General features: G+C 42.0%; 28 protein-coding genes and 3 long non-coding RNA genes across 76 annotated transcripts; 15 read left to right on the plus strand and 16 right to left on the minus strand.

Annotated features, from left to right (window-relative positions):
- Positions 1 to 9,130: 9,130 nt before the first annotated feature.
- LOC120444047 lies at positions 9,131 to 10,169 on the plus strand. The gene is made up of 3 exons (XR_005615613.1): positions 9,131 to 9,434; positions 9,488 to 9,557; positions 9,621 to 10,169. It is a non-coding gene; the product is annotated as an uncharacterized LOC120444047 (long non-coding RNA).
- A 5,705-nt stretch (positions 10,170 to 15,874) lies between these two features.
- LOC120444048 lies at positions 15,875 to 19,019 on the plus strand. The gene is made up of 3 exons (XR_005615614.1): positions 15,875 to 17,446; positions 17,500 to 17,569; positions 17,633 to 19,019. It is a non-coding gene; the product is annotated as an uncharacterized LOC120444048 (long non-coding RNA).
- Positions 19,020 to 20,380: 1,361 nt separating this feature from the next.
- On the minus strand, positions 20,381 to 32,419 carry LOC120444045 (lethal(2) giant larvae protein). Of its 3 annotated transcripts, none has more exons than XM_039623552.2 (9): positions 32,120 to 32,419; positions 30,867 to 31,027; positions 28,382 to 29,160; positions 27,132 to 28,323; positions 26,969 to 27,074; positions 26,059 to 26,701; positions 25,554 to 25,996; positions 22,136 to 22,206; positions 20,381 to 20,451 (listed from the first exon to the last, which is right to left on the minus strand). In XM_039623552.2, exons 2-8 carry the CDS (start codon positions 30,948 to 30,950, stop codon positions 22,166 to 22,168), a joined length of 3,288 nt encoding a protein of 1,095 aa, XP_039479486.1. In that variant the 5' UTR covers positions 30,951 to 31,027; positions 32,120 to 32,419; the 3' UTR covers positions 20,381 to 20,451; positions 22,136 to 22,165. The 3 variants fall into 3 exon arrangements, with proteins under 3 accessions (XP_039479486.1, XP_039479485.1, XP_039479487.1); XM_039623551.1 differs by lacking the exons at positions 20,381 to 20,451; positions 22,136 to 22,206 and adding exons at positions 24,630 to 25,050; positions 25,114 to 25,222 and having other exon boundaries at positions 32,120 to 32,418; XM_039623553.2 differs by lacking the exons at positions 20,381 to 20,451; positions 22,136 to 22,206 and adding exons at positions 25,035 to 25,050; positions 25,114 to 25,344 and having other exon boundaries at positions 32,120 to 32,418.
- A 434-nt stretch (positions 32,420 to 32,853) lies between these two features.
- LOC120458761 (ionotropic receptor 21a) lies at positions 32,854 to 35,984 on the minus strand. The gene is made up of 5 exons (XM_039646535.1): positions 35,559 to 35,984; positions 34,991 to 35,272; positions 34,045 to 34,924; positions 33,794 to 33,986; positions 32,854 to 33,730 (listed from the first exon to the last, which is right to left on the minus strand). Exons 1-5 carry the CDS (start codon positions 35,961 to 35,963, stop codon positions 32,965 to 32,967), a joined length of 2,526 nt encoding a protein of 841 aa, XP_039502469.1. The 5' UTR covers positions 35,964 to 35,984; the 3' UTR covers positions 32,854 to 32,964.
- A 278-nt stretch (positions 35,985 to 36,262) lies between these two features.
- Positions 36,263 to 67,161, minus strand: LOC120445319 (mucin-5AC). Of its 15 annotated transcripts, XM_039625644.1 has the most exons (16): positions 67,029 to 67,161; positions 65,906 to 66,007; positions 49,926 to 50,482; positions 49,462 to 49,658; positions 46,643 to 49,216; positions 45,615 to 45,807; positions 45,501 to 45,547; positions 44,775 to 45,218; positions 41,223 to 44,147; positions 39,762 to 39,848; positions 39,513 to 39,706; positions 39,180 to 39,408; positions 38,780 to 39,127; positions 37,767 to 38,204; positions 37,471 to 37,669; positions 36,263 to 37,406 (listed from the first exon to the last, which is right to left on the minus strand). In XM_039625644.1, exons 2-16 carry the CDS (start codon positions 65,973 to 65,975, stop codon positions 37,239 to 37,241), a joined length of 8,670 nt encoding a protein of 2,889 aa, XP_039481578.1. In that variant the 5' UTR covers positions 65,976 to 66,007; positions 67,029 to 67,161; the 3' UTR covers positions 36,263 to 37,238. The 15 variants fall into 15 exon arrangements, with proteins under 15 accessions (XP_039481578.1, XP_039481587.1, XP_039481605.1 ...); XM_039625653.2 differs by lacking the exon at positions 38,780 to 39,127 and having other exon boundaries at positions 67,029 to 67,072; XM_039625671.2 differs by lacking the exon at positions 44,775 to 45,218 and having other exon boundaries at positions 67,029 to 67,071.
- Positions 67,162 to 73,740: 6,579 nt separating this feature from the next.
- LOC120454547 lies at positions 73,741 to 77,669 on the plus strand. 2 transcript variants are annotated; one of them, XM_039639939.1, is made up of 5 exons: positions 73,741 to 74,203; positions 74,267 to 74,460; positions 74,597 to 74,728; positions 74,786 to 77,229; positions 77,287 to 77,669. In XM_039639939.1, the coding sequence occupies exons 2-5, from the start codon at positions 74,323 to 74,325 to the stop codon at positions 77,570 to 77,572; spliced, it is 3,000 nt and encodes a 999-aa protein (XP_039495873.1). In that variant the 5' UTR covers positions 73,741 to 74,203; positions 74,267 to 74,322; the 3' UTR covers positions 77,573 to 77,669. The 2 variants fall into 2 exon arrangements, with proteins under 2 accessions (XP_039495873.1, XP_039495864.1); XM_039639930.1 differs by having other exon boundaries at positions 73,741 to 74,460.
- Positions 77,670 to 79,128: 1,459 nt separating this feature from the next.
- Positions 79,129 to 83,636, plus strand: LOC120454459 (galectin-4). Of its 5 annotated transcripts, none has more exons than XM_039639795.2 (3): positions 79,129 to 79,452; positions 82,285 to 82,400; positions 82,473 to 83,636. In XM_039639795.2, exons 1-3 carry the CDS (start codon positions 79,375 to 79,377, stop codon positions 83,494 to 83,496), a joined length of 1,218 nt encoding a protein of 405 aa, XP_039495729.1. In that variant the 5' UTR covers positions 79,129 to 79,374; the 3' UTR covers positions 83,497 to 83,636. The 5 variants fall into 5 exon arrangements, with proteins under 5 accessions (XP_039495729.1, XP_039495711.1, XP_039495720.1 ...); XM_039639777.2 differs by lacking the exon at positions 79,129 to 79,452 and adding an exon at positions 79,812 to 80,352; XM_039639786.2 differs by lacking the exon at positions 79,129 to 79,452 and adding an exon at positions 80,989 to 81,384.
- A 73-nt stretch (positions 83,637 to 83,709) lies between these two features.
- Positions 83,710 to 85,173, plus strand: LOC120454483 (galectin-9). Its single transcript, XM_039639826.2, has 2 exons — positions 83,710 to 84,976; positions 85,035 to 85,173. Exons 1-2 carry the CDS (start codon positions 83,824 to 83,826, stop codon positions 85,100 to 85,102), a joined length of 1,221 nt encoding a protein of 406 aa, XP_039495760.1. The 5' UTR covers positions 83,710 to 83,823; the 3' UTR covers positions 85,103 to 85,173.
- A 4,926-nt stretch (positions 85,174 to 90,099) lies between these two features.
- Positions 90,100 to 95,560, minus strand: LOC120458112 (protein atonal homolog 8). The gene is made up of 2 exons (XM_039645643.2): positions 95,188 to 95,560; positions 90,100 to 92,377 (listed from the first exon to the last, which is right to left on the minus strand). Exons 1-2 carry the CDS (start codon positions 95,273 to 95,275, stop codon positions 91,356 to 91,358), a joined length of 1,110 nt encoding a protein of 369 aa, XP_039501577.1. The 5' UTR covers positions 95,276 to 95,560; the 3' UTR covers positions 90,100 to 91,355.
- A 7,458-nt stretch (positions 95,561 to 103,018) lies between these two features.
- On the plus strand, positions 103,019 to 110,482 carry LOC120448136 (dedicator of cytokinesis protein 7). Of its 2 annotated transcripts, XM_039629958.1 has the most exons (13): positions 103,019 to 103,159; positions 103,248 to 103,329; positions 103,391 to 103,560; positions 103,609 to 106,088; positions 106,138 to 106,724; positions 106,784 to 107,980; positions 108,042 to 108,773; positions 108,829 to 108,960; positions 109,019 to 109,199; positions 109,274 to 109,452; positions 109,507 to 109,877; positions 110,234 to 110,272; positions 110,337 to 110,482. In XM_039629958.1, the coding sequence occupies exons 1-13, from the start codon at positions 103,119 to 103,121 to the stop codon at positions 110,356 to 110,358; spliced, it is 6,213 nt and encodes a 2,070-aa protein (XP_039485892.1). In that variant the 5' UTR covers positions 103,019 to 103,118; the 3' UTR covers positions 110,359 to 110,482. The 2 variants fall into 2 exon arrangements, with proteins under 2 accessions (XP_039485892.1, XP_039485901.1); XM_039629967.2 differs by having other exon boundaries at positions 110,234 to 110,482.
- A 169-nt stretch (positions 110,483 to 110,651) lies between these two features.
- Positions 110,652 to 112,451, plus strand: LOC120451642 (cysteine-rich with EGF-like domain protein 2). 2 transcript variants are annotated; one of them, XM_039635507.2, is made up of 3 exons: positions 110,652 to 111,182; positions 111,307 to 111,735; positions 111,817 to 112,451. In XM_039635507.2, the coding sequence occupies exons 1-3, from the start codon at positions 110,729 to 110,731 to the stop codon at positions 112,062 to 112,064; spliced, it is 1,131 nt and encodes a 376-aa protein (XP_039491441.1). In that variant the 5' UTR covers positions 110,652 to 110,728; the 3' UTR covers positions 112,065 to 112,451. The 2 variants fall into 2 exon arrangements, with proteins under 2 accessions (XP_039491441.1, XP_039491450.1); XM_039635516.2 differs by having other exon boundaries at positions 112,184 to 112,451.
- LOC120451633 (sodium/hydrogen exchanger 8) lies at positions 112,350 to 115,060 on the minus strand. Its single transcript, XM_039635495.2, has 5 exons — positions 114,278 to 115,060; positions 113,817 to 114,220; positions 113,697 to 113,761; positions 113,307 to 113,638; positions 112,350 to 113,250 (listed from the first exon to the last, which is right to left on the minus strand). Exons 1-5 carry the CDS (start codon positions 114,949 to 114,951, stop codon positions 112,776 to 112,778), a joined length of 1,950 nt encoding a protein of 649 aa, XP_039491429.1. The 5' UTR covers positions 114,952 to 115,060; the 3' UTR covers positions 112,350 to 112,775.
- A 949-nt stretch (positions 115,061 to 116,009) lies between these two features.
- LOC120449522 (S-adenosylmethionine synthase) lies at positions 116,010 to 122,593 on the plus strand. Of its 6 annotated transcripts, none has more exons than XM_039632054.2 (7): positions 116,010 to 116,140; positions 116,906 to 117,127; positions 118,718 to 118,795; positions 118,863 to 118,985; positions 120,048 to 120,160; positions 120,812 to 121,491; positions 121,556 to 122,593. In XM_039632054.2, exons 2-7 carry the CDS (start codon positions 117,004 to 117,006, stop codon positions 121,662 to 121,664), a joined length of 1,227 nt encoding a protein of 408 aa, XP_039487988.1. In that variant the 5' UTR covers positions 116,010 to 116,140; positions 116,906 to 117,003; the 3' UTR covers positions 121,665 to 122,593. The 6 variants fall into 6 exon arrangements, with proteins under 6 accessions (XP_039487988.1, XP_039488005.1, XP_039488013.1 ...); XM_039632071.2 differs by lacking the exon at positions 116,010 to 116,140 and adding an exon at positions 116,246 to 116,402; XM_039632079.1 differs by lacking the exons at positions 116,010 to 116,140; positions 121,556 to 122,593 and adding exons at positions 116,413 to 116,527; positions 119,113 to 119,225 and having other exon boundaries at positions 120,812 to 120,879.
- Positions 122,594 to 124,087: 1,494 nt separating this feature from the next.
- Positions 124,088 to 125,050, minus strand: LOC120458407. Its single transcript, XM_039646041.1, has one exon. The coding sequence runs from the start codon at positions 124,644 to 124,646 to the stop codon at positions 124,167 to 124,169; it is 480 nt and encodes a 159-aa protein (XP_039501975.1). The 5' UTR covers positions 124,647 to 125,050; the 3' UTR covers positions 124,088 to 124,166.
- Positions 125,051 to 125,190: 140 nt separating this feature from the next.
- Positions 125,191 to 129,861, minus strand: LOC120458406 (ATP-binding cassette sub-family G member 4). 4 transcript variants are annotated; one of them, XM_039646036.2, is made up of 10 exons: positions 129,763 to 129,861; positions 127,866 to 128,118; positions 127,514 to 127,637; positions 127,361 to 127,448; positions 127,207 to 127,308; positions 127,004 to 127,149; positions 126,434 to 126,947; positions 126,201 to 126,369; positions 125,882 to 126,138; positions 125,191 to 125,821 (listed from the first exon to the last, which is right to left on the minus strand). In XM_039646036.2, exons 2-10 carry the CDS (start codon positions 128,068 to 128,070, stop codon positions 125,393 to 125,395), a joined length of 2,034 nt encoding a protein of 677 aa, XP_039501970.1. In that variant the 5' UTR covers positions 128,071 to 128,118; positions 129,763 to 129,861; the 3' UTR covers positions 125,191 to 125,392. The 4 variants fall into 4 exon arrangements, with proteins under 4 accessions (XP_039501970.1, XP_039501969.1, XP_039501972.1 ...); XM_039646035.2 differs by lacking the exon at positions 129,763 to 129,861 and adding an exon at positions 128,480 to 129,395; XM_039646038.2 differs by lacking the exons at positions 127,514 to 127,637; positions 127,866 to 128,118; positions 129,763 to 129,861 and having other exon boundaries at positions 125,195 to 125,821; positions 127,365 to 127,443.
- A 1,324-nt stretch (positions 129,862 to 131,185) lies between these two features.
- Positions 131,186 to 137,734, minus strand: LOC120451238 (ATP-binding cassette sub-family G member 1). The gene is made up of 7 exons (XM_039634785.2): positions 137,277 to 137,734; positions 134,565 to 134,682; positions 133,487 to 133,676; positions 132,475 to 133,308; positions 132,237 to 132,405; positions 132,075 to 132,175; positions 131,186 to 132,011 (listed from the first exon to the last, which is right to left on the minus strand). Exons 1-7 carry the CDS (start codon positions 137,458 to 137,460, stop codon positions 131,511 to 131,513), a joined length of 2,097 nt encoding a protein of 698 aa, XP_039490719.1. The 5' UTR covers positions 137,461 to 137,734; the 3' UTR covers positions 131,186 to 131,510.
- Positions 137,735 to 138,938: 1,204 nt separating this feature from the next.
- On the minus strand, positions 138,939 to 140,492 carry LOC120451364. Of its 2 annotated transcripts, XR_005616384.1 has the most exons (4): positions 140,369 to 140,492; positions 139,714 to 140,170; positions 139,428 to 139,597; positions 138,939 to 139,366 (listed from the first exon to the last, which is right to left on the minus strand). It is a non-coding gene; the product is annotated as an uncharacterized LOC120451364 (long non-coding RNA). The 2 variants fall into 2 exon arrangements; XR_005616381.1 differs by having other exon boundaries at positions 139,714 to 140,481.
- Positions 140,493 to 140,681: 189 nt separating this feature from the next.
- On the plus strand, positions 140,682 to 142,640 carry LOC120451303 (glutamine synthetase 1, mitochondrial). Its single transcript, XM_039634908.2, has 2 exons — positions 140,682 to 140,900; positions 141,114 to 142,640. Exon 2 carries the CDS (start codon positions 141,127 to 141,129, stop codon positions 142,324 to 142,326), a length of 1,200 nt encoding a protein of 399 aa, XP_039490842.1. The 5' UTR covers positions 140,682 to 140,900; positions 141,114 to 141,126; the 3' UTR covers positions 142,327 to 142,640.
- A 3,985-nt stretch (positions 142,641 to 146,625) lies between these two features.
- Positions 146,626 to 147,897, minus strand: LOC120443932. Its single transcript, XM_039623374.1, has 2 exons — positions 147,675 to 147,897; positions 146,626 to 147,618 (listed from the first exon to the last, which is right to left on the minus strand). Exons 1-2 carry the CDS (start codon positions 147,753 to 147,755, stop codon positions 147,115 to 147,117), a joined length of 585 nt encoding a protein of 194 aa, XP_039479308.1. The 5' UTR covers positions 147,756 to 147,897; the 3' UTR covers positions 146,626 to 147,114.
- LOC120443927 lies at positions 147,871 to 149,423 on the minus strand. The gene is made up of 3 exons (XM_039623370.2): positions 148,556 to 149,423; positions 148,178 to 148,391; positions 147,871 to 148,120 (listed from the first exon to the last, which is right to left on the minus strand). Exons 1-3 carry the CDS (start codon positions 149,385 to 149,387, stop codon positions 147,904 to 147,906), a joined length of 1,263 nt encoding a protein of 420 aa, XP_039479304.1. The 5' UTR covers positions 149,388 to 149,423; the 3' UTR covers positions 147,871 to 147,903.
- Positions 149,424 to 149,517: 94 nt separating this feature from the next.
- Positions 149,518 to 150,990, minus strand: LOC120443926. The gene is made up of 3 exons (XM_039623369.2): positions 150,116 to 150,990; positions 149,841 to 150,054; positions 149,518 to 149,784 (listed from the first exon to the last, which is right to left on the minus strand). The coding sequence occupies exons 1-3, from the start codon at positions 150,930 to 150,932 to the stop codon at positions 149,574 to 149,576; spliced, it is 1,242 nt and encodes a 413-aa protein (XP_039479303.1). The 5' UTR covers positions 150,933 to 150,990; the 3' UTR covers positions 149,518 to 149,573.
- Positions 150,991 to 151,868: 878 nt separating this feature from the next.
- On the plus strand, positions 151,869 to 152,764 carry LOC120443929 (RNA-binding protein 7). The gene has a single exon (XM_039623372.2). It carries the CDS (start codon positions 151,942 to 151,944, stop codon positions 152,662 to 152,664), a length of 723 nt encoding a protein of 240 aa, XP_039479306.1. The 5' UTR covers positions 151,869 to 151,941; the 3' UTR covers positions 152,665 to 152,764.
- A 247-nt stretch (positions 152,765 to 153,011) lies between these two features.
- Positions 153,012 to 162,173, minus strand: LOC120443924. Of its 3 annotated transcripts, none has more exons than XM_039623365.2 (9): positions 159,670 to 162,161; positions 157,557 to 157,904; positions 157,016 to 157,503; positions 156,741 to 156,822; positions 156,644 to 156,686; positions 156,410 to 156,581; positions 156,152 to 156,351; positions 155,991 to 156,093; positions 153,012 to 154,574 (listed from the first exon to the last, which is right to left on the minus strand). In XM_039623365.2, the coding sequence occupies exons 1-9, from the start codon at positions 161,695 to 161,697 to the stop codon at positions 153,038 to 153,040; spliced, it is 5,001 nt and encodes a 1,666-aa protein (XP_039479299.1). In that variant the 5' UTR covers positions 161,698 to 162,161; the 3' UTR covers positions 153,012 to 153,037. The 3 variants fall into 3 exon arrangements, with proteins under 3 accessions (XP_039479299.1, XP_039479298.1, XP_039479301.1); XM_039623364.2 differs by having other exon boundaries at positions 155,985 to 156,093; positions 159,670 to 162,160; XM_039623367.2 differs by lacking the exons at positions 153,012 to 154,574; positions 155,991 to 156,093; positions 156,152 to 156,351; positions 156,741 to 156,822 and having other exon boundaries at positions 156,454 to 156,581; positions 159,670 to 162,173.
- On the minus strand, positions 162,164 to 163,863 carry LOC120443925 (putative tRNA pseudouridine synthase Pus10). Its single transcript, XM_039623368.1, has 2 exons — positions 163,730 to 163,863; positions 162,164 to 163,659 (listed from the first exon to the last, which is right to left on the minus strand). Exons 1-2 carry the CDS (start codon positions 163,847 to 163,849, stop codon positions 162,277 to 162,279), a joined length of 1,503 nt encoding a protein of 500 aa, XP_039479302.1. The 5' UTR covers positions 163,850 to 163,863; the 3' UTR covers positions 162,164 to 162,276.
- On the plus strand, positions 163,675 to 164,666 carry LOC120443933 (NADH dehydrogenase [ubiquinone] iron-sulfur protein 5). Of its 2 annotated transcripts, none has more exons than XM_039623376.2 (3): positions 163,675 to 163,780; positions 164,208 to 164,425; positions 164,499 to 164,666. In XM_039623376.2, the coding sequence occupies exons 2-3, from the start codon at positions 164,213 to 164,215 to the stop codon at positions 164,589 to 164,591; spliced, it is 306 nt and encodes a 101-aa protein (XP_039479310.1). In that variant the 5' UTR covers positions 163,675 to 163,780; positions 164,208 to 164,212; the 3' UTR covers positions 164,592 to 164,666. The 2 variants fall into 2 exon arrangements, with proteins under 2 accessions (XP_039479310.1, XP_039479309.1); XM_039623375.2 differs by lacking the exon at positions 163,675 to 163,780 and adding an exon at positions 163,878 to 164,029.
- A 124-nt stretch (positions 164,667 to 164,790) lies between these two features.
- LOC120443928 (U5 small nuclear ribonucleoprotein 40 kDa protein) lies at positions 164,791 to 166,351 on the plus strand. The gene is made up of 3 exons (XM_039623371.2): positions 164,791 to 164,992; positions 165,078 to 165,207; positions 165,390 to 166,351. The coding sequence occupies exons 1-3, from the start codon at positions 164,885 to 164,887 to the stop codon at positions 166,193 to 166,195; spliced, it is 1,044 nt and encodes a 347-aa protein (XP_039479305.1). The 5' UTR covers positions 164,791 to 164,884; the 3' UTR covers positions 166,196 to 166,351.
- A 134-nt stretch (positions 166,352 to 166,485) lies between these two features.
- LOC120443930 (vesicle transport protein SFT2C) lies at positions 166,486 to 167,390 on the minus strand. The gene is made up of 2 exons (XM_039623373.2): positions 167,123 to 167,390; positions 166,486 to 167,046 (listed from the first exon to the last, which is right to left on the minus strand). Exons 1-2 carry the CDS (start codon positions 167,288 to 167,290, stop codon positions 166,615 to 166,617), a joined length of 600 nt encoding a protein of 199 aa, XP_039479307.1. The 5' UTR covers positions 167,291 to 167,390; the 3' UTR covers positions 166,486 to 166,614.
- A 348-nt stretch (positions 167,391 to 167,738) lies between these two features.
- On the plus strand, positions 167,739 to 213,854 carry LOC120444616 (protein split ends). Of its 9 annotated transcripts, XM_039624533.1 has the most exons (14): positions 167,739 to 168,497; positions 168,713 to 168,727; positions 171,306 to 171,727; positions 194,512 to 195,851; positions 195,928 to 196,899; positions 196,965 to 197,630; positions 197,685 to 197,791; positions 197,970 to 210,150; positions 210,212 to 210,318; positions 210,480 to 210,560; positions 210,696 to 210,891; positions 210,953 to 211,252; positions 211,324 to 211,643; positions 211,735 to 213,854. In XM_039624533.1, exons 3-14 carry the CDS (start codon positions 171,537 to 171,539, stop codon positions 212,020 to 212,022), a joined length of 16,749 nt encoding a protein of 5,582 aa, XP_039480467.1. In that variant the 5' UTR covers positions 167,739 to 168,497; positions 168,713 to 168,727; positions 171,306 to 171,536; the 3' UTR covers positions 212,023 to 213,854. The 9 variants fall into 9 exon arrangements, with proteins under 9 accessions (XP_039480467.1, XP_039480385.1, XP_039480637.1 ...); XM_039624451.1 differs by having other exon boundaries at positions 196,965 to 197,791; XM_039624703.1 differs by lacking the exon at positions 210,480 to 210,560.
- Positions 213,855 to 214,230: 376 nt separating this feature from the next.
- On the plus strand, positions 214,231 to 215,290 carry LOC120458303 (39S ribosomal protein L10, mitochondrial). The gene is made up of 2 exons (XM_039645903.1): positions 214,231 to 214,383; positions 214,498 to 215,290. Exons 1-2 carry the CDS (start codon positions 214,362 to 214,364, stop codon positions 215,220 to 215,222), a joined length of 747 nt encoding a protein of 248 aa, XP_039501837.1. The 5' UTR covers positions 214,231 to 214,361; the 3' UTR covers positions 215,223 to 215,290.
- Positions 215,286 to 217,346, minus strand: LOC120458301 (homeobox protein Mohawk). Of its 3 annotated transcripts, XM_039645902.2 has the most exons (5): positions 217,216 to 217,346; positions 216,508 to 216,557; positions 216,042 to 216,448; positions 215,765 to 215,981; positions 215,286 to 215,708 (listed from the first exon to the last, which is right to left on the minus strand). In XM_039645902.2, exons 2-5 carry the CDS (start codon positions 216,549 to 216,551, stop codon positions 215,540 to 215,542), a joined length of 837 nt encoding a protein of 278 aa, XP_039501836.1. In that variant the 5' UTR covers positions 216,552 to 216,557; positions 217,216 to 217,346; the 3' UTR covers positions 215,286 to 215,539. The 3 variants fall into 3 exon arrangements, with proteins under 3 accessions (XP_039501836.1, XP_039501835.1, XP_039501834.1); XM_039645901.2 differs by lacking the exon at positions 217,216 to 217,346 and adding an exon at positions 216,626 to 216,644 and having other exon boundaries at positions 215,287 to 215,708; positions 215,765 to 216,448; XM_039645900.1 differs by having other exon boundaries at positions 215,288 to 215,708; positions 215,765 to 216,448.
- Positions 217,347 to 217,924: 578 nt separating this feature from the next.
- LOC120457061 lies at positions 217,925 to 221,051 on the plus strand. Its single transcript, XM_039644241.2, has 3 exons — positions 217,925 to 218,190; positions 218,270 to 219,167; positions 219,272 to 221,051. The coding sequence occupies exons 1-3, from the start codon at positions 218,071 to 218,073 to the stop codon at positions 220,399 to 220,401; spliced, it is 2,148 nt and encodes a 715-aa protein (XP_039500175.1). The 5' UTR covers positions 217,925 to 218,070; the 3' UTR covers positions 220,402 to 221,051.
- The last annotated feature ends 2,977 nt before the right edge of the window (positions 221,052 to 224,028 follow it).

Consider the following 224,028-nt stretch of genomic DNA (forward strand, 5'->3'; position numbering starts at 1 on the left):
ATGGGAAGCTCACATCATGGCATATATGCGGCATCGTGCTAATCAGCTCCCCCATGCTGAGCGAGATCTTGATGCGGCGATGCACTCACTAGCGAGCAGCGGGAACAGCATACAGCGTCAGCAACAGCAGGAAGAGACTTTGTAGCAGAAGCCTTTCGGCATTCTCCGACGACCCGACTCCTCGTTCGGGGTCAGGCAAATTGTACTGGACCGACAAATTTTCCCGGCGTTTCGTCCTGGAATAAGGAAGGAAGCACGGATTAATTTCTCCCTTCAGCTTACGACCCTTCTCACCAACAGCAGCAACTACAACAACATCGGCAGCAGACGACTTGCAGCTGCTTGGCTCACCTAATGCGACAGCAATAATCCCGGCAAGGCCAGAAACGGCACCGAGCAGAAGCACGACAGGGTGAAGAACAACATGCCGCCCACGTCCACCAATCCGGAAGCCCTGCATTAGGGGTCTGAAGCGCCATTAACTGGAGGATCCGGCAGCGTATGCCTACGCAGAAGCGGGGCGTCGTAAATCCGGTGGCCGGAATAGCGCCTTGAACAGCATGCTGTGTATGTTTGCCCCAAAAGCAGAAACTGCCGCAGCAAAGGAACCGCAAGCAGGATCATCACTCGTGGCAAACTGGCGTATTCCTGTTGAAGACGCGGGACTGCGGCGCATTCTTCCTTTCCAACCGGGGGCTTTAGCGCCTGCGGTATTTCTGCTTTCACGGCTCCATTTGCTGCTGCATCTGACGCCTCATCAGCGCTCCTCCCTGAAAGAAAGAGAATATGTATTAGTTTTCTTTCCATTCCTTACAATCTCTCTCACCAAACCTCCACGACACAACAACAGCAGCAGAAACAGGTCTAGCCCACAATGGCAGCAGCTACAGCAATCAGCAGAAGCAAGGCCGGCAAAAGCAACAACAAAAGCCCTCTCTGAAAGCCCGGATGTGGAGACTGAAGCGCCGGAAACTTGAGGATCCGCCCCCGATGCACGCCCACCAACAATAAGCTGGAGGAGAAGTTACTGAAGCATGGGAAGCAGCACCAGGGGTCGCATACGCAGCGTCAGGGCTTTGCGAACCAGATGAATGAGGAGAGACTGGAACATCAGCGGCAGCAACAACAGCGCCAGCAGGGTCAGCGGCGTCTGCATGGCTGTGTCCAAAACAACTCCAATTCAACTGCTGTATGATGCAGCGCACCAGCGGCTTTCACAGGGACCGTCTGAAACGCTTGGCAGGAGCCGGCTGAAGGCCTGGGCGAAGACACTGGAGACACCAATGCGCGTCCTTTCGGCCGGCGGCAACAGGCTTGCCATGCAATAAGAACAGTAAATCCTGAAATAACAGCAGAAGATACAGACGTCCAAATTGCGAACACTGACGCCAGCCCTCACCTGAACGACTCACTGTGCAGCAGCAGCAACATCAGCACCGATGCCCTCAGCATCGGCAGCAGAGGGTGTTTTTGGCCTTTGACAATTCCCTGCGACTTGACTTCTTCTTGGCACCTGGTCAATCATCACGTGCCAGCAAACAGTGGCTTGTCACCCTGGAAGAAAGAAGACTGGATTAGTTTCTCCCCTTCTAATACATTTTGTGTGTTGAAATGCATCAGGCGGCGACACACTCACCAGCAACAGCAGCAACAACACCAGCGGCACCGGTAGCAGGAAATGGATCCTCAGCAAAAACCATCGGCACTTTCAGACGTCCCGTACTCCTCGCCTGGCCCTGGCCGGTAACAGGGGCTTGTTAGATGGAGAAGACGACGGTCATCCGACGGACAGCAGCCTGAAGATGGAAGCAGGCCTACGCTGCCCACCTCTCCGATGCCTGCAGCAGCAACGGCAGCGGCTCATAAATGCAAACTGGCGCCAGCCCTCGGCTCTTCGGGCTCATGTAGGCGGTGACACACTCACTAGCAGCTAAAACAGCAACGGCGGAATTAGCAGAAGGCAATGTTTTGCCGCAGCTGCCAGATGGCATACTCCTAGCTTGGCCCCTGCCCAAACCGTATTGGACCGGCAAATGATTCGACAATCCGATCTGGAAAAAATAAGTATTGATTAATTTTTCCCCCACAGATTGGTATAAAATTGCATTTACGGCCAACCGGCTTCTTCCTGTTGATGACGTCACACTGCGCCGCATGCTTTTCGCCAGCCACAGTTGGAATGCATGCATTGGGGTTGACGGTCCGGATGGGCCGTTGCCTGTTATATGCTGGCATCTCCACAGCGGCGTTGTGAGCAACGACACTGAAAGCAACAATAATATTGTTAATTACTGCTCAAAACTATAACACATTTAATCACTTACACAATTTACACACGCTTCTTGCCTAGGAGTTGTGGGACCAGCTACCGATAATGCCAACAATACCGGGAAACGCGTCGCGGGACATCGATAACAATTTGGCGGTTAAAATGCTAGAACATCGAGTACCAGACATGTTTTTCCTGCCGATATATCGAAGCCCAATAGCCCGCCAACGCTCAAAACATAAATCGGAGTGTGAGACCAGATACCGAAGCCGTTAAAAGCTTCGCGGTATATCGATAACAATTTGGCGGTAAAAATATTAGAACATCGAGTACCAACCATGTTTTTTTTTTTTTTTTTTTTCCTTCCGATTAATCGAAGTCAAACAGCCCGCCAACGCTCCAAATTTAAATCGGAGTGTGAGACCAGCTACCGATGCCGGTAAAAGCTTCGCGGGATATCGATAACAATCAGGTGGTTAAAAATACTATAACATCGAGTACCAGCCGTGTTTTTTTCCTGTCGATTTATCGAAGTCCAACAGCCCGCCTTCGCTCCGAACACAAATCGGCAAGTCAGTAGCTTTTTTAACCCGGCAGTGGCGCCTGTGCAGCAGCTATTTAAAGTGAAAAACACGAAACGCAACAACAAAATGGACGGCCATAATGGAGACATAAATGAAGGATGGGCAACAGTACTATCTATCTCGTCGGATGATAGTAACCAACTTTCGTCGCCGCCGTCAATTATAGTCTCATCGCTGGACACCACGCCAACGCCTGTCTAATGCAAATCAACTTACATATTATTCTAAAATCTACTTATAACTGTCCCCTCTAATGATAAGCAATTTTTATGTTTACTTTAAACTTAAACCGATACCTTAAACTATGGCGCGCAAAATGACTACCAAGAAATCTAAAACTGTAAATTGTTGCAAACTATTTCTCCTAGTAATGTTAAATTTAAATGCGCGCATAACCGCAGCCAAGTTAACCAAAAATGTCACTCGTAAATGTAATTCCTAAATTAACACTTGTAACTAAGCGCGTATAAATACCGCAAATCCAAAAATGTAAATATGCCATAAATTGTTACTATATATTTTTAAAAAAGAAAAATCAGAGTACAATAAAAATGCCAGCGTCTATTAGGCGTTGAAAATTTAAAAAAAAAAAAAAAAAAAAAAAACCATATGTTAATGTTACCATCCACGCAATGTTTATAAGTAAGAAAATACCAAACCATGTATACTTACCACACCTGTCCAACCCTCACACTCATCCCCACAAATGTACAAATTCAAAAACGAAAATAATTGTACCTAGATATTGCACTCTGTGTAATCACAGGCAAATAAATGCGTGGATGCGGGGCAGAAATAAATCATTCTGTCTCCGTACTTTCACCAGAAACGTCAAAAAAAAACGGCGGCGCGGGAATCCACTGCGCTTTGGACCTTTTGACGGCTGGCGATGAGACCCATGGGCGGGTTGGCGGCCTCCTGCAATTTATCTGGCAGACGCGGTGCTGCTGGCAACAACAAACTCCACGAAAGCGATGTTTTCTCTGCCCAAAAAAAGCAGACTCCATCGCCAAATGTTGCCAGCGGACCCAAAGAAATCTAAATTGACGGCGGCGCGGGATTTTCACACGAAAATAAAATCTGACGACTGGTGAAACTGCTGTAACTAAAATGAAAACTCAAACGCAAAATAACGGCCGCTGTAGTGGTAAAAAGTACCACATTTGACAGCCGGCAAAAATTCCACCATGAATACTACTTACCAGAAATGCTGGCCCAACTCGAAATTTCGAATTTCGCGCGCAGCCTGCGGCTGCAAAAAACTGGGACAAAGAAACTCCCATTCCCCACCGGCAATGACTCCCGAGGTTCGATGCTTCCGTCCCTCTGGCGGGGGCATCTGAAAAAAGAAATAAAACTAATATTATACTTAATTAAATTGAATAATGTAAATCGGAACTTCAAAATGTAAACAAACCAAAATGTAAACAAACTAAAAACCATATGTTAATGTTACCATCCACGCAATGTTTATAAGTAAGAAAATACCAACACATGTATACTTACCACACCTGTCCAACCCTCACACTCATCCCCACAAATGTACAAACTCAAAAACGAAAATAATTGTACCTAGATATTGCACTCTGTGTAATCACAGGCAAATAAATGCGTGGATGCGGGGCAGAAATAAATCATTCTGTCTCCGTACTTTCACCAGAAACGTCAAAAATAAAGCAGTTGTGTGTTGTTTAATACCGCTATCCGCACTGGCGCTACTATACAGAACAGCTTATACAAGTGGTGCCAATAGAAACATCTCAAAAAGTCGCTCAATCTGCGCTTCTTGTGTAGCAATTCGGTTTCCCGATATGTCGTCTCCTTTCCTTTTCTTTCTTTCCTACGCAGTAGAGTGTAGTGGCGCCAGTGTTGTTAAAGCTGTTGAGTATAGTGGCGGCAGTGTGGTGTGTTGGTAAAGCAGTTGTGTGTTGTTTAATACCGCTATCCGCACTGGCGCTACTATACAGAACAGCTTATACAAGTGGTGCCAATAGAAACATCTCAAAAAGTCGCTCAATCTGCGCTTCTTGTGTAGCAATTCGGTTTCCCGATATGTCGTCTCCTTTCCTTTTCTTTCTTTCCTACGCAGTAGAGTGTAGTGGCGCCAGTGTTGTTAAAGCTGTTGAGTATAGTGGCGGCAGTGTGGTGTGTTGGTAAAGCAGTTGTGTGTTGTTTAATACCGCTATCCGCACTGGCGCTACTATACAGAACAGCTTATACAAGTGGTGCCAATAGAAACATCTCAAAAAGTCGCTCAATCTGCGCTTCTTGTGTAGCAATTCGGTTTCCCGATATGTCGTCTCCTTTCCTTTTCTTTCTTTCCTACGCAGTAGAGTGTAGTGGCGCCAGTGTTGTTAAAGCTGTTGAGTATAGTGGCGGCAGTGTGGTGTGTTGGTAAAGCAGTTGTGTGTTGTTTAATACCGCTATCCGCACTGGCGCTACTATACAGAACAGCTTATACAAGTGGTGCCAATAGAAACATCTCAAAAAGTCGCTCAATCTGCGCTTCTTGTGTAGCAATTCGGTTTCCCGATATGTCGTCTCCTTTCCTTTTCTTTCTTTCCTACGCAGTAGAGTGTAGTGGCGCCAGTGTTGTTAAAGCTGTTGAGTATAGTGGCGGCAGTGTGGTGTGTTGGTAAAGCAGTTGTGTGTTGTTTAATACCGCTATCCGCACTGGCGCTACTATACAGAACAGCTTATACAAGTGGTGCCAATAGAAACATCTCAAAAAGTCGCTCAATCTGCGCTTCTTGTGTAGCAATTCGGTTTCCCGATATGTCGTCTCCTTTCCTTTTCTTTCTTTCCTACGCAGTAGAGTGTAGTGGCGCCAGTGTTGTTAAAGCTGTTGAGTATAGTGGCGGCAGTGTGGTGTGTTGGTAAAGCAGTTGTGTGTTGTTTAATACCGCTATCCGCACTGGCGCTACTATACAGAACAGCTTATACAAGTGGTGCCAATAGAAACATCTCAAAAAGTCGCTCAATCTGCGCTTCTTGTGTAGCAATTCGGTTTCCCGATATGTCGTCTCCTTTCCTTTTCTTTCTTTCCTACGCAGTAGAGTGTAGTGGCGCCAGTGTTGTTAAAGCTGTTGAGTATAGTGGCGGCAGTGTGGTGTGTTGGTAAAGCAGTTGTGTGTTGTTTAATACCGCTATCCGCACTGGCGCTACTATACAGAACAGCTTATACAAGTGGTGCCAATAGAAACATCTCAAAAAGTCGCTCAATCTGCGCTTCTTGTGTAGCAATTCGGTTTCCCGATATGTCGTCTCCTTTCCTTTTCTTTCTTTCCTACGCAGTAGAGTGTAGTGGCGCCAGTGTTGTTAAAGCTGTTGAGTATAGTGGCGGCAGTGTGGTGTGTTGGTAAAGCAGTTGTGTGTTGTTTAATACCGCTATCCGCACTGGCGCTACTATACAGAACAGCTTATACAAGTGGTGCCAATAGAAACATCTCAAAAAGTCGCTCAATCTGCGCTTCTTGTGTAGCAATTCGGTTTCCCGATATGTCGTCTCCTTTCCTTTTCTTTCTTTCCTACGCAGTAGAGTGTAGTGGCGCCAGTGTTGTTAAAGCTGTTGAGTATAGTGGCGGCAGTGTGGTGTGTTGGTAAAGCAGTTGTGTGTTGTTTAATACCGCTATCCGCACTGGCGCTACTATACAGAACAGCTTATACAAGTGGTGCCAATAGAAACATCTCAAAAAGTCGCTCAATCTGCGCTTCTTGTGTAGCAATTCGGTTTCCCGATATGTCGTCTCCTTTCCTTTTCTTTCTTTCCTACGCAGTAGAGTGTAGTGGCGCCAGTGTTGTTAAAGCTGTTGAGTATAGTGGCGGCAGTGTGGTGTGTTGGTAAAGCAGTTGTGTGTTGTTTAATACCGCTATCCGCACTGGCGCTACTATACAGAACAGCTTATACAAGTGGTGCCAATAGAAACATCTCAAAAAGTCGCTCAATCTGCGCTTCTTGTGTAGCAATTCGGTTTCCCGATATGTCGTCTCCTTTCCTTTTCTTTCTTTCCTACGCAGTAGAGTGTAGTGGCGCCAGTGTTGTTAAAGCTGTTGAGTATAGTGGCGGCAGTGTGGTGTGTTGGTAAAGCAGTTGTGTGTTGTTTAATACCGCTATCCGCACTGGCGCTACTATACAGAACAGCTTATACAAGTGGTGCCAATAGAAACATCTCAAAAAGTCGCTCAATCTGCGCTTCTTGTGTAGCAATTCGGTTTCCCGATATGTCGTCTCCTTTCCTTTTCTTTCTTTCCTACGCAGTAGAGTGTAGTGGCGCCAGTGTTGTTAAAGCTGTTGAGTATAGTGGCGGCAGTGTGGTGTGTTGGTAAAGCAGTTGTGTGTTGTTTAATACCGCTATCCGCACTGGCGCTACTATACAGAACAGCTTATACAAGTGGTGCCAATAGAAACATCTCAAAAAGTCGCTCAATCTGCGCTTCTTGTGTAGCAATTCGGTTTCCCGATATGTCGTCTCCTTTCCTTTTCTTTCTTTCCTACGCAGTAGAGTGTAGTGGCGCCAGTGTTGTTAAAGCTGTTGAGTATAGTGGCGGCAGTGTGGTGTGTTGGTAAAGCAGTTGTGTGTTGTTTAATACCGCTATCCGCACTGGCGCTACTATACAGAACAGCTTATACAAGTGGTGCCAATAGAAGCATATTTTTTAGAAGTGCAGAGTTGCCAGTGTACACAATTCATTAAAACCGCAGTGTTGCCACCTTGCACAGTATTTAAAAGTTAAATGGCGCTAACACGCACAATTGGTATAAAAAGTACAGTGGCGCACCGTACACAACGGCTTATACAAGTATAAGTTTACACAAACGTCAAATACAAAGGCACAGTGGCGCTAGTATATACATTTTACTTTTAAATTTAAGCCGTTAAAATATGTCAAGTATATGTATTCTATGGCGCAACTATGTATATTATACACGTAAAGTAAACCATTCTACACAATACATGTCAGATGGATATAATTCGTAGCACCAAGGTATACATTTTACATTAAACATGTAGATATAAAGCAGGCCAAGTTTACGTACACAGTGGCGCCAGTTTGTGTATTTTACATGTATAAATTAAACAATTCTACACCAGACATGTCAAATATACATGAGCTGTGTCGACGCTTTATACATATTACATTAAAAATGTTGCTAGAAAACAGGCAAAGTATACATACACAGTGGTGCTACTGTACACAACTCCATAAAAAATATATTAAAAAAAGCTAGCAGTGGCGTCCCTATAAACATATTATACAGAGGCACGCAAATGCTCCTCTAAGTAAATCTTAATTTAAATAAGTTTGTTTAATGGCAATTTAAATCATTTCGTTTTAAGATATTAAGCAATAAAATAAATAATTCCCGTTTAACTTTGCAATGTAGGCATATTTAAAAATTATCGCATTAATAATAAAATGAATGCGTGCAATTTGGCAGCACGTTAGAAAAGCCTCATTTAAATAATTATAAAACTTCAATTGTGTCAATAAAAAAATATAGGAGTACATTATACAAGCAGCTGCTACACTCTCTTTCGGAATTATATTCTGTCGCAATAATAAAAGATGTCATTTAAATATATATTCAAGTCCCAATCCGCAGCCATTTTGCTTTGCGGTAATATGAACAAAACTTTTGGCCACTCCTACTCATATAAATAATTATAAAGCTTCAATTGTGTCAATAAAAAAATATAGGAGTACATTATACAAGCAACTGCTACACTCTCTTTCGGGATTATATTCGGTCGCAATAATAAAAGATGCCATCTAAATATATATTCAAGTCCCTCTTCCGCAGCCATTTTGGTTGGCGGTAAAATGAACAAAAATTTTTGGGCACTCCTACTCCTTCTGTCGCTGTCATTTTCGGGCGCAATAAAGAAGGCATTTTAAAAAGTATATGCATCTCATTTGGCCGTCTCCATTTTTGAACTGTGTGAGAGCTATAGCTAGACCACTCCTACTCACTGTTAGGCAGCAGCCATTTCGGTCACACAATTAGGAGGCAGCTTATTAGCATATGCACTCTTTTCTTCCGGTACCGTTTGGCATTGACAGACTGAGAGTGTGAGCAATAGCTGTACCACTCGTACTCGCTGTTAGGCAGCAGTCATTTCAGTCACACAATTATAAGGCAGCTTATAAAAACTGCGTCCTATTTTTCGGGTACCGGTTTGCGTTAGGGAACTGTGATGAGGCAATAGCTATCCCACTCCTACTCCTTCTTAGCCGGCCATTTTCGGTCGCAATAGAGAAGACAATGAAGTGTCGCTTGTCACAGTTTTGGGTTAGTCCGAAAGTAGCATTATCGGGGTTAGGAACTTGCTTTAAGTAGGGCCACCTACCCATTAACCTATCAATGCAGTTTGGGTTCTATCGAAATTGCAAGCTTACACTGTAATAGATAAGAAAACGCAACCTGGGCATACTAGTGAACGCCATGCCGGTCGTTCTCTTTCCGTTTTAACCTTGGAGGTGATCAGACGTACAGGTGCGACCAACCAAAAAAAAAAAAAAAAAAAAAAAACACACCCACGTTTTCTTTATAATTTTTTTTTGTATTTCGATATTCTTCGGTGAGTTAGTTTCTAAAGTGAAATTCGCTTTTGCTAATTATTTTCGTCTTTAGTACCCAAGCCCAGATTAGAAATCCCACCAACTGTATTTAAATTTGGGGTTATTTCGGTGCCAGATCAAAGGTAACTATTTATTCGAGTTTTTTTTACTTCAGAATCTAACTGAAAATTTAATAATTTCACAAGGTTCTGGCACCTTGTGCTACCCACAAGCAACCGCCGGCTCCAAGCCGTACCACCAGAGCAGCACGTCCAGCAGAGTAGCCGATGCACATCGATCATCAGAACATCTCTTTTGGCCGAAGCCATCGGTGTTCAAGTGTTATTAGTGTGAATTAATCTACCCCCCGCAAAAGTTCAGTGAAAAACAAAACCTGTAGCGAAAAACGAAAAAAAAAGGGAAAACAAAAGCCCTCACATTAAGCGGTTCAATTTTTTTTTGGTTATAACACGAGGTGGCTACACGGTGACAAACTAATGGTTTTACCGCACGCATTACCAAACATGTGCTAATACACTAATAAAATAATTGGACACCAACGATCGCCAAAACAAAAAAAATGAATTCAATTTAAAACGTTACGAAAACTACGAGTTTACTATACCCGAGAAAGAAAAAAAAAGGAAATTATATATATTTTAAATATAGAATAAATTAAATTATAGATAGATTAAATTAAATTAAATAAATAAAAAAGAGGTAAAAAGTGAAAGTCAGTGGTGGAAAGATTTGGCCATGCCAGCTAGAAAAAAAATAAAATAAAAAAAAACTTTTTAAATAAATAGTAATATAGAAAAATAATTAAAATTAAAAACATAATGGGTTAATCATACTCCAGCCATTCATCCAACGCAATACCTCAATAATATATATATATCCATACACAACTTTTTCCGCAAACATTTATCAAGACCAAAACATGAAACAATAAGAAGAAATTCGCCGGAGAAAGTACTTTCGCCGTGGGAGAAAATAACATGTAAGTTATATCTCAAAATTTGTCTCTATTAATTGCAACGATATATTATTTAAAAAAAGGCATTGCATTTTTGGGGGATGGCTCTTTCAGTCTTTAAATTTTACAGTTTTATATATTAAATCTATTCTTTCTTTTGATCGCCTAATTCGTCGCGAAACCCAAAACCCAGGCTTGACCTACGACAACATGTTATTGCATGGTACAGTCGAGGATCGAAATATTGTGTACACCGAGCCTCTCTCGTGTATAGGTACAGTCGAGGACCGAAATATTGGGTACGCCGGTAGTAAATTGAAAATATTTTAATTTTTTTTCTTCTTATCGAATTATATTACATTTATATTATATTAATACCTATGCGAATGGTATAGGTGGTTTTGAAACATATTTTCTTTTCAGCCACTGTATTTTCACTCATACTTACATATGTATATACAACGACTATTACAATGAATAAATAATTTAGGAATAATTTCTTTTGCATTAATAATTAAAATAGGATAAAACTATATATATATAATATAATAATGATAAAATAATAATCGCCCATGATAACAAGTAAAAGAACCAAAATAAGGTTAGGTAATTTCTTGGGGTTTTAAAATTTTTGTTTACTTTTTCTTTCTATTAATATATAAATCTATTTTACATGTTATCTAATTAGGATTTTAGGTTAAAAATTAAGTTAAGCAGGAACAACAAATGAAAGATTTTGGTTTAATTAATTTTAATGAATAAATTTATAATGAAGTCCGAATAGAAGTTATTTATCTGGGATTATGAACAGCGGATTTGATGCAGTGACCTGAATTCTTAGTGGACCAATGGGATCGCCAATAAACATGGTTTTGCTCGTGGCGATCATGGAAGGGTGGGGCAGCGGCCACTCCAGATTCCGGGGGTGCGCCTAAAAGATCCACTAGAATATTTTGTTTGAGATTTCCTTTCTTTTTAACTATATTTTTTTTTCCTTCCGATCTAGCTTTCTCTTTTCCCTCAAGATTATTTGTTGGCTATTCGCACGCGATTTTAGTTTATTTGTTTTAACTTTCAAGAGCACGTAGTATTACAGTATTTAAATTCTAACCCAGCCCATTGCCGACAACATAGAGCCGGAACCAGCGCGTGCCACTGTTAGCACTACGACAATTACATCTGCTCGCAATATAACTAATCTTCGTTATATGCTACAAATAAATAATGGCGCCCAACGTGGGGCCCGATCCGGCAGGCCCCAAATGAATAATAAAATTTTAATCGGTCACTTACATCTTTCGACCGCGTCCAAATAATCTTGATGTTCTTATTTCTTTTGGTGACTCAGTTACAATGGATTTTCTAGTACCTTGTATGACGGTGCTATTACCAAGTAACACTCGCATGTAATTATGAGCTAGACGCTGGATTAGGTAATAAACTTTACTCACCGCGCTTGCCATAGTTCACATGATGGCTTTTGCATTTTAGCTGGATTTTGATATTGTGGAAAGAATCTACAATCTACCGCTAAAGTGTATCGATGTCTTAGTTTATTTGACTTGGATCGTGAGTGGCAGGAAGTGAATTTGATGCCGTTTGCCTTTTCATCTTCGGCTGTGCTTCGTGTCCAGTAAAGTAAACTTAGCTTCGTTCCTGTTTAGTATGGATTTAGGGATATGGGTGAATAAACCATACCCTACCGATTAAACAGGTTAACATTTTTGTATTTCCTGTTTCCTTTTCAGTTTAGACCTAGAGTTGTGGGTGAATAAACTACACTCTACCCCTGATAAAACTCATTCTTATCTATTTTCATACTATTTTCTTCCCTTTTATTTTCTATTTAATCCTAAGGGCAATCCAAACAAAGTTAATAGTCGAAACTGCTCATTGAAGTGATTCATAATCCCTAGATATTTTTATGCATTTATATTGAAAAATAAAATTATAAACACCTAAAATAATTATATCATAACTATCGAAAAAAAAAAAAAAAAAAAAAAAAAAAAAAAAATTAACTTTTCTTTAAAGAAAACAAAATGCCGTTGTCTCGTAGTTATGAACACCTTCAACAAGAAACTCATTGCTATATTTGTTTGAAACCTATCGAATACACTGCCCAGTTGTTGTCTACAAGCTGCAATCATACCTTCCATTGGGTTTGCTTCAATACAAAAGTTACCAATCGCGACCGTTGTCCAGTTTGTAAAGCGTCCTTACAAGCTTCTTTACTTAATTTAACTGTAAACACCGAATTAAGTCAGTCCACACAAAGTCTTCCAGGGACCTCGCGCATAAATACTCGTGTTGAAGAACAAGTACGGATAGACTCTAGTCCAGGAACGTTAAATATGGACCAATCTAACGAAATACCGACCTCAGAGGATGCAAACAATAGGAATATGTCTCCAGGTCTAAATGATATGCAGCAGATAACCGAGGCGATGGCCGTAGCAACGGCAAAACAGACCGAACGTTTAGCGCAGGTTTTACACACCGGGCTGCAGAACATTTTATCGACACTTTCTACTGGACCCGAACAGCCAAGACCTCCAGTAGCCGAGTTAATAGATCGACAACAGCAAGTGCAGAGTAATGTCCCAAATCAATCTAGTTTCTCAACTATAGGGTCAGGGTTGCGATTTGATCGCGTAAGCCAAATAATTGCAAACTGGAAAATTAGATTCGCTGGACGAACAGGCATGAGCATTGATATGTTTATCTATAGGGTCGAAGCTCTTACCAAACAGACACTAGAAGGTAATTTTATGCTTCTAACTAGCCATGTCAACATTTTATTTGAAGGGGTTGCTAGTGATTGGTATTGGCGTTACCACCAAAGTGTACCCCAAGTTGAATGGAAGGCCTTATGCAAAGCCTTACGGCATCAATTTAAGGAAGAACGTCCAGATGTTAGCATTAAAGCAGAAATTTATCGTCGTAAACAAAAGGAAGGGGAGTCCTTTGATGACTTTTACGAAAGTATCATCCTATTAACTGATAAGTTATCTGAACCATTGTCAGAATTATCAGTGTTAGAATCCATTAGATCAAACTTATTGCCAGAAATTCAACATGAGCTTTTATATAAGGAGATCAGTAGCATTTCTCAGCTAAGGAGTATTATTCGCAAAAGGGAAACGTTCATGCTGACTGTCAAGCCAGGATTCCGAAAACCTCTTCCTGCTCCTCGTAGGTTTGTGCAGGAGGTAAGTCTTGAGTCCGAAGTGGAGTCGGATTCAGAGACAGCTGAAATTTCCGCAATTAATTTATCCTGTTGGAATTGTAGCAAAATCGGACACAGATATCAGGAGTGCTTAGCCGAACGTCGTGTGTTCTGCTATGGGTGTGGCAAACCAGACACCTACCTTCCTTCATGTCCTCATTGTCGCTCAAAAAACTACCGAGGCCGTGCACCTTTGAAAGGGGCACACAAACAAGTGGTGACGAAAGCCACCAATACGGAGTAACCAATAGCTGCTCTGTACCCTCTCTCCCTGATTTGTCTCAACAACCAGACTATCCTTTTACCGAATTATGTCCACCCGGCGAATCTTTCAATAAACACCAGAGACAGCCTTCGCGATCTGCACAGCGTATTAGAGATTTTTATGACCAGATAAAAATCGAAAAACGGTTTTTATTATCAGCAATTATTGCCTCTGATGTACGACCATACGCAGACGTAAAACTTCTTGGCCGATCAGTATCTGGATTAATGGATACTGGTGCCTCTATTAGTTGTATAGGTGGAAAACTAGCCGAAGAAATACTGATAGAAAAGTGTCCTCATAAGCCTGTTCAAAGTATTGTTCATACTGCCGATGGAAAATCCCAAAACATCGTGGGCAAGATTCGCACAGAAGTTCAGTATAACAATATGACCAAAGATATTACTTTGTACATCGTACCTTCGTTAAAACAATCACTGTATTTAGGGATCGACTTTTGGATAAAATATCAGCTATTGCCATATACTATCATGAAACCTAGTCCAGAAAGTAATCTCTCAGCAGTAGACCTAGACGATGTTCGTTCTCTGACGGAAGAACAAAAACAGCAATTGAACGCCGTAGTCACATGCTTTCCTTCTTTTGCCGAAATGGGTCTAGGGAAAACGACCATGCTTTCCCACTCCATTGACGTTGGCGATTCCGTACCTATCAAGCAGCGACATTATCCTGTGTCCCCAGCTATCGAAAAACTTATGTATGATGAACTGGATCGCATGCTTGCGTTAGGGGTTATTGAAGAATCGACCAGTGCGTGGTCTTCCCCTGTTGTATTGGTCCGCAAACCCGGAAAAGTGCGATTATGCATAGATAGCCGAAAGGTGAACCAAGCGACACGTAAGGATGCTTATCCAATGCCCATCATTGATGGCATCCTAAGCCGGTTGCCTAAAGCGGAATATCTAACGAGCCTGGATCTTAAAGATGCCTATTGGCAAATCCCACTAGAGCCAAGTTCGCGTGATAAAACAGCATTTACGGTACCAGGTAGACCTCTCTACCAATTCACTGTAATGCCATTTGGTCTTACCAACGCGCCTGCAACCATGTCCAAATTAATGGATCGAATAATTCCATGCACTTTAAAAAACGAAGTATTTATATATCTAGATGACCTTTTGATTGTATCCGATACTTTTGAACGACATGTCTTAGTTCTGAAAGAATTAGCATCTTGTTTAAGAAAAGCGGGATTAACCATCAATGTTCAGAAAAGCAAATTTTGTAGAAAGGAGGTCAGCTACTTAGGCCATATTGTAGGCAATGGCGCAATCGCAATGGATATGGATAAAATTAGTGCTATCGTAGATTATCCTGTTCCTAAGTCTATTAAGCAATTGCGACGATTCCTGGGTATGACTGGGTGGTACCAGAAATTTATTCGAAATTATGCTTCTGTCTCAGCACCTTTAACGGATGCGTTGAAAGGAAAACTACGTTTTAATTGGTCCGAGGCAGCTAATGAAGCTTTTGAGAATTTAAAAAAGCAGCTTTGTAATGCCCCAGTGTTACATACCCCAGATTTTCAACGGCCGTTTTATATCCACTGTGACGCCAGCCACACCGGCGTTGGTGGCGTGCTTATGCAGATAAATGACGAAGGTGACGAAGTTCCTATCTCTTACATGTCCAAGAAACTTAATCAATGTCAGAGAAATTACTCGGTCACCGAAAAAGAATGTTTAGCGGCTATATTAAGCATAAAAAAATTTCGTGCGTATGTTGAAGGACATGCGTTCACCGTCATTACCGACCATGCGTCGTTGAAATGGTTGATGAATCAATCTGACCTAAGCAGTAGACTAGCCCGTTGGGCTTTAAAGCTCCAGGGTTATGACTTCACGATACAGCATCGCAAGGGTAGTCGAAACATCGTTCCTGATGCGCTGTCACGGACGCACGCTAACGATCTCTCGGCGATTGAGGTTGATTTAAAATCAGCAGCTTTTGAAGTACCGAGCTATCAGGAGTTGAAGAAAAAAATTGAGCAAGGAAGTCTTCTAAGTCCCGACGTAAAAGTTGTAAACGGTTATGTTTATCGTCGTACCGAGCATGCTTCGGCTGAGCAAGTTGCTGATGAATCAGTTTGGAAACTTTGGCTACCTTCGGAATTAGTGTCAGTGGCTATTAAGGCTGCCCATGACGATCCTTTAGCTTCTCATGGCGGAATAAATAAAACCTTAGAGCGAATTCGTCGATATTATTTTTGGCCTAATCTGGTAACCGATGTTCGCAATTATATTAACCAATGCGAGGTCTGCAAAAGCACTAAGCACCCTAACCAAGTGCTTAGACCACCGTTAGCCAAAGTAACGACCAGTATGCGACTATTTCAAAGGCTATACGTGGATTATTTGGGTCCTTACCCTCGGACGAAGTCTGGCCACATTGGCATATTCATAGTCCTTGATCATTTTAGCAAATTTCCTTTTCTAAAAGCAGTAAAAAAATTTACTGTGGATGCAATCGTGCCGTATATGGAAGAGTTATTCCATTGCTTTGGCGTACCTGAAACTATCGTATCCGATAACGGTGTGCAATTTAAGTCGCACGCTTTTAACAATCTGTTAAATAGCTATGGAATTAACCACGCCTACACTGCTTCATATGCACCACAAGGAAACGCATCTGAGCGAGTAAATCGATCCGTTCTGGCTGCCATTAAAGCCTATGTCCATCCAAATCAGACCAACTGGGACGAGAACCTCAGTAAGATTAGCTGTGCACTTCGCTCAAGTCTTCACACTGCCGTACAGCAAACGCCGTATCGCCTTGTTTTCGGACAACACATGATAACTAATGGTTCTACATACGAATTGTTACGACGATTGAATCTGTTAGAAGATAGATCCATTGTATTTAATAGGGACGATTCGTTCGATATCATGAGAGAGCAAGCTAAAGAAAAGGTGGTAAAGCAACATGCGCGCAACGAAAAGACGTACAACATGCGTAGTCGAGAAGTATCGTATGCGGTAGGTCAAGAAATTTACCGTAGAAACTTCCAACAGAGCAATTTTGCAAAAGGTTTCAATGCCAAGTTAGCTCCAGCCTTCTTAAAAGCTCGAGTGAGAAGAAAACTAGGCTCGGCATATTATGAGCTTGAGGATTTACAAGGACGAATTGTTGGAAAATTTCATGCGAAGGATCTTAAACAATAGTTTCCGCTCCAAGCGTGGATCACCCTTGATTGTCTAATCAAGCGTGATTTTAGTGGGGGGGATTTGAAGTGTCGCTTGTCACAGTTTTGGGTTAGTCCGAAAGTAGCATTATCGGGGTTAGGAACTTGCTTTAAGTAGGGCCACCTACCCATTAACCTATCAATGCAGTTTGGGTTCTATCGAAATTGCAAGCTTACACTGTAATAGATAAGAAAACGCAACCTGGGCATACTAGTGAACGCCATGCCGGTCGTTCTCTTTCCGTTTTAACCTTGGAGGTGATCAGACGTACAGGTGCGACCAACCAAAAAAAAAAAAAAAAAAAAAAAAACACACCCACGTTTTCTTTATAATTTTTTTTTGTATTTCGATATTCTTCGGTGAGTTAGTTTCTAAAGTGAAATTCGCTTTTGCTAATTATTTTCGTCTTTAGTACCCAAGCCCAGATTAGAAATCCCACCAACTGTATTTAAATTTGGGGTTATTTCGGTGCCAGATCAAAGGTAACTATTTATTCGAGTTTTTTTTACTTCAGAATCTAACTGAAAATTTAATAATTTCACAAGGTTCTGGCACCTTGTGCTACCCACAAGCAACCGCCGGCTCCAAGCCGTACCACCAGAGCAGCACGTCCAGCAGAGTAGCCGATGCACATCGATCATCAGAACATCTCTTTTGGCCGAAGCCATCGGTGTTCAAGTGTTATTAGTGTGAATTAATCTACCCCCCGCAAAAGTTCAGTGAAAAACAAAACCTGTAGCGAAAAACGAAAAAAAAAGGGAAAACAAAAGCCCTCACATTAAGCGGTTCAATTTTTTTTTGGTTATAACACGAGGTGGCTACACGGTGACAAACTAATGGTTTTACCGCACGCATTACCAAACATGTGCTAATACACTAATAAAATAATTGGACACCAACGATCGCCAAAACAAAAAAAATGAATTCAATTTAAAACGTTACGAAAACTACGAGTTTACTATACCCGAGAAAGAAAAAAAAAGGAAATTATATATATTTTAAATATAGAATAAATTAAATTATAGATAGATTAAATTAAATTAAATAAATAAAAAAGAGGTAAAAAGTGAAAGTCAGTGGTGGAAAGATTTGGCCATGCCAGCTAGAAAAAAAAATAAAATAAAAAAAAACTTTTTAAATAAATAGTAATATAGAAAAATAATTAAAATTAAAAACATAATGGGTTAATCATACTCCAGCCATTCATCCAACGCAATACCTCAATAATATATATATATCCATACACAACTTTTTCCGCAAACATTTATCAAGACCAAAACATGAAACAATAAGAAGAAATTCGCCGGAGAAAGTACTTTCGCCGTGGGAGAAAATAACATGTAAGTTATATCTCAAAATTTGTCTCTATTAATTGCAACGATATATTATTTAAAAAAAGGCATTGCATTTTTGGGGGATGGCTCTTTCAGTCTTTAAATTTTACAGTTTTATATATTAAATCTATTCTTTCTTTTGATCGCCTAATTCGTCGCGAAACCCAAAACCCAGGCTTGACCTACGACAACATGTTATTGCATGGTACAGTCGAGGATCGAAATATTGTGTACACCGAGCCTCTCTCGTGTATAGGTACAGTCGAGGACCGAAATATTGGGTACGCCGGTAGTAAATTGAAAATATTTTAATTTTTTTTCTTCTTATCGAATTATATTACATTTATATTATATTAATACCTATGCGAATGGTATAGGTGGTTTTGAAACATATTTTCTTTTCAGCCACTGTATTTTCACTCATACTTACATATGTATATACAACGACTATTACAATGAATAAATAATTTAGGAATAATTTCTTTTGCATTAATAATTAAAATAGGATAAAACTATATATATATAATATAATAATGATAAAATAATAATCGCCCATGATAACAAGTAAAAGAACCAAAATAAGGTTAGGTAATTTCTTGGGGTTTTAAAATTTTTGTTTACTTTTTCTTTCTATTAATATATACATCTATTTTACATGTTATCTAATTAGGATTTTAGGTTAAAAATTAAGTTAAGCAGGAACAACAAATGAAAGATTTTGGTTTAATTAATTTTAATGAATAAATTTATAATGAAGTCCGAATAGAAGTTATTTATCTGGGATTATGAACAGCGGATTTGATGCAGTGACCTGAATTCTTAGTGGACCAATGGGATCGCCAATAAACATGGTTTTGCTCGTGGCGATCATGGAAGGGTGGGGCAGCGGCCACTCCAGATTCCGGGGGTGCGCCTAAAAGATCCACTAGAATATTTTGTTTGAGATTTCCTTTCTTTTTAACTATATTTTTTTTTCCTTCCGATCTAGCTTTCTCTTTTCCCTCAAGATTATTTGTTGGCTATTCGCACGCGATTTTAGTTTATTTGTTTTAACTTTCAAGAGCACGTAGTATTACAGTATTTAAATTCTAACCCAGCCCATTGCCGACAACATAGAGCCGGAACCAGCGCGTGCCACTGTTAGCACTACGACAATTACATCTGCTCGCAATATAACTAATCTTCGTTATATGCTACAACAATTTATTGGTCTCTGCATTTCATTTGGCGATTGCCATTTTTGCTTGCGGCACTGAGGGTAAGAGCAATATCTAAGCCACTCCTACTATCTCGTAAGCGGTTATATTTTAATGCTATATGGCAGAGTAAATCTTAATTATGGATTGCAAAAAAAAGGTACAGGTTAAAAATGTAATTTCTTTAAATGGCAATCGGTAAGTTTTCTCATGTTATTAATTTTGATGCCTGATAAAGGAAGTTTTTTTGAGTAAAAACAAAAAGAAGAGAAAAAATAAAAGGGCATAGAGGATATTTAAATGCCCTCTCATTGTTTCTTCCATATTATTGGGAACAAAAATATTAGCGTATGCGAGAGGAGTGGGCTAAATATTGCTCTCTCTAAAATTTTAGCAATCTCGAATGAATTGTTTTTTATGTAAAAAATCAGAAAAGGCAAAATAAAAAGGGAGAGAGGATAGTTAAATTGCCTCTCATTTTCTCTTCCATGTTATTGGGAACAAAAATATTGGCGTATGCGAGAGGAGTGGGCTAAATATTGCTCTCTCTAAAATTTTAGCAATCCCAAATGGTAGAGAACAAAAGAGATGAAAATATATTCAAACTGATGGTCATTTTCTGTCCTAATTTTTCCTAATTTTTTTCGCATTTTTAATGTCAATCAATTGGAAAATTAGTCCAGCTAGGTATGATCATTTGCTTTTGTATCATTTTATTTTATTGTTTTGCAACCTAGTTATGGGTATGTATGAATGTACTCACCTATGATAAATCCGTTTTTAGAGTAGTTGGTTATGTTTTATAGTTGGTTTTTGAATGCCGACAGAATTCCCCTGCAAAGTAGGTAAAATGCTCTAATTAAATAGCTTTCTTTACTGAACGATAAGGAACAAATATTTATAGCTCACAATCCTAAACACATTGAAACAAACATTATATTGTGCAGTAAAGGCGGCATAAATATTTACACCGGCGTATAAATCTATAATAAAAACATAGTACATTATACAAGCAGCCTGCTAAACTCTCTTTCGGAATTATATTCGGTCGCAATAATAAAAGATGCCATTTAAATATATATTCAAGTCCCTAATCCGCAGCCATTTTGCTTTGCGGTAATATGAACAAAACTTTTGGCCACTCCTACTCATTTAAATAATTATAAAGCTTCAATTGTGTCAATAAAAAAATGTAGGAGTACATTATACAAGCAACTGCTACACTCTCTTTCGGGATTATATTCGGTCGCAATAATAAAAGATGCCATCTAAATATATATTCAAGTCCCTCTTCCGCAGCCATTTTGGTTGGCGGTAAAATGAACAAAAATTTTTGGGCACTCCTACTCCTTCTGTCGCTGTCATTTTCGGGCGCAATAAAGAAGGCATTTTAAAAAGTATATGCATCTCATTTGGCCGTCTCCATTTTTGAACTGTGTGAGAGCAATAGCTAGACCACTCCTACTCACTGTTAGGCAGCAGCCATTTCGGTCACACAATTAGGAGGCAGCTTATTAGCATATGCACTCTTTTCTTCCGGTACCGTTTGGCATTGACAGACTGAGAGTGTGAGCAATAGCTGTACCACTCGTACTCGCTGTTAGGCAGCAGTCATTTCAGTCACACAATTATAAGGCAGCTTATAAAAACTGCGTCCTATTTTTCGGGTACCGGTTTCCGTTAGGGAACTGTGATGAGGCAATAGCTATCCCACTCCTACTCCTTCTTAGCCGGCCATTTTCGGTCGCAATAGAGAAGACAATTTATTGGTCTCTGCATTTCATTTGGCGATTGCCATTTTTGCTTGCGGCACTGAGGGTAAGAGCAATATCTAAGCCACTCCTACTATCTCGTAAGCGGTTATATTTTAATGCTATATGGCAGAGTAAATCTTAATTATGGATTGCAAAAAAAAGGTACAGGTTAAAAATGTAATTTCTTTAAATGGCAATCGGTAAGTTTTTTCATGTTATTAATTTTGATGCCTGATAAAAGAAGTTTTTTAAGTAAAAACAAAAAGAAGAGAAAAAATAAAAGGGCATAGAGGATATTTAAATGCCCTCTCATTTTTTCTTCCATATTATTGGGAACAAAAATATTAGCGTATGCGAGAGGAGTGGGCTAAATATTGCTCTCTCTAAAATTTTAGCAATCTCGAATGAATTGTTTTTTATGTAAAAAATCAGAAAAGGCAAAATAAAAAGGGAGAGAGGATAGTTAAATTGCCTCTCATTTTCTCTTCCATATTATTGGGAACAAAAATATTGGCGTATGCGAGAGGAGTGGGCCAAATATTGCTCTCTCTAAAATTTTAGCAATCCCAAATGGTAGAGAACAAAAGAGATGAAAATATATTCAAACTGATGGTCATTTTCTGTCCTAATTTTTCCTAATTTTTTTCGCATTTTTAATGTCAATCAATTGGAAAATTAGTCCAGCTAGGTATGATCATTTGCTTTTGTATCATTTTATTTTATTGTTTTGCAACCTAGTTATGGGTATGTATGAATGTACTCACCTATGATAAATCCGTTTTTAGAGTAGTTGGTTATGTTTTATAGTTGGTTTTTGAATGCCGACAGAATTCCCCTGCAAAGTAGGTAAAATGCTCTAATTAAATAGCTTCCTTTACTGAACGATAAGGAACAAATATTTATAGCTCACAATCCTAAACACATTGAAACAAACATTAAAAAACAAAAAATTCAAAATTGTCCGTCTGACAAAAGACATAATTTATATTATATTGTGCAGTGAAGGCGGCATAAATATTTACACCGGCGTATAAATCTATATTAAAAACATAGATTTAACACAAAATTCCTCCACCTCACACAAAAGCCATAATTTATAGGATAACGTACAATTCACAAATTTATTGCAGAGAAACTTAAAAAGAAAACTTTAAAAAGTGTGGCGCAACCCTTTTTGGCGGTTTGTGGGCGTTGGAAGGGCCGTGACAACTTTTGGAAAAAAACTATGTTTATGCGCTCTACCTATGTATCTGGAATCTGCATGCTTACTCTCAAGGCGTTCGTATGGACAGACGGACAGACATCAATAATGTGACAGCAACGGGAAAAAACACAGTTATGCTCTTTTCTTTCATTCACTTTCTTCGCCTTAGCTGGCTCTCCCCAAAATACTTTAGAACCAATTATAAAATCAAGAAATATCGGTAAGTTTTTTAAACGTAGTATTAAAAGATTTTTGTACGATATTTCCAGTAATAGCATTCATAATGTTTTATTAAATTTGTTAAGAGTCCTTAACAAGTGTATAGTTATATTATACAAATTTCGTAATAAAAAATGTGTATATTAATTATATAAAAATAATATGGTTTAAATGCCCATGTTATCAATAATACTTTATAAAATCCAAAAACGTATTATAATTTTAGATTGTTATAATGTACTGATGCTCATAATATAATACTTTATAGAAGTTTAAAATGTAGTCAAAGTAAATAAAGCATACTTGGTGGTTACTTGTAATTTTTCTATCGACGATTTAATTCGACCAGTTTGGTTAAATTCATTAGAATATGTAATTTAAGAACAACAAATTACTACAAATCTTCAAGAATTGCAAAATCATAAGCCTTACGGTTGAATACTTTATACACAGAAAAAAGTATTGCCCACATATAAATGGAATCAAATTTGTGTTATGGTAATGCAGTTGCTTTTGCAAATTTGAGTCGGTTGCCCGCCCAGACAATTGGAATAAAGTGTATAATATTTTAGGTAATTTAGTCGTTGATCCAGGTTGAGGACAATAATTCTAGTATTGTATGCCATTTTTTTCCAAGTTAAATAATTTGTATCTGGGGTTAAAATATTCAAACATATACATACATAATAAAAATTAACAAAACGGAAAAAGATACGTTTTGGAAATTTTACATGGTACATTTTGTAATGTAAATAAATATGTTAAAAACTTACTAAGTATTCGTAAATTTAGTTATAGGTAATGCAAACTTAAATTATTTAATTAAGAAACACCATACAATTAAATTGGTTTAAAAAAAAAGTAAACATTGGTATGTAGACCAATTGGTCTCACAATATACAAGACGGAACGGTATAGTCGAGTCGCTCGACTAAGAAATACCCGCTAATCCGCAACCAACTTTCCATGTTGATGTGAGATAGATTAAAATTACATTACCTAAGTACGTGAAGGCACATTAACGTACTTCACAGTGACACATTTTCTATTTTCTAAAACTCCAAAAAATCATCATTCTTTTTTAAATTGCACTGTATAGCCTGAAAAAAATTACATTGATGAGACCAACAAAATGTAGTATTTTACGATGGAAAGTTACTAGATCTGAACACGAATAAATCCATCGTTTTCCATTGCGCATTTCTAATTGTCGGTCTTTTTACGGAGATATTATCCAAAAAATGTATTCGTATCTCACGTGTACATACATACTTAAAAGTGCGTACATGCACATATAATTTCGTGTTCAAAAGTTTGTATTTTCATCTTTTTTATATATATTTGTTACAAAATATCATTATATTAATTAGAAACACGCGTTTGAAAGCTTAAGTGTAGCGGAATGCAAGTTTCCAGTCTTATGTAGTTTTCTTACTAAGAATTCAAAGAAGAAATTAAATTTGAACTTTAGGGTCTTTCTTCTCTGCATCCTTGCTTCAGGTCATTTTTTGTACTCTTCATTTGCGCATCGTAATCAGGTAAATTGTTTGGGTCTAATCAATGTAAGTTTAAAAAGGCATTATTCAAGGAAATTTAAATATTAAGTTAAAAAAATGTGGGTATGATCATTTTTGATGGTATCTGAACGTTCATACGGACCAACGGAACTGGAAGGCACACTAGGCCATTGCTATCCCTTTACCACCAAATTTGTCGCATATAATTTGACTTTTTAATCCACAATAATGGAAATTTAAATATAAAATTTACAAAATGCCTACGCGACCATTTTATGTTATTTGAGTGTTTATACGAACAAAAAGAACCAGGCTGCGTTTTAATATTTCACAAATGGCCGTAAATGCTCATTTTTATCTCTTGTACCTCTCAAAAAATATATAATATTTCGTTTTACTCTACGGGTAACGGGTATAGGCTCACTGCGTGAAAATACATGAAACATTACTATAACATAACAGTCGCGGTCAACGTAAAATTATAAATAAAGTATATGGATTTGGAACAGTATTCTCAAACATTATCGCTTAAGCATAACTACAAATAAATTTCTTATATTATCATTGTCATTTCTATTGGTATCTAAAAATCGCATTTAATTTTATTTATTAAAATTGGCTTTCTTCAGGCGCTGTTTTTGGCGTTCCTATTTTGCTGTCTCCGTTCGTTTTTTCGTGAGATATGTTTGTAATTATAGACTTAATTACTACAGAACTAGTACTCGTCTCCGTCGTGTTTCTGTTAAGTAATTCAATAATTAGTAGGATACAGCTTATGTAAATGTTTCTTGTAGTACCGCACCTCTTCGATTCCAAATCCTCTAAATTAGAAATATTTATATTTGGAATATCGCTCATATTCACGGTCGTAGTTGCTTTGTTGGTTTGCGTGCTAAGCACAGATAGGCGACCTACATTTTTATAGGGATGACAAAAAAAAAGTTAAGTACTGTCATAAAAAACGTAAGGTACGGTACGGTCTTTTAAAGAAAAGAAAAATTTATCTGCATTTAGAGTTGTTTGGTGGGCATACCTAAAATCAAAAGTTTGCAAAAATTAAGTTTTTATAAGTACTAAATGAACTTAAAAAAAGGCAACGAAAACATAAAATTTTTAAATGAAGATAAGCATACATAACTAAACAAAACAAAGAATCGAAAACATATAATTCTTAAATGAAGATACGTATACATAACAAAACAAAATAAGTGGGATGACGTTAGTGAACAGTTGATTACTCACCAATTGTTTCCTCTGTATTAATAGAACACAACGTGGTTGTCGTCAGATTTAAATGGTCGCGCACCGAGTCAACGGTAATATCGCCAATAGAGCTGGTGATAGTTTCGTTTGCTTGATTAGGTGAATTTGAAATGTAGACTCCATTAATTTGCTGAAGACTATTTCTATCAACATTTTCCTCTGCAGGCCTCGTGGATGGTGAAATGACTGGTGGATCTTTAAGTTCAGGTGCATTCACCACTTCATCACTTGCAAATGTTTCCTTAACATTATCTACATCATTTTCTTCTAGCACTGACTCATCATTCTCTAATGGTTCTACTTGAACAATTCCAGTGGGTTGCACGACTGTGGACGTGGCTAAAGCAATACGCTGCAGTTCGGAAGAAGACATCATATACAGTGCTTCCCCTGAGTTCGTAAAGCAAAGCGACGAAATTCCACTGCAAAATAAAAATAAGTATAATAAAGTAACCCAACAATATTAGGAGTATGTGGGACTTACTTAATGTCTTCCCGTCGCACTGCTGCCGCATTCAGCTGCCTTTTTAATTCAGGTACTGATAAAACCATGATATCGCCCATATTCGTTAAACATATTAATGCAGTTTCGTTATACACATCTCCACGACCAGCAGCCAAGCTTCCACTGATATTAGCAGCCGCCTCTCCATCGCCGTTTGAGCGCGTAGACTTAGTTGGGCTACCGCCGTGCATACTCTGCAGTATTTCCGGCGATATGCGACAACTAAACGAACCGAAATGGATGCGTCGAATTCGAGCACCCTCGTTAGCGGTTAGCTTATATTTGTTTATCGGCTTTAGTTGCGGAAGTGAAAACACTTTGAACTGTTCCTCGGAAGCAATAAGCACACGATGCGGTGGACTTCCGTTTTCACCGGTGTTCAACTGATCGACAGGGCTACCCGTCTGATCAAAAATAGAAATACCCACCACAGGAGCACGATGTTTTAATTGAATTTCTTTAGCAAGCTGCGCGGAAACGCGGCGCGGCATCTGTGGTGGAGCATTGCCACTTGCCGACGGGACGGCAGTTGCAGCGGTCTGCGCTGGTGGCAAATGCAAAAGAAAAACCGAAACGGTACTGGCATTTGTTGCAGACCACAAAGTTGGCGACGTTATGTTCACTGAAAATTTACAAGATATACAACAAATAAGTTTTAAATGCTGTAATAAACTGTAAGTATACAAAGATTATAAATTAAACAAAAGAGAACGCTATAGGCGAGGTTACCCATTACTCATTTGTGGGGGGCAAACGAAAAATTATAAAAACAAAATTTGACAAAATTAAAAACACTGTGTTCTTTAGCTATTGGGTCCTACTGAATCCTTGGTTCGGTAACTTTTTTCTACTTACACCAAAACAAATCACAGTGCAAAATTTGTCTTACCGTTAGTAACATAAGTCTTGGCAAATAGTAAACACCGCACCATGGATCCCAGCCCGTCATCTGCACAACGTGCCTCTATTTGTCTCTCGACGGGTCGAGCTTCCAGCTGTAGAGATGTAAATTTATTATAAACAACTAGTTGATGGTATAGAATGTTACTCACCGTTGTTGGTACCTGATTGCTCTGGTTGGTCCTAGTCGATCGACCCTTGCGAAGCTTTCTAAATGATTCCCTCAATGATTTCTTAAAAGACTTTCGACGGGACAGCTGCTCTCCTGCTCCAGTAAGATCATTCGGGTTTAATGTGCAACGATGAAATACTGGAACAAAGTTTTTGAAGTCAAAGAGTACTAAACCGTGCGCAGTGCCACCAGATACAAGGCCCCAACTTGCTTCAAGTGCCATGCATGTAATGCTTGCTGGCGGCAAAACTTGCAAAACTCCTGATATATTTACACCACGTTCCGTTGTAGGAATCGCGTCTCCGTCTAATAAGTTAGATCGCACGTTTAACTGATCGTGACCCTTCCACACAAATCCATCACGGTCGCTGACCAAATTCATTGAGCTGTATTTCAAAGATACTTTTTCAGCTACGTCAATAAAGTCGGCTATAACAATTTGACCCGCTGTGCCACCAACAATAAGTTGTCCGGTTTTTGGGCAGAATGCTATTTTCTTCACTGCTAAACGAGGATCATCCGAATAAGGATCAAAAAGACCTGATTTTCGAAAAGGCGGTTCTCCTTCGTCGACTTGTTCAGCACTCATATCTGCTGCTGCGTCATCTCGGAAGTCCGACTCACTTCCAAAGATGCTGCTAGTTTTAAAATTATAAATTGGTTTAAGCAAAACTCCAGTACAGTCCCAAAATTTAACAGAACCATCTTCGTGACCAGTTAACAGAATCTCGTAAAGCTTAGTCGCGTCCTCTTCTACAGATTCTTCTAAGTCATCCGGGAGTGTACCGCCAGTGATGGGCCAGCTTATATTGCTATAATCAATGTCTTGTTCGTCGCCAGCTCGTAAAATGCTTTCATATACCGGCTGTATGACTTGAGAAGCAAGGTAATTGCAGGTAACAGCTGATGCATGTACAGAGTGAAGATAAGGCGCTTTGATAGCAGAAATATTAGAGTCAGTAAGATCGTAGGCGCAGAGTTCCTCTTCAAGAAGTACAACAAGAACTTCAGCGACGTCACTATTGTCTTTAAAGGTTACAAAAAAGTCAATCACTTTAGACGTAAAGTCAAGACACACTTTTTGTCCATCGCTGACGTGAACTGACACACAATTGTGATCACCATATGCTGAACGGGGCATGCCGCCGGAAAAAACAATTACATCGTTGGATCTAGAATAATGCGAAATTAGTACACATCGAAAAAGCTAACTTCTTAATTTATATTAACCTTCGCTTGCCTTTGTACAGTCGGTTTATGCTCTTGCATGGATCAGGTCCATAAGGCACGTAATTAACATTCGATGGTGGTTCTGGGTTATCGATGCTCCAAGTGGCGTACGAACCATCAGCATGATACCAGCTAAATTCAGTTCCTCCGAAATTCACTGAAAGACCAACACTCTGCCCATGTCCGGGAGCTATGTATGCTCGCTCGACAGAGGCGGTTTCAAAGTCCCATAAAACACACAGGCCGCGATTGTATGCAACAAGCAGTTTGCTAGGGGAGTTTGGAAGCTGGCGGATTGACTCAATTGCACCAGGGTTTAGCTTGTAGGCTGGTGGCACCTGCTCTAACACGACATCGTGGTAAATTACAGGCTCCTTAATGGTAAATGTGTGTAAATCAAGTTGATAGATGTTGCCACCTTCAGTTCCAATCCATAGCAGATCCTTACTGAAAGAACAGCACAGCGATGAAACTTTTTTAAGTTTTCCGTCAAATGGTAGTGTTTTGATTGGCAGCAACGTGGTTCCAACGGGCTCCCATAGAATTAATTGATTCGCCGCCGTCAAGGAAAGTATGCGACCAGTTCCATAAACCCATTCAAGTAACTGTACATTAAGCTCCGATGCAGAATTGTTCACCAAGGTATGCTGTCCGTACAACTCAACTCCGGGTTGACCGAAAACCTTTAAAGCCCCTGATTGCGTTCCTATTGCCATTAATTTTAAAACTGGATCATACGCAAGAGCCGAAGGCTTATGAGGAAAGCCATGCTGTGCCGTCTAAAAGAAAAATATATTAAAAAGTTTTAAAAAGGAATGATAGATTCTTATCAATTAATAATTGTTTCGGTCTATTTTATAATTTTTAAAGGGAGAACGGTATGTTCGAGTGATTAGCTAAAAACCACACTACCACTGGAGCTATTGAAAATTTATAATACATACTTTCAAATGAATTCCTACTTTATAAAGTCTGAAACGCTTCCCTTTACCTTTTAATTACTTTTTTCCGAATCCAATAACGTTTTTTAATTTACCATTAATGGAAATAAAAACGTAAACCAATAAAACAAACTGCCTATTGTGGGCGTGGGGGTTATGAGGGCTTGTTTGCGTTAAAATAGGCGTTGCCAACATTTTTTGATAATATTGATAAAAAATTAAAAAGACAAATAATAAAATTACAAATTTTAAAATATTTTTCATAACTTTGGGCGGCTTGTGGGCGTGACAACTCCTCAACTTTCTAGTTTTAATAGATCCTGAGATCTCGATGAACATGGCCAGATCAACTCCGCTTTGATCCTGATCAAGAATATATATACTTTATATGGTCGAAAACACTTCTTTCTACCTGTTACATACTTTTCAACGAGTCTAGTACGGGTATAAAAATTCATATTGCAAGTTTCTTTGCATTTCTAACACAGTAACAAGCGAATAAATTCTCTTTCGCTTTACTTCGAAATCTTATCATTTTTATGACGTCTATCTATGTATGTACTTAGGCAATGGCATACTTCATTTGTGGCTGAAAAAAAAGGTGTCTGTGAAACCAAACCATTTACCCAACCCACTAAACACACAAAGGCAATCTTATCAGCTACACCCTCTTGGTGGAACTGGATGGCGATTACCTTTGGCCTGGTTTCATTTTTGTTAAATGACACATTTATATTAACAGAGGTTATAAGAAATGCATTTTAAAATACCATATAGTCTATATATACATATTTCATATATATAATAATATTTTGGTAATAGAGAAGGTCTCATGGTGTATTTGATTCAAAAATATGCAAAAGGAATGGACACTACAAAATACAAATATATAATTTTTAACATTTCGGAATTATAATTTTTTTTTATTTTGATTTAATAAATTTTTATAATTATCTTGAAAGTTTGACCTTTTTCTACCATGGTATTTCATAATTCTTACAACTTAATATAGGTATCCATTCCTAGATAAGAGACAGTCTAAACCAATGAGTCAGGGTCTAAATTCATTGAGCTGATAAATGCAAACTGTTACAGGTTTCAATAAATATATTTGTAGTACACCACCAAGAAGATAAAAAAAAATATATTGGACAGCATGATTCTAAAATTATGAAGCTCTGAAGGGTAAAATTTATAAGTCGACTCCCCACTTACTTCATACGTAGTTTTTAATGAAGTAAAGCGGAACCAAATCGGTCATTTATAATAGGAAATATGTAAATTATTTCGTAATACATTTCAGGTCGTAATTTACGGGCACAATAGCATTAGGCTCCTAAACACCTACATGTTCATGCCCAAAAGTATGCAGATAGGAGACGACAAAACAAAAGATTGTAAAGTATGTAGGTGATTTTTATAAAATCAATCCTTCTCATAAATGCCTTTAACAAAATGTATTTGTCCTCCAGGCTCCAGCTTGATGACACAACTTCAACGATTCTTCAAACTAGAAAATAGAATGGAACTTTTTTTGGTAATACCTTACGATAAGCAAATAGGTCCTTCTGTAGGCGTTGTCTCTCGGCACTGGGCTGCTGGCCTTTTCCTCGGATAAACTTTAACATGATTGATTACAATTTTATGGTGGGTTGGTATTGCTGAATAGATATTTATGTTTTATTGCGGCCGTATTTAATCAAAACTGAAAATAATAGATAAACATTATTTAAATTTTCTTAATTATACATGTACGAAATGAATGTACTTGTCTACTTTTTCATACTTCAAATATTACCCGGTATATGGTATTTTGGTTATATTATTTATATATTTTATAGGATATTATAAATATTTTATAAGTGATACATCTAATTTTTTTCTGGTATACGATAATCGAAAATTTAAAAAAAAAACTGTTTTACATTCTTAAAGCCATAGAAAAGTAAGGGGAAAAATATTGGCTTGTAAGACTTGCCAAACTAGTTGTGCTTATTTTCATTTTCATAGCATTTCAAAGAGTCGCAAGGTGGTTTAATGAACATGTAGATACATATGCATGTATGTATGTATATGTATATTTGGAAAAATGAGATGCAAGCTAACCGATCCGTACTCTCTGCAATGTGTATGTATGTATGTACTTCTTTTTAATGAACTTACAATTCTGCGTCACACACGAAATATTAGTATTTGTAAATAGAGCATTGGAAAAATATACAGAAAAGTGTTAAACACCTCTCAATTTTTTTTTTGTTTGGTAACCATTTTAATTACAAATTTAACATTTATTTAGATTTAGTTATATCCTTTCAAAATATACGTTTACTTTTGTAAAATCTAACGGTAGCTGATCAGTTCTACTATTTTTTCTATACTGGAGAACGTATACATATAAGTAAGTATGTATCCGTGAGTAAGCAGAGGCACAATACCGTATCACCGCCAGCTTTTTGACTGATAACCAATACTAAGTAAGTAAGTAAGTAAACTGGTTCCAACATATATCAGCATAAAGGGGTGATGACCTAATTTTGAGTAAATTCCGATCTTTATAGTTGACCAGCTTTGCAATTGCATACCGGTACTGTTTGTTCACGCACATACACACACACAGGCATACACATACAAATTTGCGTGTTTAGGCAGCCAGCAAAATGACGACTGCTGACTGTTGGCGTGGCTGACTCACCGACTACGCCTTTATGCAAAGAACATGCTTCTGTACACTTTATTAAAGTAGTTTGATATATGTATACATATATTTCTTAATCAGTAATACCGTTAAGCCATTTACCTTTATTTATTTCCGTTTGTACAGTTAAGGCGGTGCCCGAGTAAATGCTTGAGGTTTTTTTTGTACACACCTACACTCACAAGTTTGTTTGTATTTGTATGTGGAGGAACGACCGCACTGTTCTTTCAAAAATTAAACAAATGTGCTAGCCAAGAACACGCGTATAATAATTTGACCGGGTAGAGTTTTTTCGTGTGACTATTTTATAAACCGTGAGCAATATTACAAGAACAAAACGAGATGCGCGTCATTTTTAACACAAACAAAGTCGCGATCGGTGGGCAAGTGTGGCCGTGTCCCACGGGCAAAAAAATCATATTTTTTAGATCGGACATTTTCCATCACTGACCGGAATGGGTGGAAAACTTCGGTTGGGAGTGAAACTTTGCTATAGTTTATATCTTGTTTTAGACCAAAATTTTTTGTTATGAGATCAAACTTTTAGATAAATTTAATAATTATATTCCAGGTACACCAGAATCAAAATTTTGTTAGTATGTATATTTAAAAAAATTTTGTAATTAATCACCGCACTTTGCAGTTGTTATAAAATTTTCCGAAAAGTGACAACCGACAAAAAGCGGATAATTTTTCTACCGAGCGGTTATAAATCGTGAACCATTTATTCAGCACAAATCCAGATGCGCTTCATTTATAGCGCAATGTCGTTTGTTATGGGCAGGTGTGACCGTGGCCCGCCCGCGAGAAAATAAAACCATTTTTAGTGCCGCGCATTTTCCATCACTGACCAGCTTGGTGATTTTCAATTGCTTTTATGTTATTATTTTGAAAAATGTATTTTCAGGTGCACCAAAAAAATTAATTAATTTTAAAAACTTGTGTGATTAATTGTCAATACTGAATGTCTGGGAGGGAGGATCGCTATCGTTATCCATCTGGTCCATAAAATCGTCTAAACGCTGTAGAGATTCCATAGCTTCCTGAGATTCCACTTCTTCAATGTTATTCAATTTTTCGGAACTGTTTGGAAACTCTGCGTGGACGATGGCCTGCTGACCATGATCTTTTTCAGAAATCCCGTAGCTTCCGTATATTTCACGAAGCGTTGTGCGGGTAAGATTTAACTCGCGCATTCCAAAACTCATCTTTTGAGCAACCTCAGCGGCCTCGCGTCTGGTGGCCTTTCGCTTATCATGGGATAGTTGCTCGGCTTTCGTGCGATGCATTGACCCACTTGACGCCGACGACCAAGAGGAGGCCGACTTGCGGGAGCGCTTGATTATTTGACGGCACTTGTTGGTAATGCCACCCACGATCTCGGACACCAGGGCTGTGGCCCCTAGAAAGTAGCCTAGTGCCATGAGCAGGAACATGCCTTCTGTGTCCGCCGTAGTCAATTGGCGCTCTTCCTGAATAATTTCACGTAAGGAATTCGAAGAACTGGCCTGGAGCAGGCGACCTGAAGACGATCGCTGCATAACCCAGCTTACTTCGTTATTGATTTTTGCAATAAGACCGCTTTGCTGGGCGAGTAAAATCATCGAGTCTATTTTCATTTTATACACGGACTCTCGGGGAAACAGAAAGCCTATTTGGAAAAGGGCAAAACACTCTTCACTTAAATGAAGTGCCGATCGGCGAGATATATTTCTGGAATTGAAAATCGTTTATGTTAGCGAGTAGGTAAGATTATTAATAAAAGATCAATCTTACTCATCTGAAAAATTTGACTGTACCAGATATTCAAGCTGGGCCTTTGAGCCAAGAAAGGCATAGTTCCAAAAAAAGCTCTGGGTAACGTTGCCAATCCCCTCATCTAGGGATCCGACAAACTCCATCTTCTTGTACAATCTAGACGTCGGTATGTGGGTGGAGTTCTGGAACCAGGTCTCCCATCCACCATTGTCTTTAAGTGGGAAGCCCGAATATTATTTAAAAATCTAGCGAGCCTTACATTTTCTTACTTAGGGTTCCAACGCGAAAGAACAAGCCCAGCAGATCCAGCACAGAGTCAACGGTGTCGGGAAACGCTGGTAACGTTACGAATGCAATGATGGAGCCTGTGTAGCAAGATGTAATGATAATTGTAAAGAGCCAATATGCTCCAATTAGAAGGCGTGTGGAAATTTTCCGCGTGTTGCTCCACGAGTATTTTCCGGTGAAGGAGAAAGCGTTTGTGAACATGCCAAACACATACCAGAACATGTTCTCTACCTCACCCCAATTACCCATTAAATGGCTAAGTGTCAAACGGTCGGTAAAAACAATCGGAAATATCCCTCCGAGGTAAACGCAAATCAGAGCTACCCAGACTGGCCATTGGAACGGTCCCATGATAGCTCTGTATTTCGGCAGCGCCTTCGAGGCAAGTGTTATAAAAGCTGCACAATCGCGTGAGTGTCCCACCGACATGGCTGAATCCATCAGACGTTCCTGAGTTATGTATATACCGGACATACCAATGTCTACTGTCCTCTCTATAATCTGTTCCTGGATGGTGTCCACTATTCCGCGAGAATGCGACCGTGTTGGAGCCTCAGTAATATCTATCGAGAAGTTTAACCGCTTAGATATCATTGTCAGCAGACGAAATTCTACTCCGTCCCATCGCAACTGGCCCATTCCTGAGGAATCTAAAGTGCGAATGCGAAAAATAAACGGTGGCTGATTTGCAGCCGAAATTTGAAATCTGTGTCCCGCAAAACCATATTGAAACTTCGATGGAAACAGATTGATATGTGGACGTGACAAAGCTCCCTTTATCCAGCTGGTTAGCACTACCGGAGTATTTGAGCCAAGTCCATCTGCATAGAGCTTGTGGGTGTAGAGCACGTATGGGCGCTCCTGTGCGGAGAGTGTTAATTAATAGAAATAGGTAAATGAAATCGATGTTACATAATTTATACTCACGCGCATCGGATCAGCCATTAGTGACTCTCCAATAACTAGCAAATTTACTATGTTTGAGGATAGCTCCGAGGACAAGAAATCCCGGAGTTTCCATTGTGTGGACCTTGAGACAAGAACTACACGACTTTCAGTTTGCGGACCTAAAATCTTTCGCGTCATTAATGGGTCCGAAAGAAAAAGAATGTAGCTCTTGCAATTGCTATCTATATGGCTCGTGAAACGTCTATTTTTTGCTTCATAGCCTGAATTGATTTCCCCGTGGTAGAAAGTAATGGGAATAGTCTGAAAAGCAAATAATATTGTAATTTTATTTATAGCTTATACCTGAAAATTTTGTTTAAGTTTAAAATGTTTATTAAAGGGCATTGTAATTTAAATATAACTCGATTAAATACTATCGAAGTCACAATCAATTTCTTTACAACGAACAAACCTAAATTCGATTAGTACTGAAAATAAATTTGGTTTACCTTTAATACTTATGTAGACCATCAATTTCGACAACTCGTTTTATTACCTTAATTTAACATTCTTAAATTAGTGTACTACAGTGGTGTTTTAAACTTACCTTAAACAAATTCTCTAAAATCAATCCGTCAGACTTTTCCACAAAGCTATCATAGTATATGACCGGTGGACATTTATTAAGGTACTCTTGGGCAATTTTGTTAACCAGCCCAACCAATGAGTTTGTCTGATCGAAGTTATAGGAATTTACGTGAAACTTACTGGCCAAAAGTTCGCCTCGTGGCTTCGGATTACCATGAAATGTGGGGTCAATACGACGTTTTTGACGTAATTTATTTTCATTTTTACCGTCGCACTTTCCCACACCAAAGATTTCTTTGTTTAACTGATAGTGATTGATAAGCCGCTGGCTTATACACTTCTCTTGATAATAGGCAGATTTATCGTCTTCAATTGAAAGGGCTTGCGTCGTAAATAAGACAAGAACTACCCAATAATATGACATGTCGAGCACAAGTTTTGAGTTCGATGTGTTTACAGCTGTGAGCCTATTCGTCTTTTTATACCCTTATATAGTTTGAAAGCTTGCACGCTAGGGTTCATCACCTCTCCAATTATATAGGGTTCAATATCGTTGTTAATGCAAGGCTAGTAATTGTAACACCTGCAGCAAATATTTCATGTTGCTGCTATCAGAAAATTAGTTGCTGTGTCTAGAATTAGTCCAATGTATGGAAAAATAATTATAATTGTAATATTACATTTTATTGCAAGTATACATACATTTATATATAGGTATATTGTTCTATTTTTACAAAATCTAGCACAAAATATTTAATTCACTCTCATTTCTAAATTTTTTGTATATTTTGCGTCTGCCCATTATAATTAAGCTTTCTATATTTTGTGTGCCCTTACAATATATTAAGCTTGCATTATTTAATTGTCATTTTTGATTATTGGATGTGTGATCCTCGTAATACTTTCGCATATACATTAATATTAAATCGTTAACGACAAGCGTGCATGTCGCTTCTATCATTGAACTAAATTAAATCATTGAATGTTGAAAGACTGTATCAATTCAGGGGAATTTAGCTCTTGTTATTTTCAGACAAATAAAATAACTTAAACTTGTATCCGAACGTTAATCCTAATGCACCCAAACCCAATACCAATTTGGCTTTGACAATATTGTAATTAAAACTACGCAGTTTAAATGGAAAAAAGGAAGGCTCGTGCCAATCTAATAATACATAAATTCAGCTGTATCTCTTTATCACATGTAAACGAAACGTTATATTAGCCTAACATCTAAATGCGCTCTTGGTGTGTGGACTTAATGCATCCAAATCATACTGAGAATTTTATTATGTTCAAGGACTCGATGCACCAATTACGCCTTTTTTTAGTACTTATTTGATTACTGTTCTATGCCTAATTGATTTACGTTTACAAGGGTCGTTTTAAGATTGCGTGTGCAACTTGGAGAATAATCAATGTATCGTAAATATCTATAGGAATATACAGACAGGTATGGAGTATGTAAAAGGGAATAAATAATTTGTATTGACATGCTGCAAAAATATAACTAGGGTCCTTTAAAAGAATTAGCTAAAAGTATGGAATTGTTAGAAATCATTTTAACGAGTGAACTCCGTATTTTGAGCTTAAATGTTTACGCCTTTTATATTTCAGTATCTTGGATTGTCAAGTGTTCCTTCTTGGCTACTGATGGTCCATCCGAAAATGGTCAACGAGAGACCTTCGATTTGAAGTCTTACGCCGTCGGCTCCTCAACTTCATTATCGATTCGGGAAGATCGGATTCCAGATTTTCCAGTCCAGGGGTAGATGTCGGGGCAGGGCTGACACGTTTTCATGTATCGGACGCCGGACTTGTGCCACAAATTACACACTTTCGGGTTGTTGCAGCGTTTTGGTCGATCCTAGTTTGTAGTCAACTTTAATTGTTTCCCTGAACTAGATTGTTTTTTAACTGTGTATACTTACCGAATAATCGCACTGAAATGGTTGGAATGAGTTAATGCGCGATATCGGTGTAGGGTCTCGCACCCATTGTAGCGCTTGCCAGTTGGTTATGATCCACACATCTTGCATCGCATTGATGGCATCGAGGAATTTTATAAAGCCCTCCTTGTGATGGGGCTGGGTAAACCATGCTGCGTGGTAGAACAACCCAAACGGTGCTCTAAAATATATAGATGAACAAAGTTATTAGCCATTGAGACAAAATTCAATCGATTCAAATCTAAACCTAAATTAGGTCTTTAGTAGAGGTAGTTTACCTGTTTGTGGTGTAATGGCGCTCAAAATTCTTCATAATCATCTTTGTCACTCCATCTGCATCACTGGGGTTGGAGCAAGCGTCGCCCATAGAACAGCGGCCTCCGTTTAGGTCCTGCCACATAACCATGGGTACTTGCCAAACACCAGGATAAGAACGGGTAGGGCAAGGTGGAATCATGCAGTCGTGGAATATCTTGTAGTCGAGCGTGTAGGGCCAGGAGGGTGGTCGGTTCTCGTAGACAGGCATGGAAGAGTCGTAGGTGAAGTTTGAGTCGTACAGCATTTTGTACATTTTGTTTCCGCCCACCGACAGGAAAGGAGCACGCATGCCTCGAACATCCGACATCTTGACACCGCCGTACGCAGCAAGGATCTCTCGCTGTCCGGCAATTTCACGGGTCCACTTCTTCTGCGAGAACTGCTCGCCAAAGCTGTGGCTGTAGATCAATAATGCACTTGTGGTTATTTCTATTGCTAGCAAGCGAGAACGCTATAGTCGACTTTCCCGACCATCAGACCCGGTACTCAGATTGTGGAAGTGCGAATGAACAATTTCAACATCGACAGACAAGAAAAGAGGTAAAGTCAAATATAAAAGCAAGACTTTTTTCAAAACGGTGGGCGGGACAGTTTTGTCCGTTTTTAGGGCGTGTTCAAATTCTGAAACAAACTGATGCTGCATTTTACTCTCTAGAATAGTAATAGTGTTAGAGCTTTTTTATTGACCGATATTCTGCGATCGCACGGACTGACAGAGGGACACACGGAAAGATGGTTAATGAACCTAATTAAAAATGTATAAACGCTTTCTTCCACATATTACACACCTTCCAAGTGACGGGCTTATAAGTGTGATTAATATTTTGTAAACTAAGCGGTTTTGGGTTATTCTTTGTGAGATTTGAAATGAAACGTGATTAACTACATAAGTACCGTGATTCGGCGATACCTCTACTCTTGACTTTGTTGTGTATTTCATTGTCGGGGTCAAAAACAAGTTCCATTTACTTACGAAACTGTATGCGAGGCCATTTCATGTCCATCGGCGTAAAGATTCTGTACTTGACTGTAGTCAGTCCACTCGTGGGAAACGTAAAAAGTGGCTGTGATGGGACAGCCGTTTGGATTGACGCGACCTTTCTCAAACAGATCCGTGTATAACTGCTTGTTTAGGTCATTAACGGAATCGTCAAAGGTCAAGAGAACGATCTGAGGGATGCTTTCAACAGGTAGTTCGCCTAACAATGCAGATGAAATGTGGGTGAAAAAAGTACGAACATCATAGCAGGGGATATATGTAGAGAGCAACCCTTTTAGCAAAGCGCGAACAAGATACCGATGTAGACTGTGATCAGAGGCGCTTTAGGAGAATGAGACCTTCGAAAGTGGAAACACTTCTTAACGCAACTTACGAAACGCTGTGGGAAGCCATTTCATGCCCTTGTGAGTACAAATCCTGTACCATGCCGTAGTCCGTCCACTCGTGAGATAGGTAAAAAGTTCCGCGCCACGAACAGCCGTTCGGATTTTTCCGCGACTTATTATTAAAGAGTTCCTCGTACAAGTCAATATTAATGGTGTTGACAGCATCATCAAACGTCATAAGTACAAATTGCGGAGTATCTGAGGCGTTCAATCCGCCTACGCATTGGTTTGCATTATTGTTATTATTAAACTTAGGGGCCATTGGAACATTTAACATTTGTGCACTAAAATCGTGATCTGCTTAACCGGCATGTACTTACCAGGAATATCCCTTCCTCCGCAATAACAGTCTGGCAAAAGGCATACGTCCTTTCGGCACTTGGCGGCCGTTTTATCGGGTGTAGGCTGTGGGTAAATGGGGTCGGGGCGGGTCGGTGGGTACCGGTATATATCCACAAACTCTTGAGCCTTTGATACAATTGTGCCCGATGGCTTAAGCGTGGGGCGTGTTCGTCTTAAAAAGTTTTAAGATATCTTACTGAGGAAAATAATATTAAATGATTGCTTACGGTGGGTGAGTTCCGCGGTTGGGCGTGGATTGCAAGTCTCTATCCTGATTGCTGTACATGGCACTGCCCCGGTTTCTATTGCTGTTTCTAGATTAAGTTTTATTCGATATAGTTGTTTAGGAAATTGTTTGTCAAGATCAAGTAGGGTCAAAGCTTCTCTACTCAAATATAATTTCAATTTAAATGGCATTTACTAATTTGTGCTGCACAAATACACAAGAGATACTGATGAATGCAAGATTAACTGTTTGAATGGTATATGTTGGTTAGTAATCATTACGAACTAGTAATTTTAACTTTTTACCCCCTTCACCGCCAGCACCAACATAATTTAATTGCCCAATTCATTTAACTTTTATGTTTAGTGAGAACCAAAAAGTTTTATAGCATACTTATGTGTTTCGTTTTGAACGAATATAAAGACTGAGAAAATACAACTATGTAATTGTATTAATTATGCGTAAGGACCGAAGAATTATGCTAATGATTCACAATATGTAGCACAAGCTGTCAGATTTATTTATTGTGAATAAGAGAAGTTTTTATCCAAGCAGTAGGGATTTAAACTGGAAGACAATTGCGCGGACTAAAGGGTTTATTATGGGGTCTTAATATTTTTTCCCCTTGGCAACACTCAAGCGGTTACTAAATTTATGCTCGGTAAAATGTGCAAAAAGTTTGTTTACGTTTTGTTTGGCTTTATTATCAGTGGCGTATCTGAAAATGATTTAAATAATTTGGATTATCAGTCTCTGGTTTAAAATAAATGTATCCTTTCTGAATACAAATTGTAAATTTAAGCAAAGTAATATGCATATCTTTATTGTTTAACTTATTAGTTCTCATGTGATTGCTATTCGACAATTAAAAAAGCCAATTGATGCAAATATAAAATAAATAAAAAAAATAACATTTTTAGGGAAATGCTAAACAGTCCATCACCGGTACGAATATAAGAATAGCAAGTTATCGGTTGACGGAATTTAATAATGACAAATTTCTACAATTTATTTACTAAAGTACGAGTATTTGCAACATTTTACCCAGCAGCTTAAATGTAGTAAGAACTTATGTGTCTTTGTATTATGTCACCGGGGGATTTTCTGTGTAATTGAACACCACTGTGACTATATACATATAAGTACATAAATCGAACACTGTTTAATAGGTGTTGGGTGTTTAGCAAAGAATACTGTTGACACGAGGGAGTCAACAATCAACACCAACCAAATGGAAGAGTTACTATAAGTACGTAAATTAGAGGTGGGTGGATGGGGGTGGTATGAGAGACTAGAGAAAGCTTGAAAACAGTACAATAATAACAGTACAGTGTTGAGTGGGGGCTTGGTTTGTTGTGTTCAAAACGAAATTACGGTGATTCTAATAAAGGAATAAAGAGAGCAAAGAGATAGTAGATCGACTGAGCTTAAAAGCAAGATTGCTTGATACGGGTATCTATACCTTGAAGAGATCTCGTTGCATTTGGCGTTTAGTGTGCTATCGGAGCACTTCACCGAGGCTGAGGCTGCGGGGCCATTTTGGTTGACGCTGCTTGTTTGGAGTTGGTGGTTTTTATTGTTGGTAGCGAAGCCGATTTTGAACTTTTGGGTTTTACCCGCTGACACTGGTGGCTGATAGGTTGAGGTGCTAGGGCCTAGGGCAGCGGCAGCAATCGACGACTTAATGACATTATTCACCCTCGAAGCGCGCGCAGTGTGCGGTGCAAATGGGGAGGGTGTAGCTGTAGCGGTGGGAATAGTGGGGGCGGTTGTCAAAGAAACTGGTGGGGCTTTTAGGGTTATAGGGGTACTAAAATCGGGAGTGCTTGGTGTTGTTCTTTCTGTTGAAATCGAATTAGCGGTCAAGATGTTAAGAGAGGGCAAAACGGATTCTGCCTTGGATCGGATTGGAGATAGTGTCGCAAAAGGCGTGGTATTAGGATGCAGCGTAGACGTGCTTGATTTTAAAGTGGTCGTTACTGGTCGGTCGGTGGGAAAGTAAAGCTGCTTGATCTCACCGATGGCGGACCTTAATTCGGGCAGTGAGTACTCATCAACGAATTGGGAATTCCCGCTCTCATCGCTATTGCTGTTGCTGTCACTGCCGGAAAGAAACTGCCTCAGTTGGTCAAGGACGTTGGCGGATCGGAACTTCTGTAACGACCCGTTTGGCGATGTTAAATACCCTGAGTTCTGAAGACTGTCTGCTAGAGTGTGCTCCGCAGTTTGCTGTCGGTATTTGTTTGAGTAAAGGAACTTGACAGTTGGACGTTCTGTTATCGATACCACGTGTTCAGTGGAGCTGTAGTCCATCGCAGTTTCTTTTTCGTTTATGCCATTCTGATGCCTGGCCTCCAAAGGCTTGCTAATTAAAGCCTCAGCTCTTGGCTCATCCGAAGCGCTAGCTTCATTTTCGATTGGTTTATGTTTCAGCGAGTTGCTAAGAACATTTGGTGCGCTAAGGGCGGAATCTTTGGCTTGCAGTGCGTCCTTAAATACCGTATACTTTTCATGTTGCTTTGCTGTTGGTCCACTCAATAAAGACCTTTGATTGCCGATCACTTGCACTCGTTGCGGCTTTCGTTTAGGAAACGGAATGGGATCATATCCGCCGGGCAATCTAAGCTTGGGTGCATAAGTCGTGGGCTCGTCCACGCTGTCCCCGAGACTGTTTGAAGTGGCCGCCGTGTATCGAGAGCGCCCACGGGCACGCTTTGGGGCCTGTGAAATGTGGATGGCTGAGGAAGCGACCACGGCGGAAACCGTTGTTGGAACCTCAGTCGAAGTTCTTTCAAGGGGATGTGGTTTCATCGTAGTAGTTGTTGTTGTTGTCGTCGTGGTACTGGTAGTGCTAGTGGTTCGCAGCATACTTGGAGCAGGACGCTGAGGACTGAATGTGCTGAGTATAGCGTCGCTGACACTGAAGTTACGTGCGTTTCCGGTCTCCATCGTGGCCAAAACATCTTGACTAGAGTTCCTAATAGACGCCGTCATAAAGAGATTCTTTGGTGACTTCGCCGTAGTCTGGAGGAACTCCGGAAAGGCAGGTGCATTTGTGTAGCGGGGTCTAGTGGTTGTCCGCAGATGGTGATGCTGGTGCTGGCGTTCTTCATGAAGCAAGTTCTCTAGGCTTTTGTACGGTGATACAAAATTCATCGCAGGGTTGGCTGTTACTCGATTTGGGCTGTTTTTTAAATAACCGGAACGTGCCATATAATTCGGTCTTGGTAGAAAATCTAGTTCTCGGCTAGGCTGAGCCACCGATTTTGATGCGGTAATGGCCCTGCTAGTGCTGCTGGATTCGACTTCATCTTTAGAAGTTGTAGGAGCAGATGTAGTTGTAGTGACACTAGTAGATGTGCTGGAACTTGCGACTGTAGGTCTATGATGGGCCTGTTGAATGACTGGTCTTCCACTACGCCAAATGAGAAGAGGTGGAGCGTATGTTGTAGGTTTGATGTCCACGTACTGCTGAAATAAGTCAGCCAGTGTTTTTGGGCTAGTTGTGGTTGTGGTGGAGGAAAAACTATTCGTCCTTGCAATTATTGGATCCGACACATTACGTTCTCTTAGCTCGGCACGCAAACTAAAACCTTGCGATCCACTTTGAAGACTATATTGTATGGGCTTACTTGGTCGCGTTGTGCTTGCGCTTTCCATTTCTTCCGTCGGCAATCGCACTCCAATGTTTGTGGGAACTTTAAAACTTTGTGGAGGCACATCAGAATCGACGTATTTCTGAAAATATTTGGACAGGGGCTCCGGTTTCCGTGAGCTCGACTCGTACGAGATGTCCTTGTCTCGAAAAGAAATATCCCTGTTAACAAGTTTATCTGGCACTTCATTCAGACGATTGCCACTCGGGCTTGTACCATACGCGGCGGCATTAATAAAATCTAGGAACTTTGCCGATGTGCTGGTTTCAAAGGAGCGACTCTTGGGCAGTTTAACCGTCTGATTAATTGTGTGACTCTCGTCAAAGACAGCCTCAACGTTCTCCAGGTTGTTATTACCGGAGCTGTCCTTTACCAGGGGCCTTTGCGTGGTGGTGGGTGGGGGAATTAGGGCAATAATTTGAGCGGGAACGGTAACTTTATCAGGGATTGATTCCGAACTTGTGGACTGGCGAGGAGAGTTTGTAAGGTTCTGAGCTTGAGGGTAACTGGTGAAATTTGTCCTAGGTTGACTGCTTGAGACTAGCCTTGCCAATGATTTAGCAACGTGTTGTAGTTTCGATTTGAGAAAAGGATTTGAACTATAAGTAAGGTAATTTGGGAAAGGTGTGGAGCTGGTCGTGGTCGTATGAGAGGTACTGGAAGCTTTTGTAGTTGTTTTTGACTTGTCAGGAATATGTTGTTTATATGACTTATTTGCATGCGCTTTCGAGCTGTTGAAGAGACGTGTATTGGAATAAGTAATCACATAAGTGTTAGTAACGTTTTTATACGTATACGTATAGAGTGACCTATTTGCCTAGCCTTTTGGTTCTCAGATTTTTTAATTCTTTTCGGTTTTTGGTTATCATTTTGGTTTTCACTTGGGCTGCAATCTGAGACGCCTGCCTTTTACGAATAGAAGCATGCTCATGCGTACCTATATTTCGCATCACCTAACCATTATATTATGAATAGTCATGCAATGTATGTGAGTACTTAATCATATTAAAAGGAGAATCAAAAAAGAAATAACGTAACATATGTGTCTAAACAGTCAGCATAGCTTTAGAACCTTGTCACGACGCAACGAATAGGTATATCAAAATGTTTTAAATTCCGATGCAACTTCGCTGATGCTGTAGATATCAATTTGAATGTAAAACTTGTAAAAAAATGCATAACTTTGCTATAAGAGTGTAACTGTGTGATAGCCAAAATTTTAAGCTGCACGTGGTATGTAAGTATGATATATTACAAGCTATACGAAAATCGGCTTATGACTGAGCCGCGATTACGTAAAAAGATACTTTTGTTCAGATGTTGTTTCAGAGCGCGATTGCAATGAATAGGTAAAATACCTTGCAAGTTTTGATGTTGTCGTTGGAGAATATGTTGATGTGCTTGTTATTGTTGAGGACTGTGTAAACGTAACAGCTTGTGTGGTCGTATTGGAAATCCTTGCATGGCTTCTGGTATTTGGCGGAGTCGTCTTCGTGTTCTGCGATCGTGTTGGTGGCGTCGCGGTGGTCTTTTCGGTATGTCCCACAACATTGGCAATCAGGTCAGAGCCATCCGTACCGGTATGGGGCCTTGCCTTGACTCCAGTGAGTGTACGCTCGCTCTGGTCGTAGTCTTCTGCCGACCCATAGGCGTAGTCGACAGGCCCGCGCTTCGGAGCATAGGGCGTAGTTATCCTTTCGTAGTATGTGGGATCTTCCGGTGGGGATGCGGGCGTCGTTAGAGTGAGTGTGCTCGAGTGCCTGGCCGGGGTATCCAGTTTTTGTATGACCACATGTTCTGCCCTGATAGATAAATGTATTGTGGTTGGGTGGATACGTATTGTCTTGGAGGTTGTGTAAAAATTTTGATGCATGTGTAGTGGGAAGGTGTAGTTTTACACTTGCTGGGGCTCTAACTACATTGCGGGACGAGGTCTAAGGGACACTTCTCATTGCAGGACCTTCTTATGCTCTGCAAGGCTGACTGTTTTTGTGTGATTGAGTTTTTTCGTGGATGATCTCTTTTATAATGACTTTAACTTAAAGAATGCCGCGGTTTCAAAGCATTCTATTGAAATGTCTTACCTTTGAGGAGCACGTGTGGGCTGATCGTACGCATTATCCTGCTCAATCTAAAAAGACATGAAACCGTAATTTAAAGTGGCAGTATAAAAGATACTTATATAGGTTATTTTTTACCTGACCATTAATATCCTCGTCATAGTCCGAGACGTATGCTGGCTGGTTGGCGTAAGAGGGGGGCTTCGGAGTGGCCGAGAGCTCTAAGGGGCGGTATGTTGCGTGGGGCTGCTGCTGGCGCACTGTTGACTGATACTGGGGGGTAGGTGCTTGCTGCTGCTCCTGTGGCTGCTGCTGTTGGTACTCTATATCCCTATATAAATCGATATCGTCGTCATAAACCGAATAATAGGATGAGTCATAGGGATGTGTTGGGGCTTGTGCCTGCTGCTGATGTTGTTCTTGTGGTGGCGCTTGTTGGAATGGTGTTGGCTGTAGCTGTTGTTGCTGGTGTTGCTGGTGTTGCTGCTGTGGTTGGTAGCTGCCCCCATGATTGAATGTGGATGCATTATAGTAGTTACGATTGGGCTCTAACTGTTGCGGTGGAGCTGCTGGCGTGGGCTGTACAAATATATTAGCGGGTTGCGGAGCCCCTAGCGATGACGGTGAAGACGACTCAACTCTGTTCAAGTGGTTGTATTGGTTGTTGATGATTTGTGAGAGTAGAGTTATCGAATAAATAGCTAATATTATATACATTGGCAAAAATTCACAATATGTAATTGGGTACATTAATGAGAAACTAATGTTGTGTGTGTAAACAAGAAAGATAAATGTAAAATGAGAACAAAAAGTTCTACAAATAATGAGTACCAAAGATGGAAGATGGAAAAAATAACTGAAAGTGATTAGCACAAGAAATTAGCTGGGATTAGTTTTAGAGTTATGGTTAGAGTTAAAGGAGCCCAGTCCACAACATTTGTTTAGTCAACTGTACAGCTTGATAATTTCGTTACGTGGAATTGCTTAGTAGTGGGTCTTATCGTATACGTATAAACGGTGTTGCCGCCGAGTGGGTGGACCGATGTAGAATATATGGTATATGTACATAGAACACTTGTTTTCCGTATTCATTAAATTCTTGTGTATCTGTGTAGCGGCACTCTGTAATTCAACTATCAGGGATTTGTGTCGGCTCGTATAGCTACCTGTGTCTTTCTGGGCTTGAGCCGGCATGTATTGAGTTCAGTGGGAGGCCGCCCGGATTGCTTTGCTTGCTTGAGCTTAAGACAACGGGACTGTTTTCAGTATGGTTATTTATTTCCTTTTGTTCATGGACTGGAGAAGCCGTCATCCATTTTTGTTGTCCTCGTATGCGTGGTCGGATTGTTGTAAAACGCACTCGAGTTGACTGCTGCTCTGTGGTGGAGGAGATAGGCCTTGGATGGGCTGTTGGGCGCACACTGCGTGGAGTTGTAAGTAGTTTGGAACTGGATTGTGGGGTGTTGGATTCTGGGAGCTTGGGCAGCCGCTGCTTTAGCTCTTGGAAGATGTCACTGGGAAAGCTGATAAATGAAGGCACGTCGGCTTCAGCACTTGCTTGGTTCAGCTTGGTGAAGCTGGGGAACGGACGTCGAGTTGTCGTTGCCTCTAGGAAGCCCGTCTGGAAGTTGATTCGCCCCTTTCCTGGCGACTCAGTATTGGGCTTTGCCGTAGCCAAATTTCGGCGGGGAGGGGCCATGGTCTCGGACACTGGCATATAAGGGGGCATTTGAGACGGAGGCAATATGTCTTCATCCTCTTCGTAATCCTCGTCATAATAGTCGACGCTCTTGATGGTCGTGGTGGTTGGCATTCGCATAGAAGTGGTTGATGTGCTGTAGGCGGGACTTTGGCTAGAGTTTCGCGCGTTGAGTTGGTTCTGTATGCCCTTTATGAAGTTTTCGTAGCCTTTCAGAGTCCTAATTGTAGTGGGAGTGCTTCGTGTCGGTGGTGTCGGCTCGGGTCTTATCCGATTTTTGGACGCTGGTGGGTTCGGCGTGATGGCTTCCTGGGTGGTCGTAGCTGTGTTGTTCAAGGTGCTGGTACTGCCAGTTACGGGGCGTCGACCAACTATCGGATTGGGCACATTTGTATTTCCGTTGTCGTCGGTACTTAACTCTTTAAAATACTTGATCAACGGATTTACGGCCGGGTTGACACTGGCCAAATCGCTGTCCTTAAGATTAGCCATGAACTCGTTGATGTCAAACTGAAAGTTTGTGAGCTTTGACTTAGGCGTTGTAGTGGGCACATCTGGCAGCAGCGTTTCTGATGTGCTGACAGACTTTGTGAAAGTTTGGTAGGATTCTGGAATAGTGCTGTTGTTGGCGTAGCTAATACCTACGGGAAGGTGTGAGAAGTCATAAAGTGGGGCTTGCTGCAGACGATTAGGTATTTTGTAGGCCAAATTTGGGGCAGACACCACGTTAATACTCTGAGTCACCTGCAGCGGCGTGACTGGTGGCGTAACTTTAACTGCAGAATGGCCGATCTGGTTTGGCGGAGCGGTGCTAAAGACACCTTTCATCTTTTGGTTAGCAACAATATTGTATTGAAAGTAGTTGCTCTCCGTCGTGCTGCCATGTCCGTTAGAGGCAATACTATACTGGGATACCAACTTTCCGGGATAGTTGGGATTTAAGGGGGTTTGACCAGGTTTTTGGTTGTTGTAGAATCCGCCCATTGTGCTGTACTGACCGCTTGGTGTAACCTGTTGTGACATCTTTGACGGGTCTACTGGGGAGTAGTAAGTGGTGCTAATTGTGGGTACGGGTGTGACTCCATGAGTGGGAACCGGGCTCACTGGCTGATTTTCCAATCGGAAGTACGCAAAGTTATCACTCTGAAGGTGCTTGCGCTGTTCTTTTAGCTCCTTCAACTGTTGTATCAGATAAGGAAGTAGGTCGCCAGCGTTAGAATGGTGCTGTAGGTTGTTAGGCGAACGCGGACTAGCTTGAGCTGCACCGGCAGCTTCGTAGTAGTTGCCCGCAATGGGACGAAAGTCATCCTCCAGCGATGGTGGAGGCAAAGACAGATTGTAGCCGGTGTAGGCCACTTTCTGCTTTTTCTGAGTGAGTGGACCAGCGGAAGCCAATTGTTGCTGCTGATGCACGTATGAGTGGTAGCCGGGTAGGTGATTATAGTTGGGGTTGCCGTAAGGCGGTTGGTTATGGACAGGATTGGGTGGCGTGAGGTATGGATTATAGCTTCCAAAGCTGTATCCCGTTTGCTGAGAAATCGGTGGGGAAGGGGGTGCGTCAATGGCGCGGTAGTTTTGGCCCGGCCACTTCAATGATGTATGAGAAATGGGTCGCAACTGGCGCGGTCGTCTCTTCGACTCACCCGTGGCCACATCATCCTCGTCTCCATGTCCTTCCATCAACTGGCTGTCTTCGCCAGGAATTTGTTCGTAGTCGAATTCCATTGCGGTTTCGCTCTTTAGCTGAGGGATTTTTGAAGAGTATTTACGCAGCCCACTAGCTGCCGGCGCATTATCTTCTAAGCGTTCTTGTGAACTGTTTGAGTTATTTGAAGTCTCAGTACAAACAGAGAGCCCGATTAGACTGTCATGCTCCAATACATCGCTTGAACAATTTGAGTTCTTGTGATTTTTTTCTGCTGTAGGTTCCTTACCGGAAATTTTCGTCGGCTGGGCACTAAGGTCGCGGCGATTGCGCTGCCTATTTTCATCAAGTCGGTTGTGGGACAGTTCGATCGTCTGGTCGTCCTGCAGGTTTTCGCTGTTCGTGTACAGTGTTTTTTCCAAAAGCGTTATGGTTGTCCGGAGTTTAAGTCGGAATGTAGATGTGTCGGTGTCGGTTGGTGCAAAAAGATAGCGCAGTATGCGTTGTATGAGAGAAAAGAGCATGTAACATAATGAGTTGCATAGAATTTTGAGTTGACTAGCATCAATATAGTAGTGTCATCGATTAGAAAGCAACGATAGTGAGATCTAGTGAGACTTGCGGCAGGAATGACAGCTTACCTATAGGCGGTCCCAAAAGCGTAAGATCCGATTTTTCCACTTTGAGGAATAGAATTTATACTAGCTTGGTGAATAATACCATCGCGATCGCGTTGAACTTGACTAACAGTACTTGGTTGGCCTCGATACACTCTCTGCTGACGGTCGGACTCCTCTTCTTCCACAGGCGGCAACGATTCCTGCGCATCGGCATACAGCTAGATTACATAAAATATTTATGATTTGTTTCAGTTTTTAAAGCATATTTAGTTTGAAAAAAATCAAATAGAAAATGAAAAATTAAAGACAGTCCACGTATTGACGAATACACGAAGAAATAAAAATCTGCTAGTGATTTGATCTTAAGTAGCCATACAACAATCAAATGGTAGCGTATAATCGAACTAGCAAAAGCGGTGAAAGTTAAAATTGCGATTTGAAAAAAGGATCCCCCAAATGTAAGGTGGTATCTATCCTTGACTTACCTTTGCAATGTCCTCCTGGGAGTCGATCAGAGGTTTTGGTTGGCCACGCGACGTGATGACCGGGTTTGGTGACACTCGCAGCTCCGGTGGAGGAGGCGGTATGTTCTGGACCTGCGCCTGGATTACCTGTGGTGGAGAACGATGGTACTGTGGCGGCACGGTGGCCGCCTTCTGCGTGCCACCCTGACTGCCGAAAGCGGATCCAAAGCGTATTCGGCTCGGCACGTGCTGCGCATGGGGTTCCCTTTGGCTCTGGGCTTGGCTTTGTGCAGGGCTGCGCTCGGAGGATGTGTCCACCAACTCACAGCCGACGTTTCGCGGCCAGTCGCAGGTCTGCAGGTCGTGCGAGTACATCAGGCCACCAGTGCAACTCTCAAGAAGCGCTCCTCCAAAGACGCACACGTAGTACTGGGTGCAGTCCGATGGGTGCGGATAGTATCCGAACTCCTCGGGGCAGTCGAAACTAGGGCCATTGGAGGTGTTGGGCTTGACGTTGGTGCCGAAGCTGCGGGAGCTGGTTACGCGTGAGGGTCGTTTACTCTGTGCCTCTGTGGGTCCTAGAAAAAAAAACTACATTGAACCATGTTCTTTTTTTTTGGGTACACATTTTGCATTCACGAGCCAGTTCAGTGCTTATAAAAGATGTGAAGATGCGGGAAAATGTATGTTTGTTAGTGGAAGTGTCCATGTTTACTATTTCTTTTTATACCCGTTACTCGTAGAGTAAATGGGTATCCTAGATTCGATGAAAAGTTTGTAACAGGTAAACGGAAGCGTTTCCGACCATATAAAGTATATATTCTTGATCAGGATCAATAGCCGAGTCGATCTGGCCATGTCCGCCCGTCCGTCTAACCGTCTATCCGTGCATATGAACGTCGAGATCTCAGGAACTACAAAAGCTAGAAAGTTCAGATTAAGCATACAGACCCCAGAGACATAGACGCAGCGCAAGTCGATTCGTGTTGCCACGCACACTCTAACGCCCATAAACCGCCCAAAACTGCCACGCCCTCACTTTTGAAAAATGTTTTCATATTTGTTCATTTTTGTATTGGACTTGTAAATTTGTATCGTTTTGCCAAAAAACATGCATTTAATCATATGTACCCCGCTCCCCACACCACGCACCACGCACCCCACACCCCGCACCCCGCACCAGCACCACGCACCAGCACCACGCACCCCACACCCTGCATAAAAATTGATAAAAAATTTCATATTTGTTCATTTTTGTATTGGACTTGTAAATTTTTATCGTTTTGCCAAAAAACATGCATTTAATCATATGTACCCCGCTCCCCGCTCCCCACACCACGCACCCCGCACCCCACACCCCGCACACCGCACCAGCACCACGCACCAGCATAAAAATTGATAAAAAAATTTCATATTTTTTCATTTTTGTATTGGTCTTGTAAATTTTTATCTTTTTGCCAAAAAACGTGTATTTAATCATATGCACCCGGCACTCCACACCCCGCTTCCCGCACTCCACACCCCGCACCCAGCACCCCGTATACCACCAACCCCGTATACCCCTTATTTTAATATTATTTTTCATATTATTTAATTATAAAATATAATTATAAAAATTATTTTAGAATAATATTTTTAGCATTTAGCACCCCGCACCAAAAACTGTCAGTGTGGAAATTTCTCCTTTGCACTTCCACCAGCTAAGTAACGGGTATCAGATAGTCGAGAAACTCGACTACAGCGTTCTCTTTTGTTTTACATAATAATGTTTAAAGTATGAGTACCAAAACAATTTAAATTATTGAAGTTATACGAAATAAATGGTCATTGAGGGACAGAATACATCCCTTTGCGCGAAAATGTGTCACGGCTCCAGACAGGCATTTAGTTGACTCTATAACTGGGATACCATGCTCCGAAAATTGATCAAGCATGCATCTGCCTATGGCCCTTTGCTCTGATGTGAATATTTACTAAAGTCTGCTACATTGACCGAGTCTAACGATATATTCACTAAAATACATTTGTACGTCGGAGTTAGACAATGAAATCCAATCACGTGCCAATGGTAACTGACCATGCAAGAGCGTTAGAGCTGCCAACAGCATGGATGACATTTGTATTAGGTAGCCCCACTTGGCAGGACGGTCGCTGATTGTTTGCTGTTGGCTGTTATGGGTTTGTGGCGCTGTCGCTACGAATGCTATGGAATCCGACTTTCTGCTCCACTACACAATATTACTGTGTACGCTTCGTATTGTATTTTGAAGCCAGATCAAAAGCTAAAGCTTGAGTCAAAGCGAGGCCTGACAGCTCTGTTGTGACGCAACGCGCAGTAATTCGACCACAATCTTGACTGGTTTTGTTTGGCATTTGTCGCTTGTGTTCGCTTAATTTTCACTACATTATTTGTGTATCTAGAGCAAATAACTACTTTAATTTATTGCAAGGAATACGCTGTTGTCTGAATTTTCGCGCCATCACCTGATGGAGAATCATAGCTCGAGATTTTTCTCCTAACGGTGTCGCAAACCGAGCAATAAACACAGAATCCAGAGCCTGACAATTCCGACCATGGTTCAGCTTCAGCTTGGCCTTTTCGTATGCTATGCAAGCCATAAAACGTAGTTTGATGATGAACTTGACTTTCATGTCAGTCGGAAGCATCAATAAAACTTGGTACTTACGGCATTTTTAGATCATCATTATGCAAACTGTTTTGTATTAGAGATGCTGAGATGTATACCCCAATGAAACTGTGCGATATTTGTCCCCGTTCGTTAAATAAATAAAACGAAGCCGTGAATGGAAAGTGATGACTCTAAGGTTTAGGTTAAGAGATCAAGTTTAGTTAAATACACCGTTTTCGTGCGCAAGGCGATAGTCTATGCGCCATTTCTTCAATGTATTATTGAGCGCTTGTCACCACATTAAACGATGAGTGATGATACCCAGGGTGGGTATCAGATGTGTCACTGCTGCTTAGCCCCATAATAGTAGGCAATAAGATGGCTGGAAAAGGAGGCATTTCAACATCGCCCCTGAAGCTATAAAATTGGTAACCGCCAATAGCATGGCCAAATTTAGACAAATGGCGCGAACCATTGCACTAATTGCCACCTCGTTCGGCAGCGTCAAACGCTGCCTCGAGATCTTATTTATGTCATCTGTAATGAGCTATTGGACAATACTGCAGTTGGTAAAAGAGGCAGTTAGGTTAAATAACATAAAGCATTTAAATACATCTGTTTAGTTACGTTTCGTAGATTTATTTTTTTTTGACATTTATTATATATATTTCACTTCTAAGTACTTATTAATTGGAAGCGTTTTAAAATTTATTTGATTTACTTAATTTCTTATTACCTATAAAATGGGTAATGAAAAAAGTTTAGAAAGTATGAATGTGGCAATTTTAATAATAATAATAATAATAAGAGTGGCTCCATAAATAACTCAATTTCATTTTTTCGTGTTACGCGTTTGAAATTTTAATTAAACGTAGTTCGTTGCCGAAGTCTTTCGATTCACTGGGTGCGGTTCGAAATTAAACGCACACCCGCCAGATGGAAATATAAATCACTTGATGCCAGAGTGATATACATGTGACCAGTATAGAGTATTTGATAGTCGGAGCTATCGACTATTGCGTTTCTCTTGTTTTTATTTTCCATCGACTGGCCAAATCTCTAAAATTTTAGTCCGTACAAACGAGCATTTTATTAGAGTTTTTCCGGTCTATAAATGTCATTCATGCCATATTCTGCTCGGGTCATGCCACAAACCATCACAAAAAGTAAAGGATTCTCAAATGAAAATGGTTTAAAGTCTTAATTTAAGATAAATCATTTCGTGCCACCAAAGTAAACCAAGTTTGCAGTAAAATTGCTGATATAGGAGATAGGAGTCTTAGATTGTAACAAATAAAAGTGAATAGCAGCAGTGTGCCTAAAGAGAAACAAAACAGGAAATATCCACCTCTTACTCTTGCCCCACGCCCCTCGCCCGGGTACTTTTCTTTTCGTAGCTGTGGGCAACATTCAAATACTAAGCGAAGCTCCGGCATGAAGCGCTTTTTGACTGTTATGCAACTAGCCAATCGACTGGCTTTATGTGGCCACTCATACTCGAACAATCGAAAATATACTTTCTACTGTAACGCAGCAGTGGCTTGGTTTTCCTCCTAACAATTTTTGGGAGAGAATGCTCCAGTTTACAGGCCAACTAAAAAGCTGTGTCGGCGGATAAACATAAGTACTTTGTGCACAGCAAAGTTTTCTTGGTGCAAAGAAAACAGAGAGCGGTTGGGTAGTAGGAAATTTCTAGCGTTAATATGAACTAATGTCTACGTGTTAGAAGATGACATTGTGGGCCTAGTTTCCACGCCTGATTCTGCCTATACTCAGTTAATGGCTGACTTAGATAAGGGTACTTTTATCTTTATTTATACCTGCAAGCCTGTGCCCTTACAGCTACTATAAGGATTTAGCTAAAACGGGGTGAATTAATAACATAGTGTTTGGGCCGATTTTTAATAGACTTAGTCATATGCAACGGCCACCTGTACCATGTCAGCAAGCAGACATGTTAAAAAACTAGACTTTGCTGGCACGCAGCACGGCTTTAAGTTGAGTGCGACAAGCCGGCCAGTATGTGCACTCGTTATGACTGGCAATATGACTCTTGTGGCACACGTTATTATCAACTGGGCAACTTTTCAAAATGGTAATTGGCAGCTAACTTTCAAATTTTTTCGATATATGTATAGCATTCGTAAGAGCTTTCCGTTTTCCCTTGGACTGCTCTAAACTTTAAATGCGCCAGGTTCCTAATTGAGTCAATGGGTTGTTCTAGGGATTCCAAAATTATTTCTGGCCATAGTTTGCATTTGAGCTGCCTAAAAGTGAATGCTGGCCAGCATTGGCGACAAAGACCTAAAGTAAACGGACCGAAAGTGGGTCAAACCGAGAATGTTGCATAACCGTCAGATACACAACACGCTGGTGAACGAGACATTCGTGCTGCTCCACTGTGTGTGTAAGTATCTGAGATCTTTTTGCTACAGGCTGTAGTTAGACCATGCGACTGCAACGACAGCGACAACGCTACATAGAGGTACTAGGTTTACCACGCCCTCTTTAAATTTGATCACTTTCGCTTTGTGTAACTGCAACTGCGATTTATGTGCTGTGCAATGTCCGCGGTTCGTGTGTCGCATTGGCAATAAGGCAGTCATACCTAGTATGCTCTATACTAGCTAACCAACCACAATCCATACTGGAGACGGAACGGATACTTTACAAAATAAGTGGCCGGGCAGTGACTATATCAATCTATGTAGAGCACGGACTGAGTGCTACCTCGGACTGGGAATAGAAACTCGGATAACTAGACCAACGGCAAAGCTGGACTTGCTTCATAAATTGGAAAGTAATTTTGATGTTGTAAAACGCTTCGAGGGCGATATACTGCTATTGCACGGTCGTCGCATTAGGTGGCAGTTTGTGTTTGTCATAGGCACGGGTAATGCTCCTATTTACATCGTACTTACATCGCAATTGTTTTTTCTGCTTTCCAGCATCGCTCATATTAGGAAATTTGATTTGTATAACCAGTATAACCAAATTAGCGAGCGTCAGTAGCTAACAAGAGTAAGAACACCGGCAATTTATATATTTTTTATATTCTTGGCAACGCATATGAAACGGTCAAAATATAAGCAAGGAAAAAACCACAGATCCATTCTTCGACAATCTCTTGCTACTTATGTTTGGAAAATTCAAATTATGTATGTATGTATGAAATGTATGCATGTATGTTGATGTACGTATGAATGCATGCGGTGTACTGGCATTTGCGGTGCACCGCTGCCGGTCGCTGGTATATATGCGCTGGTATGCTGGTATAATGCATGCTCCAGCGGATAACGGTTCGTTTAACTTCTTCGCAGGTCAAGGTACCAGACAGACATAGGTATGTATGTATGGACGTATGTATATCAGATGGGCTGCAGTATTTACTGAGCAGCAACCAATTTTCGACGGACGCAGAGTCATACAGTCATAAGACCGTTGTGGCAATAGCCATTTTCCTTTCTCTTTTAATTTAAATGAATTTGATAAACTCCAGGGCAACAGTAGACTGCAACAATGACCAGGCCAGCCTAGACCGCTAATCCAAGCCAAAGACAGGTCGTTTACAGCGAAACTACTTCATGGTGCCGGAAATATGTAGTTGTTGCCTGGCAGTCGTACACTTTTTACGTGCCTATTGCCTTAGATTGTCTTACTTGTTTAGACAAAATCTTAGTATTTTGAAAAGTACCAACAGAAAATATTTTAACTAATATAGAAAATAAAATTAAAAATTGTGTTAGTCTCTGCCCAAAAACAACATCTCAAAGCTGCTCAAATCTCTTGCAATCAGATTTAAATTTGTAAATTTTGTAGGGAATTACAACTTACGCTTGCCATGTCAAGTTTCCGTTCCTGTTAAATTCTGAATTAGTTAGACCCTTGGTAATGTCTGATAGTCAGTACATTGCCGAGCTTCTTGAAACCAAGGCGAACAGCTCAGTTTCAACTTTTCAGCTGGGCGTAGAGTTCCGCTTATTGTTCGACGCTTCCGCTTTTCACAAGCAATTTAAAAATAACTGTATAGCTAATATGCATTTTTAGCTTTCAAACAATTGAACCGAGAGGACGATGCCAAATTTTACATTGCTACACGCTGCCTTTGTGGGCTGCAGTTTTTTTGTCATGCCGGCATTGGCGTGATGCACTGAAAGTGAATAATGCCTCCTAATAACGATTTGATAGGACGGGTTGTGTTGAGTTTTAGGCTTCTTTATTTATTTGTAATTCAGTTCACCCGGAAAACACCCGCTGCAGACACAGTTTTCCTCTGCACTGGAAGAATTGAGGTGAAGACCCAAGACAATTAAATCCCGAGCGAATCGGCTAGGAGAGCACGCAGCTAAAGATTGGCCAGTTCGTGCTCACCCAAAAATAGGTAGTGCATATTCGGCTATCGAAAAGCACATGTGTCTGCGACCCACTGCGAGATTTTTTCCTGAATGCTGCTACACTTAACTGACTGCTCAAAGAGTGCGTGGGCATTGTCGTTCGCTATGCCGGTGCATTCAGTCTTAAAACCTGGACCTCCAGGCAAAGCTGAAGCAGCTTAGGGCTTTTTGGTATTAAAATAAATACAGTCGAACACCAGGCATTAATCGATGTCTGCTGTGCGATTTGGTGCAAACTGATGTAAGCACATGGCCAGGCAGTTGGTGGGGCTCTTGTTGCAACCGTGAGCAGTACACTCACTGCACGATATTACAGTTTTTATTAACATTCCCGAACCTCAGTTCCAGGGTATAAGTAACTTCAAATTCGCACGGTCGCAAACTCGGTCCGCATCCGACAGCTTAAAGCTGGGAACTCTTGCCTCTGGTCTCTGATATAGCAAGCACAATGTTTGCATCGGCATTTCTCATGGAAACCTCCATGTGCTCTTTTAAGAAATAAAAACAGTTTTTCATGCATTCAAAATTGAAACAAGAAAGAACGCTATAGTCTATTTCCTCGACTATAAGATACCGGTCAGCTTTTGAATTTTCCTAGCCCCTCAGTTAATATATAGCAAAGAAAAGGCCACCACTCGAAGGCCTCCGGTGTGGAAAACAAATGAGTTTGCCACACCCAGCCTTGTCCAGCCCATCCCATGCTGGAACATTGGGGCCAAGACGTTTTGCTAACGAGAAGTAGTTGCTATATACGATCAGTTTTTAAAGCCCCGACAAACATCTATTCACCGATTTAAGTTTAGATCAAAGGTGTTTTTTTATTTTGAATATGCTCTATATTCTATATACAATGTCCTATATTTTCACATAAATTAGACACAGCAATTGCTTGTGCCAAATACAAATGCAATGACAGTATTCCTAAGCTGGTGACTTGGGATTACAATCTAAAAGTGAGCGTTTTGTCGGCCTTTGTGGTGGTCTGGTCTAGGCATATTTTGGGTGTGCCCCAAAAGCTAAAGACTTTTCAGGCTCAGTACGAAAAAATATACAATACCTTCAGCAGCTTAACTTCGACAACCTATCGGAATTTGCCTTACTCCCATGATTTGTAGCATAGCATTTAAATAGTTTTGCAGCAATTTACGTTCTGTAGTACGATGCATTTAAGACTATTTGGCTATAAAACGAAAAGTAAAAGCCACATTTACAATACTACATCAGTGCTTAAAACTCAAGCTAGAAACTAATTCAGGGTCACTTAACGCCCTGGCGTGTCTGCCAGCTGCTGCGGTCTATAAATGGCAGCTTCGCGACTGCTTGTTGCGCAAGAGAAACGAACAACCGCCTATGTGCAGCTTATGAATAAAAAGCTATAGCCATTATGGTTTCTATGCAGACCTGCGTCGGCGTCTGATCTGGTCTGGGCTTAGCCAAACAATACAATGAAATACGCTTTTTTAGACAACGCAAACAATTATAGCAGCAAAAAAGAACAATGTCGAGTCGAGTAGAATTACATCTGGCTAATAAAATCAAATGGAGCTGGAAATAATTAAGTTCATCAGATTGGATTTTCCAGTTTTTTATTCGTATTTTACTTACAAATCTGCCTTCGACTATTGTGATTTCAATGAATACAGTGGGTAAATAGATTTCAGTCCGTCAATCCGTTTCTACTAAAACTAATATCTTAATCTTAAACTTTTTTAAACTTAGAAAAAAATCCATATTGTACATAATCTTCCTTTTATCGCAAACCGCTTTTATTCGATAAGCAGCAGTTTTGTACATAAATAATTACTGCAAGGGTATATAAATCAAGATGTTCGAGTCGACTTGACATTTTTCCTAGCAGCAACACTAAAACATGCAGCTTCAATTGGAATTCTATTTGATTATGGCAAATTTTCTGAATTGAGACATACCTATAATCAATTGCTTGCAAGGCGGTGCAGTGAGTTAAAGCTTAACGTGTATGCTCCGAAGCATAGCTAAGTAAGAAGCTTGAGGGAGTGCCCGCTCTATCTAACTTATTATAACTGGCTGGTGGTTTACAAATAATGCGAACCAATTAAAACCAGGTCTCCACAATGTCGTTAAAACAGTTCACAGCCAGCTGCAGCTGCATTGCTCTTTTCCACCGAGTACTTGCCAGCAAGACTAAGCTGTCTGTCTAAATGCCATTATTTTTGCTCACCTTCGTTGCACCAACTTTACCAACTATATGCTGCAGGCTTATATAGATATAGTTGGTAAAAGAAAACATATCCCTCAGTCAGATCGTGGCTTAAAAGTTCTCGTTTCATGTATTCTTTGGTGATTGTTCTCGATTCTATCTGTGTTTTGGTAGCTGGGAGCCAGACTAGGTTCTCTTTTTCTGACGAAACGATGCCAAGGCTAGGTCTTCATTCAACGGCTAAATATGGTAATGAGCAGAGCACTTGTCTCGGCTTGTGCAGGGCTTGTTCAGCTGCTTATGCTACTGAGGGTGAACTGCCACTATGTACTATAATTAAAAATATTAATCCGACCAACAGTTAAGAGAAACAAAAAGCGAATCAATCTGACGAACAGCCGATCCACGATGATTTACATTAGTGCTGTGTCAGCACAAAAAATCTTCGCTAACAGCTTCAGGTGACCTTCACCTTTTGCAGCCAAAGGGTAAATATAAATCTAAAAAACGATTGCATTCCTAAATTTATTATTTACATTCATTTAACTATTAAAATGATGATCAATCATACCATCTTTGTTTTTTTGGACGGAGTTAATAAGAGTCCTAGTATTTAAATGCTGCAATTTCTAAGATATTCCCTTCTGGAAAACAGCTGGTTAAATGTTTCCGCTCTGGAAGATGTCAACTTGCCGACAGAATCGCCACCTTGTACTCCATGTCGTTGAACTTGAACCATTGGGAAGGAAAAAGTAGTCAGTAAAAGCTGCATCACTAGTACATATACTAGCAACAAACATGCACAGAAAACGAACAAATATTGAAAAGCGAAAACAGGCAAAGCGATAAAGTGGCATTTTAACAGCACCTGGTGACTGGGTGCAATGGTGATGTTACGAGATGGTAAATGCTGGTGGCCATGACACTGAGGAGGAAAGTATCATTTGCTTAACTGCTAGGGCCTTAAAAATCCGAAAACGCTTTTAGTAGTTGCAATTAAACAATAAATATTATTTCTATTTTTTTTTAAGAAGAGTTCTCGGAGGAACATACACGACAAGGAAACCTTAAAAGCCTAAGAATTCAAGATAAGTGCTCCGATATGTTTAGATTTAAACAGCATTGGAACCGGGGGAGCTCCTACAAAAGACATTAACCTAATAAATTGTGGTGTCTGCGTGTTGTGAGGCAGTTCAGTCTGCGTGCGTTCGCGTTCGGTACGACAAAGCTTAATTAACTGCTTTTAATCAAGATGTCTAATTGGCAATACAAACACTGTGAAGGCAATGATTATATAGCCATGAGTCAAAGTCAAGCCACAAATAATCAAAACGAAAGAAAAAATAAACACGAAAATCTTGAAGAAATTTAAAAAGGAATTTTAAGAGCCACATATATAAAATATATCAACAAATATTTAAGCCTACCAAACTTATGTCTGCTAAAGGACGTGATATGTTAGTGTTGCTCTTCTCCTGATCGTCAAGACAAATGTTGATTAGATGACGCATATTAATCTATCGTCTTTGGGGAACCGCTTACTTTGTTTCATTTGTACACATCACCTGCTGCCTTTATTGGGAATTTTCGATGATCCGACGTAAGTTCTTTTTTAGCATATACTTAAATTATGGGATATTTCTATCCGGTTTTCTCGATTGATTCTATCCACCAGCTTTAAAGTTAACCTCCGATAAATTATGCGAATTTAATATTCGGTACCTGGCTATACCGCTTTGTAAAAGATTTAATCGTTCGTGTGTTTTTCAATGCTTATTCGCTTTCATTAGTCACTAAAAAGCTATCAGGCAAAACCTAACTAAGTAAATAATAAACCATTGAATAAAATTATAGTTTTCTTAAATGCAGGTTGAAGTATAGCCCACATCAGCCCAAACATGTCATTGTTAGTTCTTAGGTGTAGACAAAGCGTATACATAGGTTATCGGTGTCACATAAATAAATTATGCGCCTCGTGCTTGCTGTGGAGTACCAGGACATAACGCTGTCACTTCGGAGACCAAAGAAATATTGCTCGCACGCAATCAGACCAAAAACATCTCATAAAATACAAGGCAGGGCAGTACACAGCACACAGTTTCCAATCCGCATCGCCTGTCGGGCGTGGAAAAAAATAGCTGGGAATGAAGTACATTGTTATCAAGTCCTACGCGATGTCGTCTTGCTATTTATGCAACGCCTTTGGACAGGGTCATAATAAATTTATGGCATTTTCGTGTAAGTTACGATTGAAGCCTTCTTATGCCCTAGCCGGATGATCGCCTAATATTTTTAATATACATTCAAAAAACAAACTGCAGTTCATATTGAAACACTTAAAATTTAATAATTTGTTACATATTTATTATTTTTATAGCCGTTACTCGTAGAGAAACGTTTTCCCACGCTAAATGGGGCTTACTGGACCACACCCTGCGCAATTGCGAGTGCAGCAGCTCATGGGTGACGGCAGCGTGACCATGCAAATTAGCCGATTGCGGCTTAAATGTCAACTTTTTGTAAAACAATTGGCGCTGCCTCTAGAAAAGTAGTTGAAGCTGATTTAATTGGACCTTATAGAATTTGAATTTGTGTCCGTAGAAGAAGGAGTTGAGTTGATATACATAACTCTCTCAGGCGGGTGAAATATAGTTCATTGACTTTATCATTTAATTTATCGTTTGCTAGCTAAAGTGCAAAACACTCCATCAGAGCTGTATTGCGCAGAGCTTTGCCCCTGGTAGCCGTACCAACCCATCTATAATTGAATTTTACTTGAAATCAAAAAACAAACTTTTCCAAAAAATGTCATCAAACTATCCGTTTTATACGTATAAAAAACCTGTTGCTTTCTTCAAGTGGCTGCTAAGTGACATTGAAAAAATTGAAATGGTGGTGTGGCGAGTTTGCTAAAAGCGGTGCATTGAGCCGTGGTACGCGAGAGTAAAATTCGCCAAGGAGACAAAATTCACACAAAACGAAAATACCTGGCAAATAGTGCGTTTTGTGTTTAACTATCTACCACTAAAAATTATACACAATGCGAGGACGAAATTAAAATGCACTGCTCTCGCGGGAGTCGAATAACAATCGCAGCCATTCGCTTTATGTTTTACAGTAACAGATGGGTGCTCTGGTTTCACAGAAATGTCCGTAATGGGTTCAACTGTCCTGCAAAGTATTACCTTTGAAGCCGAGCACTTAATGATGCTCTAACGACACAGATGAGTGTGATTATGCAATCGTTGGGGAACGCTAATCGATAGGCTCACATAATCGCACCGTAGCGACCAACATCTTGTCACTATGAGCCCGTCAACCGTTATTAAAGCGAACACACTACGCATTGGAGTCTTATTGGGGCTGGTGAAAGTGAAAGGTGAACAGCGCAGCATTTTGCGGTGCCGCAAAGTATATGATAAATGAAGAAGTTGCGTCTCCGAGTGTTTAACAGAGAAGAGCAGCTGACCTGGTGCAGTTTGCCCTTGGGAGCCTTTAGCCTTAATTCCGACTTAAATTTACCAAGCCGTGGTCTACGAAACAAACTCAAAACACATCAACGAAAACGGAATCCCCAACGGCAATCGCGTCAAGGTCGTTGCATACAACATCTGCAAAATCCAGTTTATACCCACAAAGGAGACAATGAAAAAGCCACAACTGACATAAGCAAACCTTGTACCGGACCATCGATCGCCAAGCAAAACAATCACCATTGAGTTCTTTAGAACAAGTCAATAAGGTCGAGGCATGTCACCAGGGGCTTAGGAAATATCGATCGAAAATTCTTAAAGTATCAGTGAAATCTTAATACAAATTATGGAAATTTTGCGCGAATAGAAGTTTAAGCACTCCAAAAACAATCATAACGAGAAAGAAAGCAAGCTTCGACAAGCAGAAGCTAATAAACTATTTCAGTAATTATATTAAAAAAAACCCGGGTGTAACCGAAAAAAAAACAAATATAAGATCAAAAAAAAACAAACTACGGTTTTTTTTCCAAAACCAAAAGCCAGCTCTATGATATAGTGATCCGTTCCGGCATATATACCAACAATGGAAAGAAGACTTTTGAGAAAGTCTTATGCAGATAGCTTTACAACTGTGAGACCAGCTGCGTACAAACGGACGGACGGACATGGCTATATCGACTTATCTATCACTTTATATGGTCGTAGTTGTAGGGTAGCAAGTTCAACTCATTCATTCTACTACCAAAGCAGCTTTTTTCAGTGGAAAAAGAGAGTTACCTTGTCGTAACAAAGTAGGTGTAAGAGTGTTAAGTGGAGCAGCTGCGTTGAGCCCCATTTAATTTCACGATACGGTGCATAGAGACGTCAAGAGCCCTATTTACATGGGCTGCGGATATGGACGTCGTCGGGTTAACGCAGTGTTTTAATAGATTGCCCATTCGTAGCAAATATAATTTTCAACTGTAATGCGTTTGCATTTCAAGGTGAGCAGCACCATTAACAATAAGCTTGTAAGGCAAGCGCAGAAGTTAGGAGAAGTTGGGTGTTTGCCGTTTGGTGGTCTATTGGTACTCCTCTACTGTGCCGACAACAATTTCAACGTCCAATTCAACGCAAATTATCTGGAGCCTTTCGACATCCAGGGATTACCATTGCTGTGCGCAAATTTATTCAAGCTTGCCTCAGACTCGTTGGAATACTGCTTAAAAGCGAAAGTGCACTGTTGTGCATGCAAAACAAAGTTGCGCCATGCCAGTGCTTGTACATGCTCGTATAAAGTGTTCAGGTTACAGTCAAAGACCTAGCCAAGTAATTTAATGACGATCTTCCGCGTGCGCCAAAACTTTCGCACGGTAAGCATTGACACTGCCTGCGGTAATAAACGGCTAAAAAGAGACGAAATGATTAGGTCGAGGCGTGATCACCATACTAATGGTCTAACTGGCATTGAAACTGAATTATGATTGGACCCCCTTTGTTACAGTATTCATTAAACACACGCTTAAACAAATGTTCTTGCAAATGTTCAACTTTCGCCATTGGCTTCGTCCGCCGCGTACCTTTTTCTTTCAGCCATCGACTTTCGCATTAAACCAGTAGCACATTAAATGCTTCAACACTTACGGTGAACATTTTCTCGCAATTACGCATGAAAATATTTCCGTGGCGGCATATCTGAGGTTTTACCCAAGCGTATTTTCGCTTGGCTTAAAAAACACTCCAAAATGTAGATTGACAGAGTTCATCAAAATGGAAAGTGTTGCCACTATTCCTAAATCAAGTCATGCAAGAGTCGCTATACCCTTGCGGAGGATACATTGACTTCAGTCAGAGGACACAATTGTGCTTATATAAAGAATATTGTATGTATATTCTTGGAAGTATCAACGTATGATGCGGTATAGCAGATAGCTTGAAAACTGAGAGACCACTTTGTGTAAAAACGGACGGACGGTATGAAGAAGATTTGCAAACTTCTGACTGAAATTAAAATAATCTCTGCAAGAGTATAAAAATGCAGTCCCACATGGAACAGTGTGTAAACATTAAGTAGACCAATAGGTGTTCATGTAGGTTCAAAAAATTATGAATTTACATTTTTTGTAATAAAAAGATATTTTTTTAATGTTTTTGGTGTCAATCCTTACAACGTAATCTAAGCCATTTTTGTAGTTTCAATTTTCTTTTGTCAAATTTTGCATACATATGATTCATAAAAAATGGATAAACAATTAAGTCAACTGTTTTGAAAATTATTAACAGTTATTATAGCCACATTTGCTCGGTTACACCGATACACTCACTCACTTAGCGAACCTATTCATTCGAGTCAGCGAGCTGTATGCAATTAATATCTGTGTCATAAGCTGGTTGGTTGGCTGCTGGCTGATTGGCATAACTTACATAATTCCATTACCATTACCACTACCCAGCAGTATGTTGAGTAGACGGCCCAGCTGACCAATAGTTGGACACGGTAAGGCTTGTTATGCTCGAAATGTTTAATTATGTTATTGTTCGCTGGTAAATAGAGCAGTTGATCAGACTATGTATTTACCTACATACCCAATTAGCTATCCTCTAATGTAAATACTCTTACTTTGTATATATCTTAACATATGTCGCCGCTTAATGAGTAGCTTTAAATAAATACAAATTTTTGGACATGGCAAGAAACTCGTTTAACTTTTAGCCGGAGTAGCGACAATAGATCTCAACACAAGTGCCTAACAGCTGGTGGTTTGACTTCTTCAACGGTGATTGAATTTGACATTAGACTATTGTATGATCGAACAAGGCAGCCGGAACAGAGTCCAAAACACGTTTTCCTTTATTTGCGGAACATCATATTTCCATCACAAAGTCCCGAATCTGATTGAGGTAAGACAAAATTCATAGTGAAGCAAGCAAACAAAATAATTTTTAAAAAGCGCCGTAGGATTCAAATTTAGTTGGCCCTGTTTTAAAAGAACGAAAGCAGTTGGGACATGTGGGCCTATATACTCAGAAAAGATCAAGGCAATAAAGCATACTTTTGGCAAGGCATACATATACACTACAGTACACTCTACTAAATTTTAACTGCATTAATCACGAAACTACTTAACTTGAATACTTTCGTCTTTGGTAATAAGCGAATTAAAGGCAAAATAATTCTTGTGCAAATTCCTCAATCTGGTTGTCTTAAGGTTTATTTAAGTACCAACTCTTCTAGGACTAGTGGGTAGAGTGTTGCAGCCCTTTGCCTGAACCCATGCTCTTTAAAGTTTTTGCCTGCATTTGTATAGCAAACAGAGTGTTCTCCACTCAAGTGGGCATTACTCACCTGTTTTTAAAAGCAGAAGGCACAATCCCAGCAGACACAGAATGTTTCGTCGACCTGTTGAATACTTCATATTGCAGGTATGGCGCGTCGTCGTAACTGTAACTGTAAATTTTTCTTGATGTGGTTGGTTCAGTTTCGTTTTGGGGTTAGTTCACAGAATTTAAAATACCAATACCCGCGCTTGACGGATAAAAAAAGCGGTTGAGAGCGCGGGACGTGGGGGAACTGAACTGCAGCAGCCACCGCACCAGTAACGGAGGCAGTTGCCGTTGAGAAAACCTCTGTTTTGTTGAATACAATTGCTAAATAACTAAGAAGGCAGTGTCGCAATTTTTCAATTTAGATTTTTTGAGCCTTGTGTTACAATTTTGTTAATGGTGTGTCTGGTTTATTCCGCGACTGCGGCTTTGTGGCTGTGACTGCACTTTGTTAGGACGTGTTTGTATTGTTGCAAGCAGATTTAGTTTCTGCCCCTATTATTCGAGCTTTCGTTTGGCTTTAGCCAACGCGACGATGCATAGCTCACACACACGTTTACAGATTACAACACTTAGTTTTTCTCCATTGCTTTTTGGCAAGCGGTTTTTAGTTCGGTTTTTCAGATTTTAGTTTTTCACGTGAGACTCTGCAGTGACCGCCGTTTGTTTTGTAGTTTCCATGGAAAAGATTGCTGAACCAAAATGCAAAGAGATCGAATTGAAGATCGGCTTTTGATTTAGATTTCCCGTACGGTATTCGCGGACACCTCCATATTGGAGCTAGTCTGGAGCGCGGAGAGGAAAATGCGCAACAAAATAAAACAAAACTTGCACGTTTTTATTTTGTTTGTTGATGCTTGTACATATATTCAGCGAAAACTTTCTTTTTAACGCAAAGTTTACCACCGACACACACGCTTCAGCTCTTCGGCTAAACTGCGAAATGCAGTTGAAGCTGCTTTCTACAAATGTTATATTTTCGGCCGATTGCAATGTTCAGTTAAACTAGGTCTTAGATTTTATTTCAACGCGTTTACCAAATCAATAGGCAATTAAGTGCCCCAAAATTGGCGGTGGCTTAATGCAATCAGTTAGACCGTCTGACAAGTTCGGGAGATCGGGTGACCCTCGGCGTCTCTGCTTACCGTGCGCTAAAGCGAACCACACGTCCTAATCGAAGCAACTATACAGCGCGACTGTGCAGAGTGAGTGTCTCGACACTCGAGTCTCAAGTCTCGGCAAGCTCAGCCAGCCAGCCAACCAAGTTTCGAAGCCAGGCTTTTGGGCCAAGCTTGGTCTCAGCCACGCTTAGACCCGACTGTTACTTTACAATAACAGACTGTTATTGACTGAGTTGTTGTTGTACGCGCTCGGGCACGTTTTTATCTCTTAAGCTTTTGAAAGTAAGAGTAAACGTAACGCTTGTGCCATTGCAGTGGCTACGTTTTTCTTATACCACTTATCAAAAATGTAGACCAGACCTATATTCTTACTGAATTCCAGTATTTCGCTGAGAATTTCATCCACAGCCCACGATCATTTTCAAGCCGTCTACGAGCGGGCTTTGTTGATTGTTGAAACTCCAACAATATCCACCCTCTGGCCAACAAAGGCGGCCTGGCTGGGAAACTATTTACCAAGGCGATTGTGAAATATTGTTACCTTTTTCGCTACATTTTATTTTAGGCAGCAGGTTTTTTGATCGCTTGTATAGTGGATTACGGTGCTTGAATTAAAAAATGCCTACAACTTCAACATGGGCTAGGACTTAATTAATGGGATCGAAGGAAGACCTCTCAATCACTTTTAAAATTAATACCTCCCAGCTAAATTGCCCTTGATAAATTCAATTGCCATGCCCCACACATAGCTTTACTCTAGCTATTGTCCAACGTGGGCAATTCCGAGCCATAGAATTGAAAGTAAAACCGACTTGGAAACACGGCAACGACCAAGAACTAGGCCAAAGCAGCCAACCAAAGCCAAGCAAAAGCTGTAAACAGCAGCTGAAGTAAAGGGGTTCTGGTGAACGGCGATTCAACCTGATGGTTTGAGCAAAGCATGCGAATTAATCTAATTTTTTATTTATTAATTTTTTTTTCTTGGCTGGATTATGTTTCACACGATTTTTTATGAGAGTGGAGAGCGAAGCGTATTGTTGAATATTTCTTACTTTGTTTAAGAAGTTATATAATTTTTATAGTTTAGCCGCTTCCAGTTATTTAAGGCCCTTATGATCAAATTCATAAATTCGTATTGCTAAGGTAAAGCAAATTCTTTTTCTCGGTAATAGCTGATAAAATGGAATGGCCTATGACTCAGTAACCGTAACTAACCGTAACACAGGCGGTTGGCAAACTCCTTTTATATATATATATGAAACCTGTCCAAATATGATCAACGGTTAGCACGCATTGACTTTCTGCAAGTTTATTCAGTTAGAAAAAAGCTTAGTCGAAAATGACTGCGAAATTGTTGGCCCTCAAAACTTGGCTATTGTGTTTTCGATAAAGTGGTTATCCCACAAGTAAACACGTATCTTTGCTTACACATGCAATTCGAATCGGTCAGAGCCTTCATTTTTCGGTATACTTGAAATATTTGAACATTGCGTTTAAGTCTTGATTAATAAATGAAAAAGAAAAAATACAATGGTTCCGTTAATTGAAAAAGTCATTGCTGTTAAAAACTTAATTAAATCATATATTTTTTCGAAATTTAGCGCATTAAACTTATTAATGAAGTGAGTGACAAATCAAAAATGTAAACGGCCTGTAAAATTGTAAACACTGCGGAGACCTTTTCATCATTAGTATCATTTTCAAACGCATATCTCTTGGTGACTTTTTGTGTATAGCAATTTTTGTCTTAGGTGTTTGGGGCATGCCAGACTACATTAATCGACTTGCCCTTGCTCATACAATTCCACTTTGGCTACTTGTAGTCCAATTTATTCCAGCCTCTAACTCAATGATAAGCAAAATCCGTTCGATTGTCATGAAATTCCTTCGCGCACAATCTTTTTTTGTGTCTTGAGGTAAGTATTTGAAAGTATTATGTGTTAAATGCGTCCACTTTTGGGCAACGCACACAGTTTGCCTTTCTAATGATATAAAAATTAATTATGTATGTTTCAATTATAACGAAAATGGACAAGTTTGCAGTCACACCTGCGAATCAAAATGATTAGATTTACTTTTATCAACAATTTGTTAAGCTCTTTAGCATTGAAAACATATCAATAAGTTTCGAACCTTTTAGGAATTCAGTTTTAGGAAAACGAAATCCAGAATTCGAGACACTTAGTATTAAACTTACTAATACTAATACTAATACTAATAACTACTATACCCTTCTAATTTACTAAGACTACAAAAGGCATCTTAACTTGCTGGTAATAGCTTGACCTTCCCGTTCTCCAACGTTTGGGGTAGGAACTGAAGAGAAGGGGCGTGGCACTTTAAGCAATCGTATTGTACAGATCAAGCACAGCGTAAATGGTGGCGAGTAGAACAGCCGTCAGGCTGCTATTACCGGAACCGCGGGCCACGCCTTAGTTGGAAGCAAGTTGTTGTATTTTAGCATGATTTGGCGCAGAGACTCGCCTTACGTTTTTGCTAAGATCGGATTGACTTTTAATTTTGTTCTGTTTGACGTGGCTAATAATTAAAGAACTGATTTCGGCAATTAACGATAAACTATTAAACTATTTCATAAATTTTTGGATACATATTATGCGTAGACTTTTTAAGCTCCTAACAATTAAACCGTGTTAGTCTTGATACTCGTTTAATGATTGATTAATTTCTCTACAGCTTAATTACTTAATGAAAATAATTACAAAAAGTCATGAGATATGCTATACCTATTAAGAAATGAGTTCGTATTAGTTTTCATATTAGACGATTTGTACAAAGCCGGTTTTGTGGTTCATTTAATAATATTGTCACACTTGTAGCTCAAAGTTAAGAAACAACGAACAGCATTGTAAGTTGAATAAACCGGATTTGAAACTGTAGCAGTACTTCACAACACCTTGCAGCCGCAGCGGTGCTACTTTTATAATTTCAGCAAGCAAAAGCTTATTACCCCAAGGCCGTTTAGCCAACGGGGAACTATAAGGCCTCTTATTGCCTAAGCTTGGGAGGATTGCGATTCGCCGAGGCCGTTGCAATGCGGAAGAGCTGTGTATAACCGGTACTTGGCAGAACATCCTTCAATATGCAGTGGCACTTACTTCCTTCTATATGCAAGGGCGACGTCTCGAATAAATAGCGTTACACGCCCTCGTTACCCTCTCCTGTACATCCAGTGGTCCAACCAGTTCAAGTTCGTGAAGTACCTAAACTAGATGGGTGGTTTTGAAGCATGGGCAGAGGAAAGTCATCCGGGTTAAGGGTGCCTCTGGCCAATTTGCTTTGCTTTCCAAATGCACACAACACGAAAGCTGCCTTGACTATTAATGCATTACAAAAGCGTCGAGTCGGTATTTCTGACTATAACGAATCGGAATAAGGCGAGCACAGTATTACACCACAGTCAACTCTGCACACTTACAACTATACAATTTTTGCTCTGCATTCTAAAACTCTTACAGTATGCGAATTTTTCTTTGTTTGGTGCGTACAGAACCTTTAAGGCCTTTTAAATCAAACCCAATTCCTTTTTTTATAACCCGAAACTTTATAATCGAGACGTCACAAAATCCATTACTATTCGTTGTGTGTGTAACTTTGCCTGAGCCTCAGCCACACCAATACGTTGGTGTGCAACATTTGGAGCGAATTCGTGAAAATAGCGACAGCCCTGCAAAAGGCAGGCAAAGGCAGTACACGATCCACAACAAAACTTGGAAAGCAAGATTAGACCAGCAGCCACCAAAGGCTGATGGCCAAGCTTACTGATTTGCAATCGGGCCTCACAGTAGATACAAACATAATTGTACTCGTGCTGGGTATAATGTCTTTTTTGGCCAAATTAGGTACTCAAAAATAAGTGAAGTTTAATATTTTAATTTTATGGAATTTATATTTTAATAAGCTAACTAGCGGTTCACCTGTTAATTAAGTTAAGTATCCACATTCCGCGTTCTTTAAAACAAAAAGGAGTGCCCATCCTCTGCCCCACCCAAACAAGCCAATGTGTAAGTGCCTCCCGTGTGCCACATTAAAGGTTTGTGATCCTATCAAAAAGCGAGCAATTGTTTTGAGTTAATTTTTAAATTGATGATGCATTATGACAATCCAACATTGACTTCACAACTTTACCAAAGGTGTGGCCTCTGTCGGACCAATCCTTTTCCAATTTCCTTCAAAATTTGGAGCGGAGCATTGGCAGCTACCGGCCAATACAAAATGTTTTGCACAATGCAAAATGTATATGCACCCAACATTCAGGTCTAGCATTCAATGCAATGAGTTCAGCGCTTGCAAGAACTCGGTCTACAACTCGACGGCTAAAAGTCAAAATGTGTATGCCACAACTTCACACAGACTAGGGTAACGTATTTTGCTGTCTGAACCCATTGTTGGTTATGAATAAAGTCAAATAGCAGACAGACCAAAAATATATTTTAGGTATAGGAAGGTATTTCAGAAGACCTTATTACTGATATTTTTACTGTTACGGATTCTTAGCATAAGGTATCTTTTTGTTGACTATCATAAGGTGAGTGATAATTTAAAATTTTTTTTCATAAGTAAGGCTATCGCGAATTTGAATTGGTTTGGTTACTGATGTATTAAATGTATACCAGCATTGCATTGAATCTGTCAGCCTAAAAGTACACTTTCTTTTCGCCTAAAACGTCCATTATGACGAATAATTTTTAAAGTTTAAGTAATGTAATCAAGAAAATTAGATACAATATATACAACATGGTAAAATTTGAAAAAGATGAAAAAAGGGATGAAATTATATAAGAACCTGATGGGTTCTTTCAATTATTCCTAGGGCAGCCATATGATATAGTGGCTCGATCTGGACTTTTTCAAAAGTTTCTTTATATCTAGCTTTAATACTGAGGAAGCAACTATCTTGTGACCGTCGGACTGAAGGACAGACGAATACGGCTATATGCACTCTGCTGTTGATACTGATCAAAAATATAAATTCATTATATCTGGAGGCAAATGACCCAAACTTTTGACTGAAATAAATTTACTCTCCGCAAAGGTGCACAGAAAGGCCAAAAACACCCTCGTGATATGACAGAAATGTAGCCCTAAGGAAGGACGCGCTTTATTTGCATTCTTTTTTACTTATTTAACACATACAAAGGTAGAAATGGTCGTTTGGCTCCTTCCTCGAATGCATGATTTAATTGGAATGAGTGTTTCAAATCCTTTGTACCACTCATTTGGTAAAAAATAAGTTTAAACCAGTTTTAAAGTTACAACACAAATGAAAATTATAAATTTGGGATATCAGTTTAATATTATACATATTTATGTGATTAAATATGTTTCAAAAATGATAATATTAAGAAAACAACCAGACGGTCCATTTTATCCAATCCAATACCATTTTATAACTGAATTGCTTGCATACCTTTTGGCGAACGGATGCATATAAACCCAAGGAATATTCATATGTAGCACATACATACGTATGTATGTATATGTATGTCCATAGAAAAACATGTTTCATAATCATGTTAAAAAACGTTGCATAGCCAGTATAATAAATATATATATGTTGTATTTAAAAGTAAAACTGATCACTAGTTGATTTACAAACATTTTGAAGTAACATGCCATCACACAAAGTCTATTTTATATTGCTGTTATTTTAAGTGCCAGTGTACATATGTATGTACACATGTGTATGTATATGCATACATAAACATGACTGTGTAATCGGAATTCGTCTAAAAACCCTCTATTCTGCATACTTTGAACTTCAAGAAAATTCAAAAAGTTTGCCTACTTATTTGTTTTACATCAAAATGAAGACACTGTTTTCTCAACTTACCGAACAAGTTCCAGTACGCTCACAACGGCCTGTTTGCTAATACAAAGGCAGTATTTCGCTTGATTTTCGTTTGAAATATAAACGACAGTAAAACCGGACTAATTTTTTCCTATGGCCACGTTTTGGCGTAAAAGTACACATACATCGAAATAAATGAATCACAATAACGCAGGGAAACAGCAGAAATGCAAAGAAAGAAAGATCAGAGGCACAAGCTCTAAAGCACGTACACGGAAAACAACGGACACTATCAAAAGGAACGCCAACTAGTTTTAGTATAAGGAGAGAGCTTTATTCAGAGGAATCGACTGCTTGGTGCTCATTACTTTTAAGTTAGGTAAATAAGGCGCACAAACAGTTTATAAGCAAGCATGTCGTTTTTACTTTACGTGCGGAAATATTTATACATATGTAAACAAATACATATGTACGTATTTCAATAAGAGAAGTTATAATACTTTAGCAAACTTATAAAAATGCAATTGCCGGCAACTGAATTTTTATAGACCCAATGTACCCGGTCTCAAAAAACCTTGTGAAAAGAAAAACCAGCCGACTACATTTACGCCATTGAGGCCACATGGATAGAGCGGAAAACTGGCTGTGCGCCATGAAACAGACGGACATCAAGCCCTCACACACATGCACCAGCACTCGAAAAATAGAAACAAAAGTCGTGTAAGTGTTTAATACAAGCAACAGTCAGGGAGCACGCACACCATCGCCGGCGGTACGAACAACGTAGGAGAGGCGAGAGCAGAGAAAGAGTACTGTAAGCCGTCAGCACACAACTGTGTGCGTGCGGAAATGCATTAGTATGGGTGGGTGGTGAGTGTAATGGCAAACGGCAGCAACATTTATTTCGCTCAGTTTTGTTTCGTTTTCTCGGCGCAACGCAAGTGCTGGTGAAATCGTTGTGGCTAAAGTCTATATCAAGTGAAAAAACTACTGTTTTGTTTCTGGTCGTAATTCCAAACGTTCGTTGTGACAAAAAACAAACCTGCAAAGCTTTCAAACAAAGAATTAAAGGAAAAATATAATTTTCCATAAAAACATAGCATAGCGATTGCGAACAACGTAAAAAGAAGAAAGCAAAGATCTGCTTCTGTTTCTCTCTCTTTTGTGCTCTCTCTCCGCTTCGGACTTGCGCTCTCCGCTTTCAATGATCAATACATTTACAGTTTGTTATTATTTGTTTTTCATTCTGCCATTTGTTTTGCGCGCTCTCAGTGACCGCGCGACGACTTTCTCAAATTGCAAGTGTAAAAATTTATGAAAACGAAGTAGTGGGCAAGGCGAGCTGCATTGCAATCGATAGTGTGTGTGTCTAAATTCGGCGTTAACTAAAGTGAGCTTATTACACCGTACCCCTGGGAGATTTTTAAAAATCGTTTCTGTTGTTTGCCGTCAGCATGTTGTGCTTGAAGCTTTAAGTTAGGGAATAGAAGGCGCATCGAAAGTCGGAACATGGATGCTCAATTTGAGCACTTGTGCCGCATTTGCGCAGCCAACACGAAGAGCAAAACGAATTCCGTGGTCGAGAGTGTGTTTATTTTTAAAACACAGGGACTGAAGGATAAAATATCGCGACACCTTTACCTAAATGTAAGTAAACAGAAAGGATCTTCCGCATGGCGCTGCGACAAATTTAATGGAAAAGTATTGAAACAAGAGCGCCCGACATTCTCAACCGCCCGACAATAAACAAGACTTCACATTTAACAAATCTATTTCTTTTTAGGTTGCTGAAGAAGATCCTCTGCCAAAAGTGCTCTGCAAATCTTGTTACCGCCAAGTCGAGGCAACAGCGTCGCTTTCAAATATAGCGAAACATACTCAGCTCGTGTTTCGGGACTTTCTCCTTAGTACACTGGTAAACTGATATATTACACTTAAAATCATAAAGTTCACAATTTATTAAAAATTGTAGCCTAAGAATGCGAGGGAAGCTGCAGCTGCACGGCTGAGCGTTCCAGCCACCCAAATTCCCCACCGAACCGAAGAAGTCCAAGCGGAAACCGATGAATTTCGGCCCATTTTGCTGACCCGGGCGCCGGAGTCCAGAAACACCGCACCGAATCCCCAACCGGCCAGTTCCCAGGAGTTGGCCCTAAAAACCGGGGAAAACCTCTTGGCTGCACCATCCTCGTCCTCTTCTCTAAGCAAACCATCTGGAGCAGTAAGAAACAATATGGAAACAGGGCGCCGCAACAGCGTTTTTGTGGATACTAGGTATGGATCGGCCCCACTGTCTATCGCTCAGCGGACTATGCAGTATCTTCCGTCTTTGGTGCCCCTAAATACAGAATCATTGGGTTCTAACGCAATGAGGAGTCCAGAGACAAAACTATCGCCGACAGGAGTAATAAATTTTATCCAGACGCATGGGCGTATTACGGGCAATATACCTGAAGTCCAAACAGAGGACAATCCCGGAAATAGCAACCTGACCGGTAGCAGAAATACGGTCAAAGCTTCCGTTGATATTTCTTTAAATGCTAGCAGTGCAGGAAGGAAATCCCAGGACAGTAATTTGTTTCAGCAGAAAAGTAGAAATCTTAAAAATACATTAAACAACATTAAAGCCATGCGTACCGGACAGGTTTCATTGCTTAAGTGTGCGCAGAATCGAAATCCTATTGAGGATGTCAGACCACTGGTTACAACTACACTAGTGCCCCAATATGGGGGTGAACCTTCCGTGGAGGAAGCACTGCCGGAGCACATGATCTTTGCGGCGCCAAAAAAGAAGAGGGAGGATGAAGAACTATTTCTTCAAACGGCTCTGCCAAAACTGAAGAAAATTGTCCAAAGTCAAACGAAGACAAAGCCGAACACACTCGATTTAACTATATCGGTTGATTCGCATGTTTCAGCACCGTCAACGTCAATGCCCAATGTGAAAAGCCTCACTGATGCAATTTTCCTGGGAAGCGTTATTAGGGATCCAGACTTGTTGATGCTCATTCTCAAGGCACTAAAATGGCCGGTGACAGCAGAAAACTGCGATGAGCAAATGTCCCGCTTAAAGAGTTCAAAGTTCGCTGTTATTATGTCGGACACCAACCTTCTTCAAGACACAGATCTCACACAACTTCTGGGTCCATATTTGGCCCCAATGGTGCCTGTGGTTCAGCAACAGGATCAGCATCCACTTTCCTCTGTTATCGCGTCCGCTTCTACAAGCACTTCATCGCAGGCGACTAAAGATGTACTTAAGCTGGCTGACTTATCCAGTGCAATGCCTTATAAACTGCCTCCAGAAACGTCGGTTCAATTAGTACCGTCAAGTCCCACGGAGCAGGAACCGCAGCCGCTACGTCACAAAAAGACGGTTAGCGTTCCAACGGTCAAACGACATCAACGAAAAATGCGTGCCCCTGATTTACTTGCTGTTGACAGGACGCGCCCCATAATTTCGGTATCAACTTCAAAAGCAGCTTATGTTAGCAACGAACTATCGAATATGAACTCTATGCTTTTTTCGCAGTTCGGATCAAATCCGGCCGACGCTCTAAATGAGACGCTTATCTCGCTCCTTAAACAGCAACAACAAGAAACAAAAGACCAGCGAAATAATCGTCAGAGTTGTATTGGTTCTGACAGTGTAGATAATTTGGAAGATATTGTACTGGTCGATCCCCAACCGCATCTGGAAGTCGATCAGCAGGATGTGAAATACATTGAGGATGACTACAGCTCTACGCAGTCTAAAAGGCGCAAAACAGACATCCGTACATCAGAACCTTCTGAAGTCATACTGCTCGATAACAGCGGATCCCCTGATTTGAAGAATTCTAAAGAAATAAGTCCCAGTACAAAACAGATTTTATTTAGACAATCAAAGAAAATTACAAGTGTGGCAACTGCCAGAAAAGAAACTTCGGGTCAGCTGACACAGGCACCCACAAGTACCGTCTCGGAAGCCATTTGCGATCCTAAGGCCAAAGCCATTAATGCGAAAGAAAATGCCGAAGTGTGTGAGCCAGCCCCGGACAATGGAGCTAGTGACGATACTGATGATAGCAAAGCAGGCTCGGTATCCGCTCGGAAGTCGGAAGTCAAAGCTGCGCTCGGACAAAAGCTTTTGGAGGCGATCGGTCTTTCTCAGTTGGGAAAGGATGTACCGCCTGAAAACTCCCGCGACACCCTCAGAAGTGCGCTAAAGCGCTCTATAAAACAGGCCCAGGAGCAACAGCAGCAGCTGAAGCGAGGCAATCATGAAGAACCTGTGAAACAACTGGCCGATTCCACGACCAAGCTTAGCGCAGCGGAATCGGCAGATGAGCATAAGAAAGCCATTGCCGAGCGTGAACTTGCCCTGCTGAATCGTGGAATGAAAGCTGGAGAAGAAAACACGATTCCCGTTAAAGAGTGAGTTGTAAATTTCTTTATACAGACTTTTTTATTAAATTTTTACCACATTTTTAGGGATAAGTCGGAGCGCACTGATGTTAGTTCTTCATCCTCACGAAACCGCCGTGGCCGTAAATTAAAGATGGATGCTACCGTCGAAGATTTTGACGCTGAAGAAAAAAAAAACCCTAGATGGGATGAAGACGATGACTTGCCACTAAGGACAGACATGGAAAAACCAGAACGGGGCAGCAGCAACACCCGACCGACCCGTACTAGCAAAACGTTATCAAAGTATTATAAAGGACCAACTTCTAAATCACACCATGCCATGGGTACACGTTCAACACGACAGCGCTGAGATATGCTTTACCGCAAGGAATCGGTTTTCCTTTCACGTATAAAATATGTGGTTATATTTTTGGAAAAGATCAAATACATATTTTAAGTCCCTTTAAGATTCAAATGTTTTTGTGTACAATGTACACTCCGATTTGAAAACTATTATAATTGTTTTAACATTATAAAAAGCGAATGCTGGAGTTTACAAGCGAAAATGAGTAAAGAATAGTACAACTATTTAAAGTAACAGTTTTGGATCAAACAATTTGTATGTACCTCGATAAATTATCCAGCGCTTCTTTCCGTTAACACAAAATTCAGAATATGCCTTTAGAACGCAAAACGGAAGCTATTTTAATGGTTAAGTTTTTGATTACAGACAGTCTTTAATCTCAGCTGTATTTTCTTAGTTTGAGTTTACAATTTTGTTTTTAATAATTACGTTAACGGAAAATAATTATAATTATTGTAAATAAACGTCATCTGGATTGAATAGTCGACGAACTTATTTTAGATCCAAACCAGAAGGAATTCTAGCTTCGGCAGTAATTAAATTTATATATTTAAACAAAAACTGGTGTATATCGAAAAAGAGGCACCTTATGATCAAAAACAACGAAGTCTTTAATATATATGTTATTCGTAGAGTAAAAGGTATACTAGATTCGTTGAAAAGTATGTAACAGGCAGAAGAAAGCGTTTTCGACGATAATGAATAAATATATATTCTTGAACAGGATCAATAGCCGAGTAGATCTAGCCATGTCCGTCAGTATGAACGTCGAGATCTCAGGAACTATAAAAGCTAGAATACTGCCACACATTCACTTTTGTAAAATGTTTAGATATTTTTCATTTTCTTATTAGTATTGTAATTATCTATTGATCTGCAGAACAACTTTTTGTACGCCCACCCTTACGCCCACAAACCACCAAAACTGCACCAAAAATGTTTCGATATTTTTTCACATTTTTGTTAGTTTCTGTAAATTTTTTTTTCGATTTGCCAAAAATCTTTTTGCCACGCCCACAAACCGGTAAAAACGGTCAGTGTTGAAATTTCTCTTTGCTAGCTGAGTAACGGGTATCGGATAGTTAGGGAACTCGACTACAGCGTTCTCTCTTGTTTTTTTTTAATTTTTATTACTGCCGCCATATAAAGGTATATGATAAAGGAAAAGTATAACTTATTTATACCTAACTAATGGAAAAAACCCTAGGCTCGTAAATTTTGATCATAAAGCGTTATAATTTGGTTTACATCAAGTTTGTAACAATATATAATTTCGGCTTTAAATAAATTGGATGTGATATATGTACATGTCATGGGAACAGCCGGATAGTTTATTTTTTTTAATCAAATAATGTTCTAACTTGATATACACAATTTTATTTGTAACACTTTTGCTTAGTCTGAGCAAAAACAATTATATGGCTTTTGTCATAAATTATACACCTACAAGTGTATGTACATATTTCTGTACATAGTATGTACATTTATTTTACGAAGCACACAATGCGAGGTCTGATGCCTGATTCAGAGAATGATAATGTGCAAAGCAAAATATCAGTTTGAAAAGCTTCGCGACGTGTGGCGGTTGTTGTAGTCGAGCAAAACAAAATATGTACATACATATGTTTACGTGAAACGGACCTTGTAATTTTATGAATGAAGGAAATTTTACTTCAATAAACTATTGTTTTATTTAATTATCAGCATCCAACTTGTAACGTTAAACAAGGTCTAATAAGGGATTGGTAACAGATCATTTTTCAGTTTTTAATTAACTAAATTGAGTGCTTAGAGATCAATTTGATTCAATGGTTCAAATGACCTGTTGCTGTGGAACACAAAATTGTGGCCAGGATGAAACCTATCAGAGGTTCAAAAATGACGATGTAAGTTTGTCGATACTAATTGTTTTGGATCGTCAACTTAACGGTGCATCAAGAGTAGCAAAAAGCCCCACGACCGCTATCTAATATGGCAGACAACGCCTGTACTAATACATATAGAGAGAATATGTACATATATGTATGCACATAGATACTAGGAAAGTTTTTTGATGTGTATATGTATAGGCACCCACGCATAGCTAAATTTATATGCGTAGGCAAACAAAGTTATCAGAATCCGAAAGCTACAATTTTCGGGGTTGATAAAAGGTATTGAGCTATAGGTGGCCCCGGTCAGGCCGGTCAGACATAAAATCAAACAGTCCGCGCACAAACCCCCGCTAAAGGCACACGTAATTTGGTGCCAGAGACGTACATACATATGTACCTACTTATATATTCCGTCAGAATACATCTCGTACATCTAAGCGCGCTGAATTCCACCTAAAGAGCGAGAGAGCGTATAAGCTGCTTGCTCAGAACCGCATGTGCATCGGGTAAAATCGGTAACCCCAACTTTGCTTAGTCAGTATGACGGCAATAATACTCCTGGTCTGCCACTCGGTTCGCGAACTCGTCGATCTGTCAGATGCTCTGTGGCAAAACGCCTTCAATATCGAGCGTAGTTTAAACTATTATCGCAACAAGCGGCGCTTGCAACAGTTTCGAATTCATTGTCGGGAATTCTGGTTGCGTCAGGCCTGGAATAACTGTGATCCAATGCATCGGAAGGCCGACATAGATTTTGCAGCCATTGAGGCGGGTGCAGTCTGTGTCCAAAATATGGATGCCTTTGACGATACAACAAAAGTGCACAAGAGATTTTTGCAAGCGGAGAGCACAAGACTCTTGCCTTTGGATTGCATCAGCGACATCGAGGTGGTGGATGGAACAGAATTAAAAGTGCGTAATCTGGAAACTTGAGCGCAATTTATAAGTGGCTTGGTGGTTGTGCTTAAAGTGTATGTACATATGTACATGTGCTTGTACACATTATGTACACATGTTTTTCTCTTTTTCCGTCTTTTGACATTTAGCGTGCTCCCCAGTAATTCCCTTATTCGCGTTCTGGTAGAGCTCTTAACAGCTGTTCGGCACAGTCGCAGTCTGACAAGGTGGCTATTAGCACTACTTCCTTAGCTCTTGCCCCACCTTCCGCTATATACAAAACTATCGCCACTACGCTCTACAGCGATATTATATGTTTTGTGTATAGTGGCTACACTACAAGTTTAAATGGGATGTTGAAATGGCATCACTGTTGTTTAAAATGATTTTTGTATAGTGGTGCCACTGCGGCTTTAATGTGAGTATAGTGCCGCCACTGTTTTTTTAAATTAGATTGGTTTAGTGGCTTCACTAATGTTTAAATGATTTTTGTATGGTGGTGTCACTGTTTTATTAAAGCAAATGTGGTTTGTAGCTCCAGCCTAAGGCTAACAGCCTATGCAGTGGCTTAACTGCGGCTTAAAATTCGCTTTCTAGGGCAGTGCCACTGTGTTCTTAAAACAATTTTATACACTGAGATTGGTGGCGCCAGTGCAATGTGTTTTTAAAGCTCTTCTGTATCATGGCGCCAGTGTTCCAAAAGCTGTTTACACAACTCGTCGATCTGTGTCAGGTGCTCTGTGGCAAAACGCCGTCAACATCAAGCGTAGTTTAAACTATTATCGCAACAAGCGGCGCTTGCAACAGTTTCGAATTCATTGCCGCGAGTTCTGGTGGCGTCAGGCCTGGAATAACTGTGATTCAATGCATCGGACGGCAGACAAAGATTTTGCAGCCATTGAGGCGGGTGCAGACTGTGTCCAAAATATGGATGCCTTTGACGATACAACAGAAGTGCACAAGAGGTTTTTGCAAGCGGAGAGCACAAGACTCTTGCCTTTGAATTGCATCAGCGACATCGAGGTGGTGGATGGAACAGAATTAAAAGTGCGTAATCGGGAAACTTGAGCTCAATTGCTAGGTGGTTCAGTGGTTGTGCTTAAAATGTATGTGTGCACACATCATTCGTACACATCATGCACAAATGCTCTTCTCTTTTTCCGTCTTTGTCTTGACATTTAGCGTGCTCCCCAGTAATTCTCTTATTCGCGTTCTGGGGGAGCTCTCAACAGCTGTTCGGCACAGTCGCGGTCTGACAGGGTGGCTTCTAGCATCGGTTTATTTAGCTCTTAGTCACGTTAAGTCAATTCGACCATAACAACTCCCCGTAGTTACTTAAAGTTGAATTACTCTTTTTTTAAGCGATAAGCTCCCAACACGAACCAATTCAGGCGCTTACTCGCCATTTATTTGTTCATCTGTTCGCGGTCTGTGTACATATGTATATACATAAATCGTCGATTTTATATGTCGAGTACGAAGAGCTTTTGGCGTAGTCATAGCGCCGTAGCTTCAATGCTCTTCAAGCGAGTAATTCGCGAAACGGGAGGAACAATATTTATTTTATAGTTTTTTCCCTTCCTGTTTCCAAATCAGGACTTAAAATGTGTCTTAGGGTTTTGTGTGAGAAAATAATGTGCTGTTGTCCCAAGGCGAAAAAGGGAGGTTTGAATGAGGTAAGCAAGCATTGAATATATTGACGAACGAATTTATACTTGAAAATGTGAAAAAACCAGAAGTTTATAGTGAGGGCTTTTATATAGTATGTAAGCAACTAGTTTTTTGATTGTCCTTAAGAAGTTACAAGTGTTCTTATGGTACGTTCGCCAATTTTCCCATATTTTGATCCGAACAGTGCCTTTTACCACTAACCTTGAACTCGAGAGATGAAAGACTGTTTTAATTGTAATATAAAGTAATATTTCGCTTATAAAATTCACATTCTAGGCCTCATTTTACGAATATGCAGATGCTTTGCCAAAATATAGCAACGATCAAATTGGGAAACTGAGCGAAGGGATTAGTTTCACCGTAACCGGAAATCTTTCAGTAAACTGCGAGAGGTATGTACATATGTATATTGAGTGAACAAGGTTTTGTGATTTATTTTTTAAACTGTTCCTCATCCTTTTCAGGTTCTCCATCAATCTTGTTTATAAGAATGATTCGCGAGATGTGGCGCTCCACATCAATCCACGGTTGCCACAAAACTATATTGTTCGCAACACCAAAGTACAGGACATTTGGGGAAGCGAGGAAGTGTCCTCGGCATTGCCGTTTCTTCTGAGTCGGGGCGAGGAGTTTTCTATCCAAGTGCTAGTTACTGAGGCATGCTACATGATATCGGTAAACGGCCAACACTTTGCAGAGTACACTCATCGAATCCCCTATGAAGATGTCCGCATTCTGGAAGTGAAAGGAGATGTTAGTAACGTGGAAATGAAGCGATCTTTGGTCTTAAAGTATCCTCAACGATTACCGCAGTCGGAGGCTAAAAACATTGAGCTTCACATAGATGATGAGATTAATGAAATTGACGCCAGCGTTGAGGAGACTATTAAAATACCCCATGAGTGGTGCCTTATTAGCGCCCCGAACACACAGTCGGACAGTTCGCCAAAGAGTAACCACAGTTCTGGTGATCTTGGTCTTTCTTTGCCTTATTATGGAGCACTGCCACCAAATTCGTTGGTCGAAGGTCGATGCCTAAAAATTGAAGGGCGAGTGCGATTGCTTCCACACTCTTTTTACATTAACCTGCAACAGGGGCAGGACATTTGGCCACATCCAATAATAGCATTCCACCTAAACCCACGTTTTTCAAAAGCGAGCAGCGGCGCTATTGGAAAGGCGGTGGTGTGCAGAAATGCCTGGCTTAATGGAGCTTGGGCACAAGAGGAGCGTTCGGAGTTTGATACAAACTTTCGACCTGGTCGGTCTTTTTGTTTAGCCATAGTTTGTACCAAGACATCTTTTGAGGTGTATGTCAATCGGCAGTTTATGACTGATTTTAAATATAAGGTTAGCCCAGCGGTGGTTGACACCGTCTACATACAAGGAGATGTTAAACTTTGGAATGTAACGCTGGAAAAAAATCACCTGATTAAGGGCAAAAATGTCCGAGTCTATCAGAATCCAATGTACTCTAGTGAGTACTAGCTGTTTGTGAAGAATTCAATTTATCTTTGGTCAGGTTTTTTTTTAGTAATTGAGCGACAATAAAAAAGTGATACATTCGTGTTTTTATTTATAGAAAATTTATGTTAACAAATAAAATTATGCGATTTTCATTATTCTTACCTAGACATGTATATTTATTTAATTGAACGCATAGTCGCTATGTGGGTTTTTTATTCTAAAAACAGAGCGTGCAATATTTTTGTTAATGTCGTTCTTTCTATTGTCAAAATCGGCGTATGTTAAATTTTAATCTGCCTGTTATAACAACAATTTTGAAGTTTCTATCTATATTATTGGAGCAAAAAAATGGAGACCAAGTTTATGGGCATGTATCCTGGAGCGTGCACCGTAGCTCTAAGGCGAGTTATGGACGCTATGTCGTTGTTCTATGAAAATCGCTCAGCTGCCCATCGACGCAAGCATTTTAAAGTGATCCAATGTCCAAGGCCAGGACTATGTTTTGTCTTCCACGGCATGATCCTAATGGCATGTGAGCATTTTGTTATAGATTTTCTCACCAAGCAGGGAAGTGAAATATGCGAGGAGTGCGATGTACTGCTGCAAATAGGATCTCGACTTCCTCAAAATTATATAACGCGCAATTCACGTCTCAAGGGAAAATGGGGGCCCGAGGAAAATTCTTCCTATCTAACCTTCCAGCTGAACCGGGGAAAGTCGTTTTGGATGCAAATATTACTTACGGAGGAGTGCTTCTTTATTTCAGTTAATGGCTATCATTTTGCGAAATATATTCACCGTTTGCCTTATCGATGGTTGGAAGCTGTGGATGTACTCGGGGATGTCTCCGACATCGTTATCGATACGTACTACGTTTCCGAGTATCCTATACGCCTAACACATTCATTGCCTCAACCCATTCCACATTTAACAAAGCTTCAGCGAGATGAACAGAACACGGAAACTGAATGGTTGGTCTTGTCTTCTCTGGCAAAGATGTCATCTAAAAAGTTCCTCTACCACCCGAGCCTCCCACTTCCTTTCTATGGAAAGCTGCTGAACGAAAACGTCCTCATAGAAGGAAGTGCACTTCGAATCGAAGGTCGGGTGCGATTGATGCCCCAAAGATTCAGTATAGCGTTTCAGAAAGGACAGGAAATTTGGCCGCAACCCGCAGTGTCATTATATTTTAGTCCCTGCTTCTTGCGAAGTAGGAACGACAAAATCGGCACGGCTATTATTACACGACGTGCCTATTTAAACGGTGAGTGGGTGAACTGTACATCGTCTCGCTTGAACACAAGTCTACGGCCAGGAGGTGCCTTTGTCATAGTAATCGTATGCCGAGATAGCTACTACGAATTGTTTGTAAACAACAGGTCCTTGTTTCATTTCAAGTATCAAATAAAGCCAGATTGTGTCGACATTGTGAATATTCGTGGAGATATCAAGCTTTGGGAAGTAGTAGTTGAGAGCAACACTTCCTACAAAAAACCACGAGGTAATGATATTTCATTTTCCAAGTTATTATTTCGACTTACAGTTTCTATTTATTAAAGTTCGAACTGCCATGGAACGAGCTATAGGTGCCTGGAAGCGATCTGAAATCCCCCAACTTCAAATATAATTGAAATAGTGTCAAAAATCAGCCATGTCGAAAAACGCAGTTCACGAATTAATAAATCAATGACGTCCAAATATTGTTGATTGCTTCTGCACCCCACATATACGGCTCCTATAAGTACTCTGCAATTAAAATAGTTCTGCGCCCTGTGCCCAGAGCACCGCAGCGCTGCGCTCATAAATGTCAATGTGCTGGAGACGTCAAGCGGTCGTCTGCCCATAAGCGGTCTGGATAGCAAAAGCAGACTCAGCTCCTTGCAGCGAGTCCGCCAGCTGAGGCCGCCTAAAAGGCATCGGAAAATGATTATTAAAAATGATAATCGATTAAGGACGCAGTATGGCCGATCTGCTCGAGTCGTCACTGGGAAGGCTGTCCTGACTTGACGTTTATGTCTACATGTGTTTCTTAAGACAGTTGACATTGTTTTGTCATGGCCAGCAAAAAAGCAGCAAAAACGCCAAGCCGAATACGTCAAGCCCGCGAATATTTCCCAAGGCCCAGCAAAGGAAGTAGAAAAGCGTCTGCCAAGGAAAAAATATTATTTATGATTCAAGTTTGTTAGTGCCAAGCATGATTTGTACCATTTTGCAAATAAAGTAGATTACTGATGTTTGATACGACAAGGGCCCATATTGCTTTATTTCGTAATTCATTCTTAAAATAATTCTAGGATTAACGCTCATTAAGATATAACGAAGCGTTTCCGATCTAAGAAGGAATATGTGAAATATACAAGTTAAAATAAAAAGTACGGATGCACATACAGGGCTGCCTGTATAGTAAAGTTTGGTTTTAAAAGTTTTATGGTCCAAAATTAAATTCAGTATAACCGGCAGAGGGAACATTGATTTCAGTCAGAAGGTTGCACTCAGTAATTTTAATCGAATTTTATGATATTTGTTGCCCACATTGTATATCTCCAAAATCAGCAAATGTTGTATATAGGTTTAGTTTGAGGCGTTTGCTCACTTGTTTGGACTGATACCTTCGTCCTTGGTGCATCCCCTTTTCTTTCTGACAATCTTCATAAATACGCCCATGGTTTACGAATTTTTGTTAAATTGAAAAATTTCTGAGCAAACCAGATCAATCAAATATCACAAATTTGGGCAAGCCGGCACAACTCAGCTGAAAAGTAAATGGTAACAAATGCATTCGCACCAATTTACAACATGACGTTGTCCTCTATGGCCTTACCGATTAGCCAGCCAGACGCAAAATGAGTAGGCTTATCAATATTCCGAATGTGTTCGCATGTCACACAGAACACTGTGCAATCAATGGCTCCGCAGAGCGGTAGCACTGGTACATTCTAAATTAAACCTCAATTGAGGTTTTGTCCTCTGTTCCTCCTTAGTCCCCTTGGTGTTCCTGTGCCCAAAGGTTTGCCACAGCAGCTGCCACTGCCAATTGTTTGAAATGGTCAACGGAATGCAACCCGTTTCTCATTCGTCGTGAACATCCAGCGAAACTGAGTGCTTGCCCCTGCTGCCTTTCAAGCCGAATTGCAAGCCAAAAACAAAGTTATCGAAAAATTGGCCCGCGGATATTTATATGGTTCTCAGCCGCGTTTTTTGCTCAGGTTGGTGTCCATTGTTTTTATTATGGTGTGCATGTAATAATCCAAGGATTCGCACTTACTGATCGGACCTATCAATGCGAGTTCGCTCTGTCAAATCCAATTACATAGCAAAACAAAAATAGTTTGTCTTTTATGTGAACTCCGGATTTGCAAGGACACCTCCAGATTAAAGTGAGCAAAAGAAGGAAAGCTTTTTATACATTACCAACTTTAATATATTTGCTGATCAATTATTTTATTCTTTGTTTCAGGACGCGATTACCTTGTTTCACTTTTTTCTTATTTCTTGTTCGTTGCTCCACGGAATAAGTAGATGCAGGGTATTTTGCCGAAACGAGGGTAGACCGCTCGTTTCTCCTTTATAAGATCACTGTATATACTCGTATACCGGCATGTTTGAATGTTTAGATGTGTGCTCCTCCAAGTAAGGGACCAGTGGTCAGACTGGAGCACCGGGTCTCGAATTCTCAGAATATCGCCCGAGATCAATCTTACACTCGTTAGATTGCATATTTTCATATGGTAGTTGGACACACATCGTTCTTTCGCATCCATTTTCGGTGTTGCGGCTGCGATGCCATACACTAGAAGCCGGCGGCGTCTGCTCCTGCTACTTTCTGTTTTATAAAAGGAATCTTTGACTTCTCGAAGCTCATTGAAGGGCAACAATTTAAGAGATTTGATTGTCTTCAGATGGTCAGATAGTCAGCTACGATGCCTGCGGTCTGCTTTTACATTTTAGAGGTTAAATTAAAAATTAGAAAATGATATATACATATTTTAATCAATTATTATACCCGTTACTCGTAGAGTAAAAGAGTATACTAGATTCGTTGAAAAGTATGTAACAGGCAGAAGGAAGCGTTTCCGACCATATAAAGTATATATATTCTTGATCAGGATCAATAGCCGAGTCGATCTGGCCATGTCCGTCTGTCCGTCCGTCTGTCCGTCCGTCTGTCCGTCTGTCTGTCCGTATGAACGTCGAGATCTCAGGAACTACATAAGCTAGAAAGTTGAGATTATGCATACAGACTCCCAAGACATATAAGCAGCGCAAGTTTGTCGATTCATGTTGCCACGCCCACTCTAACGCCCACAAACCGCCCAAAACTGCCACGCCCACACTTTTAAAAATGTTTTAATATTTTTAAATTTTTGTATTGGTCTTCTAAATTTTTATCGATTTGCCAAAAAACTTTTTGCCACGCCCACAAACCGCCCAAAGCTGCCACGCCCACACTTTTGAAAAATGTTTTGATATTTTTTCATTTTTGTATTGGTTTTTTAAATTTCTATCGATTTGCCAAAAAACTTTTTGCCACGCCCACTCTAACGCCCACAAACCGCCCAAAGCTGCCACGCCCACACTTTTGAAAAATGTTTTGATATTTTTTCATTTTTGTATTAGTCTTGTAAATTTCTATCGATTTGCAAAAAAACTTTTTGCCACGCCCACCCTAACGCCCACAAATTGCCAAAAACTGTCAGTGTTTAAGACTCTCCTTCGCAGTTCCACCAGCTGAGTAACGGGTATCAGATAGTCGGGGAACTCGACTATAGCGTTCTCTCTTGTTACTTTTTTTATAAAATGATTGTTTCTACCTATTTCATTTCCATTCCTTGTATTTGTACAATTGTGTACATAAATTAAAAGTGTTTTAGTTAATCAATAAGTCTCGTAAATAAAGATATCAATCACATTAATGCCCCGCGGCACAGTTGTATCTATGTTGAAAAGTACATAAAGATTTTCCTCTTAATGTGCCACATTTGGCGAGGGCATCCAGACAAGTGGGAGTGGGATTCTGAGCTGGTCCAGAAGGGCATATTGCGTAGAAGTGCGGACTTAATGGCGCCATTGCAATGCGCATGTCCATGCCTTGGATTACTGGGATGGTATGGATTTGGCGGTTGCAATGAAACGGAAGTGGACACAGATGGTTCCAGTTGAAATATGTAGATGCGTATCTACATATAATTGTTATCACGGGGATGACTCATTAAAATTGATATCTGGTCTCGAAAGATACAAATTATTAACAAGTAACTAAATAAGCTTGTAATTTTATTTCCATATTGCATCACTTGTTAGCGCAACCATGATTGTCTCAGAAATTAAAAAAAACTTTAATAAGTAATTGTCCTGCTGACTATAAGTGTTCATATGAGTCCAATAGAAAGGTTTATTTAGAATATTTAACGCGACAATTGCTAGACATCCATTTGGCATGCAATAAAGAGTGTCTGTCGCGCACGTCGCCTAATAGCTTTCTTTCCTTTTCCTCCACTTTGCTAGGTCAGCTATTGGACTGTCACAAGCCCACCAGTCTGGTTTTATTTTAAAATGGTCAATTGCGCCTTGCAATCTAGGCGCCAACTAATGGCGTGCGTGTGGGTCTTGACGTACATATGCACAAACTCCTACCAAGTTTTGCTCAACCTTACATTCTCTGCATAGCAAAAGTATTTTGTATTTTGCTTTTCTATCCCTGCCGCCAGCTGTATCCAAATATCTTTTGATGTGTCTGTCTTAAATCAATGGGGTTCTATTTCTGTGGCAATTTCTATGATTCACAACTGTTGTGCAAAACTCACTATCAAGATTAATGTGCAAATGGATAAATGCGTTACCATGAGCTAGCTAATGCTAGGGAAGAACTTTAAAATAGCTTTGATGGAGAAAATCCTAAAACGAAGATATTTAGCATCTATTTTTAGCCCTTCGCCTATAACAAGTAGCACATTTTTGGTTAATTATCAAAGTAGTCCAAGCAGCAGTGATCGTGCTAATTTGTACGCATATTTAATGAAAAGATCACGCTAGCTCGCTCAGCATGTGATGCCAAGACGGTACTTAGTTTATTGGCTCACCCTCGCACCAACACCTTGTGAGGCACACGCGCAACTGGCAACTGCCCCGAAATAGACGTTGCCACACCTGTGACAGGTGCGACAATATTTGTCGTCTGCTATAACTTAAAGCTGCAACTACAATTGTGTGTGGTATTTTTAGACGGCTTAAAGTCAATATTTGCGCAACAATTTTTCAGTTTGCTCCGACTTAAATAACATCTCGGCACGACATGTGATGCACCGGTTTACCATAGTTTATAATTTTAAACTTATTTACACAATGCCAATTTGTAACTTCGCCACTAGAAGTCATTTCTATCTGAGCAGATGTTCATTTTTTTACCCAATTCATTGATAAGTCGTGCTATACGATAATGGCTTAAATATTAATTTTCCAGTTTATTTGATCTCTTTATGCCCTTGGAAAATTTGTGAGACCATGGCTAAGCGTTCAAAGTTACATGCGTTCAAGTAAGTTACATATGTATTAAAATTCTTAATTTATGGTGAATATATATTTCCTAAATTATGTTTTAATTTATGAATATTTTATTATGCAAGTGAAGGTACTTTGGGATAGATGTATACAATCAAGTGCTAGCTCAACCACCTGCTGTTGAATAACGCCCATGCTTAAGTCATTATATTGTGATCGAAAATTGCTGTTATTAACCTGTTTTCCGTAGGATTCTTAGCTGATGTAATTTGTTCTGGATATTGCACTGGGTCAACTAGATGCAGGTACGTTGTTAATTATATGCATAGTTAATAGTGTTGAGCTCTTTTAGAAAACGTCATGAGTTCTCGTGCACTGTCAACTTACTGTAATATTGGTAAACTTTGTGCCTGCTAGATAAGCTGACAAATATATTTCTGAACCTGATAAGAGGAGTAAGTTGTGCCAAAACGCGTTATGATAACGTGGATGCGTTCAGGTGTACTTAAATCGATAGCCTGTCGTTCTTTGCGCACCTGTTGAGTTTTTAATATCACGAAATAGCTTGTTGCAAACGATAAGATTGCTTAACGTACAGACATAAAATAACCCTTAACACCGTCATTTCTATATGGTTGCCTTGCTTTGAAGTATTCAGTGCTCTTGCACCCAGATGACTAATGTTTTAACATCAACCCAAATAACAATTGTCTCTAGCGGCCACCTGAAATCCCAGCTCTATATAAAAATACGTTCTCTTTATAGTCAGTTTTGTGTATTTCCTGATTCTATGGCACTTACACTTATGTATACGTGGGTACATACATATATATGTCAATTTATACAAAACAATGAGATTACAATTTGAGAAGAAACGTCTACAGTTATTTACACAAACTAAAATTTGTATAGCTTCTTTTAAATATTTGTATATTAATATAAAAATCCTGTTTGAAACAAGAATCTGAAACATTTTAGGTAAATATATGGTTCACATTATTGTCATTTAAGTATTAAGGATACCGATTATTGTCTTTTCATTTAGTTGGCGCTGACTATTTGTACTGCCGAACATGCTTCAGTAAATAGAGATTAAATTAAGATCACATCGCTAGTATTTATTCATAACAATGTCACTATAAAGTACAAATCGTATGCAGGCATACTTAAAAATTATTCTTAAACATATATCGTCTGTATATCTAACAAAGCCTTGAAAACTTTTAAAGCTATAAGGCCACTACTGGCCAAGACTCAAAGTATGTGGATAGGAATGCTGTATGCAGATAAACCTAGCTGAAGCGCAAATATTTATAAAAATAGCAGAAATCAGTCGCATTTAAAGTCTAGAGAAGATTAAGGTAGCCACGAAAGTGGGCAGATTATTCGTCCTTCTTTCGCTTCACTTTTCCCTCCGTTTGGATGGTTGATGTTACAGCTTCCAAGCACGAGGCAATGGACGGTACGGATTGATCGGCGCTGTAATCCTCGCCAGCCATTCTGCTTAAAGTCAGTATATAGGAACACGCCACGCGAAGAACGGAGAGTTTGGAAAGTTTCTGAGTGCTGGCGTAAGCTGGAACAGCTTGGCGCAGTGTTTCGTAGGCGGCGGATATGGTGTGGACACGGGTCCGTTCACGTGCGTTTGCCTCGATGCGGCGCTCCCTAGTCATGTTCTTGTAATTGCGTTGATGTTGGTGTTGATGGGGACGCGACATGGATGCCAATCCCGCCTTGCATAGATCGTCATCGCTAAGACTGGCGTCTAGGAATGAAGATGCCGCTGATTCTTTTTGCGTCCTTTCCTTCAAAGTTTTTTTGGCGGATGGCTGCTTCCCATTTGGCATTGTGGAATACACCTCTATTTTGGGCCCCGCGTTGTCGACACATGGCTTTTTGGTGGTTACCAATGCGAGTGGTTCCAACTGTTCTGGATGGGCAGGAAGCGATCTGTGCAGAGTCGTAACTCCCGGATGGCGCACATATATGTGCGCGGGGTTGGGCATTATTTGGTGCTGCAGGCCCAACGTGGAAGACATGCAACTGTTGGGTGGTGGTGGTGGAGAGTCTATGGCTGGTGGTGTTAGGACCACCGCCGAATCGGCGGAAGATGTGTAGCGTATGCGTTTCTTGAGTGGACCAGTTGCATTCATACTCGCACTGGACGGGGGACCAGGCATGGAGTTCGACTTGGGAGTCGTCAAACCTACGACTTTGAAGGGTTCCGAACTCTTGCGCTTGTTGCGGACAAGGGCTATTGGCTTGGAGTCCGCCGAGTCCGTTCCTTTTGGTCTGATGTCGGGACTGCCACTGCGCGCGTGCTCGACGACCAAGTCGTCTCCGCCTTCGCTTTCCGAACTGGCGGAACAAAAACCCGCATCACGGTCGTTGGAATTGGGTGAATCTAAAAATAAACAAAAAATTAAAGAGTTAGTTGTCTTCTATCTGTGACGTATTACGCCGAACCGGTTACTAATGTTTTGGCGTTTCGTATTCGTAAATTAAAAAAACCCCCCTTTTCCGAATAGGGCTGCGACTGCCTTTGTGCGACACCCCTTCGACTTTTCAAAATTCAATAAGTCCCAAATTTTTAGCTATTATTTTTTATTGCCAGCTGATCGAAGCCAATTGGAATGACGTATTTATGACGTATATACATATTATGTTCCCCACTATCTGTTCTGCCCTATGCGATCTATTTGATACATTGAAATCGGAGATTACATGAGAAGAAAGACCATAATGTAAAGTGAAATTATGCATTGATTACGAAAACGAAACAGGTTTCGTAAATTTACCACTGACCTCCACAAGTATTGAAGTGCTGAAACGCAGCTTACTTGTTAAAAGTAATTTATTTCAAGTCTGGCGAATAAAGTCAGTTCAAGTTCAGCAGCAGGCAGCCACTGCATCAGAAGCCAACAACCCGGTTAGCAATTTTTAAAATCACAAAGCAAATAAACGAGCATATGTACATACATACACACATGGATCAAATTTGCTTGTGATTAAAACTTTAGGTGTGCCTGCAAAGTATACATGTGTAGAATCTGCCAGGATATTCATGAGTATTTCCATATCTTAAAGAGTGAGAACACAGTGTCTCCAACAGCTAATTTCTGTAATCAGTTGGAAAACCCGCTTAGGAAATATTGTGTTATTGCCCAACGAAACCATCTGCCTATCCACGTGTATATATATTTTTCTGTCAGCAAGCATACATACAATAATTACTTGTTATTGAATTTAAATAACTTTGCTGAAGCCAAGTTTGCACCTTTATTGTTAATGGAATGAGTAAATGTATTCCCTGTTTGTTTGAACCGGTACGGACATTTAAATAATACTCATTTACGGAAGGTATGCTTTTTTGCATGTTTATTCAACTATTTATAAGCACAATATCTGCTATCTTTTCTAATTTTAGGCAGATAAACAACGAAACGAAATTCAAAGCAACTGACTGACATTGCGACCACGAAATCAGGCTGTACAAATAACATCAGTTTTATAGCTCTACCTCCATCCCATGTCTTGCTTGGTTTATATACCGCACTCTAATTTATATTTAGACAAATGTTTACTTTTAAGCCACCGTCGTCGCAGGCGTCGTCTCAGCGAAAACACCTGTGCAAAACGGAAACTAAAAAATGCCTATAAAATTTTTATAAATTTTAATTTTTACTAATTTACTCTGTATGTATGGTCGTATGTTTCAGACACCTTATGCAACTTCTAAGGACCAAAGAACTATATGTGTATCTTTATATTATTTTTAGTACATATGAAACAAGGTATTATTCTCGACTGTCTCTATTAAATATATTTTAAGATGCTTTTGGAGCACCAAAATTAGTTTTATTTTAATGAACCTGGTTCGTCTTAAGGTCCCAAATACAAACTAAGAAGTTTTGCTCCGAAATTAGCAACGGTTTTCCCGTTATTGGCCTTTTTTTCCAAGAATGAATGCCCTCCTGCGAAAATCAGCTAAAACCTACTTAAAAACGGCAGACATTAACTGTCAGAGGCATAAGAAAATCCCATATTCACGCCAAAAGTCAACGAAAGGTTATCATCATAGGCGGCTTTTGGCTGGCGGTCGGTCCACTGGGAAGCATTCCCTGTGTGGGAAGCCTCGTCTTATCACAACAAGTGCATATACTCACACGTACATAAATGTAAATATGTTAAAGCGACTATATGGAATATATTGTAGTAAAATGACTCATCACTTTTATGAATGAATCGTAAGAACTCATCCAAATAATGCAGTATTGTGCCGCACTTCGCAAGGACCTTTTTAGTTCGGCTGTGAAAGATCCCAATTTTATTCGGCTTCCCTGTTACTAATGGTACTGTTTGTGATTCGTGTTAAATCAATAGAACTAGAATTTGTACCAACTATAATCGTTGGTCTTGTATTTAATTTAAATTAGGAGCCACATAATTCTAATTCTAATCCATCTACACTAATCATTTCAGAAGGTAACTGATTAAGACTAACAAAAAAAATAAAAGGAACATAGAAACGAAAAATAAAATCAATTTTTGTAAAACAGTTGACGTAACAGTACCAACAATATGGGAGGAGTTAACGTCTGTCCTCGAACATTATAACAATCAGCAGGCGGTGGTGAAAAGGGATACACATTGCCGTCCAACTGTCGCTCCAGCTTCACAAACAGACAAATTGCCAATATGTCTGGCGACATCGTCGTCCCAAATTCGCCATTGCGGGCAAAGTGCTTGGCCGACATATGCAACACAAAACGAAAGTTGGAGTACGCTGGCGACACATAGTTGGCGTTATTTACGTATCTGTCTGCATCTTAATTGGCACCCTCAAAAGTCTGCTGCCTTTATGATTCTGCTGCATCGTGTTGTTGGTGGGGCTTTCTGGGTGCACACCGCAGCACCCCTACTAACAATTTTGGTCGTCAATAATCTTCAGTGTATCATATGGTAAGTTGCCTATGGTATGGCCATGGGCCAAAGCCTCCTCTTCTTGTGTCAGTACTCGTCCTTTTTGGGGTTCAATTACAAAGGTAAATATGCAGATATTTGACAAATAATGTCAAAAAGTTATTTTGCGACTGCAAGACATAAAATAACTATGTATGTATGTAGGTGTAGATTTTTCATGCAAGTATTTGCAGGTGCTGCACATTTCGCAGGCAACAGGTGCATTGTCTTGTGCGCGTGCATTTAACCCACCTTTCATAATAATTGCTGATAATTCCGATGCGCTTAGTTGCATGTAAAGTTTTTCTGGGTTGGTTTTCGCCATAGCCGCCAAGGACATCCAAGATCTTTAAAAATAGCGCGTATCCAAAAACGGTGTTTGAATAGTTTTGTTGGTTTGTTGGTTTTTATTTCATTTATTTACAATGACGGCTTTGATAGCAACAGAAACCTATTGAACTCTCACGTATTGGTTAAAGGCACTTTTTATTTGTGGTTTGGTAAAGCCGTATGTGACCTTTGGCACTATCTTCAACTTATTAGGTTTTTTTATTTTCACGATCTTTTGAAAATCTTTTGACCGGAGCACGACCGTTCACAACGAAAGTATCTGACGGATTGAAAATATCTTGCGGATTGAAATGGCCTGCGCCAGGGGCCGGCTTCATGCTAAAAGCAGCACGCGGTCGAACTGCGTTTGGTTATCAGTGCTGACAACTCAGCTTCTTTAGATTCCGTTGTCCTAAAGTGCGTATGGCTTGAATGGAAATCAATATTTAACTTATTGCGTTGCCCCTTTACCTACAAGATAAATTCTTAGCAGAAGTAAATTATATTCCCTAAAAGAATTAAAGTTAAAACTTATCTCTACAAGAAATAGTAAAAGCCGCTGAAAGCTAAGCTAGCTAAGCTTCGGAAACTACTGGCTTCAAGGAATTTTAGGCAGCAAGAGTTGCCAGCACTGTGGTACGAACTCAGTTCGTTGGATCGGTTCGCTGTCGAGCATGTTTGACTATCGCATTATTAGTTTTATGAATGAAAATATTCGCTTGCTTGAGATTTGGGACTAGAACAAACTTGAATTACACTAATTAATTGCAGGTGTTATTATTCCGCGGCCTTCCTTATGTTTTTGCGGGATTGAATTACAATATATATTTCCCCATTGGGTGAACTGATGTTGATATACCTTCAACTCTTAAATATCTTGGCTAGAAAACATTTTAAATTTCATTAAATTAGGTTAGATCGGCCAGTCTTGGCGGCTCTCCATTTAATAATATTTGACTTATAAGGCTTTTAAAGCCTCCATTATCATCAGGACTTTCTGAATACAGTTTTTCTCCTTGCAACATTTCTGCTGCACAGTTGGTGGTATATGCGTCAATTTCATTCGTGCATACGTATGTACTTAAGTATGTATGTTTTTCATCTGCGGTTTGCACTGTATAATATATATATATATATATGTATAAATAATAGCTATGACGTAATAGACATCAGCTCGATCTTAATATTGTAAAAATTAAGTAGTGCGCAAGCTGTTCAATATAGTAAAATGTCACTATTTCTAAGGTATATTTTAATTGAACTGTATTTTTTAATCAGAACTCAACGAACATTTGTGATGAAAGTTTTGTATACATATAGTGTAAAAATGTACATATATATGTTTGAAATTGGAAATGTATTTGAGTCTGGATGAATACCTCCATACGTTTTGGGTAAAAAAAGATCAGTTCTAGGAAAAAGTTTAAATTTTGCAGATCATTCTTTCGTACGCCGCACAACAAAAAAACTTGCCGCTGGAATACAAGAGCCAGTTCCCTAATATCATTAGGGTTCTTTTCGTCTTTTTGTCTGATATCCTTAGCAGATGTACACTGGGCACGAGTTTGAGTCTGTCGCGCGAAATGCTTTTTGAATGATGACTTTCGTTTTTTTAGAGACTTGTTCTGCTTTTAAAGTATGCGATTGGGCTGCGGGCTAACCTGTTTTCTTCGATTGGACAGAGCCCAGACTTCAGAATCCCCAGTGTAGCAACCTGAGCAGTCCTCCGCTACCGTCGTTTAGGTCGCGATCAAGCCTTTGTCAAGCTGGAAGTTCAAGGATAAGAATGCTGGACTTCCAAAAATGGTTCGTGTACGTGTCGGCGAAATTTGATCTGTCCCTTTAAAAATAAACCATTTTTTCCGTAGGGCCCAGCTAGAATTACTTCGGAATCATTTGCGAAGATATTTTTATAAAATTAGGTAAAGTTGCGGTTACTGATTTGGCTTCTGTATGAGGACCCAGCACTACGTATTCGAAGTCAGTTTGGCTTCTACTAAAGAATGTGCGTTTCAGCAGAGATTAAGTCCCAAAAAGTACCTTGTTGACGAACATGCATAAATCGATTTACATTGATTTGGCTTCTGAAAGACATCTAAGAGAAATAATAATGCTAATATTCATTTAATTAAAGTGGATATCGATACCTGCCAACGCACATGTATTTCTACATATTTTCTACCTGTCAGTCTCGGCATGGAGCTGCATACATACATACATAGACGCGCAGGATGATGGGATGTCTCAATCACTAATTGCTTTCAGTCTGTTTGGACTAATATCTGGCCCTTGCCAATAGTTTGAACGGGAGAACGCCTGGGAGATTGATAAAATTCTTGAAAAACTCACCGAAGTCAGGTAGTGGTGACTTCTCAGAATATTCGCGCTTAATGTCATCCTTCTGCTGAACCTAATGTACTATTGGTTGCATATTCCAACTTTTGGAAAGCCCATTGAAATCAAAAAATCTTTTATCCGCGCTTTCCATTTAGCGACTTTAAAACGCTTCGCTACTCGTTAGAGCCATCTCAATACAGATTCCTTCCACATAGTAACATAACGTTGCCGTAATAAGCACATGTCTCTCCATGTGACGTCACGTTTATTCTTGTTACGTTTAGTATTAACGAGTGCAGTGAAACCAACCACCGGCCTTGGCACGTGGTTATGGAATTTGCGTAACTCACTCTTACCGATACCCTCGATTCCGTTTAAAAACGGCCCAAGTTACTGGACTTAATATTGATTTAACAATACAGAACGCTATAGTCGACTTCCTTGACTATCAGATACCCGTTAGTTAGCTGTTCCTAGTGCGTAAAAGAAATATCAATATTTTTTGGCATATATATATATATATATAGCAGGAAATATTTCACTTGCCGCATAATCTCCTTACCACATTTTTCAAATGCCTACTCAGAGCCTCCCTCCATCAAATAACAGACATACAAATATTCTGAAGGGCGTTTGGTAAAAGGATTTCTAGCAGTAGCCGACTTAACTAAAATAACTTAACAAAATATTTGCGGAAAGAAGTTCAGATCCGAATTCGGAACACATTTAAATCTCTCCTGGCTCAAAACGCCGGATAAGACACTCGGGCTGTTAGTGCCAACACATGTGTTTTCGGTCAGAGGCGTTTTTTAGCTGCGCTCATGCTGAATTTTCTTGTGACCTTTGCCGGCGTCACCCAGTTTGCAGTTTTCATGGAATCGGCGCCGTCGGCGGCTAATGGCACATATGCTGACCAGAAGGATAGGAAAAACAGACATATCCTTAAATTCAAGATGTGTGAAACTTGCACACAGTGCTGAGAATGGCGACAAGATGTCTTTTCATTTGCGTGGGAATATGTTGTGAAAATGGTTGTAAGTGCAGACATCTGTCCAAAGGCGAGAGTATTGTAGCTATGCCCTATGCAAGCTAAAAAGCTAAGGGTTTTAAGGTCCAACGTGTACCACTTATTTTTGAAAACGTGACAGCCGCAAGCGAAACTATACAGCAGCACCAATAACATGCGTGCCAGAAATCATACCCATGATATAAAATTAGACGCTAAGAAGTACGTTATTAATGTCAAAATCTAAAAAATTGGACTGCCTGCCAAGCCCAACGCAGACAACCCGGACAACCCGTACAATCCGGCCAATGCAAGGACTTTGCACGCAAGAATGAAGAAAAAGGAACCAGAATGTTAATGAGTCCAGACATCCCCCACAGCAATTCCCACGCTTCTTGTACGTAAAACACCCGCAAGCGCAACCGTATCTGAAAAAAATGTTAGCAAAGCGTTGGCCTTCTCGTTGACCGTATCTGCAATGATTGCCACTGTTTGCCCCAAGCCCCAAAAATACGAATACTGTGGAGGAGAAATCACACAGAGGCAATGAGGCAGCAGCACAAAATTGTTAATATGGACGTCGATACAGCAGCAAGATCAGAAAATTGTTAATATGAAAGTCGAGATCGCTCTGAGCATAAGTTTAAGTTACCAATGGGCAGCAGTGCCGAATCGAGGCAGAGAAATGGGTTACTTAATAGAATGTCTTAGCATGTGGGTATGTCATGCACCTCAAAAGTGTCTATTTATACCCGCGTGTGCATGCGCTTTGAGTTGGTTAGCACTCTTACCACTCTTGAATTTGTATCTGTATCTGTATCTGTATCACTCATGCTGAGTTCCGCGAATACATTGGAGCATCGCTATTTGAAATATGATGAATTGTATATCAGACATTTGCAGTTTCAACTATATTAAATTGGCTAATGCGCATGTCCCTAGATCTGATGCACGCACATGCAAGGAAACATTTTGACATTTTTCGGATTTACGGTACCTGTCTTCGATTTGGCCCTTTCAGGCACTTACTCCTGTTGCCCATTTGCCAGTGGGTACTGCTCAATATCCTTGTCATAAAACTGTTTTGTGCACTTGTCTTTTGTTATATAGCAAATTTCATAGTTGAAGTCAACACACAAAGGACCAGACAGCAGACGATTTGGTTAATTTTTGGCTGGCGCCAGACGCACAGCTGGTTGCCGTGGCCTCGGCCGTGCGATTGCAGTGTCATAAACGTAATGTAAATAAGTATAGCAGCCAACGGGACGGCACAGGTCCATTCCTTTGCCATCGGTGGTGTATGGTGTTTGGTATCTGGCCGACCGACCAACCGACCGACCAGATGCATGCCCTGGTCGCGCCTTGACGTTGACACGCATGAGCGTAGCCGGAAACATTTCACCAGGAGAAGGCACACTCGCACCTATAGCTCCCTATCGGTACGCCCATGCTGACACATGCCATGCCATGCAGTGCGATGGTCACGGGCTATTGGCCACTCATTTGCCAACGTTGGCGTATTCGCAACTTCTACTTGTCCACGACGAGCTAACTGGTTTGAATTCTTCATTTGCGTGCCGAAGCATCTGTTGCTCTGTCTATGCGTGCGAGTAACCACGAGCATCCTAAGTCGTAATATTTCCCTTTAAAATCACTTTAAACGTGTCTGGCTGGATAACACTTGATATCAAGAAATAGTCCTACGATTGTATTCCATGTCGCCCCACTAATTTAGCGAGTCTTCTTGGGTAATATGTTTTAAATGATGGCAAGCTAGTCTTTTCGATATTTCCCGCATAAACATGGCACAAAAACCGGCACCTTTATTCTCAGCGCTGTCTGTGTTTTCAGTGGTCCGTATACACCTTGTCATCGTAAGGTGCAGACCAACTGCCACTACTACTGATGATCTGCTGGCGGTCATCGCCTGTTGATCGTTTTTATCCTGCGTCCTGCCTAAACTAATAACTGCATCGCAGCCAACTGCGGTTGGGCTTTTCAGGTGCTTTTCGAGAGTGGCTCATTCAGTGGAGCCGGGTAAAAGCAGCAGGTAAAACGACCCTGACGATTGGATGTAAATTTCTACGAAAATTAAGTGGACAAATTATTGACGAGGATGTAGCTGATGCATTTGCACATATGTACATATATGTCTATCAATGGTCTTTATCACGTTTCTGACCTTATGGACTTCAAGCATTATAAAGGGCGGTTTTGCCCATTGTACATAATTTAACGTCTTTGGAATCAAGTACACACCATTTTTACTAACAAACGTGTGATACATTTGTCTGGATCGCCAAAAATAATCAATAACTCCACACCTCGAAAGGTGCTAGACAGTTAATTTATACGGTTTCATTCGTATATGTATACCAAAAATAGTACAAAGCGTTGAATATAAATAGTTACTTATAATTAAATTAACACATTTCTGCAATGTTTGCTCTGCAGTATGAATTTAAATTTAACTTGGCCTTTTATGCTCTTAACATATGTAGTTCCAAAACCAAGTGGAGTTTTGCTAGGATCGAATTAATATTGTATCCGAAAGTTGAGCGTGAAGAGGTTCTACCTTATGATAGCGCTTAACAAGATAATACCACTCTGCACATGAAGAAACTTGGCGCCAGCCATGAAAAATATGTAGACAATTAGAATAGCATTTTGGCGCTGCTCTGCGGACCGATTCATTAAGATGTTCGGGGACGTATTTATAAAATACGTATATATTCACGTATGCACATATGTATATACATATGTAAGTGAGTGGCGATCTCGTCGTGAGGCTCTATACAACATCTTGTCAGAATGTCATTAATTGTACTTTGTACCCGGCGGCGGATTCTTTTTGGCAACGTATGTATGGCGATGGTGGCATCTGTCGCTCAAGTGTCTTTAGTTTCTGGCACAAAAGTTCAAAACGAAAGAGCGGTGGCGTCCCAGACGGCGTCGCCTGTGGGGACATAACTTTGTGATGCAGCTGCAAATGGTTCTATTGAAGCTCTTTTTATCATTTGTTTATTTTTAAAATAATTTTGAATCTTTGTTAATTAATTGATTATCTCCACGAATGGGATTAAGGTGGCATAATATGATGCATAAAGCCGTAGCAGTACCCGAATCCCATATTTATGTGATGGCTCTAAATGCCCAAGACGTTAACGGTCAATAAGGCGCAACCCTGGGGTAAAATGCACATAAACAAATCTGGCGACAACGCAGCTGGCTATTATGGGGAAAGCACTTCTGTGGACGGGCGTATATGTATATTAGGATGGAAATAATTGCACACAGTTCGTCATAATTTGTCGTGGAAACAGATGAGGTCAGAAACGAAGACCGCTACACTTCAGTGAAACAGGATAATAATAATAATGTTTTATATAAATTAAAAAACAAACATATTCAGAATTTATTTTTTTTAAGTTTTTGATAATACATTTAAATGATATAAAATTTAAATATAATGTACACAGGTAATGATTGTTTTTAAGCTTTAAATTTAATTTGTTTAGTGCATGAGAACTCATTGTAAAAACGGATGAAACGCAATTACTGTGCAGTGTATGAGCTTAAAGAATTCATTAACAATTTCGCCAGTCCCATTTATATTAGTAATGAGACAATTCCTTGGGAAAGAATACTTAATTTGTGACGCTCTTAACTTTAATGGTTTAAAGTATTGGTCTGAACATTCTGTTGGCCTAAAGTGTACCTTTGTTAAGCTGATCATCGAAAGCAGTGCAATCCACAGCTATTTAACGTCATCTCCCATTTTACCGCCGTCAAAATCCGAACAGCCTCCCACTGACAAACAAGCCCCTTCCATGCATGTGGTATGCAGCTCGTAAAAACATAGCGCATCCTAAGGCGGTCGGAATGTGGTGGCTTGCTCTTAATCTAAAAAAAACTCGCTAAAGTCACTGCAGCTGTTGCTCGTGGGTGAAAGTGAAAACTTGTGGCACATGTTGTTCGGCCGGAAGCACAATAGAATCGAAATAAACTGCCATATGCATGATGAGTTCGATTTTCATACTTATTCTCTATTAGATAAGGACTATGAAAAAATTTTCTTTTTTATGATAGTTAAACCAGTCTATTAATAAAATGTTTTTAAAAAAATTTACACCTGCGAAAAATTTAAAAAAATATTAAAAGAACATATCTACGGACATAGTATATAGAACTATGTAATATGAAAAATTTCGATTTAACGCTATAGTCGATTTCCTCGGGTATTATATAGTGACAAAAGTGGGCGGTTAGTGGGTACGAAAGTAATTTTCCAAAATTGACAATACTATTACATTTTTATGCGGTTCAAAATCATATTAGAATTGGAACCAGTTCATCTATACCGGCTAACCGCTCATCTCTAGCAGTTTAAGATTAATCGATGAGTATGGTTATCGACGGCGCTGCGAGTAAACCAATACAAAATTAGGGTTTTTTGTCTTAAAATAAATAAGAAAACAAATAGACCACTTAAACATAGGAATCTCCTAAAATGTCGAATGCGCAGCGCTCGTTTGTGCAAAAAGTTTCAAAGTAAGTTGTTCACTAAAGGCAATGGCTTTATTTAACAAAGAAACGCCCTTAATTCGTGTATATATACATAAATTTGTAAAAACCATAGGCAATCGGCTGCGGATGTACGAAAAAATGTTTCTGTTTGCCATTTATCAAAGGCAATAGACCCATCCCTGTGTGGTTCGTCGGTAAGAGTACTATTATTTAAAATATATCAATTCTCTTTAAAGTATTCTATTTGTTCCAAAGGTGTCACCGACAGAGCCCCTTGACTACGAAGAATTTCTCTCCCAGCATATGAACATTATCAACCGGGACCCCTTGAAACATATATTGGACTTTCCTCAAGGAGATGTCACTGTAAAAATCATTCCCCGAAAAATCCGAACAGTGGATCACATTATTCCCAACGAAAACTTGTATGTATGCACTTAATTTATACAACAGCTAGCTACAGTCTCTTTTAGGTCTGATTTGCCCCATCACGTACAAGAATGTGTGAACTGCTATACGCGACCATGGAAGGTGGTTGAATATGCGCAACGGCACCTTTCCAGCTCTTGCTATATCCGCGAGCGTATCGACCGCGGAACCATAAGTCCCTCCGCGTACCAGCAGGAATTCGAGATCGACAAGGATTTTTCGTCATTTGAAGAAGCGTTCGCCTATAAAAGCGAAAGCTGCACACCAAGCTCTCGGCAATCCATTGCAAGTTTGGCTTCAGTTAGCTCTTGTACGGACACTTTGACCCCGCGTGGTTCTTGGGCTAGCTTTGACCTTCGACGCTCGGTTAATGACCCACTAATACCAAATTTGCTTGACAATGTACCTCCGGAGCATATTGATCAATCCAATGAAGCACGCCGGCAGCAAGATCGACAAGTGGCTCTTTTTTCACTGTATCCGGAATCTGATGCGGAGGAAAACATTGAACGCCGCCTGCTCGCGGAGATTCCTGTTGAACATATGGGTCATCGCATTCAGGTTAAATGCCTACAGCTTCGGCTTGAGCTGGAAGTGGAACCCATATTTGCATCGATGGCCATTTATGATGCCAAGGAACGTCAAAAAATTTCAGAAAATTTCTATTTTGACATGAACCCAGATAGTCTTAAGCGCATGTTGTCAAGTCACGTACAGTGCGCAGACATAAGTACCCAAAGCCACTCGGCCATATTTGAAATTTCATATCCGAGTAATGATTTGTTTCTCGTGATTCGTCTCGAAAAAGTTTTACAGGGTGACATAAACAATTCTGTCGAGCCCTATCTTAAGGAAGACAAAGATAAATACCGAGAGAAAGTAAAATCCAACGCTGTGGACTACTGTGAGCGACTAGGCAAATACCGAATGCCTTTTGCATGGACAGGAATCTACCTGACAAATGTTTTTAATGGCGACAACTTTGAAAGCAAAGACGCTGGCGCCGCGGAACGGGATTCTCTTGGAAGTGGTACTGGCAGCAGTTTGGGTACAGCGCCAAGCTCCAATAGCTTAGATCGTAAGTCTTCCACAAGTAGCTTTGATCAACTAAGGCGAAAGGCAAACGATATGAGCGGAACACTTACCCGACGTGGTTCGCTTGAACGAAAGGAGAAGCACCGATCCTGGTCTCCAGATGACTTTGCAAACGTGGTAGAAAACTTTCGTCCTATCACTATAACAGTACCAAGCTTCTTCAAACAAGAGGCAGATAAAATGAAAGACGAGGATTTGTACAAAATTTTACCAGAGTTAAAACGACCGAGTTCAGTTATGAAGAAGTACAAATGCATACCAGGTTCTATTAAATTAGAAATATCACCTTGCGTCGAGGAAGCCAAGAATGCATTAACGCCAGAGTTGGCAACAATAAACCCCCAAAGTGCAGATAACGTTCGTCCAGTTAAGGAAATCTTGGAATTTCCGCAATCGGCAATTTACAACCCACATTACACCTATCGAAACTTGCTCTTTGTGTCACCAAAGGAGCTAAATTTCTCTTCGCGAGCAGGATCTGCTCGAAACATTGCCGTTCGCGTGCAACTAATGGCTGGAGAAACCCCAAAAGATGCAGTCAATGCCATCTACGGCAAGTCGTCTTGTCCCAAATTTTCTACTGAAGCATTTACGGCTGTCAATTATCATAACAAATGCCCATCTTTCTACGATGAAATAAAAATAGCGCTGCCTGCATCAATAAAGCAGCATCACCACTTATTGTTTACCATTTACCATGTTTCATGTCAAAAGAAACCACAGGACGTGCAGCCGTCAGTAGAGACTCCTATCGGCTACACATGGCTGCCCTTACTGGAAGATGGAAAACTTAAGGTTGGAGAATTTAATCTTCCTGTTATGGTAGAATCACCACCGGAAAATTACTCTTTCATACCACCGAATGTTCACCTGCCTGGAATAAAATGGCTGGACAATCATAGAGCCGTGTTTTCCATTAATGTAGAAGCAGTGACTGCAATTCATACATTGGATTCCTTCCTTGATCGATTCTTCTTAATTTGCGAATATCTAGACACTCGAAATATACCTTCCCACATAGGCGAAAATAATATAGAGACAGAATTAAAGAAATGCTTGCTAGATATCGAATATGCAAATCGAGAGCCATTAGTGAGGCATCTACCACTAGTCCTGGACAAGCTTATCGAATTGTTGGTGGTGACCCACAAAGTGGGTGGACAAGCCATGTCTCTGGGATCCACGGTTTTCGAAGTTCTTTGTTTAGTATCGTCTTTGTTGTCAATACTTAACGACGATCAATACGACCAATACGGACGGCAAAGTTTGCTATCAACATATGTGCAATTTCAATCTAAAATTCCGCATCCATTTCAAAGCAAACAGCGACTGACATGCAGTCGCAGCACAACAGAAGACTTGCAATTAAGCGAATCGTACACCCTTTATGATAATGTGTTAGCAAGTGGCCGAAGTTTGGATCGCAAAGGTAAATATATATTTTTTGAACGCTTTAAATATAACATATTCTTTTTCAGAATTGTCCATTGATATCCTTCAATCGATGGCAGCACGGGACGTCCAAGTCCGGCTACTGCACGAAGAATTAGCCCTGCATTGGGTCGTTGCAAGTGGAAAGGCAGCAGACTTAGCCATGTCAAATTCGTGGTTTTTATTTGAGCTCATTGTCAAGTCTATGATTGAACATTTGCATTGTTCAAATACTTTGAATGGTCCCCGCAAACATCGATTTCCTCATCAGTTTAATGATGATCTATCCACCCTGGTGCACCTTGTAACAACAAAAGTGGTCGGCTACCATAGTAACGAACCTAAGTTAGCGCAGTCATTAAATGCAAGTTTAAGCTTCTTTATATTTGACATATTAAGCATCATGGATCGGGGATTTGTCTTCGGACTGATCAAAACCTACACCAAGGTTCTGATTTCTAAGAATGCTTCAATACCTGATCTAATGAACTATAAAATAGACTTTTTAAGAATTGTGTGTAGTCATGAGCACTTTGTAGCTTTAAACTTGCCGTTTGGTACTTCCTACACAATGGTAACTGCGCCTTGCAGTCCCACGCCAAGCACAACGTCGAGCAACAGCCAAACTTCTTGCGTAAGTCGTAGTACACACAATACACTTTCATTTGTATTAATTTCTGGTTTTATTAACAGGGATCACTGGACAGAGCTCTTCACGCCGATCTAAGTCAAGAGTTTCTGCAACAACATTTTCTAATCGGGCTTGTTCTGAGCGATTTGGCAGCAGTAATGGAGGTGCCAAACCCCCAATTACATGGAAAAGCAATTCGATGTATTCGCAACCTCATGACATCTCACGATTTGGACGCTCGATACAGCGAAACTGATGCGCGTGCAAGGGTGGCTGCATTATATATACCGCTACTATCCATAGTGATGGATTGCATTCCTCAACTGCATCAACACGGCCTTGAGCAGGATCGTCTGCAGCAAATAGGTCAACTTGAAGACTATCAAGGACCGCATCAAACTATTACAGCATCAACCATAAATCCGGAAGTGGCATTTGCAATATCGGGAAGTCGTCCCTACTCCTACTTGAATGAACAAGTTAAAAACAAACTGCCCCTTAGCTCGGAGAATACTCGCCATTTATTGGTGTGTTTTCTGTGGGTGCTGAAAAACTTGGAGCGCAACGTTTTATACCGCTGGCTTTTGGATTTAAGTCCGCATAGAGTGCACCAAATGCTGCAAGGTGTTAATGTTTGCCTGAAAACTTTCGAGTACACAGGACAAAAAAACGTCGCCACTCTTAAGCGAACGAATACACAAAGTTTTAGGAAAACTGGATCTACTGACGTTAAGGAAAAGTTGGAAGAATGTATTAGAGGCACAAATTCAGCCCGGTATGATTTAATAAATCGCCGAAAAGATCGTAATTCAACAGAAAAATTCCGTTGGAGGAAAGACCAGATGCCATATCGCTCACAATATGCTGATGGTGTGGGAAAATGTGAGCATGAACTTGAATTGAGTCATTTCATCGAAGGCTCTTTGGCTACTGAAGTGGCTCTTGTACTTCTCGATACCCTGGAAATTATTGTTCATGTTGCTGCCAATCTTTATCATAATCTTCTTGGAACTGTGCTAAAGGTGCTTCTTCATTCCTTGTCGCGGAATCAATCTACTTTGGCCTTGCAAAACTTGTTTGCCTCCCAGCGCGCCTTAATTTTTAAATTTCCAAACTTATTATTTGACGACGAGACCGACATATGTGCTGATTTGTGTCTAATTTTACTAAAACATTGTGGATCCCTTTTGCCCGGAATACGATCACAGGCAGCTGCATCACTATATTTACTAATGAGACAAAATTTCGAAATTGGAAATGTAAGTTTTGTTTCATTTGTTAAGGTTTAAAGAACTAACTTAATGGTTTTTTTTCGTGTAGAACTTTGCCCGAGTTAAGATGCAAGTGACGATGTCCTTAAGCTCCCTAGTTGGCACAAGTTCAGTTTTTAGTGAGCAATCCTTACGCCGTGCACTTAAAACAGTGCTAGTTTATGCTGAATCCGACTCCGACCTGCAGGAGACATCTTTTCCTGAGCAAGTACAAGATTTGCTTTTTAATCTGCATATGATACTGTCAGATACTGTTAAAATGAAGGAGTATCAGGAAGACCCAGAAATGTTGCTTGACCTTATGAATCGTATTGCCAAGGGATACCAAAATAATCCTGATCTACGGCTAACTTGGTTGGAAAATATGGCTAAAAAACACCGCGAGCGAGCAAATCACACGGAAGCCGCCATGTGCTATGTACACGCTGCATCTTTAGTCTCTGAATATCTTAGCATGTTGGAGTCACAAACACATTTGCCTGTTGGAGCTGTAAGTTTTCAACGAATTTCTCCCAACACACTAATGGAGTCGGCCGTGTCGGATGATGTGCTAAGTCCCGGCGAGGATGGTATCTGCCTAGGAAATCATTTCACTGAAACTGGGTTAAAGGCCTTGCTGGAAGAAGCCTCCAATTCTTTTCAAGTAGCTGGCATGTATGAAGCTATGAACGAAGTGTACAAAATTCTAATACCCATATGCGAGGCAAACAGAGATTTTCAAAAGCTAAGCAAAGTTCATGGAAAATTGCAGGAGGCATTTAATAGAATATCCCAGCTACAGGTAACAAAATTGTGTTATTTTTACCAACGGGAACTATACATATATTTTTAAACAGGGTAAGAGAGTTTTTGGCACATACTTTCGTGTTGGCTTCTATGGTGGAAAATTCGGAGACTTGGATCAGCAGGAATTCATTTATAAGGAGCCGACCTTGACAAAGTTGCCCGAGATATTTAGTCGGCTTCAGGTATATATTGCAATTTAGAAACAAAAAGTTTTATTAAATTTGTTAAATCCCACGTTAGAACTTTTACACTGAACGATTCGGACCGGACTCTGTGCATATCATTAAAGATTCTAATACAGTTGATGTAAATAGTTTGGATCCCGATAAGGCTTACATTCAGATAACTTATGTTGAACCCTATTTTGAAACATATGAAATGCGTCATCGTGAAACATACTTTGAGCGGAATTTCAATATAAGTATGAGATGAACTACAAATTTAATTGAAACCGAAAATTATAATTATAATTTAAACATTTTTTGTTTTATGCAGAACGTTTTATATATGCCACGCCTTTTACCAAAAATGGTAAGGCCCATGGAGAACTACATGAGCAGTGTAAGCGGAAAACGATCTTGACCACGGCGAATCACTTTCCCTACGTAAAAACACGCATTATGGTAATCAGCAGACAGCAAATAGTTCTGGAACCCATTGAAGTGGCAATTGAAGTAAGTTAAGTGGTAATATCCCAATAGTTAATAATAATAAATTTCGTTGCCCAGGATATTCAAAAGAAGACATTGGAGCTGGCAGCTGCCACGAATCAAGAGCCAGCCGACCCCAAAATACTGCAAATGGTGCTCCAGGGATGTATTGGAACCACCGTTAACCAAGGACCGATGGAAATGGCGAGTGTGTTCCTTTCCAATTTATCCGACGGAACCACTGTACCGACAAAGCACCAAAACAAACTTCGGTTGTGCTTTCGCGAGTTTTCAAAACGTTGTGCTGATGCTTTGAAGAAGAATCGCAATCTAATACTTTCAGACCAAAAAGATTACCAACGAGAGTTGGAACGTAACAACGATCGGTTCATTGAACGATTGACTCCCTTTATTACTCTTACAGCAGTCCAGAATCATGGCGTTGTCAAGTAAGTTTTTATTTGTATACAGTGGAAAGGAAAAATCTATTTTGTATACATATGTATATGTATTTAAATTCTTATGTCTTTCTTTTTTGTTCCTCTACGACCTACTCTATATTAGAGAGAAAAAATGATACTTAGTTATTCCCATTTTTTTGGGTTTAAGCTAAATATAGATTGGTTTCTAAAATAAGTCATAATAGTAGGTAAGGAGTAAACATAAAAACTACACTACATGACTATTTTAGAAACCATCTATGCAAAATCATAAATTAAATTACTGTTAAATTTTAGCTGACCAAAGTGACCATTAATAAAATATTCATTTACTTAATTTCTTTTCCAAATATATCCAATTCTAGGGCCAACGCGCACAACAACAAAAGTACTCCTTTGAAATGGTAACTCCTTGCATGACATAGTCTGCAACCAATTATAACAATACTTTTGGTTTTTCATGTCTAGCGTATCGGATTATTTTAAGTGAAACTTTAATTTTAACTTATCGATCTCTATAGTTGCTAATATAACAGCGTAACTCTTCTTAAGCATATAATAGATTAAGCGAAATATTATGAAGCAAAAGAAATAAATTTTACACTTTTTTACTATTTTTACTATTAACTAAAACCGTTAGTCTTAGGTTGGATGATTGTCAAATATCGCATGGGAGAAACGGTCCTCTTTGGTGTTAGATGAACTGAGAGTGGGCTCCGTGAGGTATCATTGCCTCACGAGGCCTATCGATTTTAGCGAAACTATCGAGTGTACTATCGATGTCTTTATTCATCGATGGTGTCGGCTTCAATTACACGTAAACTCAGATAATTCGCCGGCTAAAAAAAGGCCACAAATAAATGATAATGAGACTCAAGGATTGTTGGCCCGCAGCGCTAGTATTCATAGCCGCTGCATCGGCGTCATTTTCACCCGAAAAGCCTGTTCCTCCGCCCTGCAGGGCGTGCACCCAGCTCGTTGGCTCATTTAGGGCAGGACTCGAAAGGACAAAACGTGGACACGCGGGCGGGGACACAGCATGGGAGGAGGAAAAGTTGCGTTCGTACAAGAACAGCGAGGTGCGGCTGGTAGAGATCCAGGAGAAGCTATGCTCAGACGGAGAAGTGATAAACAAGGATCACTGTCACAACCTGGCTAACGAGCACGAGGCGCTTCTCGAGGACTGGTTCACCCACAAACAGACGGAAAGTCCGGACCTGCATTCCTGGCTTTGCATCGACCAGCTAACTGTGTGCTGTCCGGCGAACACCTACGGACCAGATTGCCTGCCCTGCACCGAGTGCAACGGAAATGGTAAGTTATGATATGCAAAAAATATTAAAGCCCACCTACATAAGTATGTCCTCTTTGGCAGAACTTTGTAAGTTATTTTAATTTAAGGTTGCTGTTTTCGTTTAATTCACACGACTAATTTCAGGAAAATGCAAAGGAGACGGAACTAGGAAGGGTAACGGAAAGTGCAAGTGTGATCCCGGCCATGCGGGTCCGAACTGCAACGACTGTGGACCGGAGCACTACGAGTCCTTCCGGGACGAAAAGAAATTGCTGTGTACACAGTGTCATGCGGCCTGTGGGGAAGGAGGCTGCACGGGAGGTGGTCCCAAGAGCTGCCGCAAGTGTAAGAAGGGCTGGAGCATGGACTCGGAGGCAGGATGTGTCGACATCAATGAGTGCTTGGAGCAACAGCGTCCCAACTCTTGCCGACCGCAGCAGTTCTGCGTGAACAATGAGGGCTCCTTCAGTTGCCTGGAGTGTGATCGCTCCTGCGATGGTTGCGATGGTGATGGTCCGGACATGTGCAAAAAGTGTGCGGATGGCTATGAGTTGAGGGATGGAAAGTGCCATGGTAAGTAAAACTGCAATTAAATATATTTGCTTTTAAGCCACGAATGGCCCACTATCTTTATTGCGCCTCCGATCATTAAAGATATTTCTGCGGAGCAACGCAGCAACTACGTAAGCTATACACGAATGCTTACCTACTTCGGAATGTGCGTGGCCACCTGCGTCATCTTCCAGAGCTCCACTCACATTGCTTGGGGTTGCATTGTTGGGGCGGCAGTGGCAGGGTACATTGCTGTTTCCGAGTACTGGATCAACTCGGAGGCAGAAGGCGGCCACCAGCCCCAAATAGATACAAAACAGTTGGAGGAACTAATCATGAAGTCCTTATAAGTCAAAAAGTCATGTCAACATTCCTTTCATATTTTTTATGAGATACACGAGAGTTTTGAACAGCATTATCTTTTAACATTTCCCTAAGACATCTAACGATTTTTGTACTTCGTTTGCAGTGCGCAGTGATTCAGACTCCACGGTGCTCGGTGAAGAGTCCACGCACGAAGAACTGTAGAAGTTACCAAAACGCACACCTTTTGTAGACAATTTTACTTTAATAGTTAATATTATCAATTGATATGTATTTATAAATTAGAATTTCAACAAGCAGGCCATGACCAGTTTTTGTTACACGTACCACACTTAGATATTTATTTGGTTTCAAAAATGTACAAAATCACAAATACAGCATATAATTCGTATCAATAAATATTTTAAATTTAACTTACTGACGTAGTCTGCTTATGTGATCCAAATTTTCATTTTGAAGACCATCTTTCGTGTGCAATGTAATACTGCTTAAAGCGGATTAATAAAGGAGCTACCGTGATCCGAATGAATCATTGCCGTTGGATCTTACAAAATGAAAATTTTGGAACAAGAAAAATATACACAACATAACAACCATCACCGCGTTATATAAATAAAAACTCTAAAAACATTAACTAGAGGAACAAGCATTAAATACGATCGTTCCCTTTGGCCTTCTAAGTTCTTCAACACAGTCCGTCACAGCTGCAGAGTTCCCTAAAACAGCCCTGAAAATCTCTAGGACCGTGTCAAATGACTTTGACTTGTGCTCGCCGCTAGTCCTATCTCTTCGTCAGATTCATCTGAATCCAATGGACTAACTCGAATGGCTTGGTACCACTTGTTAGTCAGGTCAGCCATCTGTGACTTGCACTCGTGCAATTCCTGACTATTGAACCGACGTGTAAAAAACGGAATAAAGTACTTGCGATCCATGCGCCCAAAACGATCGCGCGCTTGGGTAAAGGTAACGTCCTCTTCCTCAGTGAGTTCAGACAAGTGCTCAGAGTCGATTGCTTGACCCCATTCGCGAGTTTTTGACAGGGAAATAGATTTTGACCTTTTCCGACCGCTGCCGTTGCGACGTCCTCCCTCCTCAGTGGTACTCCTTCCAGAGCCGCGTGCACGTCGCTTTTTTCCGGGCTTAAGGTACTTCAGCAGTGGCATTGTGGAGCCCCCCAGAACTAGCGTGGTAAATAGCACAATGATTAATCTGAAATTTAAATTCTTCAATGACTGTGCAACATTTACAAGCCGGAATAAGCTCACGTAGTTGTTATGATGACGTGTCGTTTCTCCTGGCTGTCAAGATTCAAGTGCAAAGATAGCGCGTAGGAAATGGCGCCGCGTAGGCCCGAAAACCACATAATGAACTGCATCTTGTTATTGATCTTGTGCTCGCGAAATTTGTTGACCAAAAACGCGAGTGGAAAAATATTGCAGGCGCGACCAATGAGGCAAAGGACAATGGCCCATATAACAAACGATAGTTCAACTTGATGTTTAAAGGAAAAGATGGCTAGTCCAAGATAAGCAAAGACGCAGGTCTCTGCAATGAAGGCTAGCGTTCTCATCGTCTGTTGCATTGTAATTTGAGTAACCTACGATTAAAAAAGTTTAAACAAAATATAAAATAGGGAGATGATAGCAATGACTTACAGTGGATAGGTTGAAATGCGTGTAGTGGGACATCACAATTCCGCAAAATAGTATAGCCATAATACCTATTGTTGAAAAAAAATGTAATGTTGAGACTCATAGCCAAAAACATTGATATACCGCTTAAATGTATTCCCTCTGCCAAGACGTAAGGTGCGTAGGTAAACATTAGCATCATTGCAAACTCGAGGGATGGATGCTTTCGGAGATCGATGTGCTTCAGAAGGAGAGCCGATATTAATGCAAATATGACTCCAATGCCTGCCGACGCAAAGAACATCGCGCAAAAGGTCTTCAACGCGCTGAACATGGCTTCTCCAGTGCTGGCTTCAGCATTCACGTTGGCGGATTGGGTGATTGATGCAGTCAGCACAATAGATATGGCGTCGTTGAGGATGCTCTCGCCGAATACCAACATGTTGAGTATGGGGTCTACGTCAAGTGCATGGAAAATTGCCACTGTTGCCACAGGATCAACAGCAGAGATAAGTGAACCAAAGGCAAAGGATTCCGAAAAGCTTAATCTAAAAATGACGAGAAATTATTGAATGAACTTGGCAATTGATTTGTCTTAAACTTGCCGAAATGCCACCTCTGCCAGGCCCAGCAGGTAAATCCCCGCCCCGATGACCAGTGCAGAAATCGTGGTGCCAAAAATGGCAAAGACCAATATGGATCCGATGTTCTGAAAGAAGTTTCCCTTGTGAAGATTGTAGCCGGACTCGAATATAATGGGCGGCAGGAGCACCAGAAAGAAGCCCATGGGCGAGAACACCTCCTCTCGTTTCCAGCTGCCATTCTGCCCAGACATGACGTTCAGCGAAAGGCCAATAAAGGCGCCCAGAAAGACAACCACAATGCTCTCCGGCAGGTACTGGAAGCCGGTCTGCAGCATAGAGTGGATAAGCAGGATGCCCAGCATGATAACGCAGATGACGAAAAACAGTGAGAGGGAGGAGTTGTGCTCCTGCTCGACAGCATGGGAATCGATGAGAGGCGGCTCTGTGACCACTGTGGATGTGTTCCCCTTCCTCGTAGTGCTTGCATTGCCAGGTGCCGCAGTCGAGGGCGGGACCTTTCCCAGCGGACTGCCTGCCAGGTCGTCCGACACGGTGTGCGTGGAGTTACTACTATCTGGCGTGGTGATGTTGCTGGATGTGTTGCTTTGGGGCATCTTCTGTCCGCTGATGCCTTCCGCCCCAGCTTGCACCAGGAGAAAAAGTGCAGCCGCACTATAAGCTACCCAAACCCTCATTTTGGCCGACCAAATGTGACGTGGTCGTGAATAACGCTCGCATTTAACTTTTCACTATTTGCTCAATTTGTTTTTTTCACAAACATCTGTTTATCGCCCTATCTGACGTATATCGGGGAGAGTTGCCGTATCATTTCGGTTAACTGGCGCGTGCTTTTCATATATTCAAACGGAAATTGTGAGTGTAATAGCGTTCCATGTATTTAACATTTAACTGTATAAAGGATGAATTTTAATAATTCGCTTATGCGCCCAGTCATGGTGCGGGGTCACATAAATAGCTGATAGCTCTTGTGCAGATGGCTTGAAAATGGAGCTCATTAAGAAAGAATAATAATTCGGTCAGATACTTGTTAAGAACGCTTCTTATTACTGGAAGTGATAAATAAGTAAGTTTAGATAATTACAATAACTGACGGCATCAGCGATTGAGAATAAATGCAGTGCCACAATCTAGAATTTGCAGGCACCAGCCTTTTGTGCTCAGGAATAATGTGCCTTGCGCATCTGTTCGTTGAGGCACACGCGATCTTCTATGGCCCCAGGGGGGTCACACCTACATAATTTGAAAGATAATGGGGCTTGTTGTTTTCGGTTATTTTCAGTGGGTATTAGAATTTTTAAAAATGTACATGCAAAAACTGATTACCAAGCGCCTTGATCTTCGCAGACCTTGTTTGTCTTCTTGGCTGTGCCATGACGTGAGCACTTTTTCAATAGTACAGATTGTACAAATAGAATGAAAACCCTAATTGACGACTTTCCTTGACTAGAGAGTGTCGAACGATTCATCCACAAAAGGTCAGTCACTCCACGTTAAGGGAAAGCTAGGGTTTCAACGGATACATGTGTACATTCGTTTCAAAATTCGCCTCGAATTGCGCTTCGGGTAGCGATTGGCTATATCATCAAATACATATGTATAACTCAATTGCTGTATATAAGAGAAGCCGAGAGAGCAATGCTAAACAGATTTTAAAAATTAGGTATATAGGTGGCTGCCGTGGTAGCACATAGTTTTGTTCTGATAAGCTCTTATTTCTTGCCGACTCATCTTCTCAAATGCTGTCTACAAAAATTTATAAATATTATTCGCCTGTAAAAGTCACCCGCAGTCGAACGCAGGTTGAGCAGGAAGCTAGTCGAAAATATAGTCCATATCTTGTCGGATCCTTTGTTCAAAATCCCAGTGAGTATAACCGAAAGGATCTGGAACTAGATTCGCTACAGTTCACTCCCGAGCGGGGTGGCAACGCTAGGCGACGGAACAGCTGCTTGAAAACCAAAAACGTGGAGATACTGAAGAAGTAAAGTTATTTGAGAGTACCGAGAACGCTAGGAAAGTTCCCCAAAGAGCGCCCAAATAAGTCCCAAAATAAAAATCGAGTCAGCCGAAGAGAACCGCCTCCTCCGTTTGCTACGATAAGCAAAGGCCCGCTCTCTCGTTGGAGGTATAAATTCTGAATGACATTAAAAATGTGCGCTCTTTTTCTACAGAACCGTCGCCACGATAGGACGTGTGTTGGCTGTGCCGCTGATTTGGTTGCCGTCGCTGAACCAGTAGAACTCAGAATCAGTGTGTATATTTTGTTGAACCAATAGCTAGTCAGCTAGACAGTCGAACACGCATTTAAAACAACTACAGCTACCAGCACTCAGCCCTCGCCCAGCGACTAGTTTTGCTGTGAACCCGCGCAACGTGCTTGTCGTGTATGTAGCAACGATTGTGGCAAACGCGCAGCATAGAAACATAAAAGAAGGGCGATTATATAAAAAACTATAAACGAAAAGTGTGCAAATACCGGAAAATCCCAACAGCCTCGAGGCGGCCTATAGCGCAGATCCGCGAATGCGAAAATAGATGTGTTTTGCATGAGTTCGGAAAATCAATTTCGTTAAGCGTTTTTTAGCAACTGCTAATGTCGCCTCTCTCTCTCTCTCTCTGTTCCCACAGCTCCACCAACAATTTAGCCGACCGGAACTCGGGTTATAGCACTGCTCCCCCATCGCACCTACAAACTCCGAGCTAGTTATCACCAACTACCCATCAAAATGCCGCAAAAGACAAACGGACACAGCGCCAACGGGTGCAACGGCAGCAATGGCAACTCATATGATATGGAAGACGGTGCTACATTCCTGTTCACTTCCGAGTCCGTTGGCGAGGGTCATCCAGGTGAGTGGTTCATGAAAACATTGCCATTGCATCTGCGGCAGCTCCTATTGCATCATAGCGTTAGTGTCGGTGTCAACCCCGAAACAGTCGCAAATGCACTTTCGTGCGTAGTGAGAGCTGTTTGTTTGCGTCGTCTGGCGGAGCTCATAACCTAACCAAACTGTTTCTCCAGCGTCTGAGGCTCATCTGTCTGAAGTCCCTGTCCGTGTCCCTGTTCCTGTATACCCATTTCCACACCTCCACCGTCTTCTCACTACTGCCTACCGCCTGAACTCTAACAAAATGGCGACGAAGTGCTGTGCAGCATACCTCTGCTGATTTCTACCCAATTTGCGCGTCTTTTGTTGTGACTGAGAGGTGGAGGAAGGGCCAGTGCAAAGCGTGCCTCCGTTGCATCGCCCGGTGACAAAGCCGGAAACCTGGGACCACCGAAAACAGCTGGTTTCTCTTGAAAGCCCCGCACATCGGCGGGCCAAACCTTGTGCTTGGATGGGCAGACGCAATTTATAGACTGGTTCTTTATCGTTTGCGGCTCTCACATATGTATGTATGTATAGAGAGACTACGTCATGCGCACCATGTGCTTGCGGCTCATGGGAGATGCCAAATTGAAGCCTTCTCTACGCTGTTCTACGTTGTCCATGCACTTGTACACTTGATAGCAGATGACGATCAAAACAAGGCTAAAATTTGATCATATCTAACAGTTTTCTAGACCGCTGTCAAAGCTTATTTTTTCCACCGAAGTTGCCAACCACGTGTTTTGCTCGAGCTCAGTCTTTTCGCCCCTGCCAGAGTTTGTTTATATCACCAGGAGCGACCAGAATAGTAATGTGTTTGACAACATCTGTTGATAAGCCGAGCGACCTTTTATACTACGCATTGGTTACTTTTACTATTCTGTATTTTATAATGCTAATTAAGTCGACTTTGCAAGCTAGCCCTAGACAGCCCTGATGATAAGCGCCTAATGCCATTCAGAAGAATAAACCCCAAATGGTTGACATTAATATCACCTGTCTTTGTGTAATGAATGAGTGACAGACTAGCCGGAAATTAAAAACCCTTTCACCCATTCCAGGGCTGCTACTTAACACCCTTGACCTAACAAGTTTCAAACTTCTTGAAATAATTTTCCCAACTGAAATCGATACGATGCGCCATTTTTATGAGTCAACAGTTTTGGTAATTTATGTTGCTATTGCTGACGCAAAATTCGAGTTCGATAACGCTTTTACTACGAAAAGCTGCCGAATGTTGAGCGTGTCCAATTACGCGCCAAGTTTTAAACCAAAGCGCGAGCACTGCGACTGGTATCGGATGAAGCCGACTCCAAGGATTTCATTAGCGATTCTACTTCGAATGTCATCATTTTGTGTTTGGACAACACAATGGTCGCCCTAGGCTCTTGGGAATTGAATTTCGCTGGCAATAGCAGAAAGATTAAATGAAACCGCATGGCCTAGCAAATTTTCATGCCTTGCACCGACTAACAATTTGGCACGTTTCTCCTCCCACTCCCTGACCACAATGCTTGCCCCTGCTCCTTTTCTTACCTCTTGCTTACCTCTGTTTGCCTTCTTTTTGTAGACAAAATGTGCGACCAGATCAGCGACGCAATCTTGGATGCCCATCTAAAGCAGGATCCCAACGCGAAGGTGGCGTGTGGTAAGTGTTTGGAAATCCGATTTGTGTAATGAAGTTCTTTTAACAATTTCCTTAATATTTAATACAGAAACCGTCGCCAAGACAGGCATGATTCTGCTGTGCGGCGAGATCACGTCAAAGGCTGTGGTCGACTACCAGAAGGTTGTTCGTGAGACAGTGCAGCACATCGGCTACGATGACTCCTCCAAGGGTAAGTGTCAACTAAGTACATAAACAATTTGTGGGCGGGTATTACAGTTCGTTCCTTACGTCGATCTTACGTACACTACTGTTAACTCAATATTAAATAACAATAAAATAAAATAAAACTCAAAAAGGTTTCGATTGGAAGACACTTAACCTGCTTGTAGCCATCGAGCAACAGTCGCCCAACATTGCTAACGGCGTTCATATCAACCGCGAGGAAGAAGACGTCGGCGCTGGTGACCAGGTACAGCAAAGCTTTCCGTTCTCCTACTACCGCCTAGACCTAAGTGATGCGGAGAGTGTGTGTGCGTTCGTTCGTTTCGTTCATTTGTTAAGTGTTTCCCCTTAATTCGTATCTTTCCCACATTAACTTGGCTTGCTCACAGGCCGCCGAGTGTTTCGCCTTTGTCATTAAAAGCAGATGAGCAATGGGAATAATTTTTTTTTCTTGAGCACCAGAAAAAAAAATGTTCGTAAGCTGACATCCAAAACTGACTTTTTCCCCACATCTACGAACCATTTGGTCAAATACCATCATTTAGAGCAAAGTGCAGATAACAACTTAACAAATGTACCTCAAGCAAATCTATAATGACTGAAATACATAACATAGCACACATTTGAAATACATTGCGGGCGTTCTAATCACATAAATTGCATTCTAATAAATTCATTGAGAGATTTATGAAACCATACAAATTTACGCTAGTTACCGTTTTATGGAACCAAGAGGAGTCTTGCATGCGGCTTGTTTGACCAATGGAAGAAGACTTAAAGATATCCTTATCTTTGGTATATAAACAAAATATAAAAACACTAGCCATAAACTTATTTCAAGGGAGTCCCTTGAACATATATATATATAATTATAATCTAAAATAATAGGGTGTTTCAAATCATATTATAAACATTACTTACAGACATTTTCCTGTGTATGTGCACCATTGCTGCGCTCCTCTCTTTTATCTTTCTTTTCGTTTCATATAAAACCAATCTCGATACAAACCAATACAAAACTTTAAACGATATTGTGCACTTTGCAATCGCGCTTCGAAATTCACAAAAGGTTTCGATTTCAAAACGTGCAATGTGCTGTTGGCATTGGACCAACAATCGCCTGAGATCGCTGCGGGAGTGCATGTCAACCGTGCCGAGGAAGAGATCGGTGCCGGAGATCAGGTGTGAATTAGAAGCAGTAAAGAAGTAGCAGTCTCGGCAGGCCGGGATCGAAGGCCCTTTCCGAAGAGCGACGCATCTTTTTAATGTTTATAGATAGTCATTCAGTTAGATATTCATGGTGGTAGGGCGTTACTAAGCTCTTTGGAAGGGGTGTTATAACCACTTCTATAATTTCTGTTTATTGTTTCCTTTATATACTTTCGTAACTAATAGAAGTAGTGTATGACGACTTTATCGCTATTTCCTTTTAAATTCATCTGTTTGACACTGTATCATATTTAGCGCTGCAATATAGCTCCAACCAACCATTTGATCGTGAAAAATCCATTTCATTTAAATATTGACTTTTTAGTCAATGCTACAATTTTTATTAGATATAGCAAAGGCACAAAACCAATGCACAATACTGCTCGCTCATACATCACTAACCTAATTATGTTAACCGCTTTTCGACTGCTAAGAACATCAAAATTTTCTCCACATCAAGAGCAATCACAGAGCTATCAATGTCTTACCTAATGCTTGGTTTACCCTTTCCTAACCCAAATGTATTTTATTTACCTAACGCTACTAATACTTTTTGGTTTTGGTTACTTTAAAATAGTGGTTACCAGTAATGATTATTGCTACAGCGAAATAAACTTTTTGCAGGGAATCATGTTTGGATATGCTACAGACGAAACCGAGGAATGCATGCCCCTAACCGTTGTTTTGGCTCACAAACTAAACGAAAAGATTGCCGAGCTGCGTCGCTCAGATGTCTTCTGGTGGGCTCGCCCCGATTCCAAAACACAAGTCACCTGCGAGTACCTCTTCAATCAGGGATCAGCAGTTCCCAAGCGTGTCCACACTATTGTAGTGTCCATGCAGCACTCTGAAAAGATTTCGTTAGAAACCCTGCGCTCGGAAGTAATGGAGAAAGTGGTTAAAGTTGTCATTCCCGCCAAATACATCGATGCGAACACCATTGTCCACATCAATCCATGTGGGCTCTTTGTCATCGGTGGACCAATGGGTGACGCTGGGCTTACAGGACGAAAAATCATTGTAGACACTTACGGAGGCTGGGGCGCCCACGGCGGCGGTGCCTTCTCTGGCAAGGACTTCACCAAGGTCGACAGATCAGCAGCATACGCAGCACGCTGGGTGGCCAAATCACTAGTGAAGGCCGGTCTCTGCAAGCGCTGCCTTGTCCAAGTGTCGTACGCCATAGGTCTTGCTGAACCTCTGTCCATAACTGTGTTCGACTACGGAACTTCCGACAAGTCACAAAAGGAACTCCTGGATATCATTCGTCGCAACTTTGACCTCAGGCCCGGCAAGATTGTCAAGTAAGTTTCAAGCTTTAGATGCTGAAACATATCTCATTAATATTGTCTATATTTTTGTGTGAAGGGACCTTAACCTGCGCCAGCCAATATACCAGCGAACCAGCACCTATGGACACTTCGGACGCGCCGGCTTCTCGTGGGAGGAGGCCAAGCCTCTGGAGACTGATAACTGACTAGACGCTGAAGCGTCACAACCGCAGTCACCATATGCTAAAAGGTCTAAGCTATCCTTATCTTCATCAGCGTCAAAATTAACAGATACCCAAGCACCAACGTAATTTTTAGTTTTGTTTTTAAAGTTTAAAGTCAGTGGAAGAGGCGGCATAGGCTTGCCAACTCTTTTGGGCTTTCGTTTCTAACTGATCCTGTGCTCTTCGCTATATAATTTAAACCATTCTGATGTGTGTAGTCTTCTCACACAGAACTAGTTTTAGTCGTCTTAATACCCACTTATATATACCTAATAGAGGGCTCCAAAACAAGTGATGAGCTTTAGTTATGCATATACATAGTATAGTGTCAGTCGATTCAGTAATCACAAAAAACTAAAATCAGTAGTTAGTATCCCCTTCAAATGCAACTTAATTATGTTGGTGTCTATGGAAATTGTATAAAACAGTAAAATCCGTTGCGTAGAAATTATGCAGCATTCTCATGTCCCCATTGTAAACTTATTTTTGTATCTTTTAACATTTCAATTTGTTGTATGCGTTGTATATGTTTAACCTAAAGTTTTAAACAACTCGATTGTATGTACATTACACTCTGTCTTTGTATTTTCTGTAACCAACCATAAGATAATGTATTTTCCTTTACAAAAATATATTAAAGATACAGATAAAAAGTTTAATTTACCTGTATGCACAGTACGTACATTTTAATCGTAAATACAACAGAATTTTCAATGTCTTAACTGCCCAAATAATGTCAACCAGTTCATCAAAGCCCTGGTTTTTCACAAAAAACCTAATGAGATGCCCATGAAACATTTTAAACTGAATTATTCTAATATTACAAACAAATCTGTGTACAAGAGCAAATTTTCTTAGAAAGCAAATCCCATTTCATATGAAAATTGCAATAAACTTAATCAACAGTTTAATTTTAGTTATTCTGCTTACTGTATCTTGTAGTGGAAACAATATTAGTTTGTTTTTTTTCTGAAAGTCGGTAATTTCTAGTAATGTATAAAAGTTTTGGTAATTCGAATTAAAAATTCTGAAGCAGTCGCCGATAAGAAGAGAATGCAATCGATATATCGATATGTCAAAATCAACAGTGATTCGCGCACCCATTTTGATCGATTAGTAAACGGCTTGCGGTTTGTTAATTATGTTTTGGCGCAAAGTTAAGCTTCACAAAATTCACAAAAAGTGCGGTGAAATCAATAGTGAAAGTGCTTTTGGTAGTGTTCCATGTGTTATTAGCGGTCCTGCTTTCAAAAGCAACGCGAATGAATCGCCTAGTAAGCCAACATCAATAATATTTGCCTGCCAAGGATTTATCGCAGGTTAGAGTCGCCGGTAAAGGCTAAGGTGCTCAAAATATTTTCGATGCTTGCTTTGTGTGACGTCTTTTGAGCTGAACAGCAACGCGGATAGCTGCCCTCTTTAAAAAGGTAAATGATAAAATTGTTTCATTAAATATATTTATATGTAAGTCATAAAAGTTGACACTTGGGTAAATTCCTATTATTGCAAAGTTATAGAGGCGCGAAAGTACAGTTACAGAATACAGTTATGATTACTGCAAGTACAGCTACAGAATATTAATCTTAACATTACAACTGCAGTGTACAGCTACTGGATACAGTAATCATAACATAAATATTCTAATTAGAACTGTATACATTAAATACATACATATGTATGATACGAAACACATAAATATGTTAAAAACAAGTGAGAACGCTATTGTCGAGTTCCCCGACTATCTGATACCCGTTACTCAGCTAGTGGAAGTGCGGGAGAGAAATTTACAAGACCAATACAAAAATGAAAAAATATCAAAACATTTTTCAAAAGTGTGGGCTTGGTAGCTTTGGGCGCCTTGTCTATCTAACTATGTCTATGCCGCACAGCTAAAATAAAGACTGTTTTGTGCTGCATATAAACATAGCTAACTATGTCTATCCATACTTTTTCGATTTTTAAATAACAAAAATTTGACAAATTTTTGAGTGCGGGGTTTTACGTGCGGGGTGAGGACTTTCTAGCTTTTATAGTTCCTGAGATCTCGACGTTCATACGGACAGACGGACATGGCCAGATCGACTCGACTATTGATCCTGATCAAGAATATATAAACTTTATATGGTCGGAAACGCTTCCTTCTGCCTGTTACATACTTTTCAAGGAATCAAGTATACCCTTTTACTCTACGAGTAACGGGTATAATAATTTTATCCCGGGCACATTTAAGTTTTTTGGAATTATGTATATTTGAAGCCCTTCAAAGCTTATTGATGTATGTAATTACTTTTTCCCTATAGCTTATTGTTATACCTGCTGACAAGCTTGTCTTTATTTAACAATAGATACTTTACAGTCATCGTGAACCAAGCTAGTGGGAATTGTCATAGCACCCTCCTCTTTAATTTCATCTTCATTTGTGTTCTCATCACGTTCCCAATATTCATGATTATCCAGGGAGGAACCCTGAATGAGTTTTATTGTCTAGCAGACACCATCATGTTGATATTGAAAAATGGGCACCGTATAGCCATGACCTTGTCTTCTCAGATCGTGGGCACAACGTACTTCGTTGTGGAACTCGCAGAGTGTGGCAAATGTCACATTACGGCCATTGCGGAGAACGCAGACAGGGCGGTAGTATCGGGGACAGCTTTGCTCGCACGTCTCCTCATCCTGGTCCAAACCGGTGGCAGTTAACCCGCCATCCTCTTCATATTCATAATCGCTTGTATCCTTATCGCCGTCCAAATCATCGTCATTATCTATCCCTGAGTAGTAGTGATAACGGTCGAAGCCTCCGTTGCCGTTGTCTTGCCAGCTCCATTCCTCGACAATGGTTTGCTCCGTTTGCACTTGCTCTGCAAGCGAATTGTGGATTATGGCCAAAACAAGGGCAAGGAATATATAAAACATATTGCTTCTGCACCTAACGATCAACTGAATTCTCGAAGGCATAACCATACCTAGCCTCTTAAATAGACAACAGTGGCGACCATACCCAGTGGCGACAGTTGTTCAAACAATTTCCATAATTAACTTTGGCAGTTTTTATTGTTACGCCACATATCACAATTGATAAAGCTTCCAAAAAATTAGAATATTTTTAAGTGAATCAAGGCCACAGACAAAGGCATACTTTGGTGTTCAGAGTTAAAATCAGTCTAAAAGCAGATCGAGCTTGGTAATGAAGACGGGCGGAGTTTAACTTAAATTTCTTAAAAAAACGGGAAGTTTTCGAAATGTAAGTCAAAATGCGGGGATTTTGGCAAGCACCACGTGTATGCTTCAGGGTTGATAGGCGTGCGTATGGTTCCTACATAAAGGTCATATTAGGTGTCACTCAAATTTCGATAACAAATTAGTATTAAAAGCAATCTTGTCTTTATATAAACTGTGTTTATATATTTTTTAAAAATTAATTAAAACTTATTAAGATATTTGGTGAAAACATTTCTTAATCCTTTTTTCGTAGTTTTCCTTCTGCCGTGCTAATAATGCAACGATAGAATAATAATAATTTATTGTTCTCTTAAATATATTTGTATTCTTGATCACAAACTTTTAATCATAATCCAATATCATTTTGATGGGTTAGTAATATTACATAAACCAATAATTATTGTGGAGCCTTTGAAGATGTATACTGGCCACTGAAATCCCGCTAAAAATAATTTGTCTAATTTGCCGAAGTCAAAAGGTCTATGTTTTTAGTAATTGTACGAAGTAAAGTTAAAGTATTTAGTTAACAGCTGTAGGACATATGCGAAAATGGGATTGACCGCGGACTGTTTTAGTCGCAGTCTTATCATGCAATACGCTGCTACAGTGAACAGCAAATAAAAGCTCAACAAGCAGGTTAGAGACCACAAATAGTGCATGTTATCGAATCCCAAGAAGGCCAACAACACTTTTGACTTTTTAAATGAGCAAAAGATTTCCGTGTCCTCGCAAATTGTGTCGGCGCGTCCGTAGTCGTACAAGGATGCGACTAGGCCCTCCATACTATGACGAAGGAAGCTGAGGTGCATCAGAAACCTCATAAGTGGGGATATGTATGTTCCGCTGCCATACCCTATACCGTAAATGGAAAGCAGGATCAGCGGCACGGCGAGTACTGGCCCCATGAACATTGCATTCTAAGGGAAACGTTAACTAATTAGGATATATTGAAAATAAATGTGCGCCAAATCGCTTACCACTAAGCTTAGTCTACTGGAGATCAACAAACCAAAACTGTCGGAAGTTAAGGCCGTTACGAAAGCTATGGTAAATAGCATGGCAAAGCGGAACCATTCCAGTGGTTGGCTGGACATTAAGTACACAATGGACAGATAAATAACGGCCAAAATAAACATAGATGGTAGCTTTGAGGAAACCATTGCTGCGTAGTAGGAGCTCAGGCGGTACCACTGGTTGTTGTACTCCCGCTTTAGCAGATTGATTTCCGTGGGAACTTTAATGAAAGTATTTATAATTAACCATTACTACTGCTAGAGGATTAAATATTGTACTTACAATATAGAAGCACAGGCATCATAGGAAGATAGAGGTATGCTATCACAATAGTGAACATGAAACCGAAATTGAAAAGCGCTTTAGAGGCCGAGGTTCCCATACCAAAGTAAAGCGACCCCACCAGTAAAGCGAGAACGATGTTCATGTAGAACTTTAGCTTGATGTGTGACTACGGAAAAATAAAGTTTCATTGCGCCTATACTTCGTTCTCGACGTTCTCTAAGTGCACTCACCTTATCCCTCCACATATGGATTAGCATTCGCATTAGCAAGAGTTTGTACTGCAGCCACCAGCTACACTTGGCCTGCAAAAGTTTTGGGCTAATCTCCTCCTCAAACTGCTCCCTTTCATAGAGCGACGATGCCCCCGATGTGGTGTCGGTTTTGGTGGGCGTTATTTTACCTTCCTCTGGTGAAGGAGTCCATCGCGCAACTTTGCCGTTGCCAACGGCCTCTACCATTGGCTCGTGATAGGACCCTCCATACTCCAGGCAAGCAACTTCGATAATGAAGTCTGCCGGGTTGTAGGTTATTGGACAACAAAGGCCAAAGTTCTTCATGTAAGGCACAATGTTGGACCCCTTGCCTTGGTAGACGCACTGGCCCTCGGCTAGGACGTACACTGCATCGAGCATCTCGAAGATCTTGGCAGATGGCGTGTGGATGGAGCAGATAACAGTGCGTCCCCCCGCGGCCAAAATTTTAAGTAGGGCAATGCATTGTGAGCTCGACAAATCGTCAAGACCGCTGTTGGGTTGGGCGCAACAATAAATCTTTTGTTTCAATATTTTTATTATACTCACGTTGTGGGTTCATCTAGAAAGATGACAGGCGGGTTGTTGACCAGCTCAAGGGCAATGCATAAACGCTTTCGCTCACCCCCAGAAAGCTTTTGAGCCATGGTATTCAGGGTTTCTTTTAGGCGCAACATTCCCAAAATTTCGTCGATCTACTCAGAGGTTGAGATAAAAAAAGGTCTAAGTGTATAATTTAAAATCAATCTTACCACTTCTAGCTTTTGTTTTAAATGTAGTTCTTTTCCCAACTTCAAGTTTGCCGCCAAAAGCATCATTTCCAGAACTGTAAACTGTGAGTCCAGGACATCGGTCTGTGAATTAAATACATATTTAGCGGAACGCACTTCAGTAATCAACTTTTACCTGCATTATATATCGAGACATTTTGCGAAAGACTCGCATATCTCGCGGACTGTTGTTGACCAAAATCTCACCAGAGGCGCACTCGGCCCTATTGGTAATTAATAAGGATTATTACAGGATTATTATAAAGTGGTCTGATGTGTTACGTCTTACCCAAAGCCTGCCAGCAGGTTTAGCAGTGTGGTTTTACCAGCGCCTGAAGGCCCTATAATCGCAGTGAGTTCGTGAGAGTGAAACATTCCATTGACTCTCCGCAAAATAGTCTTTGTTTTTGAAGCTGCGGGATGTGGCGATAAAAGTAAAAAAGTATTAATTTATTGTTGTTAATGGGGAATTAGATGGAAATTGCTATTTAATATGTGCATGTTCAGCATTAGAAATCAAGCGGTCTGTGGAAACAGCAATTACTTCGAAAATGTGCAATTACCATTCTTAATAACCCATTATCAAACACGATTGTATTCATTATCAAATGCTCAGGGATGAGCTGATTTGAGACACTCACCATTGGTCTGGTCGGGAACCTCATAACATAGTTCCGAAAACTGCAAATTCACAGCCGGCCAAGATGGCAAATACTTGAGGCCGAGGACTGTTTGGCAGTCCTCCGATTGATCCGGTTCGAGGCTATAGGCGTTAATGTCGCTGCTATATTGAAGGGAGCTGATTTGGGAGGTTGTACTGCCCTTTAAGCTGCTGGTAGTTTCCATCTTAATATTCCTATAGTTCGTTGATGTTTTGAATCGATGTCATTGCTCCTAGCGAAGCGAAATGGTAATTTTTTTTATAAGGAATTCAATAATTTAACTTCCCATTAAAATCGCTTATGAGAATTGATTCGTTTACAGTTCACATATTGCTTTGCTCTTAAAGATAACCTTTTGAGGTGTGATTTTGTAATACTGGACTCCTCGTTTTAAAGCGCAGATTCATTTATATTATTACCTTTTTTTGTACTGCTTGCCAATTAATGTCTATTGGCAAACAGTACAAAAGAAGGTAATACGTTTTTGGCTTAAACCAGTTTGACAAACTCATCATCATCGCATGTTGCGTTAGCTTGCTACTTCGACTCAAGTTAATTAAAAGCGGAAATTTGCATTTCTAAAAATTACTTACGCGTATCTGGGACCACGAAAAGCGCCCTCCCTTCGTTCTGGAAACAAATTCCGAACTGACCGAAGAACTTTTTAAATTAATTTCATTTACCCTACGAATTGCGCGATCGTAGTCTCTCAGCGCAGCTCGCAGCTCGAAAACATACTCAGATTTTCAATTGATGGAAAGCAGTACACAGTACATGCACGACTGACAGCCTGCTCGAGTTCTGACCGAATGACTGGTCGTCTGACGGCGACGCGACGGCGGTCCGGAGATCAGACTGTCCGGGTATAAGTCGATCCAGTCAGGGAATGGGGAAAAGAGCAAGTGGCATGGTGAGCGGCTGAGTGAAGGCCCTGCAACCGAAACTGGACAGTCGATTTGCAGTTATTCCGATGCATCTTCAACGCTACAGAACTTTCTGAGAACTTCGTGCGTTATCAGCGAGTGGGCGAACCCATAGCGGAAGTTTGGATCGACGCTAGATTTAAGACGGGCGGGCTGACAGTGCGGATGCGCAATCTTTGCATTATTATTCACTCTTTATCTTCTTTCTACTCTGACTGATTGCGGACTTCATGTTTTGGCAACCGAGCCGCTTTATCTGTTGAAAGCATTTTGCGTCAGTCTATGAATACAAATTTAATTGTGGGTCGGTCGGCCTGAAACGGGGTGCCTGACCATTGGCCCCACTTCTTGATACCGTTTAAGCAATCTTCGGTTAGCGTCTCGCTTATGACGTATTAGGTTGCGCATAGCAAGGTGTTTTGTATTACTTGTCTAGGGTATACGATATGCGACTCGCCGGCAAAGCTTTTGTCTCATTTTGGCCCACGCTGCGTGAGTAATGGTGCATGTAAATGCACTGAAGCGGGAATATTGAACTGTGATACGTGAATCAACAATCCAACGAATTAATTACAAATACATGTAGATGGAATATTAGGTTAAGTAAAGAAGCCCTTATTTTTTACAATGATATAACAAAAGTAATCAGTTATGTACCGGTACTGAATAGCCGCGTCTTGTAGATAGGGCGCTGATAACAACCGCCTTAGCTGACCCAGAAATCGATTCAATAATTGTTTTTGCTCGTGTCGCTCAGAAGCGGGGTAAATAGTAGTCAAAAATTTCTCTCGTACTTGTGTGCAGTGCTGCAAACACTGTCGCAGTTGTTTTCGACTTCGGGTTCAACGAACGCGTTAGATACAGCCGGCGTTCACTACTATTCGCAACTGCGTAAATGCACCACTCACTGGCGCTGCAGCGGGTGTATCGGTGGAGCGATAGGGGGCACTTACTCCACTTTCTTTTTGTATGCGCTGCTGTCGCTAGTCGTTCACTCTCTTTCTCATGGCGGCAACCGCGCCACAGCAGCGAAGAACCGTCGTCTTGTTGCACCGACGACCGAATATGTACTAAAAGCGAGTGCAGGAAGACTGCGGCAGTGACTGCTACTGCAAATGCTAGATTTACAGAGGCGAAGACTAGTGCCCGTGTCGAGTTCTTTTGCCCTTCGGAAATCTAGAGGCTGGTTCCAGCTGCAGAAGATCAAAAACTTGTTTTGCAGCCTATTAAATCCGATTCGAAGGATATGGCCAGTCTATTTATACAGATTCCACATACCTTACAAATAAAAAGGAAAGACAGACAGACCTTGCTTTAGCTTCAGTTCAGTCCCCTCCTCACTTTTAGTAGCTTTACCTTCTGAGTCACGCAGAAGCTCATTTAGAATTGGTTAGGGATCAATATGGGTAGCCTTATTTTACAACACTAAATATATACTGCATATTCGCTTTAAATTTATTTGCATGAAATTTAAAATTCTTTCGCTTAAAGCGGTCATAATTATAGTGGCTATCATGATGGTTTCCATCATTTCAAACAATTTAAGACATATCGTTAGCTACAATTTAAATACATAGTAACAGCGTGAAGATAGAAGTTTTAGAAAAGCTTCCACAAGTCAAGCAACATTAAGATGAGTTATATAAAATGTTAATTATTTTTTAACTAAAATTACCACTTTCCAGTAAGTTCCAGTAAGCAAAGGTACACATACAAACATATTGTATGTACACATATTTGATCCCTATTAAAAATCTACATTTTTTTAACAGTATAGCATCAGAACATAAAAATTAAAAATTTTGTTTATAATATGTGGCTTTAAAGCTAAAAGCTTTATAAAAGTAATAAAATAAGATCTGCGAAATTGTCGCCCAGAAAAACTTATCGTCCATTGCAAGCAATTCGAATTTAAACGGCGTACTAATTGATTTTTCCGGTAGATGGCGCTCGAAGAGCTTTTATACTAAAAATGCCGTTGATCACAACAAATATTGCTTATCAAAATCTTAAATTGTCGAATTTAAACTTTTTGAGTAGACTTTGTTATTTCCTTCAAGAATACACAATTTATACATATGTATATATTCAAAGGTATTTATTGTAAACCTGTTCTAAGAATATATTACAAAATAATTACATTTCCTTCAAGAATGCACAATTTATACAAATGTATTCAAAGGTATTTATTGTAAACCTGTATTAAAAAAATATTACAAAATAATTACAAAGGGGCTTATACTCTTAGTACCTCGAATAAAAATATGCGTATATATAGTTCTTGTAATTAAAAACTTCATATTTTTTAAGGACACAAAATGTTTTCGTTTTTAATTTAAAGACATTTAAAACCCATTCGGTAAATTCACTTTAAAATGTATTCAAATTTTTTTATTTAGAAAAATGGTTTGTAGTTCAATAACTTACTTCATTATACGATTCACTTATATCAAAGATGTGCTAACAGTGGTTTGAATAGGTTTTTCTACATCTGCGGCTGGAATCAAGCTGATTTAAGATAAGAAACCTCCTTGCGTATATATCACTTAAAATATGAATTTTGCGACTAAAACTAAACAAAAATAAATTTTGTAATGATTAATGATTAAGAACAGAACCCAAGACGCTTTGTTGAAAACTATATAGTCCGTACATAGAAAGCTATTAAAGCCAAAACAACAAATATAATAATGTAACATGCTTATCGCACAGTCTTCAGCTTCCAGCGCAAGAACAGGTATGCCGAGATGCGCAGCACCACGAAGATCACAATCAGGGCCACAATGTCGAGAGTAAAGTTAGCGTTGACCATGTCCAGTTCCTCCAGCGTGGTAATAGGTGATTTGAAATGGCAGTAGGTCTGGAAGCACCTCAGCTTCTCACGTCCGTATCCGTAGGTGGCCAGAGCTGTGCCCTCGAAACCATATCGAATGTACGACAAATATGTGATCCACCTCAAGTATACTGGTATAGCGTCAAAGGAGACGAAGAAGCCGGAGAACAGAAGGAAGGGCACGGACATGACCGGGGCCAGGAAGACACCGTTCTGGACATTCATTGCAGCGCCTACCACCAGACCCACGGACTGAGCCACGAATGAGATGAGCAGGCAGGCCGACAAGAACATGGAAAAGCGGAAAAGCTCCCAAGGTTGCGAAGTGAAGTAATAGACAATCGACACGTAGATAACGCAGAAAATAGCCTGAAGGAAAAAGTTATTCGTTATCAGTTACAGTCGCTCTACTCAACAGCTGAGTGCACTCACTTGAAACGGTAGATCAGCTACTGATATAGCCAAGTAGTAGGACTTGAGCGAGTACCAGCGATTAAAGTTTTCTTTTAACAAAACGGGCATCTCTAGCGGGACTAAAAGGAACAGAATAATATATTAACCACAGAGGGATGAAAATCAAGCTGGTTTCCTTACATGATAGGATCGTAATAGTCATAGATGTGTACATGAGGAAAAGCATATTAAAGAAGAGGAATCCCAGGTTGCTCAAAACTTTTGCTCCATCATTGCCAATGTCATAGTAGAGGGCGCCAATCAGGAATCCAACCAACAGATGGGCAAATAAACGCAGATACATAAGAGTCTATAATAGAGTAAAAAAAAGTGTTTAGTCCAGAAAAATCCTTGACATCACTGTTATTAGTTTTCTCACCCAATCCCGGTAACTGAAGAGTAGAGTTCGCTTAAGAACCACCCAGAACTGGTGGAACTGCGAGGTCGGATATCGCTCGGGTGATGTTATCTCCTCCGTAAGCAAGGCGGTTGTGCAGTTTACGGACTTTTCCACATCGATCATGGCATCTCCCTTTTCGTTGGTAGTGACCAAGGAAGAGCTAACGTTGCCCTCCTTCACAATGTCGTTGACCATGCCGTTGAGCAAGCCGTTGTTCAAGGTGAGGTTGTCCTCGTACTTGCGTCCGCTGACACTTGAGGCGTCGTTCTTGTCCAAAATGGCCTTAAGGTTTTGCACCTTTACCAAATCGTTACGAGCCTTGAGGCCGGCGTAGTCCGCTGAGGAACGGACGTCCCGCTTGCCGTTGTCAATAGCATCGACCAGTTTTCGCGTGTGGTCGCCGTGCTCCCCGCAGGACACCTCAATCACGTAGCTGGCCGGATTGTGGTAACTGGGGCACTCCAGGTTCAGCGTAGACAGGAAGGGCACCAGTTGCTTGGTGCTGCCCTGGTAAACGCACTGTCCATCTGCGAGAGTGTACAGCTGGTCGAACATCTCGAAGAGACGAGCGGATGGCTGATGGATGGTGCATATAACAGTGCGCCCGCCAGCAGCTAGCATTTTAAGCAGATGAATGCACTGAAAGCAGGTGGAACTGTCCAGGCCGGATGTGGGTTCATCAAAGAACATGATGGGAGGATTGCTGACCAGCTCCAGGGCAATCGAGAGTCGCTTCTTCTGACCGCCGGACAAGTTTCGAGTCATCGTATAGCGGTGTTCGCTCAGGCTGAGAGTGAGCAAGATGTCATCGATCTGGGAGAGAAGGCGACTTATTAGCGGGCTTAAGTAAATAAAACAGGTGGGTTCAGACCCAAAGACTGCATAAATATTTTGTAATTGGCTTAAAATAACATGCGAGCTTACTATAAGGCTATTCACGATTACTTATTATAGGTTTCAGACTGTTGGGTTGCTTTCCTTTTCAACTTACCATGGAATGCTTCTCGGGCTTCGAAAACTTCTTGCTGAGCTTCAGATTTGTTGCCACAGTCATTGCTTCCTGAACGGTAAGGTTACCGTGAAGCTGATTGTCCTGCATGATGTAGGCTGAAAGCTTGCGAAAGGCGCTTAGGTTACGCTCGGCGCCGTTCATGGTAACGCTGCCTTCGATGCTCGAAGTTCTGCAAATGCAATTGATCAGAAATTGGAACCATACATAATTGAAATATCAGAAAACATGTAAGGTTTTCAGATCCGAGGGCCATTGTAAAGATGGTATCATTCAAATTACAATCCTGCACTGTTATCTGAATGGGCTTTAGCATTTGGTTATTTGTGGCACACCTGTTATCACTGGGAAAAGCTAACTTCAAGTAATCGAGCGTGTATTTTATTGTGCATATCTACGTTTGCTTGTATGCGGAAACTTATTTGATATACTAGGTATACATGTGCACGCGATCGGACAACTCAAGTCCGAAGTCCAGCAAAGTAGTAGCTGATTCTCCCTCAAATATTCAAACTAATAAAACTCGGCGACATTGCTAAGTGTGTGTGAGGAAATAGCAAAGTAAGCAGTTCATTGCACACAGGTACATTTGTATCTACAAAGTGTCATAGACTTTCTGCTCGTATTGATTCAGGGCGATCGGTTGACCACTCCTGGTAACAAATTTAAACACATGAAAGGGTAATAAAAGTGTTTATGATTATTATGCAATAGAGCAAAATTTAAAGTTTACAATAAATGAATAAAGATTGAGCTGGAGAAGGAAATGGAAAGTCAGTGCGCCTAGAATAGGAACATATGTACGAGTATGTGAGTGTCCCGCATAAAACAAGAAATGCGAAGAACGCAAGTCGAGGAAAGGTCGGCTGTTTAAGCACCAAAAGCGGCAAAGTGGTTATCAAGTCGCAATTATTTCTGATGATAATACAGGGCTGAATATAAACATTTTCGAACTCGTTTCGCCGTATTCTCGTGTGCCGGCGCAAGGTCAGATACGTTCAGTGTCGGAGTCAGCAGCTACTTGATGTGAATGCAAATAATCAGGCCCTGCGAAACCTACTTGTAGCCAGACAAAATGTTGAGCAGCGTACTCTTGCCAGCGCCCGATGGTCCCATTATGGCGGTGAGCTCTCCAGACCGGAGGCGTCCGCTGACGCCCTTCAGAATGGTCTTGGCATCTGTAATAAAAGACACGAAATTAGTGTTTGGGCCAATCTCTTGTTGAGGCTAAAAATAGTTCGGGTTTTGATAGGTCTTACGTCAATACCTAAGACCTAAGTGCCGCAGCAGCTATCGAGTAAGACATTGCATTGGCTATTGGACGAGCATAGGTAAACAAAATCTGCAAAGTCTGACAGTCAAAAGGCATAGCACGGTCATTGGCCCCGTAGAGTTTTTCTCCCTCTGCCTCCACCGCCATTCGGTCTTATTAATTCAGCCTAATGTGGTATGACTTATGCTATTATCGACGGAATGCCAATAGTTGTCAAGCAACCGCATCCATTACTCAAATTTTATTATACATCCGTCGACGACGGACATCCAAGAAACCGAACGGGGGAAATTCGTAAGCAGCCAATGGCCCGTTAGTAACGCTTGTTTTAAAGTTAGTCGGCCTCAGTATTTTCGCACATGCTGCCTAAATAAAACTGCTCTGATGCGGAAGTGCCTTATCAACTTGGTATACCTTTACATTTAAACCAATAGCTTTGTATAGCAAGCCATCTGCGCTTTGCGGAAAATGCTAATATACCCGTTTTAATGGGGGCACGCTCGGCGGCTGCCGGCTCTCAATCTTTAAAAAGATGGATCTACCATTAAATCATAATCACGTATCAGGTGGCGGAGTACTAGCATCGGTTCTTGCTGTGGCTATGACTGCATAATGGAGTTTCTGTATAGTGACTATTACGGAGTAATTCATTTTATGTTTGTCATAACTCCGATTAGTAAAGTACCGTGACCCGCTCAGAAGTGAAACTCGAAATTTATTAAGCTCATGCAGGGACTGTAAATGTTTTATTCGGCGGCTTACTTAATGCGTAGTCTTTAAAAGCTGGCAGTGAACCCCAGCTGCCAGGCAGCGACTAGCAGTCGTAGTCGTAACCACTAGATACGCAACGTCTTACTTGCTTGCCAATTATTGTAATAGCACCAAAAGTGGGGCCACGCTTGAAAAACGATAGTCCAACGCTAAGGCCAACTCGTAGCTTTGATGTTTATGACCGGATTGGACAACAAGTGCAACCATTCAGGTCGCCCAAAAAAAGATTGCGAGAAACTTGCCTCAAGGGCACAGAAAGTCGCTTTCTGAAAAAACCTCTCTTTGTTTTAATATAGCATTCAAGAACGCCAGCAGGCAATTGCTTTATTATTTGTGTTTATTTAAAAGTGGCATAGTTGGGCAAAATCAGCGCAATTTCCATCGGTTGCCTCACAGCCAATTCCATCTTAAATTGAATACATTATTTTGGCACATAACCTAGCACGTCTGAGAAGGCGGCGTGCCATCTGCAAATCTTTCGGCCAGGTGAGCACGCTCTTTGGCCAGTGTAAATACGTCTCATATATGTATATACGAGTATGCGCTTATTCTGAACGACTTAATTGAGTCGGATGGCCTACCTTTGAGCTGTGCAAAGTTCAGGCTGCTGCCTTCTCCAATTATTTTTGCACTTGGCTGGCCTGGCCTTAAGCTCAAAAACAGGCTTTGACAGTCCCTCAGTCTTAGTCGGGATGCACGGACTACGTCCGCCGTGCGGCCAGCAATCGAATTCGAAGGAGTGGGGAGTGGGTTGTATGTCTGAGCTTTTTATGAATATGGGAATAAAGCAGCTGTGCTCGTTTGCATACCAAACTATAGAAATATTATCGCTGTGACTAAACCCTAATCGCTCTGCTAACACAGAAAGCACACACCGCCACCATCAAACAATCACTATAACTAGACTTCCTCGACTATCCTATACCCGTTACTCAGGAGGGAGGCATTTCAAAAATGTTTGAAAACAATGGCCATTACAGTTTTGGGCGGCACAGGGGCACTCTGCGAGTAAGGGGTATAGAAACAATACCTCGCACACTGGCACGTCATCACAGAATGTTTTCCATAAGAGCAGTATATACAAAGAAACCGCGTTGTGCTCCACCCATGCTCCAAAGTAGATACACAGAGACGTGAGAGAAGTGCGAGTACATGGCTCCTCGCCTTTTGGACGCTTTGGCATCGAACCAACTTGTTGACTGTCCCAATGGCGAACATCGCTTGTGTGGGCAGTTACTCCGCGGCTACTGGATGATACTGATGATTTTGATGTATTTCGTAGTGCTTATCGCTGTGAAACCTAGTGAACTTTGGCCAGGGCCGCCCTTGTGTAACTGGGAAATGAATCCGAATCCGACGAAGCGACGGCGGGTTACATATCTACTCAGCCACAACGAAGTTCTCCCTGTGTGCTCACTGTATGAGCGTGCTGATACTGCGGGACAGCTGCTAATAAAACAAAGAAACCAGAAACCAACACGATGCGAAGCGCAGCTAAAGCAAACAAGTAAAACCCGCTAAAGCCAGGGAAGTGCGTAATAGCTACAGAGCAGTCCGGAGAACTAGCTCTCCATGAGACATGTGCGGAGCACTACTAGCCAGGACCGGAAGTTAAAGTGCAGGGGTGGGTGAGAGCAGGCGCGGGAAGTTCATGATCCAGCTCTCGAGCGGCCAAGGAGGAGTGGAGGTGGATATAGAGAGGTGGTGGCGAACAATGGAAGTACTTACTGCTGCGGTTCCCCTCCTTGACGCGGTACGTCAGGTTGTGGAAGGCGAGGTCCACCGCTGGTCGCTTGGGCAGGTGCTGGAGCGTCTTTGGCTGGGCGGGCACTATCTGAGCCTTCAACTGACCCGATCCGGCTGTGCCCAGTCTGTTGTCGTTCAACAGATTTGCATTATCGTTCTTAGTCATCTTGTCAATCAATCAACCAGGGGTTAAAAAGCAAAATGCAATCACTGTATTGTGTGTGTGTATTCGTATTCTTTGTAAACTTTGGCACTGACAGCAATACTGCAGCCCCTGCTGCCCTTCGTTCCCGTTTGGGTTTTCGTTCGCGTTCTCGATTCGATTCCACCACCGTCTGGTCCGGTGAGAGAAATTTTCCACCCGTCTGCTCGAAACGGAACTGCCGCTTCACGAATATTAGGACTTGACTCGCTCGCGCCGCGATCGCAACTGAAATAAGCAATTGCGGCAGTGGAACAAAGGCAGAAATTTAAGCGACCGCTGTCAGAGAGTGCCATCGCATTCTCTCGCAGCCCCAATGCTCTACGTCTGTGGTTGGAGTAGGACGGCAGTAGAGATACCACTTCTGGTGGGGATTCTAGTGCGATTGAGAGACACCGTGAGTTGGCTCTCTCTTAAAAACCAGCGCAGTCTTCTACTGAGTCTTGAATGAATTTCGGAAAAGCCTATAATCTGTGACAATTCCTCGATCGGACTTAGCAGCCACATGCCTCCCGGAAGAACATACCCTTTACTGATATCGTGCTGTTTTCTAGCCTTGTGGTAACTTCGATTAGTCTATCAACCTATCAGCTGCTTATGGTATATGTAATTAGCAAGCCTATTTAGCATGGTTTAAGAAGTAGTCAGTCTTAGAAGCTAAGGTTCTGGCCATTGCTTTAGTCAAGTTAAGTTAAAAGTTCACGGCCTCGTTCATGACTCATGAGTTATTGCAGGGGCTTATCTACGGGTGCCAATCTATAGCTGATAGGAGTCTCCAATGAGCCGATAAGGGGTTGTACTTTGTCATTTGGTGTTTTACGTAAAAATAAGTTAATAGGTTTCATACTTCGTTTAAGGGAGCTCTATTAAGCATTTTTAATGGTTTGCTTTTGCTACACTTTACCTACATTTTGCTTTTCCCCACATTTAATGAGGCATGAGGTCATTTGTAGCGCGACATTTGCGGGGGTGTGGGAGGTCCTTTCAACTTGGCTCCAGATACAGTTTTGGGTCATATCTTAGCGCAACAGTAAGATGTATAGATGTTGTAACCGTGTAAACACAACAGAAGCTGGTTTACTTGCGAGTACGATTTTCCAATTGCGACAATAAATCGCAAGTGGTCTGTGTTTTGCCCAATCTGATTGGGATTAACGGATTGCACTTGGATTGTAAACGAGACCGTATTACATTAAAGTTCAGTGAAACCGGTTTTTTGTATTTATTGAGGGCAAGTAAAACGCAATAAATCGACCAGCAACGTAGTGCATACTTCAATTTCAGTTATTTTCCCTAGTTCGGTTCCTGGGTTTAAATCCAGCAATCTGCATTAAAGTTATGCCAGCGCTTTAAGATATATTAAATTAATGAATTTCCACTGGCAGTTTTCCGATGACTATAGGTTCGGAAATTTCAAAGCTTGGGGCTATTCAAGTCACGGAGATGTCAACAATTGGCAGGAATTGCAAACCGGTTGTTCTGGCACTTGTTGAATTGTTTCATAAACGCGGCTTATATTAGATGTGCAAACTTAAAGCGATGCATTTTGCTTGAGACCCGCCTGATTCAGCTACTTACAGATTATTGTTTTCCAAAAACTGATTCCAACTATACTTGTTCATGGTGCCGTAACGCAACAGCTACTGAAAACCACACTTCGTAGCAACAAGTTGCCTTGGCAAAAAAAACCAAATCGCGGGCTATAACGCCAATAGGCAGTCGAACCCCAATCCGAATATAAGAATTAGCGATTTGGTGTTTGGTCCGTTCCACATCGGGCTTAAATACACACTCTGCTGGAGGGAAACGTTCGTAGTGTCTTGCGAAAGATATCTGAAGCCGGCCAACCAGTGGAAACGATGCCACGTAACTGGAAAAGCGTAAACGGCTATATGTGAGTTAGTCGCCGCTATGGTGGAAATGGCACTCACACATTGGCACATAAAAGTTTCTTCTGTTTTCCTTGTTTTCTTTGTTATGGCCACCTGAAGCTCGCCCAATATGAGCCGTCCAAAAAAGCTTGCTTTTCCGCCAATTGCCAATTGTTGCTTGGGAATAAGATTAGTTGTCCGTGGAAATGGTGAGCTAAATATTTTCCAATCTGAGGTGCCCCATAGAAATCCGGACATTTAGAAAAAAATTTACATTGCATGTAAAGGAAAATATTCAGCACTATACATAGACACAGCCTAAAAGTAGGCTATACTGTATATGTACCTGTTACGCTAAGCGAATATTAATCACTCTTATTTTTGTTATTTTAATTTCAGTTAGATATATTTTTTTAACATACGACGTTTAAGTATGTGAGTTATTCTGAAATAGGAATATTTGGTCCCGGATTTACATTTCACAAACCAATCAATATTGATTACGTTTAGGGTTTTTAAATGCTGTCCGCCGGCAAAGTTTATTAAACGCTACACACAAATAAAGACACAGCTGATACGTTGCTCCTTGCATCCGCTGTATTTAATTGTATATTCTGAACTTTGCACCAGGCGTGTATTCAAAACAATCAGCCAGAGAGCAAAGTGGTGGAGGTTTTTTCGGAGAGATTGCGAGAGACGAGAGAGTGTTGGAAAGAGTTGTGCTGTTGCAATGCATCTGCATACTGCGTACTGCGTACAGGCCTCGCAGCTATATAAAAGCGGAATAAAACCTGACACATTTGCTGAAAAAAACATTTGGAAAACATTAATTTAAGGCATAACATGAATTCACCAAAAATATCGAACTTTATTTGTGAATTCTTAATATCTCATGTTTGCTAAGCAGCTTAATGAGCAGGTGTTCTACGATGGGAATTATTCATAGCAAACTATTATATTTGGTTTTGGTTTCTCATTTGGCGCTTCTGCAAGCTGGCTACCTACAAGTGCGCGAAACGCATCAATGAGCTTAAGGCGATAGCGTGGGCCCAGTAACGGGGCTTTCGGCCACCCGAGTAGCCTTGAAACACAAACACTGTGGGTCGCCGCGCAGGTCCCTCCGGCTGGTGCTTCTTGGGTGCCCGTATACTGCCAGTTTTGGCTGCTGCTGCTCTCTGAGCTCTGGGCTCTGAGCTCTGGGAGGCCTTTGCCTGTGCGTCGGCGTCGCAAACGCGATAAAGAAAACCCGAGGCGCGCGACGAAACGAGTGAACGAGTGAATTGAAACGAAAAAAAAGTGAATGTTGTCGCGCTAACTGTGCTCACAAGCCTTCCAAACATCGAATTGGTCGGGTGTCCTCAACAGTCGCTCCGCAGCCACTGACAGAAACAGAAGCAAAAACCAAAAACTAAAAACCGAAAACCGAAAGTCCCGCAACCCAAAAATCGCCAAAAGACCTGTCCATCCAGCGACTGCTTAGCCAATCCCAATCATATAACTGTAAAGTGGAAGTGGAAAAACAAGCAGTACACGGTAAGTTTTGCGGAAGACTGCAGCCTAACTGGAAAAGTAGCCCCTTTCCCAACCACCCCAGAAAATCAAGTGCAAGGAGAAAATTACATAAAAATACATGAGGAGAGCAGGGTGAGCCAGCATGCCACCAGCCCCCATGTTGCTGCGCACGTCCTCACACTCGCCTGCAATACATAACTAACCGTGTCCTTTTGTCCTTCTCGCCGACTCCAGTCCAAGTACCAACATGGCACTCCGCGTGGCCGGACTCTTCCTGAAGAAGGAGCTGGTGGCTCCCGCAACGCAGCAGCTGCGTCTGCTGCGTACTGGCAACGCGACCCGCACCAAGTTCTTGGCCAACTCCCCCAACACGGTCCTGGACAAGAGCATTCTGCAGCGGTACCGCAACCTGGAAACACCAGCCAATCGGGTGCAGGCCACTTACCTGTGGATTGACGGCACTGGCGAGAACATTCGCCTCAAGGATCGCGTCTTGGACAAGGTACCCAGTTCCGTGAACGACTTGCCGGACTGGCAGTACGACGGCAGTTCCACCTACCAAGCCCATGGCGAGAACTCGGACACCACGCTCAAGCCACGCGCCATATACCGCGATCCCTTCAAGCCGGGCAAGAACGACATAATCGTCCTGTGCGACACCTACAGCGCCGACGGCAAGCCGACGCCCTCCAACAAGCGTGCTGCGTTCCAGGCAGCAGTTGACCAAATTGGCGATCAAGAGCCCTGGTTCGGCATCGAGCAGGAATACACTTTGCTAGACGTGGACGGACGTCCCTTCGGCTGGCCGGAGAACGGTTTCCCAGCCCCACAAGGACCTTACTACTGCGGCGTGGGAGCAGACCGCGTCTACGCCCGCGATCTTGTAGAGGCCCACGTCGTGGCCTGCCTGTACGCTGGGATCGACTTCGCCGGCACCAATGCCGAGGTGATGCCCGCCCAGTGGGAGTTCCAAATTGGACCATCCGGGATCAAGGCCTGTGACGATTTGTGGGTGTCGCGATATATTTTGCAGCGCATTGCTGAGGAGTATGGCGTCGTGGTCACCTTCGACCCCAAGCCGATGGAGGGCCAGTGGAATGGAGCCGGCGCACATACCAACTTTTCCACCAAGGAGATGCGTGCCGAGGGCGGAATCAAGGCCATCGAGGAGGCTATCGAGAAGCTGAGCAAGCGCCACGAGCGGCACATCAAGGCATATGACCCCAAGGAAGGCAAAGACAATGAGCGGCGCCTCGTGGGACGTCTGGAGACTTCCAGCATCGATAAGTTCTCCTGGGGCGTGGCCAACCGTGCCGTGAGTGTGCGAGTGCCGCGTGGGGTGGCGACGGCCGGCAAAGGATACCTGGAGGACCGGCGGCCAAGCTCCAACTGTGATCCCTACGCCGTGTGCAACGCCATTATCCGCACCTGCCTGCTCAACGAGTAAGCAGTGATCGCCGTAACGGGCGTTCAATCTTTTGTACATTATGTTTTATTGAACTGTGAAGCGTATCCGATAATTTGGCTACATTCACATTGAACTGTAGCAAAATTTGGCTTGCTTGTGCAAAAAAGACAGGAGACAGAGGCACGAGAGCGTGCGCTTAGAATTTAAGAAGTGGGTGGGTGGCAAGAAAAACAGCTAAAGGAAACATTTTACCTGAAAGCGATGGGGCCTCAGTAACAATTTGCCATATATCTTACAAACTATGTATATCTTACCATTGCTTTAATCTAAATAATAAAAAACATTGTACCCTACGTTAACTCGTTACCTGTAGATCAAAAAAATATGTTCTGTTCGAACGTTGAATTCGGCCAACGCCATTTGTGGCCCTTAACTTTTTTAACGCACTTTTTTAATAACCAGTAGGGGTTTCTAAATGTTACATAAAAGAAAAAAATATCAGTGAATTCGGACGATTTGCATATTACTCATTCATATCCATGCGCACGAACACACATTTAAGTGTAGAATTTGTTTATAAATACTAATTGTTGATTAGAAGTTGTTGAATACAAAAATCTAAATAAATTTATATAATATATATTGGTACATATGTATAACACTTGAGGAATCAGTCGCTTCACTTTGCTCGCTAGCATTTTACATCTTTGTACTTATGTACATATATGTTGTTATTATATAAATGTCTATATACTACTAGCACCGTGAAAATTAAGAATTCCATTGAGATACGTAAATACATTCTGAGTAAAAGCAGAGCTGCGTACAAAGCGAAACAAATTACTAGAGACTATTTTATTTTCTCATTTCTAACGAGCTTTCAAACGATTGTTGTTGCAACGACTGCGAAAATCAAAGTTTTAAAATATAGAACAGCTTGTTTGTAAATACATGTGACATGGGGCACGAAAACGAGCTAAGGCAAGACCTTGTTTTTAATGGAAAGTTTTCCACCACAAACAGCTGCCTGACACTGAAAGTTTCCAAAGACTAATTCTTGGGGTTTCCGTTCAGAATGTATGTTTTTCGCTCAGCCCTTCTTTACCCCAACAAATATATATATAAATGTGTATATCTATATATACGCTTGAATGCAAGATATGGCTACGAAGGAGACAATGCTCCCATATTTTCCCAATGGCAATATACTGCGTCAGCTGATAGGGCAGGGGTATTGCACTCTGGCGATGACAGGGCACTGCATTTTCCTACAATCAAATAATGATTGAGCAGAGTGGCGAGCTCAATCGCTTCAAAGGGTGCTTGCTCAGTCCTACTGCCTTTCACATACCTGTATTTATGAACAGCTCCCCCACACTGGCAAAATGTACCCTTTCGTTTTGAGAGATGAATGTATACTTAAATTTACAAAATAACTCTTAAGTTTTAATGGAATTAAAAGAATTTTAAAACGAGATACTGACTGCACTACTACATATAATAACAAAATGTTTTCAAAAAATATATATATATATTTTTTTTTTATATTATATGTTTCTGAGCTTCTAAAATTGAGTTCGATTTTTGTTACTGCATTGGCATGGTCGTACTCGCGATTGTTGACATTCTGAGGTGCAGTTAGCGGTGTTTGTTCGACTCTGCTGGGAGCGGATTACGGATTACGAGGTATGCAAATGTAATAAGGTCAAGAGGGACAGATAAGGCCATCCGGTTTATTAAAAACAATGTTAAATACACAGAGATAGTTCGACCAAGCCAGCCAGCCGTATGAACCAATGGGACACGGGATCATCCGCAGTCGGACCCATCTATAAGCTTGTATAGCTCATCTTAAAAGTTCGAACGCATTCCTGTGCCCAATTCAAGTCGAATATCTAATATACCCGTTTTCCATTGCATAGCACAGCATATGAGGCCACAATGTAGATAGTATAATATATTTTTAAATCGAATAAACATTCGAATCAAGGCACCAGCCTGTTAAGCCAGCAGAACACAAGAGTTCCGCACCGCCGCCCATAAACCAGATCATTAATAAATTGAAGCAGGTTCATTGGTATGCATGAAACACGTTCAAAGATGTCAACATCTTACAATGCAGGTCTGTTGAGAGCCAGTTATGCTGCCCAAAACCAGGCGATTTGCATAAAACGGAATGATAAGCTGGACACTTGATTTCGAAACTATTGATAACGAAATATTTGTTTAATAAAGAACACCGCGCCTTGTATTTGAATCAAGTGATCAAAGCACACTATTAAATTTTCACTCCAGATAGAGGAGATATAAGCTACGCATACTCTCCGCACCTTCTTAAGTTCATCGATTAAAGTCCGAGCCAACTGAGACAGTCAGGGCTCGAATTTGATCTTCCGGCTGCAGAAGGCTGACCAGCGGTTGCCATTATCTCCTCCAGCTTTTACTTCTGACTCGGTCAATAAAATGCCTCCGCCTGGGCAGCGTTATCACAGGGCAATAAATCATATTGGCGGTTGCGAAAAGAAAATAATGTCGCTGCGAGAAGGCAAATGTTTTTAAAGCTTAATTGATCATATCCCCTCCATATAAAGAGGAGGAATCTTTTGACGCACACCCCTGCGTTTTTCAGCAAATAAATACATTGAAATTACCCAAAAGTGGGGCACGATTGCGGAGCGTGATTCCCGAGTGACCCGTCACAGTAAAGTCTTCTACTGAACGACTCCTGTGTGTTGCAAATCGCGAATTGCAATTTTCAGAGCCTAAAACTAGGTCACGTTTTGGCGAAAACTACTGATAGGAGCGGATTTACTGACTGATTGCAGGACGCAAGCGTAACAGCGGCAATAAAAAGCTAGGAAAACTGATTAAATCTGGTGGGGAGCTGCCGGTGAAGTATGCGTTGCTGGGGGTGCTGTTTATTTTTATGTGTTGTTGATTGGGGACCGCCCCAACTGCTTGTTGAGATTACGTTTTATGGCGCTACTTTTAGTGCGCGAAATCATTAATGATTGCGCGATCAAAATATGTGGCCGCACTCTGGCAAATATACAACCTGTCAGGTGCAAGTAGCTACATATAATCTTGACTATGTCCTGTGACCGATGCCAACAATCGGTCACGTAGCGTCATTTTGAGGTCTTCAAAAATTTGCGACCGATTCCCCATTTTATCTATGGCGCGTGTCGATACGGTGGGGGTCTTGGCAAACACAGGCAGCCAACAAGTGCCGTTTTTATCTGGCCTATTTATCTAATTTCCCACTGCTCACGCCATTCGCAATGTTCTGGTCGTGATAAGTGCCTATATTTAATCTGCAGAGCGTATAGATGTCTGGAACTGAATCACCCAACGGCAGGGTCGGACTGCGTGCTCTGTCTTAGTTTTCCAGAGAGTCGCGGAAGATTTCCTCGCCCAATTTTATGCCTCTTCTAGCGTTTCCTTCTAGATTTTCTCTAGTTTTTTTTTTTTAGAACACTCTGTCTGCCGCCACACGCGATCCGCATTATTTGCGTCATCGCCCCACACGCGTCTACCAAGTGATCTGCGATCTGTTCCGTGCGTTTTTGGTGCTTTTGCATCGCATCAGGCAAAGTTCAGTCGCCCGATTCTTGGGGTAATCACCGCAGTCAAACCGATGACGGACATATGCTCATCCAAAGGTCTTCTTCTGTGGCAAACACTCATGCGCATTGCTTTAATTTCATTTACTTGTTAATTGGTTTTTGTTAGAACGCGATTATGTTTCTAAGTTATCTGTGAAGTGACCCGCTTTTAGTTGATAAATGAGATTAGAATCCATTAGCTATATTTGGTTTGGATGGATGAGTCGCAGAAATAACATAGTTCAGTAAAAAAAAGAGAGGTGACTTTGTTTTGTGAAAATCGTTTGATAAGCTCTTTTCGATAAGCCGGCAAAATTTTACTGGGCGTTGTTTACCCAGACTTCATTGGACTTAAATGATAAATTTAACTGTACATACTCGTATATGTATCCATTGCATATTATTCAGGCAATTTAAGTGAACTTATTTTATTCTTACATATACATAGATAGCATTGCGGAACAACTGCTTGTTTCATGCCGTGCAGGCAATTAGAGTTCGTTCAACCGCCGTCCATCTCGCTTCACTCAATTTATTGGCCATTAGCGAGTCCGAAATTATTCGGGAAGTCCTAGTAAAACCTTGTCAACAAAAGTATCCCCATATTGGCCGGGCCTGTTTTGAACGGATAATTAATTTGGAAAGCTTAATTTAAGGAAGTACTTATGATACACTTTTTGAATTAATTTATTGTAAGTAGTTTCCCTTTTACAAATGCATTACAGTTCAGAAAGGGAAGTGAAGTAAAAGCAATGCAAGCAATTAATATAAAACGAGGTTTAAAATATTCTAAGAGCCCGAAATATAATAGCCATAAACTCATAACTGTTAAAATGTAACATACGTGAAGCAACATATAAACAATTTATTAGTGTAGCCTACTTTACTAACTGGTGCAGCTTTTGTGGCATACTAACGGGCTGGAGCGAAGTAGATTAGACTCATTTGGTATACCCTTGAAGAAGGTATATTGACTTCAGTCAGAAGTTCTTAATGTGAGAGATGAATCGATGTCCATTGATATATCTATCTGTATTCTCAGTGGCTATCTTCGAAAAGGTATTTTAAGTGTCTTATATTTTTTGGCCCGCTGTACATACAAATCATAGTTTAGTTGCTTTGATTATAGAAAGTCCATATTCGGTACACACCGTTTTAATATATCATTACTGCAAGGGTATATAAGATTCCGCTTGCCAAACGAAGCTTTCTTGCTTGTTCCTTATTCATTGGATCCACAGGACTTTTTCACAACCTTTCCAGTCATGAAATAGGTGGACAGCGGCCTGAGCCTGCGGCCCCGTGAAAGTTCCTCAAACAAGCCGCCACTCACAGAGAAAGTGTGCTTCGGTTGGTAGAGGAGGCTCAGAAGTGGGTTCTTGGGGCTGACGCGCATGTTGTGCATGGCGTATGTGCCTTTGACCAGAGGACAGCTCAGCGTGTAGTTACTTTGCTTGAGCATGTTATCCTTGGCTGGCTTAAACAGCGGTACTGAATTGAAGACATTCTGCAGGTCGCACAGCTTGGTGGAAGCGTTGTAAACGGTGCGAGGCTTTTGCCGGCCGGAGTGCTGAAGGATAAGGATGCGGGACACCGGTGAGGCAATCTCCTCGTTGATGGTGGTTATTGAGCCGATGCCAGTCTGGTTCGAGAAGGTCATGTTGACAATAAACCGGGGTCGGTCATCCGTCCAATTCGCATAGGTGAAGGCCACATAATAACAGCTCTATTCGGTTAGTTCGGATTAGTTTGAGACATTGGAGACCTTCCTTGAATACCGACCTCCTTGGTCCTGATCTCAGTCAGCTTCAGCAGGAGCACCCCAGCCGAGATGCTTATGATCGTTCCCCAGGTCGCTCGCATGATTTGCAAAACTGACTACTACTATACCCACGTTCAACAAATAAAGCCAGCTGATATAATATTTAAATAATTAGAGCTCTCCATCAAATTGCCATTAGTCAATTACATATTTCCATTTCCATTCCCATTTTCGCATCAGTTTATTGGGCTAGTACAATATGTCAAACTTCTGGGCCAAGTGCAGAATTTGGCTTAACTTGCGGCTAATACGCTCCGATCCCGTGTTCTTCAGCACGTCCGTAAGCGTGGGGCATTCCTCAATCTCTGCATCATCGACCACTGGGCTGTCAGCCAATATGAAGCGCGTCATGAAGATTACGTGGGGAACTTGTATGTACGCCACCCGCTTCACTTCCTGGCGGAACCTGCGAAAATCCGATCAGATAGTTTTCAATCACCCTAGGATTGATAGTGCATCTTACGCCTCGAAAGTGTGAACCTCCAAGTCTACTCCCACACGGCGCAGACAACACTCAAAGGCCTCATAGTAGGCTTCCAACATGTGTTCGAACTCTATCTCCAAGATAGCCGTATCAACGCTTGATAGCAAGAACGAGATTATGTCATGCACCACTGAATCGTACTGTGCCGTCTGAAAGTCGATAATTTTCAGCGCGGTGGGTGTTCCTGAAGGCCCTGAAGATTTCAAGGTATAGTACTTGTTTCTTATCAGTTAGAATTTTTGATATTCTAAAAAATAGATTATTTTTTCTGCTCTCTCTAAATGTATAAATTATTTAAAGACATATTCTTCGATGTTGTTATGTTTTGAGGAGATCACTAATGTTAGTGATACTTACCGTAACGAAACATCAAATTGTTTATCCAGAAGTCACAGTGTATAATGCTGGTAAATGGCCCATCGGGTCTGTCTGGAGCGGCAGCTAAGAATTCAAAGAATTGGTCGGACAACTCTTTCATACGGGCTACCAGTCTGGAATCGTTGTTGGTGGCTCGACGGATGTCCTCCAGGGTCTCTGCCTTCATTACGGACTTCCACTCGGGCGCTCCAGCATGCCAGTCGAATTTCTTGAAGAAGGGCTGGACCTGTTCCCGGAACACCTCTGGCTTGAGAGTTCGCAGAGCCAGAGGAAGGGCGTGGAACTCAGCCATATACTCAAGGGCTAGCAGCGTATGGGCCAGATCGAAAGCTTTTAGCCTCTGGCCGGAGACGTAGCCACTGCTGCGCAAGTTCTCCAGCACTAACACGGCATTTTGGTCCACCTTTGAGGAGTGGGAATCGAGGGACTCGCGACAGCCATAGAAGCGGGGGAATCCTTTAAAGTGGCTCTCGGAAGGAACGCCGGCTTCATCTTGAAGGACGGCCAGGGCAGGGGCCAGAATCTTGTAAACGGCGTTCTCTGCGAGGCAAGTCCGCTCAGGCTGGAAAAACTGCCAGTACTTGGGGTCGGAAGGGGGCACTTTAGCCACCAGCTGCTCCTCAAACTGCTCGCCATTGGATTTCTGCAGCTGGGCACGAATTGCCAGAAGAACGCTTCCATAGTTATCGCCCGGTTTCGTCAGCTTGCTCGTCTGATAGTTAAGGAGGCGGGCGCCTGAAAAGTGGGGTTCAACAACTTTACTAAGTTCGCGGATATCGGGCAACTTGTCCGTAGCCATGTTCTTCAGCATGCGAAAGTTCGTGCTCCAACTGAAGACTGTAATCTTCCGGAAAGTTTAAACTTACTTAATTCAGTGTGCGCACAAACAAGGCGATAATTCGATGCCTGATAACAAACATGTGTACATAGCAATAATAATATAAAGGTGAACAGCCTTTTATGGGAAGATTTTTAATTCGTGACAGGCAAAAACAGATCAGTAAAAAATATTAAACTTCTTTCCTAGACGCAAGATAGCCGCGAATTTTTTCACAATAGTTTTAGCTCCGGTGTTCTTTGTCAGCACCGAAAAGTCCACGTCTTTATAGTCTTCGGGAATCGTACTGTTATCAGCTAATATAACCTTCATCATAAAGATCGCGTGAGGCAGCTGCAAGTGTGCAGTTTGCTGGACCTCTTCGAGAAACCTGCAATTAATTGGATGAAAGCAAAGTATCTCAATGGCAGCGGAAACTTTTCTTACAATTCGTATGAGTAGTTGCTGGTGTCCACGTTCACGCTGCGCAAGGTCTGAATGAAGGCGTTGTAGTAAATGGTCAGGAAATTGTAGAAATTATCCTCGAGAACGTTTACGTCCACACTTGAAAACAGCAGAAAGATGATATCATGCACCAATGACCCGTACTGCGCGATTTGAAAGTCAACAATTTTCACTTTGAGTGGAATGCCTTCCTCCCCTGATACAACTCGTAAAGCATTAATATAGTCTGTCTCGATTTAGAAAACGATTCAGCATACCGTATTTTAGCATCATATTGTTGATCCACAGGTCTCCGTGCACGAGGGTAGTAAATGGGCCGTCGTCCACATCGCTGCCAGCCTGAAAGTCCTGGAACATTTTCAGCAGCTCCTTGACGCGATTCACCTCTCGTTCGTCGCTCGTCACCGACTTTATGTCCTTCAGAATTTCACTGTCCATTATTTCCGTCTCGGCCTTATCAATATTTGAGTTCATATCGAACTTCTTGAAGTAGGGTCGCACATACTCCTCGTACACCTGCGGTTTCTTCAGGCGCAGGGCGATGGGCAGGGCGTGGTACCGGGCCAAGTAGTGCAGAATGAGCACAGTTTCTGCGAGATTGTACGCCCTGTGTCTGTTGCCTGGTCGGTAGCCGTGCTTGGTGACATTCTCCTGGATCAGAACGGCATCTCGATCCACTTTTGCAGCTCGCGTATCCAGCGATATGCGGGAACCGTAGTATCGCGGGAAGCCGTCGAAAAGATGTGCAGGCAGGATGCCCGACTCCAGCTGCAACTTGTCCAGCTCCGGCGACAGGTACTGGTACACCGCGTTCTCCGTAATGCAGGTCCGCTCGGGCTGGAAGATCTGCCAGTAAAGGTCGTTGGTGAGGGGCGGCAACTTGGCTATCACCGGCAAATCCGTGACAGCACCGTCTGCACTGCGCACTTTCGCTTGGACAGATAGCATAATGCTGCCATAGTTGTCCCCGGGCTTGGTCAGGTAACTACAGGAGTACGAGTCCAGAGTACAGCCTTCCGGCAAGTGAGGCTCGATCACCTGTTGAAAGTTCTTGATTTCCGGAACTTCTCCCATTTCTTGAGAGGATTGTACTGCTCCACACGTATCAAGCGACTGAATAGGTTCTACGATTCCTCGTATACGTGCTTTTCTACCTTCTGCTGTGCACAATTTGATAGGTATTAAGTCCACATGCATAGCTAGTTTCTCTATGTGGTGGTTAGTTTATTTGTCAAATTGCTACGCTATGCGAAATATTAGCTCAAGTGGCAGTGATAACGCTCATAGTACGTGCTTCGTACTCACTCGATGAGCTTGAAAGCTTCTCTTCATTAAACAATGTCCCGATCCCCTTTTTTTCCTACCAAAAATTCTAGTTTAAAATATACAATTGACAAATTAAAGATGGTTAAGGGGTTAAGCTAATTGCAGTAAAAACAACACGTTTAATCCTAAGAATATAAATATCTTTAACAGCTATCGGTTTAGTTGCTTAATAATGCGTAAGTTTCCGAATTTCAGAATTAACAAGCTTAAACATTTAACTTTATAAGATCAAAGGTACACGTTGGTCGATTCGTCGCGAGTTCTCGCCTCTCAATTCATTTTGTGACGCAGTGTTTGCGCTCGCATCCAGGGTCCCCTGAGTAAATAAATGCTTTGATTTATATCGCCGCGTTGATAGGTGAATTGTGCAAAGCTAGTACTACAAGCTGCAGAAGCTCAATAAAAAGAGGCGGCGGTGGCGTCGACGGCAATCGGGAACATCAGCCGGCGGGACGCCTAATTAAAATGTCTTTGTTATCAGCAATGAATATGAACCGCGGAAAGCAAATTTGAGTTTCACCTCATCAACGGAAGAGTTTTAAGACTCGGAACTCCCCACTGTGAACTAGTTCTTTGCAGCTCACATTTATTCACCTCATTAACGGAAGAGTTCAAAGACTCGGAACTTCCAACTAGAAATTGGTTTATGGGCAGCTCGCATTTATTCGCTTTACAGCACTGGTGCCGTAGGTGTATCTGGATTTTATTTTCTGGCATCACCATTCTTGATTTTGTTGTGTTTACTTGTCGAAGCTAAATGGACTTGCAGCTGCTAATGCAGCAGATGTATGGCGGTGCGGCGGTCATGACGATGCCGCAACCGCGCATGAATGGTTATGGATACGGAGTTGCACCTGGCCAGCACCAACAGCATCCCATTTACCCCTTTCTACCCACTGAAGACGGCGACCAGGCTGTGGAGCTACTGGAGGATGACGACGACGAGGAGGAGGACGAGGAGCAACGCACCTTGTTCTGCGGCAATCTTGACGAGCGCGTGACGGAGGAGATCCTGTACGAGGTGTTCCTGCAAGCCGGCCCAATCGAAGGAGTGCGGATACCGACGGACAACAACGGCCGTCAACGGAACTTCGGGTTCGTCACATACCAACGCCTGTGTGCGGTGCCCTTTGCACTGGACTTGTACCAGGGCCTGGAGCTGTTCCAAAAGAAAGTGACCATCAAGCAGCAGGGCGGCAAGCAGCAGCAACTACCTGCCTTCAACCAGAGTCGTCTGCGCAATCCGTTTATGATGGAGGCTCCAACGCAGCTATCACCTCTGCGCCACGCACGCCACAGTTTGCATGACGCCAAGCCGTACGACCGGAATCAATTTGGACACAACGGCGACCAACGCCGCCGGAGCGACAGCTCTGTCGTGGAACGCAACCGGCCAAAGCCACAGCAACACCACCAGCACATGCAGGGAGGCAGCAGAAGGTCGGACCAACGCCATAACAACAAACGGAGATTGCTTTAGGATTTCCCAGCAATTTAGTGTTTATCAGTAGCCTAAGAACAATCTATAAAAAAACTAAAAAAAAACCATGTAATAAAAGTATTTTTAAAGTTTTGCCGAATCAAATATTGTAAATGGAACCCAAGTCCATCTTTAGTTGTTCAAAACAAAACCAATATTTACCATGTTTAATAGTTTAATAGGCTGGATATTTAGCAAAGTATGTAACAAATCAAGCAGTTTACTCTGTGGTGTACCAATGTTTTATTAGTGTACTGTATACTATAATTACTCCTAATACTTGAATCTAATTTATTGCGAACGTCCTAGTCGTGTAAGCTTCCAGTGGCTTTGAATACTAAACCTATGCTGTACAGATCCTGATCTGCCATGATCAACGTGTGATGCTCCTAAGCGTCTTTTCCACATTTCTATAGGTGCGTGGCGGTATCACCTCCAAAAGCAGCCGCTGATAATTATGATGCTCGGATAGAGCCCGGAACAAGGACTTTGCATAACTGCGGGTCTCTAGACTGCCTTCGAGCAGGAGATTCGCCCCCACCACAAAAAACTTGTCGCGGCTCTCGCGTCCCATTGCGTAGATGCGGTCACTGCCCAGTCGCTCGGCTAGTCTGAAGAGCAGCTTTGCTGATGTCGTGCGGACCAGGGCGTTCTGGTGCTGGGCTCCCTTCGTCGCCAGGATGTTAAGAATCTTCTGCGGCTGAGCATGGTCCACCATCGACTCCAGGGCTCGAGTGGCGTCGGCGCGGAGAAACCTGTTCGTGTCGGCGGTACGGTGCAGAAGGGCACATACCAAGTCGTCGCACTCCTGCTGAAGACTGGTGGACTTGAGCGAGAACAACTCCGCAGCCGCTTGGCAGGAAGCTCGAGCTACTTGGGAGCGCAGGTTTCGGACTGAGCGGGTGAGCTGGATGCAGGTCATGTGCATCTGATTGTCCAATGTGTCGGCATGGTAGCGGATCAAGCGAACCATGCTTTTCAAGCCGGTCATGTTCACTTCCCAATTGCTGGAGTCCAACTGGTCAAAGGTTTTGAGCAGAGCCTCACGAGGTCTATCAAACCGCACCATATTCTGCGGGAAGAGCTCTGCCTGCGACATTTTGATGGCCTGCTTTGCAGGTGAGACTCGCCGTTGTGCCCGCAGGAAATACGAAGTTTTGGACTTGTGCTTAAGCGGCGTGTGTTGAGCTTTCACAGGGACGCTAATATTTCCCACTTGAGAACCATTTTGTGAGGTGTTGTCCGCAGTGCTCGTGCTTGTGTCCATAGATCCCTGCTTTGAAGATGGCCGCGTCCCATAAAGAGAGTCCAGTGAAATGCTTCGTGAATGGATCCCTATTTCGTCGTGAATGGGAATAATCTTGGGACCAAAAGTATGATTTTCAGACTTTGTAGCTTTTGCCGGTGTTGCTAGCTCTTCCTGCAACGGAACCACCTCCTTGTTCTGCCCTGGGATTGACTCCAGCTCGTTCTGCACTTCTTCAACCACGACGAAACTGTTGCTGCTCTCAATGTCCTCCTCGATGAGCAGCGACTTCGCTGACTGAGCCCTCGAAAGCTGCGGCGTGGTGTCCTCCAGCTGAGTTTTGATGCTCTCCGTTTTGCTGTGTAGGCTATTCAGGCTTCCATTAAGCTTGTGCAGCTCCTCAGAGGCAGTAGGTTCTGTTTCCGCCTGGACCTCAATGCCGTCCACCACCAATTCCCCGAAGGCTTCGATGGGATTCTGCTCCCTGCTCAGCACTTCCACCTTCCCGTCGTTCCAAACGCCAGTGGAGGAGAATGGTCGCTTCCCCATCCCGTTTTGGCTAACGCTCGACTTGGCCGAGGCGGTTGACTTTTGCGAGTAGCTGGTGGAACTTGCGGAAATGGGGGAGCCATTCGTCATACCATTTACTGCTGTGTCGGAATTCCTGTTTGGGCAATGAAATAAATAAATGGCTAGTAATACTTCTTTTAAGTTTCAACGACTCACAACTCGACATATTGAGCAAAACCCTTTTCTTTTTCGCCATCTTCCGGTGGCTGAAACACGGCGAAAGAGTGCTTATCAGCGGCGAGCTGGCTTTCCGTATCACTTTGCATCGATTTTCTGGACTCCAGCGCCGTGTCAGTGCAGCATATGCCGCAGACCGCACTGTGTCCAGAAAAGGCCCCACGTAATGTGGAGTGTATCTCCGAGACTCTGGGGCAGATGCACTCTTTGACCGAGTGGAATAGGGTACGTGTTCTACGCAATAGATCAGATGGCTGCTCGCCACAGGAAAACGCATTTAGCATTTTTCTGCGCTGGCCAATTGGATAATTATCCTGGCGATTTTCTACTGGAAACCAGACATACTCGAACTAACCGCAATAGGCGACCGCGTGAAACAACCCGACTTTGCTGACTGTTTGCAATGCTCGTCGCCAGTCCTTTTGGTCATTTCAAATGAATTTCCATACCGGGAACCCACAACAAAGCCAAAGTTGCAAACGAATACAGGACATTGCGTTTTCCAAGCAATCACACGAACACCCTCCAAGTGGTCAAAACCCCTGGCCACCCACTGGGTGCCAAGTCAGCCACGGAAAGGTCGTTGGATGGTCTGGCGCTCACCGGGAACAAAGTTCTAAGCAAACTGGCCACAGGTCCTACGACTTCTAGACAAGGACCTCCTTGCCATCTTCGGGCGCCTTCGTTTCGGAAAGCCGAAGTCCTTCATACAACAAGTTGCCATATCCCCGAGAGAACTGTGAGTGTAGGTAAAATAGATTGGGTGGCCAAAAAGTTACGGTCTGAAAAGCAGCTACCTTTGCTGGCAAACTTTTCTAGACTTTTCAAACTTTGAGACTTGTCTGAATTATAGAGGTCCTAATTGGTCTTGCTAATCCATATTGCTTAACCAGTCGGGCATTCAATTCACCCAGGGAAGAACTGAGACATACGCCTAAGAAAATCATTTCGTGTCGAGTTGCCAGTGGTCACTTGAAGGTTCGTCGCCAGTGACGTTGACCAATGTCCCCGCCACATACCTAGATTTCACCAACGCGGTTTCCACTGCGCATTTGAATTATTTAGGTTAAAGAACTCGACACCTTTAATGCCACCATTTTGTCAGCAGGGTGCGTGTGCTGGCCAGAGAAACCACTAAATTCGCTAAAGTGAGTTGTCCCCTTTACCTTTCACCCCCCGCCCTGTGCTCAAATATATGCATGGATCTGAGTGGGGTGATTCAAAATTAAGGTTAACATTCGCACTCAGGGAGGGGTAAATCATTGTGGCGACTGAATGAATGGGTTCCGATGCCGGCCCCCAAATAAGATATAGAGAGGACTCTTACACTGACTTTGTGGCGTCGGCGCACCTGGGCTCCAGTGATTCCAAGTGGTCTGTGGGAATGCCGGTTGATTTCCTCCTCAAGGATTCGTTGAATTTGCTACTTTCGAAGCCTGTAAAATTAGTATGTATGGCAAACATTAGCGGACCCACTACGGAAGTGATACTTACCTTGACCCGGTGGTTCGTCCCCCAGCTTTGTGAAGGAATCCTTGTGCTGGAACTTCTTGCGGAGCATCTGCTGGGCCTTTGGGATCGAGTAGCTGACCTTCGGGTAGGCGGGTCCCTCCACGGAATAGGACTTGGAGCTGCGCTGCATGCTGCGCATAAAGTTGTTCACAAAGTCCGTATGCTGGTTCATGGTGGGGAATCTGCAAGTAGACTCTATCAAACTGCTCCATCAAACTGTTGGTGGATGACAGGGCAAACCTCGAGTTGGGTCCGGCAAGGCGACCGCCGGTGCGGGAAGTGAGCTGGATGAAGCTGTCTGTGGCGCTTCCACTGCTGCAGGTGGTGGCGGTGCTGTCTGTGCTTCGGCCGTCCATGGAAGTATCAGAGCACGCCTTGGCCAAGAAGCGGCGTTCAATAAACGATTGATTTCCTACGTGTGTAGTGGTTAGTGTTTCGGAATATATTGGAAAGTAAACTGCACAGGAGACCTACCGGCATTAGTCTTAGCGCCAAAACTTAATCTCTGCGAAAAGTCCTAAGGAGAAGTAAGTTTAGTATTATTATATAAACCAAAAAGAATGAGACTAACATTAATTGGGCTAGCCAAGTCCAACGTTTCCGGGGGAGAGTGGAAGGAATGGCGATGCAGACTCTCGTTTACCTGGCTGAAACTGCGGATATGCGTTTTATTTAGGTGTTTTGTTCTAGAGTTCTAGAGTTGGGGGTGAATTTAAAGTCTTAATTCTATTTCTATGTTTCTAATATTGTTCAAATGGAATGCCTTCCTAACGCAAGAATGCTACTTTGTGATATGATGTCAATGTGGATGGGAATACTCCCACTTAAAGTGGGAACCTTTCGTACCTAGGGAATGGGTCATTCTTGTGCTTGGCTTCCGCGCCTCCAAGTACATCGCGCTGACTGCTGGCAGCCCGCATGCGACGCCTCTTAATTGTGTTGGGAGAGGCGGAGCCCTCACCCTGATGGATCCAGTCCACATCAGCGCCAAAACGCCTGGCTCCTGGTTGATCAGTCTGGTTGAAGACGAAGAGCACGCCGCTGTCGGGTGTAACAATGGGTAGCTGTAGGCGCGATAACCGCACACTAGTCGCCTCCAGCACCATGGGTCCAAGCTCCACGCCGTCGGTCGTCTCCAGAACAATGGCTAGGACCTCCTTGATGGACGAGATATCGGCCATGACCGCTAGCACCTCCAGAGCCGCCTGACGCACACGTCGCTTGCGGTTGAGGAGGGAGTAGACGGCCTGGGTCGTCAACAGGCTGATGTCGAAGCAGGTGCCCGGGAAGGTCATCAGAGCAAAAATGGACATTTGAAGAGCGTGGTCCCGGAACTGCAAACAATGAAGTTTCAATAACTTGGTTCGTAGAAGGCAGAATAATAAACCTTTGAACTCTTGGCATGGAGGAACTCTGGAGAAGTCAGCTTAGCCACTATGGTTCCCGCGGGAAGGCGCTGCATCAGTGCTTTGCACACCCGGTTGGCTCCAGCGTTGCCCTGGCGACAGAGTCCGGACAAGATTTGTGGTGTGCGCTCCTCCAAGTTGTCCAACGGCAGGCGGGAGATCAGGTTAACCAGCAGCTCCCGCTTCAGCTCGGCAACCTCGAAGTGCCGCTCCGATGAGAGGAGGGTGCGAAGCAGACTATCCAGATACGGTTGGACCAAGGCCAAGTTGCTCGACGAGCTTAGGGCCAGCTCCAGTTGGGCGATGCCCATTAGACGATTGCGCCAATCCTACAGAAAAGTGAATACAATAATAAAAAAGTGAACAAAGAAGTGAATAATCGGTAAGTACATTTTGGCGTGCCTAGTGTTTTATGGCCCATTTGTGCTAATTTGGCAAATTCGAAAATGAATGCCGCAGAAATTAGATATAAGAACTGAGTGTGGAGAACTTATAACAACGACTACTGCAAGTGTCATACATACGTCATTTGATGAACTTTATTTTGTGAAGTACGCGTTCTTATGTACCTACTCCAGATATTTAAGTGACTCGATCTTGCAGTGACCCATTGTGCACTTTTTAGCAGAAATAGAAAGCTCTTATATACCCTTTTACATTTTTTAAGGAGCCTAGCACACCCTTCTACGGTACAACTGACGATTATAGTTATAATTGTGAAATTGTCCAAGCGAGGAAAGTCCCAAAGGCTAGCGGTCAACGGCGACGGACCATCCTGCTTATATTCAGCACGAGCTATGATTCGTTAATGTTATTTATATTTTTGTGCTTGAAGTGACCCAGTTGCAGACACGCTCTGCTCCTTCACCTTTCCTCTCCCTCAAGACCAGCGTCTTCATCAAACTTGGTCCCGTAATGGTAGTCTTGCCACTTTATCGTCGCATACGAGCTACAAGCTGGGAGTTCGTTATGGTTGCCGCTCTTGTTTCTGGGCCTGCTTCTGGTGCCATGAAAATCGCGTGCACTTAAATGATTGACCAGCCAGCAGCGGCACTGGCGAGGAGCTCTTCGCTGTGCCGTTCGGCAGCAGCTCCCCAGCAAAGCCATCCATCCCAATCCAATGCAACGCCCAGTCGCACAACATGCAACTGCCACCGGAATCCCAAAGTTTTTTGTGCACCACTCAAAAAGTTGGTCCTGATAAGAGGTACATCTGAGCCAGAAAGTGCCAGCAATTGCCAGCCCTTGGTATTGTGAAATCACGGATTATTTTGCTGACGCACTTTTCCAGCAATGTTCTCCATTTTCACTTTTTTGCATAACTTCGCCATTCATTTTTGGCACTACATTGCATTAAATCCTTCAACTAACGTTTTCCGGCATGGAGAACATGGAAAACTTTATTAGTAACTTTAAGCAATTCTGCTTAATTCCGAACAACTGGTTGGATTACCAGTCAGAAATGCACGTGCCACGGATGACAGCAAACAAAAAGCACTTTCCTGGTCACTTTGAATAACTTCTGCAAAGATTTGAACAACTTGTTCGACGTGTAACAAATATTTCCAACCCTTTCTCCTCAACTTCTAGTACATGAACGTAGTGAAATTAATAGGTCATTGGTACAGTGGCCCGATGGAAGCCGGCTTCTACCTATAGTCACCGTCACCATCACCATCACCGATATGAGTGCCGTGGGCGAGGGAGAGTGGTAGTGGTCGCTTATCGCTGAAATTTTCATTAGTAAGGAGCGATATAATAGCAGCAGTTATAGCAAACCGACGGGGGGAGTGATGCGTGTCTCGTCCGCAATAAAGCCGGGCGGCTGCCATTATGAAGGCAGAATTATGAACGCATATGAAATTGTACATATCCTACTGACCCAGTTACCAGCTCAAAGAGCCGGGCGACCCGGAACCCGCGTTGGCGTGGCGTGTGGAGTGATTTCATTGCTTTATTTTCGGTCGCACAAAGTAGACCATGCTGGAGACTTGGGTGGAGGGGTGCAATTACACGGGGACTGCTAAATGTCGGCCACTAATTTTAATGCAATTACTTGGACTTGGTCACCACGCTTTAGCTTTAGGAACATACCCCAGATCGCAACTCCATGAGCGTCTTCAAGTTGACAATGTCCAGATCCTCCCAGGATTTGGGCGTGGCCGGTGACACCGGAGACATCGTTGAGGCCGATCTTGTTCGCCTAGTGAGCGGCTGTGTGGGTGGGGAAGGGGGATTTCCTGCTGCAGGAAGGGCTTTACCATCCCCATCCCCATCCCCATTCCCATTCCCATTCCCACATCCATCCATGTCTTCCGAGCGGCGCTGGGAACGCGGCGACGGATCCCGCTGCAAATTGTGCAGTACCTCGATTTGCTTGTGCGGCACTTTGGGGCTGATGCTGTTGCTTCCCGTTGGACTGGCGCTGCGGCTGCGAAACCCGGGAGAGCTAGGCGATGACGACGGTCGTGCTTCGTTCTCCTGTCGATTGCAGGGACTGCTCGAAGGCGGCTCACTGGGCGCATTGTTCTGATGCCGGGGTGGGTGCGGGCAAAATGAGCGGACTTGAGGCAATGGCTTGGTATTGTCCAAAGGGATCTCCACCACGAGTGCCGTCGTCCGCTTGTCGCTGGCGGGTCTTGAGAAGGCGACCTTCTCCTCTGATGAGGGCAGGTGGGAGGTCGCTACATCTTCCGAGGTCGAAGCAGTGGCACTCTGATTGGTCTGGGTGGGACTTCGGGAATGGTTTGTAGAGGAGGCTGCGTCGCTGTCAGGAGTTCGCATCTTAACGATCTCACCCCCGAAGGTCACTCGCTTTAGTCCACGAGAGGGAGTACCCGGCTCGGAAACACTGCCCGCCTTGATAAGCGGCTCGTCCAACTCCGAATCACTTATAACTTTCACGATCCCCGCCCCTAAATTGGACTCTTGGTGGCTGTTGCCACTTGACGAAAGGGGGTGGCAAATCAAGTCCGTCCCATCTTTTTCATTTGAGAAAATCCTGATTGGACTGTCGGACTCTTCGGTCTCGGTGTCCGCCTCCAGGATCCGCATGGTGACTGTGTCGTCGTTGATCTTGATTTCTGTTTCCATAATGACCTTCCCCATGTCCGAGCAGTTATGTGCAGACTGTGCTTGGAGCGCGGTGTCCGGGTTCTGTACGGCACTGCTGTTCCTCCATCCCTGCTCACGTGGTAAGGCGCGCCAGGCGCCCGTTTTCCCCTCGCCGCCTGTCTTCGGTTTTCCAGAGACCCCGTAAACCTGGCACAGTTGATAGTACTTAGTCAGCGTGTCGCCACGACCCACATCGCTCATGATGGCTTCGAACTCGTGAACTCCCAAGAGCTCTCTGATCTTGCTCAAGACTTTCAGGGTGATTTCCTGCTGCACCACTTGATCCATGTGTGCGGCCACTCGCTCCAGACTGCTGTGCACAATGCGGTGTCTCTGCGCCGTGTGCATGGTTGCTTGCAGAAGGGCAGGCACGGACAGCAGGACGCCGCAGCTGAGACGACCCATGTGCTCCGAGTCCGCAGGCGCCTGCTTCGTCAGGCCTGCATCTAGGATGGCCAGCATAATCGTCTCCGGGATTGCGGTTTCGGCGAGGTAGACACGCAAGCAGTCGAGAGCTCCTTTGCGCACGGTGGGGGCCTGGTGACCAAGGTTTTCGACCAGCAGGCCAATGAGCTGCTCCCGCTCCATGTGGCCATCGGCCTCGTCTTGCATCACCACCAGGACGTCGACAAGGACTCGCAGGGCGTGCTGCCTTACCTGCCACTCCGGGTCCTGTAGGCGCTCATGGAACTCCGCGTACATGGCGCTGGGGAAAATCGTTTCCGGCAGGCGGCGGGTGCGGAGTATGTGCTCCCACAGCGGTGTTAGCTGCACTGCACCGATTGGGGCTTCCGCTCGGCGCTGAATTTTCATTATAGCAGGCACTGGAGCACCCGCTCCGACTGCTGACTGGTTGTTATTGCTGTCCTTGACTTCACTGTCGACGGCACCACTCACATATGAGACACTCTCACTGTCCTCGCTGTAATATTGCACGGTCGGACTTTCCGGGGTCGATTTAGGAGGCGAAAGATTTCTGGCGCTGTCCAAAACGCGCCGGAAGAACATACTGGGCCTCTCCTTTTAAATGCAATTATCTCACTAACTGCCTCCCGGTGGCGCACACGGGCTTATGCCTTTATTGTCACGCACGCTTGCATCCGGCTGCAAACGACCTGGCCACTGTTTTCGGTCACTTTCGATTTGTATCCACTCCACTTGACTTGACCATAACAAACCAGTGCAACTCGCTAGCAACGAATGCCGAATTTGTCCGCTTGCTTCGTACTTTTGTAGCCAATGGTGGAACTTGCCTCTAGTGAGAACACGCAACTTGGCTCCAAAGTACGTTCACTGCGCATGTCAGCTTTGTCCTTCTCTGCTACCAATATTTTAAGGATCGGGATTCAAAGTCACAAAATAATAATGAACAAGATTGGACAGACAGGGAATGGGACTGTCCATATACTACGTAATCTCGCCTATGATGATTTTGCACTGAAAGTCCCATAACCAACCTTAATTACTAATTAAATTTCTTTAAAAATTCGTCATTATATTCTGTTGTTTGTTCTCCTCCAGCTTTTGCAATTTATGTGTTTAACATATAACATTTAAATGGAATTGTACCTAATAATAATGATATCGCTATTCCTCTTGTTTGGAGTTATCCACTTCATTGGGCCAATCCAAATCGATTCCCACCACATCTAGCGCTTGGATATCGATGGGTTTGCCTATGATGGAGGACAATGAAGGCGTGGTCCTGCCAAATTCGCCATGAACCAGCTCCTTGATGTATGTGCCCGCTTGAGTGACAATATCGATGATCAAGGCCTTTGGATTTCCACGTTGCACTCTGGCGTTGACACTGTAAATGGTCCTCGGACGCGTGTGCAGAGGACGACGATGAAGAACTCGTATGGGGGTTTTCTGCTGTATGTCAAAGCTCGTTGATATTTGCAGTTGTTCCAGAATCTTTACTGATACTGGTTCTTGCAGGGCGCAAAGAGCGCAATAGAATTTCTTTTTCTGCTCTTCTCCCGTTTTTATGTGGGTCAGTTCTTCCCTGGGCACGACTTGGAGGTTATGTATGGACACCATACCAGATGCATCCACCGCCCGTTCCATCGCAAAGGCCTCATCTTTGCTTAGGCAACTCCTTATGGCATTTGGAATTTCCAGAACAAAAGGCCTTCCTTTCCCCAGACATCGGACATCCACGTCTTCTCTACCACTCGACATGAAGGTGATCTTACCCAGCTTCTCTGTGAAGTGGGGACCGACATGCCTGATTATAATTTCCTCGATACTCTCCTCCATTAGCCTCTTGCCATTCAAAATCCAGGGAGTGTGTGAAAGTTCCCGGCTCAGCTTCCGATATCTGCCAGCTACGCAAACCAGTGGTCCTTGCAGGTCTATAGAAGTAAGTTTTATGGATTCCTCCACGTTCGAGCAGGGTATCTGAAAATATTTCTCAAAGGTTTCCGCCTTTACTTTGGAGGGCTGATACTGTTTCTCTAGTAAGCCCCTCGAGATTTCAATTCGCTTTTGATGCGAAGCCTTGGCGGGAAAGGCTTCCTTGTTTAACTTCACCAGTTTCTCCACCTCCTCGTCCTCCAGATTGTGCATGAGGTCTATATTGATCATAAGGCCGTTGGCATCGTAGCCCTTGTCCAGCTTTTCACAGATTATCGGGTGTAGGATCAGCTTGACAGCCTCCTTTATGGGCACGTCTGGGGGATTGCTTTCGTCTATAGATGCTCCAAACCTTCTCCGCAAGGCAAACCACATGGCCAGCTGTCTCAGCTGCAGCGACATCGGTAAGCAAATGGCCAAAACGATTTTCTGGCAGTCGTACTTCGCGAAATCCGATGCCAAAATGCTGCTGAGCAGCTCATTCTGAAAGTCCTTTGAGAATAGGCCCAGGCACGTGGAACAAACGCCCAGACGGGCCCTTTTAGCAGGTTGATTCTCTGCGGATACTACAAGCTCCTCGTTTTCCACGTATTCATTCAGTTTCACATCCAACTGTACATTTAAACGGACAAGTCGGACATCAATTAGTTGTCAACAAATTCAAAGTAAGCAGCTCTCTCACCTTTTGCAAAGTCTCGTTGATGTTTCTGTACTCCGCGCCTCTGGCCTTCAGGTAACGCAGCTGGCAGATTTCGCACACCCCGCAGGACCTTAGGTATTCCACCAAATCCTGGTTTTTCATGGCTTGTCGGAAAATTCAATTTATAAACAAAACGTGGAAGCGGTTCGCGCGCTAGACAACACTATCAGCTGTCGAGCCTCGAAAAACGCTACCCGATATCGGAAATCGATAACAGTTTTGTTTTTGTGCTGAAATTAAGGCGATATAAGACAATTCCTTGGGTATTGCCAACAATTTAAGGTGTGTGATCAGGATAAACCCGACGAAGCATTGAAGGGAATACAGAAAAAAGTTGTTGATAGCCAGAGAGTGCTGCTTGGCGGCTGCAAGGCTCAAACACTTTGTTTATTGTTACGTCACAGTGAACAACAGTGGTGCATCCAAATCGAACTGAATTTGTGTGTATTTCACTCCACAGACAAAATGTCGCTTACTCCCTTTCTACGCCTGCCCCTAACCGATCTGACCGGGTGCCTCATTAACCACCAGACCTACGACAAGTGCGGAAAATTCGAGATGAAGATGATGGAGTGCTTCGAGGCCTATGGCCTGGAGCGTGGAAAGCGGGAGTGCGCCGACCTGATCTCCGACTTCCAGGAGTGCGTCGGCATGCAGAAGCAACTGATGCGCTTCCATGTGGGTTTTCCTTTAGCTGCAATTTCCTAACGATCTGTAATTAAGCCTATATTGCTTAAAATACCCCTTTCAGGCCATGCGAAACGAGCGCTATAAGCAGTGGCTCAAGGGAGAGCGTAAGGGACAGGAATTCTTTGCGGATCCTCCACGCGTAGATGCCTATTAGACGGAGACCCTGTTTTCTTGGTTAGTTCCACATTGTAAATCCGCAAATTGTGTAAAAATAAAAAGAGAAACATAATTCTGGTAATATGTCTTCGGTATTTTTGCCAGAGTTGGCAACTTCCACTTCCACCTGTTCTCACTAAAAGTAGCCACATCTGTTCAGAAATAGCTAAATTTTACCGCCAACAGTTATGTCGGCTACATTACTTTCCGTACTCTGGTCACACAGCCATATTGTTTGAGCGACCGAAAAAACTTTATAAGGCTTCAGTTTTTGCAAATAAATTCTTAATAATGGGTACTAAGAGACCCAATAATAGCGTGGTTTTGGCCCAAGAGGCCAAGCGTAGCAAAAATGATCTGGTGGCCTACACAAACAGGGACAAAGCGCTCCTTGAATCGGTAAGCGTGCTAGCAAGAAGAAGCATACTAAACATCTCAGTGAATTTGGTTTTACTTTAATTATACTTATTATAATAATGTTTAGGGAGTGAGGCGCACATCAAACCTGCAGGCGCCCATTATGCAGTTGGAAGGACATGAGGGAGAGATTTTCACAGCGGAATTCCATCCCGAGGGAGAGTTGCTGCTTTCATCTGGGTTTGATAGGCAAATATGTGAGTAAAATTGTCTGATAGTCGCCAAATACCAAGCAATCCCTTTAAATTGTTCAATGGTTCCGTGAAGGTCCACGATTTGTGAGCCTATAATACCCCATTATTGGGCACAAATGAATCTGTAGTGCTTGAACATCGGTGACAATAGCAAGAGCACGTAAAGCAACTAATGTGGTTTTCAGACATCTGGCAAGTGTACGACGACTGCGAGAATGTGATGGCCATGTCGGGACACAGTGGAGCTGTTATGGAAGCGCACTTTACGCCGGATGGATCGCACATCTTTACCTGCTCCACCGATAAAACGCTGGCTATTTGGGACATAGCCACAGGACAGCGGCAACGACGGTTCAAGGGCCATGGCAACTTCGTGAACAGCGTTCAGGGCTCGCGTAGGGGTCAGCAGCTTCTCTGCTCGGGCAGCGATGATCGCACCATAAAGATCTGGGATGCCAGGAAGAAGCACCCCGCGCACACTTTGGAATCGCCTTTTCAAGTCACAGCGGTTTGTTTTGGTGACACTGGCGAACAAGTAATTAGCGGCGGGATCGACAACGAAGTCAAAATCTGGGACATACGAAAACAGGCCGTCCTGCACCATTTGCGCGGGCATTCGGATACGATTACCGGAATGTCCCTGTCCCCCGAAGGAGACTTTGTCTTGACAAATGCCATGGACAACACCTTGAGGGTCTGGGACGTGAGACCTTATGCACCCGGAGAAAGATGTGTGAAGGTTTTCCAGGGCCATCAGCACAATTTTGAGAAGAACCTGCTGCGCTGCGCTTGGTCGCCGGGAAGCGATAAAATAACATCGGGTTCCGCCGATCGGCATGTCTATATCTGGGATGTAAATACGAGGAGAATTCTGTACAAACTGCCCGGACACAATGGCAGTGTTAATGCCGTGGACTTCAGCCCCAAAGAGCCTCTAATTCTTTCGGGATCCAGCGATAAGACCTTGTATCTGGGAGAGATCGATGATTGACCAATTTGAAATAGACAAGAGCGAAAACAACACTTAATTTAACTCACGATACTTTTTAAATAGATTGGGGATTAGATGATTTCTTATGCACAAATCATCTGAAGTCGCTAGGCAGGAGTCGCTAACGTCAATAAAGTATAAATTGTGTAGACGAAATTTGCTTAACACACCAGTTTTGTCCGTATAAACGTAGGCATATAGAAAGAACAACTCCAACGTGGCAGATGGTTGCTGATAGTAATAAGTAAATTTTAAATGGCAGACCTGCGAGTAAATGATGTACACAGTAGTTACCGTAAAGTCGAGAGGCGCGTGGTATCACAAATAAGTTTTATTTTAGATTCATCAATGAGTTAATAAGTTACTTTTCATTGCTGCGGTGGTGGAGCTTTACTCTCCAGTTCCAGTTGACCCTACCTTTATACAGGCAGAACACTTGATGAAGCGGAAACGGTGCTCTTGAAGAGTTGTCCGAAGAACTTGAGCCCCGTAGCTCCGCCAGGAACTGTGCCCAGGACCATAAAGAGCAACGCGATTATTTGGGCCACTGCGAAGAGGACCGTGAATGCGGTGCTCTTGGCCACCAAGGCGCAGTATAAAGTTAGGATCAAACAGGAACTATACGACAGCGAGGTGAGCAGTCTTGGTTTCGAAAACATCTGCTTCAAAAAGGACCCGAATCCGGAGAGAAAGCAGAAGCTCAAGATGAAGAAGAGGCTGCCCAGGGTGTAGAGCAGGGCGAACTTTCTGGCCTTCAGTATCAGGACGGGAATGTAGATTGTGGAGAGGGTCATGCACAGTGCTCCCATTCCTAGGCAGGCCACGAAACCCACGATTCGCTGCAGGCGAGACTGGAAGAGAGTTGAGGGAAGAATTTCAAGTTAGCAATCGGCACCTTCTGAACACACCGACGATTGATAGACCCACCAATTTTGGAAAACATGAGTCCGTATCTTTTAGAAAGCTATTTGCTTCTGGGTCGGAGCTGGAGAAAAATGGAACTTTCAGCTGTGGCAACTTAACGTTGAAGCTGGGTTTCTTCTGATCACTCTGCAGTAGCAAGTACTCGTCCAGGTCCGATTTTAAATTACTCATATTTCCCTTTTATTTATTTGTGTGTCGTGTAAGCAAAACAAAACAAGCTGCTAACCGCGATAACGATAACCAACGCAGCTAGAGCTGCCTCCTTAGCTACCCTATGCTTTAAGTTTAAAGCTATATCTCGCTAGTCTTTGATATGTGTTTGAACTTTTCATAAGTAAAACGAGAAATAGAGCTAGAGCATATTACATTGTGAGCATCTGTTTATTTAGTATATCGGGTATCTAAAAATGCTAACATTAAATGGAAGCAAATGTAGGGCAGACACTTAACATAATTCTGTTGACAGACGTATGTTAATGGTTTGGGTACTGGACAAAGCTAAAAGTTTAGTATATTTTTTGTATTAAATTAAGTTTTCTGGATTTTCAACCGACCATCTTGCGACCACATTGCGTCGGCCACACTAAGCGCATCACTTACGGTCACATTGTTTTGAAAATTTTTGGAGTGAACGGACCGCGCGCGTCGTTAGCAGCGAGCTACAAAAAAAAAAAGCAGTACAACAACAACGGCGGCGGGCGATTAAACAAAACGCCGCCAAAACACACACAGCGAAAATAAATTGTTATTATCTGAAAAAGGCAAGTGCCACCACCCCTTCCCCCTTCTTAGTGTGTGTGTGAGCAGCGGCTGCTTTATATCTGAGTGTGTGTGTGCGCGAGTGTTTTTGTGTGCGAAAATGCATTAATTCACCAATACGAAGGCAGATGCAGCAACAACATCAGCAACAACAACATCGGCGAGAGGAATATCGTAAGCGTTAAACGAAATACAATAAAATACAAGCAAAAACAGGCAAAAGTAAATTGATCAACAAGGAAGCCTACTGAATTATAAAAATTCAATTTTTTTATTGTTTCCCATTCAATTTTTGTGATGCCTTTTGCCGAATGAAAAAGTCACCTCATAACCCAGAGTGAATTAATTAAAATACACCGAGTGTTAAATAAAATCAAATCGGTACATTTGGACTCGGTTCGGTTATTTCGGTTCGACACGCAGAAAGGCAAAACTCAACGGTCGCGTCGATACCTTTTTTGGAAATTATCGAAATAGCTCACCAAAACCTTTTGCCTCGAAATACAACGTGTAAAATGCGTCAGTTTCGAATAAAGTCCAAATCGGGTTTACAATAATAAAACTACTGAAGCAGCGAAAAAGGATTCCATGATCAGCCAAGGAAAGCAGCCCCAATGGTGTAAGTATTGAAAAATTATTTATTTGTAAACAAATTAAATATATCAAGGGAATGCAATTAAAACAGCATGTTTATTATATTTGTATAACCAAGCTAGAAAACATATTTTTTTTAAGTAACATTTTGCATTGGATCTTTGCATATGAATTTAAATCCATGGAAAGATATCAGCAGTTTTAATTAATTTTATCATATTTATCTGTATTTCGTTTCAGTTCTCAACGCAAATGGTAAGAATGGATCGACATCAACGGTTAAAAATCAACTTAAATGGAGCAAATAATCCATTCACGAAATTAATGTGATTACCCAATAAAATCCCACGTATTTTACAATTTGGGTATGTGATTAAAGAAGTGCCTAACTAAATGTCTAATAAAAGGAAAATAAGGCCGTATATAAAAAATGCCATAATTTATCAACTAAAAAGCCTTTGGAATAATCAAAATAAAACATGTTTTCAGAGTTTTTCATAGGCTTCTTGTTAGATATGTTTATAATTTCTTCTTGTCAAGAGCATAAAAGACCAGCTTGAGTGGACCTAAATATATAACTAGGGATTAGTTGATTTCGGACAAAAGTCAGGTTAGAATTGTCTTTTAAAATCGTCCAATACTCCCAGAAAATTTTCAGTTCAGAGCAGAAACGTCTTCCTCTTCTTCGGGCGGTCTAAAGCAATTGGTAGAACACCAGTACAAAGAAAATTGGCACAACAAAAAATGTGAGCTCGGCGGTAGCGACGCCGGCAGAGGCAGTGACCGAGGCAGAGGCTTTTTGCTGCCGACGGCGGGCAGCAATTAACTCGAAAGCAAAGAATTTCATCAGAAATTCAAAGCACACATACATACTGAAACGGATGACGTGCAACGGGCTGGGATGGCGACGTCGGCAGAAGCAGCGGCAGTGAGAGACGTTGGAAATTTGTAGCGAAAAATCCAGGCTGACAGCTCCCCCAACGTTCGAAAAAGTAACATGGCGACTATATATAACCCGTATATATAAATATAAATACTACGTGTGTGCGCGGACTCCAAACTACAAAAACGAACAACGCAAGGGAGCAAAGGAGAGGGGGCAGCCGTTGCCGCGCGAGTCAGAGTGAGACAACAGATAGGAGAGGAGTGGAGAAGAGGAATTGTCGTGTCGTTTGAAAAATCGATTCAGCTGCTGTGTGAGCGGGACAAAGCGATGTAGTACGTTTTTTTTTTTGTTTTTTTTTTTTTTTTGTTTCTTACTTAACCCGTTTTGTGTGCGTGCGCACAGAGCACCCCGTTTGTGTGTGAGATTGGGGAGAGGAAAACTACAAAGTTAGCGCTCTCTTTCTAGTAAATGCTGTTGGTGTGTGGTCACGTAGCCACAACACGAAAAGCAGATACTACTAAATACATACTAAAACTGGTTTCTCTTTGCTGCTGCTGACAATATTCATGAGTTCTAGTTGAATCGCCTGACTTTAATGGGTTTTTTCCTCTAGAGGGGATGATGATTGAAAGAGATGTACACCAAAATGGCGAACCAAAAAACCAAACAAAGTAACGACAAGCATTTGGATATATATCGGAAAGATCTTTTTCTATCCTAGTTGCCCAATTAGCCAATTAGCTGGGATTTTTGAGTGGGGGTCCTTATAGTATAGACTTTTTGCGAGCCGCACCCCACTAATTCTGCGAAGCGACTGAAATCGCGTAGCACTGCGAACCCAAGTTTGGACGAGCAGCGCGGTAACAGCGACGGTGGCAGCGAAGAAACTTTCACGGCACCGATGGGGCCTATTCCGTGCATCAGAGCGAGATGCACATAGGGCACTCAATGATAGAGCTTCTCGCTCACGCACACCAACAACGAAAATGACAGATGTATGGGTGATTTCCTGCTGCGCCCCAAAAGAAAATACGTAGGAGATTTAGAGCTACAAAACTACACGAATTATGGAAGAACGTGCAATAACAAAGCGAAAGAAGCGCACCACATGACCACATAGCCATTTATAAATACACAGCGAGTTTCTCGTTTTCCATGTACGAGAAAAAGTACCAGCTATAAATTCTTTATGTACACGAGTATATAGCGCGCACACACAAAACCAAACACCCTATGTACTTTGTGCGCTGAAGCAGCAACAACAGCTGGCTATCTCGTTCTGGCAACCACGTCAGACGGCAAACGTCAATTATAAGCAAACAAAGCGACGTTGCCGCATTTCACGAAAGCCGCAGCGAGGCAGAGCGAGAGCAAGCGAAATGGCGCTTGGCGGCAACGTTGCCAAACTTCAGCTTCAGCGTCGAGTTTGTGTTGTTTTTGTAGTTTCCATGCTTCTTTAGTGCATGGAATTTTAACATGCTGTACCACCAACCCTCTTTACGGGGGATGGGGGATTATAATAACGCGCTGCTGACGTCGCTGCTCGCATTTTCCACCTTCTCGCATTCGTATTGTTGCAGAGGAAATGGCCCTATACAAGAAGTTTATCTTTGTATATATGTATATTTAGTACATGCCGTATTCCTCGCTTAAATTGAGGCAAAAGAGGAGAACACATCTTGGGTCCATTGAAATTTCAATAAATTTAAATTGCTCTAGTTGAATTAAATTAAAAGCGTATTTTTAGTTGGTAAATTAAGGCAAATTGGCATTAGTGGATACCAAATTAGTGGAAAAGTGAATTGGATTAAAAAAAGTCAAATAATGTAATCACAAAGGAAAAGCTCCCATATTAAGTGCACGTGCAGTGTTAAATAAAAATAAGTGCCAGCTGGATCTAATCCACCAATTCCCTGTATCTTTTATAATCCCCTTTTCGTTATACAGTGTTAAAAATGTGCAAGTGAAGCGGAAATCTTACCAAAGAAAATAAAAGAAAGATATCCATCAAAGTTCTTAAATCAAGCAAGCCGAGTATCGTAACAATCCCCACACTGGAATATATAAAAAGAGTGCATAATGTTTAATGGGAAGGAGGGCGCCCATTTAAAATGATGCCCCTCCATTCGCGGCATACGACGCAATGCTCCTCCTAAATAGAAGAAGATTCTGCTGCGAATGTTCCGTTGTCGAAACATGGTACGCGACAATAGCCGTAACATTTGTTTTGGAAAATTAGCCGAAACTACTACGCCGCAACAACAACAACAACAGCAGCAGCAGCAACAACAGTTCGTTGTGGATAGCAGCACCATTATTAATAATAACAACAATAACAACAATAATAATAATAATCAAAAATTGAAAAGGTAAGCCTTATTTAAAAAACAAGATATGATGTGGTATATGTACTTGCCGAACTTTCAGTCAATAGACTTAAACGAAAGATACAATAATAGTATTAATTATATAGTCGTAATCCCCTACGAAACCAGCACTCTAGAAAGGGGGTGCCTAATGGTAAAAATATAAACCCGAAAACAAACCACATCCAAACCTGTATACATATATACATATGTATGTAAATAATATCTCTAGGATAGATGATGCCAGCGTAGGCCAGTAACAGCTACTAGTATTCGCTGCTGTCCACGCGAGCCAGCTCTTATCATTGAGTTGGGATATAAAAGTCTGTGTGATATGAATTCTTGGGCTGGCTGCCTGTCAGAACGCTACCCCTTGCCCCTCCCCTTGATTTACCTCAAACCTGGCAATGCGTGAGGCACAACCGCTAATGGCTGGCCATGCTCGAAAAATAATGCGTAACTTTTTACCTTGACTTGTCGCAATGTTGCTTTTCTATCTTAGTATCTCACCTGAGTGGGTTCCACTTGGCATGGGTGTGTGGGAGTGACTACGAGTACACCCAAGAGGTAAGCAAATCAGGAACCGATTCTAGCATAATGGAAAGGGAGGGGGAGGTGATATGGTATGTGGCAATAGCGCTGCAGCTCTGATTAAACCCCACAGATCCCCAGATCTTTCTTTACCTTTGAATTTATGCTTTTATGTTTCGCACTTGTATATCTAAATGAATATTTTAGTTTTGACAATGCATTTGTTCACTTAAATTTTTATTTGGTTTTTATTAAATGGTTGCTACCCACAAGAACTGAAAGTTGATTGATGAATTGAAAATATTCAAGGGAAGACAGTCTTTCACAGGTATACACACATACCTCCTTTCCACCTGCGTTTATTGCGTAATACTTTTTCATTTCATTATTTTGTTTTGCTTTATTTGCGTGTTTTTGGGGCCTAAACAGAAGAACTTTTCTGAGCAATGTGTTGGGTTCTGCCGGATTTCGCTTGCATGTGTTTTGTGTTTTCTTTATTTCTTTTGTGAGTCAAACGAGTTTTGCGTTCCTCTATTCTCTATTCTTTATATTTTCGTTGAGTGCAAAAGTCAAATGACTTAATTGCTTCATTAGGCACAGCCAAAATTTAACATTTTTCAAAGCAAGACTAGACCAACACATTTGTGTTTGCTGATTTTCAGGGCGGCTGCTGATGCATTGGGCCCGCATGAAGGATAGACGACAACAGAGGGCAAAGCTCCATTTAATAGTTTTGCCAACAGAAATCGTGGAATCATCGCGGGTTAAAAACAGTCATTGTTTTTTGACATTGACAATGAACCCAAGGGCCTAAGCAAATAAGTGAGCCACCAGCAACTAGCAACCACAAGAGACACTGCAAACAGCATAAAATGAAATTATATTTCAGCTGCAGCCCTCAATTAGGAACTCTTATATCTACTCTTTTCCAATTTGGTTTCTTGATTACTGTGCACTGAGCAAAATGCGCAATTTTTCATTTGCAGCTGCCGAATATTAGAAAGAGAGGCGAGATAAGCTTTATATTTATATTTTTTCTAGGGCGTTGAAGATTGTGGTTTTTTTTAGGCGGTCTTTCACATTTGGTTAAATTTGATATTCCAATTGAGAATTCATTTTAAAATGTAAAGCCATTGATTAGAGCATTAAAAACCATCTCTATTCCTAATATTGTAGTCCCGTCCATGTAACCCCGTCAACGTCGACTAATATTGCTTTATTAAATTGAATTTCGTGCTTGGCTTTTTAGCACGCTATGGAAGGACAGCAAAAACAACAATAATAATAATGATCTACGTACGATTTTATATAGACGAAATTCTGTGCATATGTGTGTATGTATTGCTTTTTAGTGTTTTTGACTTGTTTCAATGTCATGTTACAGTTACAATTGTTGCTCTTGTTAAATTGGCTTTCTTTGTTGTTTTTGTGCGGCATGAGAAAATATTTAGTTTGTGTTGCCCGCTTTTTGTTCTTTTTGGCATTGAGAGAGGGGAATCTCAAAGTCAAAAATATAGATTAGATAGTGAAACAGAAAGAAACTAGCGTCCTATAAGTCTTATAGATGGCTTCTCTTTGTAGTAGTTCATTAGAGGAACATAAATAAAAAATCTATTATGTATGTGTTATTAATAATACTTCAATAATTTCCATACTATTGTACTCTCGTACTTCATATTTATTCAAAGGTTTAGTCATGGTCCGATTTTGGGTTTCTTTTTAAATCTGATTACTCATCCGAACTGAACTAGAATTATATGACGCAAGCTGACGCATCCTATTATATTTTCCTTGATGAGGTCCCCTCGATTTTAGGATAATATAAATACAATCTTGAAATGCTTTTATTTTTCCTTAAATAAAGCAATTTAGGAAACACGCATGTTGGTTGCACTCGAATTTTGTTATTTTGTTTTCGTTTTAAAACGGATATTGCCCTACTGGTTTACGTTTAGGGACGTAAGAAATAATTTGGCGAGTGGATTGATTATTATGTCGGATCCAGCCAGTTGTGCAATAACATATGCATTTGCTTATAGTTGAAGATATTCCGCTGTTTCGACGCTATTGTTTTACTTACTTATGCCTGGCACTGCACATTTCATTGTTTTTTGAGCAGTGTCGTAATACCAAACGACAATAACAAAAATAGCAAAAACCGAACGAGAGTCATGCAATGCGAGGATTGAGATATCACAAGGGAACGTGACGAAGTCGCTCGAAAGGGGAAAAGGAGGGGGGGTCTAGAGGCGGGAAGGCGTGTGACGGCGAAGCTTTTGTATGGGAAATTAGAAAATTCCCAAATAATTTCGCACATGAGGTGAACTAAACTCTGGAGCAGAAGCCGGAGAAGTGGAGATGGAGCCAAATCTCAGTATCTCCGTCTCTCCAGTGCGCAGCGTTGCCGAACTTCTCGTTGACAAAAGGTGCTAAAGAACCGGACAGGCAGACACAAAAGATTATCGTCAAGGGGCGATTGTATGAGATTGTTTGGACCTGTGTTCGTGAGACCGAGCGACGAGGCACAGAGCCCAGCACAAAGAATGCACAGCAAGAATCGATTATTATTCCAAAAGAGCTGGCAAAGAGGAGGCTACAGAATTATGGCTTTCATACAGAACAATTTACATACATATGTAAGTGTAACCCATCTTGGACTTGTGGTAGAAATAACAATATACTTCTCTGTTTCCGAACCAGTTGGTTAAATGTCTGTTCTTACACTAATCCATTGAACCATATATAGATTTCCAGAAATTGCAATTTGCTAAAATCGTAGCAAAGCTAAATAAACTTGTGGTCGCATCTGGTAAAACAGCCATACGTGATATCGAGTATCGAGTAAGGGAATTGGAGAAGGATGATGAAGACGGCTCGGGTTCTGTTTGGCTTGGTTTTGGAGTTCTTCTACCTGTTTAGTAATAACCAGTTGGGGCCTGGACCTGGGTTGGGACTATGGTTGTTGAAGCTGATGATGCTGACGAGGAGGGGGCTGGGTGACGAAGCTAACCGGTTTTTCGACTTTCTGAGGCCTATCATAAAGGCCCGATCAGGTGCATACATAATAACACTGCTGGCCTGGCCGCATGAAAATTAAGCGACATTGTTGCAGCAATTTTCATCGTTAGGCGAGAGAACGCTGCGCCGCTAAGGCACAGATACACACCATGTACGCAAACTATGGCTACGCGGCTACAAAGCTGCAGAGAAAACAAAAAGGAAAAAACAAAAAAGCAATACGCTGAAGTTTGGCAACGTTGTCTGTTGGTGGGGTTTGCAATTTCGCATCTACAGATACAATAATACCCCAGAGCCAGCTGTAGACGCTCGCTGTGCTTGCTTTTCTTGTTTTTTCTATACACACACACACACACACACACTCTGCTTGTTTTCAATTAGAGTCGAAAAAAAGAAAGAAAAAATACAAGCAGCATTTGCTGCTGTTTTTTTTTTGTTGTTCGACGAGTATCTTGCAAATATACCGCACGTTGTGTAAACATCAGTCTCTGACTCTGCTGCAGCCAACGTCGACGTCGCAGTATGCATGTGATGTGTGGATGTGTGCGAGCGAGCGAGCCAGTTTCTGTTGTGGTGTGGTTGTGTGGTAGTGTGGTGTAGTTTCGTAAATGTATCTGAGTATGGATTTTTGTATCTTTGCCTTTGTGGTCGCTGCCTTTGTAGGTTTTCCTCTTCTTGTTATTGTCGCCGTCTTGTGCCTCTTCTTCTGCCTTTATAACAGCGACTGCTTTATTTTTATGCTGGCATTTTTGCGGCACTTAAAATGTGCTCTCTTTCGTTCATTCTCCTTTTGGCTCTCTCGCTTTTGCCGTTTAATTGCAAATGAGTCATGCACACACAGATATTCACTCACTTGTACATTTCAAAGTCCATGCCTGATTAGCAATAAAATACGTTTTTAATCAATTGGACAAGAAAGAGAGGACAGTTCCTCTCACCCATTGCCCGCACCTTTGGTAAATTAATAAATAGATCTCTATCTTTTACTTTTTTGTTGATAGATTTCACCGAAGTAAATACCAAAATCCAATTATTTATTATAATTTATTTTTTTTGTCATAGGGAAGGTTCCTCAAGTGCAATTGCAATATTTGACAACAATTTCAATTACTTAGATTTTTTCCATCTGTACGCCTTATGCGCCCCCCCATTATTCTTTTAATAATATTAAAAATAATGAAAATTAATAAATAAAAGTCGCTAATGGTACGGCATAGTCCAAACCCAATTAAAAGAACATAGAAGAGGCCGATTTATTGTAACTGAAACAAAAAATTGGGAGGGAGACACTTCTAGTCCAACCGAAATATTCTGCTGTAATTTATGTAGCGCTACTCTGCTAATTGATTTTGATTAGTTTGTGAGAGGGCGTTTCAACTCTCATGACTTGTCTTGTTCCGTCTTACTTCGGTTTGGCCAATGAGAAGTCAGTCTTTCATTGCATTTCAGAAAAATAGAAATGGGAGGTCATTGTCTTCACCCGGATATGTTAATTATACAGGTTATACACGCAGAGTAAAAGGCTTTACTCGATTTGTTGAGCAGTATGTAACAGGTAGAAAGACGTGAAAGGTATAGATGAACTGTGTTCTTGATTGTAATTTAATTATATAAAATTATAATGTCCTCAACTCTCTTTTTCCAATTGCAATTTGTATTCTTGTTTCTTTTGTCTTATCCAATGTTGAATTCGCTCCCTGCTATTGCAATGGCCTTTCGATTTCAAACTCATTCGTTTAGCCCAGCCCAGCACTCTTCCCGTCTAAATATACATATGTCTGCCAAATCCCTCCATCTGTCTGACTGGGGCTAGCACAAAGAAAGAGCCGAGCTACTTCCAATGATAATAGCAGAAATTGTCCAGAATAATGCGAGAGATACGAGATACAACCATATGTATTGTTGAATGATTGTTCTCCGGCTTTCTGCGGCGGGCAAACTTCATGGTTCGATGACAAAGCTTTTTCCGTTCTCGATTTTCCATTTTCTATTTTATTTTACTTCTCGCTCTCATCAAGCGGTCTTTGGACCTTGAGCTTTGGTCGCTCTTTGTTTTGCCAATTCTGGAATCACCTCACCTCACCGAGAGGAAAACGAAACTAAAGTTGTTCTGTTGCATTCAAAGAACCCTTCTAGCTTGCCCCTGATTATTATTCAGCAGCAAATAACTTTGACATTCAAAATACGCCCAACGTAATATGGGCGTAGTGGAATATGTGGATGAAAGCAGTGGGGAATGAAGGGAGGAAAAGGCAGAAAAGGGAAGCGGTAAATGAGAACAACAAGCAGCTGTGCATTATGCGAAGCCAAAAAGAATGCTCGAATGCAAATATGCAAACTCTGGCAAAGCACTTTTCCCCCTTTTTACTGGAACTGAATTCCATAAATGAAACCATTTGTTGTTCCAGGTCGCTGTATTTCAACTCTTCTCTGGGCCTTCCTCGTTTGATTTATGCTGGGTTTTGCAGGGCTATGCCGGTTTCGATTTGTATCATAAAGTTTCACATTGGATTTTTTTGGTTATCTTACAGCTACTTATTTTGTAGCTTATAAATACACCGAACATAGACCACTCTGTAATGGCTTCTGCAAAGGGGTAGGTTCCACGTCATTTCACTCGATTTCCAGCGACTGTGACGGGACGCTGAATACCGATTTGGACACCCGGAAATGGTCGTCTTCGCTTAAGATTCAGTCAGTGAGCCAGTTCGCCAACCCTCCTTCTTCTAGAAGACATTTGTATTTTATATGATTGTCGGTGCAGTGATACTGACACCAAAGGCTCGCAACCTTAACCTTTTCTAGTTTCGTTGCTTATCTTGAAAAGACAATTTTTCTTTTTTACTATTTTACTTCTTTTTTTCTATGGGTTGGCAAAAGAATTTTAATTTCTCCCCCTCACTTTGATAGTCGTATAGCGTTCGCTCTTGTTATTGTTATTTTTATGCAAGATTAAAATCGCCTAGACTACGACTTGTATTTTTCCTTCAAACAGCTTAAAATTTACCTACGTCGATGGGAAGAGGAGCGACAAACGAAGAACACCCACTTCAGACATGCAGCTGTTGAGGCAGAGTGAAACCCGTTTGAATGTTTGCACTAGTTGCAACTAGTTTTCATTATTTTTATTGCTATGGCTGCAGCTGGCGTATCTTTGTATTTTTGTCTCGGACTGAAGAATTGAAGAATGAGTCCAACTTGCCGTCTGAAACCGAGTTCGCGAACTGTCAGCGTTTGCTTCTTCTGCAAGATTTCTGCGCTGCTCTTCTGACTTTCTCAGAGCTTTTCTTGTGTTTTCCTCGTTTTTCTCGATCTTAAATTGCAGCTGTCAGTCAAAGTGGTTGCAACTGCCTTTAAATGTCTCCTCATTGTCGTTGTGGTCGCTTTGGCCGCTGCAAATGGGGTCGATTTATTGTTTTTTCCTTTGCCTAACAGTACAAATTCTTGAGGCTGCGCACATATATGTACTAACACTATCTGTGGGTTTAGATATCCCTTACTTTGGCTTGTTGCAGCGTTGATTTTTTCGCTTTAACGTTAAAGTTTCGTCTGTTTGTTTTTCGTTTAGGTGTTGTACAAATAGATTATTTCTTTGTTTACATTAAGTAATGGTAAATTCCACATTGCTATTGAATATAAGAAAAAACTAAATAATCTCAAGATGGCCCATATGTTGAATCAATTCTGTCAATAAAATAAAATCATAAATAAGACCCTATTTATAAAAAAAAATGAACGCTAAATTTTCGTTTGTCTTTTTAGTCCTTTTTAGTAGTATCTCATTGTACCACTGTACCACAATGCCACTATAGATCTTTATGACAGGGCCACAGTTCTGCATTTACATTTGGGAAAATTTTATTTGAATCTATTGTCGTATCTTATCAGAGAACTTAACAATATCATTTCTAACATTTCCATTTTTAGATTACAAATGTTTTTTTTTGTGGGTTTTATATACTACTACTGAGTCAAAACTTTGGTTAACAATAATGTAATATTCATTCAAAAATGAGTTAGAAAAAAAAAATTCAAATACATTTGAACAGCTTAAGTAATATTTTAAGACTTGCATTGTTATACTTGCGCAGCTTATCGCACTTCATCTATTTTTCAATTAAATCGGTTAACAAAGAACTTATCAAATCATATTAAATGTCCGAGTCGTACTTTTTATCAGCTCATAAAAGCTTACGCGTTTATATAGGCCTGTATATACTTTATATATGATGAACAAATGCGTTCCCCTCCGACGATTAGATAAGAGTTCTGCTGATAAGGAATTTAAACATGTGAGTAACGTACTACGTTAACTGTAGCCGAGTTCTTCGAAGAGTGGGAAAAACACTGCTGCATGTGTTCATATAGGGAATGTTAATAGTTTAGGAAATATAAGTTCAAATAAAATAAAAGTCTGTTTAAAGAATGCGATTAGTCGTGTAGTCATTTTAAGCCACGAGCTCTGTAAATTTGTAGCAAGGAATATTAGATTATTTAGCGACATGGTTTCAGAACTTTATTGGCTGATATGGGGTGAAAGAAATTTTGATAAGGTTACCTAGTGACCTTTAGTGTAATTAGCAAATTGCATTCCAATTAAATACTTAGATGTCATTTTGAATTAACAATTACGAGAATTTAAGGAGTTTTATCTTAACTTATACTTTAAATATGTATATGAGTTGTTATGAATTGATGGAGAATTAAAGTAAAATCAACCTCTAACCCCCGCCGGGTAATTTCCAGTTATCTCTATCGTAATTAATCATTTCAGCTTTCGGGGGATTTTTTTTATTTGTTTTTGTTTTTTATTGTTATATTTTGATATTCTGGTTGTCCATTCTATTTCGTATTCTTCGGTTCTAAGTCGTGCCTAGCACCGGATTTGCATTATTAATTCGAGCCTCTGAGCTTATACAGGTACACAAATAATTAAAAAATGTAAATATCAGTGAGCATCAAATAGTAATTGCTTCACATTGCACAAGGGCTAGGAAATAATAATAGCTTTGACAAGCCGTTGTTTTTATTTTTGACGATTGCTGCCAACTTAATGATATTTTCCATACATAGCAACCGTATGGAATATAACCTATTGATTATTTTGCGAAAACAAAAGGGTACGCAATAGCCGACTTCCCCGTCTTTTATATACCCTTACAGAGCTATTGGGAGTGCGAGGAAGAAATTTCGAAATTCTTCTTCTGAGACCAATTATTGTTACTAGGAAAATCAGTCTGCACAGTTTTATTTTTATGTCTATTTATAAAAGAGTCAAATGGGATGGCAAGGAATCTCTATTATAGAGTACATATGAAATATGTCTAGTAAATGCTCGTTTATATACTTGCTTTCAAGACACTCGACAAGGCAATGCTAAACACTTTTAAGCTCAGTTCTTTCGTCGTGCTATCCATACAAAGCCCATATACATACATACATATAAGTGTATATATTTATATAGCGAATCAGAAATATGTATATACAAGTATATACATACATTTCGAGGAGCCACAAAAGACCAAGGCAAACACAGGCGGAAAGAATGACAGAAGAACAGACTGAGGAAATCTCCATATAAACAGACCGCCACCGTATATACCATACGTGTACCTCCATCTCTGACTGTTACCTACCAACAACAACGAATGTACCTGTTGTGCGTTGAAAAAAAACCAAGGAGACACAGACAGAAAAATATAAAGAAACCAGCAGTAAGTTTAAATGTTATTCAAGTTACCTTTGAGTCTTGAAACCGGTTAGCGGCTCACGTAGGTGCTGCCAACTCACAAAAAAACACAAAACATAATGTTAGTCTCGTCGTGATGCCCGCGGGTAAGTTTGGAGGAAAGGGCATATAAAACCAGAAAATTAATCGAATATAGGCAAATAAAATATTATTCTCGCATACGTAAAGCTTTTGTTTACATTTTTAATTCGAGGTTAAATTAACCATTTGATTGGTAAATTTACAAGCTCAATGGTCTTAGATCTTAATACTTTATACATTGTTTAACATTATGATGGTTTAAATATAAAATTTAATTTTGGATGTATTAAACATATATTCTTGTAGATTTAATTTTAAATTTAAATTATTTTATTAAAATAAAAATTTAATTGACATTAATTCGATCGTTTAATTTATGTTTCCTTGCTCAAATCATTAGTTGTTATTATATATTATATAGTCTCGAAAAAGGGGTATCAACTGAGTTATCTTTAATTTTTGCTGGCTGCTCCTGGTTGACTATGTAAACCAGTTTATGTTGTTAGAGGTTTCTCAGGCGAATATATTCGTTCATATACGCGTAATTCATACCATTGCAGGGGAGGTTTGTTTTACATATTTTGTCAGATGTTTGTTTTAAGAAATAAGTATATATTCTAAATAAATTTAAATTCAGTATTTCTGTTGTCAATTTCTAGCTATATGCCAACTAAATTTCCTTTGCACTCCGACAAGCTGAATAACGGGTATCTGATAGTCGAGGAACTCAACTCTGCGTTTTTCTGGTTTTTTTTTTTTAGATTCCCACACAGATCGTCCGTCTCAAAATGGTTTATTGTATTAGACTACTTAAGCACTGCGGTTTGATTTCTTATTTTTTTTCCCCCTGACTCCTTATCCTCTTGTTTTTGGTTTTTATTATATTTTAAAAGGTTTTTGTACCTACCTTTTGGGTCTGCTCCGTATCTTGAAGAATTTTACGCGGTTGGGTAAGACCGCGTAACTTATTTACCATCGCCAGATTAAATTTGTTTCTGTTTTACCGATCCACTTAGCTCCCGATCATTGAGGGGGAACATGAGCCCTTTGTGACAGATAAGTCCTTAGGTCAGCTCCGCACGCCACTTGAAACGAGCCCGAAAAACTTTAAGTTTCATCTCGTATTGTTTTTTCAGATTTTTTCCTGAAGTACCTTCTTATCAGACACACATTATTTCCTTTGACTTCCGTTTGGTCTTGTTAAATTCATATTAAGTGAATTAAAATAGCTGTCGGGAAAATGATCACTTTGTATCTGGAGCTATGGCAGTACCTAAATTCGTAATGTTATCTGTGCGATGCGTTCACCAACTTTTGCTAAATGTGGGATCCCTACAAAGTTCTTACATTTTCTGAGGTGTTTTCATCTGCCACTTGCCTTCATGGCCTACACAGAATGGGTAGGTCCTTTAATATCGGGATTGATATTTAAATGCCAATTATTCTTCCATTTTAATTATATGAAGTTTAATTCGAATACTCTATGATTTTAGCTTATAATTTCTGTGCTACCTTATGTAATTTGCACGCGTGAGTACTTTTAAACTCGCGTGCAGACCCAAGCTGCAGTGCATTTCTTCGTTTTTTCTTTGTATGCCGAGTGCAGTATATTGGTGAAATTGGGTTTAATGTTCAGTTCCACCACCCACGTTCTAGATTGAGTTTGTTGGCCCCTCATACTAAATAACACAAACCAAAAATCCGGCAACAGCTTTTTATTCTCTTCTTTCATGGCTGCAATATTCGTATACTCGTCATTGTCTTCAGTTATGTTTAGTGGTTCCTTGTATGTGTCGCGTCTGCAATGACAAATAAACAAAACCCAGGAGAAGACTGTAGTCAAGTTCCTGGATTTTAAGGTACCGGTTACCAAGCTGGTGGAACTGCGAATAATTTTAACATTTAGTTAGAATTTCGATAAAAATTGCCAAGAAAAATAAATAAAACTTGGGAAATTGGTGGTCTTACGTAATTTACTTTTTTGGGTAAGAGCTTGTGTTGCTTACTTAAAAAAGACCCCAGATTTTAAGTCAAACACAATTCTATCCTGGTCATAGTCATCGCTTTTAGTTAAAAACAAGAGAGAACGCTATAGTCGAGTTCCCCGACTATCTGATACCCGTTACTCAGCTAGTGGAAGTGCGAAGGAGTGTCTTCAACTCTGACAGTTTTTGGCGGTTTGTGGGCGTTGGAGTGGGCGTGGTAAAAAGTTTTTTGGCAAATTGATAGAAATTTACAAGACTAATACAAAAATAAAAAAATATCTAAACATTTTTCAAAAGTCTGGGCGTGGCAGCTTCGGGCGGTTTGTGGGCGTTAGAGTAGGCGTGGCAAAAGGGTTTTTTGCAAATCGATAAAAATTTACAAGACCAATACAAAAATGAAAAAATATCAAAAACTTTTTCAAAAGTGGCAGTTTTGGGCGGTTTGTGGGCGTTAGAGTGGGCGTGGCAACATGAATCGACAAACTTGCGCTGCTTCTATGTCTCTGGAGTCTGTATGCCTAATCTCAACTTTCTAGCTTTTGTAGTTCCTGAGATCTCAGCGTTCATACGGACGGACAGACAGACAGACGGACGGACAGACGGACATGGCCAGATCGACTCGACTATTGATCCTGATCAAGAATACCCTACTCTACCCTACATACTCTACGAGTAACGGGTATAAAAACTTTAATTTTATCTGAGGTAAATTCTGTTTGTTATACGCCCCAAAAGGATGCCGGTTGTTGATATTGAGTTTGCTAAAAAAAAAATTGCTAACCTGTCTGAAATAACTATATTTGCATTGACATTATTTACCGCAAAACCACAAACAACGTTTTCTTAATTTTTTTTTAAATCCATTATCTATTTTGAAACACAACATTCGTGTAAAGCATTCGTGGGTAAACGTTTTTTTTTTTTTTATCATTTTCATTTTTCATTCTTTTTTCAGCAGACGACATTTTTTTAATGTCTTTTAATTGGCTCAATGTTGCCCAAATGTCGCCCACCTACAGTTTGTTATTCTTACTTCGTTTGTAATTCTTGTGCCATATGAAAGCTTTTACGGCCCCGATGATTTAAAAAGAGTGTTTCCTCTTCGGTATTTTTAGCAATTTGCCCTTGGAATTTTGGACACGTTTTTTTTTTAAATTAAAAAAAAAAAATTCCAGAGGCTTCAGTAAAGACTCTTTACAACTCGAAGTAAGTCGTTCAAAGTTTCCAGGCGTATATTTGTGTATAAATTTGTACCTACAAACACACATTAAACATATGTATATGTACGTGCATTTATAATATCTCCCGCTTACTTTCTGTGTGTTTCTATGTATCTCTTTTGTCTGCTCGGCATTTGTAAGACTCTCCAATGTCAGCAAGAGATCAATAAACTTTTGGCAAATAACAAGAAACGAAAAAATACGAGAAAAGAAAACAAATTAAAGCGCATAAAAAACAGATTACAGCGAAGAGAAATAAATAGCAGCCAAAGTTTCGACACATAAAGCGGGAAAAAAGAAGGGGGTTTGGGGTGTAAAATCTCCATTTTATATAATCACAAACAATACAAAATTCAAGACTTATTGTATATACAATACACAATAGTCTATTTTCTTTTTACCCGCCTGCTTTTTCGTCTTCTCAGTTTCTCTCTTGATATTTTTGGCGAACGAAACAAAACTCTGCGTCAGTGTCATTAAAGTTTCTTGTGTATGTCTGAGCCCCCAGCAAAAATAAATATGCCCTAATATGCACGAAACAGTTTAAAGCTTTAACCATTTTCCGGAAAATATAAATGCAAAATTAGAACAAATTTGTAAATCACCCAGATGTCAAACTTATTAAAATCTTATTTATTATTGCTTAAAAAGTTAAGAATTTACAGAAAGTTGGCGAGGCAATTGTACTAAAATAGAAGTCATATATAAAAAATGTAAAAACAGTTGTTTTTGTTCAATTACACAACTGACTAAAATGTGAGAGATTTTTGCAATAACATGAGTTCAAAAGAATTTTGTTGGCTAACGGTATTTAATGTTGTGTTTTAGCTATCTCAACCTTTTGGTAGTTTACAGGCTATTATTCGATTTAGTTACTTATTGTCTTCTGTGTGTGTGTGAGCTTCGTCTCTTCTCTTGTCCCTAAAAATAGTAACATGCAATTACAAATAATGTATTTTTACCTTTTGGCTTTTGCCAGTTTTTGGCATCGTCTAAGCGACTTGAACTTTTGTACTTTTGGCAAATGGGGAGAGAGGTGCTACCGTTTTGGTTGATAAATGTAGAAGAATCGATAAAATTCTCTATGGAAAATTGTAAAATATCATTAAGCATTGTTTGAAATATACAAAATTCTAATTTATATTTGATTTTATTTATTTATAGGTGCGTATCCTTAAAGCGACACTGCCTGCCTCAAGTCCTGGATTATTGAGGCAGCCATTGAGTGACGACAGTAATGTTGATAGTAATGTAAGTTTACAAGTCAGTGAACTATTTCGTTTAAATATCTGATAGTCTGAAAGTCAATGATCAGCGTCTTTCTTACAAAGTTGACCCTTACAACCAGCTTTTTTCACATTTTATTTTCTTCAGTGATGCGATAATTATTATATATATTTAAATCAAACAATAAATAAAGGGTACTTCTTGTCAACTTAGTGCAACGTACTGGAATATGCCCCGTCACCCTCTCTTTCGGTTACGCATTTGCCAATTTGTTTACTCTGGAAAGTTGTGCACAATTGAGCTCAATTCCTACTCGCCAGTATTCCTTGCTGCGTGCTGATGCACTTGAGTTGAACAACTAATGACAGCTAAAAAAGTATATACGCATTACCGTTCGGAAGTCTGTGAACCGATAGCAATTTAAATATCCATCGGTGTTGTGTGACCCACTTAGCGATTATAATAGATTTTCGAAAACCGGTCATAACAAGGAAATGAAATACAAACTTGCTGCTTTGACCAAGCCCAAAAAGAGACCCACTCTCTAAACTGTCAATAAATCTGGACAAATAATATCGAATTCGGTACACAGATATGTATACGCCGGCTTAAACAAATAAGCAAATAATGCATAGGGGCTAACAAAAATTAATAGAGCTGTTCAAGGTTTTGTAACGACTTGGCGACTCGTCTTTAAGATGTATTCGTGGCTCGGGGTTAAACACAAGACAAAAAACAGAAAATAAAAAGCAAAAGAAGAAAAAAAAATGATGGCAGTTTTCAGTGAGGTCAATAGCTTTTTTCGAGATTTAAATTTGTTTTATTATCACCGCTTTTAGTAATGGATTTGTTTTAATATTAATTAAAAAGTAAAGGGTCATAAATTATACTACATTTTATAATAATATAAATATTTGTTAATCTGTGAAAATATGTTCAATTTGTAGTACTGTTACAAAGTAATAAAACGTGACGTGTAGAACTTAGCAAACCAAAGAAAAATGCATATACAACCAATTCGAAAAACAATAACAATAACAGCAACAGCTACGTGGCAAGTAACAAATTAATAAAATTCATTCTAAGCAGTTCAGGTATTTACAATTTTAACGGGGCCCAAAAGTACGCGCATGCAAATGGCATAATTTAATATACAATTATATTATATTATATATGACATCGGGCGGGCACCCACAGAAGACAGGGTTACATCAGTTAGGGTATGCATTTATGTCACAAAGAATTCGACAATATTTATTATTATTAGTATTATTATAGATTTTAAAATACGTCTTCTAAACTTCTTGTCAATATATTTTAGCGCCTTTCTATGCGCTATTTAAACTTCCATCTTCAGTATATTTTTTTGGCGCCTTCCTCCGCGATTCTCAAATTTCCAATACAGCTTTGGTATTTAGTCTTTCCTTTTTAGTATATTTTCATCGCCTTCCTCCGCAATTCTCAAATTTCGTATATAGCTAGTGCGCTTTTATGCCAATATGTGTTACAATGAAGTGGTGTGCCAGTGCATAAGTGCCAATCAGACTAAGTGCCACGCCCAGCTTCTTAACTACGCTAGTGTAGTCCAATTAGGAGTACAAAGAACATACACTCTAGGAATAAGAACGAAAATGAATGAAATCTAAACATTATTCAAAGGTGTGCAAAGAAAATGACTAGATCTACTTGGTTATATGATCTGGAGTAACAATATATACAGAAGCCGACATGTTACATACTTTTAAACGAACTCTACAGTGGGAGTGCATATAGTGTGCCCACTAATAAATGCATTTAAATTTACAATTGCACTGACTCCGTACGGTTAACAAAAACCTACAAGGATCCAACGCAAAACAAAGCGAATGAATGATTTAAAATATTAAAATAAATGATCGGCATCGCAGAGCAGCATAAATTGTTTTGCATTTCCCATGCTCGCTGCAAAAACACAAATTGCATAGAAAAATTTAAAGTCGATTTATGTATAAACAAATTAAGTACAGCGGCACAGCAAGAGAATCATTTACCGTTGTTGCACCAGAAAAGGTTATTGTGTATCTGTGTTTCATGCCATTGCAAAGTTACATAAAGTTGTACATACGCACCTATTTTCCGGATTCCGCTTTCGATTTATTTATTACTTGTTCAATCTTTTCAATTAAAATAACCATATGTGTCAGAGAAAAATGCAATTAAAATAATTAAGTAATACTGACCCGCCATTTTAAGGTATTTTTGGCTTTGGTATGTTTTTTAAGGTCTTGCTGCATTCCATCTGCTTTTATGATGGCTGAGTTAGCAAAGCAAGAACAGCAATCACGAAAATATAAAACGAGACATCAGTTTTAAATTCGACCCTTTGGCTCGGTAGTTTTTCAAGAGAGCAGAGGATGCCGCAGCAGGGTCATGTATGCAAATGTTCAAAGAAGATGACTTGAATGTCTGAAATAAAACTCCGAAATGCTTTTAATACAATTTTAAACTATAATATTATCATAAATTTCACTTACATACATAAACATATACAAAATCATTACCAACTAATTTCGTTTTCCAAGTTATATTTTTAAAATATGAGCCTTGCATTAGCAGATGTAGCTTTCTACTCTAAACAATTTTCCGAGCTCCTCATTACTGATTGCATTTCCAGAATCCATTTGCCACAACCACCATTGTGGAATAAAGACAAATTCGTTTGCCCAAGAGTCTCGTGACTATGGTAAACGGACCCTGGATCTTAACCCACCCCCCATACCTCCCCTTTAAATTATCGTCCTGCCATTATAAGGATACCATGGCTGTGGCTGCTGCATTGGAATACTTTGGGTGTGTCCCAAAATCCTTTCAATGCATTTAAATAAATGGCAGTAAACATTAAATATAAGGAGTAAAAAGTAAAAAATGACCGAAAACCAAGAAAACTTCAGCTATAATCAATCTTTATCTGGAAATGCTTCATGGGTGGCGGATATGGGTAGCTGGAAAAGAAGTATAGACGACAAGAATATAAATATTGCTTATTAAATTTCAGTTGTATACAAAGGAGAGACTGAGAGGAACACACAATTAAATTTTACACACTGGTGAATATATCCACCGCACACCCCCATTTCTGTATTTTGCAGTGTATGTATATATGACTTATATACCCAGAACGCCTGCTAGTTTAGATACAGAACACATATACAGCCGCGTCGATTGCAACTGTGAATTTCCCTGGAAAATATTGATCGGAAAATCAATTTTAATTAAATTGTCAGCCCCCCAAAGGAGGTGATTATGTATCCCATTCGCAATGTGCGTTTGTATCCGTATCCAGTGGATGTGTATTTGCATCTCCGTGCATGTAATTGCATTGCACTGTCGCCTGTTTTCACTTGAATGGTTTGGCAAACAAAGTTTGCGATTTTGTCGCCATTGGACTCCATTTCGCCAAATCGAATTAATTTAAATGCATCCAAACAAGTTAAGACCATCCAGAACGTATATAAATGGTGGCAGGAAATACCGAGCTCTGCTGCTGCTAGGGAAACTCGAATCCTTGATTTAATTTGAGTGAAGAGTAATCAAAAGTCGCAGTTAAGTTCATCTAGTGAGTTAATCGGTTTACAGTTTGTAAATTCGTCATTTGGTAGTTGTGGGAAAAATGATTAAATTCTTACTTGGTTCAAAGAAAGAAATCAACAACAAAATTTTTTGAATTATCAAAATGGTTCTATATTTTTCTTTTTTGTCGATATGCCAAGAATTTTGAAATTTCTACTTCCCACTCGCTCTTGCTGAGTAACGAGTATCTGATAGTCGAGGAACGCGTTCTCCCTTGTTTTCATCAAATAATATGGCAATAGTTTACACAATTTACTTATATGTGATATTTTGATTACTTTGGAATGTATGCTAAGGATCAACCCAACGACTAGCTCATCTTCCTTCTTCTACTTGGCTTCGTTTTACTAAACAAGTTATAATTAAATCCATGGTGGTCTTTAGCATCTTGAAGTGTATATAAGACAACACATTTTACGTAATAGGCGTAATAGAAACAATAGTCATTGATATATTTATAAAATCCCTGGTAGTGGTAGTGCTTATAACCATTTCATCGGTAGAATCGTGAATGCATGTGGAACAGCAAAGTGCACTGGAAGTTCTTATTGCCGGCGTAGGCTCCAGACGTTGTGTGACGTGGAAAAAGAGGGCAGAAAGGCTTCGAAAAGGAGCAGCAGAGGCACTTCCTGTAAAACTCAACATGGCGTCGTAGGTGTCTTTAATATAGCTTTCATTTTCCATTTCCACGACCCCGTTTTCAGGCAATCCTAGCCCTTAAGTTAGGAAGGCTGTTATTTTTTCTAGCTTCTGATGTTTTCTTTCATTTTTTTGCTTTAATCTTTTAGTTATTTTATTGTGGAAATTTATCCTGTTGTTGTTTATAGGGCCCTGCGGCTGTGGGTGGCTGCCCGGATATGAAAGATAACCAATGTCCTGGCCTTTTATATATGTATTCCAGGTATGTAACGTAGTCTGTAGCATTTTCCGTCCAGATTATGTACTGGAATTCAGAGCGCGCAGGCGCATTACAATGCTGAATTCTCTGCCCTTTTTCGGATTTTCCCCTAGTTTTCTCTCCCAGCTAAGGCGCTCGCCTTGCATAAGTTTCATTCAATGGTTTTGAACCGGCCTGGGAGGAAAGTTAATCTGTGCTCCTAGCTGTGCTACTGATTGTTGTTGTTGTTTTTGTTTTTTGTAGCCTCCACCATTTTGCCACCCACTTTTTTGCTGCTTCCGGTTGCATCACTGTGGCTTGGGTAAGCAGAACCGCGAATTTTTTCAGAACTTCCCCTGTTTTCCTCGCCTTTCCTTACTTCAACTTTTATTCAACTTTGCCCTCTGAGTTTGTCGCAGACCTCACACACACGTCACACCAATTCACGGGAAGTATCTACTTTAATTGAGGTCGCCAGTTGAAGTAACTAATAATTTAAAAATAATTTAATTTGCTGGAGAGGTGTCTAAATTATTCTAAACAATACTTCTAATGGATATAGGGTATCCCGTTTTCTCGGTTCCGATGGTTCGGTTCAGCAGACGCAATGAAAACTGCATTCTTCTTTTTAATTCGAATTTTATTTTTCCCTGCAGATGTAAGTTTGAAAAGTTGCAATTCTACTGCGATATTTAGATAAAGATATGAGGTTATTTAAATGTTTCAATCTAACATTTATTAATTCTTTGTTGGCTTTAGTTATGACCTTTGCATAGACCACATGGGCGATATAGAATAGTTTACATATATAAGAAAATAAGTTTTAGGTTCAATCAAATTTTAAAAATCCGTTTTCATTTTTGGGTTCTTTTGTCTCCTCTTCCTTTGAAATGTTTATCTAATTCCTTTAACAAAATGCCGTGCTCCTGCGTCCTGCGTCCTGCCATTCCCGTGTCCTTCACTTTTGCATGCTACAGGGGACCACTGATGCTTCTGTAACTTCTACTCCTGCCTGCTCTTCCTGTTCCTACAGCCAATTCCCTGATGTTGATAAATTTCACGCCCTGAGGGAGTCGAGTGTAGAGAATGTTCTCCGGCTCAAATTACTTTGACTGCAGTCAGTGGGGAAATGGCAGGGGACCGTCGTCCGGCAATGATTGAAAAGAAGGCTTAAAAAGGGTTACAGAAATTTCAACTCTTATGTAAATGGTGGTGTGAGTGTGTAAGGAATGCGGGAAAATCCTGCAGGCTACGTACATACGTGGCTTCTTTCTCTTATGTGCCAGGGAAGCCGAATATACACATAAATAACCTCAAACAAGGACGTTCGGTGAGAAACTTTTGCCAGGACAATGACTGGGAGATTGTGGGGTGGTGATCCAGCCAAGCGATGGTACACTGGTATGCCAAATATAAACACAATAAAGGCATATGTAAGAGCCTTTTTAATGATGTACTTCATAGTATATCATAAACTTACAAAGCAACTTACTAAGCAAATCTAAAACTATTTTTTTGACAAAGGGTAAAGTGATAATTCACTGTTAATACAGTCTTCAGCTGTTTAGTTTGTATTTGAACTTTTCGTTAAAAGTATCAACATTCGTATAACACCATAGAGTACACCGCTATTTGGGTAGGTTTCTCTTCACCGACCACTCGGCCATTTACTGCGCAGTCATCTTCTTGGACATGTATTACATAAGCGCGGCCGCAGCCACAGTAGCGCTGCAAGCATGGCAGTAATGCAATTTACAGACGCCCAAAAATGTCCACCCACCCACCTTCGAGGTTGTTGTTGTTCAATGGGTGGTTTTGGGCGACGGCGCTTCTTCGACTGACCGCAAGCTCCAACCCCTCCCGTTTTCTCCTGGGCGCAACAAATGTTGCGCAGTAATGTTGTTATCACTGGCGTTGTTGTTGTGCTCGTTTTCGTTGTTTTGGTTGGTGTGGCCCTGCAATTCCTTGAAGCGGGCGCTCTTTTAGCTGAATTGATTTTTCCGATGGTCTCCACTGCGCATGCCGGACAATCATTCTCCTCCACTCACCATATACCCTACGCTGCTTCGCCTCCGAACTGCGTTTGCCTTCGTAAGGTAGATGTCTTTTCGGAACATTTTCTCATCGGAACAAATCTCAAAATATAAGTTATTTTATATAAGAATTTAGCATAAATCTAGTAAGGACTGTACCACACGGCAGTGCCACCGGGCTGATTTAGGCCCCGAGCTATGTGCACCACAGCCACTTTGTCTGGCACGTCCTCTGCTGCTGCAGTCGAATTCTCTGCCCTGCCTCTGCCTCTGTCGCTGCTCGCCAAATGCTGTGACCTGAGCAGAGGGCTGAAAACTGCAGCATTGAGCTCCACCACCACCACTAGCACCACTCCATCCCTGTGCATTTACTCAGTACATATGTATACGCGGTAAACAGTTTCTTCTGCTGCATGATGCGTTCCGTTTGGCCATATACTAAGTGCTGCTGCTTTAAGCGCTTAATGCGGCTTTAAAAAATGCATTCCTCCAACTTCTGAGGGCTTGAGATCAGCAAAATAAGCTAGCTAAGATGGCTCCAATTCATCAGCTTGGGCATTGCATACGCTAGAAATATGAGCTGGCCTGGGTAACTTTGGATTACGATTATTAAGTATCTGTAGCTATCTGGTCTTTTCCAAAGAGTTTGTTTTTATTCTATACATCAGAAGGTTCACGACAATAATAAATAATTGTCAAAGAATAATCATAATAAAAGCAATCGTAATTATACAAAAAGTTGATCTGTTAAATTGATTCATATGTTATTAAAGTATTCGCTCTGTAGTTTAATTCGTGAATCTCATAAAAAGATATCTGTTGTTCCACTTTACAAATTATCCATTTATCTATATATCTAAGTAAATTCGATTTTGTATAATCTTGAGTATCCGATACTTTAAAAAGTCTCACACGGGTTTTTTTTTTAAAGCCGTCAAAAGTAGTACTATTAAAGATGCGATTGATTTTTAGCACTATATTAGTTTTAGTAGGAAATTTAATGTTTTAGGACATACAAGATGTACTCAACTCATTGTCCATTCAATAGTCTTTTTATGGAATGAAACGAGCCTTTTGCGCATTAATTTTAATGGGGGTTGCTTTTTGCGCCTTTAATGGCATTGTAACTCGTCATTTCAGGTAGAAGTTTTACCATTTTGTCTGGCCTTTTCCGAGTCTTATTCGGTGTGAAGTATTAGTATGAAGTTTGTTTTTATCATTATGAAAAATGGAAATTATGTATTTATCAGATAAAATGGTCAGATAACTTGCTTCCAAGTTATGAATAGTTGTTTTAAAGGCTCTTGGGGATTTCATTTTTTGACTCAAAATTTGGAGGAGTTTTTGTTATTCATAAATACAACTAAACGTAAATAATTATAAACTGCAGGCAAACTAAATTAAATATTATTTAAAACTACAAATGATAAATACACTAAATGGCTCAGGAAAAATGTAAACTCAGGAAATTGACACGATTTTTACATGATTTACGTAAGGGGTTACGTTACGCTAGAGTGGCTTACGTTACGGTAGTACCAGACAGTCTGGCAGCGCTAAACGCGAATATCGGCACAAAATGAAATCGGTGGTCAGTGAGCGAAATGAGCTGAGGCGACGAACTATTTATTAAATGAACAGCAAGTCGCAAGGACAAATAACGTAAGGCAAGCCTAAAACTGTGCTAGAGTGACGGAGTAATAAAATATTTAACACTAAGAACCGGTTGGTTTTTAAATAAAACATTAAAGGAAAAACGTGGCTCTCCCGGTCCCGGCTTTTTTTTGCTTCTGTGTTTGTACTTCTTCGTAGCAGTGTACGTGTGTGCAAACGCATCTGTGTGTGAGATATTTGTTCGTGTGTGTAGCCGCGTAAACAGACGCAGACAAATAAAGGCAGAAGTTGGCGGATTGAGTCGCACGTCAGTTTATTTGGCGCCCGTTTATTTATTTGACAAAGTGGAATTTTTCTTAGTGCCGAATTATCAGTAGTACGAAGAAATCGGAGACGAATAAGCGAAAAAAGCTATAGATTCGGTACATTCTCGATTCCCGATGCTAGCACTAAGTGTTGGGGCGCCCGGTTCTGGGGCTGAGTACTTAAACCGCGATTGCCAATGTAGTAAAGTTTGCAACGACAACGATTTTCCCAGCGAGAACCGATAAATAATATGCCAAGGTGGGTTAATATTCTGGCAAGCATCATGAACATTAATAATGCGATGGACAAAGCTCATTAAAAGCAAAACAAAGTGGTTGAAGTAACTGTGATCGATTAACATGGTTAACCCTAATTCAATATATCTATTGTACATATATATGTACACTTATACATATGTACTATATGTAGATGCATATGTTTTTATAAAGATGATAAAACAAAGTGCTATATATTTATAAAATAAACCAATATTAAAAACTAACATATTTTAGACTTTACTGTATGGGTCACTGTACAGATATATTCATGTGTTTGTGTTACTAAAAGTTTAAATTTCATGGTTCTACATTATTTTAGGTCTACAGAGGAACCACCGACAAACAGCTTCGAAAGGAATTACTACGACCGCACCAGCAGCCGCTTAGTCTCTCAGTACCAAGCGAACAACTCAACTTCATTGGCCAACTCCAACTCAAACTCCAGTCCCTCGTCCGTGAGCGCCTCCGCGTCAGTCTTCGCATCGGCGGCAGGAGGGTCTTCCGAGAGATCGCGCAACCGAGATCGCCCGTACAGGAATGGTTCGGCCAACGTTCAAGGCGGCGCCATCAACAGCAGCAACACGACGACGACGACAGCAGCCTGCACAGCTGGAGCTGGAGGATCTGGATCGGGAACAGCTGGAACTGGGACTGGAGGTTTGGTAGGCTCAGGACCTGGGGGAGTACCGCAGGCGCTAGGCGACCGCAGCAGCACCCAGAATATCCACCAGAACCATCAGAGCGCGCGGGTGGCTCCACCACAGTCATGGTACGAAGCCGCCACTGCTGCAACGACGGCCCAATTGAAAAGTTCTGGTGGCAGTGGCAATGCCGGCGCCTCAGCAGCCGTGGGCTTCACAATGAGCAGCTCACCGATCAACCATCATCACCACCAGCATCCGCATCTTCAGAATCCTCAACACCCGCACTACAGCAGCAGTCCAGTAGTAGGAGCCGGATCTTGTCCCTCCACCGCTCAAGGACAGCTACAGATCCAGTCGCAATCGCAGACCACGGCAGTGCATCGAAGCGTGGCCTATGCGGGAAGTGCTGTGGATGACTCACTGAACACCGCCACCTCACGAAATATGCTTCTGCACAGCAGCAAACTCAATAAGCTACTTAAGGGGGCAGATGCAGCGGGAAGCGGAGGAGAACGCTCTGGTTCGGAATCACCAGGACGAGCTGGAGGAGCTACTCCTTTGACTACGACAAGTACAATCACAAACAATAGTTTTAGTAGTAATAGTTTAAATAATACAATAACCACGGCGACTCCAACAATGCCCACGATAGCATCTGGAGCAGCAGGATCGGTGGGGTTAGGATCTGGAGCAGAAGCGGGAGTAGGTTCCAATTCCGGTTCCGGTACAGCCAGCGGTGACATTCTAAATGTGGCCGCTGTTTTGGCCGCCGCCGTGGATAATGGGGTGCCAACGCATCCGATCCGGACGCGACACAACCTGCACGGACGCAGCACCACCTCCTCCAGTCGCTCGCACTCGCGCTCACCGAGTAGCTACAGCAGTTCGCACAGCTCCTCCTCCTCTTCGCACTCCTCATCCCACTCGCACGCGTCCAGTCCCGTCCAGTCTTCGGGCAATTGTGCGATGGCAGAGGGACGCAGCGGTCGCACCCTTCAGTCTGTCGCAGTAAGCAGTGAGTATCTAAATTGCGATCATACAGAAAGTATTATAAAGATTTCTTATTGACTGTCTTTGCTTTACTCCTGCAGGCAACTCTTCAAATCCCAGTGGCACCGCTGGAACCGTCAGCAGTGCAGGCGTCGGAGGAGGATGTGGCTCCAGTTCATCTTCAAGCAGTAGCTCTAGTTCCAGCGGATCCTCCTGTCTGACGGCCAATCCTGTCGTGCATTCCGAAGACAACCGGCCGCTAGCGATACGAGTCCGCAATCTGCCCGCCCGTTCCTCAGACACATCTCTCAAGGATGGTCTATTTCATGAGTACAAAAAGCACGGCAAGGTTACGTGGGTAAAGGTTGTGGGACAGAATTCTGAACGCTATGCTTTGGTTTGCTTTAAGAAGCCCGATGACGTTGAAAAAGCGTTGGAGGTCTCACATGACAAACACTTTTTCGGCTGTAAAATTGAAGTGGAACCGTACCAGGGCTATGATGTCGAGGACAACGAGTTTAGGCCCTACGAAGCCGAGCTCGATGAGTATCATCCCAAGTCGACAAGGACACTCTTTATCGGGAATCTAGAGAAGGACATAACTGCCGGCGAGCTTCGTGGTCATTTTGAGGGGTTTGGCGAGATTATCGAGATCGATATCAAGAAGCAGGGTCTGAATGCCTATGCCTTCTGTCAGTATTCAGACATTGTCTCGGTCGTAAAAGCAATGCGCAAAATGGACGGTGAGCACTTGGGCAGCAACCGAATAAAGTTGGGTTTCGGAAAATCCATGCCCACCAATTGCGTCTGGATCGATGGCGTGGGCGAAAAAGTCTCCGAGTCGTTTCTTCAGTCGCAGTTCACTCGGTTTGGGACAGTTACTAAAGTGAGCATCGACAGGAGCAGGCAGTTAGCTTTGGTTCTGTACGACCAAGTGCAGAACGCCCAAGCCGCGGTAAAGGACATGCGTGGAACGATCTTACGGGGCAGAAAGCTTCAAGTGGATTTTGCATCTAGAGAGTGTCAGGACGCATTTTACGATAAACTAGAGAAGCAGCAACAACAAAGTTCGGGTAAATATAATATTTAGCAAATTTAATTAAGTTCAGCACCTTATTTATGCAAAACTCTCGTCTAGGTTCCAACTCACGCTTTAGTCGCTATGAGTCGAGCACCTCTTCTTTGCAATCTCGATCCCGCGCATCTTCCTTTAGCCGCCATCAGAACAACTCAAACGATGACTGCTCTCCCATCAACACGCCAGGAGGAACAAGCAGTGGAGCGTCCAGCGCGAGCAATTCAAATAACCAAAGCACCAGCACCATCACAACTTCAAACATTGGTACTAATGCCTGCAGTGCGATGCCAGCTCCCAGCTTGGCGTCCGCTATAGTGAGCTGTAATGTCAACTCCTCCGGCACAGTGCCATCAACCACATCCATGCCTTCAGCGGTTAGCTCCTCTTTAAGTTCAATGCCTATGTCTCCGGCCGCTCTGGCCCAAAGGCACCGATTGGTTCGTAACGCGCGTCAAACCGTCGACTGCGACTTCAATGAAGTGGGTCGACTCCGGTTTCGTAGCTCCGAGGAGATGGCTGGAGGTGCTGGAAGTTCGACGCAGTTTGAAGATGTCCGCTGTGATTCCCCAGTAACCCCTCGACAAGGTTCAGCTGTAAATTGTTTTACTGGGCTTACAGGAGCCGTTGGAGAATCCATCGATGGAACGTTAAACAACAATCAAACTGCCGGTGGAGCTGAAGGGTTTTCTGGATCCGGTAGCAGCATTCTCAGCAGGAGACGTTGCGGTAAGACACCCAAAGACTTGCACTCCGTGCACAATCAACGTTTCCAATCGGCAGAACAAGTTGAGGAATGCCCGTCCAGTGGTGATGAGGGCGTGGTCAGTCCGCGTAAGCGCATCAAAATGGATTACCATCATCACCACCATCATTCCAATGCCAGCGGGGTAAGTACAAGTTTTAACAAGGATACGACTTGTTCCACGTTTTAAATGGCTTGGCATCTTAGTTAGTTTACAAGAAAAATTATGATAAGCCGCTGATAAAACAGGAACAGTTTTAATACCCCTTCCTTTAGAATCCAAAAACAACTCATTATTTGTTTTTTTTTTTTTCTTAATTTAGGTGGAGTCCTCTGGCGAGCACAGCAGCATTAATAAGCCAAGCCCTCTCTCCCTGTCCAACTGTGATGTGATACACGATCCTCTAAACCGCAAAAGCGAGATCCGGAGGGTCTCCGAGACCCCAAGTGGATCTCCAAGCATTAAGTTCCCTGGCCACCTGCCCTCGGCTCCTCCATCCATGATGCTCAGTTGCCGGCGCCCGTCCATCGATGTGGGAGCATTGTCAGCGCTCTCTAGTTCCTCGGCTTTCCGGCACGGAATCGTTGGAGCCAGCAGCATGGATCAGCAGCACATGATGAATGCCTCGCTGGCTGCAAAGAGAAGACGAGTGACATCTACTATGCAACAGCCCAGCTCATCCTCAACAACTAATAGTGCTAGTGGATCTGGTTTGGGTGGGATAAGTGGTCTAACTCCTGCGGATGACTACCATCATCATGTCTCTAGGGGCAGGGGACATCAGCTACATTCCCATCACTCACACGAAGCTAGCGGTGGCGAAAGCGCGGATGGATCTCGCCCTGGTACGCCGCTGTGTGATGAGCGACCTGAAGTGCTGCCCACAGAGCCACGTCGATTGCCTCCGCCCAGAGAAAGAGTTCGAGAGAGAATCAGGGATGTGATGTGGCTCCCTCTTCCAAAGTTCGGGGTGCTTTTCTTCCAACAACAGCAGTCCAGGGGCAGTGGAGGAGGCGCGGGAAACAGCTATCTGCCACAGCAACTGGGAGGAGGATCCTCCGGAGGGTTGGGGGGCGTAGGAGCTGCTCCCTTCTCGGCATGCTCCCTTAACAACTCTAGTCTTAACACCAGTCAGGGAATGGGCTCCTGTTCTGGATCCACATTCCTGCCCAGCCCATCCTCGCGATATTGGCGTTCCTCTTCACACCACCAAAACCAACAGCATAATCACCAACAACAGTCGCAGCAACTGCACGGATCCTCATCTTCCAACACTTGCTTGATGGCTAGTCCAGCACGTCCACGCTCACTGAGTTCAAACTCCAGCGATTCGGATGTACCTGGCCAAAATGCTGGAGGAAGTCCTTCACTGGATGAAAGACTCCGCAACTTTGAGGAGAACTATGAGCGATGGTCTGGGGGAAGCAGTAGAGAACATATTTCCGGTCATACACCCACTAGTGCCACGCCTTCATGGCAGCTCTCTATGCACATGAATTTGGGTACTGGTCTAAGTTCTCATCAGACAAGCTCGGGATCGGGAAATAGCAACAGTTCAAGTGGAACAGTATCCAGTTCAGCAAGCAATTCACGGCACAAGTTCTTGGATATTGATGAGCTGCAGCCCTCGGAAATTGTCAAATCTGTGCTGGCCAAGAAAAGCGTTTTCGATGACGATTTTCAACGACTAAATAAAAACCAATGGTACGATCCAACCAGCTCTGATTTCGCATTGGGATCGAGTTCCAATATCGGTGCTGGATCTTCACTGGGCGCAAATGTATCCCGACATCCTGGAGGGCCATGCAGCGGAAACACCTCACCTGCTTTGCCCAATCTCGCGGCGACCAAGACCACTCCAATTATTGGAAGCTGTAGTGCTGGACTGGGCAACTCGACAGGTAGCAAATCGGCGGGATTGCTGCAAAGACTAAGTAGTTTATCACCCATGAACTCGCCTCAAGCTTCGATGTCTCCCTACAACAGCCCATCGCCCTCGCCTTCGGTGGGAGGAGTAACCACCGCAAGCCTGGGTCAACTTACCAAACCCGCAGCACCAGGGACAACAAGTGCGGGACTGAGTGGGGGAACTGCTGTCTCCTCATCCTCACCAGCTGCCAACTCGGGACCCACAAAAGGATTGCAGTATCCGTTTCCCAGTCACCCGCCTTTGCCGAACACCGCTGCGCCTCCTCCAGCTGTACAGCCTGCACCTCCACCTCTTCCAGAAATGGGAAAACCCTCTAGATTAGCTGGCCAGAGTTCTGGCAACAATCTTACTAAGAGCCTTAGCGTGCCAGATGGACCTCAGTTATCGCCAGCGAGAGTTCAGCTTCAGAAATCTGCTTCAGTGCCGGGTAGTACAAACGTAAGCACCACAAGCAGCCCTTCCTTGGAATTGGCAACAGCTTCTGTGGATACATCTGCACCTACTTCATCAACAACATCCAACGGTAACAGTTCCTTAGCCTCAACAGCGATACACGTACAAAAGCCACAACAGCCGACCTTTGGTGAGGAAGAGCAGACAAAAAGAAGTGGCACCTCCACATCCCAATCATCGAGTTCCAGCTCTAAGAAGATCAGCAGCAGCCACGACAAAGTGCACAGCAAGCACAACAATAGATCGGAAAGTGACAAGAAAAACAAGAAGTCTGATAAAAATGCATCGTCCTCTGACAAGCGAAAGAACTCGTCTACCTCCCAGTCCTCCAAGTCAGCTACTCCCCGCATTGAAGACGACTCCAGTGAGGCCGATGAGACGGCGGACAAAGCTGAAAAGAACCAGCGCCACGAGAGAGAGAAAAAGGAGCGTCAGGAAAAAGACAAGCGAGAAAAGGATCTGCGCAAACAGGTTGAGCGGGAGGAAAAGGAACGTAAGGCTCTGCAGGAGGAAAGAGAGAAAGAAGACCGAAAAGCTAAAGAGGAAAAAGAAAGAGAACGGGAGAAGAAGACCCAAGAGGATCGCGAAAAGAAGGAAAGGGAAGAGCGAGAGCTTAGAGAAAAAGAGCAGCGTGACAAGGAACAGAGAGAAAAGGAGATCCGCGAAAAAGAACTGAGAGAAAGAGACAATCGGGAGAAGGAACTGCGGGAGAAAGAGTTGAGGGAAAAGGAGATGCATGAGAAGGAGCAAAGGGAAAAGGAGCTTCACCGCGAAAAAGATCAACGCGAAAAAGAGCATCGAGAGAAGGAACAATCTCGCCGAGCTATGGAAGTTGAGCAAGAAAGTCGTGTGGGAAGAATGCGTGAGCTATCTTCGTACCAAAAGAGCAAAATGGATATCGCCGGCGAGGTTAGTAGCCTCGCCGCAAGCGACTGTCAGCACAACAAGGAAAATGCCATGGACACCATTGCTCCAGGAACTCTTAGTGCATCCCCATCAACCCCTTCAGACAGCACCTCAAAGGAACGCTCAAGGAAGCTGTCTAGAAATTCCCCAGTGCGCCTGCATAAGAGACGTCTCAGCTCGCAGGAAAGCAACCACAGTGCTGGAGGTGGTGGAGTTTGCGGAGGATCGAGTCATCAAGTTCATCATGAGGATTATGTAAAGCGCATAAGAATGGAGAACTCCCAGAACATCTCGGTTCACAGCAGTAATCAAAGATTAAACGATCGCCGAGACTCAAAGGAACACAAGAGCAGTAGTTCCAAAGAAGACAAAAATAGTAGTTCACACATTTCAAGGACCCACGGTTGTGGTGGTAGTTCTACCTCGTCCTCAAAACATCACCATAGAAGGGATAAACATCATCAAAAGGGCAGTGCCAGCTCCATAGAAACCAACTCCTCCATTGAAGTGGTGGTAGATTCCATTTCCCAAACCAAGCAGCACATAAATACAAGTGAGGAGGAGCAGCAGCCACATCAACCCAAAAGGGAAAAGGAGAGGGAGCACTCCAGTAGTCATGCGAATAGTTCATCTTCTAGGCATAAGAGTAAACGAGATCATCATCACCATCGGGAGAAAAAGCGGCAGTCGGTGGCGGAATCCACGAATACAGATGAAGAGCACACCCCACTGCAGCATAATCATAATCCTCACAGGAGAATCTCTGCTGCGGGAAGTGGATCCGCTGGTGAGCTCAGTTCAGCAGCAACTAATACTTCGAGCGGAAAACTCCACCACCAACACCACCGGCGGAGTGTGGAGAGGAAGTCATCACGGGGATCTGACGAAGGTCATCATTCTTCGTCTAAATCGCTTCGCGCCAAACTGATGATGTTGAGCTCCGCAGACTCCGACGACACAGATGATGCCTCCAAGAAGCATTCTATCTTCGATATCCCGGATGATTGTCCAAATGTCTCTATGTACGACAAAGTAAAAGCCAGGAGCTGCAAGAATATGCAACGCCAGGCAGAGGAGAAAAAGATCAAGGCGAAGTTCTCGCAACTAAAGCAATCTCGTGCCAAAAAGAAGCGCTCCACCAGTTATGATGGGGACTCGGACACTGAGTTCGAGGATCGACAGCATCGAAATAGTGGTAGTAGCAGTTTTCATGGTCGTTATCCTGGACTGTCTAGCAGCGATGATGATGACGATGAGGAGACCCACCAACGGCGTATTTCCTCCGATTCGGATGCAGAGCACGGAGATCAGGATCAACAGGAAGCAAACTCCCTAGCTGATGCTAACAGAGTACGTCAGATGCAACAGAATTTGAGGAGACTTTGTGATGGTGATGATAGCTCCGAAGACGAAATTAGAAGGAATGTGATGAAGCATAGCCATTTTGGAAAGAGGAACTCTAACTCCACTAGGATTGCATCCGATTCTGAGTCACAGTCCCAGCCGGCTCCTGATTTGGCTATTAAGCAAGAGCATCCTACAACTCCTGCTCAGGAAATCAAGCGAGAGCAGCTTTCTGACGAAGATCAGAAGTTCAAGTCTCGGCATGATTCCAATTCCTCAATAGAGGAGCGCAAATTGAAGACGGAACGGGAGATCAAGAAAGAGCTTGGAGATTTCTATAGTTCTTCTGCTTACACCTACACCGAAAAGCTTAAAGAGTACTCTCCCGAAACTCGCAAAAAACACAAAAAGAGCAAGAAACGTTTGAAATCCTCTTCCACAGCGGATACTTCGGCAACTCAAACACCTTTGGTTGTGGCCCCGTTAACACCTTCCATATTTGATGTTCATTCCTCCTCCGAATGCAAGACAAAGTTCGATAGTTTTGATGACCTAAAAACTGAGTGTGCTTCGCTACCGATGGAGATTTCAGCCAGCGAAAGGAGAAAGCACAAGGAAAGGAAGGAGAAGAAACGGGAGAAGCTTAGGAATATGACTGAATCCACTGTACCCAATTCGCCTACCCCCAATGATACAAGTTCAGAAAAACTATCAAAAGAAGAGCGTCATCGACTTAAAAAGTCGAAGAAATCGAAGAGCCTGGATAGTTCCTCAACTACCAAAATATACAACACAGGAGGAGCCCATCCTTCTACTTCACCTTCTCTGCCTGCCACTCCAACATCAGCGCCTTTGACAGTCCCAACTTCAAAAAGAGGAGAGGATAAGATGGAGTTCATATTTGGCATCATTTCCGATGAAGAGGAAACGCAGTTCCCCGAGCAAGCAGAAGCAAGTAAAGACATTATACCCAGTTGCGTGTCTACTACTGGTCCAATTGTCTCCGCTGCTCTGCAAACGTACAAACAAGAACCCTCCACACCCAACAGCAAGAATGAGGAACCACACATTCAATTACCTGTGCACGAGGGTGAACAACAGCAGCAGCTGGAGAGAAGTCGCCTGTCGGGAGGCAGCAGCTCATCTTCTCATGCGGATAGGGAAAGACATCGGAGAGAGAAGCGCGAGAAAAAGAGGCGAGAAAAATCCCAGCGAGAACAGCAAAATCAAACTCACCAGAAATCTTCCAAGGTGGAAACTAAGGTTGATGATGACAACAGCGTAGATATGGATGAAGCAGGAAGGGCTCTAGAGGCTCAACTTATGATCGACTTTGATACCAAGCCGATTTCAGAAGAAGCCACTCCTTCAACGGCCACCACGTATAGATCCGATATGGCGGATGTATTCCGATTCTCTGACAACGAAGACAACAACTCAGTGGAGATGACGAAACAGGGTGTGAAACCGGAGCAGCAGGAGCAGCACAAGAGTAAAGACAAGAAAAAGAAGAAGAAACGGTCTAAGGAGGAAAAGCAAGAAAAGCTGCTGCAACAACAGCGAAGGGAATCTCTGCCAAATGTGGCTCCCACTTCATCCGCACCTCCTACTCCTGGAAAGCTTACTGTCAACGTTCAAGCTGCCAGCAAGCATGCAGACCTGCAATTGGACGCCAAGCATGTCTCATCGCCACCCGTCTGTAAGCCATCTCCAAGTTTACCATGCCTAATTGGCGACGATGACGATGATTTGTTGCACACCCCGAAAGCGAAACCTACAACGCCCTCAAGTCGTGGAAACGATGCACTCACTCCTTCGCGAGAGAAACCCCGCCTAATTAGTCCCATACCCAAAACTCCAACTATAGCCAACAGTTCCATGCTCTCCACTCAGTCTGCAGAAACACCTGTAAGCAGTGGTACAGTGAGTACCTCTTCTGCTTTGGCCACCACTCCTACATCCTCAACAGCAGCGGGAGCCAGTGCAGCAGTAGCTGCAGCGCCTGGTCTAGAAAATTCGCCTACTAGTGCTTCCGCTCAAAGCAAGAAGAAGGAAAGCTTCATTCCCGGTTTCGATGGTCAGCTTGATGATAGGATTAGTGAATCGGCTGTGCAATCCATTTCCGCAGAATTAAATTCAACATCTTTGCTCGATACCATGACAGATGAGCCTAAAATTCCAGTGGCATCTCCTCCACGCGCGACAAAACCTTTGGATAAGTTGGAGGAAAGTAAGTCGCGCGTGACCATCTCTCAGGAGGAGACTGAGAGTGCGGTATCCGCTCTGTTGGGGGAAAGTTTTGGAACATCCTCTACGACGGATTACTCACTCGATGGCATGGATGAGATGAACTCTGTAAACGAATTAGAAACACCAACTTTAGTCATAGCAGAACCCGATGAAGAGGCTGCTTTAGCCGCAAAAGCGATTGAAGCAGCTGGAGAACCTGCGTCCATTCTGGAGGAACCGGAAATGGAGCCCGAAAGAGAGGCTGAGCCCGACGCCGATCCTGAGCCAGAAATTGAATCAGAACCTGTCGTTGAGGTCTTGGATCCGGAAGAACTCAACAAGGCAGTGCAAAGCTTAAAACACGAGGATATGATGGACATAAAGGCTGATACTCCGCAGTCAGAAAGGGATCTGCAGATCGATACGGACACAGAAGAGAATCCCGATGAAGCGGATAGTAGTGGACCTAGTCTAAAGATTGATGAAACTGTTCAGAGTTCATCGTCGCCGGAAAAATCCATTAACCACAGCAGTCCTACTCTCAGAGAAACTCCAGATATAAACACACCTAACGTAGAGTCTAAATCGAAGCTCAACAAGGAGTCCGCACCGCAACCTTCCGTGATCACTAAGTTGCCACTTTTGGATCCGCCAAAAACAGTGCCCGCAGGCTTATCCTCTTCTCCAGTTAAGATTGAACCACCAACCATCAGCAAACTCCAACAGCCTTTGGTTCAGCCTGTGCAGACCGTCTTGCCTGCACCGCACTCAGCGGGAAGCGGCGTACATCCAAATTCCGTCATCAATTTGGATCTGTCCAATGTGATGAGCAGTTGCTCAAACTCGAGTACTGCGTCTAATACAGCTTCAGCATCTGCATCCATATCATTTGGAAGTCCAACTGCAAGTCAGAATACCATGCCGCAGGCTTCAACTCCCAAGCAGGGTCCGATAACACCACAGCAAACTATCCGGACGCAATCCTTGATAATGCAACCGCCAACGATATCTATACCAGAACAAACTCCTCACTTTGTGGTGCCCCAAATGGTGTTGTCTCCTCAGCAGTCACATCATCCTCAGCAACCTGGAACTTATATGGTTGGCATTCGAGCCCCATCTCCACACAGTCCGCTTCATTCACCAGGTCGTGGTGTAGCGCAAAACCGCCTGGTGGGCCAACTGAGTCCTGTTGGGCGTCCTATGGTAAGCCAGCCACCACCTCAGCAACAGGTTCAGCAGGCACAGCAGCAGCATGCGCTAATAACGAGCCCGCAAAGCAACAGCATTAGTCCATTGGCAAGCCCCACGACTCGAGTGTTGTCCAGCAGCAATTCGCCTACCACCAGCAAAATAAACAGTTACCAGCCCAGAAGCCAGCAGCAACAGCAACAGCAGGCACCACAACAACCCTCTCAAAAATCTGTGGCTGAGGTGCAGTCGACACCGCAGCTAATGACTATTCCGCTGCAGAAAATGCCACCGATACAGGTGCCACATCATCCGACGATCATAAGTAAAGTGGTTACCGTACAGCCTCAACAGGCAACCCAATCGCAGGTGGCTAGTTCGCCTCCCTTGGGCAGCCTTCCGCCGCACAAGAACGTGCATGTAAATGCCCATCAGAACCAGCAGCAACAACATTCGCCACAGGTGATGGCCAAGATGACTGCACATCAGCACCAGCAGCACATGCAGCAGTTTATGCATCAGCAGATGCTACAACGCCAGCAACAGCAACACATGCAGCAGCAACAACTTCACGGTCAGGCGCAACAATTATCATCAGCCCAGCAACATCAAATACAACAGCAGCATCAAGCTCAGCACCACCAACAAGCACAGCAGCAACACCAGACCCAGCCACAACATCCAACCCAGCAACATATGAATCAACAACTCCATGCCCAACAACATCCGACTCAGAAACAGCATCCAGTTCAGCCGCAGTTTAATCAACAGATTCACCAGGCACAACCGCAACACCAGGCCCAACAGCAACACCAGGTTCAACAGCAAAACCAGGCACCACAACAACACCAATCCCAACAGCAACATCCATCTCAGCAGCAGTTGAGCCAACAACAACAACAATTGCAGCAAATACACAAGCTACAGCAAATGCACGGTCCCCAGCAACAGCAAAAGTCGCCTCAAGGAGTTGGGCACCTGGGAGTCTCTCCGTCTATATTTGCAACCCAACAACATAGCTCGCAGCTTCCTGCGCGAAGTGTACCTCAGCAGCAACATTCTCAACAATTGCCCCACAGTTCACCTTGCAAGTCGAATACTTTGGTTCCTGTTAATCAGGGAGCCCAGCCTCCCGCCATATTAACAAGAGTTGGACCTCATGCACAGCCAAACCAACAGCCACAGTTGCCACACCAGCAAGCGTCGTCAGTTCATCCACATCAGAAGCAGCAGTCGTCGCCAGGAGCAAATCTTCCTCTGCAAACGCCTCTCAATGTGATACAAAGTGCACCGAAATTAATTGTCCAACAACATATTGTTGCACAAAATCAAGTTCCACCACCACACGCCCAAGGGAATGCCTTACACTATCCTCAAAACCAGGGCAAGGATATCGCGCCACCTGGTCATGTAGAACCAGCACAGGCTATGTCAGCCCTGAAGACATCGGAAAGTGTATCGGTGATTCGCACACCCACTCCTACCACAGGTTTGGCGGTAATCCCGGCGAATACGGCTGGCTCCCTGTTAACGGAGGAGAATGTGATTAAGATTTCGCAGCCCAAGCAAGATGAGTTGATCGAGCAGGATTCCAAGGAAGTGGACAGCGATTACTGGTCAGCTAAGGAGGTAAATATAGACAGTGTAATTAAAAAATTAGACACTCCATTGGCTAGTAAGGATGGGAAACGAACAGGCGAAATGCAGGGAACTGCACCGGCTCCTATTCCGAATCCACAGCCTGCAAATCATTCTGTGGCCCAGGAGACCCCTCTTCCAACTACTTCTATGAGTGTGAACAGCTCAAACGATCATGATACAGAGGACGAGACGGAGACCAGACAATTGCCGCCTGCAAAACCAGCTATACCCACTGTTGGAAGACCTCCAGGAAGGGGAGGTAGCGCCAAGAGAGGACGCCAACCAAGAGGAGCGAAGAAGGTGGGAGGATTCCCCCTAAACTCTGTGACAGCTGCGCCGCCTGGAGTGGATTCATTGGTAGTGACACCAGGTGACAATGGGGTGCACACCAGGCTTCGAAAACCAGTAACAGCTCCTGTAACTAGAGGCAGGAAGGGACGCCCTCCAAGGAATCTACTCTTGCAGCAACAGCAACTTCAGCAGCAGCAACTCGATTTGCAGCGAAAGGGAATGGAAATGGCGCCGTCGGCTACACCTACGACTGCACTGCCAACACCTATTCCTACCAGCTCTGTGCTGACAGCTGCAGAGAAGAAAGCCAGGAATCAAGCCCTGACTCAGGCGCAAGGACAAAACCAAGTCGCAAGTCAATTAGGAACTGGTCAGGATATCTACGAGTTTCATGAAGACGGTGGTGAAGAGCCCAAGACCAAGACAATCTCTTCTGTTGCTCCGATTGCGGAGGACCAACGACCACGACTTATCCTTACCATCAATAAAACGCAACCCTCGATTAAGAATGTTGGTGAAATGGAGCAAACAATGCAGCAGCAGCAACAACAGCAGCAACCGGAAGTTTCATCAAATATTGATGCAATTGGAGGAGACAACTCCGAGTCTTGTAACACGCGCAAGTCTCGACGCCTACAAGAAAAGGAGGATCGCAGCACTGTAGACGATATCATTGAGGATGTGGTGCGAAATACCAACACGCCAACTGGAACAGGACCACATTTGCCGAAAGGCGCTCAAACTCCACCACGCCGTTCTGGCAGAAATGCTCAGGCCAAAAAGGCGGATGTGGTTCAGATCGTTGCAGTGGGGCGCCCAAGGCGTTCAAAGGACAGAAAAACAATCGGTGAACAAACCGTAAGCTTGGTTGAGGAAGTTACTCCGTCTAATGCAACGGTTGGCGCCACTTCATCCAGTATTTTGCCACCATCAGAAGGAGCTGGTGTGGAGCCGCATATGCCCCAATTGGATACTAAAGAAGTGGAACCGGTTCCAGTTGTAGCACCAGTTTCTACACCAGCGCCTGTTAGTGTTGCTGTCCCGGTTACCGTTCCTGTGCCAGCCATTGTCCCCGTCAAACCTACAATGCCTCAACATCCCAAAAAGAAAGCTATTGCGGCAGCGGAGATTGAATCCTACCAGGCTATCAACTCATCCATTCCGAGCGGGGGACTGCCAATGCATCAGACAGCCGCTCCTGCTACTCAAAAGATAACCGGTGGGGTAGCGGATGCGGTTAGTAAGGCACTAGTTGACCCCGTCACGGGAGTTATCACCGCTGGCATGCCCCAGGGCAAGGAGGGTAATCTTCCTGCAGCTACCGCTGCTGCACCTGCCAACAGCAGCAATAAAGACGGTCAAGCAGCTCCTCCCCCGCAGCTACAACAGCAGCAGCAGCAACAACATCCGCAACATCCACAGCAGCCACCACAACAGCAAGCTAATTCACAGATAAATACTACTTTGATTCCATCTGGACTTCAGAATCCCATTACGGCTCTAGGAAAATCAGTTCAGCTCGAAACGGCGGCAGCAGCCGCTTTGCTGAACAAGCCTGTAAGTGTTCTGGTGAAGGGAAACCCCCCGCAGGTTATTCAGCAGCAACAACCGCCGCTGGTGGCTCCTCCAAAACAACCCATCATTCTGCATCAGAATCCTCTGCCCACTGTGCTGCAGCATGCTCAGCATAGTACTGTCAGGCCACCTCAACCACTTAAAGCTCACGTGCTGAATAGGGAAAAGAATATGCAGCAGCAAATGACACCCACAAAGCAAGCAGTAGCTCAACCCCCACAGCACCCACCGCATTCCGGGCACATGCTGCTCACAGATGCTGCTGGAAACCAACAACTAGTACAGCCTCAGATCATTGCACGTCACCTGCAGCAGCAACAACATCTTCAGGTCAACGTGCCGCCGCCAACAGCGCACTCGCCGCACTCTCCAAGAGTTCCTAGCCAGCAGCAACAATTGGGGCCAGGAGCTGCCGTAAGTCCGCAGCAGCAGCAGCAAACGGTGGTGATCAAGCAAGCGGCATCAGCAGCCCCACCGCAAATATTGCATGTGGTCAGCTCGAAGGCGTCGGTGGTGCCTCAGCCGCAACCACAGCAGCTACCACCTACTTCATCAACAGGACCTCACCTGCAGTTGACTAAGCCGAACTACAGCTATGCACCCGCTGTTTTGACTCCCACTTTGTCAGCCGTTCCGCAGCAGCAACAGCAGCACTTGTATAAGCAAAGCAATCATCAAAAGGGGGCTCAGGTGCAAATGCCTCCTCACGGAATAATTATGCCTACCCATCCTGGCATGCTACTGCAACAGAAACTACCAGCCCATCTGCACCCCCAGCAGCATCAATTAAACCCTTCACCGCCGCCCGGAAAGCCAAATCCCGTATTGCACGGCCTGCAGTCTGGACAGATCATGCCAGGAAGTGTGGGCAGTCCACCACCGGTATCAGCTGCGGTCTTGAAATCAGCTCAGCAGCAGGTCAACTCCGTCGTACCAGGAGCTGGTAAGTTGCAGCTAGCTCATATAGTTCCTTACGGTCATAGCTAACTTTAAAATCTTTACAGGCATGCGCACAGCCATCCCAAACATTAGTCCGCAGAGCCAGCCGAGAGTATCTCCTTTGGTTTTACCGCCCGGCATTTCCGGAGTTCCACCCTTCGACGCCAGTCTGGTAAGTAACAATGCATAATACTCTTAATTTAAGCGAACTACAAAAGTCTTCAAGATTTCTCCTTACCTAAACATAATTATGGCTAACCATTAAAAATCAAAATTGAGTTTATTACTAACCCTAAAATTATTTTACAATCGAATTGCTAACTTTGGATGCAGCATGACCTGGGTGCTTATGTCAGTGGACGGCGAACCCAGAGTCCGCCTCCAGCTCATCAGCAGGCTTCGCCCATAACACCGGTAATACACAAGTTTTACTTGCGGAGCTTTCATGTAGCGTAACCAAACTAAGTTCTTCGTGTAGTCATATTATTTTGAGTACTGCAGTTAAAGCTTTTTCTTACAACAATTTTTCGGCCACTACTTGTTTTTCAGAACGATTCCACGTATCGAGGAGTGGCTGCATCTAGGGATTTCATGCTCTACCAGCATCATTTAATGCGAGGTGGCGACTACGATGACAAGATGGGCAGCAGTCCGCCGCTAGAGTTACGACGCCCTGGTAGTGGCCCTCCAAGGACTATTGCAGTTCCCCACAGTTTGCAAAGTCCCCAGGATCGCACAGCAGCTGGTAAGTTCTCATCGTTTTATGCCTAGTGACTCCCTAAACCGGTAACCATTGTTTCTTCCAGACTCTCCGCAAATGGCACAGGTATACGTACACAATACGCGGATTCCTCCCGCCCATTTCAGCGAAATTGCATCCAGGGGCATGTACGAGAGTGGTGGCTTGCAACTGGAACCACCGCCAGCCCATCGCCCAACTGCAACCATTAGTGTGGTGGTGCCACAACAAATGCCTGCAGTTTCCTCTGGAAGTCCGTTTATCGGACGGGATGGCAGCGTGCAGCCAGGAAACCACCATCACTCAGGCAAGGCAATGGATATGCAGCTGGATGAGATGGACCGCATGTCAATGATAGCAGCTGTCGGTAAGTATCTACTGACCGTGAAAATATGTAATAAAATAGTTTTAACGAATATTCTAACTTTGCAATCGCAGTTAAACAACAGCAGGATCATCTGCCACCTGCTTTGCCGGCAGGTATGGAAATGGCCGCCCAGCAAGCATCACCAGCGATGGCGCCTCCACCAGGTGATTCGCTGGTTACTCTGCTGCAGCGCTATCCGGTAATGTGGCAGGGCTTACTGGCCCTTAAAACAGATCAGGCCGCCGTCCAAATGCACTTTGTGCATGGAAACCCCGATGTGGCAAGAGTGTCACTTCCCAGTTTGGTGGAGACCAATACACCGTTGCTGAGGATTGCGCAAAGAATGCGACTGGAGCAGACACAACTGGAGGGAGTCGCCAAGAAGATGCAGGTATGTATATACAAATTATACATGTAGCTTTGCATGGTATATGAATTTAAAAGTTGGAACATCGCTAATATCATTCACTTAAAACACCCAGGTTGACAAGGAGCATTGCATGTTGTTGGCTTTGCCCTGCGGAAGAGATCACGCCGATGTACTGCAGCATTCAAGGAACCTCCAGACCGGTTTCATTACCTATTTACAACAGAAAATGGCTGCCGGCATTGTGAACATACCCATTCCAGGAAGTGAGCAAGCGGCCTTCGTGGTACACATATTTCCGTCATGCGATTTCGCTAATGAAAACCTAGAGCGCGCCGCTCCTGATCTTAAGAATCGCGTATCCGAGCTGGCACATCTCCTGATTGTCATCGCCACTGTCTAAACCACTGAAAATACAAAACCAACGGACTTTGAACCATAGAATATACCCGGACGTTAAACTTCACAGGATTGTACAACAACAAATGAGGAACCAGAAAAAGAAACCAACAAAAACATGTTACGCTCTTCTAGTATTTTAAGTAATTTTAAATAGCGATTAAACAAGCAAAAGTTTAAAAAAGCAAAGGAAAACAAAACACAACAAAAACAACTTAAACAAGAAGAAGCATGCAAACTAAAGTTTGAATAAATAAATGCAAGAATGCAAAAATACATTGAGGCCAAGATCACATATAAATGTAAAGAGATCCGCAAGAGACTCAAACAAAATGAAAGAAAACCCTTTAAATTCCGACACATTGAAAGCAAAATATTTGTCTAAATTAATTATATAACTCTCCGTAATTAAAAACCTTTAAGAAAAAGCTTGCAAAGTATCGTTAAGTTTGATCTCAAGAAAGAAAGTTTTATTTTTGCTTATTTAAAAAGGAAGAAACAAACACAAAAACAAACCTACACATACAAATTGAAAGAAATGTTACAGAAAGCTTACAACATATTAACTGTTTACTGTACTATGCATACTACTACCCGTACATAATATTAATATTCGATCCTAATCCTAACACGATTAAGTTTTAATTGGTGAATAACTTTCGACTACTTCGATAGAAAAGTAACTACACCTCGTTATACAAAGTTTCCGCCTTCGAACAACCGACCATTTTATTTTTGACAGATCGGTTCCTTGGCTCTATGGAATGCCTGAATATAAAACTAGCATACGGGGCCTAGCATAGACCCAAAGAACTTCAGATAAGTCCGGACTGTCGCCCATGCTGTTAAAGCACAATTAGGTTTAGAGATGCGCCCAGAGGCTTTTCCTACGATAACATACACACACATACATTATACTACGATTATTTATCTAGACGCGTATTTTATTATAATTAATATGTTAAGCCCACTACTTTAGAGCTTAGACACGTTTCACTTCGTGTTTATTTCACTCTGCACCAGAGTTTCTTCTCTTCTAGTAAAACTACCAATAGTTTCCGATTTGACGCTGCAGGTCTTCTGTTTACAAAAGACGGCAAACTTTTGTTTTTCCATTACATTTTTTAACACCTTCACCACTGCCACAAACCTAACTACAACTCACTGGTATAAATCTGAACGTAGGTGTTCCGGTCTCCTCCCACTTTTTAGTTTTTGTGAGCGAAACTTTGTACAATGTTGGGTAGTTTCAGGATCCTCCATTATGTTTATACCATTATTCTGACCCCCTACAAAAAACCAACACGTAAACATACCACTCACAAAATAATACAAAAACCTATATAGTACCCTCTCTGAACACTCCCTAACTTTAAACGTAAGTTTTCACACGACTTGTAAATTATGTAACCGGAATAATATAGAAAGCAGAACACACGAGTGAAAAAAAAACAGAAAATTAAAAAATACATCTGTAACATATTTAAATTATTTAGGCTCTAACAAGTATAAAATGTAAATACAGTTTAATTAGTGTTTAGCGTGTATTTAGTTGTATGTTTTAAAACTAAACTAAAAGGAAATCTGTACATTATATAACATAATTAACGATACAAGAACACGAGAGATCAGATCTACAACAGGTCACCCAGAAACAGATAAACAAAAGAAGTTAAAAAGAGAATAATTCAGAAAATAAAATGAACACGTTTTCAAGATGAAACATAGAAAGCGCTGTTAAAAATATGTTAATGTATAAGTTGTATGATTTAAGAGACTTTTTAGTTATTTTCTAAGTTACTTTGAAGAAAACGATTAAATTACACTTATTTCATACATTTGGTTTGTTTTTATTTTCTCCGCTCCCAGATTCTATAGGTTCTATAGGTTTCTCGGGCCGTAAATCCAAATCGAACCCCATAGCGAAATACAACTTATACATACATATATGCATTATATATATACATATATATATAGATGTTAATGTTATAACTGTAATTAAATAAATTCTATACCTATGCAATCGTTGTAGGTGTTTTTCGAGTTTATTTTTACCAGGGTAAAAGCTGTGTGGAATCGGTTAAAATCGGGAGCAAATGCTAAAAATCAAGTTTTATTCTCCTCCCAAAACTTTTCCGAGACTTTCAAATTTATTTTTCTAACTTAAAAATATTGCGACCGAGGCAAGGTCTGACGAGGTGGCAACGCCAACCGGCGAAACATCGATGGACACAAATACCTATAGCTATCGATAACAACGAGTAAACATCGTTGTAGTAAAAATAAAGTTAAATAAGAAGTTCCTAGTTTTAGAGATTATAAACTTTAAAACAGTTATACAGCATGACGAGCCTGATACAAAGGAGTAAGTTGCACGGTTTTTAAAGGTTTAATTGATTGGCTTGGCCTGGCTCAGACTATTGTTGTGTAACTCTGTAACATGTATGTTCGGCCTTTTACTGATTTTAAATAATTTTAGGTCTTCCCCTGGCCAAGACCAGTACTCCGGCGCTACAATTCCTTCGCTTTAGGGGTAAGATCAACATACAGCGCCCGAAAGCGCCGCACTACGAGCGTGCTCGGGTAGTCGCAGTCACCCAACCGAAATATCCGGAGCTCCCAAAGGCTAAGAGCTGCTTCAAAACGCGTGCGGAGCGCACACAGCAGCAGCAGGAGAATCCATACAACGAGATCATCGCACGCGAGGTGCGCAATTGGCTGGATCACTCTCGGCTGGTGGCCTTCTTTCACCTAAATTCTATAACAGCCGATGACATATTCCGCGTGCGCGTTCAGCTGCACAAGCAGAACCTGCACCTCAAGTCCTACGGCAGCAAAATCATCGAACAGGCGGTAAAAAACACTCGATACGAAGCGATTGTGCCCCTGTTTCACTCCAATCATTGCGTCGTCTTCTCACCGGATCCGCAAAAGTCTGCCGCAATGCTGCGAATCGTACGCAGGGTGCCGCAAATGGTCCTGCTGGGAGGCATCGTGGAGGAGACCATACTGAGTAGGAACCAGCTTGTCGACTACGCCCAGATGCCCGGCCTGCAAGCGGCCCAGGCACAACTTGTCCAGACTCTTAATCAAGCAGCTGGCCACCTTATTCAGCAACTGCAGGCGCATCAAAACAGTTTTGTGCGCGTACTTGATGTCCACGCAAAAAACCAGGATAGGGAGGGAACGCCAGAGTCTACGTAGAAGTCCAAATGAGTCAAGTTTGTTAAATAACAAGAAACGAAAATTATATAATTGTTTTTCACTCTAAACTAGCTGTAGTAATTGTTAACTCTCGGCGCAATCTGGTTTTCAGTTCACATAAATATGATCGTCTTAATTTATCACATAAATTAAATGAGTGTCGCTAAAAGTTGAACAAAATCCTGGTAACGTGAGATTATTGTACTGTAAAGTTTGAAAATGAAAACCAGAAGAAGCCCATTTGACTAGATTGCACTTTCCAACGGGGCCTGAAACTTCTGCTGGAATGATGGCGTCAGTTCCGGAGTCCTCAGTCTTTAGATATGGTGCCAGCGTTGCCTGCTGTTAAAGGCGAGGTTGGCCAAGGCCTCTGCCGCTTCCAATTCGTCCTTATGATGAAGCATCCAGTGATCACCACGAGCAGGCTCAGGCACATCTGTGGTAAAGATCGTTTGTCCACAACTGCCGTTACTGCCAGCTTTCTGCCTAAATTGAATCGTTTTATTATCACATTTAACCATGGCAGCTTCGAACTATGTTACCTGCTCGTATTCCACTCGATGTGATAATTGTTCCTGTCCGGTGTGAACTTTGCTGCACTTTCCAGCCACTTGTTCAGTTGTGTGCCCTGTTGACTGGTCGTTTTTGCCGTGGAACTATCCCGCAGATACTTTTCCATCATCTGGTGCTTGTACTTGGCCCTGCCCCCTGGTTGTGCTTCTGATAAAATGGGTATCCGCTCGGACAATCCTGCAGATCCTACAATCACAATCGGCTTGTATGGGGATGAAGATTCGTTATTGGCATTGCCATCGCTACCAGTGCTGTGGCTTGAAAACTCGTCATTATCGTCTCCATCGTCATCCTCCGCAGGACACGAGTGCATTTCCTCCTCCCAAATACTGTCCTCCGACGAGATGCTAAATTGTTCCACATTACCCCGGGCATTGTGGTTGTAATTTTTGATAAGGTGACCCCAGGATTTCTTGGCTTTCTCTCGCTCCGAGTTCTTAAGCTTTCTTCGCCAGTTTGCGAACCAATTGCAAATCTGAGTGTATGTGAGCCCAGTCTCTGCAGCAAGCTGTTTTTTCTCCTCCCTGCTGGGATAAGGATTCTCCCGGCGACGAATTAACCAATCCTTTAGCATCCTCTTGATGTCGGGAGTAAATAACCTCTTTGCGGCTCGGGTTGCTGGGTGCAGCTCCTCCTCCGGTGGCCAGGCTCGTCTGAAAAAGCGCGCAAAATGAGTAACAAAAATAGCAAATCATTTTTTTTTTAATCTTACCTGCTGTGACGACGATTTCGTTTAGGCCGCATTGAATTGTCCATGAGGTTCTGAAAACAAGGAAAGTGATTTAGAAAACTGGCACACAATGGCTCATCGCTATCTCTTTTATAAATACTCTGTAAGTCAATTTAGTTTTTAAAACTTTCAGTGGGTGGCGCTATTTCTGGCGCACCGATTTTCATGTTTTTTGGCTCTGTGGATATTTTTTTTCTCTCAAAATAACGAAATAAATATTTTGGTTTGCCCAATCTTCAAGCAGGAGAGTTCGAGAGCTAGAAGGTGATATCAAAGCAAGAAAGAGAGTATTTTACTTCTCGTAACATAAGTAGAAATCTGTTAAGGGACTTTTTTTCTCGTCTCACAACTGCGCGTATTAAGATAGTGGTTCATTTTGTTCGGATTCGTTGACAAATTTTCAAAATAATGATGTCTTATTACAAAACTGATATAAACGAAGATGTAAAGTGTTTTTACAATTTTGACGACTGGAAACTTTTGGGAAAAAAGTTCATATAGTTAGGTGATGCATCGCATTTGTTGACATTCTTAGGCAATTTTGTTAACATTAATTATATAACTCGAACTTGACGTTGACTTGTTTTTCCACACCACTGAATTTAAATTCAAATATGCATATATGTTTCTGACGCTTTAAAAATGTAAACTATTTTATTCTTGTTTAGCTCTGCAATGTTCTTCACCCACCTGTATTTGGCTTATATTTTCTGATTAGGTTTCATTATATTTCAGAATTTTAAAATTGTCAAGTGCTTGTGCTTTGTACGACGTTCTCGGGCAAACTAAACTCTGAGAAAAGTTTTCAAAACACCCCGAAGAGGCAACGTAGATCATTTAGCCTATTTACAAAGTACAACTAGATATGTTTGCTTATTTTAAAATTATCTCAGTTCTCGGTGAAATCAAAGAGAGTCAAGAGAAACGAAATTGATCGTGCTCTGTTGTTCTGCGAATTACTTTCACTCTCGATTGGAACTGCTATGGTGTGGTTATGCGGGGTCGGTGGTCGAGACGTTCTTAGACTTTTAAGAGGTACACTTGCCCCAATGTGTGTACAAAAGTTACCAATTTAAAATGTGCTGAACACGACAGGTGATCAAAGGGAAAATTAACTCCGTTTGGTGAGGCACTGCTGAAAAGGGAATGAAGGAAACTGCAGGCTAGAAAAGCTGAGAAAAACATACAATGTTTTTAGGAAGTCTAGAAATTCTTAAAATTTCTATTCGCCTGGCGCTAAATCTATAGAACATAAACACTATTAAGTGTTAACTAGTAGCAGTTTTCAATTCCAATTGAAGTTCACAATTATTTCAAAGTGCCCCCGTACTAGTGTGGTTGCCAGACAGTTTGAAAACTAAGCCTGCCACATCGGTAGACTAGAGCCCTGGAATGTGGCCATCTTTACTTCGCTGATAAAATACCCCAAACAAAACGCTGTCATGTAAAATTTAGCACCTTCCGTTGGACAATTGTTTATATCTGAAACGTAATAGCGCAGGCTCAGTGGAAATACAACGCAGGAAGACCTAATCGCCGGCAGCCATGGACGAATCGGTGCGATATGACCGCTGCCAACAAGTGCAGCTGGGCGTTTTGAGCGAATCGCAGTTGTCATCTGTGGAGGAGGACGTGCAGAATCTGCCGCTGCAGGGAACGGGAAACGTAAGTGTCTCGCTTTTCACCTGACTCATGGTTTCATGGTGGCATTACGTTCCCCGTTCTTCCGTGTTCCGATCCAAAGATCCTCTTCACCCACGACGGCGTGCTGCTGAAGAAAGCCAGTGCGGAGCACATAGCTGATCTGAACACCAGCGGCTCTCTTTCCCTGGTGGAGTATTCGCGAACCTCCGCGGAACTGCCCCGCAGGAGGCTGTTGCTGGAGTGGCAGCCCAATGACAGCATCATGATCGCGGACGACAGCCAGGACCAGGGCGACTGGGCGCTGGTAGACAGGATTTCCGGGCGAACACGCACCACCTCCGAGTGCCGTGCCTTCAACACTAGGCCCACTGAACCGAGCGGTGGGGCGAGCACCCGTTCGCGAATCATGCGCGCTCAACTGGAAGACTTGTCGTCCGTAGAGGTGCGCCATCGCGGACAGACGATCCGCTTTATGCGGAAAGGGGCCAATGGCTTGCACAGTGAGTTCTTTTTCCAGCACGGAAACGCAGACCTGTTTGTGCGCTCGATGCGCGATCAGCACCTTATCGAGAACGCCGAGACCAGTCGGAGCGGCGGCGAGGAATATGCCATCCTGACAACCGAGAACCAGAAATTGAAAAAGACGTTTGCAGAACTTGACATTGGCCAGATCAAGGCCAGCCATTTGCCACGTGAAAGCTGGCTGCCCAACAAGCTGGCCGGATTCCTGGGCAACATTCCCGACTACGTACAGCCTCCGTTCCAGCGCTCACCCAAATCGAGGCCGGGTGCATTGATCTCCGGCGATCGGCAGACTTCACCGGACAATTATCAAATTATTGGGCTAAGTGGCAGCACGAATAGTGCCAGTTCCTCGAACGGACAGAGTCGTGGGGGCAGTGCAGAGAAGTCTCCCGCCGACAGTGAGCTGGAAACTCTTAATGCCCAGGACGAAAAAATAGTTAACAACTTGCCTGATCGCCAGCGGGTGGAGAGAGGTGGGTCGATATTAACTCTAATCTTAAAAGAGAAATCTTGACTCCATTTTTTTTTTTGAGATAAAAACGCTTAGGAATGAACTAATAGTAACTAAACTTGGCAGGTCTTCCCCTAAGCGAGACTCAGTGGCTGGAGTTTCAGACGCCAGACGGGCGAATTTCCGATAGCGCACGAATCAAGGAGATCATCTTCCGCGGCGGCGTCGTCCAGAGCCTGCGGTCAGAGGTATGGAAGTTCCTTCTCAACTACTACCTTTGGTCTGATACTCATGTGGAGCGGATCGAGCGCCGTAAGCAAAAGTCTATTGAGTACTACAACATGAAGGCCCAGTGGCTGGCTATGACTACGGCCCAGGAAGCGAACTTCTGTGGCTACCGGGAGCGCAAGTGCCAGATTGAAAAGGATGTGAAACGCACAGATCGTTCTCTGCAATTCTTTGCCGGAGAGGATAATCCCAATCTAACCCTTCTCCAGGGTATCCTTATGACTTACGTGATGTACAACTTTGATCTTGGTTACGTTCAGGGAATGTCCGATCTGCTTGCGCCCATTTTGGAGATCCAGGTGAACGAGGTGGACGCCTTCTGGTGCTTTGTGGGCTTCATGGAGCTGGTGTTCACCAACTTTGACATCGACCAGGCGGGTATGAAGACACAGTTCGCCCAGATTCGTCGCCTTATTGAATTTGCCAATGCCCCCCTATTTAACTACATGAGATCCCACGACTCGGACAACATGTACTTCTGCTTCAGATGGCTCTTGGTTTGGTACAAGCGGGAACTAAACAACGAGGACGTTTTGAAGCTATGGGAATGTCTGTGGACTCGGCTTCCCTGCCCCAACTTCCACCTACTCTTCTCGGTGGCTATCCTCGATCAGGAGACGAGAGTGATTATCGAGAGCCAGTATGAGTTCACAGAAATCCTGAAGCATGTGAACGAACTGTCTGGAAATATAGATGTTCAAAAAACCTTGCAGGTTGCTGAGGGTATATACCTGCAGCTCAAGGCCTCAGAAACGTTGCCCAATGACATACGTAGCATCATAGGCGAGCCACTTCTGCCAGCAGCCACCGGTGAAGAGATTGATGGGGGCATGGCAGACGAAGAACCCGCTTACTCGGACGACGGCTTCGACGAATTGGTGAAAGAACTCACTCCCGAGGAGAAGGTTCGGCAGCAAGTTTTGCTTGAAGAGGCCTGCGAGCGCTCCCTCTTCCTTCAGTTCCACTAATTCAAATGAATTGAAATCGATGGACACCTGGAAAAAGCAAAAAGCCTCCAGAAAAGTATGCGCAAATTACTCTGCCCTTCAGGATCGTTGGTTAACTAGATTGTATTTGCGGGTGCCAAATATGGGTCAAAATTGTGGCTCTTATAAATTCACTGTTACAAAAAAGATCAATCCAGCATCTGACTGTTTACCCGTGTTAAACACGGTCGCCCAAGAGCATCCGTAAAAAATCATATTTTGGTAAAACAAAACCTTGGGGCAGTGTTATCATAGACTATAAGACTTAAAGTTTACTATCGCATCGAACTAAGCGAGCCGGGCCAAGCGGATACACTGATTTATATATTGTATATTATACATTTGTACTCTTTTGTAATTATTGTAAGTTCCTTTCCTCTCCTCAGAACAAAAACTCCACCCTCATCCCATATTCGATCACCTTTAAATATATAAAGAATTTCGTTCTCGTGCCTGTGAACTCAAAACATTTGGGTATCACTTTGTTTGCTTTATTGGATTTTTACTTCCTTTGTTGTCTTTTTTTAAGTTTAGTCAATTACTAAGAATATACATCCCTATACAATTACATTACAAAATTACAAGTGCATAGCAAAAAAATCTAAATACAACACCAAAGTTCACACAAAGAACATTTTTTTTATATGCTTTTTTTGAGGAAAACATCTTAGAAGTTTTGAAGTATATGCTCAATTAATCCATCTCAGAACCCGGACTCTCATTGGTATCCAGTCGCAGCGGCGTCGAGGAATATGCCATCCTGACAACCGAGAACCAGAAATTGAAAAAGACGTTTGCAGAACTTGACATTGGCCAGATCAAGGCCAGCCATTTTCCGCGTGAAAGCTGGCTGCCCAACAAGCTGGCCGGATTCCTGGGCAACATTTCCGCCTACGTACAGCCTCCGCTCCAGCGCTCACCCAAATCGAGGCCGTGAGCATTGATCTCCGGCGATCGGCAGACTTCACCGGACAATTATCAAATCATTGGGCTGGAAACTCTCAATGCCCAGGACGAAAGGAAATGCAAATTTTTTGCAATATTTCGCCAATTTTAATAATGGTTGTGATAGGTATAGTTAGCTATGTTAATTGGTAGTACAACATTTTTACTTAATTTTTACTGTACCACCCTTTTTTGCCCAGTTTTTGGTAAACTATGTGTTTGCCATTTTTCGCAAATTTTGGTATAATTATCAAAAATGCGAAAATTTGTTAAAATTTTATTTTTTGAAAATCAAAAAAGGAGTGATGATAAGGAGCTATGATAATTGCTAATTGTTCGCGAATCTCTTCGGTTTCTTGAAAATTTCAGCCGCCGCCCGGATATTATTTTCGCTGCTAAATCGGCCAGTTTTTCGTTTCGCACACCAGGCGAACAGAAATCTCAGCAGGTGGCGGCAGATGCCAGCAGGTACAGAACAAGACAACTATCTGATATTTTCATGATATGGCCATCCCTTTCATGCTTTCAAGCTCCCTCTAAGGAGAAAACCCGTTACTTTCCAACTGAACGCAGTTTAGAGATGTTCAGTCACATTGTGCACTTGGTGCTTCACGCGTTTCTCACGAGATTTGCACGGCAATCACGACATAATTAAAGAATTCCATGTGGTTGTGGGGAGCGTGACAAAAAATTTGTTACACGGGGGCATCTCTATTTTAGACAAAAAAAGGGATCGTTGGCTACCTACTAAGGTTTTTGTTCGCCTAGTACTTAAAATCGCGAATCTCTTCGGTTTCTTGAAAATTTCAGCCGCCGCCCGGATATTATTTTCGCTGCTAAATCGGCCAGTTTTTCGTTTCGCACACCAGGCGAACAGAAATCTCAGCAGGTGACGGCAGGTCCCAGCAGATATCATAGAACGAGACAACTAGCTTATGTTTCCATGATGGCCATCCCTTTCATGCTTTCAAGCGCCCTCTAAGGAGAAGACCCGTTACTTTGCAACGGAACGCAGATCAGAGATGCGCAGTCACATTGTGCACTTGGTGCTTCACGCGTTTTTCACGAGATTTGCACGGCAATCACGACATAATTAAAGAATTCCATGTGGTTGTGGGGAGCGTGACAAAAAATTTGTTACACGGGGGCATCTCTATTTTAGACAAAAAAAGGGATCGTTGGCTACCTACTAAGGTTTTTGTTCGCCTAGTACTTAAAATCGCGAATCTCTTCGGTTTCTTGAAAATTTCAGCCGCCGCCCGGATATTATTTTCGCTGCTAAATCGGCCAGTTTTTCGTTTCGCACACCAGGCGAACAGAAATCTCAGCAGGTGACGGCAGGTCCCAGCAGATATCATAGAACGAGACAACTAGCTTATGTTTCCATGATGGCCATCCCTTTCATGCTTTCAAGCGCCCTCTAAGGAGAAGACCCGTTACTTTGCAACGGAACGCAGATCAGAGATGCGCAGTCACATTGTGCACTTGGTGCTTCACGCGTTTCTCACGAGATTTGCACGGCAATCACGACATAATTAAAGAATTCCATGTGGTTGTGGGAAGCGTGACAAAAAATCTGTTACACGCGGGCATCTCTATTTTAGCCAAAAAAAGGGATCGTTGGCTACCTACTATGATTTTTGTTCGCCTAGTACTTAAAATCGGGAATCTCTTCGATTTCTTGAAAATTCCAGCCGCCCCGATATTATTTTCGCTGCTAAATCGGCCTGTTTTTCGTTTCGCACACCAGGCGAACAGAAATCTCAGCAGGTGACGGCAGGTCCCAGCAGATATCATAGAACGAGACAACTAGCTTATGTTTCCATGATGGCCATCCCTTTCATGCTTTCAAGCGCCCTCTAAGGAGAAGACCCGTTACTTTGCAACGGAACGCAGATCAGAGATGCGCAGTCACATTGTGCACTTGGTGCTTCACGCGTTTCTCACGAGATTTGCACGACAATCACGACATAATTAAAGAATTCCATGTGGTTGTGGGGAGCGTGACAAAAAATCTGTTACACGCGGGCATCTCTATTTTAGCCAAAAAAAGGGATCGTTGGCTACCTACTATGATTTTTGTTCGCCTAGTACTTAAAATCGGGAATCTCTTCGATTTCTTGAAAATTCCAGCCGCCCCGATATTATTTTCGCTGCTAAATCGGCCTGTTTTTCGTTTCGCACACCAGGCGAACAGAAATCTCAGCAGGTGACGGCAGGTCCCAGCAGATATCATAGAACGAGACAACTAGCTTATGTTTCCATGATGGCCATCCCTTTCATGCTTTCAAGCGCCCTCTAAGGAGAAGACCCGTTACTTTGCAACGGAACGCAGATCAGAGATGCGCAGTCACATTGTGCACTTGGTGCTTCACGCGTTTCTCACGAGATTTGCACGACAATCACGACATAATTAAAGAATTCCATGTGGTTGTGGGGAGCGTGACAAAAAATCTGTTACACGGGGGCATCTCTATTTTAGACAAAAAAAAGGGATCGTTGGCTACCTACTAGGATTTTTGTTCGCCTAGTACTTAAAATCGCGAATCTCTTCGGTTTCTTGAAAATTTCAGCCGCCCCGATATTATTTTCGCATTTTTGATAAGGGGAATGCCATACCTCGTTGCATTCGTAACATCCATCCATCTGAAAGAACATATCAAA

Source organism: Drosophila santomea, chromosome 2L, assembly GCF_016746245.2.
Source record: "Drosophila santomea strain STO CAGO 1482 chromosome 2L, Prin_Dsan_1.1, whole genome shotgun sequence".
NCBI lineage: Eukaryota > Metazoa > Arthropoda > Insecta > Diptera > Drosophilidae > Drosophila > Drosophila santomea.

Excerpts from the sequence above, each read along its gene's own strand:
- LOC120454483 (XM_039639826.2), top strand. The coding sequence starts at position 83,824 with ATGGAGACCAAGTTTATGGGCATGTATCCTGGAGCGTGCACCGTAGCT. Across the intron at positions 84,977-85,034 it reads TTCCTACAAAAAACCACGAG|TTCGAACTGCCATGGAACGA; the intron begins GTAATGATATTT and ends TATTTATTAAAG.
- LOC120458406 (XM_039646036.2), bottom strand. The coding sequence starts at position 128,070 with ATGGAAACTACCAGCAGCTTAAAGGGCAGTACAACCTCCCAAATCAGC. Across the intron at positions 127,449-127,513 it reads AACCTGCTGGCAGGCTTTGG|GGCCGAGTGCGCCTCTGGTG; the intron begins GTAAGACGTAAC and ends AATTACCAATAG. Across the intron at positions 127,309-127,360 it reads TGTCTCGATATATAATGCAG|ACCGATGTCCTGGACTCACA; the intron begins GTAAAAGTTGAT and ends TTTAATTCACAG.
- LOC120443933 (XM_039623376.2), top strand. The coding sequence starts at position 164,213 with ATGTCGCTTACTCCCTTTCTACGCCTGCCCCTAACCGATCTGACCGGG. Across the intron at positions 164,426-164,498 it reads AGCAACTGATGCGCTTCCAT|GCCATGCGAAACGAGCGCTA; the intron begins GTGGGTTTTCCT and ends TACCCCTTTCAG.
- LOC120451633 (XM_039635495.2), bottom strand. The coding sequence starts at position 114,951 with ATGAGGGTTTGGGTAGCTTATAGTGCGGCTGCACTTTTTCTCCTGGTG. Across the intron at positions 114,221-114,277 it reads CTGGCAGAGGTGGCATTTCG|ATTAAGCTTTTCGGAATCCT; the intron begins GCAAGTTTAAGA and ends CGTCATTTTTAG. Across the intron at positions 113,639-113,696 it reads CGCATTTCAACCTATCCACT|GTTACTCAAATTACAATGCA; the intron begins GTAAGTCATTGC and ends TTTTAATCGTAG.
- LOC120443925 (XM_039623368.1), bottom strand. The coding sequence starts at position 163,849 with ATGAAAAACCAGGATTTGGTGGAATACCTAAGGTCCTGCGGGGTGTGC. Across the intron at positions 163,660-163,729 it reads TCAACGAGACTTTGCAAAAG|TTGGATGTGAAACTGAATGA; the intron begins GTGAGAGAGCTG and ends TTAAATGTACAG.
- LOC120443932 (XM_039623374.1), bottom strand. The coding sequence starts at position 147,755 with ATGCGAGCGACCTGGGGAACGATCATAAGCATCTCGGCTGGGGTGCTC. Across the intron at positions 147,619-147,674 it reads CTGAGATCAGGACCAAGGAG|AGCTGTTATTATGTGGCCTT; the intron begins GTCGGTATTCAA and ends CTAACCGAATAG.
- LOC120451238 (XM_039634785.2), bottom strand. The coding sequence starts at position 137,460 with ATGACTAAGAACGATAATGCAAATCTGTTGAACGACAACAGACTGGGC. Across the intron at positions 133,677-134,564 it reads AACATTTTGTCTGGCTACAA|AACTTCGAGCATCGAAGGCA; the intron begins GTAGGTTTCGCA and ends TTGCATTTGCAG. Across the intron at positions 132,406-132,474 it reads TCTTCAGTTACCGGGATTGG|ACTCTTATGTATCTGCGTTT; the intron begins GTGAGAAAACTA and ends ACTCTATTATAG.
- LOC120448136 (XM_039629958.1), top strand. The coding sequence starts at position 103,119 with ATGTCGAATGCGCAGCGCTCGTTTGTGCAAAAAGTTTCAAA. Across the intron at positions 103,160-103,247 it reads TTTGTGCAAAAAGTTTCAAA|GCAATCGGCTGCGGATGTAC; the intron begins GTAAGTTGTTCA and ends TAAAAACCATAG. Across the intron at positions 103,561-103,608 it reads ATTATTCCCAACGAAAACTT|GTCTGATTTGCCCCATCACG; the intron begins GTATGTATGCAC and ends AGTCTCTTTTAG.
- LOC120458407 (XM_039646041.1), bottom strand. The coding sequence starts at position 124,646 with ATGGTTATGCCTTCGAGAATTCAGTTGATCGTTAGGTGCAGAAGCAAT.
- LOC120454547 (XM_039639930.1), top strand. The coding sequence starts at position 74,323 with ATGGATGCTCAATTTGAGCACTTGTGCCGCATTTGCGCAGCCAACACG. Across the intron at positions 74,461-74,596 it reads CGCGACACCTTTACCTAAAT|GTTGCTGAAGAAGATCCTCT; the intron begins GTAAGTAAACAG and ends ATTTCTTTTTAG. Across the intron at positions 77,230-77,286 it reads AACACGATTCCCGTTAAAGA|GGATAAGTCGGAGCGCACTG; the intron begins GTGAGTTGTAAA and ends CCACATTTTTAG.
- LOC120444045 (XM_039623551.1), bottom strand. The coding sequence starts at position 30,950 with ATGTTAAAGTTTATCCGAGGAAAAGGCCAGCAGCCCAGTGCCGAGAGA. Across the intron at positions 26,702-26,968 it reads CAAGACTTATGTTACTAACG|TGAACATAACGTCGCCAACT; the intron begins GTAAGACAAATT and ends GTAAATTTTCAG. Across the intron at positions 25,051-25,113 it reads GAGGATTTGGAATCGAAGAG|AAACACGACGGAGACGAGTA; the intron begins GTGCGGTACTAC and ends ATTACTTAACAG.
- LOC120458112 (XM_039645643.2), bottom strand. The coding sequence starts at position 95,275 with ATGTCCTTGGCGGCTATGGCGAAAACCAACCCAGAAAAACTTTACATG. Across the intron at positions 92,378-95,187 it reads ATCAGCAATTATTATGAAAG|ATTCACCCAATTCCAACGAC; the intron begins GTGGGTTAAATG and ends GTTTATTTTTAG.
- LOC120454459 (XM_039639777.2), top strand. The coding sequence starts at position 79,981 with ATGACGGCAATAATACTCCTGGTCTGCCACTCGGTTCGCGAACTCGTC. Across the intron at positions 80,353-82,284 it reads TGGATGGAACAGAATTAAAA|GCCTCATTTTACGAATATGC; the intron begins GTGCGTAATCTG and ends TTCACATTCTAG. Across the intron at positions 82,401-82,472 it reads CTTTCAGTAAACTGCGAGAG|GTTCTCCATCAATCTTGTTT; the intron begins GTATGTACATAT and ends CATCCTTTTCAG.
- LOC120445319 (XM_039625644.1), bottom strand. The coding sequence starts at position 65,975 with ATGAAGTATTCAACAGGTCGACGAAACATTCTGTGTCTGCTGGGATTG. Across the intron at positions 45,808-46,642 it reads TCAAGCCCAGAAAGACACAG|GGATATAGAGTACCAACAGC; the intron begins GTAGCTATACGA and ends CGATTTATATAG. Across the intron at positions 37,407-37,470 it reads CATTTCAGTGCGATTATTCG|GATCGACCAAAACGCTGCAA; the intron begins GTAAGTATACAC and ends ACTACAAACTAG.
- LOC120458301 (XM_039645901.2), bottom strand. The coding sequence starts at position 216,551 with ATGGACAATTCAATGCGGCCTAAACGAAATCGTCGTCACAGCAG. Across the intron at positions 216,449-216,507 it reads CGAAATCGTCGTCACAGCAG|ACGAGCCTGGCCACCGGAGG; the intron begins GTAAGATTAAAA and ends GCGCTTTTTCAG. Across the intron at positions 215,709-215,764 it reads ATCGAGTGGAATACGAGCAG|GCAGAAAGCTGGCAGTAACG; the intron begins GTAACATAGTTC and ends GATTCAATTTAG.
- LOC120443927 (XM_039623370.2), bottom strand. The coding sequence starts at position 149,387 with ATGCTGAAGAACATGGCTACGGACAAGTTGCCCGATATCCGCGAACTT. Across the intron at positions 148,392-148,555 it reads CAATTTGATGTTTCGTTACG|GGCCTTCAGGAACACCCACC; the intron begins GTAAGTATCACT and ends TGAAATCTTCAG. Across the intron at positions 148,121-148,177 it reads GAGGTTCACACTTTCGAGGC|GTTCCGCCAGGAAGTGAAGC; the intron begins GTAAGATGCACT and ends GGATTTTCGCAG.
- LOC120451642 (XM_039635507.2), top strand. The coding sequence starts at position 110,729 with ATGATAATGAGACTCAAGGATTGTTGGCCCGCAGCGCTAGTATTCATA. Across the intron at positions 111,183-111,306 it reads CACCGAGTGCAACGGAAATG|GAAAATGCAAAGGAGACGGA; the intron begins GTAAGTTATGAT and ends GACTAATTTCAG. Across the intron at positions 111,736-111,816 it reads GAGGGATGGAAAGTGCCATG|ATATTTCTGCGGAGCAACGC; the intron begins GTAAGTAAAACT and ends CGATCATTAAAG.
- LOC120443929 (XM_039623372.2), top strand. The coding sequence starts at position 151,942 with ATGGACTTGCAGCTGCTAATGCAGCAGATGTATGGCGGTGCGGCGGTC.
- LOC120451303 (XM_039634908.2), top strand. The coding sequence starts at position 141,127 with ATGGCACTCCGCGTGGCCGGACTCTTCCTGAAGAAGGAGCTGGTGGCT.
- LOC120449522 (XM_039632054.2), top strand. The coding sequence starts at position 117,004 with ATGCCGCAAAAGACAAACGGACACAGCGCCAACGGGTGCAACGGCAGC. Across the intron at positions 118,796-118,862 it reads CAACGCGAAGGTGGCGTGTG|AAACCGTCGCCAAGACAGGC; the intron begins GTAAGTGTTTGG and ends TATTTAATACAG. Across the intron at positions 121,492-121,555 it reads AGGCCCGGCAAGATTGTCAA|GGACCTTAACCTGCGCCAGC; the intron begins GTAAGTTTCAAG and ends TTTTGTGTGAAG.
- LOC120443928 (XM_039623371.2), top strand. The coding sequence starts at position 164,885 with ATGGGTACTAAGAGACCCAATAATAGCGTGGTTTTGGCCCAAGAGGCC. Across the intron at positions 164,993-165,077 it reads ACAAAGCGCTCCTTGAATCG|GGAGTGAGGCGCACATCAAA; the intron begins GTAAGCGTGCTA and ends AATAATGTTTAG. Across the intron at positions 165,208-165,389 it reads TGGGTTTGATAGGCAAATAT|ACATCTGGCAAGTGTACGAC; the intron begins GTGAGTAAAATT and ends TGTGGTTTTCAG.
- LOC120457061 (XM_039644241.2), top strand. The coding sequence starts at position 218,071 with ATGGACGAATCGGTGCGATATGACCGCTGCCAACAAGTGCAGCTGGGC. Across the intron at positions 218,191-218,269 it reads CGCTGCAGGGAACGGGAAAC|ATCCTCTTCACCCACGACGG; the intron begins GTAAGTGTCTCG and ends TCCGATCCAAAG. Across the intron at positions 219,168-219,271 it reads TCGCCAGCGGGTGGAGAGAG|GTCTTCCCCTAAGCGAGACT; the intron begins GTGGGTCGATAT and ends TAAACTTGGCAG.
- LOC120443924 (XM_039623364.2), bottom strand. The coding sequence starts at position 161,697 with ATGTTCTTCCGGCGCGTTTTGGACAGCGCCAGAAATCTTTCGCCTCCT. Across the intron at positions 156,352-156,409 it reads CTTGCCGGACCCAACTCGAG|ATTCCCCACCATGAACCAGC; the intron begins GTTTGCCCTGTC and ends GTCTACTTGCAG. Across the intron at positions 154,575-155,984 it reads GCCGACGCCACAAAGTCAGT|GAATTCCGACACAGCAGTAA; the intron begins GTAAGAGTCCTC and ends TTGCCCAAACAG.
- LOC120444616 (XM_039624451.1), top strand. The coding sequence starts at position 171,537 with ATGTTCCGTTGTCGAAACATGGTACGCGACAATAGCCGTAACATTTGT. Across the intron at positions 171,728-194,511 it reads AATAATCAAAAATTGAAAAG|GTCTACAGAGGAACCACCGA; the intron begins GTAAGCCTTATT and ends ACATTATTTTAG. Across the intron at positions 210,319-210,479 it reads CACCCTTCGACGCCAGTCTG|CATGACCTGGGTGCTTATGT; the intron begins GTAAGTAACAAT and ends CTTTGGATGCAG.
- LOC120443930 (XM_039623373.2), bottom strand. The coding sequence starts at position 167,290 with ATGAGTAATTTAAAATCGGACCTGGACGAGTACTTGCTACTGCAGAGT. Across the intron at positions 167,047-167,122 it reads ACTCATGTTTTCCAAAATTG|TCTCGCCTGCAGCGAATCGT; the intron begins GTGGGTCTATCA and ends ACTCTCTTCCAG.
- LOC120458761 (XM_039646535.1), bottom strand. The coding sequence starts at position 35,963 with ATGTCATATTATTGGGTAGTTCTTGTCTTATTTACGACGCAAGCCCTT. Across the intron at positions 35,273-35,558 it reads TTTTAGAGAATTTGTTTAAG|ACTATTCCCATTACTTTCTA; the intron begins GTAAGTTTAAAA and ends TTTGCTTTTCAG. Across the intron at positions 33,987-34,044 it reads CTTTCGCGTTGGAACCCTAA|ACAATGGTGGATGGGAGACC; the intron begins GTAAGAAAATGT and ends TCCCACTTAAAG.
- LOC120458303 (XM_039645903.1), top strand. The coding sequence starts at position 214,362 with ATGACGAGCCTGATACAAAGGA. Across the intron at positions 214,384-214,497 it reads GACGAGCCTGATACAAAGGA|GTCTTCCCCTGGCCAAGACC; the intron begins GTAAGTTGCACG and ends AAATAATTTTAG.
- LOC120443926 (XM_039623369.2), bottom strand. The coding sequence starts at position 150,932 with ATGGGAGAAGTTCCGGAAATCAAGAACTTTCAACAGGTGATCGAGCCT. Across the intron at positions 150,055-150,115 it reads CAATATGATGCTAAAATACG|GGGAGGAAGGCATTCCACTC; the intron begins GTATGCTGAATC and ends GAGTTGTATCAG. Across the intron at positions 149,785-149,840 it reads AGCAACTACTCATACGAATT|GTTTCTCGAAGAGGTCCAGC; the intron begins GTAAGAAAAGTT and ends AATTAATTGCAG.